This window comes from Mirounga angustirostris, unplaced genomic scaffold (assembly GCF_029215605.1).
Source record: "Mirounga angustirostris isolate CCGP_5_RB_7025 unplaced genomic scaffold, mMirAng1.0.hap1 SCAF_9, whole genome shotgun sequence".
Taxonomy (NCBI): domain Eukaryota; kingdom Metazoa; phylum Chordata; class Mammalia; order Carnivora; family Phocidae; genus Mirounga; species Mirounga angustirostris.
Genome location: NW_026991717.1, coordinates 5,720,545 through 5,952,883, shown reverse-complemented (window position 1 = coordinate 5,952,883; position 232,339 = coordinate 5,720,545). Strand labels below are relative to the sequence as shown.

General features: G+C 51.1%; 13 protein-coding genes across 48 annotated transcripts in view; 7 read left to right on the top strand and 6 right to left on the bottom strand.

Annotated features, from left to right (window-relative positions):
• The first annotated feature begins 54,757 nt into the window (after positions 1–54,757).
• Positions 54,758–91,812, top strand: SEMA4B (semaphorin 4B). 4 transcript variants are annotated; one of them, XM_045899395.3, is made up of 18 exons: positions 54,758–54,915; positions 58,353–58,482; positions 61,945–62,102; positions 66,943–67,036; positions 67,542–67,775; positions 82,038–82,201; positions 82,361–82,423; positions 84,124–84,222; positions 84,917–85,028; positions 85,297–85,410; positions 85,546–85,697; positions 86,562–86,743; positions 86,866–87,016; positions 87,885–88,095; positions 88,178–88,293; positions 88,542–88,708; positions 89,831–89,916; positions 90,156–91,812. In XM_045899395.3, exons 5-18 carry the CDS (start codon positions 67,637–67,639, stop codon positions 90,896–90,898), a joined length of 2,499 nt encoding a protein of 832 aa, XP_045755351.1. In that variant the 5' UTR covers positions 54,758–54,915; positions 58,353–58,482; positions 61,945–62,102; positions 66,943–67,036; positions 67,542–67,636; the 3' UTR covers positions 90,899–91,812. The 4 variants fall into 4 exon arrangements, with proteins under 4 accessions (XP_045755351.1, XP_045755346.1, XP_045755353.1 ...); XM_045899392.3 differs by lacking the exon at positions 61,945–62,102 and adding an exon at positions 57,795–57,893 and having other exon boundaries at positions 54,765–54,915; XM_045899390.3 differs by lacking the exon at positions 61,945–62,102.
• A 638-nt stretch (positions 91,813–92,450) lies between these two features.
• Positions 92,451–95,976, bottom strand: CIB1 (calcium and integrin binding 1). The gene is made up of 7 exons (XM_045899399.2): positions 95,731–95,976; positions 95,567–95,601; positions 94,357–94,465; positions 93,396–93,546; positions 93,130–93,248; positions 92,969–93,057; positions 92,451–92,712 (listed from the first exon to the last, which is right to left on the bottom strand). The coding sequence occupies exons 1-7, from the start codon at positions 95,779–95,781 to the stop codon at positions 92,691–92,693; spliced, it is 576 nt and encodes a 191-aa protein (XP_045755355.1). The 5' UTR covers positions 95,782–95,976; the 3' UTR covers positions 92,451–92,690.
• Positions 95,977–96,099: 123 nt separating this feature from the next.
• On the top strand, positions 96,100–103,801 carry GDPGP1 (GDP-D-glucose phosphorylase 1). Of its 2 annotated transcripts, none has more exons than XM_064569877.1 (3): positions 96,100–96,481; positions 96,611–96,786; positions 102,470–103,801. In XM_064569877.1, the coding sequence occupies exons 2-3, from the start codon at positions 96,724–96,726 to the stop codon at positions 103,634–103,636; spliced, it is 1,230 nt and encodes a 409-aa protein (XP_064425947.1). In that variant the 5' UTR covers positions 96,100–96,481; positions 96,611–96,723; the 3' UTR covers positions 103,637–103,801. The 2 variants fall into 2 exon arrangements, with proteins under 2 accessions (XP_064425947.1, XP_064425948.1); XM_064569878.1 differs by adding an exon at positions 100,942–101,003 and having other exon boundaries at positions 96,101–96,786.
• A 2,840-nt stretch (positions 103,802–106,641) lies between these two features.
• TTLL13 (tubulin tyrosine ligase like 13) lies at positions 106,642–118,208 on the top strand. The gene is made up of 15 exons (XM_064569876.1): positions 106,642–106,875; positions 107,586–107,856; positions 108,191–108,231; positions 108,945–109,063; positions 110,954–111,084; positions 111,327–111,483; positions 111,886–112,029; positions 112,381–112,466; positions 112,748–112,979; positions 113,448–113,632; positions 115,419–115,604; positions 115,904–116,084; positions 116,388–116,567; positions 117,144–117,462; positions 117,809–118,208. The coding sequence occupies exons 2-15, from the start codon at positions 107,597–107,599 to the stop codon at positions 118,063–118,065; spliced, it is 2,478 nt and encodes an 825-aa protein (XP_064425946.1). The 5' UTR covers positions 106,642–106,875; positions 107,586–107,596; the 3' UTR covers positions 118,066–118,208.
• A 566-nt stretch (positions 118,209–118,774) lies between these two features.
• On the top strand, positions 118,775–124,716 carry NGRN (neugrin, neurite outgrowth associated). The gene is made up of 3 exons (XM_045899388.2): positions 118,775–118,982; positions 119,389–119,499; positions 123,619–124,716. Exons 1-3 carry the CDS (start codon positions 118,819–118,821, stop codon positions 124,226–124,228), a joined length of 885 nt encoding a protein of 294 aa, XP_045755344.1. The 5' UTR covers positions 118,775–118,818; the 3' UTR covers positions 124,229–124,716.
• A 5,085-nt stretch (positions 124,717–129,801) lies between these two features.
• VPS33B (VPS33B late endosome and lysosome associated) lies at positions 129,802–148,895 on the top strand. Of its 3 annotated transcripts, none has more exons than XR_010404833.1 (23): positions 129,802–130,225; positions 134,067–134,147; positions 134,488–134,549; positions 135,813–135,862; positions 136,058–136,125; positions 140,378–140,423; positions 141,446–141,540; positions 141,825–141,929; positions 142,344–142,440; positions 142,653–142,730; positions 142,934–143,007; positions 143,303–143,389; positions 143,572–143,662; positions 144,092–144,166; positions 144,426–144,490; positions 144,595–144,667; positions 145,697–145,743; positions 146,313–146,445; positions 147,063–147,136; positions 147,652–147,753; positions 147,891–148,004; positions 148,091–148,207; positions 148,502–148,895. XR_010404833.1 is itself a non-coding variant. In XM_054513306.2 (23 exons), the coding sequence occupies exons 1-23, from the start codon at positions 130,130–130,132 to the stop codon at positions 148,579–148,581; spliced, it is 1,872 nt and encodes a 623-aa protein (XP_054369281.1). In that variant the 5' UTR covers positions 129,803–130,129; the 3' UTR covers positions 148,582–148,895. The 3 variants fall into 3 exon arrangements, 2 of the variants coding, with proteins under 2 accessions (XP_054369281.1, XP_045755343.1); XM_054513306.2 differs by having other exon boundaries at positions 129,803–130,225; positions 147,929–148,004; XM_045899387.3 differs by having other exon boundaries at positions 129,804–130,225; positions 144,613–144,667; positions 147,929–148,004.
• A 3,948-nt stretch (positions 148,896–152,843) lies between these two features.
• On the top strand, positions 152,844–176,220 carry PRC1 (protein regulator of cytokinesis 1). 5 transcript variants are annotated; one of them, XM_064569875.1, is made up of 15 exons: positions 152,844–153,107; positions 159,765–159,897; positions 160,126–160,248; positions 162,873–163,106; positions 163,188–163,358; positions 163,833–163,982; positions 164,703–164,850; positions 165,831–165,967; positions 167,869–167,964; positions 169,226–169,372; positions 169,568–169,678; positions 172,470–172,580; positions 173,109–173,285; positions 173,607–173,645; positions 175,125–176,220. In XM_064569875.1, the coding sequence occupies exons 1-15, from the start codon at positions 153,097–153,099 to the stop codon at positions 175,194–175,196; spliced, it is 1,860 nt and encodes a 619-aa protein (XP_064425945.1). In that variant the 5' UTR covers positions 152,844–153,096; the 3' UTR covers positions 175,197–176,220. The 5 variants fall into 5 exon arrangements, with proteins under 5 accessions (XP_064425945.1, XP_045755337.1, XP_045755338.1 ...); XM_045899381.3 differs by having other exon boundaries at positions 152,846–153,107; positions 173,604–173,645; XM_045899384.3 differs by having other exon boundaries at positions 152,851–153,107; positions 173,109–173,208; positions 173,604–173,645.
• On the bottom strand, positions 171,518–172,197 carry LOC123860872 (single-stranded DNA-binding protein, mitochondrial-like). Its single transcript, XM_045899386.3, has one exon. The coding sequence runs from the start codon at positions 172,074–172,076 to the stop codon at positions 171,630–171,632; it is 447 nt and encodes a 148-aa protein (XP_045755342.2). The 5' UTR covers positions 172,077–172,197; the 3' UTR covers positions 171,518–171,629.
• Positions 176,221–183,380: 7,160 nt separating the features above from the next.
• RCCD1 (RCC1 domain containing 1) lies at positions 183,381–196,665 on the bottom strand. Of its 16 annotated transcripts, none has more exons than XR_008507948.2 (10): positions 196,224–196,665; positions 194,809–194,995; positions 194,345–194,723; positions 194,097–194,218; positions 191,442–191,540; positions 190,915–191,070; positions 190,381–190,410; positions 189,667–189,827; positions 188,301–188,417; positions 183,383–184,435 (listed from the first exon to the last, which is right to left on the bottom strand). XR_008507948.2 is itself a non-coding variant. In XM_064569868.1 (9 exons), the coding sequence occupies exons 2-8, from the start codon at positions 194,981–194,983 to the stop codon at positions 189,676–189,678; spliced, it is 1,113 nt and encodes a 370-aa protein (XP_064425938.1). In that variant the 5' UTR covers positions 194,984–194,995; positions 196,224–196,665; the 3' UTR covers positions 183,385–184,435; positions 189,667–189,675. The 16 variants fall into 16 exon arrangements, 12 of the variants coding, with proteins under 12 accessions (XP_064425940.1, XP_064425938.1, XP_054369280.1 ...); XR_010404830.1 differs by lacking the exon at positions 183,383–184,435 and adding an exon at positions 186,746–188,199; XR_010404831.1 differs by lacking the exon at positions 189,667–189,827 and having other exon boundaries at positions 183,381–184,435.
• A 140-nt stretch (positions 196,666–196,805) lies between these two features.
• UNC45A (unc-45 myosin chaperone A) lies at positions 196,806–210,203 on the bottom strand. 3 transcript variants are annotated; one of them, XM_045899378.3, is made up of 20 exons: positions 210,088–210,203; positions 209,700–209,861; positions 209,425–209,461; positions 208,950–209,125; positions 206,924–207,016; positions 206,404–206,571; positions 205,022–205,190; positions 204,561–204,731; positions 202,895–203,066; positions 202,008–202,308; positions 201,099–201,193; positions 200,762–200,903; positions 200,277–200,417; positions 199,986–200,113; positions 199,819–199,885; positions 199,285–199,398; positions 198,959–199,074; positions 198,037–198,154; positions 197,775–197,930; positions 196,806–197,627 (listed from the first exon to the last, which is right to left on the bottom strand). In XM_045899378.3, exons 1-20 carry the CDS (start codon positions 210,091–210,093, stop codon positions 197,370–197,372), a joined length of 2,790 nt encoding a protein of 929 aa, XP_045755334.1. In that variant the 5' UTR covers positions 210,094–210,203; the 3' UTR covers positions 196,806–197,369. The 3 variants fall into 3 exon arrangements, with proteins under 3 accessions (XP_045755334.1, XP_045755333.1, XP_064425932.1); XM_045899377.3 differs by having other exon boundaries at positions 210,043–210,137; XM_064569862.1 differs by lacking the exon at positions 199,285–199,398 and having other exon boundaries at positions 210,043–210,137.
• Positions 210,204–210,300: 97 nt separating this feature from the next.
• Positions 210,301–212,829, bottom strand: LOC123862027 (protein shisa-like-1). Its single transcript, XM_045901689.3, has 4 exons — positions 212,329–212,829; positions 211,379–211,626; positions 210,968–211,178; positions 210,301–210,478 (listed from the first exon to the last, which is right to left on the bottom strand). Exons 2-4 carry the CDS (start codon positions 211,479–211,481, stop codon positions 210,301–210,303), a joined length of 492 nt encoding a protein of 163 aa, XP_045757645.1. The 5' UTR covers positions 211,482–211,626; positions 212,329–212,829.
• Positions 212,830–212,917: 88 nt separating this feature from the next.
• Positions 212,918–214,604, top strand: HDDC3 (HD domain containing 3). Its single transcript, XM_045901849.2, has 4 exons — positions 212,918–213,074; positions 213,379–213,434; positions 213,545–213,785; positions 214,113–214,604. The coding sequence occupies exons 1-4, from the start codon at positions 212,963–212,965 to the stop codon at positions 214,241–214,243; spliced, it is 540 nt and encodes a 179-aa protein (XP_045757805.1). The 5' UTR covers positions 212,918–212,962; the 3' UTR covers positions 214,244–214,604.
• A 6,064-nt stretch (positions 214,605–220,668) lies between these two features.
• The window catches only part of MAN2A2 (mannosidase alpha class 2A member 2), an 18,810-nt gene continuing 7,139 nt past the window's right edge, over positions 220,669–232,339 (bottom strand). For 6 of the 9 annotated variants that reach the window (XM_045899371.3, XM_045899375.3, XM_064569858.1 and 3 more), the window contains 15 exons: positions 231,821–232,023; positions 231,434–231,616; positions 231,145–231,259; positions 230,846–230,913; positions 230,518–230,683; positions 229,717–229,953; positions 229,388–229,510; positions 228,954–229,068; positions 228,569–228,702; positions 228,277–228,418; positions 226,091–226,224; positions 225,753–225,827; positions 223,890–224,084; positions 223,616–223,726; positions 220,669–223,247 (listed from right to left, as the gene is read on the bottom strand). In XM_045899371.3, the coding sequence (XP_045755327.1) occupies positions 223,095–223,247; positions 223,616–223,726; positions 223,890–224,084; positions 225,753–225,827; positions 226,091–226,224; positions 228,277–228,418; positions 228,569–228,702; positions 228,954–229,068; positions 229,388–229,510; positions 229,717–229,953; positions 230,518–230,683; positions 230,846–230,913; positions 231,145–231,259; positions 231,434–231,616; positions 231,821–232,023 (2,154 nt within the window). In that variant the 3' untranslated portion in view covers positions 220,669–223,094. Of the gene's footprint in view, positions 223,248–223,615; positions 223,727–223,889; positions 224,085–225,752; positions 225,828–226,090; positions 226,225–226,254; positions 226,392–228,276; positions 228,419–228,568; positions 228,703–228,953; positions 229,069–229,387; positions 229,511–229,716; positions 229,954–230,517; positions 230,684–230,845; positions 230,914–231,144; positions 231,260–231,433; positions 231,617–231,820; positions 232,024–232,339 lie in introns of those variants that run through there. The other 3 variants (XM_045899374.3, XM_064569860.1, XM_064569861.1) reach the window with 3 other exon arrangements.

Below are 232,339 nucleotides of genomic sequence, written 5' to 3'. Positions count from 1 at the left end.
GAGCCTGATGTGGGGCTCGATCAGGGAAGGAACTTGATCCCGGGACTCCGGGATCATGACCTGAGCCGAAGGCAGGCACTTAACCGACTGAGCCACCCAGGTGCCCTCGAACTTGGAAGATTTTAGGATACTATTTAACTTTATGAAATTTTCTCTCAGGTTGCCTATGTGAATCCTAAAAATCCCTCATAAAACTGGAGATCCAGAAGATGGAGCAAGGGGAAATGATCGAAAAGGCATTAAAAAAGAACCAGGGGCATCATTACCCTGTGGGCAGCATATTCCTGGAGCACAAAGATTTCTGCTTGTTTGCTGAAGTCATTAGTTATGACTGTCTCATTGTCTGGGCAAGTCACTTAACTCCCCAGCCTCAGTTTCTTCGTCTATAAATGGGGGTTATAACAACACCTGCTCCTAGTAGTTATTCAATTAAAGAAATTCGGGCAGGCAAGATGCTTAGAATTGTGCCTGACACACATAATAGAAAACTGTTGGTGGTATCAAAATCCAACTGAATAAAATTTAAAGATCTTATTGGCTTTATTCAACAATTCATGAACTGGGCAACATCCCATCTAGCAGGTAGATAGGAGCTACAAATAGCTGTACAAAAGGAAAGATTTTATAGGCAGAAGCGGCAGGAAAAGGAAGTTTCTAGCAAAGAGTAGATTGTTTCCAGACAAGGTCACCGTCCTATGGAGGACAGAAGGGATCTATCAGGCGAATCACCTCTCTAGTGCTGACCCCGTAATTCCAGATTGACTCCCAGATTCCTGGGAGAGGCTAAAATTGCCATTGGGTTAGGTATCAGGTCTTGGTTCGCTGACACTGGGCTTAGCACAAGAAACTCCATTTTGGGCCTGTTGTCTTTTTTTTAACAGTGCTGTTGTTACTATTACGCACTCATTCACATGAATGAGCTCCTGTGACATGACAGTTGTGACCCAGGGATGGACAAGAGGACACATTCCATTCCCGAGGGGACCCCAAGCCGCTGGGGGTGCCAGGGAGATGGATATGTAAAGAGGTCATTTCAAAATACAGCAGATGTGGTTGGAGGGAGTGTTGGTTAGTAACATCTCTTTGGAGGGTAATTGGGTAGCCTCCATCCTTTTTTTTTTTTTTTAAGATTTTATTTATTTATTTGAGAGAGAGAATGAGAGAGAGTACATGAGAGGGGGGAGGGTCAGAGGGAGAAGCAGACTCCCCGCTGAGCAGGGAGCCCGATGCGGGACTCGATCCAGGGACTCCAGGATCATGACCCGAGCAGAAGGCAGTCGCTTAACCAACTGAGCCACCCAGGCGCCCCAAAGCCTCCATCCTTTTATAAAATGCACATACCCTTTTATCCAGAAATTCCACTCTGAAGGACTGACACCCTGGAAATACTCACCAGATTATTTAGAGACATAAAAGAGCAAGGTGTTCACCGCAGCACTGTTTATACCAGGGAAAACTTAGGAATGAGTAAATGTCCATTGTCAGTTATATATATATATATATATATATATATATATATACATTATATATATATATATATACATTATATATATATATATTTTTTTTTTTTTTGAGAGAGAGAGACAGAGACAGAGACAGAGAGAGCACAAGCAGGGGGAGAGGCAGAGGGAGAGGGAGAAGCAGACTCCCTGCTGAGCTGGGAGCCCAATGGACAGATGCGGGGCTCCATCCCAGGACCTGGAGATCATGACCTGAGCCAAAGGCAGACAATTAACCATCTGAGCCACCCAGGTGCCCCAATTATCATTTATATTAAGAATGAGGTAGATCTATATTTGCTGATGCAGAAAATTGTAATGGGATACATTAAGTGAAAACAGAAAGTTGAGGAGAAATACCCCATCAATATATATACACATATATATGAAAAATACATATATGTGAAAAATTGGCGGGGGAGGGGGGATGAGGGGAGACGCTCAATTTCTACTATATACAATTCTGTGTGGTTTGAATATTATGTAACAAGCACCCATTATTCTTATAACCAGAAAAAGAACAATCAAGATGTAGATTTCTTATTTTACTTTTTTTATTTTTTAAAACAAATCACCCGGTAAGTTAGGTGTGGTATATAGCACAAGTCATTCCAGCGGCTTCCTTTCCACTCTGGGGGAAGTGAAGGGTTAAAGGGGCTGGGGGAGGGGAAGAGGAAGTGAGGTCAGGAAAGAAGGGCGAGGGGCCCCGGGGGCTCAGCTGGCTGCCTGGCGGCTGGCCACGCCCCTCGGCTGGAAGCCGCGCCCCCCGCCCCTCCCCCCCGCTCCCCGCCCGGGCTGCCTGGGCGGCGCCGCACAGCTCCTAGGAGCGCAGGAGGACGAATGATGAGAACTTAATGTAAACTCAGGTGGAGATGCAGACAAGATGGTGGCACCTAGAGCAGCGATTCTCAAAGTGTGGTCCGAGGACCTGGAGGGGGAGGAGTGGGGGTAAAACTGTTTTCATACCGATACTAAGACTTCACATGCCTTTCCGGGCTGTGTTATTGTTTGCACAGGTGGGGAAAACTGCTGGCACTTTACCGTGAATCATGACCCAGAGGCACCCAACTATAGGAGCAGAGATTTCCTTGTCCACCACGGGCACTCTTTGGCTTTTAAGAAAAAGTACGAAGGGGGGGCGTCTGGGTGGCTCAGTTGCTTAAGCGACTGCCTTCGGCTCAGGTCATGATCCTGGAGATCCCGGATCTAGTCCTGCATTTGGCTCCCTGCTCATCAGGGAGTCTGCTTCTCCCTCTGACCCTGCCCCTCTCTTGTGTGTTCTCTCTCTCTCAAATAAATAAATAAAATCTTTAAGAAGTATGAAGGTATCTTTAATAAAGCAGTAAAAATGAATAATGTTATTAAATCTTAACATCTTGGGTTTACCTCTTTTGAGTAAGTAGCCTGTCTGGAAGTGGGAAGTACCTATAAAGTGCTTGTGGTGCAGACCCAGGTAACATGGTTGTCTTCTGGAAAAGCATTTAGGCTTATTTGAGTTTTCGAGAGGAAGCAGCTGCTTTTTTCAGAGAACACCATTTGAACTGGAAAGAAGAATTGATGGGGAAACCATAGTTATTCAGACTTGAATATTTGGCCGATATTTTCTCAAGAATGAATGAAATAAGCCAGTCACTTCAAGGAAATAACTGACCATATTAGTTGCCAATGATAACATTTGAGCTTTCAAAGGAAAACTGAAATTTTGTAAAACTTGTATATACCACCTGAGCTTGAGAGCTTCCCAGTTCTTAAAGATGTTTCTAATGAGATTGGTGGCATTATCAAATGTGATTTCTTTTTCATATGGTGCAATGAAATGTGTCAATTTTTAGAGGGTCTGCATACCTCTGTGACCCAGTATTTTCCAGGTGGCCAATGCATGATGTTAAAACGTTATGCATGGGTAAAAAATCTAGTCAAGAATGAACTTGAATGTAATAGATATGAATGTCACAGAGTGGGAAAGGCACATTGATGTTGTTCTGGATTCCACATAACAATTAACCTTTAAGAAACAATCACTTGTACATTTTTTTTTAAAGATTTTAAGTAAACTCCACACCCAACGTGGGGCTCGAACTCACAACATGGAGATCAAGAGTCACTCGCTCTACCCAATGAGCCAGCCAGGCACCCCCCCATACATCTTGTTATGGTAAAAGAATACCCCCCCATGGGGTCTCACCCAGTCTCAGTGACCAGGAAACCAGACGCCTAGAGCAGAAAAGCCACCCGGGCCTCGGTCCAGATTGGCCCATGCAAGTTGGGGTGGCCCTGGTGCTTGCGGTGTCCACCGTGCCCAGATGCACCCCCCCGGGGGAGGACTGTGGTGCAGGCCTGGCACAGGGATGAGTCCCAGGACCCCCCAAGGTAGCCCTACAACCCAAGAACCTGGCTGCATGGTCAGTCTGGAGCAGCCATGCCAGCTCAGAGTCCTTTCCAGGAAAGCTGACAAATGGGAGCATGGTCCAGAATTAGAATTCTCCAGAAAGAGAACTAACTCCTGGGTGGGTATAATAACCACATGCAAGGATAAATTGGAAGAAAGGAAGAAAAGATAAAGGCATTTGGTGAGGAGAAGTTACACTTGGATGTAAGACTTGCTGCCCCTTGGCTGAGAGTGGATACTTTGATGTAAGTGATAAAGAGGACAAGTGGATCCAGATTTTCATGGAAAAGGGTGACATCAGAACTCCTCCTGCTTCACATTGGATGAAAACAACCCCGTGACAGTCACGAGGCTGTTTGTGGGAGGAGTGGCGTGGACCTTGTACTACCAGCCCGCTGACCATTTTTCTTGCTCAAGGACAATACAAGAAATTTTTGGCACGTAGCGGTGCTCTTGGGAGCTAACATACTTCTTGTAAAGATCCTAAACCTGATAAGTGAGCAGAAAATCAATCATTTGCTCTCTGTTTTTACAGTAGAGTCTTGAAGCTAGGCTATCTTTCTTGCGTAAGATTATTTGATCAGAATATGTTTTAATGAAAAGAGCTAGAAAGCTGATTTTTTTTACATGGAAACAACTGTGCACATTTGGACAAATCAGGCATCCATTTTCTCTAACTCAGTCAAGATCAGTGGTTTAGACAGGAATTCAACTTTAACTCAAATGAAATGTAACTTCTTACATGTTCTACCTGGACATGATTCTTTTTGTTTCCAGTCCCAGGCACAGAGCTCCTAAACCCCTTGGAATTTCCTGAGTGACAGGAGTGTCCTTTGTTATTCATAAGGAAGGACAGAAGCTCCTTTGCTCAGGACCCACCGGCCCTCACACTATGTACCTCTTCATCTCACTGTCCATCTAAATCCTTTATAATATCCTTTATAATAAGTTGGTCCATGTAAATCAACATTTCCCTCAGTTTTGTGGGCTATTCCAGCAAATTATGGGACCAGAGGAGAGAGTCATGGGAATCCCCAATTTAGAGCCGGTCGATCAGAAGTTCAAGTGTCCCAGATCTGCAACTGGCATGAGGCTGGTGGGAGTGAACACTTATCCTGTGGGATCTGATGCCGCCTTTAGGTGGATGGTATCAGAATTAAGTTAAATTGTAGGACGTTCAGTCCTGCTGAGGAGGGAACAGAAGGCTAACTGAAGACAAAACACAAACTGACACCCTGCAACCTCTCCCCACTCCTGGGTGAGACATGTGTGACCTTCTTCTAGGATCTCCCAACTATCTTAATGTTAATGTCTCACCAGAGGGAAAAACAACCTTAGCTTGATATAGCCAGGCCTCCAGGGTCCTGAGGGTCTTCTTTACCATATGAAAACCCCTTGGAAACCTCCCTTTTCCTTACTTCCCCCAGCTCCGGAGTATATAATCAGCCACTCGACAACCCGGGGCAGCAGCTTTTTCTGCCCGGGTCTTCTGCGTGTGCTTTCCCAAAACCACCCTTTTACACCAAAGACGTCTCAAGAATTCTTGGTCGCGGGCTCCGGACTCCACCCCACCGAACCTCACCTACGTTCCAAAACCACATCACTGCTAAGGATTAGAGAATAGCTCGGTGTGGGAAAACGAACGAGAAAGGTGTACTGATAGATAACACAGCTAACTAGATATAGCAACTATTTTCTCCCCACATTGTACCTTAACCTTAGAGCATGGAGTGGTAAGGGGGAAGGGCTCTCATAATAGGAGCACGCTCTCAGTTGGTTATGCCACCTGCCACTTTCTTGTTCAAAGTCAAGTACCTGGGGCGCCTGGGTGGCTCAGTGGTTAAGCGTCTGCTTTCAGCTCAGGTCATGATCCCGGGGTCGGTCCTGGGATCGAGCCCCGCGTTGGGCTCCCTGCTCAGCGGGAAGTCTGCTTCTCCCTCTCCCACTCCCCCTGCTTATGCTCTCACATGCGCTCTCTCTCAAATGAATAAATAAATTCTTAAAAAAAAAAAATCAAGTAACTGCCTTAATTTAAGAAGGAAGTAAGGAGGGAGGGAGGGAGGGAGGGAGGGAAGGAAGGAGGGAGGGAGGGAGGGAGGGAGGGAAGGAAGGAAGGAAGGAAGGAAGGAAGGAAGGAAGGAAAGAAGGAGAGAGGGAGGGAGGGAAGGAAGGAGGGAGGGAGGGAGGGAAGGAAGGAGGGAGGGAGGGAGGGAAGGAAGGAGGGAGGGAGGGAGGGAAGGAGGAAGGGAGGGAGGGAAGGAAGGAGGGAGGGAGGGAGGGAAGGAAGGAGGGAGGGAGGGAAGGAAGGAGGGAAGGAAGGAGGGAGGGAAGGAGGGAAGGAAGGAGGGAGGAAGGGAGGGAGGGAAGGAAGGAAGGGAGGGAGGGAAGGAAGGAAGGGAGGGAGGGAAGGAAGGAAGGGAGGGAGGGAAGGAAGGAAGGGAGGGAGGGAAGGAAGGGAGGGAGGGAGGGAAGAAGGGAGGGAGGGAGGAAAGGAAGGTAGGAGGGAGGGAGGGAAGGAAGGAAGGAAAGGCCCCACTGATGACTGGTCCCCTTCCTGGTACAGTGGAACGTGGGGTGCCACAGACCGCACGCTAGCTTCTCCGACCCTGAGTGACCCTGTGTTTGTTGGTCTCATCTCCTCTCTTTTAAAATTCATGCTGAACTACTGTGGGAGAGAATAGCTGTGAAACTGAAACTTACTAAATAACTAAATAAATAAAATTAAATAAAATAAATAAAAATTTTCTGCTTTAACTTTTAATTCAGCAAATGTGGTTTTATATAACCCATATAAACAACAGCTTTTTGGAGTCCTCAACAACTTCTAGAATATACAGGGGTCCTAAAATCAAAAAGTTTGCTTTTTGCTAGAGGAAAGTCCTAGCAACCCAACAAAAATGGGGCCACATTATCACACACACAAGAAACTTAACATTGATGCAATAATACTATATAATAGATAGTCCATATTAATTGTCCCAAGTTGTCCCAATAATTTCTTTAAATTTGGGAGGGGGGCCCTCAGGAATCCAGAATCTAATAAGAATCATGCATTGCATGTGGATGTCATGCCTCATTAGCTTTCTTTTTTCTTTTTTTCTTTTTTAAAAGATTTTATTTATTTATTTGACAGAGAGAGAAAATACAAGGAGGCAGAGTAGCAGGCAGAGAGAGAGGGAAAAGCAGGCTTCCCGCGGAGCAGGGAGCCCAATGCAGGGCTCCATCCCAGGACCCTGGGATCAGGACCAGAGCCGAAAGCAGACACCTAACCAACTGAGCCACCCAGGCGCCCCTTTTTTTTCTTTTTTTAAAGATTTTATTTATTTATTCGACAGAGAGAGAGAGAGCACGAGCAGGTGGAGCAGCAGGCCGGTGGCTGAGTAAGGAGCCTGATGTGGGGCTCGATCCTAGGACTCTGGGATCATGACCTGAGTCCAAGGCAGACGCTTAACGACTGAGCGACCCAGGAGCCCCCTCATTAGCTTTCTTTAATCTAAAGCAATACCCTGTTCTTTTGTGGGCAGATGGGTGGGAGGTGTTTATATTGCTATTTTTTTTAAAAAGCCGGGTCAACTGTTTTGCAGAACATCCTAACAGTTGCATTGTTTCTTTTGTCTGATGGTTTCCTTATAATTGTATTCACGCTAAATATCTTTAACAGGGGGCGCCTGGGTGGCTCCGTCGTTAGCCTGAGCTCCTGCCTTGGGCTCCCTGTTCAGCGGGATGCCTGCTTCTCCCTCTCCCACTCCCCCTGCTTGTGTTCCCTCTCGCTGTGTCTCTCTCTGTCAAATAAATAAAATCTTTAAAAAAAAAAAAAAGTCTTTAACAGGAATTTTACATTATGTCATTCTCATTGCCTCACATTAGGAAGCCCCTGATCTCTGTGTATCCTATTTTATTTTATTTTTTAAAAATATTTTATTTGTTTGTTAAGTAATCTCTACACCCAACATGGGCTTGAACTCACAACCCCAAGATCAAGTCAGATGCTCTACTAACTGAGCCAGCCAGGCCCACTCGTGTGTCCTATTTTAGAAAGTACCCCCTATGTTTGGGGACTCTCTTCTTGATTGTGATTTTATTTATTTATTTTTTTTAAGATTTTTTTTTTTTTAAGATTTTATTTATTTGAGAGAGAGCGTGCGCACAAGGGGGGAAGGGGTGCAGGGAGGAGGGGCAAAGGCAGAGGGAGAAGCAGACTCCCCACTGAGCAGGGAGCCCAACTCAGGGCTTGACCCTAGGACCCGGAGATCATGACCTGAGCCAAAGGCTGACACTTAACTGACTGAACCAGCCAGGTACCCCAAGATTTTATTTTTAAGTAGTCTCTATACCCAACATGGGGCTAGGGCTCGAACTTACAACCCCAATACCTAGAGTCACATGCTTGGAGTACCTGGTTGGCTCAGTGGGTGGAGCATATGACTCTTCATTTCAGGATTGTAGGTTTGAGCACCAGGTTGGATGTAGAGATTGCTTAAAAATAAAAATCTTGGGGGAAAAAAAAAAGAGTCGCACACTCTACCAACTGAGCCAGCCAGGCACCCCTTGATTGTGATTTTATATATATATATATATATTTTTTTTTAGATTTTATTTATTTATTCATGAGACAGACAGAGAGAGGCAGAGGGAGAAGCAGGCTCCCAAGGAGCAGAGAGCCCGATGCGGGACTCGATCCCAGGAACCTGGGATCATGACCTGAGCCGAAGGCAGACGCTTAACCATCTGAGCCACCCAGGCGCCCGATTTTATATTTTTTTGCACTAGGTCTAATGCTATGTCTTCTTTGGCACTTACTGACTCTTCCTTTGTGGTCCAATATGTGGCTATATTTGTATGATCCACGTGTTCTTGAAAACAAAAAATATGGCCCCTAATTGTAAGGTAGAGAGTTCTACGTCTGACCTTGAGAACATGCTTCTCCATTGTGTTCTTGAACTTATATTCTTACAAGTGTTTATAAGCTCAATCTATTAGTTTCTGAGAGAAGTATTAAGGTCTCCCATTGTGGTTGTAGATGTTCTTTTCTCTTTGCAATTCCGTCCATGGTGATGTATATATTTTGAAGCTATGTTAAGTGTAGGTTCATGCTTGTTCTATTTTTCTAGTGAATTATTCTTTTTATCATTAAACAACAACCATCCGTATACCTAATATTGCTTTTTGCTTTAAGATTTGTATTATATTATGTTATGTTGTGTTATGTTATGTTATAGAATATTGCCACACCCGGCTTTACTTTGGTTGGTATTTGCTACATATTTTCTCATGCTTTTTACACTCATCTTTTCTGTCACCAGGTTCTACATGTATCCACATGCAGCTGAATTTTATTTTTGTAACATACTTGAAAGTCCATGTCTTATAAAAGACACATCTAAACTATTCACATTTATAGAGATTCCTGAAGATTATTTACTTATTTCTATCACTTTGTTTTGCATTTTCTGCTTGCCATGCTTTTCGTTTGCTTTTTTTCCACATCCTTTTTATTTATTTATTTTTTTTAAGATTTTATTTATTTATTTGACAGAGAGAGACACAGCGAGAGAGGGAACACAAGCAGGGGGTAGTGGGAGAGGGAGAAGCAGGCTTCCCGCCGAGCAGGGAGCCCGATTCGGGGCTCAATCCCAGGACCCCGAGATCATGACTTGAGCCAAAGGCAGACGCTTAAAGACTGAGCCACCCAGGCGCCCCTTTCCACATCCTTTTTAGTTTTCTGTTGGGTCAATCAAGATTTCTTTATGCTCCCCCACCCCCTTTACTGGTTTAGAAGTTATACATCTATTTCTACTCATTTAGAAATTAAATTCTTATTTTTTTAGTATCTTATTTATTTATTTGACAGAGAGAGAGAACACAAGCAGGGGGAGCGGCAGACGGAGAGGGAGAAGCGGACTCCCTGCTGAGCAAAGAGCCCAACGCAGAGCTCAATCCCAAGACCCCTGGATCATGACCTGAGCCGAAAGCTAACGCTTAACGGACTGAGCCACCGGGGCGCCCCAGAAATTAAGTTCTTAACGTGACTTAACAAAGTTTAAAACTCATCATTTTCTTTATTGTTCTTAAAAATGTGAAAAACTTAGATGATTTCTGGGGTGCCTGGGTGGCTCAGTCGTTAAGCGTCTGCCTGCGGCTCAGGTCATGATCCCAGGGTCCTGGGATCGAGCCCCGCATCGGGCTCCCTGCTCTGTGGGAAGCCTGTTTCTCCCTCTCCCAGTCCCTCTGCTTGTGTTCCCTCTCTCGCTGTGTCTCTCTCTGTCAAATAAATAAATAAAATCTTAATAAAAGGGCCCCTGGGTGGCTCAGTTGGTTAAGCGACTGCCTTCGGCTCAGGTCATGATCCTGGAGTCCCGGGATCGAGTCCCGCGTCGGGCTCTCTGCTTGGCAGGGAGTCTGCTTCTCCCTCTGACCCTCCCCCTCTCATGCTCTCTCTCTCTCTCTCTCTCTCATTCTCTCTCTCAAATAAATAAATAAAATCTTTAAAAAAATAAAAATAAAAATAAAAAATAAAAAAAATACAAACTAAAATTTTAAAAAATCTTAAAAAAAAAAACTTAGATGATTTCTGTCCAATTTCTCCTCTCCTATATTCCATGTTATTATTCCGTAGTATTCTAGTTCCAGTGGGGTTTCTGAGCTCCCTCGTTTTTCAAATAGATTCATCAGCACGTTTCGCCCGTTTCTTAGCTCAGCGTGGCATCATGCATCCCACTTCCTAACTGAAGGGCATCAGCGAACGGGTCTTTCAACAAGCTTCCTGAGTAATTAACAACCTCTGTCTCAAATTGTCCAACTTCATCCTCCGTCCTTTTTTTTTTTTTTTAACCTTTTACTGGAGCATAATATATGTATACACATATACAGAAAAGTACACAAATTATTGATGTACAGCTTATGAATGTTCACCCCATTACTGCCCAGCTCAGGAGACAGAACCTCACCAGCACACCAGAAACCCTCCCAGGCCATCTCCTAGGCCCTGTTTTTCTCCCAACTTCCCCCCAAATAATTGCTATCCTAAATTCTACTAAAATGGGCTGGTTTTGTCTATTTTCATTTTGGATGTAAATGGAATCAGACAGCATGTACCCTGTTGTGTCTTCTCAACATTCCATTTGTGAAATTCATCCATGCTTTTGCATAACATGCTATAATTTATTCTGTTGCTATATAAAATCCCATGTTATGAATCTGCCACAATATATGTATCCATTCTACTATTGATGGACATTGTTTTTTTTTCTGGTTTGGGGCTATTATTAATGAGGCTTTTATGAATGTTCTAGCGCTTGTCTTTTGCTGCATGTATGTAGGAAATTCCGTTGGACGACACTTAAAAGTGAGTTAGTGGCTCATAGGTTACTGCATAAGCATTCAGCTTTCATAGACACTTTAAATGGCTTTTCCAAGTGATTGTCTCATTTATTTTCTACCAGCAATGTATGGGAGTTTCAGTTTCTCCACGTCTTTGCTGACACTTGGTGTTGTCGTTCTTCTGGGTTTGGGTCATTCTCCTGAGTGTGTAGAGGTATCTCGTGGCAGTTTTTTTTTTTTTTTTAAAGATTTATTTATTTGAGAGAGAGAGAGAGTGTGTGTGTGTGTGTGTGTGTGTGTGAGCAGGGTGAGGGGCAGAGGGAGAGAGAGAGAGAGAATCTAAAGCAGACTCCCTGCTGAGCACAGAGCCCAGACAGATGCTGGGCTCCTTCCCATGACCCTGAGAACATGACCTGAGCTGAAATAAAGAGTCGGTGGTTTAACTGACTGAGCCACCTAGGCGCCCTTCATGGCGGTTTTAAATTGCATTTGCCTGGAAACCAATGAGACTGAGCTCCTTTTCATATGTTTAATATTTATTTGATTATTCTCTTTTATGAAGTGCCTGTTTCTTATGCTTATTTTTCCTCCCACTGGATTCTTCCTGTTTCTGATTTGTAGGAGTTTATATACATTCTCATATAAGTCCCCTTTTTTGGACACATACACTAAAAGTTTTCTCCCATTCAGTGGCTTACCTTCTCGTTCTCTTATTATGTCTTTTTTTTTTTTAAGATTTTATTTATATATTTGAGAGAGGAAGAAAGCATGAGTGGGGACTTGTAGAGGGGGACGGGGAAAGGGAGAGGGAGAAGTAGACTCCCTGTTGAGTAGGGAGCTTGACTTGAGGCTCCATCCCAGGATCCTGGGATCATGACCGAGTTGAAGGCTGATGCTTAACTGACTGAGCCACCCAGGCACCCCTCTTCTTCTTTTTTTTAAAGATTTTATTTATTTATTTGAGAGAGAGAGAATGAGAGACAGCACGAGAGGGAAGAGGGTCAGAGGGAGAAGCAGACTCCCCGCTGAGCAGGGAGCCCGATGTGGGACTCGATCCCGGGACTCCAGGATCATGACCTGAGCCAAAGGCAGTCGCTTAACCAACTGAGTCACCCAAGCACCCAATAAATAAAATCTTTTTTAAAAAATTTATTTATCAGAGAGAGAAAGCACACAAGCAGAGGGAGGGAGCGGCAGGCAGAAGGAGAGGCAGACTCCCTGCTGAGCAAGGAGCCCAATGCAGGACTTGATCCTAAGACCTTGGGATCATGACCTGAGCCAAAGGCAGACACTTAATCCACTGAGCCACCCAGGCATCCCACTATAAAAGGTTTTTTTTAAGAATTTTTTTTTTTTAAGATTTTATTTATTTGAGAGAAAGAATGAGAGAGAGCATGAGAGGGGGAGGGTCAGAGGGAGAAGCAGACTCCCTGCTGAGCAGGGAGCCCGATGTGGGATTCGATCCCGGGACTCCAGGATCATGACCCCAGCCGAAGGCAGTTGCCCAACCAACTGAGCCACCCAGGTGCCCTAAAAGGTTTTTTTTAAATAGCTGCCAAATATTCATCACATGCCTTTCCCTGGCACAGGGGCTCTGGACTCAGAAAAGGCTGGTGAATATCTTGTCCCAATCTCTTCCAAACTGTGTAACTTTCAACAAGTTATTTAAATACTCTGGGTTTTAGGGCATCTGGGTGGCTCAGTTGGTTAAGTGTTTGCCTTCAGCTCAGGTCATGGTCCCAGGACCCTGGGATGGAGCCCCCCCTCAGGCTGTCTGCTCAGTGGGGAGTTTGCTTCTCCCCACCCTCCTGCCCCCTCTCATGCTCTCACACTCTCTCTCTCTGTGTCTCACAAAAATAAAGAAATAAATCTTTAAAAAAAAAATAATAGGGGGGTGCCTTGGTGGCTCAGTCGTTAAGCGTCTGTCTTCGGCTCAGGTCATGATCCGAGTCCCACATCGGGCTCCCTGCTCGGCGGGAAGTCGGCTTCTCCCTCTCCCACTCCCCCTGCTTGTGTTCCTGCTCTCGCTCTCTCTGTCAAATAAATAAAATCTTAAAATAATAATAATAATAATAATAATAACAACAACAACAGGGGAGCCTGGGTGGCTCAGTCGGTTAAGCAGCTGCCTTTGGCTCAGGTCATGATCCCAGGGTCCTGGGATGAAGCCCGCATCGTGCCCTGCTCAGTCGAGAGCCTGCTTGCCGCTCTGCCTACTTGTGCTCTCTCTCTCTGTGTCAAACAAATAAATAAAAATAAATAAATAAATAAATAAATAATAAAATAAAATAAAATACTCCAGGTTTTAGCTTTCATGGGAGGTGGCCAGATCCTGAACTGAGTTGGTTATGTAGTTCCTCAATTCCTAATTAATAATTGATTGACTTAGAAGCCCTGCATCAACTGAAACTGTGGATCATTAACCCTAGAGCAGTCTTATTTATTCGTGAAAGTCTCCTAAAGACCTGGGATAGGCCTCGTGTTGCGAGTCCACAGTTTTATTGGACGTGACCAAGGACAATCAAACTACAGCAGAATGAATGCCCTGTGATAGTTGAAACCAAAGCCAGCCTTGGCGGCCTGAAGGAATAACAACTGAGCGATTTACTCACATTCCCTTATCGGATCAGGGGATTATTCTTTATCTGTAGAGCTAGTGGTTCTGAAAGGATTCTAACCTGATCTTAGCTGACGGCCTCAGGGGAGAGCTGCCTGAGTTCTCCGTGGCTCACTCTAGCATCTATAAAATGGGCAGAGTCAATGTTCAATACCCACCCCTCAGTGATATTGTCAAAGTCGAAGGAGTGCTCAGCTGAGGGAGGACGCAGCAAGTGTGGGGATCCGTAGTGGCCGCCAGTATGCCCAGCCCTGGTGGTGTGGACGTGGGGGAGAGTTGGCCATTTGAGGCAGTGGACTCTGGATCCGAGTGGAGTGGGGAAACCCAAAAGGCTGGGGTGCTTGTTTACGGGGGCCGGATGGGGATTACTGGAACTGATGAGACGTGGCTAAAGACCAAATTCCTGACATGAGTTTGTCCAGTGAGGTGCTGGTAAATGTTATTAACAACCAGCTCCATGGAGATGTGTGCCTATATATGGGTCCTGATTTCCTGATCTAAATACTTCAGCCCCCGCCCATCTCAAACTACCCACGTAACATCACAGAACAGAGTTGTACAGTGTTTCTATTATATAGTATTTCTATCATATGGATACAATAGGTGTAAATATCCTCAAGGGAAGAGATACTAGTAAAATAAATTTAAAAATAAATAAATAAAAACAAAAAAATAATTAAATAAGAAGTGATGAGTTTTGAGTTTTTAAATATAATTTATGTATAGGTTTATATAACTTAATTTTTTAAGATGACTTATTCATTTAAATAATCTCTACACCCAATGTGGGGCTCGAACTCACGACCCCGAGATCCAGAGTCGCACGCTCCTCTGACTGAGCCAGGCAGGCGCCCCTCTATAACTTAATTTTTAATGATGGCTGGCTTTAACAACTGGCTTGCAGAATTCCTGAAAATATAATAATTGACTCTCATGAACCTGTATAAACTGGCTCTAGCCATCGCCGAATTAGTCCTCAGGTCCTCATTTGGAGCCTGTAATCATGGACAAATAACATTCAGGTTTAGTTCAGCACTTGGCACCGGGACAAGCGCTAAGGACGGGCTCAGTGCACTTCTTAAGGACAAGTGCTCATTCCCCTGGGAACCGTGTTCCCTCCCCCACGACACAGCCCAGAAGGTGACCTTTTCCTTTCCTGGCTCTAGGCTATTTATCTTCCCAAGCCACCAGCATGCACGCGCCAGCACCCCCCCCCCCCCCACACACACACACTTCAGGACAGACTATCTCGGGAATGCCTGAGACGTGCACACGGGACACCATGGCCAGACATTCGCTGAACCCATGTCAGGTGCTCACAAGGTCATCCAGATGGCCAGAAGGAGAGCAGTCGCCTGCTCCTGGGCTCTCAGCCCCATGACCTCTGTGTTCATGGATTAGGCATGTCCTTGACGAACAGACCCCACCAGTCCACTGTCCTCGTATGTTTCCAAGCCTGGATCCAAACTACTATTTCTCATTTGACTTCTCTTCTTTCCCTTGTGTGCTACCTCTGCAAGTCACAGAGACACTTGCCGTGTTGACAACTACATGCTCTGGGAGCTTGCTCTAGAATTACCCCACTTAAGCCCCATAGCAACCCTATGAAGTAGGTACTATTCTTGTCCCAAGTCCTGTGGTTGAGAAATCCAGGGCTTGGGGTAGTGTGCTAAGTTGCCCACGGTGTATGGGAAGGACCCGGTATTTTTCCTTTCTCCCTCAAATGTCTCTTCATGTGGTATCCTCCTCAGTGTATGCACAGTTATTTTGCATTCTTTAACATGTTGCTTCCTACTAAGCGTTCTCGGGCATAGAGATGGTTGTAGAAGCCATGGATCTGAGAAGATTGCTCAGGAGAGGGTGTGCTGTGGAACGGGGCTGGGGAGGGACCATTGATGAGACCCTGGGGGAACACCAGAACTTAAGGGCCCCCGAGGGCTGTCACAGAAAGTGCAAGCTGTCCAGGTGATGGTCCGCAGTGGGGAAGCTACAAAGTGGATGAGTAAATGGACACCAAAGGTGTCTGTCCCCTGGATTGGACGATCCAGAGACCATCAGTGATCTTGGCAGGGGCCTTTTCTTTATTTCTTAACCAGATGATGAGGAAGCTGGAGCAGGCCAAGGAAGAACCTAACCCCAGTGGGTTGAAGAAAGGCCAGGAGGTAGCAGAGTGGGGTCTACCAGTGTAGACCTCTCTTCCGGTAAGAACGCAGGAGGCACATACTAGACAGAAGGAGGGCTTTTGTGGTGTAGCTTTTACTTTGTTGGTGTTTTAAACTGGGAATGTCCTTAGCCTTGGTGAGGCTGAAGATGCCAGTGACAGAAGAGAGTGATGACAGGAGGCAGCGGTGGCCACGGGCTGAGGGGTCTGAGCTGCAGACAGTGGGGTGGGCGGACATCCGCCTCGGGGCCCGAGGAGTGAGCTGCGCTGGGCATTGCCTGGTGGCCTCTAATCCTTCGGATAAATAGGAGGTGGAGAGTGAGGGGGGTGAATAGTTGGGGGCACCAAGGGGCATGGTGGGGCTTGTAACCAGCGGCTTGGGAGGTTGCCTGGAGACGCATCTGAAGTAGGAGGTAACGTACGTGTGGGACAGTCCCCTAGCTGTCATGGCCCAGCAGCCCTATACCTGGACTTCTTTGCGGAAGCTGGTTATGTCTATGGTCAGTAAGTTCATCAAACTCATTCATCATCTCCTTTTTTACTGCTTCTGTCCCCAGGAGGTGACACTCTCCAAGTTCTAAGGACAGCTCACCAAGGCCGTCCAGTAAGCAGTGAGGGATTTCCTCCCACCATGTGAAGGTTCAAGAGGTTGGTGGTCCGCAGCCTGGGAAAGGGCTCTCGCCAGACACAGCATCAGCCAGCCTGTTGATCGTGGAGCTCCCAGCCTTCAGAACTGTCAGGATTAAATATTTGTTTTTTCAGTCGCCTTGTCTATGGTAATTTGCTCCAGCAGCCTGAGCTGTAACCCCATGTGCAGAATGAGGAAGTGAGTCGTTTTGCCCAGAACAGGGCAGGACTTCTAGCTCTGGGCCAGTGACTTTCCACCGTGTCACGGGATGTACCACAAGGTGCTGTGGTCTCCAAGGTCTCCCCTTACTTGATCCAACAGAAAATACGTCCTTGGAATTGGCCTCCCCGGGCTCAGCCTAGAAGGAGGAATTCATTGCAAGCACCAGCCCTTTTCCTCTGACACAGATTTACCTCTTTGATAATCTTTTTTTAAAGATTTTATTTATTTATTAGAGAGAGAGGGGCATCTGGGTGGCTCAGTCGTTAAGTGTCTGCCTTCGGCTCAGGTCATGATCCCAGGATCCTGGGATCGAGCCCCGCATCGGGCTCCCTGCTCAGTGGAGAGCCTGCTTCTTTCTCTCCCACTCCCCCTGCTTGTGTTCCATCTCTTGCTGTGTCTCTCTCTGTCAAATAAATAAATAAAATCTATTAAAAAAAAATATTTATTAGAGAGAGAGCGCACGAGTGGGGGGATGGGCAGAGGGAGAGGAAGGGGGCAGACTCCCCGCTGAGTGTGGAACCCCATGTGGGGCTCGATCCCAGGACCCTGAGATCATGACGAGCCAAAGGCAGATGCTTAACCGACTGAGCCACCCAGGTGTCCCCCTCTTTGATAATTTAGCCCTGACTTTCATGAAGAGGCAAATAGGTTTCCTCCCTGATCTATGGGTAGTGGCTACACAGGAGCCCTCTGGAAAGAGCCCTGTGATCAACTAGCCAGGTCTGCCAAGGTCAAGGCCATGGGAGGGTTAATCCTGTCTGCTAAATATTTGCCCAAGCTGGTAAGAGATGGGGTAGGTGGCAGACTGAAGGTTTAGCTTTGCAGAAAAGTTTGGGAAGGGAAGACATGAAAGATTCCATAAAAGTCTGTTTTCTGTCACCCTGCTGAGCAGTCTGGCACTGTATGGCTGCGACTGAGAATGTTTATGTCTCTCAGGGGTGTCAAGGCAGGGCTTGTCCAGGAAGACAAGGACAAATAGCAGCTCTGTTCGTCCTACCGCCTGTTGAATCCAGGACCCAGTGAGCAGGACAGTTACCAAGATTTCTGGGCAAGGCTTACTCCTGGCACCCAGGCCTGAGGAGATGGGGAGGCCAAGCGCCTGTCAAAATAGCCTGGCAGATGGAATTCTGAGTTTGTCTCCCTGCCAGAGACAGGCACAGGACGTCCCCAGTGCAGCCCGGTCCTTTGCTCTGGCTACAAATGGATTCACATTCTGGGAGACCTTAAGCTTGCATGGTTGGGTCAGCTAGGCAGGGGCCTCCTTTTAAGAAAAGAATACAAAATTAGGTACTGACCCTTGGAGGAGGCCCAGAAGCTTAAGCTTCAGAAAGTGATATATGTGGAGCAGAAAATAAAATAGGATGAGGGGACAGGACACAAGGAAAAGGAGCATCTGCTCTAGACTGGAATAGTCAGGGAAGGTGGACTTTTGAGCTGCAAACCAAATGACAAGGAGCCAGTCATGGAGAGATCAGGGTGAAGACATTATGAGCTGAAGGAACAACAAGTGCAAAGGCCCTGAGGTCGAGACAGGCTTGGGATGCCACCAGCCCAAGAAGATCGGTGGGAGGTGGCGGGGGAGAAGAAGATCAGTGGGCCTGCAGTATAGTGAGTCAGGAGAGAGGGAGAGGTGGTGAGTCCAGAGGAATGAGCAGGGTTCACATTGGGCCTTGAAGACATGGTAAGGACACCATTATTCCAGGATCTGTGGGAAGTCATTGAGGCCTTTTAAGTGAAGCTGACTATGAAAAGAGCATTATGGTGGTAACTGGAATGGCCTGCACAAACTTCCAAAAAGAGAGTGGCAAGTGGAGGTGGGGGTGTGTCAGCAGAACCTGGTCCTTCTAGGTCTGATGGTCAGGACAGTCATCAGGATGAGAGGGCATTCCTCTCGTTTCCTACAGAGCTTCCCGGCGTTACTCAAGTTCACCCCACAGAGCCCTTTGGGAACAAAAGGGCCAATCCATATCTGCACTGCTAGACTTCATGGCTCTGGGCCGCTTTGGAAGTTCCAGGCCAAACCCATGGGATACAGACAGACTCAAGGTGCCCTTAGCAACCTTAGGGACCCCGGGAATGAGCACTCCTATTTCCAGAATATCTAACAGGCACACTTGGGGTGGAAAGGAAGGTGAGTGCCTTTCTGTGGTCTGCTCCCTCCTCAGGCTGTGAAGTTCTGGGCCTCCGGAAGACTGGTCTCCAGACTAATCTCCATGGGAACCTCTGAGGTGCCCCAAACTCTAGTGGGAAGCATGTGGTATGGGGCAGGGGTTGGGGAGAAGAAGGAGGAACTGTATTGCTGGAGGTGCCCAATGAGTAGGTCTGCCCTGTGGAGAAGGGCGGAGGGAGACATGGATTAAGAGGGTCTTCAAGCTCAGGGAAAGGAGAGCAGATGGGGGCCTGTGGGGGATGAGTAGTGAGGAGGGATGGAACGTGGCCCCTCCACCAGCTCCCCACTCCCCATCCTCCCATCTCCTGTTGAATCTGAGGGAGCTAAGGGCCTCCCCAGGCCAATCAACATGGTAGCCCAAGTTCGCTTCTCTGTCTGGGACTTGAGAATGGGAAGATGGAAAGTCAAGAAGAGCTGGGTCTCCCCGTAGTGCCTGCTGGTGGAGTTTGAGTTTCAGCACTGAGTTTGAGACATCAAAACAAAGGGCTTTGGGCCAAATTGGGGGGTGGGGGGCGGGCAGGAGGAAAGTGCTCACAGTTCAGGTAATAGAGAGAGAGAGACAGAGAGAAAGAGAGGCAATGAACTGTAGAAGAGCGGGGAGAAAAGCACCTTGACAAACTCGAGAAACTGGCTAACTGGTTACAGGGATCCCAGCAGGCCTGCCTAAGAGGGAACAATAGTTGGAAGGTGCTAGGGATTTCCAGCAAAAACAACCAACCAACCATCAGACTGAGAGACAACGGAGAAGGGCCTCAGCTGTGTCGTGGCCTGGACGCCTCTATCCCAGGGGTCCTGTGGATCCCAGTGGTCCAGTGGTCACAGCACTCCACAGTGAGGCCCTGCCCCTAATCAACTGAAAATGAAGGCAAGTAAAGCTATCTGTGGGGAGGTAGAATGGTGAGGGTGTGTTAAGCCGTTAGTGGGAGGAGACCGATTCTACTACAAGTGACCTGGGTGGGGCCCCAGGAGAACAGGATTGTTTGCCAGTAAAGGAAACCTCATTGCATCTCTTGTTTCTGGTCCGGAGAAAGCTCTTCTTGGGATGGGGTGGGGCAGTCGGTCAACAAAGAGCCAGAAGGTGGCAGTGTCTACCCAGGGAGGGGTGTGGGCAGGGCCCCTGGCTGTGGAGGTGTCCCTCGCCAATGGCAGCCAGAGTCACCAGGGTATGCAGCCTCGAGTGGCCCCTTGCCATGATCTGAGCCTGCCAGGCCTTCCTCCCTTGGCCTGGGCCCAATCTCCTCCAATCTCCTCCCGCTCCTGTCCCACCGGCAGTGGGACCCCCAGGATCCTCCTTGCTGTCCCCAGGGTTCAGAGGGGCTTGTTTTCCAGTACCTCTGGCCAGAGTCCTGTGCTACTGATCTCCGGAGAGCCTGCCTCTCACTTCCAGGCCCCAGCTCCTCCCACTGCTGTGCACCCATCCTGGACTCAGAGTGAGCCTCTCCTCTGAGATCCTTGCTCACACAAGATACGCTGCGGGGCAAAAGAGGAGTCCATCTAGCAGGAACACAAGCCATTCAAAATGCAATATTACAGATTCTGGTCTTTTTTTTTTTTTTTTTAAAGATTTTATTTATTTATTTGACAGACACAGCGAGAGAGGGAACACAAACAGGGAGTGGGAGAGGGAGAAGCAGACTCCCTGCCGAGCAGGGAGCCCGATGCGGGACTTGATCCCGGGACTCCAGGATCATGACCTGAGCCGAAGGCAGTCGCTTAACCAACTGAGCCACCCAGGCGCCCCAGATTCTGGTCTTGAAAGTCCTATAGTACCTGGGCATCTGAGTGGCTCAGTCGGTTAAGTGTTCAACTCCTGATTTCGGCTCAGGTCATGAGATCGAGCCCCACACCTGGCCCTGTGCTGCGCATGGAGCCTGCTTAGGATTCTCTCTCTCTCTCCCACTGTCCCTCCTTACCCCACCCCTACCCCCACACACTCATACAGGCTCTCTCTCTCTAAAAAAAAAAAAAGTCCTATAGTATCAAAAGCCCAATGACATCTTTTGCTGGGTATCCAGCTGGCTCAGTCAGACTCTTAATCTCGGGGTTGTAAGTTCGAACCCCATGTTGGGTATAGAGATTACTTAAAATCTTTAAGGGGTGCCTGGGTGGCTCAGTCGGTTAAGTGTTCGACTCTTGATTTCTGCTCAGGTCATGATCTCGGGGTCCTGGGATCAAGCCCTGCACTGGGCTCCACTCTCAGCAGAGAGTTGGCCTGAGATTCTCTCCCTCTCCCTACCCTCCACTTGTTCACTCTCTTTCTCTCAAATAAATAAATAAATCTTTTTTTTTTTAGATTTTATTTGGGAGAGAGAGAATGAGAGAGAGAGAGGGAAGAGGGTCAGAGGGAGAAGCAGACTCCTCACTGAGCAGGACTCAGTGCGGGACTCGATCCCGGGACTCCAGGATCATGACCTGAGCCGAAGGCAGTCACTTAACCAACTGAGCCACCCAAGCGCCCCAACAAATAAATCTTTTTTAAAAAATAAAATCTTTAAAAAGAAAAGAAAAATCCATCCTAAAATTCATATGAAATCTCAAGGGACCCTGAATAGCCAAACAATCTTGAGAAAGAAGCAGAGTTGGAGGTCTCACACTTCCTAATTTCCGAAGTTACTACAAAGCTACGGTAATCAAGACAGTGTGTTACTAGCATAAAGACAGACATATAAAACGATGGAATAGAATAGAGAGCCCACAAATAAACCCTCGTGTGTGTGGTCAGTTGATCTTCAACAAGGATGCCAAGACCACCGGGATGGCTACTATTTTTAAGAAGAAGAAACAAAACCCCCAGAAAATAACAAATGTTGGCCAGGATGTGGAGAGACTGGAATCCTTGTACACTGTTGGTGGGAATGTAAAATGGTGCAGCCAGTGTGGAAAATAGTATGGTGGTTCCTCAGAAATGAAAAATAGTAGAATTACCATATGATCCAGAAATTCCACTTCTGGTCAGATGCCTAAAAGAATTGAAACAGAGTTTCAAAGAGATAATTTGGACATCTTGTTCATAGCGGCATTATTCACAATAGCCAAAAGGTGGAAGCAGCCAGAGTGTCTACCAAAGGATGAATGGATCAACAAAAGGAAGTAGACACGTATGATGGAATATTATTCAGCCTTAACAAGAAAGGACATTCTTGGGGCACCTGCGTGGCTCAATCGGTTAAGCGTCTGCCTTCCGCTCAGGTCATGATCTCGGGGTCCTGGGATCCAATCCTGCATTGGGCTCCCTGCTCAGTGGGGAGTCTGCTTCTCCCTCTCCCTCTGCTGCTCTCCCTGCTTGTGCTCTCTTTCTCTCAAATAAATAAATAAAATCTTAAAAAAAAAAAAAAGAGTAAGGAAATTCTGTCATGTGCTACCATATAGATGAACCCTCAGGACATTATGCTAAGTGAAATAAACCGGATACCAAGGGACAAATACCATATGATTCCACTTAACTCGAGGTGCCCAGAGTTGTCGAATTCATAGAGACAGAAAGAATGACAGTTGCCAGGCGCTGGGGGGGGGAGGAGGAGTTACTATTTAATGCGTACAGAGTTTCAGTTTGGGAAGGTGAAGAACGGTGGTAATAGCCGCACAATAAGGAGAATGTACCTCATGCCACTGAAGTGCAGAGCTAGAAGTGATTAAGATGGTAAATTTTGTTCTGTGTATTTTACCACAATTTTCTTTTAATTCTTTTGGGGTTGCCCGGCTGGCTCAGTAGAGCATGTGACTCTTGATCTCAGGGTCCTGAGCTCAAGCCCCACATTGGGTATAGAACCTACTTAAAAAAAAAAAACCAATCAGTCAGTCCGCCCATCCGTCCTTTGGTGTCCCTGCCACTGGAAATTTCTCACTGGAATCCATCCCAGACTGTGGCTCCTGCCATTTTGTTTTGCACCGCCCCCGCCCCCCCCCATTTCATTTCTCTGACCTTCCCTGTCTTCTCTTTTCTTGGGGTCGCTTTTCCCTAAGCTCCCGTGAAGACGCCGGTAAAGCTGTTTAGTCCCTCATGTGTTTAACCGTGTCCCTCCAACCATGTCCCTGGCACCACCCTCCCCTTCCTCAACCAAAGTGGCTGATCGAGATGTTTTCCTAAACAAAACTGTCCTCGCCCCGCTAACTGCATGGAAAACGTGCCATCTGGTGTCTACGCTGGTCTCCTGAGAAATCGAGGAGTCCGAGCTCCCAGCTGAGACTCAGATCTCTCCACCAGCTGCCAGGCTGAGGCTAGACCCGGGGCCCCAGGAGTGAATTTGTCAGAGTCAAGGCCGCCGTGGGGCAGCCTCTTGGCAGCCTGCCAGCAGCCCCTTCTGGCAATGTTCTGTCTGTCTGAGCAGCACAGATCGAGCCTCAGATGTGCGGGGCCCGAGGAGAAAACCCGAGAAGGATGACAGCACGGAGGTGAGGTGACCTCAGTGGAGCGGAGGTGCTCGGGGTCCAGAGCTGCTGGGAGACGGGAGGTGACAGTGGACTGGATGTGAAGAAAGTTTGCCCCTGCACAGAAAGCCGAGTCGTGTGTGCGAGTGTGAGTGTGTGGGGGGGTGTGGTGTGATGCCTCTGGAGAGGTCTCAGGGGTGGGGAAGATGAAAAGGAAGGCCAGGAGCTCTTCCTGTGGGTGAAGAAATATGACAAGGTGGCCAGGGAGACAGATAATGCCTTCTAGGCAGAGAGCTGCAGAGTGGAGCCGAGAGAGGGCACGGCGAGAAGTCTTCAGAACAAAAGCGGCCGTGAGATAAGCACTTACCATGCACCAGGCACTCAACGCTGAGAGTAGTCGCAATTACTGTTCCTGCATGCCGGGCATCGTCCTGAGCCCGCACCGTCTAGTAAACACGCAATGCAAGCCACGTATGTCATTGTAGGTATTCTAAGACAGCTTTTTTTTTTTTTTTAAGATTTTATTTATTTATTTGAGAGAGAGAGAATGAGAGACAGAGAGCACGAGAGGGAGGAGGGTCAGAGGGAGAAGCAGACTCCTTGCTGAGCGGGGAGCCTGATACGGGACTCGATCCCGGGACTCCAGGATCATGACCTGAGCCGAAGGCAGTCGCTTAACCGACTGAGCCACCCAGGCACCCTCATTGTAGGTATTCTAGGAGCTGCATTTTATTTTATTTATTTATTTATTTATTTATTTATTTATTTATTAAAATACAAACAAACAAGGCGCCTCTTAAAATAATAATAATAATAATAACAGGGGAGCCTGGGTGGTTCAGTCGGTTAAACAGCTGCCTTTGGCTCAGCTGCCTTTGGCTCAGGTCATGATCCCAGGGTCCTGAGATCGAGCCCCGCATTGGGCTCCCTGCTCTGCGGGAGGCCTGCTTCTCCCTCTCCCACTCCCCCTGCTTGTGTTCCCTCTCTCGTTGTGTCTCTCTCTGTCAAATAAATAAATAAAATCTTTTAAAAAAAAGTTCAGGGCGGCTGGGTGGCTCAGTTGGTTAAGCGACTGCCTTCGGCTCAGGCCATGATCCTGGAGTCCCGGGATCGAGTCCCGCATCGGGCTCCCTGCTCGGCGGGGGGTCTGCTTCTCCCTCTGACCCTCACCCCTCTCATGCTCTCTGTCTCTCATTCTCTCTCTCTCAAATAAATAAATAAAATCTTAAAAAAAAAAAAGTTCAAAGGAACAATGATGCCATGGTTTGAACTGAGAGGGAAAGAGGTGTTTGAACCATCTTCTACACCAGCATTTTATTTTTATTTTATTATTTTTTTTTTAAGTAGACTCTACACCCAATGTGGGGCTTGAACTCACGACCCAAGATCAAGAGTTGCATGCTCCACTGGCGGAGCCAGCCAAGAGCCCCATCTTTTCCTTCCTTCCTTTCTTTCTTTCTCTCTCTCTCTTCTTCCTTTCTTTAAGATTTTATTTACTTATTTAAGAGAGAGAATGAGTGAGAGAGAGAGAGAGAGCATGAACAGGGGGAGGGGCAGAGGGAGAAGCAGGCTTCCCGCTGAGCAGGGAGCGGGATGCAGGGCTCGATCCCAGGACCCTGGGATCAATGACCTGAGCCGAAGGCAGACACTTAATGACTGAGCCACCCCCACGCCCCGAGCAGGGGTTTTTAATTAGAGTACCCAGATGATGTTGGGAAGGGGGAAGACACAACCCCCCGAATTAGTGTGCAAAATCTGTGTGTGTGCATCTTTGTAGGGAGAGGTGGCTTATTTTCATTATTTCCCAAGGGGCCTGGGACCCACCTAGAGTACGTGGTGGGTCTGAGTGGCCACCGGATCTGGCCCTGCACTGTCTGATCCTTTGCAGACTTCTCCGGCCAAGAACCACGGCTTCTGGACTCCTCCGTTTCTCTTTCCCAGCCCAGCAGCAGGCTGGCTTTCCGTTTAAGACCATGCATCAGAAAGACCTGCTTTTCGGGCTCCGTGAGCCTCCGTGTGTGTTAAGAGGTGGCTGGTGCCAGCTTAGAGCAGAGAGGCTTCACCTTGGCTCTGTTGGATCCTCTGCTTGCTCCCGGCCCCACAGGCTGAGGCTCAAATTCTAGCTGCAAAAAAGGAAAAAAAAAAAAAATTTACACAAGACTTCCTGAACCCCTGGGTTTCTCATGACCAGCAAAAACTTTCAGTGTGAAAACTTGAAATACCAACTGCTTGTATCTGCTTGCCTTTCTTCCCTTTTAATTACGTAGTGTCTTCGTTTGCTGGGCTGCCATAACAAAGAACCATAGATTGGATGGTTTAAACAGCAGAAATTCATTTTCTGACCGTTCTGGACTCTGAAAGTCCAAGATCAAGGTGTCAGCAAGGTTACTTCCATTTGAGGACTCTCTCCTTAGCTTGCAGATGGCTGTCTTCTCCTGGTCTTCACATGGTCTTCCCTCGGTGTGTGTCCTAATCTCCTCTTATAGGGACTTTGGTCAAATTGGATTAGAGCCCACCCCAATAACCTCACTTCACCTTAAATTCCAAATACAGTCATATTCTGAGCTCCTGGGGATTAGGACTTCAACTAATGAATTTGGGAGGGACACCATTCCGCTGCTAACAACTTTGTTACACTTTTGTGATTCTAAAAATCACATATATTCTCCATAGAAACTATAGAAACTTCAGAAATGGAGAAATTAATGAAAGGATCTCTGCAAAAATCATTCTTTTTCTTTAAGCATATAAAGGAAAAAGTGAAAGCACACCCCTTTCTCCACTTCTCCCTCCTCCCCAAAGAACACCCGTAATGATGGTTTGTAATAATAGGGACATGTCCTCTCAAATCTTTTCTGTGCTTGTACAAGCCGCTTCCTGGAACGTCCTTGTCCCCACATCTCGACCCGCTCATGCAGCTGTCCTAGAGAACACACCGCTCCTGCTATGAATTAAATCTTCGTGCACCTTCACACTGACTCTAGAATTGTTCTGTTGAAGGCCACACAAAATGTTAACAATTAGAGCTCAGATTGTTTTTTATTTTTGAAGTTTTTTATTTACTTAAAGTAATCTCTACACCCGATGTGGGACCCAGAGATCCAGAGTCATGTGCTCCTCCAACATAGCCAGCCAGGCGCCCCTAGAGCTCAGATTTAAAAGGAAATTTTTTTTTTTAAGATTTTAGTTATTAAAAAAAAAGATTTTATTCATTTATTTGACGAGAGAGACACAGCAAGAGAGGGAGCACAAGCAGGGGGAGGGGGAGAGGGAGAAGCAGGCTTCCCGCGGAGCAGGGAGCCCGATGCGGGGCTCAACCCCAGGACCCTGGGATCATGACCTGAGCCGAAGGCAGATGCTTAACGACTGAGCCACCCAGGCACCCCTAAAAGGAAATTCTATAGTAAGGTACTCGTTGCCATTTTGTTACTTGTTTTATGGTTGTTTTTGTAGTTCTCTGCTCCTTTCTTCTCTTGCTCTCTTTTCTCACCATGAGTTGGGTTAGGAAATTCTAGAAAGGAGGCACATAAAAGTGAATGAGACTTGTCAGAAGGGCTTCTGATACGTTAACCAGGCTTGAGTTTAGGTAATGGGGCAGAAAGTTATTTTTCTCATCTCATCTTCCTGCTTAGCTGAATCCTCTACATTTTCTTTAATGAGCTTATATTACTTTTTGTAATGGGGGAAATGAACAACCGTAATAGACACTGCCAACAGGGACAATTAGAAGGAACTTTGAGCTCTGTTCAGAGCAGGAAGATGAAAGAAAGAGCAAGCCAGCTGCCACGGAGCTAAGCGGGGGGGGGGGGGGGGGGGGGGGGGGGGGGGGCTGAGATGGGGGCCACAAGGGAAGACCCATGGGGTGACTGGCCCTTTGCCTTTCAGACCTGGCAGAGAAGAGTGTGCATGAGCGATCCTTGCCAGGGAGGAACTAGCTCTTAGCTGGTGCAAGGTGGGTGGAAGAGTTTGCAAATGAGCGCCTGGCTCCTTGAAATCAGGTCCTTTGGTCTGGGCTAATTATATCCCAACTACTGAGAAAAGGATGCTGAGTCACTGCTGGAGGTCTTTGAAAAATTGCAGTGAAGCGGCACCTGGGTGGCTCAGTCAGTTAAGCATCTGATCCAATATCTGAAGTCTCTACTTCCTTCCCTTTCAAAAATGGGGGGTGGTAGTGGGGGTGGGGGGAAACGGCCTTTTGACCCTCGCTGACCTTCCAGCTCATTTCCCACTGTAATTTTTCTTTTTTAAAAAATTTGTTTTGGTTTTATTTATTTATTTATCTTAAATATTTTATTTATTTGAGAGAGAGAGCTCAGAAGCGGGGGGGGGGGGGGGGAGGAGTAGAGGGAGAAGCAGACCCCTGCCAAGCAGGAAGCCTGATGTGGGACTCAATCCCAGGACCCTGGGATCATGACCTGAGCCAAAGGCAGATGCTTAACCAACTGAGGCACCCAGGCTCTCAAGAGTGAAGATATTTAATGAGTTCAGTATAAAAGTCTGGAGGTAGGTCCTGGTTCCTGGCATTGGTTTGGTGGCTCAAATAATATCAGGATCAACATCTCTTGGGGGCGCCTGGCTGGCTCAGTTGGAAGAGTGTGCAACTCTTGATCTTGGGGTCGTGAGTTCAAGTGTAGACACTACTTAAATAAATAAAACTTAAAAAAAAAAAAGGATCAACATCTCTGTGATTCTCTTTGTCTTTCACTTACGGTGTCAGAAAGGCTGCCACTCCAGCCATTATGTCCATGGTAAGGCAGAGGAAGAGAGGAACTTTGCCAGTGATCAACACCTGTTTCTTTTCTAATCAAAGATTTCCTAGAAATGCCATGGTTTTCTTTCACTTTCCTCTCATTAGACAGGACTGTGTCACGTGGCTATTTTTAGCTGCAAAGCGGCCTGGGAAAGTGAGTTTTTGACTCTTCTTATTTGTAGAAGAAACACAAAAGAGAAAAGGGGATTGGGAAATGGAAGTAGGTTGGCTACACAACGGAAACAACACTCCTATTTTCCAGACATCTGAGTGTCTGGAACCGTGGCTGCCATCTTGGTTCTGGCAGAGCAGAGAGATAGAAAGAACCTGCATCCAAGGCCAACAGCCCAGATGAAAAGTGAGCAAAGTGGGTAAAGACAACGTTCACAGATGGGCACCTGGATTGCTCAGTTGGTTAAGTGACTGCCTTGGGCTCAGGTCATGATCCTGGGGTCCTGGGACTGAGCCTTGCATTGGGCTCCCTGCTCAGCGGCAAGTCTGCTTCTCCTCTCCTTCTCCCTCTGTGATCTCTCTCACTATCATTCTCTCTCAAATAAATGAATTAAGTCTTAAAAAAAAAAGACAATGTTCACAGAAAAAGGAAAACCAAGTAGCCCTTAAGCATATGAGAAAATGTTCAACTTCACTCATCGTAAGAGCAATGAATACTGAAATAACACCATGATACTACTTTTCACCTATCAGATTGGCAAAAATCCAAATGTTTGACAACACATTCTGTTGATGAGGTTGTGGGGAAACAGGCGTGAACGGCAAAATGACACAATCTCCTATGGTGGGGAAAGAGTAAAGAGAGGAACACATGAACTGGGGTCTTTATGTCCTCACCAAGATGCCACATCAACTGGCCTGGAGCCCAGCCTCCTGTGGGACTTCCTATTAAGTTCCTCACTCATCAAGCCAGTTTGAGTAGAGTTTTTGGGGTTTTTTTAAAAGATTTTATTTATTTGACAGAGAGAGAGACAGTGAGAGAGGGAACACAAGCAGGGGGAGTGGGAGAGGGAGAAGCAGGCCTCCCGTGGAGCAGGGAGCCCGATGCAGGGCTAGATCCCAGGACCCTGGGACCATGACCCGAGCCGAAGGCAGATGCCCAATGACTGAGCCACCCAGGCGCCCCTGAGTAGAGTTTTTGTTACCTAGAACCCAAACTATCCCAAATGGTGCCCTGCCTCCCACCTGAAGCCCAGGAGCAAAGTTGTTCTGTCCAGAAGCCAGATCATGGAATCTCACTGGGTCACCCAGTGACTAGCCAAAGCCAAGCAGGTACAGATCCAAAAGCTGAGATCATTGCTGACAGAAGGATCCCTCCCAGAGAATGGGCCATGAGCCCATTCCAAAATCAGTGGGTGGGTAACTGCCTAGGATAATATTTAACCCACGTGGTCATGAGAGGGGGCTGCATCTTGAGTGGTGGAAAGTCCTGTAGGAATCCAAATGTAGAGATGATCCTAAGGTGTTAGATCTTGAAGTGGTAAGATGGCTGCCTTGGTCTTGCTTGACCCAATATCCTGATGTCTAGCTATGTATATCGTTTATTTGATTGTCTTTATTTGAATTTTTTTTCTTTTTAAGGATTTATTTATTTATTTTAGAAAGAGAGAGAGCGTGCACATATGGGGGGGGAGGGGCAGGGAGAGAGCAAAAGAAATAGACTCCACGCTGAGCGCAGAGCCCTGACGCAGGGCTCCATCCCAGGACCATGAGACCACAACCCAAGCCCAAATCAAGGGCCACTCAACCAACTGAGCCACCCAGGCTCCCCTTTATTTGAATTTCTTATTCACTGAGCAACTTCCTGGTTCCTGAATATTCCCAAACTATGTGGCAATTGCATACCCCACTGTAAAGGAGTAAATCAGTATTCAGTTTGTCTTTTGAAAAATTGCTAGTGAAGAATGGACAGGCGCAGTGGAATCCCTTAATCCTCACATCCAACATTCCTAATGACCTTCCTAGTCTGAGATGTGGTTAAAGACAGATGGCTCTTGCCCTCAGGCTATACCCCTTCATGAGCTGCATTTCAAAATACATGCCCTCCATACTGAACACAATGCATGGGACAGACTTCCAGGATATTCCAGAACACGGCTGCCACTTGCAGTGTGGCCCCATTCATGTGTAGGCCCACGCCAATTCTGCCCAAGTGTTGGGCAGGTGAGAGTGAGAATATCTGGCTATCTGAGGTTGGGAGTCTTCATGGCCCTGGGGATCCAAAGGACTTGGTTTGCTCCCTTCTAAGATGGAGCAAGGCCAGGACAAAGGCATAACCAGTAGAACCTCATTGAGATGATATTGCAAGGGATACTCTGATGCCCACACGTACAGCCTTGGGTCTTCAAGGGCAGTAAGAGGTGTTTAAGTGGGCCACCCCAGGTATCCCTGCTGGGGTTCACGTTTGATTACGGGGCAGCCCAATGGTAGGAGCAGGGAGGTGGGAAGGAGTTTACGATATTTGGCAAGGGGGAAACAGAAAGGAGGTGCCAAGTGCGCCACCATGCCTTGGGGGCATGATGTTTGTATCTCCAAAGATGTATAGATGCTGGCCTCTTCCTTGACATCTTTCTAGCCCCCAGAAGGCCTCCATCTATGGGCCTGGCAATCATCCAGACTCCCTACAAGCCTCATTTCCAGCAAGCGTCCTGCCACCAGCCTCACGCCCGCTCTGATTACTCTTCTCAGCACGTGTATGTTTACCGTGTACTCGGCTGTTAATTCGTGATTGTTTTGCACATTGTGTCATATGTGTATGTTGTGTCTATGTGGGCTGCAGGCCCCTGAGATCAGGGTCTGTCTTCTAGTTCTTGTGAATCACCGTCCTCCTCCTCCACAAACACCACCACCAATGATAACTTGCACCTCATACAGGGCATTACATAACAGAGACAAAAATGCTTGTAAACAGGCTACCGTTACTGACGCTCAGAGGTTTGCCCCCACTATAAACGGACACGATAGGGGTGAAAAGCTGAGGTTCCGAGCTGAGGAATGTGTACAGGGGGCTCTTTACTTTCACTGTTCACTTAACAGACTAGGTGTCTATTCTCCCTGAGAGGGCTGTCACCTTTACAAAAGAAGTGGGAGGTGTCTTCCAAAGCCTCATGGAACATATTCACCTGGGAAGATTCTTTTTTTTTTTAAGAGAAATATCTTTTTTTTTTTTTAGATTTTATTTATTTATTTATTTTTAAAGATTTTATTTATTTATTTGAGACAGAGACAATGAGAGACAGAGAGCATGAAAGGGAGGAGGGTCAGAGGGAGAAGCAGACTCCCTGCCAAGCAGGGAGCCTGATGCAGGACTTGATCCAGGGACTCCAGGATCATGACCTGAGCCGAAGGCAGTCACTTAACCAACTGAGCCACCCAGGCGCCCTATTTATTTATTTGACAGAGAGAGAGAGCACAAGCAGGGGGAGGGGCAGAGGCAGAGGGAGAAGCAGGCTCCCCGCAGAGCAGGGAGCTGGACGGGGGGGCTCGATCCCAGGACCCTGAGATCATGACCTGAGCCAAAGGCAGATGCTTACCTGACTGAGCCACCCAGGATTCCCACCTGGGAAGATTCTTCACAGAGCTGGCAAATACCTAAAACAGTTTGTAGCCATCACTTCATCCTGCCATAGCAGATACATGCACAGGAAATTAGGGTCAGAAAATTTTGCTATGGCTTGGGAAAATCTAAAAACAGCTTTTTCCAAGTCTTTACCACAAGAGTCCTTGAGATCTCAACCTAACTTAAATGATTTCTCTGTGCCGTCGGCTTTTCAGAAAGGTATTTCTTCAAAACAAAACAAACAAACAAAAAACCAAACACTGAGGTAAGCGTGCGGATTGTCGATGCCCCGGGAGACCAAGGTGCTGGGCGGCTCCTGGCCACCAGGGGGCGCGGTCTCCCCAGGCCTGGGCTGCGGAGCCCACTACGGCGACCACAGCCATGCTCAGCCTCAGTCTACCCAGCGTGCGACTCGCTCCCAGTAGCCGGGGTCCGGGGGTTCAGGTGGCCGCCGGACCTCTTCTCTTCTTTGGGCAGTTCCTGCAGCGGGTGTGCGTGGGGTGCAAAAGGCCAGGAGCGGTCAGGCTGGGAGGAGGCCCTGTGAAATTACAGTCTGGGCGGGAGTGCTTCGCCCAGGAGCCAGGAAGGCGGTGGTGTCTGGGGCATGACCTCGGGTGGCTGTGGCGCTGGGTCGGGTGCTGGGCGGAGTCCCACCCGCGAGGCCGGGGAGAGCGTGGATGTGGCAACCATAAGAGAGATGGGGGCCCCCCTGGGGCCTGTGGGATCTGCTGGGCTGCCTGGCCAGGTCCCTTCCTCTGCATCACCTTCTGCAGCCAGGCCCACCCAGCCGCTCTTCCCCCAGATGACTTGTCCTGTAGTTCATTCACTCATTCATACATGCAGCAAACACTGCTGAGTGCCCACGGGAGCCAGGCACTTTGGAGATACGGGACATCGTGCCTTCACGACACCGCTCTTATGCCTTATGTCTTTTTTTTTTTTTTTTTTGAGAGAGAGAGAGAGAGAGAGCATGGGGGGAGGGGCAGAGGGAGAGGGAGAAGCAAGCTCCCCACTGAGCAAGGAGCCCCATGTGGGACTCGATCCCAGGACCCTGGGACCATGACCTGAGCCGAAGGCAGACGCTTAGACTGAGCCACCCAGGCGCCCCACCTCCATGTCTTCTTTATTCCCACCTTTCTCCCCACCCTTCTCAGCCTCGCCAGGTTTTACCATCCCTCAGTGAGGTCCTCAAGTCTCACCAGCTCCGGGAAGCCCCTTCCGATGACTCCAAAGTGAGGAAAAGCACCTAGTCTGTCCCATACGCTGTTATACCCTGAGTGCCCAATGCTGTGCGGGGCACCGGTGGGGGCTCAACAAACATTTGTTGATTTGAATGAATGAGGCCCTCTTGTCTGTCTCTGACTTCACTTGATTGCCTAAAACTTTCACCTGGCAAGTCATCAAGTCCTGCCTGTGACATCTGTCCTACTGAATTGTTGTGTTTATTACCCCTGCTCGTGGTTGGGTTAGGCAGGGGACAGAAAGGAATGTATTGGCTCATTGAACCATACCACCGGGGGATGGGCAGAAAGGGTTGAGCCCGCTTTAGGGACAACAGGAACCTAGACTGTAATATCAGGCTACACATCCTGGCTTCTCTCTTTGATGGCTTCACTCCCTGCTTCTGCAAACAGGCTTTCACCACCCAGAAAACGGCTTTCAGTTAGTCCAGAGTCATATCCTTTGAGTTCACCAATCCAAGAGGAATAGGATTTTCCTCTTCAGCTCCCATTTTATTTTACTTTTTTTTTTTTTTAAGATTTTATTTATTTATTTGACAGAGACAGCGAGAGAGGGAACACAAGCAGGGGGAGTGGGAGAGGGAGAAGCAGGCCCCCCGCTGAGCCAGGAGCCCGATGCGGGGCTCGATCCCAGGACCCCGGGACCATGACCCGAGCCGAAGGCAGACGCCCAACGACTGAGCCACCCAGGTGCCCCTATTTTATTTTTTTTTTAAAGATTTTATTTTTTAGCAGCGCCTGGGTGGCTCAGTCAATTAAGCTTCTGCCTTCGGCTCAGGTCATGGTCCCAGGGTCCTGGGATCGAGCCCCATGTCTGACACCCTGCTTAGCGGGGAGTCTGCTTCTCCCTCTCCCCCTGCCTGTCCCCACTGCTCGTGCTCTCTCTCTCAAATAAATAAATAAAATCTAAAAAAAAAAATTTATTTTTTAAGTAATCTCCACGTCCAACGTGGGACTCGAAGTCACAACCCGGAGGTCCAGAGTGGCACTCTTCACCGACTGAGCCAGCCAGGTGCCCCTTCAGCTCCAATTTTAAAATCCTGACAAAAGCTCTGATGGGTGTGGTTTTTCTGGGTCTCATGCCCTTCTCTTGCACCAATCACTGTGGCCAGGGGCAGTGATGTAGGATGATTGGTAGCCCCTACTTGAATGGCAGAGTTCAACCAGAGAAGGAGCAGTTGAACCCCAAAAGATGGATGAGAGAAAGAGACGTGGTCACTCCGAAGAGCTGGGGCCACCACCCTGATGTATATCCACAATGATTCATGATTATTCCCTGTTACTGAGGACAAAGATCATCTATGCCCATGAGGGCCTTCACTGAAGATAAGCCCTTGATAAATATAGGCTGATTTATAGGAAAGGAGTGGGGTGTGTGTGTGTGTGTGTGTGTGTGTGTGTTTGGCTGAAATCCCTGGTGGATCTTCCCTACATTTTTCATGAACATGCAACTGTCTGTCCCTCGTGCTGTGGGTGGGGTCATTTGTCTCAGGGCATGGAACTAGACAGAATCCCGGTAGCCACATTATGGCTTGAGCTGTCACTTCTGGTTTCCCTCCTGAGAAAATCTTCGGAGCCCAGCAGTGTAATCTGCCTTTTTGTTTCAAGTGGGGAATGGCTCTAAGACTGGTTTTTCTATTTGTGGTGTTGTTGCTGTTTCCTTTGGCAGAGAGCAAAAGAAGGCAGTTTTGTAAGATGGCATCTTCCTTGGATGGTCCCAGGAGTGTGGCCGTTTTGAAAAATGAGGCATTCGGGGTGCCTGGGCGGCTCAGTCGGTTAAGCGTCTGCCTTCGGCTCAGGTCGTGATCCCAGGTCCAGGGATTCAGCCTGGGCTTCCTGCTCCGTGGGGAGCCTGCTTCTCCCTCAGCCTGCCACTCCCCCTGCTTGTGCTCTCTCTCTCTCTCTGACAAATAAATAAATATAATCTTTAAAAAAAAGAAAAGAAAAATGAGGCATTTCTCAGAGGAGCCTCAGGCTTTCACCAGTGCTCTTAGGTAATACTATTTACCTATTTTCTTGGATGAGGAAACTGAGGCTCAGCCCAGGAACATGCCCAGCTCACGGAGCTATGGGAAGTGGGGAGAATAGCAGGACAGGTCTGGATTGGGAGCCATGCACCAGAGGCTTTGCATGCCCCCTCCGATCCCTAACTCCGCACGGCAGTCCTGGGCGGTCAGAATCACAGGAGGGACTTGGTAAAATGTAAATGCCTCACCCCAGGTTACAGATGCCAGCTGGGCTGGGATTTGTGGATTCCCAAGCCCCTACTGTTTTCACTTCCCTACACTGGGTGACCTTGCCCAGGTCCCTTTGCCTCTGGGCGCCTCCATTTCCTAATCTGTAAAATGGGGAGGATACTAGTATGTACCTCCTGGCTTTGTGGTGACGGTTGATTGAAATGACACTGGACCCGCAGTTAAGAGCTCAGTAAGCGGAGGCTAGTGTGGTTGTTTTGTTATTGTTCTACAGGCCCTCCCTGAGGGCCACGAGTCGGACCCCTCCCTGTGGCAGGAGAACCAGATCCCGTGGGAGCCCCTTCCTGGCCCAGGTGCTCCTGAGGCCCCGCTGCAGGTGCCTGGGAAAGTCTGCCACAGGGATAAAGGGAACAAAGGCTCCAGGTGCTCGGTTGATGCTTTGTCTGGCTGAAGGCCTGTTTCCTGCTCTATCAGGTTGCTCTGGGCGGGCTGGGCTCCCGGAGCTGACCCCCCACCCCCCGCCGGGCCCTGCCAGCTGCGGGCTGAGGGCCGGGCCTGATGATGCAGGACCCAGCCCAGCTGGGCAACACATTTCCTTTCTGGAGCCCAGCCCTGCAGTCTCACTGGCTGAAGCAGGAAGCCTTGGGGCACCGGGCCCTCCTTCCGGCTCTGTGGTCTCAGTGAACCCCCTCCCGTTGCCCTCCTAGGTGGGGTGGCTCCGGGGGGGGGGGTAGAGCCGGGGGAGGGGGGTGCTTGAATGCCGGCCCAAGAACAGAGCAGCGACCTAAGGCAAGCTGCCTTTCTCTCTGCAGTTCTTCTGGCATGGATGTTCGGAAGGTTGGGCCGGGTCATGGGTAAAACCCTTGCAAGCCCTAACAATTCCCAGGGGCCCCCAACACGGCCTGGAGGAGACGAAACTTCAAACCCAATGCAGGGTGATCCTAGTACCACACAAACTGCTTCAAACCCACCGCAGGCCCTGGGCCGCCTCCTCCAGCCGTCCTCCCTCCCCTGCTGCCTCCCTCCCTCCCCTGCTGCCTTCAGTCTCTTCAAGGTCCTCAGACGGGAGTTTGTTCCTGCCTCGGGGCTTTTGCACGTGCCGTGGCTTGCACTGGAACACCGTGCGCCCCCGGTGTTCACAGGACTGTCCTTGTCACTCAGGCTTGAGCTCTGAGCTGTTATCTCTTAGCGAGGCCTTGTCACCCTCTCCGCTAGCCTCCGCCTCTGCCCTCTCTATCAACCTCATCCTGTTTCCTTCCACTCAGAGCGCTTGCCTCTCTCTCCAAGTTTCTTGTTCTGATTTTTCTCCCTTTCTCTTATCTGCCTCTCCACTGGAATCTGATCTCCCTGAGGGGAGGACCCGTCTGTCTTTCCTTCCAGGGTCTCCTCAGCCCCAGAGCAGTGCCTGGCTCGAGGCAGACGGGTGTTCTCTGGAGCTCTCCCAGGCCAGGGAGCGGGGGGCGGGGGGCAACCTCAGAACGAGGGTTTGGGTGTCTGTGCCCCATCAGGCCTCCCTGCTCTGGGCACTGGGCTACTGAGGAGGCAGCTTTGCGGGTATGAACACACTCCAGATTCCCGAAACACTTTCACATGCTCTGCCGCATTGGTACCTCTTGTCACAACGACCTGCAGGACAGGTAAGGCGACATCAGAAGCCCTGTTTTGTAGATGAGAAAATTGAGGTGCCCAGAGGCTTAAGGAGCTTTGCCTCAGGTCGTATGCGTCACGAGGTGCAAAACAGAGACTAGAACTGGAGTCTTAGGCAACTCTTTCCAGGACTCCAGGCCAGACACAGGAACGTCTTCAAAGAGAAAAATCCACATTTCAAACCCATTTTTCCATTTAGTTAGCTTACAGATGGACAGATATTCTGAACCGCTGCGGGGAGTGGGGTAGTACTCTAATCTCCCAGATTCTTTTCTGCTCCAGATTCTTCTGGGACTCTTGTGATGCAGGTGTTAAGTCTCACCCAGGGAAACTTCAAAATTCTCGCTCTCTTCCATGGCTGGGAAATCCCAGTTTCTTTCCTGGTCTTCTGCCTTGAAACCAGAGCAGTGCCTCTAAACTGCACAGGGTACTCAGTCCGTAGTCCTCTGTATGGGCAGTTTCACGTACATTCGGCTGCAGGTAAAGCTGGCAGGTGAAGGGACCTGCTGGCCAGGAAAGTGGCCAAGGCGGGTCTAGAGCTCAGAACCAGCCGGTCTGACTCCGAGCAGGGTGTTCTTCTCACCACGCTCATCTGCATGTGAATTCGCTTCCAGCTGCCTGGGAGATGGAGTTCTTCCCAGTGTAAATTGTCAAAATCATCACGCCATCTTTAGGTGCCTTTATTAAGCTCATTAAGGGCTTATTAAGCCTTGCCATGGCCTTCTGCTCCATCTTGCAGCCAGAGAGGGGGAGGAGGTGAGGCTCCCGGCTGCGCCCATATGATGGAATATACACAGCAACTCTTCCAAGGGACAGCAGAGATCTATACTTACTGGGAACTTCATAAATATACGCATGTATGGGTGTGCAGGCACACAGAGATTCCTTCTGGAAGGATGTACTTCGGAATGCCAACAGTGGCCTCTCTGGGGATGGCCTTGGGGGTGCTCTTCAGTCTCTATGCTTTTCGGAATTGTCTGAAATTCCTTTTTTTTTTTTATAATGAGCAAGAATTTCCTTTATGATCAGGAAAAGAAAATAATAAAGCCATTTTCATCTTGAAAAGGAACTGAAGAAAGCCAGTGCACAGAAATAAAGGAGCGGGAGGAGTTCTTATTCTGTGCAGGATCCGTGTTCTCAGATCGCTCGGGGGATGGGATGCAGCTAGCCAGCCTCTGGGTCAGTCGCTAATGGGCCCTCTACTTGCGGGGGCATTCCGAATATTCATGTAACAAGGACTAACCAGACATCTCCTATGAATGAGGCCAGTCATTATAATCCTCTCTTGGCCCTCTCTGTGAGCGGCCCTCCTCTTTCTCAAGATCCCAGTGAAGTGCGGGCAGGAACCACAGAATAGACTTTATTTACACTATAAAAGAGGGACAAAGAGACCCACATGTGCAGCACTGGAGGAAAACGGAGAAGTGAGCGGTCCATGAGTCAGCACTCGTTCAGAACCCTGGAGTTTCCCCGCCGCTAACTTACATGCCTGAACCTATGAGTCAGGATCATCTTGCCCGAGTTGTGAGTACATGCGTGCTCTTCTGCCCTGCTCTTTGGGGGCCAGCTCCCGGCCTTCACGCATGCACACACCCGGGCTCCGGCCAACCTCCTCAGCCAGATAGCCTGGGAAGGGTGCGGGCATGCTTGGCTTATTCATTCATCCCCCGGAGGTGAGCACAACCCTCTTGAGTGCTGAGCTCAGGCTGGAAACTGCCGGAGATGAACCAAAAAAGAGAAGAAAAAATATTAGTACTTCCTTTCCCCTGAATGTCACAATAGTCTAGCTGTAGCTTAGAGCCTGTATTTTGTGAAGCAGGAGAAACAGACTCACACGTCTGGCGTTAGTGGTCTGTTATAATAATACGGTTATGGTGTATCCAGAGACTAGAATGCCATGCAGGTACTAGAAAGACTGAAGGAGATCTATGTAAAGTGACAGAAAATGGTTCAGTTTTAAGAGTAAGAGGGAGGGCGCCTGGGTGGCTCAGTTGGTTAAGCGACTGCCTTCGGCTCAGGTCATGATTCTGGAGTCCCCGGATCGAGTCCCGCATTGGGCTCCCTGCTCGGCAGGGAGTCTGCTTCTCCCTCTGACCCTCCTCCCTCTCATGCTCTCTGTCTCTCATTCTCTCTGTCTCAAATAAATAAAATCTTTAAAAAAAAAAAAAAGAGTAAGAGGGAAATTGCACCGCAGTATGGACACAATGTTCCCGTTTGCGTGAATATGTATTATGACTTTAAAAAAAAAAATTATAAATGGGGCGCCTGGGTGGCTCAGTTGGTTAGGCGACTGCCTTCGGCTCAGGTCATGATCCTGGAGTCCCGGGATCGAGTCCCGCATCGGGCTCCCTGCTCAGCGGGGAGTCTGCCTCTCCCTCTGACCCTCCCCCTTCTCATGTGCTCTCTCTCTCTCTCAAATAAGTAAGTAAAATCTTTAAAAAAAAAAATTATAAATGAATCTCGGGGCGCCTGGGTGGCTCAGTCCATTGAGTGTCTGCCTTCGGCTCAGGTCATGATCCCAGTATCTTGGGATCGAGTCCCGCGTCGGGCTCCCTTCTCAACAGGGGAGTCTGCTTCTCCCTCTCCCCCTGCTCCTCCCCCCAATTCGTGCTCTCTCTCTCTCTCAAATAAATAAATACAATCTCTTTAAAAAATTATAAGTGGATCTCTTCTCATTGTGAAAGGATAAAAACTCCAGAAAAATTTAGACAAAGACAGGAAACACTCCCATCAGGACCTGCAGGTTATGCTTAGCAGGCCAGGTTATGCTGTAGTAACAAACACCTCTGAACATCCCAGTGACTTAAAATAACAAAGATTTATTTCTTGCCCACGCTTCCTTCCCGGCAGGGCTCACAAGAGCTCAGCTCTTTGTAATCAGCTGAGTACCACTGTCCCAACTTGTGGCTTCGGGGTTCACCACTGCAGGGGAAGGAAGTGTGAGTACCTCACTGGTTCTCAGATGCCTCCCACTGAACGGACACCTGTCCCTCTTCCTCCCATTTCGTGGGCCACAGCAAGTCGCATGGCTACACGTAACTTCCAGAGGGGGAGGAAGTAGGATCCTGCTGAGTACCAGGAAGAGAAGCGAGCCGGAGTGCCCAGAGCAGGGAGCCCAACACGGGGCTCGATGCCAGGACCCCGAGATCACGACCTGAGCCAAAAAGGCAGACGCTCAATCGACTGAGCCATCGAGGCGCCCCTAGACCTAGGTTTGAATCCTCCATAGGTTATTCACCTGCTGTGTTCCCCGAGATAAGATGCTTGATCTGCCCAAGACTCTGTTTTCTCATTGGTATGTGCTTCCTGGGCGAAGGTAGCAATGAAATGCTATCGTGTAAATCAAACCCTTAGTAGGTGTTGCTTACAAAATAGTCGTATCTAGCTCAGAAATAAGGAGTGCTTCCAGGTAGTTGTTCAGAAGACTGGAGATGGGGTGCACAAATAAATATGGAAAACAAAGCCTCATTCCTCTCTTAGAGTTTTCTAGGTGATATCTGGACCAGGTTCTCTTGTAGCCCAGAGCCCCAGCGGTGCTGTGGGCTGAGAGAGGGGGGCGTCTTACAGCCAGGCTGGAGCTGACCTGTGAGATGGAGCAGTGGATCAGGTGCAAAACAGCCGCCCCACGTCAACCGAGCTAGGCTCTGCTCCTTCCCACCCTTTGTCTTCCCAAAGCTGAGTGCCTCATTGAGGAGAACAGCTTTCTAGTGAAAGGAACACAGTCTTCATATACAAATATGTTGTTGGGGGCCCCTGGGTGGCTCAGTCAGTGAAGCATCCAACTCTTGGTTTTCGGTTCAGGTCGTGATCTCAGTGTCCTGGGATCAAGCCCCGCGTCGGGCTCTGTGCTCAGTGCTGAGTCTGCTTGAGATTCTTTTATCCCTCTCCCTCTGCCCCTCCTGCCTGTGCTCTTGCTCTCTCTCTCTCTCTCATTATCTCTAAAATAAATAAATAAATCTTTTTTAAAAATTAAAAAAAAAAAGATATAATAATCATTGGGGCGCCTGCCTGGCTCAGTCAGAGAAGTGTGTGACTCTTGATCTCAGAGTCATGAGTTTGAGCCCTATGTTGAGTGTAGAGATGGCTTAAAGAAAAAAAATAAAGAGAGAGACCTTTTGATTCCAGTGCCCATGGAGAGGAATGTATCCTGAGAAAATAAAACAAGTGAATAAAGATAGACTTTTCTTGCTCATAACAAAAAACTGAAAACAGTCTAAATGTCTAGCTATAGGGGATTACACAAACTATAGAGTGCTCAGTTTATCTAACTGTATCTGGACATGAAAGGGTGTAAATCATCCAATGAAATGTTAGATAGAAAAGAGCAATGTGTATATAAAAGTCTATATATCCTATGATCTCATTGTTGAAAAAAGCATGTATATACTTATATAAGTATGTAAGTATAAAGTATATACTTATATATATACTTATATGAAAATATATGAAAAGATCAATGGCAGATTATTAGCAGCTATTAACTCTAGGGAATGGGGATATGAATTTTTCATGTGTTAATTTTTCTACAAAGACCACGATTAAGTAATAAAAGCAAAAGTTTATTTAAATGTGTCTTCAGCTACATTTTACTATTGATCAATGCTCAAGGTAATCTGCTCACCTCTAGAGGGTCCTGGGGCCAGTGGCCAGGAGTCAGGAAACCTTGGTTTGTACTATATGTGACCTTCAGCAAGCCACCAGGGGTGAGAGGTTATTTGTACCCACTTTTTACAGATGGGACACAGATACACAGAAAAGACCCACTCTGTGTCCAGGATCCCATCGCTCGTGGTCCCAGAACTGGATTTTGAACACAGGTTTTCTGATTCCCAGTCCAGGATTTTCCACACTACATGACGGCTACTGCTCTTCTCTAAAGGACAGGGTCAGAATACAGTCCCTTCCCACTGACAATATTCAATGTCCACAGGAAGTTGCCTCCCTGCCCCCATCATTCCTGGTGCATCATAGGCCCTAGCAGTTGGTATGTCTGCCCTGTTTGTCAGACGGCAGCTTTCTCCAGGCTGGCAGGAATCCAGGCTGGGTTTGGAGAACTCTGGCCTGCTCCTGGCCATCTCCAGGGGGAGGAAGGCTTTTTGGCCAAGCTTCTGGCTGGGTGCCTTGCAGAACCGGGCAAGAACTGCCCACGAAGCCTGGCGGGGGGCCGAGAACTCGTTGTCTTCCCTTTAAACAGACACAAGCTGTCTGTTGAGATTCTGGAAACATCTGACCTTTTGCAGAGCATCTCAAGGGTTGTTGGGGAGGGCCAGAGGGAGGTCCCTCCATTTCTGTAAATGCTTTAACCCTTTCCGCACAGCCCTTAACAACAACAACAACGAAAAAGAGATCAGTTTTCAAGGAACTAGAAGGATTTGTTGCACCTGTTTTCCTGTTTTGGGGGGTGAGGTGGATGGAGTGGGGTGGGCAGCGGGTAGATCACCCCTGGAGGCACAGACTTTTCACCCACAGACTTCCTGCACCATTTTCTCCGTTCCTGGTCTCAAGAACAGGAGGCCCAGAGGCAGGAAAGATGCTGGAAACGGGGCAGCCCCACCAGCCCCGAGGAGAAGCCCTACTGGAGCCCCCCGCCCCCCCGCCCCCCCCCCAATCAGGACAGGAGCAGACACCGCTCCTTTGATTGACTGGTTAACGTATTCCTTCACTCATCCGACAGTTGATTGTAGGGCACCTGCCACGTGTCAGGAAACGCTCATTTCATGGGGGAGTAGCCTGGGACCAGTCACCAGCGCAGAGAGCAGATTAGGTTGAGTGAAGCGCTGGGAGAAACAGACAAGCAGTGCTGAGTGTTCCTGGCTGGGGGTGTGTGTGTGTGTGATTTCGGAAGGTCTGGGAGCTTTTCCAGAGGAGAGGTTTGAGCAGGGGTTTAAAACTTTGCTGCTTGAAGACTGAGTATAATGAAGAATCTTGCACCCTAGACCTGCAACATCTAAATCTGCATTTTTTAAAAGATTTTATTTATTTATTTGACAGAGAGAGAGACAGTGAGAGAAGGAACACAAGCAGGGGGAGTGGGAGAGGGAGAAGCAGGCTTCCCGCGGAGCAGGGAGCCTGACATGGGACTGGATCCCAGGATGCTGGGATCATGACCTGAGCCAAAGGCAGATGCTTAACGACTGAGCCACCCAGGTGCCCCTAAATCTGCATTTTAACATGAATCCCCCATGTGATCTATACACACACTCAAGCAGTGCTCAGGGTTGAATGAGGAGTTACCAATCTAGGTACAGCTGGAAACTGGAAGAAAACCTTCCAGTGTGTGTGTGTGTGTGTGTGTAACTTATTTTTTAAGTGGGAGAGATTTGAGCATGTTTAAAAGCTATTGGGAATAAAGCAGGGAAGCGGGAGGGTGTGCGACACAAAGTACCAGAGAGGGGACGCCGGGAGGAGAGGCAGTTCCTACAGGGAAGCTTCTCCATCCCTGCTGCCAGTGGGGGTCACCTGGGAGCTTAAAACAATACTGATGCAGGGCCTGCCCCCAAAGACTCAGATTTAAATGGTCTGCAGGTGCGGCGCCTGGCTGGCTCAGTCGGTACGGCATGCAACTCTTGATCTTAGGGTCTTGAGTTCAAGCCTCTTGAGTTCAAGCCAACCAAGCCTTAGGTTGGCCCTAAAGCTTACTGATAGACATAGAGAGATAGAGAGATAGATAGTCTGCAGGTAAAGCCAGCTTCCCAATGATGGCAATGGTGCAGCCAGGGTGGGGGCCCTCTGCTGTGATGGAAAAAAGGTCAGGAGGGGAAAGGTGACGGGTTGGAAGAAGATGGGACCTCTCAGGGGCCCCGGAGGGCTCTTCAGCTGGGTCTCCCATTCAGGAAGGGCCTCAGTTTTATTTATTTATTTATTTTTTTTAAGATTTTTATTTATTCATTTGAGAGAGAGAGAAAGAACAAGCTGGGAGAGGGGCAGAGGGAGAGGGAGAAGCAGGCTCCCCTCGGAGCAGGGACCCCGATGTGGGGCTCGATCCAAGGACCCTGAGATCATGACCTGAGCCGACGCTTAACCATTTGAGCCACCCAGGCGCCCCAGGGCCTCAGCTTTAGACTTTGGATATTATTGTCAAGTGTATCTGTACCTATAGCCATTGTATTCATGTCAAAAAGCACAGCTTTATTGTGCCTGAACAGTTAAAATAGCTACAGTTTTTATTAACTGGTTTTGACGTGCTCTCTGTCCCAAGACCGTCACCCTGTTGGTGAAAGTGGCCTGGGTCTCTCTCTCTCTCAATGCAAATAGGAAAAAGATAAGGGAGACCCCCTCTGTTGACTCGTGGTTTGCATGTGAAGTAAAGGGAGGGTTTTGGAAGCTGGGAGAGGAGGGAAAGGTGTTGCAGACAGTGGGCACCGAGAAGTGAGCAGAGAACCCAGTAGGTCAGCAGTCAGTGTGGAGGGTCTGTGGGAAGTGGTGAGCTGAATTTGCAGTGGAGCCCTCCCCGCTGAGTGAAGCTCCCAGCCACTGCTCAGGAAGAGGTAGTGGGAAGGTAGAGCCCAGAGCTCATGCAGAGCTTTCGCCCCGCAGTGAAAATATGGCAGCAGGGGAGTTCAGGAAAGGTTGTTGCAGTGGTGAATCACAGCATCTAAGTTGGGTCGGGAAGGAATGAAGAAAGGCTAATGGGTGGGGAGAAGGTGGAGATGCTGGTGAGGTCCCAAAAAGGTCAGAGGGAACTTGGTAAACCAGAAAGTTGGAAGGAACAGAGATTGTGGCCAGGAAGAGAGATGCCTGAATTTGGGATCTTGGTGATGAGCCATTATTGATGGTAAAAGGGGGGTGGGGGTTGGGTTGGGGTAGGGGAGGTCCCTGGAGACCTGAGAAACCAGATGTAGGACGCGTCTTCCATGTGGTTGCTGAAGTCACCCAAAACGATGACAGGGCTTTAGGTGGAAGAAAGGATGGGGAGCCATGTGCCAAAAGTCTCCATTGACTACGGGGGGAGTGGCCAGGAGGGTGGACAACCTTAAGGCTTTTACCAGAGGTTGGAAGACTGTGTGGTTCAGGAGAGGCATGGGGACGTGATCATAAAAGGCTTGCTTGGAACCCCAGGTCCTGGGAGACTTGGGGAAGGCAGGGGAGGAGTGTAGGATGGAGCATAGCCAAGAAATACAGGCCATTATGGAGACGCCAGTGAGCTAGAGAACAAAATCCATGAGGTTCAAGGTTTATTGTTGAGGGCAATTGTTCTCAGAGTGTGCTTTCTCTGCCTGCATGAGTGGCATCAGCTGATTACCTGGGAACTTATTAGATATGCAGCTATTCAGGTCCCACCCCAGACCTACTGACTCAGCGGCGTGGAGCCCGGCCATCAGCTTTCACAAGCCTTCTCCTGATTCTCATAGAGGCTCAAGTGTGAGACCCACAGGAATATAGTATTGAGAAAAGTGGTTCACTTTGTGGAAAAAAATAAAACGGAATTCCAAACAGCATCACCGGGCGCCTGGGTGGTGCTGTCGGCTGAGCGCTGGACTCTTGGTGTCAGCTCAGGTCGTGATCTCGAGGCTGTGGGATCAAGCCATGCGTCAGGCTCCGTGCCTCTCCGTGCAGAATCTTCTTGAGTTTCCCTCTCCCCCTACCCCCAACCCCATGCGCACACACACACGCTCTCTCTCTCAAATAAATAAATAAATAAACCTTAAAAAAACCCCAAAAACTTAGCATCACATGGAAAAGTGGATTTCATATGGATTAATTCCTAAACGTGTCCAGAAAACTATGAAGTTAATAATGTAAAATGTTGAAAAATATCTTTGTGACCTTGGGGCAGGAAAGAACTTCCTTTTTTTTTTTTTTTTTTTTAAGATTTTACTTATTTATTTATTTGAGAAAGAGAAAGAGAGCAGAGGGAGGAGCAGAGAGAGAGGGAGAAGGAGATAATCTCCAGCAGATTGCACTGAGCACAGAGCTGGACATGGGGCTCGATCCCATGACCCTGAGATCACAACCTGAACCGAAACCAAGAGTCAGACACTCAACCACTAAGCCAGCCAGGCGCCCCAGGAATGAACTTCCTAAACAAAATTTCAAAAACACATACTAGGGGTGCCTGGGTGGCTCAGGTGGTTAAGCATCTGCCTTCGGCTCAGGTCATGATCCCGGGGTCCTGAGATCGAGTCCTGCATTGGGCTCCTTGCTCAGCGGGGAGTCTGCTTCTCTCTCTCCCTCTCCCTCTGTGCTCTCTCTCTCTCAAATAAATAAATAAAATCTTTTAAAAAACCACATAGGGGCGCCTGGGTGGCTCAGTTATTAAGCATCTGCCTTCGGCTCAGGTCATGATCCCAGGGTTCTGCGATCAAGCCCCACATTGGGCTGCCTGCTCAGCGGGAGGCCTGCTTCTCCCTCTCCCACTCCCCTTGCTTGTGTTCCCTCTCTCGCTGTGTCTCTGTCTGTCAAATAAATAAATAAAATCTTTTAAAAAATAAAGAAATAAATAAAAATAAAAAAACACATATTATAATGCAAAAAGATCCATCAATTTGATTAATTAGAATTAAAGATTTCTGCCCAAGGATGGCTACATTGACAAGGTTAACAGATGATGAGATTGGGAGAATATATTTGTGATATCAAAAGCTGATAAGAGGGGTGCCTGGCTGGCTCAGTCAGTGGAGCATGCAACTCTGATCTAGGGGTGTGGGTTCGAGCCCGACCTTCGGCGTAGAGATTACTTAATGATAAAATCTTTAAAGCTGACAAGGGACTAATATCTAAATTCAGAATATGCTAAGAACTTCTGCAAGTCAATAAGAAAAAGATGGGACTCAAATGGGGAAAAAATGGGCAAAGATGTGAATAGGTGATTTAGGAGAAATTTAAAAGCTAATGAACATAGGAGACGTTAAGATGTATTAGAAATCCAAGAAATACAAATTAAAACAGTTGTTAGCAGGCTTAGTCATAGGACCCCCAAACTTCCCAAACTGGAAACAACCCAGATGTTCATCAATAGGTGAGACAAATTGGTATTCATGCAATAAATATTATTTAATGATAAAAAAGAATGAATTGTTGACAACTCTCAGAAATATTTTGCCGTGTGGAAGCAACCAGACACAAAAGACTACATGCTGTACAGTTTATATGAAGTTCTAGAAGAGGCAGAAGTAATCTGTAGTGATTAAAATCAGATTGGTGGGGCGCCTGGGTGGCTCAGATGGTTAAGCGTCTGCCTTCGGCTCAGGTCATGATCCCAGGGTCCTGGGATCGAGTTCCGCATCGGGCTCTCTGCTCCTTGGGAGCCTGCTTCTCCCTCTGCCTCTCTCTCTCTCTGTCTCTCATGAATAAATAAATAAAATCTTTAAAAAAAAAATCAGATTGGTGGCTGTGGGGAGCAGGGAGGGGAGATTGAGAGCAAGGGGCACAGGGAACATTTTAGGGTGATGAAAATGTTTCACATTTTATTTGGATTGTGTTTACAAGTACATATATGTCAAATGTGTTAATATTACTGAATGCAAATTGTGCCTTGGTAATGTTTTTTTTTTATTATTTTTTAAAAGATTTTATTTATTTATTTGAGAGCAAGAGAGCATGCAAATGAGAGAGCATGAGCGGGGGTGGGGGGGAGAGAGAGAGGGAGAAGTACTCAGGGCTCAATCCTAGGACCCTAAGTCCCAGGAACCCAAGATCACAACCTGAGCCGAGGGCCGATGCTTAACCGACTGAGCCACCCAGGCGCCCAGGTAAAGCTGATCGATAAACAACATTATAGGGGCACCTGGGTAGCTCAGTCGGTTAAGCATCCGACTCTGGATTTTGGCTCAGGTCTTGATCTCAGGGTCCTGAGTTCAAACCCCACGTTGGGCTCCACGCTGGGTGTGGAGCCCACTTAATAGATAGATGATAGATAGATAGATAGATAGATAGATAGATAGATAGATAGATAGATAGATAAAACAATGTTATAGCTTTATATCATTTAGATTGTTAAAATGAGACAGCTGGTTAATGCCAGGAATTGGGAGGGTACAGGGGTCCACGGCTGGTGGGCTTGTGGAGAGGGTGGCCTGTGACTCCAGAGCAAGTCATACCCTGTGAATAATCTCAAAGAAAACTCTTACAAGGTACAGAGGCAAGAAGACATTCGCTGTAGAGTTATTTACCAGGGTGGGGAGTTGAAAACAATTTGGGTGTCCATTCCTGGGGAAGTAGATAGATAAAATGTGAATGTACACCCTGGGGGCGCACTCTGCGGCAGCTAGGAGCAGTAGATTAGATGTACCCCGAACAGCATGGATGGGTCTGAGAAATAAAACTGAATGAGGGACGCCTGGGTGGCTCAGTCCATTAAGCATCTGCCTTCCACTCAGGTCATGATCTCAAAGTCCTGGGATCGAGTCCCGCATTGGGCTCCCTACTCAGCGGGAAGTCTGCTTCTCCCTCTGCCTGCCGCTCCCCCTGCTTGTGCACTCCCTCTCTCTCTCTCTCTCTCTGACAAATAAATAAATAAAATCTTAAAAAAAAAAAAAAGAACTGAATGAGGTATATAACAAGATGTCATTTATGTAAATTAAATATACAGAACAATCCAAGAAACTGGCCAAAGACATGAACAGACATTTCACCAAAGAAGAGATACGGGTGGTGGGGTGCCTGGGTGACTCAGTCAGTTAAGCATCTGTCTTCAGCTCAGTTCCTGATCCCAGGGTCCTGGTATCGAGCCCCTGGAACCCCAAGTTGGGTTCCCTGCTCAGTGGGGAGCCTGCTTCTCCCTCTCCCTCTGCCCTTCCCCCTGCTTGTGCGTGCACTCTCTCTCTCTCTCAAATAAATAAATAAAATCTTTTCAAAAAAATAAAACCTATTAAAAATAGAGATACAGATGACAAATAAGCACATGAAAAGATGTTCAGGGGCGCCTGGGTGGCTCAGTCCGTTAAGCATTTGCCTTTGGCTCTGGTCATGATCCCAAGGTCCTGGTATCGAGCCCCACATCGGCTCCCTGCTCAGTGGGGAATCTGCTTCTCCTCTCCCTCTCCCTCTGTGTGCATGAGCTCTCTCTCTCTCTCTCTCAAATAAATAAATCAATCTTAAAAAAAAAAAGAAAAGATGTTCAATATCATTAGCCATCAGGGAAATGCAAATTAAAACCACAATGAGCTATCACTGTAACACCTATTAGAGTGGCTGAAAACTAAAACAGTGATAACACCAAATGCTGGCAAGGATGTAGAGAAACTGGATCTTTTCTGTGTTCCCGATGGGAATGTAAAACGGTACAGTCACTCTGGAGAATAATGTGGTGATTTCTTATAAAACTAAACATGTTCTTACCACAAGACAATGAGTGGCTGCCTTGAGGCATATATCCCAAAGAAATGACATTTATACAAAACCTTTCCATGAATGCTCGTATTAGCTTTATTTGTAATAGCCCCAAACAACCTGTATGTATCATAAGGGCATTATGGTTAGTAAGAAAAGCCAATCTTAAGAGGTTTTATTTATATAACATTCTCGAAATGACAAAACAATTCAGATGGGGAAGGGACTAGTGGTTGCCAGGGCTTGGGGATCAAAAGGGGGGGAGTGTGACTATGAAAGGGTGCCAAGAAGGAGACCCTTTGTGGTGTTGGAACATTTCTGTATCTCGATTGTGGCCGTGGTTACACAAATGTGTTCATGGGATCAAATAGAACTATGCACACACACACAAATAAGGGCATTATAAAAATTGGTGAAAACTGAATGATAAAGTCTGTCGTCTGTTTAACAATATTATACGAATGTCAGGTTCTTTGGTTTTGCTATTGCAGTACAGCTATACAGCATCACTATTGGGAGGAGTCCGGGGGAGTGTTTTCAGGATGCTGTGTACTATTTTTGTTGCTTTGGGGGAGTCCCTAATTATTTCAAAATACAGAAGTGTTTAAAAAGTATATGCATCCAGTTCTACAATGCATTCTGCAGGAATGCGTAGGAACAAAGGCATGTATATTAAACATCTTAGAATAGTAGCCTATGGGGGAAGGAGAGGGAGGAGGAGTGGAGTGGATAAAAGGAAATGAACAGCTACATTAATCAAGGGACCCTGTGCTGGGAACTGAGGTGATTAACTCAAGCCTTTCTGCACCTGAGGTCCCACAGCCAGGAAAGGGGGTGGGAGCGGGGGAGGGGGATCAATAACATTAAAGGTAAGGTCTTTTTTCAATGCATTGAAGATTTTTCCCTTTCTTCATTAGAAGGCTGGAAGAAGGTTGGAGCTGGGAGGCAGGAAAGAGGGACAGGGAGAAGGGGTGGAAAAGGGAGGGGAGAGAGGAAGTTAGAAAGGATGATAGGGAGAGAAGGAAGGGGAAGTCGTGGACAGCATTCTTTTCCTGAGGGCTTGAGGCTGGTCTGGGGACGGAAGCGGTGACCGTTGCCTAAGCCCTCTGGAGCTCTGAGGCCTCATGGGGGAGGCTTAGGTTCCAGGAGCTCCTCTGAGCAGCCCTGGTTCAGAGAGACACAATGGCCTCTGTGGTGGGAACTCGAGGGTGCTGAATTTTAGCATCTCCTCCTGTCCCTTCCCCCCATTGTTGGGAAGGCAGTGCTAATAAAACTAATGGACCAGTTTTAAAGTCTTACACAAATGAAGTGCACTACCTTGGCTATAAATGCAGCATGTTTTACTCCTAAGTGTGGACGATGAGGAGGAAGGAAGAATACGGACACAAAAAGAAATAATTGAGGGAGTATGGAAAAGCCTATTGATAAGGATGCTCATAGGGATATTACTTACCATAATGAACAATTAGAAGCAAGAGAGATGCCCAGTAATAGACCTGGTTAAAAATGTATGCTATGTTGGGGCGCCTGGGTGGCTCAGTTGGTTAAGCGACTGCCTTCGGCTCAGGTCATGATCCTGGAGTCCCAGGATCGAGTCCCACATCGGGCTCCCTGCTCGGCAGAGAGTCTGCTTCTCCCTCTGACCCTCCTCCCTCTCATGTTCTCTGTCTCTCATTGTCTCTCTCGCAAATAAATAAAATCTTAAGAAAAAAAAAATTTTTTTTTAAATGTATGCTATGCAAAAAAAAAAAAAGTATGCTACGCTCCCGTGATAGAATACATTAAAAATGAAGGTATGCGAACCATATGATCCAGCAATTGCACTACTGGGTATTTACTAAACTAAAGATACAAAAGTAGGGATCTGAAAGGGTATGTGCACCCCAATGTTTATAGCAGCAATGTCCACAATAGCCAAACTGTGGAAAGAGCCAAGATGTCCATCGACAGATGAATGGATAAAGAAGATGTGGTATATCCCCATCAAAATACCATCCACTTTTTTCAAAGAAATAGAACAAATAATCCTAAAATTTGTATGGAACCAGAAAAGACCCCGCATAGCCAGAAGAATGTTGAAAAAGAAAAGCAAAGCCGGCGGCATCACAATTCCGGACTTCCAGCTCTATTACAAAGCTGTCATCATCAAGACAGTATGGTACTGGCACAAAAACAGACACATAGATCAATGGAACAGAATAGAGAGCCCAGAAATGGACCCTCAACTCTATGGTCAACTCATCTTTGACAAAGCAGGAAAGAATGTCCAATGGAACAAAGACAGTCTCTTCAACAAATGCTGTTGGGAAAATTGGATAGCCACATGCAGAAGAATGAAACTGGACCATTTCCTTACACCACACACAAAAATAGACCCCAAATGGTTGAAAGACCTCAATGTGAGACAGGAGTCCATCAAAATCTTTGAGGAGAACACAGGCAGCAACCTCTTTGACCTCAGCCGAAGCAACTTCTTCCTAGAAACATCGCCAAAGGCAAGGGAAGCAAGGGCAAAAATGAACTATTGGGACTTCATCAAGATAAAAAGTTTTTGCAAAGCAAAGGAAACAGTCAACAAAACCAAAAGACAACCGACAGAATGGGAGAAGATATTTGCAAATGACATATCAGATAAAGGGCTAGTATCCAAAATCTATAAAGAACTCATCAAACTCAACACCCAAAGAACAAAGAATCTAATCAAGAAATGGGCAGAAGACATGAACAGACATTTTTCCAAAGAAGACATCCAAATGGCCAACAGACACATGAAAAAGTGCTCAACATCGCTCGGCATCAGGGAAATCCAAATCAAAACCTCAATGAGATACCACCTCACACCAGTCAGAATGGCTAAAATTAACAAGTCAGGAGACGACAGATGTTGGTGGGGATGCGGAGAAAGGGGAACCCTCCTACACTGTTGGTGGGAATGCAAGCTGGTGCAGCCACTCTGGAAAACTGTATGGAGGTTCCTCAAAAAGTTGAAAATAGAGCTACCATATGATCCAGCAATTGCACTACTGGGTATTTACCCCAAAGATACAAAAGTAGGGCTCCGAAAGGGTACGTGCACCCCGATGTTTATAGCAGCAATGTCCACAATAGCCAAACTGTGGAAAGAGCCAAGATGTCCATCGACAGATGAATGGATAAAGAAGAGGTGGTATATATATACAATGGAATATTATGCAGCCATCAAAAGGAATGAGATCTTGCCATTTGCAATGACATGGATGGAACTGGAGGGTATTATGTTGAGCGAAATAAGTCAAACAGAGAAAGACATGTATCATATGACCTCACTGATATGAGGAATTCTTAATCGCAGGAAACAAACTGAGGGTTGCTGGAGTGGGGGGTGGGGTGGGAGGGATGGGCTGACTGGGTGATAGACACTGGGGAAGGTATGTGCTCTGGTAAGCGCTGTGAATTGTGCAAGAGTGTTGAATCTCAGATCTGTACCTCTGAAACAAATAATGCAATATATGTTAAGAAAAAAAAAAAGAAGAAGAAGAAGAAGATAGCAGGAGGGGAAGAATGAAGCAGGGGAAATCGGAGGGGTAGACGAACTATGAGAGACGGTGGACTCTGAAAAACAAACTGAGGGTTCTAGAGGGGAGGGGGGTGAGAGGATGGGTTAGCCTGGTGATGGGTATTGAGGAGGGCACGTTCTGTATGGAGCACTGGGTGTTATGCACAAACAATGAATCATGGAACACTTCATCTAAAACTAATGATGTAATGTATGGGGATTAACATAAGAATAAAAAAAATTTTTTAAATTTTAAAAATGAAGGTATGCGAGAATTTTTTAAAAAAAGATTTCTATTTATTTATTTGACAGAGAGAGAGAGATAGCGAGAGCAGGAACACAAGCAGTGGGAGTGGGAGAGGGAGAAGCAGGCTTCCCGCTGAGGAGGGAGCCCGATGTGGGGCTCCATCCCAGGACCCTGGGATCATGACCTGAGCCGAAGGCAGATGCCCAACGACGGAGCCACCCAGGCGCCCTGAGAATTTTTAATGTTATGGAAAAGTGCTGTGATATACTGTTGTCCTGGGGAAAAGTGCTAAAAGAATATGCACTGAATAATTCTTTTTCTAAAAGTTCTTTGTTTGTTTGGGGGTTTTGGGGTAGTTTTTGTTTTAGTAAGCTCCATGAACAATGTGGGGCTTGAACTCACACCCCAAGATCAAGAGTTGTATGCTCCAGCAACTGAGCCATCCAGGCAGCCCCTTTTTCTAAAAGTTTTAAATGCAAACTATGCATAGAAAAGAGACAGGATAGTCACCAAAATATCAACTCAGTACACTTAAGATTTGTGAGATTTATTACATATAAATTATTTCTCAAAAGAAGTTTTAGAAAATATTGAAACAGGCTGCTTTAGTGGTCACTCTGGAGTCATTCTGGTCTGGCAGGTGAAATTATGGGTTTGTTTGTTTGTTTTCTTTAAGGATTTTATTTATTTACTTCAGAGAGAGAGAGCAGGGTGGAGGGGCAGAGAGAGAGGGAGAGAATCTCAAGCAGACTCCCGAAGCCCAACTTGGGCTGGATCCCACCACCCTGAGATCGTGACTTGAGCCCAATCAAGAGTCCGAGGCTAAACGGCCGGAGCCACCCAGACGCCCCTAATTATGGGTATTCTTCCTTGTGTTTTCTGTTTTCCAACATTTTGGTACTAAATATGTAGACAGACCACTCTATCTATTTATGGGGGACCACTGTGTGGGGGAGTCTGGCAGTGCCTTGGAGGGAAGGCGGCAGAGCAACGGTGCGGAGGCACTTAAGCCTGGCCCGGCCTGCCAGGTGGGGGAAAAGGCTGACACTTGCGCTCCGGTTTCTCCATCCCGTGGACCAGCCAGCTCGGGCCGGCTCAGCCACGAACACGCCCAGAACTGGTTGTTTCAGGAACCGCCCTGAGAGCGGCTGTTGCTTTCCTGGAAGATAGAGCCAGGATGCAGGGCCTGCAGAGGGACGAGCCAAGGTCCCTTGATAAATGCTGGATATTTATAACCATCCCTCTCACCCCTCCCGCAGATCTCCTCGTTTGGTTTCACTCTCACCGCGTGGCCCACTGCAGGTTAAAGGGATGCGGTGAGCGGCATTCACCGCGGGCGGAGACGTGGGTGGTTTCGTGGAGGGTAGCTCTGAGCTCGGCTCTCACTTGCCTCTTCCTGGAAACAATACTGCCATTATGGAGCGCTGACCACGTGCCAGTTGTATGCCTACATGATTGCATTTCTCACCGCAACCCTGTGAGGTCTCCACTGCTCTGAGGCCCACTTTGCTGATAAAGAACTGGAGGCTCGGAGAGGTTAAGGAGCCCGCCCTGGGTAACACAGCCAATTAGGTGGTAGTCGATCTAGGAAGGATTCCAACCCCCGCGCGCCGGTCCCAGCTAGTGAGCCTGTCCCCTACGGGGGCCCTGGACCGCCGAGGCCGGGCCTCCCAAGGTCAGGGAGGGCGCAGCCCCGCAGCCCCCGCGGCCTCCTGGGGCTGGCGAGCTGTCGTGCGGCCAGGTCCCGGCTGGGGGAGGCGGGCACAGCGGCGAGAGCGGAGTGGCCGTCCCCGCCCGAGGCGGGTGGCAGCGGCGGGGCCCTGCTGGGCGGCGGGCGAGCCCGAGGGCGCCTCCGGACAGTTCCCATAAACGGGGGCGGGGCGGGGCGGGGCTTGGCCGCGGCCCCGCATTTCCGGGGACGCCGCGCGGCACGGAGGGTGTTGGCGGGGACACTGCGTCCCCCGGGAGTGCGTCGGGCCGGCCAGGCAGGCGGGGCGAGCCTGGGGGCGGCCCGGGAAGAGGAGCCGCGCGGGAGAGGTGGCCCTGCCGTGGGCGGTGGTCGCGCGGGGGCCGTGACCCTCGCAGGTAGGCGCAGGGGGCGGGGCGGCCGGGGGCCGAGGCCCTGGGAGAGGGACGGACGAGGGCGAGGCCGCCGCCGCCGCCCCCGCTTCCCGCCGGGCCCCTCCCCCGAGAGGGCGCCACCTGCACGCTCTGATGGGCACCGGCGCCAGCCACTGGGGAGCTTGTTGCCGTGGCAGCGCGGGAGGCTGGGCCCCCGTTCCCATGGCCACCCGAGGCCTCGGCGCGGAGTCCTTTTAGCAGCGCCTTAAACCTACTCCTTACTCGCAAATCTGGAATGGAGCGAGAGGCAGGAATCCTGGCCCGGGAGGGCAATCACTTGGGATGTGGAACAAGCCTGGGCCCTTCCTCGTAATGGTCGTGGTGTGGCCTTCGAATTAGGCTTTTGTCCTGGCTGTTTCTGTCTGAGTGACACGTGGATGTAGGGGTTAGGAAGGAAAGACGTTGGGATCCTGGAAACGAGGCTGATCTGGTGGCCACTCTGGAGTCGTTCTGGTCTGGCCAAAAGACTCAGAATCCCTACAGCCCCCCGGGGAAGGTCTTCAGCCCTCTGCTCATAGCTCCCAACCTGATTGTGAGTAGGTAATTTGACTTAGGAATCATAGGATTCTTTTTTTTTTTTTAAGATTTTTTTTTTTTTTTGAGACAGAACGAGAGAGAGAGAGAGAGAGAGAGAGAGAGCGCGAGCACATGAGAGGGGGGAGGGTCAGAGGCAGAAGCAGACTCCCCGCCGAGCAGGGAGCCCGATGCGGGACTCGATCCCGGGACTCCAGGATCATGACCTGAGCCGAAGGCAGTCGCTTAACCAACTGAGCCACCCAGGCGCCCAGGAATCATAGGATTCTTGTTAAGAGTCAAATGCCGCAAGAACGGTGAAGGGCGTACTTTTTAAAAAATTGTGGTGTTTTTTTTTTTTCCATTGATGCTTTAGAACTGAGAGAGGTTCAGGAATCCACCTAGTTGCACCTTCTTACTTTCATAAGAGAAACTGGACCCAGAGAAGTTAAATTACTTCCCAAGATGACAGTGGGTTGGGAAGGTCAGCATTTGAGGCCAGTATCCTGACTTAAGGGCTATGGCTGTTGCCTTTTTGGTTATTTTGCTGAAGCTCAGGGAAGTCTGGGATAAGTCCCCTGGCAACCCTGGGCTCAAGCTTTTCGTGACAGGTGACCTAAAGACGGGCCGTGGAGGCTGGAGCCTTGGGGAGAGCTGAAAGAACCCCTCTCCCTTGTGCGTCAGTCCTGTGCCTTGGGGCTCTTGCTTTAATATGATATTTGACAGGATTGCCTTAAATAAAGCCCCAGGAGCCGCGCATTCAGCAGCTCTCCAAAATACCGTTTCTTCTGAAGCCAACAGATCTGTTCAGACTGTATGAGCACCCTTTGGCTGCCCTAAAGGAGGGAAGTGGGACTTCCCCCCATCAGTGAGGTGCCTTTTCCTTTGAAAAAGTTAAGAGGGAGGTGGGAAGAGATCCAGGAAGGAACACTTGAATGAATCATTTGGAAATGATTCGAGGCAGTCAGCTAGAGCAGAAAACTCACGTATTCATTTATTAAACATTTACTGGGTACCCACTGTTTGCAAGCTCTGCACTGGGGCAGAAGATTAAAAACCTGTGTTAGGCAGGCGTGGTCCCTACACTCAAGAAGCTTGTAAAAGAGATGGCCAGAGAGAAATGTGACGTGTAAATGAGCATGTCACTAGAGCACAATGCGTGCCTTAATGGAAATCTGAGCACAGGGCAGCGGAGCCCAGAGGAGCGGCTCCGGAAATCAGCTGAAAACAGCATGAGTCTAGCCTGCACCGCCTGGGAGCACTTCTGGGGCTCTGCCAAGGGGGCCCTGGCCAGTACCTTTGCTGGGAGACAAAGGAATGAGTGAGTGAAAGTGTCTAGACAAATGTGGCCCAGGATGGGGATTCTCAGGAAAGAAGAGTTTTAGGGACCCTGATAAACTGGAAACTCTATGAAGGCAGCGACCTGTCTGTTTCCTTCAGTTTCTGCAGCGCTTACAAGGTAACACGTGGACAAGAAAGATTTGTTGAGCGGATGAAAGAAGGAAGGAAGGGAATAAAAGAGGGAGGGAATGGGGGAGAAGAGGAAGGAAGGAAGGAAGGAAGGAAGGAAAGGGACAGTAGTTTATATGATTAAGAAGAGGATGGCTGTAAGTTGAGACAAAACCCTGGTTGAAATTCTAACTACAGGCTCTGGAGTCAGATCTGGGTTCTGGTGCTACGCCTGACTTACCGCTTGTGTGACCTTAGGAAGTCCCTGAACCTCTCTGTGCCCCAGTTTCTCACCTCAGGAGTGGGGATATAGTAATTCCTATCTCTCTCTGTTGTGAGAATTACATAAAAGATTGAACAGAAAAAGCTCAGCACAGTGTCTGCCTCAGTGAGTAGTAAGTATTCAGTAATAGCCTTACAAACGTCAACTTTGCTTTAGGTGAAATAGTTTGCCAAGCAATTCATGTCAAGGTTATAAAACTACTCCAAAAATGAGATAAATAATTTCTTTTTACCTGATAAAGGCTAATTGTGAAAGGTGCCTGTGTCTGCAGATTAACATACCTCAAAGAAATGGTTCTTTACCTTTTTTTTTAAAAGATTTTCTTTATTTATTTGACAGAGACACAGCAAGAGAGGGAACACAAGCAGGGGGAGCGGGAGAGGGAGAAGCAGGCTTCACGCGGAGCAGGGAGCCCGATGTGGGGCTCGATCCCAGGACCCTGGGATCATGACCTGGGCCGAAGGCAGACGCTTAACCGCTGAGCCACCCAGGCACCCCGGTTCTTTACCTTTTTTTTTTTGTAGGGGGAAGGGAACAGTGATCTTTTTGAAAGCAGATGAAAGCTCTGCTCTCACCAGAGACCACATATCATTCTCAGGGTTCATAGCTCTCTGAAGCCCGCCCTTGCTGCTCATAGGCTGTCATGAAAGAACTGAGGCAGAATTCACAGAGGAAGAGCCTGGGAAGAGAGAGCAAGGTGGGCCTGCTCTCATTCAGGGGGTTTGTGGGGTCCCTGCAGAAGCCACAGCTGGAGGAGCTGGAGCTCTGCCTATGCAGCTGGGTGGTCCAGGCCCCGGGCCCAGGTCCCCTAGAGACCCTCCTCTGCTTCGGACAAGCTGGGCCCACTTGGAGCTTCATAGTGTCCTCCGGCCTGATGCTTCCTCACAACGCATCAACGGGGCTGCCGGGAGTCCTGGGCCAGGGTGCCTGTGTGCAAGACAGTTGTCCCAGCACGGATCCTTGGTGTCCCCACACCAGCTCTGTGAGTGTTGTCTCTTAATACCACTGCTTTAGGGTGTGGCAGGTGGGGACACCTCCCTCCACCATGACCAAACAGGACAGTAGTCCTCTCTTTAGAGTTGCAGGAAATCCGTGGAACCTGCCTGTCTATCCCCCACCACCCTGATGGGCTCGCTTGTCTTGGCCCACTCTGTAGGAAGCCGTGGAACCAAGAGCAAGGTGATCTCTCTGGCAGCCACCGGGTGACCCGAGGTGACCAGGAAACTACAGGGGCCAGAGAGCCCCTCATCTTTGCGAAGGGAGAGCCTTGGGCTTCCGGAAAAGAGGTTAGTTTCCTGGGGTGGAGGAAGGGCCCTGACCCGGGCCTTCTTTCCCTTCATGGGGCAATGGCCAGGAGTCTGGAGCTCAGAGTGGGATTCAAGGAGGAAGAACTTGGTGGCAAAGGGGGCAATGGGTTCCTGATTTCTTGGCATCTTGGGAAGGGAGGGGCCTCAGGCCTGATAAGCCAAAATGGAAACTGAGCTTTCCTAGATCCTTAGAACATCTACCTCCCACCTAAGAGTGGATGCTGTGGCGTCAGAGAAGGAGAGTCCCTGAGCAGTCACTGCGCCTCTTCTGGGTGGCAGGTGCCAAGCATCAGCCAGGCCAACTCCCCAGGCCCCCTAGGCGCCCCCTGTGAGCAGGACTGCAGGCCCAGGCAGACAGGCGCCCCCACCGCCCCCCGCAACTGGTATTGGGGGCAGGGGAGTGACAGTGGTAATGTCATGTTCTACCCTGTCAGGACTGGGACAGGTTGAGCCCTGCTGGTTGCACCCCAGCCCTGTGGGGCAGGGGGGTCCCCTCCCAGGGAGTGGCCAACTCAGGCCCCAACAGGCCCTGGTGGGGCTGGCACTGGGGCGGGGGGTAGGCTGTTCACCACAGGGAGCGCGGCGGGGGCCCGGGCTGGGCAGGCCGGTTCCTTCTGCCCTGGGGAGTTGCAGACTCAGCACTCGGCTTGCAGGAGGCAGCTGAACCCGAGGGGAGAGGCCAGAAGGGGCTCCTCGGGGCCGGGCGTGTAAGATGGTTAAGAGTTACCGAGGTCGTGGCAACTTGCGGGTAGGGGAGGCGAGCCGCCGCCTCAGGAAGCCTGGCTCTGCTTGGGGGGCGCTCACCGCGGGCCTCACCTCCGGTGCCCAGATGTCAGGGACTCTGCTCAGTTCTGCTCAGCCCCGGGAGGGACTGCTGGCGTTCCCATCTCACAGATGAGGAAGCTGAGGCTCAGGGACATCGTGTGGCTGACTCGCAGCCCACAGAGTAACGGATGGTGCTGACATTCTTTGGACAGAACTGGCATGCTTCGCAACTGGATCCTACCACCTACCAGAGCCAGAAACCCAGGGACCAGTGGAGGGGTCAGAACAGAGTGGGGGTCGGGGATGAGGCCATTTCCATGTATTGCCAGACGCTGGTTAAAAGCTGCCCACGAGGCCTGAAGGCAGTGCTGGTGCTGGCCCCCGTGAATGCCCTCTGCTGCAGAGGGCGCTGCCCCCGGGAGGCTCCCAGCCCCCAGGATCTGGAAGTCACTGGCCGATTTAAAAGCACACCCGGTATGCCAGCTGGTGTCGCTTCCTCATCAAAATGTATTGATGCCGTTGCCCAGCCCCTGGGGAGGAGACACCAGCAGCGTGCCCAGCCAGGGGGTGGGGGGGCAGCTGCAGCTGCAGCCTGCCATCAGAGGACGGCCCAGGGCTACGAGGGGATGGTGGCAGGGGGCCAAGGCCCGGGGAGCTGGGCCGCAGCCCGTGCGTGTCTGTGAGGCCTGGCCAGGCAGCCTGCCAGCAGAGCCCGGGACGGGGAGGAGCACGGTGCCACTCCAGAGCAGGGGTGGATGGGACCTCTGGGTTCAGGCTTCACCGGGCTTTGGCAGGAGGCCCCTCCCCCGTGGCCAACAAACAAAGCAGTGACTCCCAGAGTAGAACTGTGGGAGCTGGAAAGCAAGGTTGCCCTGGGTGGGAATGAGAGCAGGCGGGCCTGGCCAGGGGCTGCCTGGCAGGAGCCATCCGTGCCCGAGGACGTGGCTGGCCTGCACCTGGGCAGGGCCTGTGCCTGCAGACGATGAACGATGAGTGATTGCTTGGGAAGCTGGCAGTGTCCTGACCACGGCACTGCCAGCACTCTGCCCAGCCTAGGCCCGGGCCGTCTTCCTTTGTGCTAAGCAGGTTAGAGAGGCAATGGGCACATGAGTTTGTGTGCTTTACCTTTTTACCCTTCTTCTCCTCTTCGAGCCTCTTATTTCTCTTCATTCTCTCCCTCTTCTGTAGCTCTTCTCATCTTTTTAAAACAATTTTTATTTACTCGGGGCGCCTGGGTGGCCCAGATGGGCTCAGGTGGTTAAGCATCTACTTTTGGCTCAGGTCATGCATGATCTCTGGGCCCTGGGATCGAGCCCTGTGTCGGGCTTCTGGCTCAGCCGGGAGTCTGCTTCTCCCTCTCCCTTTGCCCTTCCCCCTGCTTATGCTTGCGCTCTCTCTCTCTCTCTCGAGTAAAATCTTAAAAAAAAAAAAAAAAAGATTTTATTTAGAGAGTGTATGAGTAGGGGAGGGACAGAGGGAGAGAGGATAATCCCAAGCCGACTCCATGCTGAGCCCGGAGCCCGACACAGGGTTCGATCCCACGACCTTGAGGTCATGACCTGAGCCAAAATCAAGAGTCAGATGCTTAACTGACTGAGCCACCCAGGTGCCCCTGTAGTTCTTCCCATTTTGTTCTTCTCCCACCTGATCCTACAGGTGAGTTGTTGTTGTTTTTTAACCTTTTGGCTTCTTTGTTTTTGTTTTTTGTTTTTCCCATGATAACAGGTATAAGATATGAATTTACATACCGGAAAATGCACAGATCTTTAGTGTACAGCTCAAAACATGTTAACATTTGTATACACTTGTGAAACCAACACCCAGATCAAGATAGAGAATATTCTGGCCATCCCTAAAGTTTCCTTCTCTGCCTACTAGGCATGTGCCCCCTAGTCTGAACATCTCTCACCATCGAGAAGTTTCATTTGGCCCCTTTGGATATATTCTTGTACACATTTTATCTCTCATTTTTGTGTTTTTGTCTTCCTTCTACGTGTGTCTGTGTCTGTGCCAGAGAGAGGGAGAGAAAAGGAGAGACTGGGAGGGAGAGACAGAGAGAAGAAACCCAGGGGAGGATGGGAGGATGGAAAGGGCAAGGGCTGTGTGAGTATGAATGGGGAAAGAGAGGGCCAGGCTTGACGACTTCATCTTGCTGGCTGGGGGCACAGAAGCGTTGCTTTTCTCTTCGTCTCTTATGCTGCCTTTCCAAGCCGCCCCTGAGCTCTTTATAAACCCCGATGTTCTGGCCAAGAAAGACTTGCCTACATCCAAGAGTGGCAGAGGGGAGCAGGGCACACAGCGTTGGCTTGGGAACCACTCTTTATCCCACAGGAAGTCAGCTCAAATGAGGTCTCTCTCAGTCAGTCATCCTCCTGTTTTTTCTAGTCTGGGGGAGAACAAATTAGCATGCTAACGGAAGACAGAGGAGCCCACAAGGGCCGAGGTTGCCATATTGGGGGCATGGATTGGAGGGTACTCCTCCAGGTCCCTCATTTCGTCAGCCCTGCTAGAGTGCCATGCTAGGCAGTGGGGGTTCCAAAGATATGTCTAGTCACTGTCCTCAAGAGACTCGCTACCCAGTTGGCAGACGACATACGTGAAGCATTTGAGCAACCACGAACAGGGTGTAATTACCCACCAAGCGAGGCCGCATCAGCCTCTGCCTCTTCTCCTCAGGGATGAGCAGAGCAGCCAGACAACCCGTGTGTTGCCAAGACACTGGGGCACACCAGCCTCGCTGCCATTTGGGGAGCGAGCTGATGCAGAGATCCGGGCACCCACCAGCTGCTAATTGAGCACGTGCCACTCACCAGCCCCTGTTCCGGTTAAGAATGGTAAGGAGAAGCCCAAAGGAAATGCGGTAGCTAGTACCTTGATTTCAACAAGGTTTCTCACAACTGTTTCATAATATTCTTGTGGATAATATGGAGGATTGTGGGCTGGGGAGTGCAGGTCAGAGGACACATAGCTGGTTGTTCAACCTACAAAGGATATTGATCAGTTTCCACCCTGATAGAGGTCTCTAGTGGCCCTGGGCTCTGCTTTTGGCCCCCTCCTATCTGGTTTTTCCCCCTAAAACTTACAAACCCCTGAAACACCTGGAACTTTTCTATATCAACTAATTGTATTAAAACTTTGTGACAGTCACACTCACTCTAACACACACACACACATTTTTGCTGAATCATTGGAAAGTAGGTTGCAGACATGACACTTCACCTCTACAAACTTCAGCAGGCATCTCTGAAGGATGATAACATTCCCCTAAAACCACAGTGCCATTATCATACCAAAGAAAATGAGCAACAGTGCCGTAATACCTAAGACACGGTGCATCGTAACATTTTCCCCGATTCTGAATGGCTTTCTTTTTTTTTTCTTTCAAGATTCCATCAATGTTCACATATTTCTTCTGGTTATCATGTCTCTTTTCGTTTCTTGACCTAAAATAGTCCCTTGTCTTTTTTATCTTTCACCGGGTTGAGCTTTTTGAAGAGTCCAAGCTAGTTTTCTTTGGTATCTGATTGTGTCCTTATCATTAGATCTGGGTTTGCCAGAAGTGCTCTAAGGACTGACGATGTTGTGTATTTCTTATTGCATCATATCAGGAGGTAAATGCATCAGGCACTTGCATTACTGGTGATGCTGCTTTATTTATTTTTTTAAAGATTTTATTTATTTATTTGAGAGAGAGAGAGAGGGAGCGCATGAACAGAGGGAGAGGGAGAAGGAGACTCCCTGCCGAGCAGGGAGCCCCACGAAGGGCTCCATCCCAAGACCCTGGGATCATGACCTGAGCCAAAGGCAGGCGCTTGACTGACTGAGCCACCCAGGCGCCCCTGGTGATGCTACTTTGGGCCACTTGGTTAAGGTAGTGGCTGCCAGAGTTCTGCCCCAGAGATACATTTTCCTTTTGGTAATGAGTAAGTCACTTGTAGGACAGACTTTGAGACCTTGTTCATATACAGTTTCCCAAAAATCTTTTACCCAGTGGCTTAGCATCTGCTGATTACCCTTGCTTTTTTTTTTTTTTTTTTAAGATTTTATTTATTTATTTGAGACAGAGAGCATGAGAGGGAGGAGGGTCAGAGGGAGAAGCAGACTCCCTGCCGAGCAGGGAGCCCGATGCGGGACTCGATCCCGGGACTCCAGGATCATGACCTGAGCCGAAGGCAGTCGCCCAACCAACTGAGCCACCCAGGCGCCCCTGATTACCCTTGCTTGAATCGAGGCTTTCTGAAGTCTACTCTTTCTTCTACATTCATCAGCCAACATTCTTCTGTAAAGAAAAGCTTCCTTTCTACCTCTTTTCTTTCTCTCTGTGTGTTTTCCTGAGTTTCACTGCAGACTAATGGATTGTTTTATTTTGATACATTAGGACCCATTACTTCAGTATGCTTTTTGAGTCTCAAATTATCTCAGGTTTAGTCATCAAGCTGGGCCCATGTCCTTTTGACGTGACCCCATTAGTCTTTCATCACTTCCTTGCTTTTTGGCCCAACGAAATGTCCCAGGCCTGCCTTCCCCAGGGAGACCTGGTACCTTTTGTTGGAGAGTGGGCAATAGGTCTGCTCACCTAGTATTTTTTTTTTTTTTTAAGATTTTAAGTAGTCTCTACACCCAACATGGGGATTGAACTTACAACCCCAAGATCAAGAGCCTCACGCTCTACTGACTGAGCCAGCCAGGCACCCCTGACACCCAATATTTTTTATCAATGACTCGGATAAAGGATAAGAAATGATTACCAAATTTACTGATGAGGGAAATCAAACTGGGAAGGGAAGTCAAATTCTATGATAATAGAATGAATACTCAAAATGACCTCAATAGGATGAAATTTGGACCAGAACTAGTAGATTTAAAGGAGATCAATATGAAGTCCTGTGCTTAGGTTGAAAATGTTAATTGCATAATTTGAGGTTTGGGGGAACTCTTTACTAGATGAAAGTTGATATAGAAAAGTAGCTCTGGTTGTTAGCTGACATGAGCCAGCAGTATTCCATGACTCTTGGGTTACATCCATCCATCCATCCATTCATTCATTCATTCGTGTAGCCAGTACTTATTGAGGGTCTGCCATACGCCAGGCACTGTTCTAGAAGTTTGGGCCATGTTAGTTAACTAGCCGAATAAGCAAAAATCCCTGCCCTCCTTTGGGGCGCCTGGGTGGCTCAGTCGGTTAAGCGTCTGCCTTCAGCTCAGGTCATGATCCCAGGGTCCTGGGATCGAGCTCCGCATAGGGCTTCTTGCTCGGTGGGGAGTCTGCTTCTCCTTCTCCCTCTTCTGCTCCCCCTGTTTGTGCTCTCTCTCTCTCTGTAAAATAAACAAAATCTTAAGAAAAAAAAAAAATCCCTGCCCTCCTCAGTCAACATTCTTGGTGCTGGGGAGTGGGGTCAGGTGGGGATTTCAGGCAATAATGAAAAACCACAGCAAAGGTGATGAGTGCTTTGAAAAATTTTCTCCAGGTAAGGGGATATGGGTGGAAGTTCAGATTCTTCAAGAAGGTGATCTTTGAGCAAGGATCTGAAGGAAGCAAGGGACTCAATCATGTGGCTATCTGGGGGAAGAGTGCCCCAGGTGGAGGGAGTAGCCAGGACAAAGGTCCTAAGAGGAGTGGTGGGGGTGTGCCTGAAGTAGAGTGAGTAGGGGGAGAGCAGTGGAGGATGTGGTGGGGGTGAGAATGACACAGGGCCTTGTACACCACTGTAAGTCTTTGGCTTTTATTCTGAGTGAGACAGGGAACCCTTGGAGGGTTTCAAGCAAAGGAGTGCCATGACCTTACTGGTTTTGAAAGATTCTGGTTGGGCGCCTGGGTGGCTCAGATGGTTAAACGTCTGCCTTCGGCTCAGGTCATGATCCCAGGGTCCTGGGATCGAGCCCCACATCGGGCTCCTGGCTCAGCGAGGAGCCTGCTTCTCCCTCCCTCTGCCTCTCTCCCTGCTCATGCTTTCCCTCTCTCTCTGTATCTCTGTGTCTCAAATGAATAAATAAAATCTTTAAAAAAAAAAAAAAGAAAGATTCTGGTTGCTGAGTTGAGAATAGGTTGCAGGGAAGCAGAGGTAGCAGTTAGGAGGAACTTGCAGTAACCAGGAGAAAGAGGGTGCTGATAGTGACCCCCCCACACACACACACACTGGGAGGTGGTGAATGGTCAGATTATGGATTTCCTAGTGGGTCAGATGTGAGGAAATGAAAGAAAGTAGTTAAGCAGCTTGAAGATGGACTTGCCTTTAAATGAGATGGAGAAAGCTCACAGAGGAAGAACCCATTTTGGGGAGGGAGAGGGGAGAGATCAGGAGCTTAGTGTAGGACATGTTGGATATGAGATGCCTGACGGACAAGACAGCCCGGTAGAAATGTTGAGGCCATCTGGAGTTCGGGACAGAGGTCCTGACTGCAGATGGAAGCCTGAGTATAATTGGCTAAGAAACAGATTGATACCATTAATAGAGGTGAAGTGTCCAAGGCCTGCAATGCTAGAAGCTCTAGTGGTTGGTGCTGCCCACACCCCGTGTGGAATTGTGTGTCCAGTGCTGGGAGCCCCTTTATAAAAAGGATGCTACTAGCCTGGACCGTGTCCACAGAAGGGTGTTAGGATGGCGGAGGTACAGAAATCACAGAGCATGAGGAAGCCTGACTAGGAGAGGAGACCTGGGATGGGACCATGTGGGTGCTGTGCCCATCTCCTGACAGCCACCCTGTGGGAGAGGAAGTGACAGGCCCTGGCAGTGGGGTGAAAGCAACAGGTGGTGGCTCTGAGGAGGCTAGTTATGTCTGGGGGTGAAGAGGAACTTTCCAGCCAGTTTCTGGAGAAACCATCACCACTGCCAGGAAATGACTAGCCTAGCGGAGGTTTTCAAACTACCTCTGACTTGAAGTACAGGAAGAATTACATTTTACTGCAATCCTGTGCACCTTTAGGAAAAGTTGAAACACGTTTCCCAACACTTTCTGATCTTCCGTGATCATTGCACTTTGATATTTGCTATTCTGCCTTTTTCCTTAAGATTTTATTTATTTGGGGCGCCTGGGTGGCTCGGTCGGTTGAGCGGCTGCCTTCGGCTCGGGTCGTGATCCCAGAGTCCTGGGATCGAGCCCCACATCGGGCTCCCTGCTCAGTGGAGAGCCTGCTTCTCCCTCTCCCTCTGCCTGCCTCTCTGCCTACTTGTGCTTTCTCTCTCTCTGTGTCAAATAAATAAATAAAATCTTAAAAAAAAAAAAGATTTTATTTATTTGAGAGAGCGCGCGTCAGCACAAGCAGGGGGAGCAGCAGAGGAAGAGGGAGAGGGAGAAGCGGGCTCCGCAGGGAGCCCGACCTGCTGCTGGATCACAGGACCTCGGGATCACGACCTGAGCGGAAGGCAGACGCTTACGGGACTGAGCCACCCAGGCTATTCTGCTTTTTTAATGCCGATAGGGACCCACTAGGGGGTCCAGTCTGCAGTTTAAACCACCCCCCCCCCTCCAGTCTCAGCAGAACTAAGCCCCATCCCTGAGGATGTTAGGAGCCAGGAGGATTGTGGTGGGTGCCTGTGGGATTCCACTCCAGCCTGAGGGAGTACTTTCACCTGCCAGGCAACGTGCAGCCTGTGGAGGAGGTCAGTCGTCCTTCACAGTACATTACATGTAGTTATCCCACTTAAGCTAATCTTGCCCGCCCGCCCCTCCAAGGTTTGGCTTCGTATGGACATCTAGACGGGGATGACCCCGCAGGGTACCTAGATCAAGCTCTGAGCCTGGAGTGAACGCCCAGCCAAGACCTCAGGTGGGTTGACCCGTGCAGAAGTGAAACTCAGAAGCAACTAGCCTCGTCACCAGCACGGGCTTGGCCGATTCATTTGGTCACGGGCAAGTGGGTGCCAGGAGCACCAGCGTGGGGGGTGGAAGGGGTGGAGACCAAGGCCCGACCCGCGGGAGGCGCCCAGGGCGAGAGACCCACACGTTTTCCCAACGGCACGCGCTCAGGGGGCTGCAGAGGAGCCGGAAGGGGTCGGGGAGGCGGTGGGAGGGCCTGCGAGGCGGGGGAGAAGAACCACGGGTCCGCTCTCCGCGCCCCCGTGCTCCTGCGGCCTCGGCGGCGACTGGTTGGCGTCCTCCAGGCGCGCACCGAGCTCGCGCCGCACGCGGCCGCCCCTCGGGCCTCCGGCGCCCCGAGGGAGCAGGGGGCGGGGCGGGAGCGGAGCGGGAGAGGCAGGGCTAGCCGCCCGACTTCCTCCTTCGGCCCCGCCCACCGAGGGCCACGTGACAGCAGCTCCCCCCACCCCCCCCAGGTCTAGCGGGCGGGGCTGCAGCCCGCGAGTCAAGTTGAGCCACCTGAGCCGGAGCCCGGAGGACGCCGTCGCTCCCCGCTGTCCGGAGCTCCGCGATGGGCCGGGGGAGCCGACCGTGCGCCCCACGGGGCGCCCTGCCGCCCCGGCTGCCGCCGCTGCTCCTCCTGCTCCTGCTGCTGCTGCTGCCGCCGCCGCCGACTCCGGCGCTCGCGCCTCGGATCAGCCTGCCGCTGGGTGAGCGCTGGGGCGACCCCGCGGGGGCGCGGGCTGGGGTCGGGGGGAGGGGAGGCGGCCGGGAGGTGCCTGTGCGGAGGCTGCCGTGACAAAGGAAGGAGGGAGGAGGGGGCCTGTCAGAGGCTTGGGGTCCATTAGGACCCCTCCTTTCGGAGCGCTGCGAGGAGGGAGAGAGAGGAGAGGGCAGCTGTGGGGCCGCGGGCCCCTTTCTTCCCTTCCTTTAGAGGGCGGGGAGGGGGGTCTCGCGCCCGCTCTGCGTCCAAGCTCGCCCCTCCGTAGGGCGTCCTTTTCGGAGGTGGCAGCCACCCTCCCCCCCCCGCCCCCGGTGCTGGCTACCCGCTGGTCCGCCTGCCCATCTGCTTGTCTTTGATGCTGACCAGAGCCAGCCGCGGTGCCGCCCCCGAGGGCGTCTCGGGGTGGAGGGGGCCGTGCTTGCCGTCCCATAAACACTGGGGTTCTGGTATTCCAGCAAGTCGCAGCAGGATTCCCGAGCCGCAGCGGGACAGGAGTCCCATCTTCCCTCCCAGCCCTTCACCCTGGCCTATCGGCGCTGCCCCGGCCCGAACATGGTGGGATCCCTCCGGGGCCCGAGAGCGATCCTACCAGGGATGGGGGCTGCTCTGTGACTCCTAGGCCCCGAGAGAGAATCCTCCTGGGAGTACCATCCTCATTGGTGAGGTCCCTCACCTGGTGCTCATGCCTGCTACTGTGGCCCCTGGCTCTCCCCTGTCCCTACCCCTTTACATCTTGTTGCTTCTCCAGCTTCTCTTTGAAATCAGAGGGACCCGGATTCCAAGCCCATTTCTACTACTGGGCTAGTAATTCCCTTCTCCCTGTGCCCTGGTTTGCTCATCTGCAAAATGGGCACAGTAGTAGGTACCTTGCAAGGCTGTCTTGGAGATTTCATGAAACTGGCTGAGTTCCGTGGGCACAAGCTTTATAGGGGCTCAGTAGATGTTGTTTCTCCAAGCCCTTTAACTTGTTGTCACACTGGGAGAATTAGAATAAAAGACGTATGAATTAGAGGTTACATACTGAAAGTAGACCGGACTTCCTTCTCTCTGCTGCATCCCCACCCCTGAAAACATTCTGTGTACAAAAGGGAAGAGTAGCAGAATCATCACTTAGATTAACTCAGGGTGCTTGTGGCCCTGACTGACCCTGTCTGAAACATTGCAAGACCATGCTGAGAACATAGCCTGGGTTCAAATCCTGCCTCCACCACTTAGGAACCACGTGACCTTGAGCAAGCTACTTAACTCTTCCCGGGCCTTGATTTCCTCATCTTTAAAATGGGATAATAATAGCACATACCTCAAGGTTGTGAGGATTAAATCAGTTTATGTTTGAAAAGTCCTTAGGACAGGGCTTGGTACATGGAAACCGCTCCATAAGTGTTAGCTGGCATTATTGTTAGTGTGAAGCATAGGCTTCATTCCTGCACATCCTGCACAGAGCCAGGGTGACTGCCTGGGGTGGGGGTGGTGCTGGTGTGTTCATCTGACCACAGTCCCTTGGGTGCGCCATCTCATTAAGTGAGGATAAACAAGTGTATCCGGACCCGGGCCTACTGCCTTGCCACTTTCTCGGTTGTGGCCACAACTCCCTTTGTCCTTAAACCCTCTTAGCTCTGGCAGGAGGGCAGTAAAGTGGGAACAAATGTTCTGAAGGACTCCATTTATGGCCCTAGGCTAGCTCACAGAGCCATCGCAAGCGCAGCTAATCTTGTGTCCAGCTCTGGAACTGGACGGGGACCACCCAGAGGGTAACTGAAAGGCAGAACTGGGGAGCCGTGAGGGGGAACCAAGAGGGCCTGCGTCCTGAGAGCGGCTAGAACGCTTGGTGGTTATTACCCACATAGCTCTCAGACCTGGCCCACTTCCACAAACCTGTGACTGTTGCCAGGCTCTGTCACACACCAGCGTCCCCCGCACAGGTCAGTTGGTACTCTGGTCTGGATATCTGTGCATTCCCCTCTCCCAGATCCTTAGGTGAAAATCCAAACTCCCAGAGGACTGAGACACAGGTTCCCCTGTTAGGACCGGCACAGATGCGCTGCACAAAGGTGTCCCTTGAGAGGTTCAAAGGGCCTAGAAATGCAAGCTGTGGCTCCTAGAAGAAGACAAAGCTTCTGCTGTGTTCCTGAGACTGGGTCTGCCCAGAGGGAGCCTCTTTTCCTAGTCCCCCCAAAGCCCTGGAATAGTTGGCAGCACCCAACATCTGAACTTGTGAGCATACATCCATACTTTACTGATATGGACCACACCCCAGAGGGCCTGCCTCCCTAGACTTCCTCCTGGCCCTTGATACTGGAAGCCCCAGAGGGGAATGCCCTGGTGACTGGACAGGCTCACCTTTGGAGCGTGGCTGCAGGCAGCTTCCTGCCTCATCCTTGGGGGCTTGTTAGATGTTCCTGGCAGCGTGCCTATCCTGCGTAGGCCTGAGGTGACCATGGGGACTCTGGGCACAAGGGCCCACGGCCCCTCCCTCACAGAACAGGGAGAGAGGCATGGAGGGAGAGACTGCACCTCCCTTTCAGGCTACCTGTCCTCCCCTACTGCGCTCCCACCCAAGCTCCCCAAGGGCCCGGATGCCTAGGGACAGTGAGCTGTGTCTGTGGTTTGAAACAAAGTCTCTAGAAGTGGAGCGTCCAGTTCATGTGTGGGGTCCTTTCTAGGGAACTCTCCTCATTGCTGTTAATCCGCAGCAGATTCCTGGGACCGTGAAGGAGGGGATCCCCCATTTGTGGTCTCGTCCAGTGGCCAAGAGGGGGAGGGGAACTGGGGACTCCAGGGCCAGCTGGACAAGGAGAGGCCTTAAAGGGAAGTTACTTGTCTCTGTGGAAGGAATGCTTCAAAGAAGTGTGTGGAATTTTGGTTCTCTTGCGCTGGAAAACGTAGTTTGACGTTCCAGGACCAAAGGCTCAGAAGAGGAGAGCTGCCGAGTGGAAATAATGGCGCCGGGTGTGTGAGCCGCAAGGCCTCTGCCTCCCAGCCGGGCTGTGTAGAAAGACACAAAGCAAACCTCCTTTGGCTCATGAAAGTCTTATTGAGTTCCCTTATTTGGGCAATTAAGAGGAGTTATTAATTTCCCCCTGCCCCAGAAGTGCCTGTCTGGAAAGGTCTGGACACAGTGTTTCCAAACCAGATTGGAAATAAATCCATAGGCCTTGCGAACCGCAGTCAACAAAACCCCATTGAGCCGGGGAACTGGGCATTGGCACAAATCAGCTGCCTGTCCTCTGACCCCGGAGTGGACACCCAGGGTCATGGTTGCCCCAAGAAGCCCCCAGTGCAGGCCGCTTTCAGGGTCTTGCTGGCTGGTGACAGGCCTTCCTCCTGAATGTGGCCTCAGCTCCACATGAGCGTTTGTCTTCAGCTCTGTCCCATGGCCTGGCATCTTCGTGGCCTCTTCAGAGCCAAGTGGAAAGAGCTGTAACTATGGGCGCTAATAGCCCGGCTTTGAAGACTCACTTGCCTCCTAACTGCACCACCTGGGGCAAGCCGGGAATAATGGCAGGACCCATCTCACAGGGCTCTGAGCGGATTACAGGAAGTAATGTATGGAAAGTGTTTGGCCCAGTGCCTGACACGTGCTCTGTCCCCAGTAAAAGGTAGCGGCCTCTGTTCTCTCTGGTGGAAATTCCCTGCCTGCCTCGCTTGGTGAGGTTATTTGCATCCATTTGGGTGACACTGAGCGCTGGCTGTAGGCAGGCCCGCTGCTAGCTGCCAAGACCTGCCAGGTCAGGGAATGGAATAGTGCAGGTCCCACTCCCTGCTCTGGGGTGGAAGACAAAGCAAGTCACCCAAGGGGTCCTGCTGAATTTAGTGCACTTTTTAAGTGCTCCTGGTTCAGCTCTTTGAAGTTCTTCTTTGCCCCTAAGAACTTCCTCTGCCTGGGGGAGGACTGCACCTCTCCCTCTGCCCTGCCCCTCACTGGTTCCACTCTGCCCTGTGCATAACCCACATTCAGCTGGGTGTCGAAATGCCTGTAAGCCAGCCCAGCAAAACTCTAAGCTTGCACAAGTTTGGGGGCACATCTGGATACACCTGCACGTTCATCCTCCACACAAGGGAGACAGAAGATGGCACAGAGCCTGGAGAAAAGGCTGGACTCGGCTTATGTAGTCACTCTTTCCTTTGTCCCCTTCTAGAGGCTGTGGCCCGACTCCCACCCTGCCGTGGGTGCTCAGGATGGGTGGAGAGGCCTCTGATGGGGCCCTCCCCGTGGGCCCCTGCCCCTCCTCCTTGCATTCTGTCCTCCCGGCCAGGCTCCGCTGTGTCCAGGGTGGAGAGTGGCTCACATGGAGTTTGCCGTCTTGGGACAGATGCCCAAGGTCCCGTAAAGGCTCCACCCCATCTCCCGCCATCCTCAAAGCCATAGGCGAGCCTTTTCTCTGTGCCTAGCCCTATGCAGTCTCCCTGGTCCTTTTCTAGCCGCCACTCCTCTGTGAGCCTCTCCGGTTCGGGGCAAGACCACCTGCAGCCCTGAGGTGGCACAGCCGGCGTCCTCGCGTTTGTGTTGCAGTGTTTCGTGTCTAGAAGAAGGTCGAAAGTAAGGTAGTGGGTATAGAGCTACTGTGAGCGCCAGGCTTAGTTGTCTTGTTTCGCCCTACACGGTGGGTAAAGTTATCCCCATTTTACAGATAAGACAGCTGAGGTTCAGAGAGGTGAAGTATTTTGTCCAAGGCATATGGCTCTGCCTCCCTGAGATCTGACGTGTTCTCTGTGGGATCTCTCTGCTCTGCACTGATGGGTCCTCTGAAAAGCCCATCTTGACGGTTAGTAGGGTTCAGAGAGGTGGGGCTGTGGGGAGGGGGTTTCCGTGGGTCCAGTAGACAGAAATTTCTCATTTTATCATAACTGCTACTAAACGGGGGCCAAATGAGCAGACTCCTCTCCTTTTTGGCCTCCCCTTGCTCATCCTCTGAGGGGTGCTAACAGACAGGAAAGAAGGCCGCCCAGGTTGGGGCACCCACCGTGTGCCAGGTGCCGGAGGTGGGGTCGCTCCATCCTGTGGGGGGCCCGAGGCTTGGAGAAGCTAACTCAACGCGGTCAGGGTCGTGCGACTAGAAAGGTTTGGGGTCAAGCTGTGGGCTACAGCTCTCTGACTCGAGAACCACATTCTGTCCACTAGAACAGCTGCTTCCAGCCTCAGTTGTGAAGTGCGGGGAAGCAGCAGAATGGCCCAGCTGGGCCCTGGAATAGTTGATAGGTTACGTTTGTCCATCTGGTAAAGAGACATACGGAGGTCACTCCCTGGATGGGAACGGGATCCGGCTGAGGCCCCGGATGGTGTGGCCACGGTGGAAGTACGGTCCACTCAGGAGACCAGGAGCAAACATCTCAGACACAGGTTTGCACCCTGCGGCGGGGTGGGGTGGGGGGGTGGGATGGCAGTCCAGGGCCAGCACGGAAGTAGATTTTCTTTGGCCTCCAAGTGTTTTAGGAAATCTTCATTAGTTGCTGATATTTAAAACTCAGGAAATGTAAGGTAAAAATCCAATTTTCCAGTTCTTCTGAAGTTCTGGCAAGGCTGGGCCCCCAGTCCACTTGGCAACATGCATCTGGGGCTGAGCGCTAGCCACCTCTTCAAAGGGGCTCCTGCCTCCAGGCGACTGGAGCCCCACCTGCCCTTGTCCCCTCTCTTCTGCATGAGTGGGCTGCCGAGGTGGCCAGAGTGGTGGGTGTTTACTCAGAGCAAGGGTGGGGAGGAAGGAAGGTGGCAGGAGGAGCAGGGGAGGGTACGGATAGGGTCAGTCCTGATTGTTGGTGGCCCCCTAATCTGGGAGCAGGACTTGGCACTCCTCCACGCTGCATTTATCTGGTCTTTGCGGCAGCCTGGTGAGGGCTCCCTCTCAGGGACAGCAGGTCCCCGTTCCGAGCTGCACAGCTGGTCAGTGATAAGTCAGGACTCACACGTGGGCAGTGCGGCTCCCCTTTACAGCCCTTGTGACCTCTCTCCTGTCTGTCAGCTGTCACGCTTCTGTCTGGGCCCCGAGCTCGCGGGACTGAGTGCTCAGTGCTTTGGGGAGGGGGCCGAGCAGGGCAGTGCTTCTCAGACCCGCTCTTGTGAGCGAGAGGCTTCGGGACCTCTGGGCTGTCCTCTTGGAATCTCAGACCCCTCCCTGGACCAGAGTACCCTGAATTGGGACTTAGCATTCAATGACATGTTCCTTGGACCTTACCTGGCCAGATGATACAAATATGAATAAGCACGTCCTGCTCCTCAAGGAGCTCTTGACTGGGTGGAGGAGACAGACACAGAAAGCCATCGGCAAACCACGTGGCCGGTGCACCGTGAGAGGTGTGAAGGGGAAGTGACGGGCGCAGAGAGGGGGCCCTCGCCCAGCTGGGGATTCAGGAAGGCCTCCTGGAGGAGGTGAAACCAAGCTGAGTCTCAGGATGAGTAGGAATTGGTGAGAAGGAAGGGCGTTGCAGGCCTTGAGTAAAGGCGAGAGAAATAGGACCTGCAGTTGCAGCTTGGTGTCACTCAGTTGAAGCAGGGGAGGGAGATGTGGCGAGGGCTGGCGAGTTTGGGGCTTGGACAGTGGGGCACATTGAGGTTGTCCATACCTGATGGACCAGGACAGTTCCCCGAGAGCCCTGTGGCTGCAGCACAGAGGCTGGGCTGGGGGCAGGGGCCTGTTGGGGGGCTGTGGTGGTATCCCAGGCGGGAAAGGGTGGTGGCCTGGCTCAGGACTGTGGTAGCAAATGGGATAGATTTGGCAAGTATTAAGGAGGGAAAATTGGCAGAATTTGATTATGGATGGGATGTCCGTGGGGTGAAGGAGAGGGAGGAAGGAACCTGTCCAGGTTTCCAGTGGGGGACGCAGGGCACGAGAGCCCAAGCCGAAGGGGGCAGTGGTGGGCGGTGGTCATGGCCAGTCTCCCGCTGGATGGAAGATCTGCACTGATGGCGAGATTTGGGGTTTGCCAGTGTCTGGATTGTTGAAGCGATGGGTGTGGGTGTGTGATCTCGAGGCCAAGGGCAGACCCCAGGGAACAACATGAAAGAGCAGACTCCAGAGCGACGGCAGTTAGGTTAATGACACAGACGCTAGAGCTGCCAGCCCAGGTTCCAATCCTGGCTCCACCACTCTTCCTAACTGGCTGATTGCAGGCAGCTCTCCCCTGAAAACCTCAGGTGGTCAGGCCTCCTTCACAACCACCTTGCCAGGACTCCATGCATTCAATCCATTGAAAATGTGTAGTAGATGTTCCGGTAAATTAGCTCTTGGAGGGATGGAGGCCCAGAAGGAGTGGCAGGGCGACGGGAAGTGACCCTTGAGGCCATTGTGGCCCACACCTATGGGACAGGGGGCCTCCACCAGGCCGGGTGCTGCAGGCCATGCCCTTCAGTGTCTGAAGGTTGGCAGTGAGGTGATGCCTGGCCCCTGGCGAGTGTGGGGCTGGTTGAGGCCTGACTCCCAGTCGGGGTGAGTGGGAGGTGAGGAATGGAGACAGCTCTGGGCGGCTCTTCTTTTTAGGAGTTTGGCTGCAAAGGAGAGTAGGGAGGCACATAGATTTCTAGGCTGAATATTGAAGGAAAAAAACGGCTTTCTGAGAGGCAGAGATTGACAACACGGGACTTGGCCTTGGAGGAGATAGGGAGGCAGTGGGAAATTGAGGTTGTCCATACCTGATGGTCCCAGTTTCTTTTTTTTTTTTGTAAAGATTTTATTTATTATTTATTTGACAGAGAGAGAGACAGCGAGAGAGGGAACACAAGCAGGGGGAGTGGGAGAGGGAGAAGCAGGCTTCCCGCGGAGCAGGGAGCCCGATGCGGGGCTTGATCCCAGAATCCCAGGGATCATGACCTGAGCCGAAGGCAGACGCTTAACGACTGAGCCACCCGGGCGCCCCTGGTCCCAGTTTCTTCAGGAAACAGGAGACGTGTGTGAGAGGAGGAAGGTGGACTCTTGGGCAGTCGGGAGAGGGGTTATTAGGGAACAGAGGAGCTGCCCTTGGTCCTGGTGGAGGGGAGGCTCCCGAGGTGATGACAGCTCATGACAGGTCCTGGGTTAGGGTACCCGGGGTGGGGGCTGCCTTTGAGGGGTGAGGGGCCACCTGGTGATTCTGGCAGGAGCTCTTGGCCCCCTCGCTGGAAGCCATAGGCGTGGCCATTTGGGAAGTGGGCTTCCCTAAGTGTGCCTGCCCCAGGAACAGGGGATGCTTCTAGGCTGGGTTCCCTTGACTTCTTACCTCTTTCTTGGTTACCCCAGCATAGGGAGGACTTTTGGCCCACAGCCCCTCTTCCCCTGCAGAGAATAATCCTTCCCTGCTTGGGGGCTTGGCCCGGTAGCCACCTGGTGACAATTGTTGGGCCCACCGCTTCTGGCCCCTCGGGCTGCCCTGCCCCAGCACTTGGGCGGGGCGGTGTAGAGGCAGGATGTGCGTCCTGGGCGGCTGACGTGCCCTCATTTGCTGCTGAGTCAGTAGTCCTGCCCTAGGAGTGGTGCTCCTGCAGGTACAAGTGGGTCCAGGAGTCCAGTGTGACGCCTTGGGGAGGAAGAGGTGCTCTCACGGAGCCTCTTGGGAGGCTCCCAGGGACTTGTCCTGGGGCCCAGACCCCTCTCTGGGGACTTTGTGATTGGAGCTGAGGGGCAGCCAGCTGCCTCCCTGCCTTGGGGGCACCTTCCTGGCTCTTCACAGAGAAGCTGGCATTTTCTGGCCTCATCCTGCTGGGGCCTGCGGGGGGCAGGATGTTAGGGCCAGGTCAGCGTCAGCCGTGGTGCCAGGAGCCACCGTGGAGAGAAAGCTGGGGTGGTGCTCTGAGTCACGGCCCTGCTGCAGCTCGCTGGTTCGGCTGGGTGGGGACCCTGCTGAGCCCGATTCCTGTCTCACCCCAGAGAGCTCCAAGCTTCCGGCTGAGTCACAGGGAAGGGGAGAAGCTCTAGCTGAGGCTGGGGGCTGAGTTGTTCCCGCACCACTTCCCGCAGAGAGAGCCCCAGGCCCCGGGGGGTGGGGGGGAGTGGGGCCCTGCAGGTCGCTCGGACGTGCCCCGTCCAGCGTGCCCTCTCCAAGGAGGCAGCCCCAGGCCAGCCCCTGTGCTACCTTCCTGGAGCCCCGGGGAAGCCACCAGCTCAGGCCTGCCCAGGGTGGATAGAAAGGTTTCATCCGCCTGGGAAAACCGGCCACAGCCTCAGGCAGACCAGTTTGCTCCCTACTGGCCCAACCCGCTGGGTAGAGGATGTGGGGGATGTGTGAGCAGCACAGGCTGCCCAGGAGAGCACACGAGTCGCCCTCTCTGCCACACGGAGAGCAGCCTAGAAGCTAAGACTGCCCCCGAGGTGTGCTGACACCCCCTCCCAGTCACCTCTACACAAAAAGCAGCCCGGAGCAAACCCACAAGCCTGGACAGGCCTCGTGGTAGGGCGTGCAGACGCATGCACGCACGCACGCACCTCAGGGAGAGTCCACCCAGACATCTGTGCCGTGACTCTGGAGGTGACCCCAGGCACCTGGGCAGGGACGCCACTCAGAACACCGGGGGGGGGGGGGGGGGCGGGCGGCAGGATCCAGCTCAGGCACACAGCACGTGCCTGCGACACCCATCCGGCGTCAGAGCGGATGCGCTCTGGCCGGGAGAGCCCCGCGTGACCAGGTGCGGACCTGGGTTAGGAATCGCCCTGCGTGAGTTTTTTTAACCCTGAGGACGAGGGAGGCCCAGCTCCTCCAAACAGCCCTGCTCCGCTGGCAGCCCTCGCTGGGCTGGATTTTCCTGCAGGGCTTTTGGGTTTTGTTTTTGATCCACTCAAGTGTTGATCGTGTGCCAGACCCGGTGCCAGCACTCGGCTAACGTGTGCAAAGTTGTTCAGAGTAAAACGCTCGGTAAATGTGGGTTATTATGTACGTTGTTATTTACATACATAATCTAATTTCTTCCCATAACAACCCTATGAGGAAAGGTGCTATTATCCCCATTTTACAGATAAGGAAGGTGAGGCTCCAAGATGTTAAGTGGCTTGTCCTGGTGGCAAACCGCGGGTAAGCGACAGAGGCAGCCTTTGAGCCCAGGTCTCAGACTCCCGAGCCTGTACTCTTTATCTCTGTCTCGTCAAGACTCCCAGTTGGGAAGCCAGCCCCCCCGGGCCGGGGGGTACCACGGGGAGCAAGGCGTTCAGGACGCCACGGCGTTGGTCTGAGAGGCTCGGGGCAGGGGGACAAAGGGGGAGAATGCGCAGAAGGGGAAGGTGTGGTGCCAGGGGCCCCTCGCCCCCTTCCATCCCTTTGCCCTTGCCCTTGGCTGTACTCGCAGTATGAGCGGAGGAGGTGCGGCGGGGCAGGTACCGGGGCCACTGACGCCCTGGCTGTCCTTCCAGCCTGGCTGTGCTCTGTCTACGTGACCCTTGGCAGGTTTCCACTCCCTCCCAGGCCTGAGTAGGGCTGAGCGGCCCCCTGGACGGCACCTTATCTCTGACCCTCAGCATGTCTGTGTCTGGATGGATTCCAAGTGCGGCCTCCTGCCTAGACTTCCAGCCCACCCTGGGGAGATGCCCCTGCTGTGCGGGCAGATAAGCATTGGCAAGTCTGAGCCCGCCCTTGCTTTCGGAGACCCACGAAGGGGGTGTGGAAGGCGTTGGCCTGCGTCTCTGGGACTCCTCCTCGTGAGGCCGCTGGGGGCTGTATTCTCCCCATTATCCCCGGGATGTGGGTGAGACAGCCAAAGGTCAGTGACCCGGCGTGCGCCGCCCTCCAGAGGACCTGCATGGTGCTCTTCAGAGGGTGCTCCGTGCGCCTCCCACTTGAGAATCACCTGGGAGCTCGTCAGATGGCACGTTGTCAGGCCATCCCGGGTCAGCGGCGGCAGCACCCCTAGGGCAGGCCTGGACCCGGACGGAGATCAGGCCTTTTGGGTGATTTTGCTGCATCCTGCCGGTGGCCGACCAGGGGTTCTTCGGGAAGGAGACCTCTTGAGCCAGCCTTCCACCACAGCTGCTTTTGTGCTGTGGGGTTTTGTGTAAGTTGCCTGGTCTCTCTAAAGTTTGGTTCCTTCCTCTGTAAGGCTTTGTAAGCCGTTGTAGGGCAGTCATTGGCCTGCAGGGGTTAATACCCTCCTGGGTGTGGATCTGTGCTGGCCGGCCGGAGGGGTCTCTTCAGGGGGGTGACTTCCTAGGAGCAGAGCATGAAAAGGTCAGGCTGCTTGTTCCAAAAGGTCATCAGCACACAGTGCAAGCAACACGATTGGGCCCCATTGTGTTTGGAAATTTTGTGGTTGACAGAAGTGGGGGATTAGAACTAGAAACTTTCGGGGCGCCTGGGTGGCTCAGTTGGTTGGGCGACTGCCTTCGGCTCAGGTCATGATCCCGGAGTCCCGGGATCGAGTCCCGCATCGGGCTCCCTGCTCGGCGGGGAGCCTGCTTCTCCCTCTGACCTCCCTCTCATGCTCTCTGTCTCTCATTCTCTCTCGCAAATAAATAAAATCTTAAAAAAAAAAAAAAAAAAGAACTAGAAACTTTCTTTGGGCTTCCCAGCATGTAGAGTGCTGATAGGTGGTGAGGAGTTGGGAACTGGGGGCGGAAGACCTAGAGTCTCATGCAGTTCTGGACTTAATAGCTCAAAGAGAGGCCTCGACCCCTATGGTTTCAGTTCCGCAGTTTGGGCTCTGGATGTGAGGCGTGACTTTCCCCATGAATTCCCAGTGCTCCCGCGCTCCCCCCCCCACCCCGCCCAAGTTCTGACTTTGCTTCTAGAGCATGACAAGACTCCCAGATGCAGAGCCACACACATTCCCCCATTGATTGCTGCACTGGTCACCTTGCGTCCTCATCTTCCCTCACCAGGAGATATCGTGGGGGGCGGCCTTGGGAGCTCTGTCATCCTGTTTGCTGGCGGGATGCTATCCATCCCGTGTCCCATTGGCTTTGCTAGGACGTCCCACCTGCGGGCTTCCTTCAGCATTAGTGGCTAGGCAAAAGGCCTAGCTTCTCCAGAATGGCTGCCGTGTGTTCCTTCTCTTGGACAGCAAGAACAGGGTCACTTCATTTCCCTTTTCTCCTCAGCCACCAGGAGGCTCGGCATTAAAGGCACAGCCCATCTCTAGTAGCTGTGTGAAGAGCTCTTCTGACCTGCCTGTGTGAATATGCCCTTACTCTCCGGTTTAGGTGTTTTCCTTGGATTTGTGGGGGGGTTTTTTCCCCCTCTGTTCTTGATTTTAGTGTTTATGTTTCACTACATTCTTTTCTTTGTTTTCTTGCCCTTTGTGGAACCAGGCTGGGGGTATGTAAAAACACTCACCATGTAAAAGCACACGAAGCTGTCTTCACAAGTGCTTTGTTGGCATGTTGCTCCTTTTGCTCCCTTAGCTTCATGAGACCGTGTCTGTTTGCGTGGTCATAATCTATTGGTCAGATAGGAGATACCTGAGGCCAGGCAGGGTGGCTCATTTCTGCTTGTTTTTCTTTTCTTATCAGCTGCTTCGAATTTTTTAAATAATTTTCTTCAAACCCATTAGTTGCTCAAGGCACAGATGGTACCCTGGTTGGACAGATATGTGCGTTTTTCTTTTTTTTCCTTCTATTTCTTTCGCATTACACAAGAGTAACCTGCTAATTATAGAATCCAAACATGATAAGTAAAAAGGAAAAAAAAAAATTACCTATACTCCCACCAGGGATAACAGTTTTCAGCATTTTGTGATTCATCCTCCTGGATATTTTTTTTTCCCTTTTTTTTGTTTTTCCTTTTTCTGTTTATACTTTTCCCACAAAAAATAAGATCTAACTAGACACTGTTTTTTTTTTTCCTTTAAGATTTTATTTATTTGACAGAGAGAGTACAGCAGGGGGAGCGGCAGGGAGAGGGAGAAGCAGGCTCCTGCTGAGCAGAGAGCCTGATGTAGGGCTCGATACCAGGACCCTGGAATCATGACCTGAGCTGAAGGCAGACGCTGCACCCACTGAGCCACCCAGGCGCCCCTAGACATACTGTTTTATAACCATCTTCACTTGGTGGTAATTAGAATCTTCCCTGTTACTATGTATTTTATAACAATGAAAGGTATTTCAAGTTTATATCCAGGATACACGCACATAATTCGTTTTTAAGCGTGAAAGTACTTACTGTGAAAAGTGACCAATGCCTCTGTCATCCCCAGCCCAGGCCTGGTTAAAGGGACAGCTTTTAAATCAGACTTTTTGTTGGTACAGTGGTTTCCTCCGTATACTTAAGTAAAATGCTTGCACTACCATTGCTTGGCTTACGTGATTTACTGATTTGCTGCTGAGAAAAAGAAGGCTTTCCATCACGTCCATCAGCCTTCCCCACCTCCTGCAGACATTTTTGTGCCATTATATTGGGTTGCCTCTGTAATTTAAAATATTATCCTGAGGGGTGCCTGGCTGGCTCGGTTGGTAGAGCATGTGACTCTTGATCTTGGGGTCATGAGTTCAGGCCCCACGTTGGGGGTAGAGGTTACTAAAAAAATAAAGAAACTTAAAAAAAAAATTTTTTATACTTAAACCTCAGTTTCTTATTCCATTAACCATTGATAATATCTTGTGGCCCTCTTTGCTCTCCCAAGGAGATAGAGACTCCATTTTTTCCTTAACAACCCTGGTACCCAGCATCACAGCGTCTCTCTGTTGTACATTGAGGTCAAGTTTGCATTCTGTTTTATAACCATAAATCTTTGATGAGTGACTGTGAGCTGGTACTGCGAGGTAAAGACCAGTGCCCTGCATTTGCTTCCCTCGGCCATCATAAATCTTTTGCTGCGGGACCAGGGTGGGGTGGGGCCGTCCTCACAGGTCCTTCTCCTTGGATCTGATGCTACTCAAGGAGAGTGTTAAATGTCCTTTCTTTTCTTTTATTACATGCTCAAAACCCACCACTTTATATTTTAGTTTGCTTCATATTTGACCATGTTTCTCTTGTTTAATTTTGTTTGCTTGTTTTCCTGGTGTTTCTAATACAACATCATTTTTACCGGCTGCATCATATCCCATGGAGTGCAGTGTTAATGGCGTCTTTTCATCTCGTCCCCTGTGGTTGGACACTTAGGTTGTTGCCCATTTTTCATTAATGCGAATGGCGCTATAATAAATGTTCTTTTACATTCATCTTTGTGCATTTGTTTCTGACATAACGTTTGAGAGTCCAGGAATGCTGTTCCCCTTTCAGCCTAATCCGCCCGTCCCCAGCTCCTTGCCATGCACTGCCTTCCCCCCTTCTCTTCAGATCGGCCCGTCCTCGAGGTTGGTGGGAGACGTGTCTGGTGGGAGGCGTGGGCCCCAGGGAATGTCCATCTTCCTCTCCCCAGGCTCCCAAGAGCGGCCATTCCTCAGATTTGGAGTGGAAAACGTCTCCAACTACACGGCCCTTCTGCTGAGCAGGGATGGCAAGACTCTGTATGTGGGCGCCCGAGAGGCCCTCTTTGCTCTCAACACCAGCGCCAGCTTCCTGCCTGGCGGGGTGCACCAGGAGGTGAGAAGGTGCCTGGGGCTGGCTAGGTGGGCAGAGGATGGCCGAGGGGCAGATGGATGGAAAGACCGACCTCCTGGGTGTGAAGATGCTGCCAATGGGAGAAGAGGGGCTGGGCGCACGCCCATTCCCACCTGCGCACCCCCTTCTCCCGTTCTGCAGCTGCCGTGGAGCGCGGACGCCGAGAGGAGACAGCAGTGCAGCTTCAAGGGCAAGGACCCGCGGGTGAGCCGAGCGAGGGGGGCAGAGGGGGGCCCTGGCCCGAGCGTGGAGGCAGGGCGTGGGAGCCGTGTAGCCAGCCGCGGCTTCAGAGATGGCCACACCTGTGTTTGGCCCTGTACCTAACTAGCTCTGTGACCTGGGGCAAGCAGATTGGCCTCTCGGAGCCTTAGTGTCCCCACTTGCAAAATGGGGATGATGATGCCTGTCTCACAGGACTTGGGGAAGCCGGCTTCCAGCAAGAGCAATGACTGGGTATCCCCCCGCGGCTGGGGTGCTAGAGCAGGTCTGACCAATCCTGGTGTGGTTTTGGCCGGACTGCTGGGTGTGGGATTTGGTCCAGCCTGGGGTTCTGCTGGAGAGCGTGGAGCACTCTCCACTGTTCCCGGAGACCTCTTGTCCTGCATGTAGCAGGAGGTGGCTGAGGCGAGGGCGAAAGAGCCCCAGACTTGAGGTCAGACGCAGGTTCGAGTCCTGACTGCCCCGACCTCTTAATGGACAAACGTTTATCAAGCACGTGCTCTGGGCTCAAGTCCTTTTATTTATTTATTTATTTTTTAAAGATTTTTATTTATTTATTTATTCATGAGAGACAGAGAGAGAGAGAGAGAGAGAGAGGCAGAGGGAGAAGCAGGCTCCCAAGGAGCAGGGAGCCCGATGTGGGACTCAATCCCAGGACCCTGGGATCATGACCTGAGCCGAAGGCAGATGCTTAACCATCTGAGCCACCCAGGCGCCCTGTGCTCAAGTCCTTTTAGACACTGGCAATACAGTTGTGAAAAAGAAGGAACAACAACAGGCCAAACACAGCCACTTGAACCAGGTAGTCAGGCCACACCTCATTAAGAAAGTGCCATTTGCGTCAGGACTAGACGTTGCTGAGGGAGTTGGCCGTGGGATACCTGGAGAACGGACAGGACTGGACTGACTCTGAGCGAGGTGTTTGGGGAACCACCGGAGGGCTGGGCAGGGGAGCGCCATGGTTGGCATGTGTTTTAAAAGGGTCGCTCTGGCTGCCGTGGCGGAGGGTGACTTCTGTGGGGACACAGAGAGGGAGCCCAGTGAGGGGGACCAGACCAGGGTGGCACCAGTCAAGGGAGTGAGAAATGGCCAGATTCCGGATGTAGTTTAAGGATGGGCCCACCAGGGCTTCCTGACGGGAAATGGGGGATGTGTGAAGAGGAGTCGGGGCTGACCTCCACGTTTGGAGCCTGAGCAGCTGAAAGGGGGAAGGTCTCAGAGGATAAAGTTTTGGGCAAAAAATCAGATGCTTGGTTGGAGACACCGCTAGACGCCCTTGCAGAGGCGATCCATGAATCTGGGGTCCAGGGTCCTGCTCTGGGCTGTGGCTTACCTCACCAGGCAGGTGGGGAGGACCAGAGGTTTTCACTGAGGTTCCGAAAAAGACCTTCAGGGGGCAAAGACCACCTAAGGGGAGGGATTCTGTGCCTTCACTCCCAGACTGAAAGGAAGTTTCCAGAATGCAGAACTAGCCGAGCCCCCAGGCCCCCCTCCCGTGCACATGCTCCTTGGTCCTCAGTGTACTCTGCCCTGGGACGCTGCTGGGTTCTCATTTGCCCTGGGATATGAGGAGCTCCAGAGAGCAGAAGCTTTCCCCACGCGCCCCGCACACACTGGTGGTGAGGGCTTAGCGGTGCCCCCTGGTGGCCTGCTTGGGCCTGACATCCTCCTCCCTCCTTCCCCAGCGCGACTGTCAAAACTACATCAAGATCCTCCTGCCACTCAACAGTACTCACCTGTTCACCTGCGGCACAGCGGCCTTCAGCCCCGTGTGCACCTACATCGTGAGTGCCCCTCTCTGCCCAGGCTCGCCTGGGGCTGGCCTGGCAGCGGCCCCTCTCTCTGCACCGGGCGCTGTTCCCCAGCACTGATCCCGGGCCCAGGGCAGGGCCCAGGGCGTAGCTTCTAGGGAGCAGTAGGTCTGAGAGCCCTGAGGCCCAGCCCCAGATCTGGTGGCCGGGTTGGCTGGCAGGGGGGTGGGGGCAGGGGGTGGAGAGGGGTGCAAGAGAACGCCCCCGGGCACAAAGGTCCTGGCCAGCCCAGGACTCACACCCTCTCTTGCTTCCTCGAGCTCTCCCCTGCCCTCACTCAGTTGCACAGCCCACCTCCCCGACCCCTCCTCACACACACTCACTCCTGGTTTCGGTTTTACCCACACCTTAGCAGAGGGTGGCATTTTGAGGCAGTGGATTGGAGCACTGCCTTTGGAGTCAGTCAGACCGGGTGTGAATCATGTTGCCACCCCTTCTGAGTCCTGTCATGTCTCTCCTGTGGTCACTGGGACTAGTAATGCCCACCGCAGAGGGTCCCTGCCAGACGGTGCCCGCGACTGCGCCCTGGGTGCAGAGATGAGGAGGAGGGCCTGCCTCCCCTCTCGCCCCCCACAGAGCAGCTTTCTCTGGCACACCCACCTCCTTTCCCTCCAAGCCCACACATTTCCTGACGTGCACCTGACCTCTTCCATCTGCTTCCCTGCAGAATGTGGAGAACTTCACTTTGGCACAGGACGAGGTGGGGCACATCCTCCTGGAAGATGGCAAGGGCCGTTGTCCCTTTGACCCCAATTTTAAGTCCACGGCCCTGGTGGTTGGTGAGTGTTGGGGGCAGAGTGGCAGAATGAGGTCAGCAAGGCTCCGTGTGGGGGTGGGAAGGTGGGCAGCCTAGGTCCCAGGCCTGAGCTGGTGGGTCCCTGCCATGCTGAGTCCCAGGGGGCACAGAGTGGCCCTTGGCTGCCCTTGGGTTTGGCTTTTCCCAGTTCCCACTCCCTTCCCTGTCCACCTCAGGCGAGATAGGCAGTGCTGGGGTCACTCAGGGCCATGTGCTGAGGGGCCATTCCCATGGGAATGTTCTCTTGGCAGATGGTGAGCTCTATACCGGAACAGTCAGCAGCTTCCAAGGGAATGACCCGGCCATCTCCCGGAGCCAAAGCCTCCGCCCCACCAAGACCGAGAGCTCCCTCAACTGGCTCCAAGGTGAAATCCTCCCCACACACCCAGTGGGCAGTCCCCAGAGCCCAGGGAGGGGCACGCTCTCCCCTCAGGGCCAGGCCAAGAACAATCTCCTGTCTGGGATTCCCAGGCTGACTACACTCCTCATTGGTCCCACAGACCCAGCGTTTGTGGCCTCGGCCTATATTCCCGAGAGCCTGGGCAGCTTGGAAGGGGACGATGACAAGATCTACTTCTTCTTCAGCGAGACTGGCCAGGAGTTTGAGTTCTTTGAGAACACCATCGTGTCCCGCGTTGCCCGCATCTGCAAGGTGAGGGGGCCGGGCTGCCCCAGAGACCCTGAAGGCTCCCCCGGTGCAGGATCAGGAAACACCAGGAGGCCTCCTCTGTCCTCCAGGAGGAACAGCTTGGCTAACTGCTTTTCTCTCTGTCTTTTTAAATTAAAATAGTTCTCATGTTTTTTCCTATTTAAGAAAATGCAGAAAAGTACACACAAAAACCACTTACAATAGAAAGAGGCAGTGTAATATCACGACAGAGAGCGGAGACTCAAGCCAGGCTGCCCCAGTTCCGACCCCACCGGTCCTGTGACCTTGGGCAAGTCCCGTGCCCTTTCAGTTAGCGTCCCCATCTGTTCAGTGGGCATAATAAGACCTGCCTCAGACTTTTGTGGGCTAAATCCATCCCCAGAAAGCTTTTAGGAGTGTGCTAGGCAAAAACTAAACGTTGACTGTTAGCGTCAGCATTCTCCTGCCGCACCACAGGTGATTAGAATATTCCTTGATAATCTATTTCCTTTTTTTGGTATATGTGTAAATAGGTAGGTATTTATAGAATTAAAAAGCTATTTACAAGCAAGAGTTCTGCAGTGTGGGTATTCAGGTTCCCTGCTCTTGGGGAATCATCACCTCTTTCCCTGTGTGTAGGCAGGCTCCCGTCTTTCCGTTTCCGGGTGCTCTGCAGTAAGGAGGGCACCCTCGTTTACTTGGCCAGCCTCCCGGTGATGGGACCTGGACCCCGCCTTCATGTCTTCCTGATTCTAAATGGAATTCCGCCCTGGCTGTGCCTTGCCCCTCCGGGTGTCTGTGTAGCTACCACTGCGGAGGGGCCGCAAGGAGCCCCAGGTTCCCCCCGGCGGCCCGTGCGTATGCCCAGCCTCTCTCTCCCTCCCCCAGGGGGACGAGGGCGGTGAGCGGGTCCTGCAGCAGCGCTGGACGTCCTTCCTGAAGGCCCAGCTGCTGTGCTCGCGGCCAGACGACGGCTTCCCGTTCAATGTGCTGCAGGATGTCTTCACGCTGAGCCCCAGCCCGCAGGACTGGCATGACACCCTGTTCTATGGGGTCTTCACATCCCAGTGGTACAGCCCCCCGGGACCTAACTGGAGATGGGAGGGCAGGGGATGCCTGGGACTGGGGCCCAAGACCTGGCCGCATCCCGTGCCCCAGGGCTCCTGGGTTCATCCAGCCACTTCCTTTGTAGGCACGGGGGGACCACAGAGGGCTCTGCCGTCTGCGTCTTCACCATGAAGGACGTGCAGAATGCCTTCAGCGGCCTCTACAAGGAGGTGAACCGTGAGACCCAGCAGTGGTACACGGTGACCCACCCAGTGCCCACACCCCGGCCCGGAGCGGTGAGTACTAGATGCTTGGCAGCATGGCTCCCCACGCCCGGCGGGCTTCTCTGAGTCTGTTTTCTCATCCTGGACGAGGGGGCCAAAGCCCAGGCCTGCTTGTCTCACTGGTTTGGACGTGGCTGTGAATGTCGGAATGGCTGAAACCTGCCTCAGGGTGAGCCGGTGTGCTCCCGTCCCAGCACTTAAGTGTGTGCTCTTGTCATTGTCCCTTCGCTCGTGCCTCTCCCCTACTCGGCTGTGGGCTCCTTATCTAGGGAGTGACGGAGTGGCCTGGCCGTGGGGACGTCTTCCTTCTGTCCTTCCAGCCTCATGGACTCCCTCCCAAAGCAGACCTTGAAACAAGGATATGAGTGTCAGCAGCTGATGTGGGAGGTGACTCCAGGAAGCACTATGAGGGAACAGGAAAGTGAGAGGGGGGAGCAGCCAAGGAAGAGTGTCACTGAGCTGTTCCCGTCATGGGCATCTGGGCCTTACTTCCCTGGGGCCCCAAGAGAGCACCCTCTGACCCCTGCACTAGGAAACCCGGCCAGCCAGGGCTTCCTTCGAGCACTGGCAAAAGGAGCATGAAGGGTGGTCATGCTTCTTGAGGCCTGGGTGAGGGTGAGGGGCCTGGGCAGGAAGGGGGAACCCTGCCAGCCAGGGCCCCTGGGTGCCCCATATCCAGGCTTTGCCCTTGGGCCTCCAGATCAGTGTGTTGGCTCCATGCAGAACCAAGTGACGGGCCATGGCTTCCGGGGGGTGGGCAGATACCCGTCCTGTGCACCGGGGTGGGCAGGGCCAGCAGTCCTGGCCGCGTCTCCAGGCTCCCCTCCTGCGTGCTGCCCTAAGCAGCCCTCCACCTCACGCCCGCCGCCTCTTCCTTCAGTGCATCACCAACAGTGCCCGGGAGAGGAGGATCACCTCATCCCTGCAACTCCCAGACCGTGTGCTGAACTTCCTCAAGGACCACTTCCTGATGGACGGGCAGGTCCGCAGCCGCCTCCTGCTGCTACAGCCCCGGGCCCGCTACCAGCGTGTGGCCGTCCACCGTGTGCCTGGCCTGCACCGCACCTATGACGTGCTCTTCCTGGGCACCGGTGAGTGCCGACAGCAGGGCAGGTTCGGGGTCGAGGAGCCCCGGCTGTTGGGATGTGGGTCTGAGTGCCGTCCGTGTTCCAGGTGATGGCCGGCTGCACAAGGCGGTGGCCGTGGGCTCCAGGGTGCACATCATTGAGGAGCTCCAGATCTTCCCACCGGGACAGCCCGTCCAGAACCTGCTCCTGGACGCCACCAGGGTGAGCTGGAGGAGGAGCCAGGGGAGCGTGCTCGGCTGCCCCTCTGCCATGGACTGGCGGGCCCCGGCCAGCTTTTCCTCCCTGGTGCCAGCAGGATGGAGAGATCCGGGCTCGTGGCATAAGGCAGCAGAAAGCGGGGTGCCCGGGAGCATGAGAGGAGGCTCCTTGGGGAGTGGCCGGGTGCGGCTGTGGGTGGTGGCCCTGGCCTCCCGCTCCTGCCCCTCATCCCCGTGTCCGTGTCCGTACAGGGACTGCTCTACGCTGCCGCGTCCTCCGGCGTGGTCCAGGTGCCCGTCACCAACTGCAGCCTGTACCAGAGCTGTGGGGACTGCGTCCTCGCCCGGGACCCCTACTGCGCTTGGAGCAATTCCAGATGCAGACACATCAGCCTCTACCGGTCTGAGACGGCCTCCAGGTGAGAGCTCCTGCCGGCCCTGCCCACCTGTCCCTCGCTGTGCACTGGGCCTTGGGGCACCTTCCCTAGGCCCTCTGTAGAAGCCCCAGGCAGCCTCTTTTGTGGCCACGGTCAGCACGATTAGGAACTGGCTCCCCTCTGACTCTCAGAAGTGTTCCGGTTTGGGCCGTAAATGTTTGCCTTACCCAGCTGTAGAGCCGGGGACCTCGTTTGGTAAAGTATGAAGTGTCACGGCTCTGAGAAGCTTTGCAGGAGATTGTGGATTGGCGTGTGAGTGTGTTCAACGAAAAATAAGAGCTATGTGACAATCCATTAACAAACCGATTAAAAATTGCTTTCAGAAGCACTAAATTGGGTTTGTAAGATGTTCGGATAGAACACTTGAAAAGTAGAGGTAAACAAAACAAAAACTATCCCGAATCCCACCACCTAGAAAGAACTGCAGTGAGATTTTGATACATACCCTCCCGGGTTTTTCTATATATATGTGTGATAAACAAAAATACATGTATTTTAAATAAAAATGGACTCTGTCCCATTCATAGCGTCCTTGCTTCACACACAGACCTGGTGCCAGTTTTATATTTCAAAGAATCCCATTTGAGCACACGCGTGTGCACCTGGAAGGACACGCCCAAACTGCCACCTGTCACGATCACCACCGGCTGCTAGATGGTGTGGACTCCCGTAGTGTTTTCAGCGTTTGTATTTGGTTGAGTTTTTTTAGGTTTTGTGAGTGTATCACGGATTACTTTTATTCTTTATTATGTTTTATTAAGCAAGTGCGTGCATGTGCATTGCTTTAAAAGAGAGACATGCGTATAGATCCAGCTGTCCTTCCAGAAAGGTCCATGTTGCTTTTGTAGTGCAGGGAAGTATTATAGTGAATTGTGTTTGAAATAAATACTGTGTAGACAGAGGAGATGTTGGTTCAGACCCTGCAAGGCAGTCAGCCTGGGGAAACCACCTGCCTTTTACTCCGGCTTCGGGCCCGGCGCTCCCTGAGCCCCAGGCCCTTGCGGGGCTGCAGGGCCAGAGAAGCGCCATGTGCTGCACTGGGGATGGGGCCAAGCGGGTGCATGGTGGTTTCCTGGCCTCTCTCTGACTCTCTCTGGTCCTCAGGCCATGGATCCAGGACATTGAGGGGGCTAACACCAGGGATCTCTGCAATACTTCCTCACCCGGGCCCCGGTCTTCTGTACTAACAGGTAAGTCGCCCTGAGAAGGGTTGGAGCTGAGGTGGGGGCCGGGTCTGCTGAGAAAGCCCCCGCAGGCAGTGGTGGGTGTAAATGCCTTTCCTCACGACCTCGTCCCAGACTCCGAGTCGCCAGAGTTGCGCATCATGGCACAAGGAGGGCGGTCCCGAGAGAGGTGGGGTGAGCCTGGGGCTCCTGTGGATGCGGTCCGCCCCCCGTTACCCTGGGCTGCTTCTCTCGTCTGTCCGTAGGTGAGAAGCGATGTGAGCAAGTCTACTTCCAGCCCAACACGGTGAACACCTTGGCCTGCCCCCTCCTCTCCAACCTAGCCACCCGGCTCTGGCTGCACAATGGTCTCCCTGTCAATGCCTCAGCCTCCTGCCGTGTGTTGCCCACTGGGGACCTGCTGCTGGTGGGCAGCCAGCAGGAACTGGGGGTGTTCCAGTGCTGGTCCCTGGAGGAGGGCTTCCGGCAGCTGGTGGCCTGTTACTACCCAAAGGTGGTGGACGACGTGCTGGCAGACCGAGCCGACCGGAGTGGCAGCATGCCCGTCGTCATCAGCACGTCCCGGGTGAGCGCACCAGCGGGCGGCAAGGCCGGCTGGGGTGTAGACAAGTCCTACTGGACCGAGTTCCTGGTGATGTGCACGCTGTTTGTGTTCGCCGTGGTGCTCTTCATTTTATTCTTCCTCTATCGGCACCGGGGTGGCATGAAGGTCTTCCTGAAGCAGGGCGAGTGTACCAGTGTGCACCCCAAGGCCCGCCCCGTGGCGCTGCCACCCGAGACCCGGCCGCTGAATGGCGTAGGCCCCCCTAGCACCCCACTCGACCACCGGGGCTACCAGGCCCTGTCAGATAGCTCCCCAGCGCCCCGCGTCTTCACCGAGTCGGAGAAGCGGCCGCTCAGCATCCAGGACAGCTTTGTGGAGGTGTCCCCGGTGTGCCCCCGGCCCCGGGTCCGCCTGGGCTCTGAGATCCGGGACTCCGTGGTATGAGAGCACACTTCTCGAGGAGTCCGCCCTGGCTTCCGAGGCCGCGAGTGCTCAGAGGGGGCCAGCCGGACCGCTGCGCCTCGGGGAACATGACCGTGGCGCCCGGGGTCGGGGCTGATGGAGCCCGCGGGCCTGCTGCTCCTCGGCCAAGTAGCGCGGCCCCCTCCGACCGACCAACCGACCGCCGTGGCCTGGGAGGGCCCGGTTGCAAATGGGGGCCTGCCTGGAAGGGCAGAACAGTGCTCCTTGTGTAAAACTGAGCCCTTTGTTTAAAAAACAATTGCAAATGTGAAGCGATTGAGAAGAACGGCACATCACAGAGCTCCATGGGCGTGAACGGCTGCGCCGCGGGGCCTTGGAGGCATGGCCGACTCACCCAGAGTGCTTGAGACAGAGCTGGCCATCCCCACCAGCTGGCCTCTTCCACCTTCTGCCTTACCCTGCTGCCACCGGCTGCCCCTCGTCCCCCAGAAGCAGGGGCCGGCTCGGGCTCCGTGGGTCCTGCCTTGCCGCCTGGCCGACTTACTACATTTACCATCCCGTCACCTCAGGGACCCGAGGGCCACGCTGCCACCGCAGCTGTCACAAGGCCTTGGGCTCAGATTCACCTGCTGGACCTTTCCGGCCTGTATCAGGCTGTGGCCACGTGCGAGAGGGGCAGCGTGAGCCCAGGAGAGAGTTTAGGACAATGGACGCCTTTCCCTTGAAGTCAAGGAGGAGACTGTTGCCTGCCTTCCTCCATCCCAGCCTTCGAACCCATCCACCCTGGACTCCTCCCCAGAGCCCAGCCCCCGGTTCACCCCCTCTACCTGCCTGCTCCCCCTCTAAGGGGTACTGACACTGCCCTACACAGGAACCCCGAGTTTATGTGGGTTTTATATTTTTTTTTATAAGAGGCACTTTACTTTTTTTTTTTTTTAATAAAATCTAAGGAACAGAAACAGAATCATGGCCCTTCCTCTCAAAAGACTGTCCCTTTTTTGAGGTTGGCCCAGTTCTCTGAATTTTGAGGAGTTCTGAGCCTCCACTTTCCAGGGGCTAGTGGGCCAGAGCGATCCTGGCCTGGCCGACTCCCATCTCCCAGGGGAGTGTGGTCCTAAAGGTGGGAAGTTTAATGCACTGATGGGAGGGGCAAGGAATTCATTCGTTTTCCCTCAACCCCTTTACTCTGCACCTCCCCCAGTTCAGTTCAGGGTGGGAGCACAGAGGACCAGAGGTTTTGTTCATGTTTTTTGGGTTTTGTTTTTTTCTTTAATTTAAAAAATGTTTATTTTTTTAAATGATCATACAGTGAAATTGGCAGTGGGTTTTTCTTTTGGCACACAGTTCTCTAAATTTTTACGTGCGGAAATTCTGTAAGCACCACCAGCATCAGGATATAGCGTTCCATCTGTCAGGCTACCCCTTCCTGCTCACACCCTCGCGAGGGGAGGGCCGGGTGGGCTACAGTCTGACTTCCTGCTGGCCCTTTAGATCCTGTTCTTTCCAGTATGACCGAAGGCTTCTGGAAGTCCAGTCCTTCCTCATACCAATGTTTCTAGTATCACGCAAAGGATCGAAACGTCTAAACCTTTATTATAGATCAGTAGAACACAAACAGAGCGATGACAATGACAGAAAGAGAGAGGCCCTGGTCTGGAGGGGCCTTCCCTGCCTGGAGCAGGACCACACGGTGCCAGTTCTGGGCTAGGCCAGCTTGGCCGGCCCTGGCAACACAGGCATGACCTCGGCCACAGCTCAGCAGTGGAAAGGCTCTCTGACGGGGTGCTCGCTGGGACACACGCCATGGCTCCTGTCACAGGACGATCTTAAAGGAGCTGAACAAGAGAAGAGTGGGTCAGGTTTTCTGCTGAAAGAGGAGGGGAGGGGCTAACCCCAAACTTGCCCACATCTTCCCTCAGACCCTTTGGAATGGGCTGTCCCACGTCTGTCCCTCCCCTTTGGAAGAGCTACCCTGAGACCCTGAGAGGAACTGGGGCTTTCCCAGCCCGGCTGCTGCCGCGCATCCTCACATCCCAGACCCAGGTGCAGCAGATGGGGGCCCAGAACGAGGGGGGACCGCTACCGTCCTACCTGGCGAAGTCCGGTGAACGGGAGATGATGTGCTGAAACTCTGAGAGGTTGATGGTGCCATCCCTATCAATGTCGGACTCTTCCAGGATCTGGGGAAGGGAGAGCTTCAGACCTAGTCCCAGCCCTTCCCTCTGGCTCCCTGGCCCGGCCCAGCTACTCACGTTGTCAATGAGCTGTTTCATCTCTGAAGCACTAAGACGAGTGTCCTCACCCTGTCCTGTGAGGCAGTTCACGAGGTGACTCAGATCTTCCCGGTTCAAGGTTCCATCATCATCAAAGTCTAGAGACAGACACAGGAAGCCAGAAAGAATGTGGTCAGGGGGAGCCTCCAGCCTCCACAGAAGGCCCCCAGGTCCCGAGCGGTACACCACCACCAAGACCGTGTGGGGACAGGCCTGTGTCCCGCCAAGCTGCTCCTAGCTCTCACCAAAGATGCGGAAGGCATAGTGGGACTTGATGTCTGGAGTCGCTGTGTCACTGAACACACTGAGGAGGTCCAGGAAGTCCTCGAAACTCAGGCTGTCCCTGTCTGGGGATGTGGAGAAGACCCTGCAGATCCGCTCCTTGAAGGGGTTGGCCTAGGCAAGAGAGCCTTGTGTGAAGGCCACAGGTGCAGCCCAGGTCACACACTCCTCAAACCCTACCAGGAACTGGAGGAAGCAGGTCACAGTACCCGCTCCATGAGCTCAGGCTCAGCGGAGAGAAGGATCAGTCTTTTAGGGCCAGCATGGAGGGCAGGAGGACCACCTGACTTGGGGAAGGGACAGGGATGGCTTCCTGTGAGTCAGTTTAACCCAAAGGCAGGCCTAGGGGCAGAGAAGGAAGATGAAAGCATCCTAAGCAAAGAGAACAAGATGGGCTGGTTACTTGAAAACACACTTACTTGAACGCTCACTGTGTTATAGGCACTAGGCCAAGCGCTTTGCATAAAAATCTCCACAGTCGGGCGCCCTGGGTGTCTCAGGCAGCTGTCAGACTCTTGATTTCCGCTCAGGGTGGTGAGATGGAGCCCCTCGTCAGGCTCCGTGTGGGGTCGGCTTGTCCCTCTCCCTGCCCTTCCCCCGACTCCCTCTCCCAAATAAATAAGAATCTTTAAAAAAAATTTTTCACAGCAACCCTACGGAGAGGCAATCAGCCTCTGGAATGGGTTTCTCAAACTTGAATAAGGTAGCTCAACTCCTTTTAAAAGACAAAACTTCTTTGACTCTCCAAGAATGTGTCCAAGAATCCCAGTTTGCAAAACACCACTCTAGTTCATTCCACTGGGTGATTTTGGTAAAGCCCTTGTCCCCAGGAAATCAGGGCTAAATGGAGAGAAGACCAGAATGGGGACCAGTGACCACATGATCTCCGAGACAAACTGCAGAGGGAGGGTGGGGGACTGGCACCTTGAGCTCTGGAAGGCTGAGGATCTGCTCCAAGGACACTCGTATCTGCAGTGACTCCTCCACACTCCGGTGCTCTGGGGGGAGCAACTCACAAAACCGCTTGTGGGCTCTGGCAGAAGGAGAGGAACCTGTTGGCAAACCTTCCTGTGTGTATTACATCCCCACTCCTTGCCTTGTCACCCATTACAAACCAGGTGAGGAGCTAAGGCACATACACAGAACTTCTCAGTCATCAGGCATAAGCCAAAGGGAGACCACCCGTGTAGTCCCATATGTCACAAGACTGTGGGCTGAGAGTGCATTCATGCCATGGGTATTTACTGAGGGCCTAAAGCATGCCAGGCACTGTACTGGGCATTGGTTCTAGAGCTCCCTGAGGGATGGAGAGGCTGCAAAAGGAGCCAGAAGTTGGCCCTGAAAAACAGGGAGAAAAGAGTTTGAAATCTCTTTCCCATTTCACTCCAGGAATCTCCAGCAAAGCCTCCCCCTTTGTAGCAACTACCCTAAACGATCTCTTCCTCAGCCCTCCCCTCCTTCCCACTGGCATTATTTTTGCCAAGGGGAGCCAAGGAATCTCCTCTCTCAAGTGCCTTGACCACAAAAAGCTGGCCCGCGGCGAGGAAGGGGGTTCCAGCCCGAGGTCAAATCCTCTCACTTGGAGTGTAGTCTTAGGCAAGTTACCAAACTTCTCTGAAACCTGTTTCATTGTCCCGGCACCTCCCTCCTGAGGATTAAATTGGGTAATGCAGGCAACCACTTCGCACAGTTCCTGGCGCACGGAGAGTGCTCAGTAAGCGTTAACGGTTACCGTGTTGATTCAGATCAAGTTACCGGGAGCCGGGCTCCGGGTCGGCGACGTCCGCGGAGAGCCACAGCAGCCCCTGCCGGGCTGGGGCAGGAAGTTCGGTTACGCAGAAACCCGCCGAGCGCAGGCCCCGGAGCGCCCAGCCGGGCCGAGGCTGCTAGGTGGCCCCCCGCGGTGCGCAGCGGGGCGGGGGGGGCCCCCGAGCCGGCAGGGAGGGCGGGACCGGCGGAGGGCACTGCCCGGGGCTCGGGGCCCGGGCGCCACCTCCGGCGCGGCCGCGGACCGCAGGCGGGCCCCTGTCACTCCCTGTGGGGGGCCCTCAGTTTGCCCGTCTGTGGACAGAGCCCCCCACCCCCGACGCCGCCTCTAGAGGATCCGGGAGCTGAGGTTCGACACGGCACTTACAGGAGGATCTCCTGCTTGGTCAGGAACGTCAAGTCCTGGAAGGCAAAACGGGAGGGGTTCAGCGAGCCTCCCGGAGGCCGCGCCAGCTCTGTCGCCCGCCCCGGGACCCCGCTCCCCAGCGCAGGCCCGCGCGCAAACTCCCCGGGGACCGGCGTCCCGCGCACCTGGTACTCGGCCAACAGCTCCTTGCTCAGGCGACTGCCCGAGCCCCCCATCGTCGCGCCGCGCGCACAGCTCCGCCAACTTGCCTCGGGGCGCCGGCAACTTTTTCACTTCCGCCCTCGGGCCGCGTCCCCGCCCCGTCCCCGCGGCAACCGCTCCTGGGGCCACCGCCCCCGGGCCCGCCCCCCTCCTTAAAGTGCCCAGGCGCTCCCGGCCCGGTTCCGCCGGCCGGCTCCCCGCTCCGGGACGTCCGCGGCGAGCTGGAGGCGGGGCCCGGAGCGGGGCCGGACGCTCCGGGGCGGGGCCCAGGCTGCACGGCCCCGCCTCCTGGCTGGGCGGGACGAGCCCCGTCGCGTGCGGGCGGACCGGCTGCGCATGCGTTCGGGACGCCACAGCCTCGCCATGGCCCGGGTAGGAGCTTGCGGCAAGTGTCGCGTTGCGTCCTTCTCCACTGCTGTCGGTGGTGGCGGCAGCCTTGGGCGCGACAGGGGCCCAAGGGAAGTACCTGGAGCCTGGAAATCCGGGAAAGCTCGAGACTCGCTACGTGGCCGAAGGCGGCCAAGCCGCGCATTGGCGCGGCGACGACTTTTTCACCCAGACGCTGCCACTGCGCCCGCGCCGCCCGTGTTGCAGCCCGCATGCCACCTCCAGAAATGACCGGAATCTTGCGGCCCACTGAGGCTGTGCGCTGAGGGTCTGCAGACTGCGGGAGCCGTGCACAGTGATCTTCGATTTTCACAAGAGCCCTGCAAAGTAGGTTCCCATTTTACAAATGTGGAAAACAGGTCCGGGGGAAGGGTTCAACTGACTTGTTCAGGCTCCGGCATTTAGAAAGCGGTCACCCCAGTCTAAGGTTCTTCTCACGGCTTCCCAATCCTGTAGACCTCACTCGAGCCGACCCCGCGCCCAGAGCTCTTGTTCGCTCTTGTCGCCGCCTCTCAACCCCTAGGACGATGCTTGGCCCGGAGTAGACTCTCAACAAACTGGATGCATGAATGCATGAACGAACCTCCACTATTCCAGAAGTTGAGGATCCCAAGCTGAGAGAGGAGGTGGAGGTGAGATTAATTCTTTTGTTTTCAGCTTTATTGATGTATAATTGACAACGTTGTAGGGATTAGTTCTTGATTCTCCTGATTCATTCTACTTGCTGATCTTTGTAAAGTCTAGATCTGATCATGGTGATTTGAGCTTAAAACTAATAAATGGTTAAAAACCGACACACTGGCCCTCTGAAATCTGACTTCAGCCTCTCTCTGCCCTCTCCTCTTGGCTTTCTGGGTTCCCGCCACAATGGGCTCTCTGTTCCTCTTCCATATTAGCCTCTGGGAGGCCTTTCCTGGTTCCCTAGAGTAGATTAGAAATCTTATACTTCCAGGGCGCCTGGGTGGCTCAGTTGGTTAGGCGGCTGCCTTCAGCTCAGGTCATGATCCCAGGGTCCTGGGATGGAGTCCCACATCGGGCTCCCGGCTCAGCGGGGAGCCTGCTTCTCCCTCTGACCCTCTCCCCTCTCATGCTGTTTCTCTCCTGCTCACTCTCAAATAAATAAATAAATAAATAAATAATCTTAAAAAAAAAAAAAAAGAAATCTTATACTTCCAGAATAGCCTGTGTTTCTCCTTGACAGCACTGTCTCATGTTGGCAACTTATGTTTACTTGGGTGTTGATTGGGTTAATGTCCGCACCACCCCCACCCCCGCTAGACTGTAAGCTCCATGAAGAGCTACGAGAATTGAGAATCGTGATCTACAAGATCTGATAGGTGGCAGTTGTTGAGTAAATGAGTGACCGTAGCTTCCCAAGCACTCAATAAGGTGTTCATCTGAGAGTGGCTTTAGGAAGACTCACTATCTCAAATGGGAGTCCGACCATTGTGGAAATAATTCCGTTCCAAGAAATGGAGGCTGCAAAGCAGTGAGAACACCAAAACCAGTCAAAGTGAGTGGTTCCATTCCAACCTGATCCTCTTGACAGCAGGCTCTTTCTGTACAAGAAATCGGTTAGTATAATGATAGGCAAAGAACAGGAAGCTGTCATAGTGTCCCCTGTACTAGACTGAGGGGAGGGAGCACCGGCCAGCGAAGGCCAGTCCCTGGACTCTGTGGTGAGACTGTATCGCAATGAAGATGGGGGAATTGGCCCTGTGCCATGGGGACCAGCTGTGACATAGATCTCTCCGCCACCTCACTCGGTGCTGAACCCTTCATTAAACAACCTTCTGGTTATAATTTTGCTTCCTGGTAGATTTTTGTACAGAGGAGGGACTATACTGATTAGCCAATAGGAACATTTCGTGCTCTTTGGCGTGTTTCTCACTATACGTTGTTGAATAGGCATTCTGAGTCTGCTTAGCATACTGTCCTGTCTGTGCTTGACCAGCTCTTGAAAGTGTGAAACTGAGTTGCTGAAATACTTTTTTTTTTTAATTTAAATTCAGTTAGCCAACGTATAGTGCATCAGCTAATATACTTTTAAAAACAGCTTCTAGTGTTTCTTGTTGTGAAATTATTTTATTTCTTAGTTGGAGCTCTTCAAGTTTTGTTCATAACTACCAACTCTTGGATTTGAATTCCACTTTTTTTTTTTTCCCCAAGACATCTTTTCCCTATTTATAATATTATTTCCTTCTTCCTGTTTCCCCTGGGACATGAGGTAGGAGAGCCACATCAGGTTTCCCCGAGGGGGTGACATTTGATCTGAGACCTGAAGGGGTCAGCCCTGTGAAGAAAATCTGGGAAAAGGGTATATAGTAGGCAGGAAGCACAGAAAGCAAGGCCCTGAGCTGGAACAAGTTCAGTAAGTGAGGAGCAGAGTAGGCGAGGGGAAGAGTGGAATGAGAGGAGGAGAACGAGGGAGGCACACCTAAGCCTTATGGACTTTATTCTAGGGGCTCAAGGTCACATCCCTAGTGAGTCATAGAGCAGGAATTCAAACACCTGGTCAGCCAGTAAGGCTTGATCTCTCACCTTTGTCCCAGGATGACACCCAACTCAACAAGCTTGTTGTGAAGGTAGGTCACCTGAGAGAACTTAGAAAGCCCCCAGCCATGCCTGGCACAAGATAAACATGTGACCAGTGCTCCCTTGTTCCTGGTTTTCGTGGAAAGGTTTGATCCTCTCACTTGGTCACTGCTGATTGATCACTGTAAGGTAATTCTTCTTTATTCACAGGTAATGCTTCGTGCCTACTAGCTCACTTTAATGTAAATATGACTGTGCCCACTTTCTATTGATCCATATGTCTTTGCTCGTATTTTTAGCCTCCTGGTATCATCTTGGTCCTGGGTCCTTGGTCCTAGCCCTTGGCTTAAAATGTTATTCCATATTTGTATCTAATCCACCCTTACCCTTGACTTCCACGTTTGACTGTCAGCTGCTGTACCACTTCTCAGATGCTCAGGCTGCATCTCAAGCTCAGCAATCAGAACTGAACTCTCGATCCCCCCCTTCTTCTAATCAATCTACTCCCACCCCCACCCCGCCCTCAGCTCCTCCATCTCGCTAAAGGCCACTACGGTGTACCTCGTTCCTGAAGCTGAGACCCCCCCCCCAGGTCTTCCTGGTGCCTCAGTCCCCCTAGCCAGCTTGTCAGCAGGCCCTGTTGGCTTGGCCTTCCAAACAGGACCCACGTCCCCTGCTCTCTGTCGCCGTTCCCACCTGTGCCGTCCAGTCACCCTCTCGCTCACCTGGCCATCAGAGTTGCCTCCCAAATGGTCTCCTTCCCCTTTGCTCCCCTACATCCCCCTTCCACACAGCAGTCTGAAAAAAGTTTATGAAGTATCACATGGTGCTTCTGCTTAGAACCTGCCAGTGATTCCTTATTCCATTTAGAATAAAACCCAGGCACCTGAGCATGATGCATAAGGGCCTGCAGCGAATCTGGCCCCTGCTTTCCTCTCCAGCCTCGTTTGCCCCCCTCCCCTTGTTGGCCATGTTCTAGTTAACACTGGCCTTTCTGTTCTAGGAACAGGCCAAACACCTGCCTGACTCAGACCTTGGACTTGAGCTTCCTTTCCTAGAACACATTTTCCTTGGCTCCTCATTGCAGGTGTCTGCTCATTTTGCATGTCTTTGCTCAGCTGTCCCCTCAGAGAGCTGTACCCCGCCCTATTCTTGAAGTACAATGCCCTGGTCCCACGTTTTATTAGTTATCCTTTATCGTATCACATGTTTGTTTTCCACAGAATGCCAATACCATGAGCAGTTAACATGTTCATTTCGCTCTTTGTCTGACTCTACCACGGGATGTAAGTTCCATGACAACAGGGGCCCTTTTAATCTTATTCGCTACTGTGCCCTCATTGCCTCATATGTAGCGGTTACTTTTTTTTTTTTAAGATTTTATTTATTTATTTGAGAGAGAGAGAGCACAAGAGGGGGGAGGGTCAGAGGGAGAAACAGACTCCCCAGGCGCCCCACTTTTTTTTTTTTTGGTAAAGATTTACTTAATTTTTTATTTTATTTTATTATTATTTTTTAAGATTTTTAAATTTATTTATTTGACAGAGAGAGACACGGTGAGAGAGGGAACACAAGCGGGGGAGAGGGAGAGGGAGAAGCAGGCTTCCCACCGAGCAGGGAGCCCAATGCGGGGCTCGATCCCAGGACCCTGGGATCATGACCTGAGCCGAAGGCAGACGCCCAACAACTAAGCCACCCAGGCACCCCTATTTTATTTTTTTAAGATCTTATTTATTTATTTATTTGACACAGAGAGAGAGAGCACAAGCGGGGGGAAAAGGGAGAAGCAGGCTCCCAGCTGAGCAGGGAGCCGCATGCGGGGCTCCATCCCAGGACCCTGGGATCATGACCTGAGCCAAAGGCAGATGGCTAACTGACTGAGCCACCCAGGCGCCTCAAGATTTATTTATTTTAAAGAGGGAGAAAGACCGAGTGGGGGGAGGGGCAGAGGGAGAGAGAATCTCAGGCAGACTCCCCACTGAGCACAGAGCACAACACAGGCTCAGTCCATCTCATGGCCTTGAGATCATGACCTGAGCTGAAACTAAGAGTCAGACACTCAACTGACTGAGCCACCCAGGCGCCCCTAAGTATACAGTTCAGTAGTGATAAGTATATTCACATTATTGTGTAACCAATCTCTACAACTTTCTCATCTTAAAAAATTGAAACGCTATACCCATTAAACTCAACTTTTGATAGATCATTTTGTATGTTTTTTAATGTTTCCTTTCTGTTTTATTCATGTGAAGTTTCTGGACCAGCAGAGCTGAGGGAACCCAGACTTGAAGTGAAGCGAAGCAGCTCTGCTGAGGTGAGCCTCCTTGTAAAGTCCTGTCTGAGCCAACAGCAGGTCCTTGTCCCTGACACCTCCGGGTCCACAGGGCTCCAGGGGCCCCGTGGGAGATGAAGGTAGCCATCCATTTCCCCCTAAAGGATTGGCCGTGGCACTCACGCACGTCCTGGGCCATCCTCACCCAAATGGCTCTATGCCTGGCCATTTGGAATCCCTACCGAACAGTGGGAAAGCTGTTCCCATAAAAGGAGTAGACGGCTTTGAAACCCTGGCCATTCTTATACAATGGAACACTGCTAGTTTTCTGGAGGGCAGTTTGATAGAGTGTGTGTCAAAAGCCTGACCCAGTGGTTGGGATTTTATTTTAAAGGAAAATAAAAACATGTCTGGAAACAGATACACAGGATGTTCATTGCAACAAACAGATATGAAACTGGCAACAACCTATATGTTATTTATTTATTTGTTTGTTTATTTATTTATTTAGAGAGGGTGAGTAGGGGGAGGGGCAGGGAGAGAGCGAGAGAGAATCCCAAGCAGACTCCGAGCTGAGCATGGAACCCAACATGGGGCTCAATCCCATGACCCCAAGATCATGACCCGAGCCAAAATCAAGAGTCCGATGCTCAACTGACTGAGCCACCCAGGCACCCGGAGCATGTGACTTTTAATCTCAGGGTCGTGAGTTCCAGCCCCACATTGGGCATAGAGATTACTTAATTTAAAAAAAAAAAAAGCTGGGGCGCCTGGGTGGCTCAGTCGGTTAAGCGTCTGCCTTCGACTCAGGTCATGATTTTAGGGTCCTGGGATCGAGCTCCGTGTCAGGCTCCCTGCTTACTGGAGAGGCTGCTTCTCTCTCTCTCACCTTCCCTCTCCCTTTCTGTCTCTCTCAAATAAATAAATAAAATCTTTAAAAAAGCTGAATGTAAATGATTTTTTTCCGGGCATTGGAATAAGGGTTGTATTTTATCTTTAAAGATTTTTTTCTTCCATTAAGAAAGTTTACTCAAGGGCGCCTGGGTGGCTCAGTTGGTTAAGCGACTGCCTTTGGCTCAGGTCATGATCCTGGAGTCCCTGGATCGAGTCCCGCATCGGGCTCCCTGCTCGGCGGGGAGCCTGCTTCTGCCTCTGACCCTCCTCCCTCTCATGTGCTCTCTCTTTCTCATTCTCTCTGTCTCAAATAAATAAATAAAATCTTTAAAAAAAAAAAAAAGAAAGTTTACTCAATAGGGATGCCTGGGTGGCTCAGTCAAGTAAGCATCTGCCTTCGACTCAGGTCGTGATCCCAGGGTCCTGGGATCAAGTCCCACATAGGGCTTCTTGGTCAGTGGGAGTCTGCTTCTCCCTCTCCCACTCGCCCTGCTTGTGTGCGCACGCGCGCGCTCTCTGTCAAATAAATAAATAAAATCTTTAAAAATAAATAAAATAAAATTTCTAGAAGTGGGACAACATCATGTATTTTTCACCTCTTGTGATTGTTTCAGGTCAGCGCCATGGCCGCTCCACAGGATTCAAATGAGACTTCCTATCTGCTCCCTCCAAACAGTAAGGACTGGGAAGAGCAAGGCATTCCTGACTTTGTCTACGGGCAGAAGGAACTTGTGCTGGAAGGGATTCAGTGGCCTAGGACTGCCCCCGGCCTCCTGGACACGCCGCCGCGGTCTCGCTTCGACTCTGCTCTCTGCTCCGCCTGGAGGCAGCGCATGGACCTGGGGCTCTTCCGCTACCGCCTGGGGGAGCTGCAGACCCAGACCCTCCCTGGTGCTGTGGGTTTGGTGGCTCAGCTGAATGTGGAGCGAGGCGTGCAGAGGAGGCGCCCCCAGAACATCCGGAGCGTGAAGCAGGCATTTGACCCTGAACAGTTTAACTTCAACAAGGTCCGGCCAGGAGAAGTGCTCTTCCGTTTGCTCCGGGAGCCCGATCTCCCGGCTGCTCTCCGGCAAGAGGACATCCTCGTCATGATCAATGTCAGCCCCCTGGAGTGGGGCCACGTGCTGCTGGTGCCCGAGCCCACCCGCGGGCTCCCCCAGCGCCTGCTGCCAGGCGCGCTGCGGGCCGGCGTCGAGGCCGTGCTGCTGAGCTCACACCCGGGCTTCCGCGTCGGCTTCAACAGCCTGGGGGGCTCGGCCTCGGTGAACCACCTGCACCTGCACGGCTACTACCTGGCTCGCAGACTGCCCGTGGAGGGGGCGCCGAGCGAGCCCCTGGACCCTGGCGGCCGTCTGCATCTGCTCCGGGCCCTCCCAGCTCCCGGCTTCCTCTTCTACACAGGCGGGCCGGGGCCCGACCTGGAAGCCCTGATAGGCAGGGTGTGTCGGGCCACTGACTACCTGACCGACCATGAGATTGCCCATAATTTATTTGTGACCCGGGGGGCCCCACCTGGAAAGACATCACCTTCCTCCGCTCTCACAGGCGTCCGCGTAATTCTGTGGGCCCGGAAGTCCAGCTTTGGGGTGAAGGAAGGCGAGGCGTTCAATGTCGCCCTCTGTGAGCTGGCCGGGCACCTCCCTGTCAAAACGTCCCGGGATTTCGGCAGTCTGACAGAGGCGGCCGCTCTGGCCCTCATTCAAGACTGTCTGCTGCCCTCGGCCCAGGCAGAAGAAGTACAGGCAGCCCTGGTGGCCGTGATAGCCCAGGACGAGCAGTGATCCTTCTAGAAGTATTTATTTTCTACCTGGTCTAAGTCCCTTTCCATGTGGTCGTTTGGGCTTCCATGACTGCCACCTTACCCGTCTCAGCCCAAGGGGAGGGATAAAGAACTGACAAGTGATCTCTAAAGAGAAGAAACCTTAGAATAAATCGAATGAATGAGCCGTCATGAATGTATCTGCTTCTCATTTTTCTTCTTGGACAAGCCTCAGGGATGTCAGACCTGTTACTAAGAAGGGAGTAGGGGGGCGCCTGGGTGGCCCAGTCGGTTAGGCATCCAGACTCAGCTCAGGTCCTGACCTCAGGGTTGTGGGATCAAGCCCCCCATCGGGCTCAGTGCAGAGTCTGCTTGAGGTTCTCGCCCTCTCCCCCTGCCCACCCCCCACACACATATGCACACGTGTTCTCTCTAAAATAAATCTTTTTAAAAAACAAACCAAAAAAAGAGAATGCACAAGAGTTACATACCCTGTGGTTCCTGGGTGGCTAAGTCAGTTGAGCGTTTGCCTTCGGCTCAGGTCGTGATCCTGGGCTCCTGGGATTGAGCCCTGCATCGAGCTCCCTGCTCAGTGGGGAGCCTGCTTCTCCCTCTCCCTCTGCCCCTCCCTCTGCTCCTGTGTGTGTGCTCGCCGTCTCGCTCATAAATAAATAAAAATATTTAAAAAAGAGTTACGTATTCCTGACTTTATATATAGACTTTTCATATCAAGTCTTGACAAATAGTTCAAGTGCCTCTGGCATTGTGCCCCCACTTCTGCCCTCTCCTCTCTGCATGTTCTCCCCTCGCCTGCCTCCAATGACCGTTCTTCATCCCTCCCCTCCATTCGGTCTTGCTCCCGCATAGGCCCTTCTTCGAGCACCTTCCCCCCTGCCTGGCCAACCTTGAATTTCCCTCCAGCCCCCAGCACTGAGTTGAGTGTTCCTCCTGTACATCATCTCGTGTGAAAAAGGCATCTTCACGACTTGAATACGGCCATTTACCAAGAACAAGCTGGCAGAGCAGAGGTCTGGCAACTCGTCTGAGGCCAGACAGCTCACAAGTGCTGGGGTCAGGACCGCAGCCCCGGTGGTCAGCGGCCAGAAGCTGGCTCTGCACTGGTGACTGCCTCTCTAGACAACAGCCCCCATAGTAGTGGTGGTGTCCTTAACAGGTGACAGGCGCTGAGCTGAGGGTCAGGTCCCTGGGTAGCTGGCTTTCTCTGTCCAGGCCTTGTCTGAAGTTTTTATATAGAATTTTAGGGTTGTATATCCCAGAAGATGTTATAAAGTCTCACTGGGTTAAGGCAGAATATGTACCATGAAAAAAAAAAAAAGTTCATTAAAAAAAAAGTTTAGGGGCGCCTGGGTGGCTCCGTCGTTAAGCGTCTGCCTTCGGCTCAGGTCGTGATCCCAGGGTCCTGGGATCGAGTCCCACATCGGGCTCCCTGCTCCACGGGAAGCCTGCTTCTCCCTCTCCCGCTCCCCCTGCTTGTGTTCCCTCTCCTGCTGTGTCTCTCTCTGTGTCAAATAAATAAATAAAACCTTTAAAAAAAAAAGTTTAACATTTACATTTAAATATATATTTGACATTTAAATTCCTATAAAACATTTGGGGTCAACTTCCTCTTTTGGGCACATCGCAGTAATTTTAGCTTATGCTTCTGTGAGCCTTTGCGTATACAAGCTCCAATAGCATCACTTTGTGTTGCTCGCTCAGTCTGAAGGAAGTACAGATGACCATTACAGCAAAGGGGACTTTGTGTCCCAGGTGATGAGCCCAAATACCAGGTTTTTCCCCCAGGACTGCTGTTCAGAGGAAAGCCTTCTCTGGCCAAACTAAGTTTTTCCATAAGATGGGGTGGGGGGTGTGAAATAGCTTTTCTTTATGGTGGTACTTCTCAGCTGTTTATATAGCTCATGAATTGTCAAGAAGGGAATTCAGAAGCTATTTCTAAGCTGAAGTGTGGAAAACTTAGGGGACCCTCCATACTCACCTTCCAGCACCATAGAAAGATAGGAAGGCATGACCTAGCCCAGCACCTCTCCACCTCTGCTTGCATTTTGGTAGAGGGCCCATATAACCAAGGGGTTTTGGATTTAATCTAATGGGAAACCTTGAAGAGTTTTAAATTGGGGAGTATCCAATTTGCATTAGAAAGAATACTTAAGCTGTAATGGATGGGTGTAGAGGAGGGAAGAACAATCAGAGAGTCCAATGAAGAGGTTGCTGCGTGGTGGCAAATTCAGGCAAGAATTGGTGGTGGTTCAGGTCCCAGAATAGTGCCTGGAACGCTCAATACTTGTGCAAAGAATGAGAAAAAATGATAGTCCTGGAAGGCAAGGGACTCCAAAGCATTTCAAGAAGGGAGTAACAGAATATATGCTGAAGAAACAGCAAGAAAGGTATGAATCAAACAGTGCCCACGTGTTTTTAAAGGGGGGAGATTTTAAAGTGTCCTCCAGATTTAGGCACACGGGACAGTCTTAAAATGCCAAGTTGGCCTGGGTGCGGTGGTCAGAGTGTAAGGACGTCAGGAGGAGCAGGGAAGGCGACGGTGAAGGAGCGCCATGAGGAGGCCGTTCTGTTTCTCAGCGCAGCAGGGCGAGCGCTGTTCACGGCTGTCCCTCCCGAGCGCCCAGCGTGTTCAACGCGGGTCACAAACACGGAAGGCAGGCAAGCCCGTGTTTGTCCCCAACGCAGACTTGGCCAAATTCCGGGCCCGGCCCGCGCGATGGACATAGGCTGCGGTGAGACGTGTGCGAAGCGGCGCGAACGCGGAGGGCCTACAGGTCCCGGCCGATGCACCCCGAGAGCCGCCGCAGAGGCGCGGCCCCGACCGCGACGCCACCACCCCCGGGGCAGGCGTTTCCGCCCGCGCGCAAGATGGCCTCGGCCCGCGCCCAAGTGGGTGTGGCTCCGGGAAGGCCCCGCCCCCAGAACGCTTCTCCAATGGGGGCCGCCCTCGTGTCCATGGCGACGGCGGCGGCGGCGGCGGCGGCTGCTGGCTTGCTCAAGGAGGCGCCGCCGCCGCCGGGATCTCCGAGCTAGGAGCGAACCCCGGAAGGGGGGGAGCGGGCTCCCCCTCGCGATCGGCGGGGACAGCCAGTCCTGTGGAACGAGGAGGCGGTCCCGGAGGCCCAGCGACGCCCGGGAAGGAGCAGGAGCCGGGCGAAGGGCGGACATGAGCGACCACCTGAGACCAGCCTCGGACCGCTAGGGGCGGACCCAGCAGCCCCTCCCCTCTCCTCGGAATCTCGGGTGGGCAGTGCCCGCCAGGGGCTCCCCCTCTGCCGGCAGAGCCCAAGGGGCCTTAGCCAGCAAGTGCCAGTGTGTACACATGGAGAAACTGAGTCATGGGACAGGGAAAGGGCCGGCTTAGGGGACCTTTGGTCTTCAGCTCTATTTTAAAATCGAAGGTCCCCCCAGAGCCCAGCCATCCCCCTTCCCATTCAGGAATAAAAAACCACGGTCATGGTGCCTGCCAGCTCTGTCCAGCTTCTACGTGCACCCCAGCGTGTTGTATGGTGATCTTGGATGATCAGGGATTGTCGGGGAATCCAACATTTTTTTTTTTTAAGATTTTATTTATTTGCGAGAGAGAGAATGAGAGACAGAGAGCATGAGAGAGGGAGGAGGGTCAGAGGGAGAAGCAGACTCTCCACTGAGCAGGGAGCCCGATGCGGGACTCGATCCCGGGACTCCAGGATCATGACCTGAGCCGAAGGCAGTCGCTTAACCGACTGAGCCACCCAGGCGCCGGAATCCAACATTTCATAGGCATTCCCCGGCCCACATTACCTACTTGGAAACCATCCCATTCTGCAGCGGGATTGTTCTGTTCTGAGGGGGCAGCAACGTTCCCCTATAACACCATGAAGGAGGTCCTTTGCACGGACTCCTGCAGGCCTTCCTGGGCCTGGAGGAAGGAAGCTCTGATACATATTTCACTCTCACCCCTCTCTCCTCAGAACCTAAGAGGATGGAGCCAAATACCTGTAAGACCAGCGAATCGGAGGAAGACTACGTTGAGGAAGAGGAATCCGAGGAGGAGTGTGTTCAAGGGGAAGCTACCATCCCTTCTGACTCTCCTCAGCAGGAACTCTCAAAGGCTGACTATAAGGAATTTGGGGATGGAGTTCCCTTATCTATTGTAGCCAAGAAAATTCCGAAGGAAATCATAGCCCCAGCTGACTCAGATGACTTAGAAGTTGGCAGGAGAAAGAGAAGGCGGAAACGCAGGTAACAGACAGGTGCCTGGGCCCCCTCACCTGCCTGGCTCCAGAAGAGAGTCACCCCTTGGCCTCCCTTCAGCAGTTGGGGGGGGGTCTTCCCTTTAATCTGCAAAAGAGGACAGGGAATACAGGAACATCATTAACCTTTTGGTAGTACAAAAACACAAAATTCTGAACCATTTGAGCTGGCTTGGTTTGCATTTTCCGCACATTTCTATCATCCTGGTCTTTAAGTGGCTTTCAGAGAAAATGAATTGCATTGTAGATGTGTCGGGTGCCTCGCAGCCCAGGGTCTGTCCTTTATCCCACTCTGCCTGATTTCCATTATTCCTCCATTCCAGACCCCTGGCCATCAACCTGACCAACTGCAAGTATGAGAGCGGTAAGCACCCAGCTCACTCACACACCACTGCGCGTAAGAGGGCACATGCAGGTTTTGCTGTGGGGATGGTCCCGCAGTCAGGCTCCCAGCCCCTGCATCTTGTTGGGCTGGCCTATAACTGAGCTACTAGCAGCTGAGTTACCACTGTTCCACTTAGTCTTAGTGGTAGGGTGGAAATCCCCCAGTTAGCTAGCAAGAAAAAAAAGTGACTGAAGGTCACCATTGCCCTGCCCTTCCCAGATTTTACCAGAATTGAGATGAGAACAGGTCAATACGGGTTTTTTTCAAGGAAGCCCTTGAGGGAGCTTCAGGAATTAAAAGAAAAAAATGACCAGCTAGATCATTTATCTTTTCGTCTCCTCCTGTGCCCACTGCCATCACCATGGGGCCGCCACGGGGCCACCCAGTGTGGGAGGTGCCAGTGTGACCCCTCCGGAGGGTCGGCTCTGCAGGTCAGAAACCATCCCAATTGAGAGACAGAGGACTGACAGGAGCAGGGAGCCAGGCTCTAGTTTTCTCTGTCACAGATTTTAGAAGGGCCCTGACAGCCCCATGACCTTGGAATTGTCACATGGTAATTAAGCTGCTGCACTGAGGTAAGAACCACCTCCGTCTTCAGCCCACTCTCTGGTCGAGCCTCTTTGACCCAGCTACAATCCCAAGGCTTGCTGCCAGTGTCTCGGCTGGCCCCACTGATCTCCCTCTCTCCACAGTGCGTCGGGCAGCCCAAATGTGTGGCCTGAAGGAGGTGGGGGAGGACGAAGAATGGACTGTGTACTGGACAGACTGCTCTGTCTCACTGGAACGAGTCATGGACATGAAGAGGTTTCAGGTACAACCTCTGGACCCAAGAGCCTAATGAGAGCCAATGAGTCCTCCTGTCCTTCTGCTTGGGCCCCTGCGGCAGCCACCCTCTGTGGCTGTCCCCCTGGGCAGAGCAGGAAAGACCACGGCCAGGGCTTCTGCTCCCCTGGAAAAATCCTCCTCTTGGGTTTCTGGAACTTCTATTACAGGAAGGAAGTTTCTGCTGGGCACCGTTTGCCTGAAGGCATCTGTGCCCAGCTGGCCCCCTTCAGGGCAGGTGAGCCCACCTAAGGGGAAAGCTGGAAGGGAGCTTCGGTGCTAACAGCCGGGCCGGGAGAGTGATCCAGCTCCTAAGCAGCTTAGCCTAGCAGCCGCATCCCATTGAGAGTCAGTGTGGGGTTCTGCACGGCAGCAAGAAAGTCAGGAAGGATGGGTCCTCAAAAAGAATATAACCTCTTCATGGCATTTTTGTTATCCTCTAATTGAGTCTTTTTTTTTTTTAAGATTTTATTTTTAAGTTAGTCCCTATACTCAACATGGGGCTTGAAATCAGAACCTGGAGATCAAGAGTCACACACTCCACCGACTGACGGAGCCAGACCTCTAAACGGGTCTTTGTGGTGGTTAGCAACACAAGAATGTAAAAAGGTCTGCAGCCTTAGTTTGAGGGGAAGCCAGGAAGGGAATTGAGGAGACTGTAACTTGTCCTACAACAAGTCATGGGAGAAGAGCCCGAGAGAGTGACAGAGAGTGAGCTCGAAGTGCTTGAGAAGCCCCAAGGAAGGGACACGCAGGGAGCAGTTGGAAGATGAGCAAGACAATAATTAACAGCATTCCTTGACGATGTACTGAATGTCAGTCACTGTATTAAGTGCTTTTACACTCTTACCTCATTAAATCCTCAAAAACAACCCTGAGTGGCAGATACCCTTTTGTTAAGAGGACACCAAGTTTCAGAAACACTAATTTTCTGCAGCTAGCAAGTGGTAAAGCCCGTGAGACAGCCCAGAACCAACGCGAGATATTGCCTCCCGGCACTGGGGTTCCAATGGGCACCCTGGCATCGTCATATCCGGGGGCGGGGAGGGGTTGTAGCAGGGCATTCCTGGGACTGCTTCTCAACTTCCTTTGCTCTTTTAGAAAATGGTTTCTCATTTGTTTGTGCTCCCATGCACCAATTATTCTTATAGGACGAGCCTCCGGTGGTCTGGGGGGATGTTATAAGGTGGCTAGAAGGCCCAAAGTCCTGGCAAATCCTTCTTGCTGCCCCTCATTTCCTGACCTCAGGGTGGACGTGTGTTTTGGGAGAGGCCAAGGAGGAGGTTCTCACTTGCCTTAGGGAACCTTCCTTTTCTCCCTTAGGGTATTGGGTACAGTGTTTACCCCCATTGTGACTTTTTTTTTTTTTTTTAGGATTTTATTTATTTGAGAGAGAGAGAACACAAGCAGGGGGGAGGAGCAGAGGGAGAGGGAGAAGCATTGGGTTCTGTGCTGAGTGGGGAGCCCAAGGTGGGGCTCGATCGCAGGACCCTGAGATCATGACCTGAACTGAAGCCAGACACTTAACCAACTGAGCCATCCAGGCACCACCCCCTTTTTTTGAGAGAGAGAGAGAGCGCGCGTGTGCATGTGCTTGTGGTGGGCAGGGGGTGAGGAACAGAGGGAGAGGGAAAGAGAAAGAATCCCAAGCAGGCTCCATGCTCAGCACAGAACCCAATGAGGGGCTCGATCTCAGGACCCTGAGATCATGACCTGAGCTGAAATGCAGAGTCGGATGCCCAACCGACTGAGCCACCCAGGAGCCCCATCCACTGTGACTTCTACCTTGACCTTCCCAGTCCTCCTGGTATGCCCAAGGCCCCAGGGACTGCCGCTTACTCTGCTGGTGGGGTTAGATAACCAACTGACTCTGTTTCAGAAAATCAACCACTTCCCTGGAATGACAGAAATCTGCCGCAAAGATCTGCTGGCTCGGAACCTCAACCGCATGCAGAAACTCTATCCTACCGAGTACAACATCTTCCCCCGCACCTGGTGCCTCCCTGCAGAGTGAGTGAGCCCCTGCTCCCCAGGCTCATATCCTTGGGGAGGAAAGGTTTCACCATCTCGTTCCCTCCAGACTCTGGCCTTGTGACCTAGAAAGTCTCAAGGGATGAGAATTTCAGCTGGTCTAAGAAAAGGAGGTCTGAGACGGAGGCTCCAGGAAGTGTGGACCGGAGAGCAGAGCTCCACAGGGCCTGGCTCAGCTGTGATGCACAGAAGCCTTCTGACCAGCCTCTCTCTGCATGTAGCTTTGGGGACTTCCAGTCCTATGGTCGTCAGCGAAAAAGCCGCACTTACATCTGCAAGCCAGACAGTGGCTGCCAGGGACGGGGCATCTTCCTCACCCGAAATCCCCGGGAGATCAAGCCAGGAGAGCATATGATCTGCCAGCAATACATCTCCAAGGTGAAGGGTGCCTCGGAACCACCGGGGCCCTCCCTGAGCCCTGGGGCGCCTCGTCTCTCCCCGTGCCAGAGAGGAAGCCAGCCTACCCTTCGGCTCCTACCCTTCCTGCTGTTTCCCCTTAACTTGGAGGCAGTCCAGAGCCATGGTTCAGAGCCAGCCTGTCTGGGTCTGAATCTGAGTTTTCCCACTTTTTAGATGTGTGATCTCGGGCAATGTCTTATTCTTTCTGTGCCTTAGTTTCTTCATTTGTTGAATGGGAATAATAGCAGTAACTACTTTATGCTTCATATGGTCACTATGGAAATTAAATGAGTTATCATAATTTGAAACGCTTACAACAGTGCATGGGATAGAACAAGCACTTCAAAGGTATTCTTCCCTGGCGGGTTTGCACACTTTCAGCCCTTTCTCATTGACGGTTTCAAGTTTGATATGCGAATCTATGTCCTGATCACGTCCTGTGACCCTCTTCGGATCTTCATGTATGAGGAGGGCCTGGCCCGCTTTGCCACTATGCCCTACATGGAGCCCAGCCACGGCAACCTGGTAAGGGGCCGGCTAGCAGTCCTGGGGGGCAGGGCGGCGACCTCTTCCTGTGAGCACAGAGGTTCTGTGGAGAAACCAAGTAGAGAGGCTTATCAATGTCATCCGTGAACTGGGAACGAACCAGTGAGCACCCTGGCACCTGGCGGGGAGGAGAGCATTTGGTGGGTGGTGACTGCTACAAGGTCCTCCTTGGAGGAGCCTGGCCTACATCCTTCCCCGGGAGCTTATGGGACAGTTCTTAGGTGAAGAGGGACAGGAGATGAGCCATCCTGGGTAATAAAAAGGCAACGAAGGGCTGGAGTGGGGTGCTGCAGGGAAGCAGTCTGAGCCACAGGGCCACTCTCTTCCCAGGATGACGTCTGCATGCACCTGACCAACTATGCTATCAACAAACACAATGAGAATTTTGTCCGAGATGATGCTGCGGGCAGTAAGAGGTACTCCCTCTCTGATTGCTCATTAGTCCTACAGTCTCAGCAGCCCATGAAACTGAGCTGGCTCTTGGGAGGCCATTTGCTCAGGAAAACCATCTTTACAGACCCCTGTCTTGTGCCTGACCTCTAAGTGCAGCGCTCCCCCCCCCCCCACCATAAGTAAGCCCCACTTCAAGCTCTCACGTAGGCACCCGGAAGTAGGATTAGTGGTAGGGACACTCCTGTCTATGGCCCAGACCCACTGGTGTAGAAATGTGTCCTCCTCTGAGCACTGGGCCTCGCAGGAAGCTGTCAACGCTCAACGCCTGGCTGCGAGAACACGGCTACGACCCCCGAGAACTGTGGAGGGACATCGAGGACATCATCATCAAAACCATCATCTCAGCCCATTCTGTTCTTCGCCACAACTACCGAACGTGTTTTCCCCAATATCTGACTGGAGGTACATGTGCCTGTTTTGAGATCCTTGGTTTTGACATCTTGCTGGACCACAAGCTGAAGCCCTGGCTGCTGGAGGTGAGGAATGTCTTTTGGGCTTTGCCAAACCAAGGTCCAGAGGCCGCCCTGAACAGGATGCCTGGGGTAGGAGTGCACTCAGTTGGTGGAACACAGAATGGGGGACGTGGTGGCACTGGGTGGGGATGAACCGGCAGAAGGTGTAAGATCATCTCTCTGCTTTCCACCTGCTGAGTCAAATCTTAGTGGTCTCTGGCCTCCACCATAGGAATCCAGGATTTAGATCCCAAGTGTTCGTCATGTAATCTTTGTCTTTAGGGACACTGTATCTATAGAATCAGGCTGTCTACTTTGCTCCCATCAGCCTGTGTATTGGAGGGATCTCTGTGGCAGAGTCCTGTGGCCTTGGAAGTCAGAAACACCCAGCCCCCTTAGGATGTCTTGACTAGAGCCTCCAGTCAGGCCTGCAAGAGACCACACCTGCTTGGGTGGTCTAGGAACGGGGTGGATAATGACTCCTCCTGGCAGGTAAACCACTCTCCAAGCTTCACCACCGACTCCCGCCTTGATCGAGAAGTGAAAGATACCCTTCTCTGTGATGCCATGACCCTTGTCAACCTCCGTGGCTGTGACAAAAGGAAGGTGATGGAGGAGGACAAGCGGCGAGTCAAGGAGAGGCTTTTCCAGTGCCACCAGCAGCCACGAGAAGCCAGGTGCTCCAGGTGTCTGAGCTGTCTTGTTAGCACTGGCCTGGGCGGAAGAGTGCTACTTTAGGTGGTGAAAGTGGTCTGGGGCTGATTAGCTATGAAGAATAACTTTTCTTCTGCATAGATAATATATTACCTATCATAGACAATATGTCCAAAATTCAAAAGATACTGTGAATAATCTCTTAACTCTTCTCCAGCTACTGTATCCCCCCCCTGGAGGAGCTAATCTATGTTCCTAGGGTCACATGTATACTTTCACAAACATTTAATGCATACATACCTACGCATATACATATATATTTATACAGATTGTTCTTCTCCCTTTACCCAGGCAATAGTGTAACTTTCACACTCTCTGTACCATGCTTAGCAGTGTCGTTTGGAGCTATTTCATATTAGCGCATAAGGAGCTTTATGCAGTTTGACGAGCTGTTTGTTCTTGCTTTTGTTTTTTTAACAAAGCTCCTCTAGAAAGTTTGTAATAATGAAACAGAAAACAGTTTAGTCATTCAATAATAAGGGATTGTTGAAATCAGTCTTTCTCACCCACTGTTGCTTTCATTATAAGATGGGTTACAAACATGGTGATTTGTTGCCAATACTAAATTATAATGTTAATAATACGTACAAGTGAGTTGGAGTAGATTTAGAATTATTCCCATAACAACATTGCTCTTCGCCACCTGCATTGCACTATGCAGGGCCAGTGTGTATTTGATTTGTCATGATTTCCTGAGGGCCTAGCACACAGTAGGCAGTCAAATGTGTGAAGGGAGGGGAAGTATAACTGTAAATACGCTGACTATTCCCACAGTGGGACTGCACACGTGACTGTATGAATCATGTCCTTCAGCGGGGGAAAAGGGCTGAAAATTACTGGACTTAACAAACATACAGGGGCGCCCTGTATGTTTGTTTAATAAGTCCAATAGTTAAATTGGCTTCCTAGTATTCAAGTGATTCTATGAGTGTATGTGATTCTTGTTCTCGGGATTGTGAGTTCGAACTTCACGTTGGGTGTAGAGATTACTTAAAAATAAGATCTTTAAAAAAATTAAAAATAGGGGCGCCTGGGTGGCTCAGTCGTTAGGCGTCTGCCTTCAGCTCAGGTCATGATCCCAGAGTCCTGGGATCGAGCCCCGCATTGGGCTCCCAGTTCTGCGGGAAGCCTGCTTCTCCCTCTCCCACTCCCCCTGCTTGTGTTCCCTCTCTCGCTGTGTCTCTGTCAGATAAATAAATAAAATCTTAAAAAATAAATAAATAAAAGTACAATCATAGAATCACTTGAATACTGGAAAGCCATTTTAAAATATTGTTGTATGATCCCATTTTTGTCTGAAACAAGAAAGGAAGGAAGGAATAAAGAAAGAGCAAATTAGTTAGTAGCAAAGCTAGGATTCAGACTTGGGGGTCCTGCCCCTGAGTCCATGCTCATAACCAATATACTAACTGCACAGTAAGATTATGGGAGGTTTGATCTTCTTTTTGCGCTTCTGCTTTTTCTGTAATTAACATAGATTATAATCAGAAACGTAAAAGATTGTGATAACTTGGAGTACTAGCTTATGACGGGACCCCTTTGCACTTAAGATGAAAACCCGATTTCTGGAAGTCAAGCCTCTTATTTCCATGGCTACGCACAGGTGGGACTGGCCAGATGGCCTTGGCAGCTTTCCCTACATGGGAAAGGCCATGAAGCTAGCAGATCCTCAAAGCCTTGGCCAGCCTTCCTTTCTTCACTGAACGTTCTCACAATCCTCCTGACTCACTCTGAGCTTGGTTTCCATAGGCGAGAACAAATTGAGTCGTCCCACGCAGCAATACTGGACCAGGAGCGCTATGAGGATTCCCACCTCGGGGGGTACCGGCGGATCTACCCTGGGCCTGACACGGAGAAGTACACGCCTTTCTTCAAGCACAATGGCTCCCTTTTCCAGGAGACTGCTGCTTCCAAGGCCAGAGAGGAGTGTGCCAGGTACTTTGCCTTTCATTCTCCTCTGTCCACTTGGGTGGGGCATATCCTGAAGCTGAACTGCTCCCCAGCAGGGTAGAGAGGAAGCCAGACACTTGAGCAAAGGGGAATGGAGTCATACATCCTATCAGACTCTTAGTGACTCCATTTCCACTTAGGAGGTTTCCCATCTTCCCCCTCATTCTTCTCCCGTCAGTGCTCCCAACAGATCATAATTCCACACTCTCCCATCCCCACTTTCCCTCACCCTGCTTCTCCCCAACACAACTTCTCCAGCATCTGAAGCTGCTGTGTCTTGTCAGGCAGCAACTGGAAGAGATCCGCCTTAAGCAGGAACAGCAGGAGACCTCAGGCAGTAAGAGGCGAAAGGAAAACAGGGACCAGAACCAGGGCGAATCAGCAGGGGAGAAGAGCCGATCCAGGGCCGGGCTCCGGGGACTTTCCACCCACTTGGCTTACAGGAACCGGACCCAGGAGAAAGAGGTGTCAGGGGTTTGGGAGCTCTTGCCTTTCTGCAGGAAATGGGTTGGGACTCCTAGAGAAGGGAATCTTTGCTGTCCTCTCCTCCTCTTGTAAAAGAGAGAGAGGAGTTCCTAATGAATACACTGGATCTGGCCTGGTGGACCAGGAGGTGAGAGAGAGAACGATAGCAAAGAGAACCTTCCGCTAGGGTCAGGGAAGGGATGGGAGGGTGGGTAGAGTGGGCAGGAGTCCCGCAGCCATCCCCGTTGATGGTGTGGGGCTCACCCTTGGAGATCTTGCATTCATCTCTCATGTATCTCATAGCTACTACCAGTACACCTGGATACCAGGCATCCTCAGGAAATTGTGGAAGAGGAGGAGCTGGAGCGAGTGAAGGCCCTGCTACAAAGGGAGAATCTCATCCGAAGCCTCGGTATTGTAGAGCAGCTCACGCGCATGCTGCACCCCAGCCACCAGGGCCAGAAAAAACTTCATGAGTATCGGGTGAGGGTCCGTCCGCAGCCTCTCACAGAGCAAGGGAGGAAAGGCTGCAGCAGCACGTGGTGGTGGTCACAGCGCTGGCCGCTAATGTGATGGTACCTGGCGCGGAGCCTGGGAAAGCAGAGTATGCTGGGTGTTGGGAGAGGGTCTCTGGGTTCCTTTTGCACTTGTTCCCAAGCTCCCTTGTTGATAGTAATGACATCTGGCAAAGTGCAGCTCCCAACCTTCTCCTAAGAGACCTGTTCCCTATATTCCAGCCTTGCAATAACCCCAAACTCATGATTGACAAAGAACAAGGCCACCACCCTCGGTGGCTTCTGTGGAATCTCTCCCTAGCACTGCCAGTGCCATGGCTCTAATGGGTGATAAGTAAACGGACTTGGGCCAACAGAACAGCTGCCGCATTCACTATTCCCTGGGCTAGTAGCAGGCCTGTTGGGTCCTCAGTTTTTGCTGAGCTCCAAAGGAGTTAACAGGTTAAATAGTGGCCACAGCCTAGATGTTTCAGTTACCTGTTTTCTCACACCGTTCCATCCAGCCTCACAAGAAATGTGGTAAGGGGCTGCTCTTCTCCTCTAGCCTAGATTTCACCAGGACGGGCTGGGCAGTCAAGAACTGCAATCTGGGAGTCTGGTCCCATTGGTCCTCCTGAGAAGGGCTGCCAAAGAGCAGGGCCGCCCTCATTTCCTGCATCCAGTTCGGGCCCACAAATTGATCCCCAGGATCTTAGGGCCACTGCCAACCATGAATGCTGCAATTCCACATCATTCCTGGTGCCACCTACAGCCCAAGAACTTCAACTGGATAGGAGATCCAGCAGCCATCGGCCCCTGTTCATTGTCAATGAAGACATCTGGAGGGCGCTCTTTTTCCAGTGCCAGAGTCAGGCTCACTAGCCGTAAGTATGCGAAACTAGCTTTGGTCACTCTGACTTGTGTAAATTCCCCCTAGCAAACATCACAGCTGGGATGTTCCCAAAACATAACATGGCACTTCCACCAGTGTGGGAATGGGATAGGTAGGTAGTGGACCCTGGTAGAAATGGCAGAATTACAGTCCCAGCACTCAACAAACATAACAGGGAAACAGACAAGTAAACACACAATTACAATACAGTGTGGTAAAGATGCTGGAGGGGAGCATGGGATGCCATTCCTCTGAGTTGGTAATTGGGCAACAGTTGGTAAAGAGGTGAGCGAATCTCCTGTGAATACCAACTCAGGGGACCCATGTTTCCACTGCAGAAGGCCCAGCCAGCAGAAGGCTAGAAGCCATAAACAGAGCCCTGGCAGGATCAGTGCCATCCTCTTTAACCCCAAAGCAGGGCTATCTTCTGCAACCAGAAGGAGTGGCAAGTGGCTCGTGGACTGAATGCGCCTTGCCCCCCGCGGCAGACTCTGAACACAGAGCACCCAAGACCCGGGATCTCACTCTCTGCCCTGCCTCTGCACCCCTGACGCTAAGCACCACTGCCCTCCTTGACATCAGCCACCATAGGTAAATGCAGGATGGAAGCCCAGCACTCAACCTCTCCTGGAGAGCCCCCTCGGGTTTCCAAAGGGGCAGAGGGCCTTCAATCTTTGCTACATGAAAGACGGCCACCAAGCTTCAGTTCGAAAAGCCCTGGCCAGGAACCCTGTTTGCACAAGGCAAAACACAAAGACACCAAGAATTCGTCAATACCCTAAGATTATTTTCAGATCCGTAAAGACTGAAAGATGAAGAGGAGCCAGGGTCGGCCATGTACTCATCCCCGCCCTTCAAACCTTAGCCTGGGTTTATTGCTAGGTGATGGGTCTGAACCCCGGGTGCGGCCCGGAGCTAGAGGTCATCCTGGCGACAAGGAGCCCCTTTCCCACAGGAGCCGAGGGCCTAAGGCACGGGGCTGTCGCCATCAAAGGACCGCCGAGGGGACGCCCTTTCCGCCGCCGTGGCGGAGACAGGCCGGCCTGGGTAGCCGTTGGGGCGCAGGGGCGTATCTTGGCAAATGAATCCGTCTTTTTATTAAAGTTTATGGCGTTTTGCAGGAGCGTCCTCTACCTCATTCCAGCCCTCGCATTTCAGGCTCAAAACTCTCCACATTCGCTGCCGGGAATGGTGGGCCGCACACGGGCTCAAGCCCAGATATCCCGCCCCCGGCCGGAAGCCGGAAGGACTCGCGGCCATCCCTGCTTCCGGCCCGCCGGTCCACTTCCGCCCCCGCCCCCAGACTTCCGGTACTGCGTGTTTCGGGCTGCCAACGGCTGTTGTCGACATGGCGGTTACGCTGAGCCTCTTGCTGGGCGTGCGTGTACGTGCTGCTGTTGCTCGCCGTGGGTTCGCGACCCGGGGGTTGGCAGACCCCGGCTCTCTCGGCCGCGAGCCGGACCCTGATTCCGACTGGGAGCCGGAGGAGCGGGAGCTGCAGGAGGTGGAGAGGTACCGGCTCCTTCCCGGGCCCTCAGCCTGAAGTAGGGCTTCGCGCCCCTGCGCTCCAGGCCGCGCCCCCTTGGAGCCGGGCGTCGTGCCGCCACATCCGCCTTAGCCCTTGTCTCTTATCCGTTGGCAGGGGCGCAGGGGCAGGCGTGCGGCCTCTTTGGGACCACAGCTTTCTTCACCAGTGGCGTATTTCATCACCCGTTTAGAAAGTTCGGCATGCTTACGGGCTGTGTTAGGTATTAGATTTCTGGGGAGGTGTATGGAGCAGGTCTGAGCCAACACACATGGCCTGGTTGCCCTTGCAAACGAAGAGAAGAGGGCTGGGCTCTTTGTGATTCAGCCCGAGGCTCTTCAGCCACCCAGTTTGCTCCCACGCATGGCTTCTGCCATTGGTTCTCTCCCCCAGCGCCCTGAAACGACAGAAAAAAGCCGCCCGGTTCCAGAAAATTCGGAGGCAAATGGAGGCGCCGGGTGCCCCGCCCAGGACCCTGACGTGGAAAGCCATGGAACAGATCCGGTAGGACTCGTTGTAGTTGGGCTCTGCTGTGATGAGAAGTGATGGATACGGGGGCCTAGAACGTTATTTTTATACTTTACTTTTTTAATCATTTTAACATTTCTAAATGACAGGTAGAATAGCATAACGAATTTCCGTAAGCTCGTCATCTAAATTTAATAGTTCTTAACATTCGGACGCAGTTGGTTCGTTTTTGCTGAAATTTTAAAAGAGTAAGCTGCAAGACATCACATCATTTAACCTCAGAATCATAGATCGTGACGTTCGTTTTTTTTGTAGTGTAAATAATATTTTATTTATTTTTAAATTTTTATTGTTAATCCCCATACATTACATCATTAGTTTTAGATGAAGTGTTCCGTGATTCATTGTTTGTGCATAACACCCAGTGCTCCATGCAGAACGTGCCCTCCTCAATACCCATCACCAGGCTAAGCCAACCACCCACCCCCCTTCCCCTCTAGAACCCTCAGTTTGTTTTTCAGAGTCCACCGTCTCTCATGGTTCGTCTACCCCTCCGATTTCCCCCCTTCATTCTTCCCCTCCTGCTATCTTCTTCTTCTTCTTTTTTTTTTCTTGACATATATTGCATTATTTGTTTCAGAGGTACAGATCTGAGATTCAACAGTCTTGCACAATTCACAGCACTTACCAGAGCACATACCCTCCCCAAGATCGTGGCATTCTTAAGCGAAGGTCAGGGATGGGGGCTTCCATGGTTATGTTACGTACGTTTTTCTGAAGAGAAAATCCCTATCTTAAAAATCATAGAGATCTCTTTTTTTTGAGTTTTTTGGTGTTTTGAATAGACAATATATATGGTTCAAAATTAGAAAATCAGAACAGTATAATGTGGTATACACATTGAAAAGTTTTAATCCCAGCCAGGCTCCCATGGAACTATTTTTGTGCCTTTTTCCAAGTCTCTTTATGCAAATAGGGGTATGAATATAGATTTTTATTTTCATTTCCTTAATTACAAACAGAATACTGTAAATACTGTTCTACACTTTTCCTTTTTCACATATTTCTTTTTCTTTACATTTTTTTAAGATTTTATTTTCGAATTATCTGTACAGCCAACGCAGGGCTCAAACTCACAACCCCGAGATCAAGAGTCTTGTGCTCTACTGATTGAGCCAGGCAGGAGACCGTTTTCACATATTTCATAGATCTTTCCACTTCAGAACAGAAAGCTCCTTTTTTTGGAGAAATCATAGTAAATCATAACTTTTTTTTTTTTTTTAAGATTTTATTTATTTATTTGACAGAGAGAGAGACAGCGAGAGCAGGAACACAAGCAGGGGGAGTGGGAGAGGGAGAAGCAGGCTTCCCGCAGAGCAGGGAGCCCGATGTGGGACTCGATCCCAGGACCCTGGGATCATGACCTGAGCCGAAGGCAGACGCTTAACGACTGAGCCACCCAGGCGCCCCATAACTTTTTTTTTTTTAAGTAATCTCTGTGCCCAGTGTGGGGCTCAAACTCATGACCCTGAGATTAAGAGTTATATGCTTTACTGACTAAGCCAGCCAGAGGCCCCAGTAATTCATAATTTAGTTAACCAGTCTTTCATGATGTGTATTTGGGTTGTTTCCATTCACTTGCTGTCGCAAATAGTGCTCTACTGAATATACACATGATTCCACGTATCTGCCAGGTGTATTTGTTGTTTACATTCTTAGAAGTAGAGTTGCTGGGTGCAAGGGCAAATGGATTTGCATTTTGATGAATATTGCAGTTATGTGTCCTTTTCCATTCCCATCAGAATGACTCTGAAGTTGACACTTAGAAGAAAGGGGATTCTGTAGAGCAAGGAGATTTTGTGAACCTGTAGCACCTCTTTCGTGTCATCCTCCTTTCCCCTCTTGAACAACAGCTTTTCCAAATCTTCCTGTCACCTCCCTTTCTATGGTTAATAGATATCCTTTTACTTCAAAGAAAAAACTGACCATTAGTTAAGAGCCCTTTAAAGCTTCTTGGTCTCCTCTTTATTTCCCATTCTCAGTGTTTACAAACTAGGGGAAGTGGTAGCCTTTTACTTGTCTAGGACCAATCCTCTGCACTAGGTCGTAGTTGTACCTAATTCCTCAGAGACCTACATCTGTGAACTTCAGGTTCTCCCTCATCCTTTTGTTCCCAGGTAGCTCTTCCTGGATGCCTGTCCTTGTTTGTTTTGTCACAACAGTGAAACCGTTGTCCACAAATCTCATCAGTGACTTCCTCACTGCTAGGCATTCCTGACACTCTAGTCTCTAGCCTTTCTGGTATTTCTGCAGCATTTGATCTTGTAGTGTGTTTTCTTGAAATTAATTCTCTTCTCCTTTGATCCAGGGTACTACTCACTTCTATTTCTAGGGCTGCTTTTCTCACTTTCCTTCCTGGGCTCCTGTCGTTCCTCCTGTATCTTAAATACTGCCCCATTTTTTAGAATTGTGTCCTTTGTCATTTTATCTCCACCTGTTCCATTCATGTGACTTCAACCACCCCTGTTCTTCGTTTATGACTTCCAAGTCTGTCATCTCCAGGCCGTGTTTTTCTTCTGACCTGTATATATTCAGCCTCGCACTAGACCATCTCTGTTTGGATGTCACACATGTTTTTCAAACCCAACATAATAAAATAGCAAACTCCGCATAACAAAAGAAAATTTATCATTGTTCCTGTTGACTTTACTTTGCTCCTTTTTTCACTCTACCCCTGAACGGTCCCACCAATCACTCAGGCTGAAAGCCTGAGTCTCCGCCTACTTCTACCCCCACTATTTAGTCCTTACCAAGTTCTACCGTATGGCCTTCCTATAACAGTTCTCAACTCTTCTTTTTCTGCTTTCTTTGCAACTGCCGCCGTTCAGACTGCCTGGATTACCGGGACAGCTTCTTGACTGATTTTTCCATCCGTAGTCCCGCCACTGAAAACTACCCCTGGATTGAGCTTCAAAATGAAAAGCTGCTTGTGGCATTCCACTGCTTAAAATCCTTCCTGTACCTGCATATGGTTTGCCATAGCTTGCGTGTCCCGAATTGCAATTCTTCTATTTTTGAATACACCCACTTAAAAATCCTTCCTTGGTTCACTGTTGCTTTGGGATAAACTCGACTCGTAAGCATGACATGATCTTCCTCCTGTCCTCACTGTTGGACAAGTTGAGCTGTTGCTGGCAATGGTGATGTGCTGCTCTGGCTATCATCAGTGCCTTTGCTCTCCTTCTTCCTCTCCTCCCCTCTGCCAGCTTAGTACTCTTCATACTTTCAGACCAGCTGTAGGTGGACTTCTGAAGCACTTCCCGAGCCACGCCTCAGGTGTTGGGATATCTTATCCCTGGGTCTCTCCTGGGTGCTCTGACAGCGTCCTCTCCTAGGACTTATCACACTGGTGTTGTATATGTTAATATTCTGTCTCCACCACCAGATTGTATGTTCTTTTTTTTTTTTTTTAGATTTTATTTATTTATTTGACAGAGACAAGGTGAGAGAGGGAACACAGAAGGGGGAGAGGGAGAAGCAGGCTTCCCGCCTAGCAAGGAGCCCGTTGTGGGGCTCGATCCCAGGACCCTGGGAGCATGACCTGAGCTGAAGGCAGACGTTTAATGACTGAGCCCCCCAGGCGCCCTTAGGTCGTATGTTCTTTGAAAGGAAGGACAGTCTTCATGCATCTCCAGGATCTACCTGGAGCCTGGTGCACAGTGGGAGGAGTTTAGTTGACAGAAATAAAGTGACTTGGGCGCCTGGGTGGCTCAGTCGTTAAGCGTCTGCCTTCGGCTCAGGTCATGATCCCGGGGTCCTGGGATCGAGCCCCACATCGGGCTCCCTGCTCAGCGGGAAGCCTGGTCTCTCTCTCCCACTCCCCCTGCTTGTGTTCCCTCTCTCGCTGTGTCTCTCTCTGTCAAATAAAATCTTTAAAAAAAAAAAAGAAAAAGAAAGAAAGTGACTTAGGAGTGGTTGGGTGTTGCTGTCGGCTCACAGGAATGGAATACAGCCATTTAGTGGCACAAGGTAGAGGCTATATTTGCAGTTTTTCCGAACCCTCTTCTTTTCACGTAAATATCTCTAGTATTACCAGTTAGCTACTTTGATAGCAGACTACTTCACACCTTGAAAACCTAATCCTTTTTCCCATAGGTATTTACATAAAGAATTTGCAGAGTCCTGGTCAGTTCCTAGATTAGCTGAAGGCTTTGGTGTCAGCACGGATGTGATCCGAAGGGTTTTAAAAAGCAAGTTTGTACCCACATTGGAGCAGAAGCTGAAGCAGGATCAAAAGGTCCTTAAGAAAGCTGGGCTTGCGCACTCACTCCAGCAGCTCCCCAGCTCTGGGGATACCTTAAAGTCGCTATCTGCAAGCCACTCTGGATCAGGCTCTTTGTTGCTGCAAAGGGGTGAATCCTCATTCAAAGGCTGGGGTCACAACACAGCTTTGCACGTGATAGAATCAAACACTCATGGCACAAATACACCAAGGAGACAGAAGGGAGGGAGTAAAGGAATCCAGGTCCTGGAGGAGGAGCGCTCCGTGCCTGTTGCAGCAGCCGTAGGTCATCAGCGAGAGCTGCAGAAAGACTCCACCAGTGATGGTGCGGGCAGGAGAGGAACTGACGGCTATGGATTGCCAAGTGACAAGCTGGAAGATGTGAAGGCACAGGAGCCAGGTGATCAGAACTTCAGCAGCAAAGTAGTCCAGAGGGGGCGAGAGTTCTTCGATAGCAATGGGAACTTCCTGTACAGAATTTGAGCTGGAGCATGGCTTATGCAGATGCCAAGTGAAGCACAGCTGGGGAGTAGATTTGGAGCTGCCTGGACTTCTGTGTATGGATTATCCACCTTGGGATAGGAGGAAATGATGAGCCTGGAATGTGGGAGGAAAGAGCTGCTCATTTGAATCTGACAAAATGCAGTGAACTTCACAGGGCAAATGTGTATGGCAGGGCAGGGTTAATGACTGGCTGGGTAGATTTCTAGCTTCCTGGAGCACTGCTCCTGGTCTGACCCACGTGGAGCTTTAGTACTCACCCTTCTTGCTTGGGCTCTCTATGTTGAAACTAGCCCATGTTGCATGTATTGTTAGGACTTTCTGTGATACTTGCAATATATGTTTGGGGAAAAATGAAAAGCTTGCCTTCTGACCTCATTTACTTCTTGATTAATGAATATTAATAATTCTGGAACTGCTTAGTCAATTGATTGTTTTCATTATGTGCAAAAATAAAGTAAAATGTAGCAGTTTGTGTTGATTGGTGCTCTCTGGGGTGGGAGGGTTTACCTGTGAACCTGGGGAGTGAGGGAGGGAAAGAGGCAAAGGGTCCCTTGTCCTTGAACATTAAACACTGGGAGAGAGATGGAGCCTGAGGAGTTCCCAACAAAGGGCCCTATGTAGTTCACCCTGCTTAGTAATAGATTTTGACAGTTAAAAATGGGCCTTCCCTGATCACCAGGTCTAAAGTAGGTCTTCTTTCCTTCAGTTGCTGGGGCTTTGAAAGAGATTGGAGTATGGGGGATTGACCCTTCCCCCCCCCCAAAAAAGCAGGCAAAGGCTTTAGGGCCCTCAGCATAACCTCTAGCTACTTTCAAAAGCTTGAATAGCATCTAATTTTACAGTTGTCATCAGATTTTTCCAAGGGAGCTGTGAAGTGGGCGAGAACGGGTAATAGGCTCCTTAATTTACTGATTCTTTTAGAGATACTTCATTATAACCAGAAAGTGATGATCAATAGACAAAATAGAATGACACACATGCAAGCAACAGAAGAGTCCGCGGACAGTTTTCACCCATACCTCATTTTAACAAGTCACTGGCAAAAAACTGGTTATTCAGAATTTAAATATGCAGGATGGTTAATGAAAATAATTGATTTTCCAAACCGTCATTGAGTCTGTTCATGAATCGCATTGCTATTTCAAATGTCATTAATAGCGATTACAGTATCATTGATTACTATTAACTTGGGCATTTGTTCAATATGAATGGCAAGGCCCTGTCACATGCCGAAGTTAAGAGAATCCAGGTGCTGGTAATATAGCAGTGGGCAGATAAGGCCCTGTTCTCCCTGCTCTGTCACTGTCGTGACACTACCAATTTTTTTATGATTTAAAAAAGAAGGTAATTTGCCATTAGAACCTTTTGGTCATTTTAAGAGGTGGAAGATGCTGTTTGACTAATTTTTAACTTCTGCAAGTCATTTGACTTTCCCCAGTGGGTTATGGAAAATTAGAAGCCGTCGTTAAAAAGCTTTGATATGTTTTCCATTTACCTCATCCTCTACCATCCTATTGCATACTAAGCTTAAATCTTTTTTCCAGTCTTGCAAATGGCAATCTAAGGTTTTGCACCTACTCGTTCTTTGTCTCCAGATTTTCACATGGCTGGTTCCATGTCATTCAAGCCTCAGATCAAATGTTTCTTAAGCTTTCCCTAATCACCCAGTCTAAAGCAACGCCCTTCACATTCTATCACCACACCGTGTTTAATATTCCCTGGCATTTGAAATAGAGTACTGCTGTATTGTTTGTCATCACGCACCTTGCCCATGGGGGCAGGAGACCTGTCTGTGTTCATTGCTGTAGTTTCAGCTCCCAACATAGGTTTCAGTATTGGCTGAGTAAAGAAATGGTTGGAGAAGCTCACCAATCAGCCAGTCCAGTATGGCAGAAAGCCCTGCCTTTTACCTTTGCCAGCCTACCCATCCAGGCCTCAGCCAACAACAAGACCTAAGTTTCCTCCAGGTTGACCTGTTCCTGCTTTATTCCTTTTTAAAGATTTTTATTTATTTGAGTGAGAGTGCTCCAGCGAGTTGGGGGAGGGGCAGAGGGAAGAATCTTAAAGCAGACTCCTTGCTGAGCATGCCGGGGGGGGGGGGGGGGGCGCCCGCCAACTCAGGGCTCCATCTCACGACTCGTGAGATCATGACCTGATCTGAAACTAAGAGTCAGAGGCTTAACCCACTGAGCCACCCAGGCGCCCCTGTTCCTGCTTTATTCTGTCAGCATGTCTCAGATCCTAACTCACCAGCTCACCAGTGTTTTGGGAAACTGCATCCCTTACCCCAGCCCAAGGTGGAAAGGGGGCTGAGAGATTCACCCAGCCTGTGTTCCAATGGGCTGAGGTCATAGGACTCTATGGTGCCCTATCCCCAGGCAGTCCTGTTTCATGACATGATGAAAGACATTGACATCACAACGCATGAGGTGAGCTGCACTTTGGGGCATAGGTGCAGGGTCTGGTGGAGGAAGCAACAGTTGACAGGGCCCTGCCAAAATTGGAGATAAAGTGGCTGTGGGTGGAATGGACACCTCCTGGCAACCTTGGGATCAAGCTCAAGAGGCTAGCAAACTACAGACAGAAGATACTTAGGTCCCTGTGCCTTGGAGGGTCTATGTGTCACCAATCTGCTCAGGGCTGTTTCCACCTCTGCAGAGATTTGATCTAATGGGGAGGTGGTAGAAAAAGCTCAGTATAAAACACTAGATAAGCTCTTGAAGCCCAAAAGTTTCTTGTTTGTTTTTTTGCTTAATCTTGTATTATAGGATTTTTCAAACACAGGAAAGTAGGGATAATATTGTAATGCAATGAACCCCTGTGTACACATTGCTCAGCTTTAACATTTAACAAATGGCCAATCTTTTTTCATTATCTCCCATACTTGCCCCACAGCTCCCCCGGCTTATTTTAAAGTGAATCCTATGGGATGCCTGGGTGGTTTAGTCAGTTAAGCGCCTGTCTTCAACTCAGGTTATGATCCTGGGGTCCTGGGGCATTGGGCTCCTTGCTCAGTGGGGAGCCTGCTTCTCCCTCTGCCTGCCACTCCCCCTGCTTGTGCACTTGCTCTCCCCGCCCCCCCCCCCCGGCAAATAAATAAAATCTCTTAAAAAAAGGAAGTAAAACCTGTATACTTCATGTTATTTCATCTGTAAATACTATGTATCTGAAAGAGATAAGGACTGCCTTTTTTTTTAAAGTTTATTAATTTTTTAGTAATCGCTACACACAATGTGGGGATCGAACTGAGGACCCTGGGATGAAGAGTCACATGCTCTTCTGACTGAGCCAGCCAGGCACCCCAAACTTTTTTTTTTTAATATTTTATTTTTTTAGAGTGGGGGTAAGGAGCAGAGGGGGGACAAGCAGACTCCATGCTGAGCAGAGCCTGACATGGGGCTCAATCCCATGACCCCGAGACCACGACCTGAGCCAAAATCAAGAGTTAGATGATTGGGGCACCTGGGTGGCTCAGTCGTTAAGCATTTGCCTTCAGCTCGAGTCATGATCTCAGGGTTCTGGGATCAAGCCTTGCATTGGGCTCCCTGCTCAGCGGGGAAGCCTGCTTCTCCCTCTCCCACTCCCCGTGCTTGTATTCCCTTTCTTGCTTTCTCTCTCTCTCTGTCAAATAAATAAATAAAATCTTTAAAAAAAAAAAAAGTCAGATGATCAACTGACTGAGCCACCCCAGTGCCCTCTTAACTCCTTTTTACCATAGACACATAAGCCATTACTGTACCTTAAAAGTTTTAGTAATTAGTATCAGCTAATATCCTGATCATATTCTCTATTTCATAAATTACTTTTATGGTTCATTTCTTGGAATTAGGATCCAAACAAGGTCCACACATTGCAACATTGCATGATGTAGCTATGTCCCAGAAGTGTCTTATATTCTAAAGTGGTTTCCCTTTCCACGCTATTCCCCTATTTTACAGGTTATTTGACCCATATATTTCCTATATTTTTGAAAAACTTTATTCATTTATTGAGAGAGGGCGCGAGTGCAGGTGGAGGGGCAGAGGGAGAGGGAGAGAGAATCTTTTTTTTTTTTTTTTAAGATTTTTTTATTTTTATTTATTCATTTGAGAGAGAATGAGATAGAGCATGAGAGGGGGGAGGGACAGAGGGAGAAGCAGACTCCCTGCCGAGCAGGGAGCCCGATGTGGGACTTGATCCCGGGATTCCAGGATCATGACCTGAGCCGAAGGCAGTCGCTTAACCAACTGAGCCACCCAGGCGCCCGGGAGAGAGAATCTTAAGCAGACTCCATGCCCAGCATGGAACCAGATGTGACCACCCTGTGATCATAACCTGAGCTGAAATGAAGAGTCCGATGGGAACTGACTGAGCCACCCAGGCGCCCCTATTTCCTGTATTTTGGATATAGTAGGTTTCATTCCTATGATGTTTATTTATTGTCATGTTCCTACTACCCTCCATATTTCCTATCAACTGGTATTTGCATCTTGAGACTTGATCTGGTTCAATTTTTGGCAATGAGTGAAGCTTTGTACTTCCTATGCATCTCACAAGGAGATGACGATGTGATGTTATGATGGATTAGTGAGATCAGGTATTGTCAGTGGATCTATCCCTTATAATGGCTTTTTTTTTTTTAAACAAGGTGAATCTAGATCATTACCATCACCCCTGAAAATTCCCTAGTTTCTCTTTCCAGTCAATTCTTAGCCCAAAGTCAATCACTTTCTGAAAATTTTTTTCACCATTGATTAGTTTTTCCTGTTCTAGAACCGTGTATAAATGGCATCATATAGATGCCACTCTGTATCTGGGTTCTTTCATTTATTCAGTTTTTTTTTTTTTAAGATTTTATTTATTTATTTGACAGAGAGAGAGATAGCAAGAGCAGGAACACAAGCAGGGCGAGTGGGAGAGGGAGAAGCAGGCTTCCCGCGGAGCAGGGAGCCTGATGCGGGGCTCAATCCCAGCACCATGGGATCATGGCCTGAGCTGAAGGCAGCCGCTTAACGACTGGGCCACCCAGGCGCCCCTATTCAGTTATTTTTATTTTATGAATATGCCACAGTTTTTTTGTCCATTTCCCCACGAAGGATATTGAGTCAAAACTCCTGAATCCAAAGGTCGCAGCTGGCGGGACTTAGCTTCCACTGGATCCTAACGTGTTCCCCTTCTTCCTCCCGCCGTGTCCCATCTCTCCGCGTCTTGCCTCCTGCAGCTGGGAAGCCAGAGAGCTCCCAGTTGGCAGCTAAATTTGTGGAGTAGATTTGACTGACAGCCAAGATCCCCAGGGATCAGTGCCCTCCGGACCCGGAGTGGGTTTCGCCCATTTTACGAAGTTCTGAAATCTAGCAAAAGTGCTCAACCCTCGCTTGAGCGAGCTAGGAGAACTGGGTGTACCCTTAAAGATTAGTGATGATGGGAACACTTCCCTCTGGCCAGGTAGGAGATTGGAGCGTTGACCCTTTGCCTCCCGTTTTCAAATGTCCCTTCCCGCGCGCCGTCCCCGTCCCGGAAGGCTAAGCGCTGGTCGCGCGCACGGGACTTCCGGGAGGTCTAGGAAGTCGCTTCTCTCTCTGGCAGGGGGCGGGGTTTTCCCCGCACGCCGCGAAATCTGTGGGTGTAGACCGGGATCCTGGTTACAGGCGGAGTGGACCGGGGAGGGGCGGGTCGGTCCCGCGGCTGCTGATCGGGACGAGGGTCCTCCGAGGCTGCGGCTGTCTGACCGAGAGGTGGCCATTCATTCGCGCGCCGGAGCGAGGGCCCCTTCGGGGGCTCTTTCGAACCGTGCCCAGGCCTGAAGGAGCGCGGTCCTGCGCTTACCCCGGGCTGCTGCCGACCTTCTCTGAGCGGAGGACGTCGCCCTTCTTCCACCCCGCTGCTCCGGTGCCCGCTGCCATGGCTTTTCCCCATCGGCCGGACGCCCCAGAGCTGCCTGACTTCTCCATGCTCAAGAGGCTGGCCCGAGACCAGCTCATCTATCTGCTGGAGCAGGTCAGTGCCCGCCGCGCCTGGGGCCTTCTCTGCATCAACAGTTTAGCGCTCACTGGACGCATAGTTCTTCCTTGCGGAGCCCCCTTGATCTTGTTCCAGGCCCTTGGTATTGTCCTTGGAGCTTCTGGGGCGGGTCCAAAATGAAGCATTTAGGAAGGAAAACCAGAGGGCAGTTAGGAGCTGCTTGGGACCTGGCAGAGAAGTCACTTCTTTTTGGTACAGGCAAGGGGAGACACCAGTCGTTCCCCGCATCACTGGGGGATGGAAGGATGGTTAAGACATCATTGTCCTTAAGGATCGACTCCAGTAGGAGCCTATGAAATACGGATTACCACACACGGCGTGGTGTGTGGTAAATGGGTGATAGCTAGGGTGCCGGAAGCATTCAGAATAAGCGGTCATTTCTAGCTGGATTGATCTAGGAATTTTAAGGAGCTGGATTGTGAAGAATAAGCATATTTTCCTTGGAGATGGGGGAGCATGTTCCAGGCAGATGGACTGGTTGGTAGAAGCAAAGTTGAGAAACCAGGGAAGGAGAAGGCCCGTACAGGGAAGAGAGCAATCAGAAGTTACGCAGTGGGCATTAGGCAGCCACTGAAGATTTTCTTTCCCCACTTAAGGGGTGAAGCAATACTCGAAGATGATTCTAGGGGCGCTGGGTGGCTCAGTCAGTTAAGTGGCTGCCTTCGGCTCAGGTCATGATCCTGGGGTCCTGGGATCGAGCCCCTAGTCGGGCTCCCTGCTCATTGGGGAGCCTGCTTCTCCCTCTCCCTCTGCCCCTCCCCCCAGCTTGTACACACACACACACTCTCTCTCTCAAATAAATAAATAAAATCTTTTAAAAAAATGAAGATGATTCTTATAGCCATGTGCGGAGTGGGGTGAATGGGGAACAAGAATGCTGGTTAGGAGACCACAGATCAGGTGAAATTAGTGACAGTGGGAACGAAAGGCGGGGATGGATTTTGAAGTCATGGTGAAAGAAGACTCAAAGATTTACTGATTGTAAAGGATGACAGAGAAGCAAAGCTGAGTTTGAGATTTTTATCTTATGTTAAAAGGAAAACAATGCTGTTGCTATAGTTGTAATGTGTTATATGTATATTTTCTTACTTAATGTCCACGTTCCCTACTAGATTAGAAGGTCCTTGAGGACAGGGAACATGTCTGTTTTGTTCAGCACTGTGTACCCAGGGAGTACCTAGTGTAGAGTCAAGCACATAGCATGTGTTTAATAAATATTTTTTAAATGAACATTGAATTGAAATGAAAAAAAAAAATTAGAGGAAGGGGCTGATTAGTTTGGGTTTGGAAAGGGTGAAGTGAAGATGCTAGGAGGAACATCCAGCAGATAGAAACATAGAGCTGCAGTCGGGATGAAGATGGGTACTTGGAAGAACCTCAGAGAACCTCAGGGGATCTGGGACCATATTTTAAATCTCATTTATATGCCCCGTAGTGGTAGCACAGTGATTGGCACATAAAAGACGCTCAAACGTGTGAGGAATTGAAAAGAGATGCTAGTTAAGGCTGCTTATAGGTGAGAAGCACATAAAAGAGAGTAAATGAGACCAAGGACAGGCACTTGTACTTGGAGCTCGGGAGGGGCTGCCCACAAGGGTGACTTACCATGGCAGGTGCAGGTTTCTGTGCAATAATTTGCTCTTCAAACTGACTTCTTCTGACTTAATTCTTGTTTTGTTTTGTTTTTTAAAGATTTTATTTATTTGACAGAGAGCGAGAGCAGGAACACAAGCAGGGGGAAGTGGGAGAGGGAGAAGTAGGCTTCCCACCAAGCAGGGAGCCAGATGTGGGGCTCGATCCCAGGACCCCGGGATCACAACCCAAGCCGAAGGCAGACCCTTAACTGACTGAGCCACCCAGGTGCCCCTGACTTGTTGACTGGCACTGCTGTTCAGGCTCGAGCCCTCAGAATCATCTTTGACTCTCCTTCCCTCCTCATATTTAACTGAACCAGTTGCTGAGTCCCAAGGATATTGCCTCACACCCGACTTTAGAGATTATACAATAATATTTACACATGACAGAGAAGGTAGAAGATGAGGGAAAGTATAAAGAGAAGAAAATCGGGGCGCCTGGGTGGCTCAGCCGTTAAGCGTCTGCCTTCGGCTCAGGTGGTGATCGTCGGGTCCTGGGATCGAGTCCCATATCGGGCTCCCTGCTCCGCGGGAAGCCTGCTTCTCCCTCTCCCACTCCCCCTGCTTGTGTTCCTGCTCTCACTGTGTCTCTCTCTGTCAAATAAATAAATAAAATCTTAAAAAAAAAAAAAGAAAAAAATCACATTCAACTAACAGATACAAGCGCTGTTAACACTGTTAATTTCTTTCAATTATTTAAAAAATTCTCTTACACATTCCATGTATCCTTAACGTATTTTTGTTCATAGCACCACCAGCTTAAATCAGGTCCTCATTTATTGCTACGCGCTTGGGCTGCTTGGACTGTTGCTTTAACCACATACGTGGACTCCCTGCCTCAGTTTCCAATGCCTCCAATCCATTGTACTCACAGTGCTTGCCCAGTTATCTAACTAAAATTGCCAGCTGAGTAGATTCTTCAAGGCCCAAAAGCTTTCTGTTCCCTTGTTCATAGAGGATCAACTCCAAACTCCCTAACCTGACATTGGTGTCCTTCATGCTCCAGTTCCAGTCAACTTTTTCAGTCCTATTTCCCACCATTGCCCTACATCAAGATTTCCCAGCCACTGACATTTGGGGCCGGTTAATTCTTTGCTGTGGGACTGTCCCAAGCATTGCAGGATGTTTAGCAGCATCTCTAACCTCTACCCAGTAGATGGCAGTCAAACCCCTTGCCCCAAGTCAAATAACCAAAAATGTCTCCGACACTGCCAGATGTCCCCATGGGGCAAAATCATCCCTGCTGGAGAACTGCTGCCCTACACTTACCTTATGCAAACCAAATTGCTTGTTCTGTCCTTACCATTCAGCCTGTTCTCTTGCCCCGGCCTTTGCTCGATTGCCATCTTCTATCACTGCCAACACCGTACCCATTTGTCGAGGCCTAGTGGAGAGCAAACTTCTTTTTTTTTTACTTATTTGAGAGAGAGAGAGCATGAGAGAGCACAAGCAGGAGGAGCAGACTCCCCATTGAGCAGGGAGCCTGATGCGGGGCTTGATCCCAGGACCCTGGGATCATGACCTGAGCTGAAGGCAGCCGCTTAACTGACTGAGCCACCCAGGCGCCCCTGGAGAGCAAACTTCTGATGACTTCCGTCTCTCTGCCACTCAGTGGGACCCCTCCTTCCCCGGGACACCTGAGACAGCAGCATCAGAAGGGATGCAGGAATCAGATGGCAGGGATTTGGATGGGAGAGTGGGTGGGTGGCTTTGGACTGTTCTGGGCTAAGTTGTCTGCGTTGAACGTGGGTTATTTTTATAATTAGAAGAAAAACGCTACTTAAAAAGAGATGGCAGTTAGTTGAGGGGTTGACAGATGCAAAGTGGGGCTTTGTTTGGTTTGGATTAGTTCAGCAGGCGATCGGGGTTGTTGGGAGGCAGAGTGGAGAACAGAGCCATGATGCAGAACAAGGTCATGGGCAAGCGTTGAGTGGTTGAGTGCCGAGGACTTAACCTTCAAGAAGGTGAAATAGTTCTCCACTGGTACAGAAAACGAGAAGACAAACTAGGTGAATATATAAAGAAACGTCTGCTGTGGATACAGACAAATAAGATCCTGGGTTAGATGATAGCACTAGGGCACTTCCAACCCAGTCTGTGCTTTTATTAAGTGGATGGCTGGACGAGCTCAGCTGAGGGAGCGTATGTGACCTAGGAGTGACCCAATGTACTGTGTCCTTCAGCTTCCAGGAAAAAAGGACTTGTTCATTGAGGCAGATCTCATGAGCCCTTTGGATCGGATTGCCAATGTCTCCATCCTGAAGGTACCTGCCCCTTTTCCCAGTGGACTTGGGCTCCTCTTTGCTCACGAAGCAGTTTTTATCTTAATGAACAGTACAAATTACTAATGAGTGACTGCCCTTTTAGGGAAATTGCAGGCTGGCTGAATTGGGTGGACAAAGGGGGATGATTGTGTTGTTTGGATTGGTTTTGAATTGTTTGGATTTGTTCTGTTGACAGTTTGAGGAAAGTTCAGCGGGATGGTTGTCAGGGCAGTTTGATTCCCAGAAGAAGCACAGAGGATCCCTTACAGAAGTCCTCTTTGTGTCCTGCTTTGGGTTTCCAAGAACTTACGTGCATTGTCCTGTTGGGTTCTCTCTTTAGCAACATGAAGTCGACAAACTGTACAAAGTGGAGAACAAGCCAGCCCTCAGCTCCAATGAACAGTGAGTATCTGGGAGAGTCTGTCTGGGCTCCAGGCTGGAGGAGGTCCCCGCAGCTCTGCCTCCCGTCTGTCCTTGGCTGGATCTGGCGCCATGTTTGTGATGTGGTTCACCTGTCTGCACTTCCGCAACTTCACGCCTAGGTTATGCTTGCCCTCTTACTTGGTCTCCCTTCCGCACTTTCTCCCTCCCCTGTCCTCTTCTCTCTCTAATCCAGTCCACCATCTCTAGCCAGATCGATTAATCTTTCAAAAATTTTTTCATTATGCTCTTCTCGGGAACCTTCAAGGCTTCCCTTACTTGCTGACTAAAGTCCAGATTGCTCATCACAGATTCCAAGGCTGCCTCCAGTGAGGCTCACCTTGCCTTTCCAGCCTGCTCTGTCACGTGTCCCCTCAAGCCTCTGCTTGACACACACTTTCTTTTTCTTTTTCTTTTTTTTACTTTTTATTTCTTTAAGTAATCTCTGCACCCAATGTGGAGCTCTAACTCCTGACCCCGCGATCACGTGCTCCACTGACCGAGCCCTCCGGGCACCCTGACTCGCACTTTCTCAGGCTGCCCAACTATGCGCACATGCCTTTGCCCTCTGGCCACTCCGCCCACTCTGCCTGCCTCCTGCGGAAAACACCCAGCCTTCCGAGCCCAGCCCCACCTCCTCCATGAAGCCCTCTGTCGCCATTCCGGTCCGGGGTGCTTTTCTCCTCTGGATTTCCATGGTGTTTAGTGTTTGTCCTGGTCACTTGGCACATTGTCACAGACGGCCTGTGTCTGGCCTCCGTTTTTATCTTTTATATTTTTCCATCTTAAGTAATGTTCATGTTTCCTTAGAGGAAAAAATTCTCCTGGATACATGGAGAGTACCTCCAGGAACCCCCGTTTGAAAAACACAGTTTTGTAAACTTTCTTATATTGTTTTTAACACCTGATTATCAATATACTCCATACGTGTGTATCTGACTTTGCCCAGTGGATTGTAAATTATGTGAGAGCAGGAGCTCCTGGGGCCGCCATGGGCCAGTAAGTACCCGCAGAGCCCGTGTACCTGTGGTGTTGAAGGGAGTCTTCTGTGCGCGGGATGTGGTCGGCTGAGAGAGCGGGCATTACTTTGGCTAGGATGAGAGCTAAAGGCCTGGCGAGAAGAGCAAATGTTGGAAGAGTTGACCTTGTTTCCATTTCTTCTAAGCTGCTATCACCAACTTCAGGATTTTTCTTCACTGAGGTTTTTTGTTTTGTTTTCTTTTGTTTTTACTTTCCCTCCCACAGATTGTGCTTCTTGGTCCGACCCCGCATCAAGAACATGCGATACGTTGCCAGTGAGTATGTCGTGCACCACACGTAACTAAGACCTAGGAAAGAGTGGCCGGGATGAAGGGCCTAGGCCATAAGGACCTTTTAATGAGAAAAGATGGTTCGAATGGGCCACACCACTCGGAAAGGATGTCTGCTTCCTTGCATCTAGTCTAACAGATGGCCCATGGCTTTCTGGGTTGCTTTCCTTCTGTCTGTAGGTCTTGTCAATGCTGACAAATTGGCGGGCCGAACTCGAAAATACAAAGTGATCTTCAGCCCTCAGAAGGTGAGTTTGGGTCCTGGTGGGAGCAGGAGAAGGTAGATCAGGACGGAAGGCTGGGAAGGGGCAGGGGGCCAATAGCTGTGTCTCCCCCAAAGCAAGTTATGTGTGACTGAACAAAATACCTGTCACTGTCTTGTCATTAACGTGGCCCTGGTTGTTTAGCAGAGGCCCTGTTGTCAAACTGCCCCAGTTACAGACTGTGGAGTTGTGAGAGGTGGCCTCTATGTAGACTTCTTCTGAAGCATAACCTGCTGTGTGTCCCTTCTAACTCAGATTTCTGTATAGTAATATGCACTGTGTTCTGGGGTTTCAGTGATTTTTGTCCCTTTATCCCTTTAACAATAAATACGGTAAGTCATTACTCCTCCATGCTCATCCAAGGCATGTGGGCGGCTGCCCCCGGGTTGTAGAACCATACCACTGTACTTTGGAAAGGCCCTTTCTTACACAAGAAAGGAGCCGAGAGACCATTTTACTCCACCCCAGCTTTGAGCCTCTGAGGGAAGTAAAGCCCAGGGTCACACAGTGAGGTAGCCTCGCCAGGCTAGGTCTCTTCCATCTATTTTCGCTCAATAGTTGTAGTGTTCGGTGCTCACAGCATGTCCGTTCCCGGATTCCATCAGGCTCTGCTCTCACCCCCATGTCAGCAAGGTGCGTGGTCTTATGTACACGGCCTGCCCGAGGCCTAGGAAGCTGTACCAAGGAGTGCACACCGCATGGAGCGGTTGAAAGGATAGGGATTTATTCTTTTTCAATCCTTCCCAAAAAAACTCTGGAGAAAGTAGAAGCAGTAGCTCAGTCTGAGACTCTGAAGCCAGACTGGGTGTAAATCCTTGCTTTAGCACTTGTTACCTGTGTGATCTTGGATGGGTTACTTAACTGCTCTCTCGGTGTCTCAGTTTTCTCATCTATAAAATGGAGTTGACAGTAGTACTTACCTTTTATTTTTTTTTAAACAAAACAGGGCTGAACATTTTTTTTAATTTTTAATTTTTTGTTTTAATTCCAGTATAGTTAACCTACCGTGTTATATTAGTTTCAGGTGCATGATGTCGGGATTCAACAATTCTGTGTATTACTCAGTGCTCATCACGATAAGTGCAGTCTTGATCCCCTTCACCCATTCCTCCCATCCCCTCACTCACCTCCCCTCTGGTGACCATCAGTTTGTTCTCTCTCGTGAAGAGTCTGATTTTTGTTTTGCCTCTTTTTTTCTTTGTACGTTTGTTTTGTTTCTTAAATTTCACATATGAATGAGATCATATGATATTTGTCTTTCTCTGACTTATTTCACTTAGCGTAATACTCACTAGCTCCATCCATGTTGTTGCAAATGGCAAGTACTTACCCCTTTTAATTTAAGTGACTCAGTTTTTATTAGGAAATCTAGTGAAATTACAGGCTTATATTGTTTTCTCATCACATGAAAGGAATAAGAAGAGCTAATGATCTTGCTTTGAAGATCATTTGAAGATTCATAGAAAATCTTATGGCTATTTTTCCTGTTGAGAAATACAAGTATATCAAGTATAACATCATTACCAGGGCAAGAAATTATTAAGATAACCGGTCGGACATACAGGTTACTTTTAAATGTTATTGGGTGCCTGGGTGGCTCAGTTGGTTGAGCGACTGCCTTCGGCTCAGGTCATGATCCTGGAGTCCCTGGATCGAGTCCCGCATCGGGCTCCCTGCTCGGCAGGGAGTCTGCTCCTCCCTCTGACCCTCCCCCCTCTCATGTGCTCTCTCTCATTCTCTCTCTCTCAAATAAATAAATAGAATCTTTAAAAAAAAAAAAAGCACTCATATTAAATGTTATTAACGAGCTGTGGCAATAAATTCTAGCTTTTGGAGTCTTATAAAACCCCCTTTTTTTTTTTTAAAGATTTCATTTATTTATTTGAGAGAGAGAATGAGATAGAGAGAGCATGAGAGGGGGGAGGGCCAAAGGGAGAAGCAGACTCCCTGCTGAGCAGGGAGCCCGATGCGGGACTCGATCCCAGGACTCCAGGATCATGACCCGAGCCAAAGGCAGTCGCTCAACCAACTGAGCCACCCAGGTGCCCATAAAACCCCTTTTTTCAAATTATACTTCCAAGGAGAGATTTGTTTAAACAGGGAATAGAACAAGTTGGTAACAGTTTCAGATAATCCTACAAGCCTCCATGTTACACAGAAAAACAAAATTGATACTTCGATGAATTTTCTCCATCTCACATCATATCTCATTAGATTCTTTGACCTAATTTTATATTGCAGGACAGTCTCTCCCTCAGTAGCTGTAGGGAAGAGGGAATCTCTCTTTCTGAGACTCCTTTTGTTAATTATGAAGATTGGCAGTTTTCGATCTGGGCTCTGGAATTCCATTAGTTAGCACTAAAAGTGGGCCTCCAGTTTCAGGTTCACTGATGGACCTGACTGAGGGACCGGGCGCCCAGCTGGCTCAGTCTGCAGAGCATGTGACTCTTGATCTCAGGGTTGTGAGTGCGAGCCCCACATTGGGCGTGGAGCCTACTTAAAAAAAAAGAAATGAGTTAGGGATGAATAGGATTCTTCTGTGTTAAGTAAAATAAGGAATATGTAGCATGAATCTTCCACATCTCATGGAATCATCATGAGGACAACGAGAGGTAATCCTTATAAAACACTAAGGACCTGGCGCCTGGGTGGCTCAGCTGGTTAAGCGACTGCCTTCGGCTCAGGTCATGATCCTGGAGTCCCGGGATCGAGTCCCACATTGGGCTCCCTGCTCAGCAGGGAGTCTGCTTCTCCCTCTGACCCAGCCCCCTCTCATGTGCTCTCTCTCTCTCTCATTCTCTCTCTCTCTCAAACAAACAAACAAACAAATAAATAAATAAAATCTTTAAAAAAAAAACCACTAAGGACGATGCCTAGCACATGTGAAATATTTAATGCACACTCAACTCTTACCATCATCATCATTATCAGACGGGAGTGCTCCTCCTTCCTTCCTCATTGCCTCCAAGTATTTCGCCTTCTTCCCATTTGTCTCAAAGGAGGGAGTGACCCTGGCCTCGTCCCCTCCCTGATCCGCCGCTTCATCTGTGTTCCTGGGCCCATGCCCGCGTTCCTTTTCTACTGTCTTACTTTGTCGGGTAGATTCTTTCTCTTTTGTCTTCAACCATGTCTATTCCCCCCCTTTTTTTTTTTTAAAGATTTTATTTATTTATTTGAGAGAGTGAGCAGGAGAGAGAGAGAGAGCACACAAGCAGGGGGGAAGGGTAGAGAGAGAAGCAGACTCCGTGTGGAGTGGGGAGCCCGATGTGGGACTCGATCCCAGCACCCTGAGATCATGACCTGAGCCGAAGGCAGACGCTCAACCAGTTGAGCCACCCGGGCGCCCCATGTCTACCCCTTCTTAGTAATTCTCCCTGCTTCATGTCTTCTCCTGTCAGGGGCTCTCCCTTCTGTTGTGTGGAGACTTGGGTCAACAGTTCTCTCCGCCACTGCTCCTGTGTCCTCACCCCCGCCTTCGTCTTTAATTCGAGTCCCCCGCCAGGACTCTGTCGTCAAACTCGGCGATGCCTGGTTCCCACTTGACCTACCTAATGTCCTTGCATTTGACACAGTTGCCCATTCCTCCTGAGACTCACCTTTGCTGCCTTTAGAGGTGCCGAGTCCCCCTTTCCCACCTCCATGTCATCTGTCCGTCTTCTCCTCCAAGCGTTGTCCTGTGCGCCCTTTTAATTGCGGTGTCCCCTACAGTCCTGTCCTTAGTGGTCATGTCCCTCTGTGTTCTTTTCTCTTGGACAAACCACCCACTTTAAATGTCCTGTGCCAGGGACCCCAGGCTGGGTCTCCAGACCTCTCTCAGTGACTCCAGGCGTCCCCTAGACATGTCCTACCCCGACCCCCCCCCCCCACCGCTGCTCCTTCCCTGCTGCCTGCCTCGCTTCCCCCGTTTCTGAGGTGCGCTTGTGCCCTCCCTCCCATGTCTGTCTGCGGGGTGCACCCTTTGCGGATGCTTTGCTGATCCTTTGTGGAGCTTTCCAGCCTCGCAGGGAGAAAAGAGCATTGGACTTAATACCTAAATAAAGCGGATAAAGGGAAACAAAGTGCTGGGCTAGATGGTCCCAGTGGTCCTTCCTGTTGTCCTAAAGAGTCCACGCTCTCTTGTCGTTGTCACTGGGTTCAGTAGGTATTGTCCTCAGCAGTGACTGCGGAGGAACTCCAGAGAGATGCAAAGAACAGAGAAGAAGGTGGTCAGCAACCACTCCCTCTTCTTGTCTTTCAGTTTCATGCGTGTGAGATGGTGCTGGAGGAAGAGGGAGTCTATGGAGGTGAGAGGAGGCGGCAGTGAGTGGGGAGGGGAGAATATGCGGAAGAAGGGAAGGAAATAAGCTGGGGCCCTCCTCTCTGCTTGTTGGCCTGGGGGGAGGGGAGGTTCCTGACCACGAGGAGCGGGACAGGGCCTTGATGGGAAGGCTGAAGGGGGTGCCAGGTGCTGCCATTCCTCCCTTTCCAAGACTCCCACAAGGAAAAAGTGTGCCTTCCCTCCCTCCATTCTGCATGCAGCGCTGACCTGAGCACCGTGCTCCCTGCTGGAGATCCCGCCCTGGTGCCAGAATCTTCGGTGGCCTTCTGCAGTTGGCCCTTTCCTGGCCCCTCACCCTCACCATGTGCAGCTCCCTCCTTCTCCTGACTCTCCACCTTCCAGCCGTGGGCACTTCCCATTTGCTTTTCCTGTGGCCTAGAATATTCTCCACCCTCAGCCTTTTTTTTTCATACCCAAATCTTACTCAAATTCTAAGCGTCAGTGTCACTTCTTTAGGGAAGTCTTTCCTATGCTCCTGTACTTCTCCTATGCCCCACGTAGTTGAGGTTCGATCCCTGCAATATTTGGGCTCCCAAACTGCTGTTCTTCTCTGGAGCACAACTGTAATGAGATGTGTCTGGTGTGTTTCTCACTGGATTGGGATTCTCTCGCAGAAAATGGGGAAGCATGTTTGTTCCATTTCCGCACCCCCAGTGCCCGGCCTAGTGCCCACACAGACGTGGCTTTCTGTCAGTATTTGTCCACCAGCGAATGAGTGTTTCCTCGGCACTTCCAGTCGGCACTCGAATGAAAACACGCCCCTCTCACGTTGTATGATAGGCTGTGGTGTGCATTTCTCTTCTTGTTTTCCGACCACGAACTCCTTTAAGGCACAGACTGTCACTCATCTTTGAGTGTCCCGTGCTTAGTGTAGGGCTGGGCATGTGGCAGGCGCTCAGATATTTCTGCGTCACCGTGGTGGACCTTCTCTCTCAATATGGAGCCCTGTACCTTCTGTGGGGAGGCTGATGCTCTCTGTACCCACAGATGTGAGCTGTGACGAATGGGCCTTTTCTTTGCTGCCTCTTGATGTGGATCTGTTGAGCATGGAGCTCCCAGAATTTTTCAGGGACTACTTCCTGGTAAGTGCAGGGTCCTTGGGTCTTGGTGGGGACACACACGGGGTCCTGTGGGCTAGAAACGTGGACGTAACCTTCCTGTAATTCCTATAATTTATTATGAGGAAGAGCGTTTTGCAGACTGAATGGCTGATGTCCACAGGACTTCCTTTGGGGCCAGAATGAGAGCGGTCGGACAGTCCCCACACATACCCGGCCTTCCTGCTCCCGGGCTGCTAGGGCTAGCCCCTTTCCAGATTGCTCTCTTGGGCTGAGCCATATCTCTGTGGCCCGTATGGTTCCTGCAGGAAGGAGATCAGCGCTGGATCAACACTGCGGTACAGGCCTTGCACCTTCTGAGCACTCTCTACGGGCCCTTTCCTAACTGCTATGGAATTGGCAGATGCACCAAGGTGGGCAGGAGCAGCTCTGTGGTCCCGATGGCCCCTCTTGTACCCGTTCTCTGCCCACCATGGAGTGCCCAGAGGCATCTGTGATAAGAGCCATGTTCTTCAGCTTGCTTTTATTGTTCTAGAAGAGTTCCTCAGAGAGGAGGAGGACTTGTGTGACTGACAGAAAAGCAAGAGCCAGGGCCTCTGGATAGCACTCCTGAGTCTTTTCTTCGGGGGCGGAGATAGTCCTTCATCAGCAGGGGGAAGGCTGGGAGGGGTGGGCACAGACGGGAGTGCAGTGGGTAGTGGTGTTAATAATTAGCTCCCCTCTTGGGGTCAAGGAGAGGTGTCACATGGAAAAGACTTGGCTTCAGTAAGGTGTGGGCTGCAGCAGGGACCTGGACATGAGACTGAGAATATCTTGGTTCCTGGCAGATGTCATATGAATTGTGGAGAAAATTGGAGGAGGAGGAAGATGGCGAAACCAAGGGCCGAAGGCCGGAGATTGGCCATATCTTCCTCCTGGACAGAGGTAAATGATGCTCAGCATTCCTGTCATCTCTGGACCCTCGAAGACATGGGGATCCGGCCAACACGGTGGCCCAGTTAGGATCCTCAGGTCGGGGCTGTGAATGGCAGCGTTGATCGGGAGCCCAGCACTTGGGCCCCGTGAGCTGACGCCGAGCCAGCTGGGTAGCCGCGTAGGTCAGGGAGGACCCTCACGGCCGGGGATCTCGGTTTCAGACGTGGACTTCGTGACGGCCCTTTGCTCCCAGGTGGTTTACGAGGGTCTGGTGGACGACACCTTCCGCATCAAGTGTGGTAAGTGGCATCTTGGCGAGATGGACGGGTTCCTCAGCACCCGGGGCCTCTCGCAGGGGGCGGGGCTTGTGGGAGAGCCTCAGACTCTGAACAGACTGCTGGCTTCCAGATAGTTCGGGGCACTTTGAGTGGCAGTTCAGGAAAGGGGAGGAGAGGGAAGGCCTCACTGGAGGTCCTCAGAGCTACTCCCTCTGCTCTCAAAGGGAGTGTCGACTTTGGCCCAGAAGTCACATCCTCTGACAGGAGCTTAAAGGTTCTACTCAATGCTGAGGACAAGGTGAGGGTACGGCTATTGCTGGTGGATGGCCCGGGGGCCACTGTTGGCCCGAGGCTGTGGGCCCGGCTCTGGGAGGGGAGGCTGAGCCTGTGGGAGAGGGATCCCCCTCCAGGAGTGAGCGTACCCCGGAGCACAATATCTGGGTGTTTAACATACACTTGTGATACCAGCTCAGCTTTCTGTGTGCTTTTGCTAGAACAGCTGGGCACCGCTCTTGTGCTCCTGTCCCACTACTGAGGGCGGAGGGACTAGTCAGGGTTCTCTGGTCAGTTGTTGCTGCTTGTTGCCCTTGCAGGTGTTTAATGAGATTCGTAATGAGCACTTCTCCAACGTCTTCGGCTTTTTGAGCCAGAAGGCCCGGAACTTGCAAGCTCAGTATGACGTGAGGCTCCAGGCCCGGGCTCCTCTGTTTCGTTTCCCCTCTGTTGGCTTCCCTTTGGCTCCCTTCTGATATGATGACAGCCCCCCCGTCTTTTCTCTTGGAATCGGGGGGACCTGAGGGAGGGTGGTGGCTGCGCATGTCTGAGGGCAGGGAGCGGTTGACCTCATGGGGACTTCCCCCAGCGCCGGAGAGGCATGGACATCAAGCAGATGAAGAACTTCGTGTCCCAGGAGCTCAAAGGACTGAAACAGGAGCACCGCCTGCTGAGTGTCCGTAGGTTTCAGCTTTCAGCTTGAGGGCAGGGCAAGGGGATGCTACAGAGGAGATCTGCCCCGGGGGAGATCTTTGTTCACCAGCAAATAATGATCTTGTTTTGTCCGAAATGGGAAGAAGCACTTCTGCATTTTGCCTTAAGAACTTTTTATTCTTGGGGCACCTGGGTGGCTCAGTCGGTTAAGCCTCTGCCTTCAGCTCAGGTCCTGATCCCAGGGTCCTGGGATCGAGTCCCGCGTGGGGCTCCCTGCTCAGCGGGGAGTCTGCTTCTCCCTTTCCCTCTCTCTCTGCCCCTCCCCCAACTTGTGTTCGCTCTCTCTCTCCCTCTTTCAAATCTTAAAAAAAAAAAAGTTTTTATTCTTCTGGACAATAAAGGCATATCCTACTAGAACCGGGAATATGTCAGCTTGCTTTTTGTCCTGTCTGCAGATATCGGGGCCTGTGAATCCATCATGAAGAAGAAGACCAAGCAGGACTTCCAGGAGCTCATCAAGACTGAGCATGGTAGCTGTGGGGGCCGTGCTTGGCTCCCTCCTGTGCTTCCCTTGCTCCCAGCACCGTCCCACCCAGCAAAGATGCTCTCTGGCTCCTTCCAGCTGATGCTGGCTGGGTGGAATGCTGGTTCCTGCTAGAAGTCCCGGGGGTCCCTTAGCCCCCCACCCCCAAGCATGGAGAAAGATGGGGAGACAGACACCTGTTAGCATAGATGGCCAGAGCTGAGCTGCTCCCCCCCGTAACGGGCTCTCCTCTTGTGTTCTCACAGCACTGCTGGAGGGCTTCAACATCCGGGAGAGCACCAGCTACATCGAAGAACACATAGACCGGCAGGTGAGCAGGTGGCCGGGGCTGTTGGGAGCCATGTGTCGCGGCGGGCGTGGTCTCCAGCGGAAGGAAGAGGAAAGAGCGTGTGTCGTGGAACTTGAATTCTCTAGGACTCTCTTCCCATGCAGGTGTCGCCTATAGAAAGCCTCCGCCTCATGTGCCTTTTGTCCCTCACTGAGAATGGTGAGCCCCTGGAACCAAAGACACCAGACTGAAAAACTGTACCTTAGGCATAGAAGAAATCATTTTGAATGACAGAGAGAATAGCCTAGCCGACAGAACGTTTCCCAGTAATTCCGTGGATTCTTTTCCCTGTAAGCTAAAGCAGTCTTTGTTCCGCGTGAGACATCCCAAGGGCCTGGGGTCACTTAGTGTCCCGACCCTGAGCGGGACCACACTCAGCCCCCAGCCCCCCCCGCCCCCGCCCCGAACAAGCTCTGTCACATCTTAGGACCACAAGGGCACAGCGCAGAGTGGCATTTCTCTCTCTATTCCATCTGGCCACCTACCTTCCACGAGCTTTCATAATAAAGAGTCCAGGAAAAGGGGACAGCCAAACGATTTCATAAACATTCCCAAGAGCTCAGATTCTGCGACCTCCTGTGGTACAACTTTTAACTTGGTTATGCAACCCTTTCATCTGTTTTTTTTTTTATTTTAGTTGGAAGTAGAGGTGACACACGATGGGACATTATTAGTTGCAGGTGTACGGACAGGGATGGGACAAGTGTGTGCGTTGTCCCGGGCTCCCTGCGAATGCAGCGAGTACAGAACCATCGGCCCTACTCCCTGTACCCGTTCGTCCCCGTGACTTGCTCACCCCGTGACTTGCAAGCGCACTCTTTGTACCTCGCTGGAGGAAAGCGCCTCAGACCACACTTTTCGACCTCCTCTGAACACTTGCCCCGTTCCTCGGTAGCCCGTAAAGCAGTACTCAGGGGCACTGGCCCCAAGCCAGGAAGGAACGTGCCCAAGTCCCTTTGCCTCCCTCCTACCGCCTCCCTCCGCCATCCCTGCCGATAAGCAAGCTGAAATTTAGGAGTCAGTTTAGAATCAGCTGGCTGGATGCAAGGTTAACATTTACTGATTCCTTCCTCCTGATAAAGGTTGTTTGGGGAGCAAGAGGGTGTGTGGGTGGGTTGGTATGGCTGTAGATTTCAGGACACCTCAGCTGGTGTTCACGTGAACCTGTCTTATCTTCCTGACCCTCAGGTTTGATTCCCAAGGATTACCGATCTCTGAAAACACAGTATCTGCAGGTAAGGCCGTGACAATGCATTCTGGAGGGAACTGGGTGGAGGGAGGTCATTGGCACTTCTGAAAGAGGCAGAAGAAATGGCCTCTTTCCTGTCTGCATCCCCATTTTGCTCCCAATCTGGCCTCCCTCTTAGGGCATCTCGGGACAGTCCGCCTCTCAGCACGCAGAGACCCTCCCCCTGCCCGTCTCCCCTATTCCCTGCTCTCTTGGCGGGCGGCTGGTGCTGGGAGTGCTGGGGCCATTGAGCTGTCGGACCAGGTGGTGAGTCCTCACCCCTGGGGCTCTCCCTCACTTTAGCATCTTGTGAGGGGTTGATACGGCCTTCCTTCCAGGTCTTTCTCTAGTCTTACCTCATCTCTGAAGCCCTCCCCAGCACCCTCCCATCAATGGCTTTCTCTCTTCTCTCATAATTTCATGCTTTCCTTTTTTTTCCTCCTTCGTTTGGTGTTTGGTTATTTCTTTAGGGCACAGAATGCATAGCCCTTCTGTCCCTCACCTCCGTATCACCTGACAGTGTTAGACCTTGGTGTGGCGGATGCTCAGTAAATGACTGAATTGCATTTCCTTCAGAGCTACGGCCCTGAGCACTTGCTGACCTTCTCCAATCTGCGGCGAGCGGGGCTCCTCACGGAGCAGGCCCCGGGGGACACCCTCACAGCTGTGGAGAGTAAAGTGAGCAAGCTGGTGACAGACAAGGCCGCAGGTGAGCAGGGAGAGCAGGGAACCCCTTCCCTGGCCAGAGTCCTCTCTCCTCGCAGCAGCCAGAGCTCCCTGGGAGGGACGGAACGAGCTGGGGAAGGAGGATGTGATCCTTCACTCTTCCTGGCATTACTACTGCGTCTGCTAGCAGGGGCACGTTCCCTTTACTGAACACTTACCATGTGCTGAGACCTGTAGATACCAGTTTCTCACTTAATCCTCACAAACGTAAGCTTATAACCTCCATTTTCTAGAGAAGGAAACAGGCTGAGTGAGGTTAAGTGACTTGTTTAAGGTCCCTCAGTGAGTAAGTCAGATTTGAGCCCAGGTCGGTTGACTCTGAGGCCCACACACTTCACCAGTGAGCTCGGGTCACTCTGTAGATTGCACTGAGTGGATGGCCGGTACCCTGTAGGAAGACTGTGGTGGGGCGAAGGGTGGCAAGTGTCTTGATCAGTTCCAGGGAATCTTAGGGGAACGGCTTTGAGGAGAGCCTTGAGCCAGGAACGGTCCTGCTACTTGCAAGGTCCTGCTATTTGTCATTTCCTGAGTGGTATCACCTGGGGCAGGGTCACAAATCCGTCGATCTTCGATGAGATCCAGCACAGTTTTCCTTCCCAGGAAAGATTACTGATGCCTTCAGTTCTCTGGCCAAGAGGAGCAATTTCCGTGCCATCAGCAAGAAGCTGAATTTGGTATGTAGATTCAGGGTGGATGGGGAAGCCATGGGTCCAGTCCTTTGCAGAGTACTTTGAATCCCCAACATCTCTTTGTTGTTTTGTTTTTATAAAGATCCTTTCATTTGGTAGCATCATAGCATGAGCTTAATTTAATAATGAGACAAGACACAAAAGACGCATTCACTTAATAAACCTGTAAGAAGCACCCACCAAGGCCAGAGGATAGGCTGAGTGCCACATCAGTGACAGACATGTCCCCTGTCACCAGGGGATCGGCAGCGGGGCATCTTTAATTTCCAGCCCTTCATAGGGAGCACAGGGGAACTCGTTCAGGAGAATCAGTGGGTACTGAACGAAAGCTTCAATCTTTGGTTATGGTTTTTTGTTTTTTGGTTTTTTTTCAGGGCTTTTGCCAGTCTTCCCTTTAGCTGAAATAAGACCTGTTTGGGGGGATGTACTTTTCTCTGACTGGGTAAAAGGCTGGGGAGGTGAGTTGTCACGTGCCTCACGTAGTCCCCTTTGCCCTTTAGATCCCACGTGTGGATGGCGAGTATGATCTGAAAGTGCCACGGGACATGGCGTATGTCTTCAGTGGCGCTTACGTGCCCCTGAGCTGCCGACTCATCGAGCAGGTGAGAATAAGCGACCCGCTGCCGTTCCTATTTCACTCTCTGCTTTCTCTTGGTCCCTGGCCTATTCCAACTTTCAGCCACCCCCGTAACTAACAAGAGACGTGACAGTCTGGCTGCTGTGACCTCCCCTTCCTCAGCCGGATAGGGTCTCAGACTTGAACCCCGGGCCTCCCAGGTGCTGGAACGACGAAGCTGGCAGGGTCTGGACGAAGTGGTGCGGCTACTCAACTGCAGTGAGTTGGCCTTCACAGGTGCGTGGCTGGCCCTGCGGTCAGGGTGGGGCGGGAGGGGGGCTGGGGGCGCCACGGGAGATCGGAGTCTGGCCTGATCTCCGCAGACATGACCAAGGAGGACAAGGCTTCCAGCGAGTCGTTGCGCCTCATCCTGGTGGTGTTCTTGGGTGGTTGCACGTTCTCGGAGATCTCAGCCCTCCGGTTCCTGGGCAGAGAGAAAGGTAAGAGAGAACAGAAAGAGGGACCTGGGGGACACAGGGCAGTGCTCAGAAGGCTTCCTGGCGGGCCTCTGGGCACCCCTTGCTGTAGTCCGGCTGCGGGTTCAAGTGCAGGGAGCCCAGTTCCACCACGCGCAGCAAGTCGTCGTGCCCAGGAGGGTGGCACTGACACGTCTGTGTCTGTAACCTGCTGCTCTGGTCCAGTCAGGGCTGTGGAACTGGAGGGCTGGCCAGGGCTCATCATGGGGGCCTCTGATCTGCTCTTAGTCACGTGTGCGGGTGCTTTTGACTCCATAGGGTACAGGTTCATTTTTCTAACAACGGCGGTCACGAACAGCGCTCGCCTTATGGAAGCCATGAGTGAGGTAAAAGCCTGACGTTCTCTCTGCTGGTGTTGACGTCTTCCCTGAACACGTTTCCCTACGGGATGCCCGAATTTGGTCCCAGCTGCTAACCAAGTGTCTACCAACTACCCTACTAAGAGCCGGGGAGCTCAGAACTGACTCGGGATTTAGAGAAATTATCTGAGGAGAGCGCTCACTTCCGGCCCCCAGGATATGTCTCCGTTTTGTGTATGAAGTACAGCTTGTGCTGAAAAGATACGAGGAGGAAGAGATCTCGTTTACTAAGTCCTGATTGAGTATCATTGTAAATAAAGCCTCTACTCTCCAATGTCATGTTTAGTTCTCAACACGCACTTCTGTCTTCTTTTTTTTTTTTTTTTTAAAGATTTTATTTTTTTATTCATGAGAGACAGAGAGACAGAGAGAGAGAGAGAGAGAGGCAGAGGGAGAAACAGGCTCCCAAGGAGCAGGGAGCCCGATGTGGGACTCGATCCCAGCACCCTGGGATCATGACCTGAGCCGAAGGCAGACGCTTAACCATCTGAGCCACCCAGGCGCCCTACGCACTTGTCTTCTTAGCGAAGCACAGGGGGGCTTCATGGGTTCTGTGGTCTGGACTCTGCAGTAGCTCTGGGCCTGGTCGGCTTCTCTCCTGAAACTTGCCCTGTACCAGAGTTTCCTCAACTGTAAAATGAGGGGGATCGATCAGATAGATGATCAGTAAGCACCCTTCCAGTTCTAAAATTCTGCGGTTCATTATACTTTATTTTTGTAAGTAAACCTTTGCCCAATGTGGGGCTCGAACTCATGACCCTGACGTCAGGGGTCATACGCTCTACCAACTGAGGCAGCCAGGTAGAGCTTATATTTTAGAAAAGATGAGTTTGTTACTGTTTTAACTTCAGGAGGCACTTCAGTATTAAGCATTTGTCTCTTATTGCAGAATGAAGGATTGTGTCCCATTAGAGCAGGCTCAGGCATCAGCAAACAGTGCTCCTAAAAAGGTCACCAGTGCCCCTCCTCAACTGCTGATTTTAGTGGCCTTTCTCTCCCTTGACCTTTTAAAAATTGTGAACTGTAACCACATCCATCAGTCTCTTTTTGGTCCTCCTCTAACTTGACCTCCCTGATAACCACTTTTCCTTTCTTCTGTTCAGCTTCCGTGACACTCTTGTTGTCCTCCTGTGGTTTCCTGGGTTGTGCTTCTGTCTCCTTGGATTACTTGTCTCTGCCTATCCCCTCTCTGTCTAGATGTCAAGCTTTCATCTTCCAGATGTCAAGCTTTCATCTTCCTGCTGAGCTTCACTAGTATTTCCAACTTGGTCGTTCCACAGGCCCTTCAAACTCAGCGTGTCTAAAAAACTCTCAAACTGAGTCTCTTGTCCTCACTTTGAATCCCCCAATCTGCTCCTCTTCTTGTATTCCTGTAATTGACATCATCATCTACCCAAGTTTTGTTCATGAAAGAAATTCTAACCTTGACCTCAGATGTTTTATTTTATGTGTGTTGCCTTTTTTTTTTTTTTTAAAGATTTATTTATTTGAGAATGAGAGAGAGAGAGCATGAGGGGGGGGAGGGTCAGAGGGAGAAACTGAGGGAGGGTCAGAGGGAGAAGCTGAGCAGGGAGCCCGATGCAGGACTTGATCCTGGGACTCTAGGATCATGACCTGAGCCGAAGGCAGTTGCTTAACCGACTGAGCCACCCAGAGCTTCTTAACCGACTGATGTGCCCTCAGATGTTTTCTTTTATCCCCCACATTCAGCTGGTCCCACTACCCATTATTTCTAAATGCTTCTGGCTCATCCTGTCCTCACCATCCCCATGTCAGAGATCCTTAATATTTTTTGCCTGGGCTTTTGCAAGACTGTCCCTCCCAGTCCCTCGGCTTCCTATCTGCCACTTACTAAAAGAAAGATCCAAATCTGTGTTGTTGGATCATCAAAACTATTCTTTCTGTAAGGAGTGCTGTGTCAGTGCATATTCCAAGGAAAATGCTTACTTCAGGTATCCAGCTAGAATTTTTACTATTTTTATGTCAAGCTATTGTGTAAGATCAAAGACACTGCTGAGAGGGCTGTTAGTCTGTATAAAGAATATGTTGCAGTCAGACGACGATCCTGTGACCAAGAAAATAGACCCTGGCAGCGCACTTGCATTCTAGAACAATGCTGTCCGATCCTGTAACAGGGTCCTGCTCAAACACACATCACAGTGTTTTACATGCTGAGTACATGCTCTGAGTGGATATCTTCCAATGGTTCTGTGACTTCGTTGGCTTCAGAACTACAGTGCGAAGACATGATAGCAAAATTATCTTATCTCTGGGTACTTAGGATGCTGGCCCTGGGAACATGCTTGAAGATGGCAAGTTTTTGAAGCTTTCTGAATAACTTTCAAGTTAACCAACAAAGTGCAAGTAAATTTAAAAGGTGGTGTCTACGGCTCACTCCATCAGCCATCGGAATGTTTGGTGTGCTGCTGATGAGTTAAAGGATGTTGAAAGCTCCAGTGAAGGGGCGCCTGGGGGGCTCAGTCGTTAAGCGGCTGCCTTCGGCTCAGGTCATGATCCCAGGGTCCTGGGATCGAGCCCCGCGTGGGGCTCCCTGCTCCGCGGGAAGCCTGCTTCTCCCTCTCCCACTCCCCCTGCTTGTGTTCCCTCTCTCGCTGTGTCTCTCTCTGTCAAATAAATAAAGAAAAAAGGTTTAAAAAAAAAAGGTTTAAAAGAAAAAAAAAAAAGCTCCAGTTAAGTCCTTCCGAAAGAGAGAAACATGGTCCTGCAGGTGAAGCAAACAAGCATCCTTTACTTTTCCTTCATGGAAAAGGCAAATGAAAAGGAGTCACAGAAGTCACAGATGGCCAATACACTGAGGGAAAATGTGCAATTTCAGCTATAATCCAGCAAGTGCAAATCAAACAAGGGAATGACACTTTCTGCCTGTGAAACTAGCAGAGATTTAAAAGGACAGTAATACTCAGAGCTCTTGAGGGTGAGAGGCTTCCATAGTTGGGAAGGGCAAATTAATTCAGTAGCTACTCTTCTAGGAATCAAATGTAAGAAAATAATGCAAGATGCGATTTATGTCTGAAGACATTTATTTGTAAAAATTACAGTCTAAATATCCATTGATGGGGTGCCTGGAAGGCTCAGTCGGTTAAGAGTCTGCTTTCGGCTCAGGTCATGATCCCAAGGTCCTGGGATCGAGTTCTGCATCAGGCTGCTTGCTCAGCCTCTGCCCCCGGCTTGTGCTCTCTCTCACTCACTCTCTTTCTCTCAAAATAAATAAAATCTTTTTTTTTTTTTTAAGAATTTCTTTCTTTATTTGACACAGAGAGAGAGCACAAGTTGGCAGACAGGCAGGCAGGCTGAGGGAGAGGGAGAAGCAGGCTCCCGATGATGCGGGTGCTCGATTCCAGGCCGCTGGGATCATGACCTGAGCGGAAAGCAGACCCTTAACTGACTGAGCCACCCAGGCGCCCCAAAATAAATAAAATCTTAAAAAAAAAAAAAAACACACGGATAGCAAAACAATTGAATTACGAAGTACCTCCAGCCACAACATCATGCAACTGAATCACTGGAAAACAAAGCTATATGTAAGCATTTAGGGATGTAGCATATATTCAGCGAAAAAAGGATACAAAAGTGCTTTGATGTCGATTTTGAGTTTTAAAGTTTTCGTATAACTATATAAACCCCTGTAATTTGAAAGAACCATGCCCAGGTGCTCTCCATTTGTGTGCCAATCATGTGACCTGGGTTAAGTCCCTCAAGCCGTTCAGAGCCGGTTCTCTCCTGCGTAAAATGGCGATAATGCCAAACGGGGCTGTCCTGGAGATTAAATGGGATCGCTGTCTAGAAAGGTGCCGGGCCCGTGAGCAGGGACGCAGCCTTCCTTCCCTTGCCCCCGAGGGCACGACTTCCCGCACGTGGGGAAGGCTGCCACCAGAGATCAGCTCCAGGCTCGCCATCTGCCTGCGCGGGGGAAACGAGTTACAGCGTCAGGCTTTCCTGCTGAGCCCGCTCCCGCCCAGCCCGCTGGCTGCGGTTCTCGCCCCTTCCCGGCGGCCTCCCGGCGGCGGCCAGGGCTTCGAATCCAAACAGTGCCGGGACGGGGTGTGGCCCGCACGCCGCAGCTGGCGCGGGGCGGGGCGACGCGGGGCGGGGCGACGCGGGGCGGGGCGACGCGGCCCTCCAGGCTCCGGCGAGACCCGGCGCCGGCGCAGACAGCGACCCCACCGCCAGTCCGAGAGCGAGCGTTTCCCACGCTCAGCGCGCGAGCCCTCACCCGTCACCCCGGCGCGCCGGGACCCAGTGCGCGCTCGCGGCTCGCCGCCAGGGGGCGGGGCTTGGCGAGGAGCGACGGGTCAGGGCGCCAATCGCGGGGTTGCTCCGCCTTCGGGCTCGGTTTGAAATTCCGCGGCGACCTAACGGCTCCCGGAGCCGCGGCTTGAAGCAAGACAGCCGGTGCTTGTGGGAGGTTGCTGCGCCCAGCCCCGCGTGGAGGAGGTCTGGGGCCTCGACGGCCGGCTGCTTGGAGCGTCCGCCATGAGGAGAAGGTGCGGGCCGCGGGAGAGTCGAGGGGACGCGGGAGGGAGCGACCCCCGTCCCGGGTGCGGGGCCCCCGAGGCGGCCCGGGGCGCGGGTGGTACGTCAGCCCGCGCCGAGTGAGGCCCGGGCGCCGCCGGCAGGTTTGGGGAGCGCCGAGCTGGCGCCCGGGCCGAGCGCCCGGTGCGGCGGAGGCAAGGCCTGCCGCGCACCGGCCCCGGCGGCCGCGGGCTCCCGAGGCCCCGACGCGCCGCGGTGTCCGCGAGCCCCGCCCGCCTCTCAGGTGCTGCCTCTTGGCACCTGCGGCCTGTTCTAAGTCCTGCGTCTGTTGTGGTCCGGCTTCTCGCTTCCGTTTAAATAAGGCGGTCAACTGTTGCGCTTATCCGGGTCCTCCGCGGGGTCGGGCTGCAGTGCTAACGTTCTGCCTGACTCGGACAGATAGCCGGCTTTCCCTGCAAGTTCAGGAGCTCCAGTAAGGAGTTCCTCTCCGGTGGTTTCCACGACTCCCCCGGCCGTGCTGGGGAAGGGGCGGCCGGCTTGAAGTAGGGGCCAGACTCGCCCCACCGAATGTCAGTTGTCTCTCAGCCCCCTCGTCCCCTCGATGTTCCCTCCATAGCACATACTGCCATTTAGTGGAAGGTTTGCTTATTTATCACCTTTCTTTTGCTCTCAGAAGGTCCACTCCAAAAGGGCAGCGATGTCAGTTTTGTTCTAAAATAAGGATAGGGGCGCCTGGGTGGCTCAGTTGTTAAGCGTCTGCCTTCGGCTCAGGTCATGGTCCCAGGGTCCTGGGATCGAGTCCCACATCGGGCTCCCTGCTCAGCGGGAAGCCTGCTTCTCCCTCTCCCGCTCCCCCTGCTTGTGTTCCTGCTCTTGCTATCTCTCTGTCAAATAAATAAAACCTTTTAAAATAAAAAAATAAATAAAATAAGGATAATACCAGGGCGTAGGGCTCTTGTGTTAGAATGTCTTGTGATAAAAACGTTAACCCTACTTTCTGAAAGGGGTGGGTGAGGCACTGTGATGATTCATTATTAGTTTGTAGTTATTGGTCAGATTGATTGCTCTATGGCTGTAGAAAGTTCTTCCATAAGTACTAATTCCCGTCCTTCTTTTTCAAGTGCTTGCCTTCCAGAGAATGGGAATTGAGTACAAACTATGGTACCATTGGAAAAAACAGCCAGGGTTTTAAAAATACAATAAAGCTGTTATTTTTTTAAAATATGGCACATAATCTGCAGTGTTTTTTTGGTTTGTGACTTAATTGAAAAAGTTAGCTATGTTTACTAATTTAGCCAAATTGCTTTTACAGAATTAAATGACATGAGATTTGTAGCTGTCAGAGCCAGTTAAAACCAAAACAAATGTCTGTACAGCAAATGGACAGCTAGCCTCCAGCTGATAAATGGGCCACTAACTAAAAGCAGTATGCACACTGTTGTTATAACGTAAAAGTTAACCATCTCTTGGATTCCATTACTTGAACAAATCTTACTGGGTCTGTTGCAAAATGGGTGTTTGGAATTACAAATTTTCTAGTTAGAGACCCTTCTCACTCCAGTACTGTTTTCAAAGAATTAAAAAATGTTCCACCCTTCACAGCATTCATACTAATTCTTTTTTTTTTTTTTAATTTTTTTTTTTTTTTAGATTTCATTTATTTGAGAGAGACAGAGATAGTGAGATAGAGAGCACAAGTGGGGAGGAGAGGGAGAAGCAGGCTCCCCGCTGAGCAGGGAGCCCCATGCGGGACTCGATCCCAGGACCCTGGGATCATGACCTGAGCCGAAGGCAGACGCTTAACCGACTGAGCCACCCAGGCGCCCCATACTAATTCTTATATCACCCTGACACCTCTTTCTTTCATTCCTAAGATTAGCCTTAACTTGGAAAAGACAGCCACAGTCTCACTCCTCCCCCAGCTCTGCTGTCACGGCCCTGGTCCAGGTCACTCTCGTTATCTCTTGCTGTGTTCTCCTGGCCTTTTAACTGGTCTCCCTGCATCTGCCTTGGCCTCCTGAAGCTTATTGTCACCACAGGAGCCAAAATCCTCCAATGATTTCATATTTTAGAGTAAAAGCCTCTCTGCCTTTTTACAAAGGCCTCTGGAGTCCTATTGTACTCTACTCCAGTCATACCAAAGTCTTTGCTCTTTCTTGAACCTACCAGGCTCTATCCTACCTCAGACGTTGGCATTTGCTGTTCCCTCTACCTAGATCTCTCTTCCCCAACATGTCCCATGGCTTGATTCCTTACCTCCTTTAGGTCTTTGCTCAAAGGTCACCTCAGGGAGGACTTTCCACCATTTAATGTAAGATTTGCTTATTGATCACTTTTCTTTTACTATTAGAATGTAAACTCCAAAAGGGCAGGGATGGAATTTTGTTCAGTGCTGAATCCCCAACACTTAGAATGCACCTTGTATGTAATAAACATTCAAGTAGTATTTTTGAATGAATAACTCGATGTTTCAAAAAGTTGTATGATCGTAAGATGCCTCAGTGCATTCGCTGTGCATAATAATTCTCTTGGTGCAATTACATACTGCCTGTAAATAGATTCGGGTAATTTCCCTAAAAGTACAAATTTGAGATTTTTATTCTTCTAACACATCACCAAAAAGCTGAGGATACTTAGAAAAATACTTCCCAAGGACACAAACGGTTGTAAAAAGGTCCAATTTTCCCAGTCTCTTGAAACTAAATCATTGGACTGGAAAAGATCTCAAATGAATGATTTCTTACCTTTCATGTAGCATAGAGTTTGATGGGTTTTAGTATATTCACAGAGTTGTGCAATTATCACCACAGTCAGTTTTAGAACATTTTCATCATCCCTTCAAAAAGCCCATACCCATTAGAGGTCAGTCCCTTTTCCCACCTTCCTCCCTCCCCACACCCCAGCCCTACAGAACTACTAATCTACTTCTGTTTCTTATACATTTGCCTATTCTGGATATTTCATATAAATGGAATCCTATGATACATTGTCATTTGTGACTGGCTTCTTTCCCTTGGTGTAATGTTTTCCAGGTTTATTGCTAGATAACATTCCATTGGATAGCTATATCACATTTACCTCTTCATTAGTGGATGGCCATTTTGGGTTGTCTCTACTTTTTGGCTATTATAAATATGCTGCTATAAACATTTGTATATGAGTTTTGTGTGGACGTGTTTTCATTTCTCTTGGGTAAATACCTAAGGAATGGAATATCTGGGTTATATGGTAACTCTGTGTTCAACTGAGGAACTGCTAGACTGTTTTTCAAGGAGGCTGCACCATTTTTACATCCCACCAGCAGTGTATGAGGGCTTTCGATTTCTCCACATCCTTGTCAACACTTACTACTGTTTTGTTTTCTTTTTTAACTTTTTTATTATAGCCATCTTGGTGCCTGTGAAGTGGTATCTCTCTGTGGTTTTGATTTGCATTTCACTAGTGGCTGTTGTTGCATTTCACTAGTGATGTTCAATGTGTTTTCACATGCTTATTGGCCATTATATATCTCCTTTGGAGAAATATCCGTTCAGATTCTTTTCCCATGTGCTAGATTTTTATGCTTCAGAAAAGTGATCACTTTACCCTCTGAATGTGTTACAGAGCTAGGCAGCACTGCTTTTAAATCTGTCAATATGTGAGAGCTTATGAACTGAAGGTAGCTGGAAGTTAGAGGCATAATGAGCCTTTGGCAGGAACTCAAGGCCACTCATTTTACATTTATTGAACAATTGCTGTGCACTAGGGTCTGGTAAAATGAAGATGGATAAGATCTGGTAGTCCTTGCCCTTGAGTCTATGGTCTACAGGGTGGATGGGGCGGGGGGCAGAGAAGTGACTGTGAGGAATCCACAGCTGTCCAAAGAAGGTAATGGCAGGTGGAAGGTAATGTACAGAAGCATGACCGTGTCAACAACTGAGAGCTACACATGGCTGAGTGAGGGGCATGTCCAGGAAATGCTCAGAAGGTCAGTTGGCTGGAGTCTTAAGGAGTGAGCTGGTGAGAGAGATTAAGAGACAAACCTGAAGAGGGGTTTTAGAAATCCTTCCCTTTGAAAGTGGTTGAACTGTTTCCTGAGGGCAATGGGAAATAGTAGTTCAGTGGAGGCCTGATTGGATTTTGTTTTCAGGAGAACCTAGCTGCCCTAGCTGTGCCTGTTGGCTAGGGTGGGGTGGGCCAGACTGGAAGAGACTGTGGAGCACTCCCTAAAGTAGTGCCCCTCAGGGCACGCCCCAGGCTGGTCTGGTCTGGCTCAACGCCGGGCTTTTGCATTCAGATTGAATATTGACCACAGACGAGATCTTGTAGTGTTTTTTTTAAAAAGATTTTATTTATTTAACAGACTTAGCGAGAGAGGGAACACAAGCAGGGGGGGGGAGCAGGAGAGGGAGAAGCAGGCTTCCCGCCGAGCAGGGAGCCCGATGCGGGGCTCGATCCCAGGACCCTGGGATCATGACCTGAGCCGAAGGCAGACGCTTAACAACTGAGCCACCCAGGCGCCCCGGATAGGCAACCTTTAAATTGGGATTTCTTGGCTAGAGAAATGTCTTAGATGTGAAAATATTCTTGGAGATCTAGGCTGGTGACTCATAGAACCACTGAATACTTGGAGGCACAAAGGGGGCCAATGAGAGCCTTGAGCCCCCTCGCTTGTGGATAGCACAAGAAGAGCTTAAGTGACTTGTTCTAGGCCTCACTGCTGCCTGGTGGCAAAGCACATCCACCTTCCCTGGTGCCAGAGCAGTGTCTTTGTTAGCCATTTGTATCTAAGAAAGGAGAGAAAATTTCTCTATTTTTGAATGTTATGTGAAGCAGACTAATGGTTATCATTTTTAAAGTTAAACTTTGTTTTTTTAAGATAAAATACAAGGTGCCCAGTTAAATTTGTATCAGATAAACAATTTTTTGAAATAAACTTTTTGTAACTGAAGACTAACATACTGAAATGTGCATAAACCCAAGTCCCAACTCAATTTTCACAAAGTCAGCACACACCTACGTAACCAGTGCCCCTTGTATCCCTGCCCAGTCACCACCTCCCAGGACAATGGTGACCACTGTTCTGACTGCTGAAAGCATACCTTGGTTTTGCCTGTGTTTGAATTTTATATAAATGGAATCACATAATGATATATGCTTGCTTGTCTCGCTTGTTTCACTTAAACTGTTTTTCCTTTTCTTCCCCAACATTTTTTTTGTTTTTTCCACATTAGTTTTGTTTTATCCCCCTCCTTTTTTTTAAGATTTTATTTATTTATTTGAGAGAGAGAGTGCATGCATGAGTGGGGGGGAGGGGCAGAAGGAGAGAGAATCTCAAGCGGACTCCATGGTGAGCCAGGTGCCTGAGGCAGGGCTTGATCTCACAACCCTGAGATCATGACCCTAGCTGAAATCAAGCGTCTGAGCCACCTAAAGGGCCTCTTACCTCCTTTTTTTTTTTTTTAGATTTGAGGTATAATTTACATACAGTAAAATTAACTCATTTTACATGTATAATTTGAATTTTGGTCACTGCATACAGTTAGGTAATCACCATCAAGATCTAGGACCATTCCATCACCGTAAAAAAAAGTTTCCCTGTGCCTTTCTGTAGTTGATCTTCTGCTCTGATCCCAGGCTTTCTTTCACTGTAGTTTTTTTTCCTAGAATTTCATAAAATGAAATCCTATAGTATGTAGTCTTTTTGCATTGCTGTATTATTCCATGGTAGGAGTGTACTGTTTATTCTGTTGGTGGACATCTGGGTTGTTTCTATTCTTATGCTATTATGAGTAGTGCTGCCCTGACCCTCCTGTGCGTGTCTTTACCACGTGCAGGTTCAGTTCTGTTGCACGCACCCCACCCGCATGTAAAAGTGGAACTGCGAGGTTTGGCTTCAGTAGATGCTGCCAGCAGGTTTCAAAGTGGTTGTACCAGTTTCCACTCCGGACAGGTAGTATATGAAAGTCCTGGGTTTTCTGTATCCTCACCAACACTTGATGTTTGTCGTTTGTAATTTTAGCCATTCTGTAAGTCAGTAGTTGTAACTTAAGAACAACAAAATTATAATGAGTTGCCAGCTGTTCTATAGGAGCTTCTCACCAAGCAAGGTCTTGTGTTAGGTGGGAGTTTATTTTGTGTGGCTTATCTTTCCTTTTTAAGTAATCTCTACACCCAGGGTGGGGCTCGAACTCACAATCCTGAGGTCAAGAGTCCTATGTTTTGCTTGACTAAGCCAGCCAGGCGCCCCTGTCTGTTTTTCTTTTATAATTCTGTATTGTACTGCCATAGGTAGAATTGTTGATGAAAGTCCTGATTCTGAGTATTATTGAGAGGATTGACTTTCCAGGGCACCTGGGCGGCTCAGTTGGTTGAGCATCCGACTCTTGATCTCAGCTCAGGTGTTGATCTTGGGGTCATGGGTTCAAGCCCCTCGTTGGGTTCCACGCTGGGTGTGGAGCCTACTTAAAAAAAAGAAGAAGAAGAAGATTGAATTTCCACAGTGTAAGATGATACCGAATTTTGCTTTGCCAGTGTTGTGGTGTTTTTGAAAAGAGCAGTTAAAGCTGAATGCTTGTTTTCAATTTGTTTTAGCCTGAGGCCACTGAGAAAGGAGTCTATTTTCTGTTAATACTGCTTTTAGTCTGGGGGCAGTGGCTCATGTTCCTGGCTTCTCTTTTGCTTTTCAGTGAGGTGCTGGCAGAGGAGTCGATAGTATGTCTCCAGAAAGCTCTGAATCACCTTCGAGAAATCTGGGAATTAATTGGGATTCCAGAGGACCAGCGGTTACAAAGAACTGAGGTTGTAAAGAAACATATCAAGGTGAGTGAGTCGTACTGGTCTGTTTGCAATGGGACAGCCATACGGATACTGGTGTCCCATTGGAGATGGTCAGGGAAGTGACACTGGGGTGTCACAGGCTCTTCCTGGTTTTGTTTCTATTTAAGTCCTTTCTTAAGAATTTGTAATTAAGAAGGTTTTGGTGTTGTTGGTTTGGAGTTTTTCTCCCATTGGCCCCAAACTTTTATGGGACTGTTTTCTCTCTTGTAGGACCTCCTGGATATGATGATTGCTGAAGAGGAAAGCCTGAAAGAAAGGCTCATCAAAAGCATTTCCATCTGTCAGAAAGAGCTGAATACCCTGTGCAGCGAATTACACGTCGAGCCATTTCAGGTACGTGGTCGGGCCTTGGGGGCTCCTGCTTGGTCTGAGATTTAGGAAGGAACTCTGACTTGGGGCTGCAGATGGAAGATTTCCTTGTAGAATCTTGGCCATAAAAAGCGGGCAGAATTTGCCACCTAGTTAATTAGTTCCAGCAACTTTCACTTAGGTAAAGAGTTGCCCTGTTGAGAGGTGGAACAGCTAATAAGTGTTACAATCCTCTGATCAAAAACAGCTTCCTCTTGCCATCATTTTGTGGGGCATATAACTTTTTTTTTTTTTTTTTTTAACTCTAAGGAAAAGCTAGGTATAGATGGTACTGTGCTATTCTTTCTCCGAAAGAAAATGAAAGGCACTATCTAGAAAGCAAAAGTGACTGGTGATACAAGGGAAAGTTACCAAAAGACCTGCCTTTGGGGGTTTTTTCATACCCAGTAGTTGTATACCACTGAACCAGCCAGAATGGCTACTTGAGGAGAAATGTCTCAAGAGCTGGAGTGTCTGGAGAGCATAGTCAAATTCAGAGCATGCAGGATTATCTGTGTACCAGGCTGAGAGGTTGCCGTTTGGTGGTCCAGCACAAGGCAGGGCTTGAATGAAGACACCAGCAAGGATGAAAGGAATAACAGATAAGATAGAGGGTCCAAAATATGTCCCTGGGGAGGACCAGTAAAAATAGTGTTGGGATCATAAAAATGAAAACCAACGTGAAGCTTGGGAAGGTAATTCAATAGCTGTGAATGTAGGGCTAGCACAGGATGGCTGTAAGATTCTTGGGTCCCTCTCTCTGTTACAGCAAGAACTACCTGGGTATCTAGATTGAGTCAGCCTGGGAGGGAGTTTCTTCCTTTTCCTTTTCCTTTTCCTTCCTTCCTTTCAAAAGATTTTCTTTATTTATTTGAGAGAGAAAGCACAAGTGGGGGAGGGGGGACAGAGGGAGAGGGAGAAGAAGCAGACTCCCCGCTGAGCGGGGAGCCTGATTTAGGACTCGATCCCAGGGCCCTGGGATCATGATCTGAGCCAAAGGCAGATGCTCAACCAACTGAGCCATACCTGGCAGCCAAGAGCAATCAGATAGATCATGACATTAGTGGAATTTCCTGGAATCTACAGAAATGGCATATATATCATTGATTTTATTTTATTTTATTTTATTTTTTTTAATTTTATTATGTTAGTCACCGTACAGTGCATCATTAGCTTTTGATGTGGTGATCCACGATCCATTGTTTTCGTGTAACACCCAGTGCTCCATGTAGTACGTGCTCTCCTTAATACCCATCACCGGGCTAACCAATCCCCCCACCCCCTTCCCCTCTAAAACCCTGTTTGTTTCTCAGGTCCATAGTCTCTCATGGTTCATCTCTCCCTCCAATTCCCCCCGCCCATTTTTCCCTTCCTTCTTCTAATGTCCTCCATGCTATTCCTTATGTTCCACAAACAAGTGAAACCGTATGATAATTGACTTTCTCTGCTTGACTTATTTCACTTAGCATAATCTCCTCCAGTCCCATCCATGTTGATGTAAAAGTTGGATATTCATCCTTTCTTTTTTTTTTTTTTTCTTAAAGATTTATTTATTTGAGAGAGAGAGAATGAGAGAGAGCACATGAGAGTGGGGAGGGTCAGAGGGAGAAGCAGACTCCCTGCTAAGCAGGGAGCCCGATGCGGGACTCGATCCCGGGACTCCAGGATCATGACCTGAGCCGAAGGCAGTTGCTTAACCAACTGAGCCACCCAGGCGCCCCGGTATTCATCCTTTCTGATGGCTGAGTAATATTCCATTGTCTATATGGACCACATCTTCTTTATCCGTTCATCTGTTGAAGGGCATCTCAGCTCTTTCCACAGTTTGGCTATTGCGGACATTGCTGCTATGAACATTGGGGGTGCATATGGCCCTTCTTTTTATATCATTGATTTTAGACAAATAGTTTCTTTAGTCTTTTAACTTTCAATGTGAAATTAGGTGAGAAGTTAGATATACAGTGATATATCTCCCTTAAATTATATGACAGTCTTTTATTCATGAACGTTGAATAAAATTGTGTAAATTTTTAAGTCCTATAACTGCCACTTTTTTTCCTCTTGTTAATCAGTTGGAGTAGAGCAAGGACTATTGATTTTTATTGGTTAGGTGATATTCTTAGGATTATTAGGATGAGCATCATGTTTTGAACTAAATATACTATGCTATAGCTAACTCAAAGCAAGCTTTCCAACCACTTTTCACCTCTTGCAAAAGTGTCCTGGTACCTTTCCTTATTCGAGACCTTTCTTAGGGAACTCTGTGCCATATTTTTTTGGCCATGAGTTGACTTATTTGTAAGTTTACCTTAAAAGTCTGTCATCCAAGGGGCGCCTGGGTGGCTCAGTCAGTTAAGCGTCTGCCTTTGGCTCAGGTGATGATCCCAGAGTCCTGGGATTGAGTCCCATGTCAGGCTGCCTGCTCAGCGGGGAGTCTGCTTCTCCCTCTGCCCTTCACCTGGGCTCGCTCGCTCTCTTGCTCTCTCAAATAAAATCTTAAAAACAACAACAAAAAAAGGCCTGTCATTCTAGCCCTCTTCCATTGTCCTTCTCTTCATTTGAAGAGATCCACTTGGAACCTTCTCACAATAGTACATTGTCTCCTGCAGGAAGAAGGAGAGACGACCATCTTGCAGCTAGAAAAGGATTTGCGCACTCAGGTAGAACTGATGCGAAAACAGAAAAAGGAACGAAAACAGGAACTGAAACTACTTCAAGAACAAGATCAAGAGCTGTGTGAAATTCTTTGCATGCCCCACTATGACATCGACAGCACCTCAGTTCCCAGCTTAGAAGAGCTGAGCCAATTTAGACAGCACGTGGCCACAATGAGGGAAACAAAGGTAAGCGCTTGCAGTCATACTTCCTAAAAGTCAGTTTTGACTTTCCTGTAGGTAGGCACTTGTAATCATTTTATTTTATAGGCATCTAGACGTGAGGAGTTTGTCAACATAAAGAGACAGATCATCCTGTGTATGGAGGAATTAGATCACACCCCAGACACAAGCTTTGAAAGAGATGTGGTGTGTGAAGATGAAGACGCCTTTTGTTTATCTCTGGAGAATATTGCAACACTACAAAAGTTGCTTCGGCAGGTAATGACTACTCACATTATGGCCTGGGATCTCCATAGTGTCCAGAGATTTGAAAAAACGGACAGTTTTGTCCTTCTGTCTTAAATAAGCCAGTGTAAGTTAAAAGAATGAGGGAGGATAAAGATAGTAAATATTATATAACCTCGGGGGTTTTTTTGTCTTCTTTTTAACAAAAAATGTATTTGTGGCTCTAAGAATGAAATTGAAATCTTGGATGAAATACTGTTAGTCATGTGAATTAACTTAGTATTTAATTTTTTTTAATAATCTGAATCCTAATTCTTGGGGCTTGAGATTCTACCATAATGGCAGCCATACAGTTTGTGTTCAGAAGTCATGAAAACACACTTCTTCACAATCTAGTAAAAGTGCTTCTCCTCTCTGTGGGTCCAGACATTTCTTTGCGGGAAGCCACAGGGCTGGCCTTCTTTGTGCTGCTGTCTTTGCCATAACCATTGGCTCTCCTTGCTACAGCTGGAAATGCGAAAATCACAAAATGAAGCAGTGTGTGAGGGTCTGCGAGCTCAGATCCGAGAGCTCTGGGACAGGTTGCAGATACCTGCGGAAGAGAGAGAAGCTGTGGCCACGGTTATGACTGGGTCAAAGGCCAAGGTCAGGAAAGCGGTAAGAAATCCAATGGGCACTGGGTCCGCAGTCTCTACGAGTGTCAAGTGTATTGTCTTCAACAGTGTCTGCCTCAGGCGAGCCTGTTTTTTGTTTTAAAGATTTATTTATTTGAGAGAGAGTGTGTGCGCAGAATGTGCAAGAACACGAGTGGGGTGGGTGGTGGAGGGAGAGAAGCAGACTCCCCACTGAGCAAGGAGCCTGATGCAGGGCTCTATCCCAGGACCCAGGGATCATGACCTGAGCCAAAGGCAAACACTTAACCAACTGAGCCACCCAGGCATCCCACGAACCTGTTTTTAAGGCAAGCATTAGATAAGGGTGGCTGTAGCCTGCTCATCTTCTGTCCTTTGTGGACATTTCTTAGGTTTCTGGCTCCCATGATATCAGCGTTATAAAAAGTGTTGACTGGGGCACCTGGGTGGTTCAGTGGGTTGGGTGTCCAGCTGTTGAGTTTGGCTCAGGTCATGATCTCAGGGTCGTGGGATCAAGCCCCACACCCAGCTTGGAGCCTGCTTGGGATTCTTTCCCTCTCTGCCATTCTGTGCGCGGGCATGCACACTCTCTCTCTTAAGAAAAAAAAGTGTTGATTTACCTCTGTGGCTTTGTGTTATAATTTTATTTAAACGCCGGGGGCGGGGTGGGGGGCTTTTGAACTTTTGTATTCCTATGTGAGAGTAAACGTATGGCAAGCACCTTTACCAAGTCTCTTTGTTACAGCTGCAATTGGAAGTGGATCGGTTGGAAGAACTGAAGATGCAAAACATGAAGAAAGTGATTGAGGCAATTCGAGTGGAGCTGGCTCAGTATTGGGACCAGTGTTTCTACAGCCAGGAGCAGAGACAGGCTTTTGCCCCCTACTATGCTGGTTCGTACACAAGCGGAGGTCTTCCTGAGGGCAGACATTGACCAGCACGTATTTCCTCTACCAAACAGATACAGCTGCCTTTTCAAGCCATGTAGCATAAATTGCCATTCCTGCATAATTAACATTAGCAAATGCCACTAGGAAATAAAGGGCCTCTTGATTCTTGAAATAGTAAATCACTGTAGCCTGTAGTTGTGAGGCTCAAGTCTGTCGGGTGCTTACTCCATGCCAGGTGCAGTGTTAGACCCGTAACACTATTATCTCACTTAATCCTCACCTCAAGAGATGAGGACATGAAGGCACATAAATGTTCAGCAAATGCACTAAGAGGCACACAGCAGGTCAACAGCAGAGCCCGTGTTTGAGCCCATGGAATCCATCCCCAAGAGCTCAACAGAATTCGAGTCTGACCTGAACAGAGTATAAAGATGAGATTGTACTAAGTTTTTATTTTTATTTTTTTTTAAGATTTTATTTATTTGACAGAGAGACACAGCGAGAGAGGGAACACAAGCAGGGGGAGTGGGAGAAGGAGAAGCAGGCTTCCCGCTGAGCAGGGAGCCCGATGCGGGGCTCAATCCCAGGACCCTGGGATCATGACCTGAGCCAAAGGCAGACGTTTAACGACTGAGCCACCCAGGCGTCCCTGAGATTGTACTAAGTTTTTAGACATTTTCTGTGAGCAGGATGGAAAGGAAGACTGTGAAGGAAACCTAGAACAAGGCAAGAAGTGACACAGAACTTTTGAAAATCTTCATCATTGTAACCTACACCCTAGCCCCTTACTCCCTACTCTCCCCAGACTGATCATGTGACAGAGCTGGCTTTATCATCCACAATATATACTTAATCATGTGTCATTTTTACTATAAGGAAGAAAAACGGATTTCCATCTTGGGAGGATGAGGATGAGGGATTAGTAAATTGGGATGCTAAACACTAGAGGAATTTTTTAAAACTTCTGGGCCTGTATCTTGCAGAGGACTACACGGAAAATCTGCTCCAGCTCCATGATGCTGAGATTGTGCGGTTAAGAAACTACTATGAGGTTCACAAAGAACTCTTTGAAGGTGTCCAGAAGTGGGAAGAAAGCTGGAGACTTTTCTTGGAGTTTGAGGTACCGCCCTAGCTTCTGTTTCCCTAGAGTACAATCAAGGCTTAAGGCCTGCCCTGCATAGAGTCAGAATCCACTCTCCTTTCTCTTTACCAGGTTTCTAACACCCTGTCTTCATCACTAAGTTTCTGAGTTACTGCTAACCCATCTGTGTTTGCAAAGCTCATAGGTGGGAGCACAGAACTAAATTAATGCCTTCAATAAGGTAGAATTCTTGCATAAAGAAGTCCAGAGGTACAGCATACAGGGCAGGTCCAGCTGTTCGACAGTCAGTGGTGTCCCAGGCTTCTCCAGCCCGGGGCTCCCCCACCACTAAGGGGTGGACATTATCCCCAGGTTCAGGGTAGCTGGAGAGCTCCCCCTGTTGCGCTTCATGCCCTGCCCCTCCAGCCCCTCTGAGGGCTCTTCCCAGCCCCTCTGCTTGCACACCACACCAGCTGCTGGTGAGGCTGGGGGAGCTTTTGCCACAGATAAATTCAGGTTCTCCGGACAAAGGAAGGAGAGGGCGGATGTGGGGCCAGGCAGTTATTATTTGCTACCATTCCAACTTCTGTCTTCTTAGAAAGTTGCCTGGGTATTAGGGCACATTTGTATAGTCTGAATTCCTCTTCTTCTGACAGACTTGGCACTCATAGCTTTCCTCAGAGCTTTTCTGAGCTCAGGGCTGGGAGGACTTGGTTGAGCCAGACGAGACATGCAGGGCACACGGAGACTCCTTCTCAGAGCTTGAAAGGGACCGTTAGAGAATCTGAGTTCAACTCCTTCAAGGTTATAGGAGGGAAACGAGGACTCAGATGGAGAGACCTATGTGAGATCTCACAGCTGTTTAAGAACAGATGTCCTACTGTTACTCCTTAACTTGTGGTTGAAAGCAAGAAGGAAGGGTAGTAAATGTCAGTAAAGAGCCAGATAAGTAAGTCTTGTGGACATGCCAGTATTTAAGGAAAAATAAAAGCATTACCATCCCCTGTAGTTAGTGTTTATGGGCAGTTAGCAATCAAGTGGTCTGGAAGGGGGAACAATTTCTTTACAAGCTTTGCCTCCAAATTGTCAAGATTGTTTCTAAAGTTTTCTGATGATCTCCAATTTTTGAGTGTATAAATCTAACTTATATGCACAAATTACATGCTTAAATTACTGTTCTGGTATACTGTATACATGATACAGTAACAAATAACAGAAAAGAGGAGGAAGCCTAACACTTTACATGTTTACTTGCCTATTTTGTGAGTGTTAATTTCATAAACACTGGGTTATAAACCACCTAACTGGGCACATTTAAGCTGCATTGTCAATATGCTAGAAGTGAGTGGGCAAGTAGGGGTGCCACCACCAAGCCCTCCCGAGTGTAGACCTCTCCCTTGTCCCTCCACATATATTCCCTATAGATGACAAGTCATCTTTGACATCTGAACCAAGGAAGGGAGCCAGTGACATTGTGTATTACATATTAAAGCCTATCTTTTATTTTTTTTAAGATTTTATTTATTTATTTGAGAGAGGGAGAGAGCCAGGGGGAGAGGCAGAGGGAGAAGCAGACTCCCTGCTGAGCCAGGAGTCTCAAGCGGGGCTCAATCCCAGGACCCTGTGATCATGACCTGAGCTGAAGGCAGATGCTTAACCCACTGAGCCATCCAGGCGCCCCCTCTGTTGCTTTTAGATTAAAAAGAAAACCGTAGTTTTTTTTTTACACACCAGTGAATGATCTTGCATGTGCCTGTGGTGCTCACACCCCACTCTCCTGTCTTAGAACACCACCATTTCTCGCTGCTGACAGTGGATGGGAATGCGAAACTCTCTGAGTCTCCTTAGTATGTATCAGTTTATGAGAGCAAGGAATCTTAGCAGTAGTTACTAGTCTGATCATCTCAGGGCCTACTCTAGTTAAAAGGTATTTTTTACAGAGAAAAGCTTCAGATCCAAGTCGATTTACAAACCGTGGAGGAAATCTTCTAAAAGAAGAAAAGCAACGAGCCAAGCTTCAAAAAACACTCCCCAAGGTAAGATCGCTACTAAGAGTTTTTGGCGCTTGGCTACAAAGTACCTTACTTTTTTGTATAGCCTTTGCTTTGAATTGTCTTGCCCCAGAACTGTCTTCTTTTCCAAAGCTTAGGCAAGGATGGTAAGTATATACCGAGCCTTCCTGGTGTAAGCACCTGAGTATCAGGGTTTCTTAGCTTTCTAGGGCTGCCATAGCAAAGTGCCACAGACTTGGGGGCCTTCAACAACAGAGATTGTTTTTCACAATTCTAGAGGCTAGAAGTCTGAGATCAGACTATCAGTAGGGCTGGTTTCTTCTGAGGCCTCTCTCTTTGACTTGTGGATGACTTGCTGTCTCCCTGTATCTTCACATGGCCTTCCTTCTGTATCTATATCCAAATTTTCTTTTAACAAAGCCACCGGTCACGTTGGATTAGGACTCACCTGAATGACCTCATTTTTTTTTTCCCCCAAATGACTTCAACTTCATTACCTGCCTGTCCAAATAAAGCCACATTCTGAGGTACTGGGAGAGTTAGCACTTAAACATGACTTTGGGGAGGATGCAATTCAGCCTATAGCATAAGGCAAGCTTTTGAGAAAGTACGAGAGTGCAGGGTGGTGGGGTGGAGGGAGGGAGAAGCAGACTCCCCGCGGAGCAGGGAGCCCGACACAGGGCCCACTCACAGGACGGGGAGATCATGACCCAAGCGGAGGGCAGACGCCCCACTGACTGAGCCACCCAGGCGCCCCCTGTTGTCCCTTTTAATAGTAGTAGTAATTGTTACCCTTTATTAAGTGCCAGATACTGTTGCAAAGTGCTTTCCATTTATTAATTCATTTAGTTACCACAACATCTTTATGAGGGTGGTATCATTTCCATTTTTATAGATGAGGAAATGCCCTGAGAACTTCAGTAACTTGCCCACCTTTTCATAGCCAGTGAGAGGTAGATTCCAGATCAGAACCCAGAGAGTGGTGCTCGTAACCCACACTGCCTATTTCATGTTGTTCGTCTTCCCCAGTGCTACCTCCAGCTTTAGGCACCAAAACCCTAGTTAGACTCTGGGTTCCTGCCTTTTCCCACCTTCATGTGTGTTATGAATAAACCATTACTAGGCTTTACTTTCTGGTCACTCTGACCTGTACCCACATGGGTCCAGCAACTTGATGTTGAGCTCATGGTTCTCTGGGGTGGGGTCCTCCTTTGGGAGAATCATTTCATTCGAGCTTCATACCAAAGATTTGAAGTAATTAGCATGTCCTTGTCTATGATCCCAGTTGGAAGAGGAGTTGAAGGCACGGATTGAAATGTGGGAACAGGAGCATTCGAAGGCATTTGTGGTGAATGGGCAGAAGTTCATGGAGTACGTGATGGAGCAATGGGAGATGCATCGACTGGAGAAGGAGCGAGCCAAGCAAGAAAGAGTGAGCGAGCATAGTGGGGGACAAAGGGATAGGGGGAATGTGAGCAGCCCAGGGTCTCTGCGGGGGATGAGGGGTGGCTGAAGAGGTAGCCCTGGGTACAGGGACTGGGCACTCGATTTCTGGCCCTGCTTCTGTCCCATCTCAGGCCTATTCCCTTCCTGAGATTTATCGCTGTTGCTTCTGACTTCCACACAGCAACTCAAGAACAAGAAGCAGACAGAGACAGAGATGCTCTATGGCAGTGCTCCCCGAACCCCCAACAAGCGGCGAGGACTGGCACCCAACACACCGGGCAAAGTGCGCAAGGTGAACATGAGGCTTTGTGAACCACTCTTTTTTTTTTTTTTTTTTTTTTTAAGATTTTATTTATTTATTAGAGAGAGAGAGTGAGTTAGCAAGAGCTGGAACACAAGCAGAGGGGATTAGGAGAGGGAGAAGCAGGCTTCCCGCTGAACAGGGAGCCCGATGCGGGGCTTGATCCTAGGACCCTGGGATCATGACCTGAGCTGAAGGCAGACGCTTAACGACTGAGCCCCCCAGGCGCCCCTGTGAACCACTCTTTACGAGGGGCTGTTGAGGCTAGGGCTCTTGGCCACCTCTTGTCTCCTGCCCTACAGATGGGAAAGGGTTTTGGGGGCCTTCTGGTTTGGGTTCCTCTAAAAGTATGAATGGAAAACTATACTTATCCCCAGCAGCAACTCGATAATGACAGTCATGGAGCGGTCAGCTCGGATGTGTGCCTGTTGTTGAGGTCTCGGGTTAAACTCAGGGGAGACCATACTGCCAACAATCTGTAATGATGAAGACCTTCAGAGGTTCATCCTGGAATTCCAACAAGTGACCGTGGTATTCTGTGAAAGACTTTCATGTTTAGTAAATGGAATATTCAGTACTCCTCAATCTCTGGAGCAGGAAATTGGGGAGAATTTTAACCTTTTCTTTGATAAATGAAGAAGTAGAGCATTATTTCCCTTCTCTTTCCTCAGCTCATATTTTCTAACACATAGATAGTTAAAGAATTACCTTTGCAGGGGCGCCCGGCTGGCTCAGTCAGTAGAATATGCGACTCTTGATCCAGGGACCAGGAGTTCAAGTCCCATGCTGGGGGTAGAGGTTACTTAAAGAAAAAAAAAAAATCACCGATAAACTCCAAGAGGACCACTGAGAATATTTGTTTTTCCTGATTTTAAAAAAGCTTTTAAATAATGTATTTTTAAAAACAAAACAGATTACATATAATTTGGATTCCTGCCTTTTCCCTACTTGGTATTGGTTGTGATTTTTTTTCATAGCATCAAACATTCTTCAAATACATGCTCGTTATTATTAGCTGTACATTCTATCCTGACATGCTGTCATTTATTAAACTAGCTCCCTAAAGATTTATTATCTTAAAGAGTGTGCGTGCCCATGCTCAAGGGAGGGGGGGAGAGGGGCAGCGGGAGAGGGAGAGAATCTCAAGTAGGCAGGCTCCATTCCCAGCACAGAGCCCAGCCCAGGGCTCGATCCCATAACCCTGAGATCACAACTTGAGCCGTAATCAAGTCAGACACTCAAGCGACTGAGCCACCCAGGTGCCCCTACCTAGAGTTTATTTTTTTAAAGTTTAGTTTTATTGAGTAAAATTGGCACATGAAGTGTTTGCTTTCATAAGTTTTGACACATGTATACACCGCGAAACCATCACCACAGCCAAGCCTGTGAACACATCCATGGCACGCAAAGTTTCCTCCTGCAGTTTGTGTTCCCTTTGCTCCCCCACAGCAGCCACAGACTTGCTGTCACCACTGACTAGTTGCATTTTCTAACATTTTATATACGTGCAATTATACAGTATGTATTCCTTTATGGTCTGGCTTCTTTCATGTAGCATAATATTTGTGAGATTCCTCTATGTGGTTGCATATGTAATAGGTCACTCCTTTTTAATGGGGACCAGTAGTCCATTGCATGACTCGACCACAATTTGCTTATGTGCCTGTGGATGGACATTTGGCTTGTTTGTGGTGTTTGGGCTATTACACAAAAAGCGGCTATATTTGTACATTGGTCTTTGTATGGATATCTGCTTCCATTTCTCTTGTGTAAATACCTAATTTGATAGATTTAGAAACAAAATGGCTGTACCATTTTTTTTTTCTTATCACTCATTTTATGTAAAAGAATATTTTAATTCTTGTCCTTAGGAACTATAAAGACTATACATGATTTGGAAATGAGATTGTACCAAACAATGGCCAAAGGAGAATCGTCCATTCTACGCCTTCTCTTTGGTCTGGTCACTCAGAAATATAATGTTATCAGCTATGATTGTTGTTGCTTGCCGCCTCACGTTATTTTTATCTGTGTATTCACCATAGTCTACTTTCCCTTCTACATAAATTCGGGACCCCTTTTTCACATACTGATATGCCACATCTCTGAGGCCTGGGCGGAATACTGATATTCTGTGCCATGTTGTCTTTTGACTGACATCACTCATCTGGTAGGCTTCACTCTCCCCGGACCGCCACATCTCATTCGTCACTAGAGAAAATATCGTGACTGGGTTTTTCCCTTCCACCTGTCTCATGATGGGGTCCTGACCCACTCGCCCAAGCAGCTGCACACGGTTCAGAGATCTTTCAAGAACCAAGCTGCTAGCTATTTCAGACTCACGTCTTACAAACTGGTGAAATACCTGTAATACACGTCTTCGAAACATGGCTTCTATTTGGTTTTCCTACAAACTAGTCTCTGGTCTTCCCCCATTTGCATTCCAGTCTTCCCAAATTTCATTAAAATGCAAGCCCCCTTAGAGCTGGGATTTTCGTCTGATTTATTCACTGCCACATCCAATACTCCTGAGTTAGTTCACCTAGCGAAGAACTCCTGGCTCCCTCCCTCCCGCCCCGGATGCTCTAGCCGGTTCCTGGCTGTACCATTTTATAGTTCAATCCAGATAGAAATCGGCTTTGAACACTTATCACAGGTTTCCTCAAAGCTCTTAACCATGGAAACCCATCTTTCTTAGACAGTTTCCTATATTCCTTTCTCTCTAGTGTAGGGATGGGCTGCTGAGCATGCTAAGTATGTTCTGTCCTTCTGGTCTCCTTAGCTGAACACTACCACCATGTCCAATGCTACGGCCAACAGCAGCATTCGGCCGGCCTTCGGGGGGACAGTCTACCGTTCGCCTGTGTCTCGACTTCCACCTTCTGGCAGCAAGGTTGGTATGTTCTGCGTACAAGGACGTCACCAGCACAGCTCCAGCCTATTTAGGGGCCCCACCTGCTTGTTCCAGTTTCTAAGATCCCCGGATTCAATTTTCATTGAGATGCTGAGAGTAAGCTAGCTTATCTGTCAAAAAAAAAAAAAGTCATTCTGAACCCCAGTAGTATCATGGGAGTCACTGGGATGTAATTCTGTGGGCTCAGTTCAAAGCCTGGTCTTCAGCTGCTGCTGAGTGAGGTCCGATGACTCTGGTCCACGAGACAGTCGGGTACCCTCACGTAAGGAGAGGTAGGGAATATGGGCTAAATGTGTCTTCCAAGTATTTTACAGACTGGGCTCAAGAGAGGTACTCTGCAAACCATTAAGAATTCATATATTTTTTAAAACCACAAGTAGAGACATGAATAATATAAAGACATTATTAGCCTTTGGCCACTTGCTCGCGCAGACGTGCGTGCGTGCGTGTGCGGGTGTGTGTGGTCATTATGAGCATGATGCACGGATTTCTCTCTTTTCTTTGCAGCCAGTCATCACTTCCACTTGTTCGGGGAAAAAAACACCCCGTGCTGGGAGGCATGGAGCCAACAAGGAGAACCTGGAGCTCAATGGCAGCATCCTGAGCGGTGGGTACCCCGCCTCGGCCCCCCTCCAGCGCAACTTCAGCATTAATTCTGTTGCCAGCACCTATTCTGAGTTTGCGGTAATTCACCTTTTCTAATATCTACCAGTCTCTGGGGAGCACACAGTTGGGGCAGAGCGGGTTTCTTCCCCAGGGCACCCAGACGATTAGGACAGTTCTTTGGAGGCTGAGAATCCCTTTCCTGCCTTGACCGTGGCATGGGGTCGGGTGGTTTAAGGGGATCTATAAGAAGGAAGTTGGCAGTAGCAACTCGACATTTAACCTGGATCCTTCTGCTTAAGAAATACCATTCCCTGGCTGCAGGAGGGGACTTCTGATCACTGCCCTGGTGCTCTCTTGGTGGAGTTCTTGGTAATTGTCTTAATTCTTTGTTCTTAGAAGGATCCGTCCCTCTCTGACAGCTCCACTGTTGGGCTTCAGGTCTGTATGGCAATCCCTGCATGTCCCATGTCCGTTTTCCAAACTCCTCTGTCACATCTGCTGGCTTAATTCCCATCTGGGCACGGAGCTACACTAACCAATCTCAGCTGTACTATCCTAGAACCTTTTTTTACAAAGGAAGCAGGAATTCCTAACGCAGAAATCAAAAATACTTTCTGATTTAAGTCCCAACAGCCTAACCTGCTGATTAACACCTGTTCAGACTTGAATTGGATTCTCAGCCCTACCTAAAGTCAGGCAAAGTTTTTTTTGTGATGTATTTCACACCAGAAGACCTTCACCCTCCCCAGTTGTGACATCAGAGGCCTCCAGTGTGCTGGAAAGAATAGAGGCCCCATCACGTGGGGAGGGGAGCCCCAGCTGTGTGCTATCATGAGGTTCTTGGCCTGTGTGCTGATTATTTCCTGGAGTATATGCCTTACTAACCGCCTGGGGATGAACTGCCAACTTTCTGTCTCCTGTGAGCTCCCCACTGCTTGTGTCCTTGCCTCTGAGCTGCTCAGGCATCCACGCGGCTCTGAAAAAGTGGTTTTTTTCCCAGACACTCTTCAGTTCCTAGTAACCTACTCCATCTTGACTAACACTTAACTGCAGTGCCCTTTACTTAACAATGTGTGCTCTCTCCTCTGTGTCTTCCTGTTGAGGGGGGGGGGCTGCTCCTCCCCCATGCTGCCGACTACCTTGCTGCAGTGACGGAGAATGGGGCAGGTGCCCGAGGCTGGAGCTCGGAAACTAGCTTCATACTATGGCACTTTTTTCAAATTACACGACTGGTAGGGCTTTATTTACAGAAGTGTGTCACTCTGGCTAGCTGACTGCTGGACAGAGGGTCCCGCTTTCTCTTGCTTGCTTAAGCCAAGCCCCTTGTCATCCCCTTGGGGCTTAAATGTATCTGCTTATCTTTATGGCAAGGCCGAGGGAGGGAGGGTCTATCTGGTTTGGGTTGCTATGGCTGGTAGACTCCACCAGGCAGTACCAAAGCCAGCGGACTAACCTCGACTAACCTCTCTCTTACTCAGTGGTCATTCGTGCTTTATCTTCTTCTATTCCATGTGCTCCAGCATGAGATCAAATCACCAGCAGGTTACAAGGCCCTCAGCCCCAGGGATTGGTAGATAGATGGTCTGGCCCCCTGCTTTATAAAGGGCTCAAAAGACCAAAGGTTGTTGCCTGCCCAGCTTGATAACTCCAGAGAGTACTTTGTGAAGTGTAAGGGATTTCTCTTCTGTGAGGTTTTAACAGAACGTACTGGCTAAGGAAAGGGGTCCAGGGTCACCATGTGCACATGCTTCATCTGTGACTAATAGAATGGTGCTCAGAGTCTCTCATCTGATGTTCCTAACACGACCCGTGCTGGAGAGGGACCTGGGGCTCGGAGAAACACACGCCCGTGCACACGAGGGTGGGGCGCGTGGGAGTGGGTCCGTAGTGCCGCTGACCGTGTTTATTTTTCAACAGCGAGAACTTTCAAAGGCTTCCAAATCTGACGCTACTTCTCGAATCCTCAATTCGACCAACATCCAGTCCTGAGAAGCCCTGATCAGTCAGCTGCTGTGGCTTCCTGTGCTTAGACTAGATCTGATTAGACAGGGGTGATTTTTCTTGAGTTTAGGTGTGCTTGAAAATCTGGTTCCACTGCCACGGGCCTAACGACAGACGTGAATGAGAGTTACAGATGAAGATCCATCAGAGGTTTAGTGGGTCTTCAAAAACTTGATTTTGTTTTGACCCAAGAAATACATTAAAACTTAGTTCATAGTGGTAAGTGCAAATTTTAGCAGATGGAACCTGATTTCTCTGCCCCATAATTCTACTTGCCGAAGCACGAGCAAAGGCTTGTATCTCACCATTGTGTAGGAAAATGATTGTGCCCATCCTGGGGGCATGGGACATGAAGTGAGATTGGCCTGTACCCTTAGAATTAGTAATTAACATCTTTTTTGCTTAGGGATGTTCCATTAATGCTATAGCTGTGATAGCTTTGCTCTCACCTAAAGATCTGTCTCCACCACACAGGATAGCCTTCCTCCTGATGAGGGTGTCTGTGTGTCAGAAGTTGAGACGGCCTGACCTACTGCCAAAGAGGTGACAGGGAGGCTGGGAGCTCCTTTGTTTTGGTTATATAGTGCAATGCCCTTTGTGGGGTATGTGTGTCCGAACACACACGCTCACCTGAACGCTGTTTCTGTAGTCTTCTCTGGGTCGAGGCCCCCAGCCCCGTGCCCACTGGGCCGGAGTTCGTCTGCCCCCTGCAGTTGGCAGCCACGGTGGGGGGTGGTCAGGACGGGTTGGGCCATTTCTGTCCCGGAGATCTGGAACTTTGCACATGTCAGTACTGGGGAGTTCCTCACCTACCCTGCCGATCACTACTGCTCTCCCCGAAGCCCTATTTATTCTCACTCTGCCTGCCCGTCAGCACGTTCAATGGTTCTCGAAAGCTCGCGGCATGGGTTTGGTCTGTGTCAGCCATGCTGCTTAGACGCATACATGTCCTGTTTTTAAAAATATATATTCTTGAAAATAAATTAATGCGTATACTGACGTTTCAAAAAGATACATGGTGGTGGTTTTTCTTTCTTCCCCCAAATCACTTTTTGGTCAGTTTGGTCTGTGGAAAATAGAAAAGACTAAAAACATACAAGAGATTTTTAGTCAGGAGTGTGATTTTTATATTCTTTTATGCACTTATTTCTAAATTAAAAATATTTTTTATTTTGAGGAAAAATCCAACTCCTGATATATAAAGGGGCTGAAGTCATATTAGGAAATTTATGGCTACATTGTTGTCTGCCCTTAACGGGATTAGCTTTTATAGGGTGAGGTTGCCTGGCCCTTTGGTTTTTTAACAGCCTTTGATTAGAAAATACACGTTGGACGTGTATACTGGGATAAATTTTGATGTATATGTACACCTGTGAGACCATCGCCCCAGTCAAGTCCTGTTATCCTAGGTTTTGCAAAAATCTTCTCCCAGTCTGTGGCTTCTCTTTTCCTTCTTTTAACAGTGTTTCTGAACAACAGAGGGTTAACTTTGATAAAGTCCCATTTCTCTTTAGATTGTGCGTTTGTTCTAAGAAATCATTACCTAATCCATGAGGGAACGGTCTTCTAGAAGTTTAAAATTTCAGGTTTTGCATTTATGTCTGTGATCCGTTTGGGCTCTGTGTATTTGTGTGTATGGCTCCACGTCTGACTTCAAGTGCATTTTCTTTGCATACAGATATCAAGTTGTCTAGCAACGTTAGTTGAAAGGCTGTCCTTTCTCCACTGCACTGCCTTTGTACCGCTGTCGAAAATCAGCTGTATCCATTGGTCCTAATGCCCATACTCTATGGTCTTGATTACTAAAGATTTAATATTCTTGAAACGAGTGTTAGCTTTCTAATTTTATTTTTTCATTTCTGTCACTTAAGTAGGCTCCCACCCCATGTGGGACTTGCACTCATGACTGGGATCAAGAGTCGCATGCTCTATGTACTGAGCCAGCCAGACGCTTATACCTTTAAAAGTCACTTTGGCTGTTCTAGGTCCTTTGCATTTTCATATGAATTTCAGAATTAGCTTGTCAGTTTCTACAAAAAATCGAGGATTATTGAATCTATAGAAGAATTTAGGGAGAACTGACATCTCCATTTTAGATGTTCTCTCATCGATATTTTATAGGTCATATATACAGATCTTTCACATCTCTGTCAGATTTATTCCTAAGTATTTCATATTTCTTGATGCTGCTGTGATATTCTTAAATTACAATTCCTGGTTGTTGCCTGCCTCTAGGAATACAGTTGATTTCTGTATATTGCTCTTGTATTCTGCTTGCTAAACTCACTTATTAAAAGAAAAATGAGAGGCACCAGGCTAGCTCAGTGGGAGGAGCATGCAACTCACGATCTTGGGGTTGTGAGTTCGAGTCCCATGATGAGTGCAGAGATTACTAAAAATAAACTTTAAAAGAAAAATTATCACATTTGGCACATTCCTTCATGGCTTAGCCATGAGACAACTCTGTCTCAGCCTCTACTTCTTGCTTGTGTGGAGCCTAAAGACTAGCCTGAGTGAAACCTGATGTTTTCTCAGGCTTTTCTGAGCATCTGTCTACACCAGCCCTAGGTGTGGGCTGTGCTTTCTCAGTTCCTCAGTACACGGTGGGAGCTTTAAAAGGCCTTTCCCTACGTATCTCCTTTCCCAACTTCTTTCTTCCCAGGCTTTTTTGTATGTCTGTTGCCTGTCCCAACTATCGTCCCTTCTCCAAGCTGCTGCAGCCAATTCTTGTGCCAATAAATATTTTTGGCAAAAGCCACCCAGCCTTGGGAACATGGAGTCTGACAAAACAAAGGCCAGCTCTTACTGTTGGTCTTTCCGGGAAATGCCAGAGAGGTCGAAATCCAGTCACAATTCTTTGAGAAGGACTGTATTCCTCCCTCTGGTGCCACAAACATGCACCAGAAATGTGAGCTCTTGTCCTCGTTACTCCCCTCCCCCCCCATTCCCCCCCCCCCCCCACCGGGTGTGGTCGGCAGGAGATTTAAAAAGGTCACAGCACACTTCCAGCAAAGCAACTTCTTCCCCTGGTTAGGGCAAGTTTTTGACTGGATTTCAAGAGTTCTGCAAAAGTTGACTGACAGTTTCTGCCAGTTCATTAGCTGCTTTTATAGAAAGAGCCCTGGAGTTCCCTACACCATTTTCAGTGACATTCCAGTTCTCAATGTTTATACACCTAAAACAGCTTCAAAATACACAAAGCAAAAACCAATAGAACTGAAAGGAAAAAATGGACAAATTTACCAGATAAAAAAGTCAAGGTTCTAGAAGAAACTAATCCCACCAATAACCAGCTGGACCTAATTGCAGAACACCATCCAGCAACAGCAGAAAACATGTTCTTTTGTAAAGTGCATATGGAATAGTCACCAAAATAGACCATATTCTGGATCATAAGCCTTAACAAATTTTTTAAAGATTTATTTTAGAGAGCCCATGCACACAGAGGGGCAGAGGGAGAGAATCCTCAAGCAGACTCCCCGCTGAGCAATGGAGACCAACTCGGGGCTCGATCTCACAACCCATGAGGTCATGACCTGAGCCAAAAGTAAGAGTTGGATGGACACTTGACTGACTGAGCCACCCAGGTGCCCCAAATTTTTTATAAATTTAACTGATCAAAATGTTCTCTGACCATAATGGAATTAAACCATAACAACAACAAACCCTCTCAGAAAATGCCCAAATACAATCTTTAAAAAAAGAAAGTTTCAAATGAAATTCAGATACTTTCAGCTGAACAAAAATTAAAATACGAAATATCAAAGTTTGAGATGTAGTTAAATCAATAGAGGAAATTTTTACAGTATCAAATGCTTATATTAGAAGAAAAGTCTCAATAATTTAAGCTTCTACATTAAACAACCCAAAGTAACCTCACAAGAAGAAAGGAAGTAAACTTAAGAGCAAGAAGCAACGAAGTTGAAAAGACCAAAGCAATACAGAGGAAATAAAAATCTGGTTCAAAAAAAAAAAAAAATTGGTAAACTTTTAGTGATGAGAAAATACTAGGAATCAAAGTAAGGCTATCACTACAGATTCTACAAACTTGAAAGGGATCATGAATGAATATTATAAACCATGCACAGAAATCTGACAACTCAAGTGGACAAATTCCCTGACATAAATTATCAAACTCGCCCCAAAAATAATCCGAATAGTCCTACAGCAATCAAAGAAATTTAACCCATTATTGCAAACCTTCTGAAAATGAAAACTCCAGGCCCAGATAGTATTACCAGTAGATTCTAAATAACACTAATTCTATATAATTTCTTCCAGAAAACAGTAGACAGACCACTTTTCACTCATTTTATGAGCATGACCCTGGTATCAAAACCACAGAAACACGAAACAAGAAAACTACAGACCAATATCCCTTGTGAACAGACACAAAAATCCTTAATTATAGCAAACTGAATCCAATAACCTAAAAGAATACACATCATCACAAAGTAGGGTTTACCCTGACAAGGCTGGCTCTAGATTGCTGGTGGAAATGTAAGATGGGGCAGTTACTTTGGAAAAGTCTGGTGTTTCCTTAAAAAGTTAACTTACCATGGGACCCAGCAATTTCACTCCTAGGTTTTTTTTTTTAAGATTTTATTTATGGGGCGCCTGGGTGGCTCAGTTGGTTAAGCATCTGCCTTCAGCTCAGTCATGATCCCGGTGTCCAGGGATGGAGCCCCACATCGGGCTCCCTGCTCGGCGAGGGATTTTATTTGAGAGCGAGCGAGCATGAGCAGGGGGAGGGGCAGAGGGAGAGGGACAAGCAGACTCCCTGCTGAACAGGGAGCCAGATGCGGGTCTCGAACCCAGGACCCCAAGATCAGAACTCGAGCCAAAGTCAGACATTTAACCAACTGAGCCACCCAGGCGGCCCTCACTCCTAGGTATTAATACCCAATTGAAACATGTTCACGCAAAAATATATTTACGAATGTTTACAACATTATTCATAATAGCAAAAAAGTAGAAATCATTCAACTGTTCATAAAGTATATCCACACAGTATTATGCAACCATAAAAAGGAATACATGCTACAACATGGATGAACCTTGAAAATACTGTGCTAAGTCAAAGAACCCTGACATAAAAAGCTATATGTTGTATGATTCCATTTATTTTTTTTTTATTTATTTATTTTATTTGAGAGAGAATGAGAGAGAGCACATGAGAGAGGGGAGGGTCAGAGTGAGAAGCAGACTCCCCGCCGAGCAGGGAGCCCGATGCGGGACTCGATCCCGGACTCCAGGATCATGACCTGAGCCGAAGGCAGTCGCTTAACCAACTGAGCCACCCAGGCGCCCCTATGATTCCATTTATGTGAAACATCTAGAATAGGCAAATCATAGAAATAGAAAGTGAGAGTAGTGGTTGTCAGGGGCTAGAGGTAAATGGGCAGTGGCTACTAATCGGTAAGGGGTTGCTTTGGAGGGTTAGGAAAATGTTCTGAAACTAGATTGTGGTTATGGTTGTTGCACACTGTGAATATACCAAAAACCACTGAGTTGTGTAGCTTAAAAGGGTGAACTCTGCGGTATGTAAACAATATAATTTTTAAATTAAATCACTGTAATCTACCATATTAACAAACCAAAGAAGAAAATCCACATGATCGTATCAATTGATGGAAGAAAGCATTTAACAAAATTCATGATAAAAACTTCCAGAAAATTAGGAAAAAAAGGAATGTTCCTTAACCTGATAAATGGCATCTACCAAAGTCAACTCATAGGTAACATATAACGACTAAAGACTGCATGCTTTCCCCGTAAGATCACAAGGGAAAGAGGTCTACTCTCACTACTACTATTGAATATTATACTGGAGGGTGCCCGGGTGGCTCAGGCGGTTAAGCGTTTGCCTTCAGCTCAGGTCATGATCCTGGGGTCCTGGGACTGAGTCCCATGTCAGGCTCCCTGCTCAGCCGGGAGCCTGCTTCTCCCTCTGCCTGCCACTCCCCCTGCTTGTGCTCTCTCACTCTCTCAAATAAATAAAATCTTAAAAAAAAACCCAAAAAGTATTATACTGGAATTCCTAACCAGTGCAATAAGGCAAGAAGAAAGAAATGACATATAGGGGCACCTAGGTGGCTCAGTTGTTAAGCGTCTGCCTTCGACTCAGGTCATGGTCCCAGGGTCCTGGGATTGAGCCCCGCATCGGGCTCCCTGCTCAGCGGTGAGCCTGCTTCTCTCTCTCCCACTCCTCCTGCTTGTGTTCTTTCTCTCGCTGTCTGTCAAATAAATAAATAAAATCTTTAAATAAATAAATGCTCCTTCCTTAAAAAAAAAAGACAGATTGGAAAGAAGAAATTAAACTGTCTTTATTCACAGACGTGATTGTGTGGATTCCAAGGAACCTACAAAAAGCTCCAATTAGTAGCTTAGCAAGGCCATAGAACACAAGGCTAACCTACAAAATCAACCTCATTTCTACATACTAGCAATCAACAATCGAAAACTAAAATTTGCAAAACAGCATTTAAAATAACTCCAAAACAATGAACTACATACACCTAGGTATAAATCAAACACAACACATATCAGTATCTGCTGAAAACTGTAGAATACTGACGGAAGAGATAAAGCCTAAACACATATACTATACTCTTGGATTGGAAGACTCAACATAGTGAAATATCTGTTCTCCCCCAAATGATCTATAGATCTAATGTAGTTCCATTCAAAGTCCCAGCAGAATATTTTTGGTAGATAGATACATTAACATACATTATATGGAAACACAAACTAGAATAGCCTAAGAATTTTTTAAAAGAACCAACTTAGAGGACTCACCCTATCTAATTTGAGGCTAGTTATATAGCTATTGCAATCAAGACAAGGTGGCATTTATTGGTGAAAGGACAGAAACGGGTCAGTGAACAGAACAGTGAGTCTATAAAGACCCACACAAATGTAGTCAAATGGTTCCTGAAGAAGGTGCAAAGGCAAGACAGGATAGTATTTTCAACAGATGGTGTTGAATAATTAGATATTCACATGCCAAACAAAGCTCTACCTATGCCTCACTCCTTATAAGGCAAAACTTAGATCAAAGATCTAAACATTAAAATCTAAACCAATGTTTCTTTTAGAACAGAAAACACTCATGGTGTTTGGTTAGGCAGAATTCTTAGTTAGGACATCAAAAACATCCATAAAAGAAAAAAAATGGCGAGTTGGACTTGAGTCATTTTTAAGACTTGCTTTGCACGAGATACTGCCAAGAGACTGAAGAGACAAATCACCAACTAGGAGAAAATATTTGCAAGTCATGTATCTGATGAAAGACACGTATCCAGAATATATTTTATTTTATTTTTTTTAAAGATTTTATTTATTTATTTGACAGAGAAAGACACAGCGAGAGAGGGAACACAAGCAGGGGGAGTGGGAGAGGGAGAAGCAGGCTTCCCGCCGAGCAGGGAGCCCAATGTGGGGCTCGATCCCAGGACCCTGGGATCATGACCTGAGCCGAAGGCAGACGCCCAATGACTGAGCCACCCAGGCGCCCCCAGAATATATTTTAAAAACTCCCAAAACATAAAAGGAAACAACTGGACTACAGGAGGGGAGGGGTGCAAGCCCTATCAAAACAAAATATCCTACAGAGCTTCTATGATGCAATGTGGTACGGACCAGATCAGAACAGAAAGTCTAGAAATAGACTCAAATACATATAGAACCTAGGTACAAGATAATGGTGGCATATGGGTGTGGACATAATGGCTAGCTGCTTGAAAAAAGATCAAAATGAGGCAGATGGTAGAATGACGGAAGCTGGGGGTGGGTGTGCGGGGCTTAAGGACTTAGTGTTTAATGGGTATAGAATTTCAGTAGAGAATTTTTAAAAAGTCCTGGAGGTGGATGGTGCTGGTTGCACAACAATGGGAATGTACCTAATACCACTGAACTATACACTTAAAAACGGCTAAATGGTAACTTTTATGTTAAGTATATTTTACCACAAGAAAAAAAAGGGGCGCCTGGGTGGCTCAGTCATTAAGCATCTGCCTTCAGCTCAGGTCGTGATCCCAGGGTCCTGGGATCCACCCCTGCATCGGGCTCCCTGCTCAGTGGGGAGCTTGCCTCTCTCTCGGCCTCTGTTGCTCCCCCTGCTTGTGCTTGCTCACTCCCTCTCTCTGTGTCAAATAAATAAATAAAATCTTAAAAAAAAAAAGGTATCTTAAAGACACCACAGTCAGGAATAATTTCTAAGTCAAATATGTGTACATACACCAATTAACCATAAAGGGAAATGCTGATAAAGTTGATATTAAGCACTTTTATTGATCAAAAGTTGTTGTTTGTTATCTGTAAAACACTCTGAGCATTACTTGGCACAGAGTAACATTTAACACAAACTGGTTAACACCAAAAGATACCACACAGACTGAAAAACCAACATGGCAGAAAACATTCTCAACATGTAACCATTAAGGGACTTTACAGAAAAATTTAAAAGGGCAGAAAACGGAAACAGGCATTTAAAACAGAAAAACTCCAAATGGCCAATAAATAAATGAAAGGCTGCCCAACCTCCCTAGTACTGGGGGAAACACAAACGGAAACCGCCGCATGTCCGCCTGGTGTTTGAGCCGCTACGAACCCCACGCTGCTGGTGGGGCTACACAGTGTTCTGGTAAAGATACCTCGGCCGCCAGTTCTACTCTGAATATTCTGCAGATGAACCTGGACACATGTGCACGAGGCTGGTGACCAACAATCAGAAACAAAAATGACCATCGGAGAGGATTCTGGGAAAAGGCAGAGAAGGAAGTACCCGTCTCCACACCTAGACGACGATGGCGCTGGCAGAATCGGTTTGGTGTAACTGTTCTGGAACCCGAGATTGCTGAAGGCTTGCCACTTGCAGGGGGAGGCGTGGATGGTAAAAACTGTGATGAACTTTGGGCAGTTTCAGCTCCGCACAGTGGCGGCCACCCCCCGCCGCCCCGCCACCTGGCAGCAGCTGTCCAAATATTCCCCAAGCAGCCGCCACACAGTTCTAAGAGTCAGGGTGGGCAAAAGGAACCTGTCCTCCAAAAGCAGGGCTCTGTGTTCTGGGTGCTGCTTCTGATCACGGGGGTGCGGAAAGGCAGGCGGCCAGGGTTGCGGTACCTCCGCGCATCGTTGCAGGTCTGTCCCCACTCTGGTTCAAGCGACTTCCAGGAGATTTGAAGGGCCGGTGCCTTTTGGTTCCCCCTTCATTTTTCACTTTTCACCTTTTAGAAGGAACCACACATTAAAGACCGGCACATTGGGGGCATCTGGGTGATGCAGTCAGTTGAATGTCCGACTCTGATTTCTGCTCAGGTCGTGATTTCAGGGTTGTGAGACCAAGCCCTGCAATGGGCTCCACATTCAGCAGGGAGTCAGCTTGAGATTTTCTCTCCCTCTCTCTCTCTCTCTCTCTGCCCCTCCCCTCAATGCTGCACACACATGCTCCCTAATAATAAATAAATCTAAAAAAAAAAAAAAAAAAAAGACTAGCGCATTCCAAAACTTCTGCATATGTGGGGAAAATTAGAAAGGGATTGTGTATGCCCAAGGAAAGGCTTAGAAAAGACATAAGAAGACAAAGTTTACACCTCAGGCTGACTCTTGGTACAGAGACAGCTTACAATAAGAAAAAAAATAACAAAAAACAGCAATCCTTGGAAAGAGGGGAGAATCCAATTTCCAGAGTTACCACATTACTGGATTCAAATGTCCCCTGTTCAACAAATGTCAAAAGGTTTACAGAGAAACAGGAAAGTATGCCAATTCAAAGAAAAAAATAAAGGATCTGTCCCTGAAAAGCTTAATGGCAGACATGTTTGACAAAGGCTTTCAAACAATGGTCTTAAACATGCTTAAAGAGCTAAAGGAAGATGTGGAGAAAGTCAAGAAAGCGTGTGAACAAGACGGAAATATTAAGGAGATGGAAAACCTAAAAAGACATTCTGGAGCTGCGAAGTATAGTTCTCAAATTAAAACCTCACCAGAGGGAGTCAAAGGCAGAGTTGAGCAGGCAGAGGAAAGAATCAGATACTGAAGACAGGACAATGGGGATGATTGAGACTGACGAGCAGAAAGAAAAAAGGACTGAGCAAAAGCGAACAGAGCCTAACAGACCTCTAGGACATCAACTCAAGGCCAACACCTACATCATGGGAGTCCCGGAAAGAGGAGAGAGAAAGGGGCAAAGAGAGCATTTGAAGAAATAATGGCTGAAGACTTCCCGAATTTGAAGAAAGACATGACTATAAACATCCCAGAAGCTCAATGAACTCCCAAGTAAGATGAACTCAGACCCATATTAAGACACATCACAAATTTTCAAAAGACAAAGAGCAAAACTTAAAAGCAGCAAGAGAGAAGCGAATCATCACATACAAAGCATCCTCAACAAGATCAAGTAACGTGAAACCATAGGGAGAAATGAAGACCTCAATAAAGGTAAATACATTGGCAATTATAAAATCTCTTATTGTACAACTGGCTTGTAACTGTACTTTTTGTTGTCCATGTGACTTAAACTAATTCATTCAAAGAAAAACAATTATTAATGTAAAAGGTAGTTTCACTGTACCTTTGGTTTGTTAACTCCAAATCTTATTTTCTACATGATTTGGGAGACTAATGCATTTAAAAGAATTATTAGTTCATGTTCTGTAATTTTAGGACATCAACAACAAAGGGGTGGGGGCAGAGCTATATAGAGGAGAGAGTTTTTCCAGGTTATTAAAGATAAGTTGCTATAAATTCAAATTAGAATGTTACAATTTTGATATTAAATGTAATCCCTGCAGCAGCCACAAAAGAAATAGCTATGAGGTTGCACAAAAGGACACAAAGAGATTTAAACATTTCACTGCAAAAAAAAAAAATCACCCTAAACACAAAAGAAGAAATGCAGGAAATAAGGGACCAAAAAGTGACAGTATGTAGAGAAAACAAATAGCATGATGACAGAAGTCAGTCCCTCCTCATCAGTAATTAGTTTAAATGGAAATGGGTTTAATTCTCCAATCAAAAGACAGCGATTGGGGGGCGTCTGGGGGACTCAGCTGGTTAAGCGTGTGCCTTGGCTCTGGTCATGATCTCAGGGTCCTGGAATCGAATCCCACTTTGGCCTCCCTGCTCAGCAGGGAGCCTGCTTCTCCCTCTGTCCCTCCCCCCTGCTCGGGCTTTCTTTCTCTCTCAAATAAATAAAAAATTTTTTTTTTAATTTATTTATTTGACAGAGAGAGACACAGCGAGAGCGGGAACACAAGCAGGGGGAGTGGGAGAGGGAGAGGCAGGCTTCCCGCTGAGCAGGGAGCCCAATGTGGGGCTCGATCCCAGGACCTGAGATCATGACCTGAGCCGAAGGCAGACGCTTAACGACTGAGCCACCCAGGCGCCCCAATAAATAAAATATTTTTTTAAAAAGACAGCAATTGGGCGCCTGGGTGGCTCAGTTGGTTCAGCAACTGCCTTCGGCTCAGGTCATGATCCTGGAGTCCCGGGATCGAGTCCCGCATCGGGCTCCCTGCTCGGCAGGGAGTCTGCTTCTCCCTCTGGCCCTCCCCACTCTCATGTGCTCTCTCTCTCTCATGCTCTCTCTCAAATAAATAAATTTTTAAAAAATCTTTAAAAAAATAAAATAAAAAAGACCGCAATTGGCATAATGGCTAAAAACACATGTACAACTGTATGCTGCCTACAAGAGGCTCACTTAAGATCCAAGACATACGCAGGCTGAAAGTGAAAAGATGTAAAGAGATATTCCAAGCAAACAGACATCAAAAGAGAGTAGGAGCTACACTAATATCAGACAAAATAGACTTTCAATCAAAAAAGGTACATGACTCAAAAAAGAACATTACATATTAATAAAAGGCTCCATACAGCAAGAAAATATAAAAATTATCAGCATTTACACACCTAATGACCATTAAAATATGTGAAGCAAAAACTAGCAGAATTGAAGGGAGAAACAAGTTTTTTTATTAACATATAATGTATTATTTGTTTCAGGGGTACAGGTCTGTGATTCATCAGTCTTACATAACACCCAGTGCTCATTACAACACATACCCTCCGCAGTGTCCATCACCCATTACCCCATCCCCCAGCCTCCTCCCCTCCAGCAGCCCTCGGTTTGTTTCCTGAGATTAAGAGTCTCTTACGGTTTGTCTCCCTTCTGGTTTCGTCTTGTTTCATTTTTTCCTCTCTTCCCCTATGATCCTGGGAGAAACCAGTTCTGCAGTAACAGTTGGGAGACTTCAACATCCCACTCACAATAACGGACAGAACAACCAGACAGAAGGAAACAGAGGACGTGCATCACACAGTAAACTAACTGGATCTGACAGACATATGCACAACACTCCAGCCAAGAGCAGCACATACATTCTTCTCAGGTGCACATGGGACACTCCCCACAACAGACCACATATTAGGCCACAAATTAAGTCTTAAAGATAACATACAGAGCAGTCCCTATCAAAATACCAACAGCATTTTTCATAGAACTAGAATAAGCCTAAAGTTTGCATGGGACCACAAAAGATCCTGAACAGCCAAAGCAATTTTGAGAAGCAAAAACAAGACCAGAGGTATCACAATTCCAGACTTCAAGTTATATTATGAAGCTGTAGTAATCAACAGTATGGTACTGGCATAAAAATAGACACATAGATCAGTGGAACAGAATAGAAAACCCAGAAACAAACCTACAATTATATGGTCAATTAATCTTTGACAAAGCAGGAAAGAATATCCAATGGGAAAAAGACAGTCTCATCAACAAATGGTGTTAGGAAAACTGGACAGCCACACGCAAAAAAAAACCCCAAAACCCCCAAACAAAAAACTGGACCACTTGCTTTCACCACACACAAAAATAAACTCAAAATGGATTAAAGGCCTAAGTGTGAGCCCTGAAACCATAAAACTCCCAGAAGGGAGTACAGGCAGTCATCTCTCTCACACGGCAGCAACACTTTTCTAGATACGTCTCCTGAGACGAGGGAAATAAAAGCAAAAATAAACTATCAGGACTTCATCAAAATAAAAAGCTTCCGCACAGTGAAGGAAACAACCAACTAAAAGGCAGCCTACCTCCAAAGAAGACATGCAGATGACCAACAGACACACGAAAAGATGCTCCACTTCACTCATCATCAGGGAAACGCAAATCGTAACACAATGAGAGATCACCTCACACCGTCAGAATGGCTAGAATCGAAGACAAATATCAAGTGTTGGCAAGGATGTGGCAAAAGAGGAACCCTCCACTGGTGCAGCCACTGTGGAAAACAGACCATCCTCAAAAAGTTAAAAATAGAATTACCCTACTGAGTGTTTACCCAAAAAATACAAAAACATGAATTTAAAGGGATACATGCATCCCTATGTGTATAGCAGCGTTATTTACAATAGCCAATTATGGAAGCAGCCCAAGTGTCCATCAATAGATGAATGGGTAGGTACGCCTGGGTGGCTCAGTCGTCAAGCGTCTGCCTTCGGCTCAGGTCATGGTCCCAGGGTCCTGGGATCGAGCCCCGCATCGGGCTCCCTGATCCACAGGAAGCCTGCTTCTCCCTCTCCCACTCCCCCTGCTTGTGTTCCCTCTCTCACTGTGTCTCTCTCTGTCAAATGAATAAAATCTTAAAAAAAAAAAAAAAAAAGACAGGGGTGCCTGGGTGGCTCAGTCGTTAGGCGTCTGCCTTCAGCTCAGGTCATGATCCCGGGGTCCTGGGATCGAGCCCCGCATTGGGCTCCCTGCTCAGCGGGAGGCCTGCCTCTCCCTCTCCCACTCCCCTTGCTTGTGTTCCCTCTCTCACTGTGTCTCTGTCAAATAAATAAATAAAATCTTGGGGAAAAAAATGGTTAGGATAATATATTTTTATGTGTATTTTAACTCAATAAAAGAAAAAATGACCAACAAAAGAATATATAAGGAGGTGTATTCACAGGATGGAATACCGTTAACAATAAACATGAATGAACTTCAGGGCACAAGGCAGATGGATAACAAACAAGACACAAAGGAACATATCCAAAATGACTTCATTTACATAAAGTTCAAAGCAAACAAACTAAACTCTATTGACCAAGGATGCATACAAGGGTGATACAACTCTAAGTGAAAATAGGTAAGGAAAGATGACCAAGATGACCCCTGCCGGTCCCCAATCTTGGCACGATCTCAAATCACCTTGGGTTGGCTGGGGGAGCTTTGAAATCTACCCCCTCCAGGCTCCGCGCCCAGAGGTTCGGATTTCACTGTGTCTGCAGTGCGGGCCTTGGGCATGCCCTTCCAGAGCTCCGGAGGTGTCACCAACACGAGGACAAAGTTGACGACGCGGCTCTGCGGTGAGGGCAGACGCGGGGCCTCTGGGGTGCCGGCAATGGTTTCCTTGGCTGGGGTGAGGTTCACTGGTGTGACTGGATCATTAACTATACATTCATTTCACGCCCTTACCCGTGGCTGTCAGCTCTCCCCTCTCTCCACAGCACACACGTACGTGTTCCAGAGCCCACAGCTCACGGCCCTGACTTGGAGCTGCTTATCTACAAAATATTCCACACGGCGGGGCCGATCCAAGCTGGTCGTGTCCTTGTGGCCAAGCTGTCCATATTTACCTAAAGGGAAATGAGCCGCTTGGCCATCCTCCCCCCTGGGCCTTGGGGCTTGTCCCCTCCAGGAAGGAAAATCAGCCCATCAACCAAAGTGTGCAGGGCTTGAGCCACCACTCCGCTGGTGTCTGCTCTGGAAATTCAGGAGGCCAGCGCCACAGAGCCTTCGGGGCCACGCTGCCCCCCAGGTCCCCAAGAGGCAGCTGCCACCAGCCACACCAGGCAAGATGCTCTTCCAGGTTCTCTGCTCCTAACCCCAGACCCCAATGCCAGACCAAGAGAGGTGTCATAAATGCTGCCTAACTCTTCCCTCAAGACAATTTTTCAGAAAGATACACGGGAAGTACCAATATCTACTACTCTCCCATGTGGTCTCTGACTCCAGTGCGCTTAGATCTGTTCTAGGCAAGGGAATATGCAGCATTTCCGTCCCAGACTTCCCAGGGGTCAGGCCGAGGCCCCTGCTTCCGCCTGCCGCATGGTTGTCGTCTCCTGCCCTCTGCCCCCGGGCCCCTTCCTCCCCTGGTTTAAGCATCACACAAACAAACCTTTTACTTACCCCAGCCCCAGGTGTACAGCTCGCCAGTTCCTACAACCAGAAGGACAGTAAGGGGGTGTCACAGGCATTTGTCTAGCATGACCTGACACGGTCCAGAGCCAGCACCTTCTAAGTGTCCTGAGCTCTGCCTGGCATAGCACAGCATATTCTCTAACAACTGTCTAATCACACCCGGGGCGGGAGAGGATCCAGGTGGAAGAAGTTTACCTTCCTGGACGCCAACTGGTCAGCCGGGCTCTCACAGCTACCGAGTTCAGGAGGCTTAGCACCTGGACCGCTCGGACCAAGCGGCCGGCAAACACTAGCGTCCTTCCAGAAGGAGGGGCCTTCGCGGCCTGACAGCTGGGGGGCTACCGTTAAAGCCCCATGGGGGTTGGGGCTATTTTCGCTGAGGGAGGTGGCTACTCAGTACTTGTCAGAGACACTCAAAGTCGAAGTTTTTAAGGGGATCACAGCCTTGTCTGCAGCACCAGCTAAGGGATGGGGTGGAGGCCTTCCTGCTCCATCGTCAGCCGCCCGCCCAGCCCCACTCACTTGTCACCACGGCTGTGTGCCGGGAGCCACAGCTGGCCTTGACTGCATCTGCGCCCCCAGGGAGATCCAGTAAAGCTGGGAAGGGCTGGAGGGCTATGAAGGGGGCCGGGGCTCCGTCCTCACCCCCGCTGGGGCCACCTTCATTCAGTCCGCTGGCTTCAAAGAAGCAGCAAGAGAGAGTGAGGAGGATCGTGACCGGTAACGTGGAGCACTGGCTACACCTTAGCCATCCAGGACCTCAGGCGGCACGACAGCTCCAAGAGGCCCCTGCCATCGACACCACGGCTGCCTCTCCCAGACCCCGCGTTCCCCAGAAGCGCTGGAGTTGACAGGTCAGGGGGAGTGCGCTGAGGAGGCAGGCATCAGCCCTGCCATACCCCCATCCCTCCCCAGAGCCCGGAGTCCTACAGAGGGTCCTGGGGTCCCAAGGATGTCCCGTGTCCCTTCTGAGCACTACAAGGTCTCAGGCCAGCATGTGGCCAGGAGTCAGGAAGGACAGAAGCATGCGTGGAAGAACTGACCCTCACCTTCCCTTGCAACTGTCTTTCCATCCTCTGCCAGGCTCCTGGTGGGCAAGGCCAGCTGCCCGGACTCATTCCAGCCCCAGATATAAATATCCCCAGTCTCTGAAAAAGAGATGCAGGGGACCCATTAAACAGACTGTGAATCGCACCCTCACCCTCCTAAGGCCCCTGAATCCGTCCAAACGCCCGCATTACCCACTAATGCTGCCCCGCCCAGGCAGCCCTCTGGCCAGTGCCTCCCACAGGCCCCAGCAGCTTCCTGGTCTTTTTTTTTTTTTTTTAAATTATTTATTTATTTGACAGAGAGACAGAGAGAGAGTACAAGCAGGGAGACCAGCAGAGGGAGAGGAAGAGGAAGAAGCAGGCCTCCCGCCGAGCAGGGAGCCCAATGCGAGGCTCGATCCCAGGTCACCGGGATCATGACCCGAGCCGAAGGCAAACGCTCAACCCACTGAGCCACCCAGGTGCCCCAGCTTCCTGGTCTTACAGGCTCCCTTCCCCCTCAAGTGCTTCCGGCTTTTTTTTTTTTTTAAAGATTTTATTTATTTATTTGACAGAGAGAGAGAAAGAGACAGTGTGAGAGGGAACACAAGCAGGGAGAGTGGGAGAGGGAGAAGCAGGCTTCCAGCCGAGCAGGGAGCCCGATGCAGGGTTCGATGTGGGGCTCGATCCCAGGATCCTGGGATCATGACCTGAGCCGAAGGCAGTCACTTAACCAACTGAGCCACCCAGGAGCCCCCGTCCTTTTCTTTAAACAGGGTCTCCTGGATCTTCCTCTCCAGTTTCACTTTTTCCCTTTGTTGCTAAATTGCCCCCGGCCCACCTTCCACGCGTGAACCGGCCGAGCGCCATCTTGCACAACGCTGCCATGACGACAGTTCGGAGACCTGAAGGAAGCCTCCTTGAGAACAGCCCCCAGGCACACTTTCTTTTTTTAAGTAACACACATAATAGACCCTAAGAACACCCTTGGGGCATAAGGTCCTTGGATCTGCTCTGGAGAGGGAACAGACACAGAATTATTCTCGAACATTCTCCTCCTGGGTGTTCGCCCAGCACGGGCTCCCAGCCTCTAGGGCTATAAAAGCAGGTCTGACAGGAGGGGGCAGCGGTCACAGCTGCGTTGCAGCCGCCCAAGACGAGTCCGGAAGCTCCTTTAGTAAACCGTTTCTTGTCAAGCTGGACTTGTGGACCTTTTTCTTTGGTCTAGAACTCCTTTGGAGATTGCTTCGCATAAACTTAACTTTCACGCAACACGTCACCACACACACTTCAGAAATGTATCCCTGGAAATTCCCAACGGCCTCCGTTTCAAACCCACTGAGCCCACGACACCCCTTTCCTCAGCCCCACCCACCACTGGTCCCAGTGAAGGCCTCTTCTGGAAGCCCTCACCTTCCTTTCCTCTCATGTAAAAATTCACTAATGACAGCAGCTCATTTTTATCAAATGTTTACTTTGTGCCAGAATTTTAAGCACTTTTCAAATATGATCATTTAATTATCAGAAGAGCCCTACGGAGGGTTATAGGACAACATCCCTGTTTTATTCGTGAGAAAACAGGGGACGCGAAGAGGTGAAGTGCTCTGCCCAAGGTCACAGGGGCAAAGTGATGATCTGAACCTAACAAGTCCGGCCTGAAGCATCTGTGCTCCAACTCTAACAAACTTAAGACCTCAAATTTCTAGCAACCCGAAGTGGGGGACTTCCCATCTGGCTGTTTCTAGTCTTCTCTTCCCGTCCCTCCGGTCCAGTAGTTTCCACGCGTGGCTGCCACGCCAGACCCCTGACAGGAGACTGTGGGGGTGGGGGTGCAGGCACACGACGTTTTTAAAGCTGCCCCCCCACCCCCGGGGACAGAAGCGGCCGCCAGAGCCCCAGGTGCAGACCCTTGCAAAGACCGCCTGCTCCCAGCCTCACCCAACAGCCTAGCAATCAGCTACAGCTGGGTGGCCTGCCAGGGCGGTGGACTTACGATCCCAAACGAAGGTCCTCATTCTGGGCTCACCCTCACCACCATCATCCTCCCTGTGGACATCTGCGTGTCTGTGTGCCACACGTCATGGCCACCTGACGCCCTGCACCCTTTCTCCTCCATTCTCCTCAGCTCAGCTGCCTCCTCACCCCTTCCTGCGCCCTTGCGGAGTGTTTTAGAAACGCAGCCCTGGCTGGAGGCGGAGGCCTGGGAGAGGTAGGGAGCCCACCATCAGAAGACAGCAAACACTGGGGCACCTGGGTGGCTCAGTCGTTAAGCGTCTGCCTTCGGCTCAGGTCACGATCCCAGGGGCCTGGAATCGAGCCAGGCATCGGGCTCCCTGCTCAGCGGGAAGCCTGCTTCTCCCTCTCCCACTCCCCCTGCTTGTGTTCCTGCTCTCGCTGGGTCTCTCTCTGTCAAATAAATAAATAAAATCTTAAAAAAAAAAAAAAAGAAGAAGAAGACAGCAAACATCTGCAACAGTCACAGTGCGAGTGGGTAATAGCCCGGGCAGAGGGCTGACCTGGAGAGGCACTGAGGAGTCCTGAAAGACCTGGCTGGTTAATATGGGATGAACGTGGAAGGAGGCCTCGCTAGACTACCCACCAACACTGGAAGAGGAGGAGGAAGGTGTGGAGCCTAGGAGACCTTGAGTTTGTCCAGAGAAGCACTATGTCACTTACCACTCACACACACGGAGTGCCAGCCACCGGCGGCCACCTCGGCCATGGGAAGGCCCTGCAGCGCCTCCAGCAGTCTCGGCTCCGGCTCGGCCTCCAGAGTCCCGTGGCCCAGCTGTCCGTGCCTGCGCAAGGGAGAGCGCAAGCGGGTCCTCCTCCGCTTCCTTCCCCAATCACGCGCGCGGGCCCCCACTCGGAGCCACGTTTATCCGCCCCCGCCCCGCGCCCCCATCCGGCCACGCCCCCCTCACCTGCCCTGGCCCCAGGAGAACACCTGGCCCGCCTCGTCCAGCAGCAACGCGTGCTCGGCGCCCAGCTCCAGGCGGCGCGCCCGCAGCTCCGGGGCCAGAGGCCGGTAGAAGGGCGGCCGCGGACTCACGTAGGCGCGCGCGCCGGGCAGCAGGGGCAGCGCCGCGGCCTGGGCCTCAGCGCCCGCGCCGTCTGCCCCCTCGGCCTCCGGCACCAGCGTGTGGGTCCACAGGGGCTCCCCGCGCAGCGCGCAAGCCGGCGCCCAGGCCTGCAGCTCCGGGCCGGCGCGCAGCACCACGAGGAGCGCCTCCGAGGCCCACGCGTCCCTGCAGCCGCCCGCCGCGCCGCCCGCCGCGCCCGACAGCTGCACCTGGCCTCCACCTGCGAGAGCGGAGAGCGGGCTGGGGAGCGGCCGGGCCACGCACCCGGGGCCCGGGGCGCAAGCGGGACGGAGGGGGGCGCTCACGGGTCACGACGGCGGTGTAGCTCCAGCTGGCGCTCACGCGGCGGACGTCGGCGCCCGCGCCCGGTGTCCGCAGCGGCTCGGGGCTGTGCACCTGGCGCCCGCGCCCCGAGCCCAGCGCCTGCCCGAAGCCGCAGAAACCGAAGCCGAACCAGGACCCGCGGCGCTCCTCGGCCATGCCGGCCGCCACCTGAATGGGGTGGGAGGCGGGACAGCGTTAGGAATCCCACCAGACTGAGGACGATTCTGGGCTGCCCAGAATGGGGGCACTTGCCGTGCCTTCCCTTTGACTCAAGCAAGCTCATTGCTCCACGGAGTAGGCACCAGGTATTTAAGCCGGGCGGTCCCGCCCCCTGCAGCCTCTCCCTTAGACGCTGTCCTAGGATGTGAGCCCCTCCGGCTCCCAGTGTCAGGCACATTATCCCATGTCATCTTGGGAACCAGAATTACCCCCATTTGACAGAGGAGACTCCTAGAGAAAGTAACCGTTACACAATCACATAACTTAGGACCAAGAAGGGCAGAGGCCGAAATCAAGGCCCCGCGACTCCACATACAGTGCTCTTCCCACCAGGGCAAAGCAGAGCGTTTGGGAGACAGCGCCCTGTGCGGGTTCAACCAACTCCAGGGTTCACGTGTTTGCCGCTGTGCCTGTGTCCTTGGTCCCTTTACTTAAGCTTTCTGAGTCCAGTTCAGTTTCTTCAGTTTTACAAAGGCAGGGGATAGGAGAGGGTGCTGTCTGTACGTACCTTGTAGAACTGTGCGGAACAGATGGAAATAAACGGTTCACGTACTGGCACATATCACGACAGGCACAAGGCAAGTACTAGCTTATCAAATCCAGGACTTAGAGATGATTTTAGAAAGTCCAGTGGTACTTACTGGTTTTCAAGGGACCTATATAAACACAATTTCAACTGGACCTCACCTAGTCATTTATTCGTTCTGCAAGCATTTATTGTTGCCTTCCCTTGGGCGGATGAGAAAGACGGCTGTCTGCCCCCAGAGAGTTCACACATAAATCGGGAAGCGAATACACTGTCCCGTGGTTACAAAAACAACGCCGCTTTTTCCGTACAGCATGTTCGGCTTTGAAGTCAGCTATGGGGTCCCTCCTGAGACCAAAGCTCCTTGACCCAGACCTGGGCTCCTAACCCAAGGGGGCCTCTGACCTTGATCTTGACCCTGTGCCCTCCACCCTCCTCGGGCAGCTCCTCCCGGCGGGCAGTCTCGAGGGAGCAAGAGCGGGGATGCACGGCAGCCGCCCAGGACCCGGGTGCCGGCCGCCGCGGACTAAATGTTTGAAGAGCCGCCCCCCGGGCCAGGCGCCCATTGGCTGCCGCAGCCTCCCCGGGCCAATCGCCGGCGAGGGCGGTGACGTCACCGCTCGGGGCGGGCGGTCGCAGGGCGGTGCTCACCTCGGTACCCGCAGTCCCGGCCGCGGCCTCTCCGGCCCGAGCGCTGTCGAGCCGGCCCGGGGGCGTGCGCTGTGCCGCTGCAGCCTCGGGTGTGAGGTGGGGTAACCTCCGGTGGGCGCGGACCCGAGGCAGAGGTGGGCCGGACGGTCCCGCCCCCTGCAGGCCCGCACGGAGCTCGGGTTAGAATCCGAGCTGCAGGGCTGGCGAGGAGCGACCGCGGCGACACGGGCACCCCGCCGTTCCCCTCAGCCCCGGACGGCGGCAGCTCACGACCCACACGAGAGGGTGTGATGCCCAACCGGAAGCAGTCGTACTAGGCGGAAGGCCATTGGCTCGGGGCCTGTCACTCGTCTCTGCGAGCCAATGAGCTTCAACCTGGACTCCCAGACCGGAAGCGGGTTCTCGCGGCTCTCTGCCCCGGCGGGCGGTGGAGCTCTCGCCCTCCCCTGGATCAGCTACAGGATTTTTCCGTGAGGGAAGAGCAGGCCAGGACGACACACGAACCCCAAATCCAGCGCACTGCCCAGTGGGGGCCACTGGGAACGCTCAGTACAGAGACAAGAGTATTGAAGGACCAGCATCGACGAGTCTAAAGCCATTTATTCCCACGCGACTGAAGAGATTTTTATTAGCTGCCTAGGTTTACCCTGATCCTCCAGCAGGATTAAAAAGCGCTCAGCAGGCTCCAGGGTGAGGAACCCGCTGGAGTCCTTCCGTACAGGTAGCTGCGCTGTGTAGCTCGGCGGCGCACAGCCAGGTCCCTGCCTCTGGACGGGGGGCACGACTGACTTGCACGTTCCCTTTCTCAGAGGGCCGCCGTGCTCCCGCTCGCAGGCTCGGGTGAGGCTCCTTGCCGGGGCGGCTGCCTGACGTGCCCTTCCCAGTGCCGGGAACGCGCGGCCGGCTTAGGACGCACCCTGCCCGTTCCTAGCGGGCTACACTACGGCAGAAGGCCCCGCCGCGGGAGGCTGGAGGCAGTGCTGGCGCAGCAGGGCCGAGACTGACCGTGGCCCCTGGTTCCGCAGAGGTCATCAGGGGCAGCTAGGGAGGAGAGGCCAGTGTGCAGCATCCCAGCCCCCAGCAGCCAAAGCTGTGTCTGCCCTCACTCCTCCGCTGCAGCAGGTAGCGTGTGCGTGAGGCAGCCCCTCACTCTCCATCCCGGTTGGCTTTGATAAGCCCGTAGTCCACGGCTTTCCCCAGGCAAGCCGCAGCGGCTCTCCTGACGGGGCTCTCCTTGCCCTTAGCCAGCACCGACAGGATCTCCAGCACCTCGCTCTCCATGAGGGTGCCGGCGATCTCTTTCGAGGCCTCCACCATGTTCAGTGCCACCACCACACCCCGGTGCTGCAGCTCCTGGTTGGGGCTCAGGAGCAAGGCCTGCAGGATCTCCAGCCAGTGTGTGGTCTGCGGGAAACAGGGCAGCATCACCACCGAGCGACAGGCTCAGACCTGGCAGGAACACTCCCACGTGCCCTGGGATGGCCCCCCACCGGCCGCCATGCAGGGCGTTCCAGGCCCACGTCCCCTCCCCCGCCGAGAAGAGGCACTGACCACTTGGGGGACGCGGCTGCAGAGCGAGGGCCGCATGGAGGTGAGCATGGCCAGGCCCCCAGCAGCGGCCCGCCGCAGCAGCTCATCCTCCTCTCCGCTGTACAGCACCAGCAGCTTCAGCCGGTCATTGCCCTTGGCTTCAAAGAGGTCCTGTACCTGTGGCCAGAGGAGGGGAGGGGACTGAGTGAGCTGCGGCAAAGCCAGGCGGGGCACAGGTACCTCTGCGCGCCTGCCCGTCAGGACCACCCGGACCCGCTCTCACCTCCTTGCTCATGGCCAGGTTACACATGCACTCCGTGGCTGCCCGGCGGATCATCTCGTGCTCCTCGAACATGTAGCCCTCAATCATGGGCACGGCCTTCTCTTTCAGGATCTTCTGCCTGCGGGGCCAGGGTGGAAAGGTCAGCAGCCTCAGAGCTCCTGCATCCACTTCCCCCACCCCCGCATCCCCATGCATTCGAGCCCCGGGTCAAGGACCTCTCGGGCAGTGTCCAAAGACCCTCCTGCACCAGGTATGAGCTGCGGTGGCTTCCAGTTTCTTCACCAGGCCTAGGAGGTAGCATGGGACCGTGGAAAATGCTCTAAGGTAGGAGTTCGGAGACCGGGGAGCTGGCGACAGTGCTGCTAACATCTAATATTTAAGCACTTACCCTGACCCAGAGCTTGAACTCTTTCTTAATCCTCACCACGGCCCTACAGTGAAGGTGCAGGTACGCTTACTATTACTGTTTTGCAGAAGAAGAAACCGAGGCTGAGTGCAGACAGGGAGCCCAATGTCACCGTTCTCGGTAACAGCTGACGCATACCACTTGGCCACACTGCTGGGAGCGAGCCAGGTGCCACGTACTCGGAGATTCTGCGTGTATTTTCTCATTTAAAGCTCACTACCACTCCTGAGGTAGGTGCTACACCCATGCCATTCCACAGAGGGGAAACTGAGGCACGGAGCAGCACTTGTTTGCGGTTACACACTAGCAACCAGTGAAGTCAGGACGTGAACCCAGGCGGTCTGACTCCAGAGCGTGCATGGGCCCTGGCCCAGGCCTTGCGCACTGGTGGACCGAGGTACAAGTCAAACCTCCTGGCCTGTCTCCCCAGCTGCAGGGAAGCCCCTGTGAGGCTCAAGTCAAGCAGTGACCGAAAGGTGCTCTTCAAACTGTAAAGTGCTGTCCTGGGGACCTTACCGGAGCCTCTCACTGATCCCCGCCAGGTTTGTGAGAGCCATGAGTGCCTCGAAGTTCTGCAGGCCTGAGCAGTTGAGGTGCAGCAGGGAGACAAGGGGCCGGACCACCTCATAGATCTGTAATAGAGCCACCTGTCAGGGCCACTCGTCCAGCCCCCACCAACCCCACCAACCCGAGGGTGAGAGGCCACCTGCAGACGGAAGGCGGCCCTCCCCACCCCGGGGCTTCCTGTCTGTCCCAAGGAGGAGCCACAGCCCGGGTCAGAGGCCATCAGGGCCCAGGGAGGGGTGGAGGAGAGGCCAGGGCTGGGGCAGCAGGACACGCACCCGCTCGCCAGGAAAAGTCATCTCCGGGTTGGAGGTGATGGTGAGCTTGGCAAGAGCCTGGGCCGCCTTCGTCTGCCCCACGTCAGTGCCTTCCAGGGCCAGCGGGAGCAGAGCCTGTGGGGACGAGCCGAGCCGTCAGGGTCTGAGATGTGCCCTGGAGGGTAAGGCCCAAACCACCAGCCCGGTCCTGACGGTGGCACGCTCACCTCTCTCCTCCCTCAGGCCTGTCGACACTCCCGCCCAGACCCTCCTCCTCTCTCCCAGGCCTCTCCTCAAGCTGCCCAAACTCTTCCACAAACACTAAGGGCCAGCTGCGGCTTGGGCTGGGCCGCGGGCCACGCAGGCCAATGACACGGGAGAAAGGAGGAGAGTCCGGATCTCGATGGGCACAAACCCGCCCCCGGCAGCATGGCTCTCTCAGCAGGAACACGTTCCTGCAGGTTCCTCATACTGTGTTCCAGCCTCGTCTCTGCCGTGGCAGCCACTGCATCATGCTTTATAGATCATCAGGAAGGAATCTGTAAGGCAGCTTACCTTGCCCCCGCCCTGAGCCACCACAGTGCCACGGTCCTCTACCTCGTCCACCAACGCCAGGAAGACCCTGCAGGGAGACGGTGCGGGTGGGTGGGGGGCTCTGGGCGGCAGCTACGCGGGCGGCCCCCCTGCTCCCCTGCTTCCGAGTCAGGCAAGGTCTGGCTCACCTGGAGAGCAGCTCCCGGCAGGCACTGGTCAGCACGGGGCTCTCGGTCTTCACCATGCACGTCATGGCCGACACCACGCCGGCCTCCAGCAGCTTCTTCACCCGGGCCCGCACGAAAGCCGGTTTGTCCTGGGAAGGAGGCAGCTTAGCAGAGGGGCCCCAGCTGACTGGACAGGGAGAGGGAGACCCTCCTCACAGCACCAATTGATGGGTGGGAACACAAAGGGAAAGAAACCCGCTTAACCGGGAGGCTGCTGCGGAGACCCCCAAAGCCTCTCAGCGGCTCCCTCACCTTGGGGTGCTGCTCGGGCACATGCTGCTTGGCGTACTTGGCCAGCTCCACCATCTTGGGGTCAGGCTCCTCACAGTCGTAGCTGTTGGTGCAGTTCACCAGTGCCGAGGCCACCGCAAAGAGCACTGACCTCTCCTCGGACTGCGCGCAGGAGAGGGGAGTCAGGCGGCTGTCCCCGGGCCTCCACTTCTGCCCTCAGCTCCACCACCGGGACAGCAGGATGAATGTGGGAAGCTCCCAGGCCCACCCTGGCCCCAGACTCTTGGGAGCTCACACACTCAACTTCCCTAACTCCCCCAGAAACACTGTCCTGCCCGACGCGGCCGGTGTAGCCCCGCAGGCCCAGGCTACGGAGCGGCCACGCAGGCTGCCAAAGCTCCCACCCTGGGGCCATGAGAGCCACTGCCCGAGACCTGCCAAGAAAGCCTGGTCGATTCTAATCGCAGATACTGTTCCCAAATGACTAGAGGAACCCATGGAGCTACCCTGCTGAGCTGGAACAGAGCCTTCAGGGCAGCCTCATCTTCCACAAACTCTTCCTTCACGTCGGCGTCGAAGGTGAGGTAGGCCAGGCCCTCCACCGCCCAGCGCCGTGTGCCTGCGTCGATCTGGTCATTGCACAGCCACCTGGGGACATGCAGGGTAGTGGGCAACCATCAGAACTGGGGGGCTTCCCCTCTACACACGAAGCAGTTCACGTGGCAGGATCCAGGAGGGTCTGCCTGGGGGACAGCAGGGTAGTGGGGAGGCCCCATCCTCCACCCAGACCCTCTCGAGGCCTAGCTGACAGGTGGGGAGCCATGGCAACACCAAATAACTCACTTTCGACACTGCTTGGCCAGTTTGAGAGTGGAGCCTTCAGCAAACTGCTTCATGCTGAAGTCTGTCCCTCCAGCCGAGCCGAGCTTACACAGGCCCTGGAGGAAGAGGTGAGAACCAGCCGTTGGTCTCTAGGGATGGAGGCAGAGCTGGGCTCCTCCACACCCGGCATGGGCTCTCTCCCCGACATTCTGCCGGGCCCTCTGGAGGCCATACACATCCCTACCAGGCTACTACCTAGAGCATTTGGCAGCAAATCAGCTACTGGGGCGGTCAGGTGACACACATCTGGTAGAGACTGACGTATTGTCCACTGTGCGGTCCTGGACCCCAACCCTCCAGATCTGCACTGGGATTTGCTCTGTTCCTTTCCATGTCATACAGAGCTCTTTACAGGTGAAGCTAACACGTGTGCGAAGACAGGTGCCTCAGGCAAGGCAAGATCCTTCTGGGACGGAGACACCCAGGACTAAGTGCCCTAAGGAGGAGGGCCAGCCTTCCCGAGGTGCAGCAGGCTCATGGAGGCCAACCAGAGCCCAAAGCTCCAGCATCTGGGGCCACCTGGAGGCTGAGCCTTTCCACACGGCCCCTCCACCCGGCCGGGCCAACTAGCCTGGCCCAGCAGTCCCCCTCCTCCATCATCTCCTCCTGAAGCTTCTCCCACCGCCTCCAGGGGGCAGCATGTGCTGTCCTGCATTCTCGGGGGTCCTCTCTGGACAAGGCTCATGTCCCTGACTTGACCATGAGCCCTGTGGTAGAAGGAGCCAGGGCTCACGCCTCTGGCTTCGACAAGGCCCTGCATATCCCATATTTTCACCAGGCTGTGCTGGAGCCACACCCTGACACACCAACCACCCAAAAAATGCCCCTGCCTGCCAGCGGGCCTGCCCAAGCCAGGCCTGCCCGGCTCACCACCAGCGCCCGGATGCGGATGCTGTCCTTCTCGCTGCGCTTGTACAGGTCCTTCAGCAGCGAGACGCCGTTGGCCGTGATGAATGAGGCCCGCTTGGCCTTCCCGGCCGCGTGGATCAGGGCCTCCACGGCCACCAGCTGCTCCTCCTCCTGCTCGGAGGCACACAGGGCCATCACGCTCTCCATGACGCCGCTCAGCTCCAGGGCCCGGTTGCCGGCTTCACACGGGCCCTGCAGGAGGCAGGACACCGTCTGGATGGCCCGCAGCTTCCCGGCCAGCCCTTGGCCCTCAAACCAGCTCCTGAGGGGCACAGGGTAACAGTGGTCACACCAAGGCTGGCATAAAGGGACTCTCCTTCCCTCCCTCCCCGTCCACCGGCCCGGCATCTGCGCTACCTGGGCAGGAACAGCAAGGAAAGCTGACCCAGGACCTCGGGCACATGCCCCTGGGCACCGGTGGCCCATTTTCTCTCGCTAGGGTTTCGGGCCTCCCCTGATCATACACCTGACCTAGGTTACTCTCGCGCACACCACTGTTTAGCTCCTTTCCCGCACTTCTGACGATCCGAAAGTGCTCTTATTTCAGGATTTGTCCTCAGTCCCAGCTGGAAGCTCCTTACGGGCTGGACTGTCGTGCGGCCCTGCGGTGTCGGAACGCACACCCCAAAGTGCTCAGTATGCACAGCGCGCGCTCGAGGCCGTTCGCTGTGGCGTAGAACGGAGGAAGAACGTCCCCCGGGGAGGCCACTTGGGAAAAAGAAGTGTGGTCCCTGCGAGGCCTCCCCAAGGCTGCTCTCCTGGTTGAAACCCTTTCACTGTTGCCCCTCCCCAAGGAGCGCAACCCCGTCGGCGCCCCTGGCAACGGGCCGCGGGGCCGCCTCCCTTACTTGATGTAGTTCTCACACAGTCGGTGGAAATTCTCCCTCTCGGCATCACACTTCAGGTCATCAAAAAGCTTGCTGAGCAGCACGGAGGCACTCATGCGGCTGTTCGCGGTCACCGCGAGCTCCCCGGGAGGCTCCCGCACAGAGCCCCCCACCTCCAGAATCTTCTTCAGGCCTGAAAAGACACACTGCTATGGAGGCAGCAGAAAGCAGGCAAAGGGAGGAAGTTCCCTGGGAGGGGCACGGACAAGCAGGGCCTCCCAGAGACGAGGGTACACAGCGTGGACAGCGGCGTGCAGGGCAGGCTCGGAGAGCCCTGGGGGCTGATCCACCGCCTCCAGGGATAGTCGTGGCGTCAGGGAAGGCCCGTGGAGTGAGGACTGCATGCTGGCCCTGCCCACGGGTTCCTCATCTGTAAAACTAAAGGGGAAAGTAACATCCAGGCTTCCCAGCATTATGGGGACACCAAAAGATGAGCACCCGATAAACATCCTCATGGAGGGACTTTGCTAAACTTTCCTTATCTATTTTTTAAGGGAAAAGAAAAGTGTCAATTGATTACTGTATATATATGTGTGCACATATGTACATATGTATTTTTTCTTAAAAATTTTATTTATTGGGGCGCCTGGGTGGCTCAGTTGGTTAAGCGACTGCCTTCGGCTCAGGTCATGATCCTGGAGTCCCTGGATCGAGTCCCGCATCAGGCTCCCCGCTCAGCAAGGAGTCTGCTTCTCCCTCTGACCCTCCTCCCTCTCGTGCTCTCTGTCTCTCATTCTCTCTGTCTCAAATAAATAAATAAAATCTTTAAAAAAAAAAAAAAAAAAATTTTATTTATTTACTTGAGAGAGAGAGAGTGCGTGCAAGCACATGAGTGGGAGGGGAGGGGCAGAGTGAGGGGGAGGGGCAGAGTGAGCGGGAGAAGCAGACTCCCTGCTGCGCAGGGAGCCTGACACAAACCTCAATCCCAGGACCCTGGGATCATGACCTGAGCCAAAGACAGATGCTTAAGCGACCGAGCCACCCAGGTGCCCCAATACTTCTTTTTTTTTTAAGTACTCTCTCTGCCCAATGCAGGGCTTGAACTCATGACCCCGAGGATCAAGAGTCGCATGTTGCAGGGGCACCTGGGTGGCTGTCGGTTAAGTGGATGACTCTTGATTTTGGCTCAGGTCTTGATCTCAGGGTCGGGATATCGAGCCTTGCGTCTGGCTTTGTGCTCAGCGGGGAGTCTGCTTGAGATTCTCTTCCTCTCCCTCTGCCCCTCCCCGCCCCATCACAGGCACGCTCTCTCTCAAATAATAAATAAATCTTTAAAAAAAAAAAAAAAAGAATTGCATGTTCCCACTGACTGAACCAGCCAGGCGTCCCAAGAAGTGTGAATTTATATAGTAAACTTTTCTCTGAGTACAGAAGTAATACACACTCACTAGGGAACACCTCAGATACAGAAAGCCGATCCAGCCTCCCCGCTGATGGGCTGGCAGGCCTGCTCGAAGTGCATGCATGTGCACACGGGCACGGCTGAAGGGTCTTGCTCTGGGCCCGAGCCCACAGTGCAGGCCACAGGGTGCGCTTCGGTGCAGACTCACGGCCGGGTACAGTCACCCAAGCAAGATGTAACAGATACGCTCAGTCTCCTTCCCCCTCTTCAAAACTGGTCACCTACCTTGGTCAATGACCCAGAGGGTGAGGCTGTTGTTGGGGTCCTTCAGAGACTTCCGGGGCACTGCTTTAATCAGGAGGGTCAGAGCATTGTCCCGGCCTTGGCCGGAGACCCCCACCTCAGTCAGTAGCTCCAAGAGGTTACTGATGAGGACCTTTAGCTCCCGGGCAGGATCTGGCAATGAGAAGGCATCAGTGAGCCCCACAGTGGCGCAGCCCTGCCTGACCCCTCACCTTCCCAACAGGCCAGGGAGACACAGGAAGGGGAGACCAGCATCCTGGGCTCTGGGCTGGGCTCCAGCCTTCCCCGTAGGTACCCTCATTGCTTCGAATCTGGAGTAAAATACTGTCACTGAGCCAGATTCCTGAACAACCTGCGGTCCCCCAAGAGCTGGCGTGGCTGGCTCGGCCCCTTCCCCTCCATGATCGCAACACCCAAAGGACCACAGACCTGCTTCAACTCACCCACAATGATGGCACCTTCTTTGCCTCTGAAGCCCTTCTTGACGCCTTCCTTGAGGGCATCAAATATAACCTGCAGCAGGTGGCAGGCAGCCAGGGACACGGCTTGGTTTTCCACGCCCAGGATGGAGACCACACGCCGAGTTCCCAGCACACTCAGGGTTGCCACCGTCTGGGTGGGAGAGAGGGGGGACAGAGCCTCCAGTTGGTGCAGGGCAGCCACAGAGATCCCTAACTGTGGGTCGCGAGTATGGCCAGAAGGGGAGAAAACATCTGGGTGGAAGGCCAAGTGGAATCAGAGTGGGCCTGACTGTGTGACCCGGGGTGACACCAGGATTGTTTTGCGGGAACGGCTTCCTAAAGGAAACATTCCAGAGGAATCCACCACTACCTCTCCTCAGCTCGTCAGAGACAAGCAACACTGTGACCCCGGGAGCAGCTGCTTTGGTTCGTGTTTCCCCAGAACCCCAGAAGCCTGGACAAGCTCCGTAACTCCCAAGTCCAAGGACACCTGGTTCCTTTCCAATGGTGACCCTGAGGTTCTGTCTGCAGCCTGAGGATGTGGACATGCATGGAACAGACGACAAGGCCTCTCCAGCCCATTTCTAAGCTGGATATCCCAGAGGGTCACCTGGGATGGGCAGGAAGGCTAAAGGAGGTAGACGGAATTCCCATGGCTTTACTTAGTCCTGGGAGACCCAGAAATATAGCCTGAGTCTGGCCTAAAGAGCTCCACGGAATATCCCATAGCTCTATCTCTGATCTCAGAATTATGGGCACCTCTCAAAGGAACCAAGGGTTGAGTTCCTGTCCCCTGGTCCAGCCAGCTCAGGCAAGAGCTAGGGCCTGGACTTCACCAGGGCAGGACTGTTCTTGCACAAGTGTCTGTGCTGGACATGTCCCATCTACACTGACAACCAGTTCAGGGTCAAGCCCCTCCTATCTGGTCCCTGTCTCGATGGTACAGATGCTGTGGGTGCCATCACTGACCACGTCACTGGCTGGAGGACACCCCTGCAGGGGAAATGCCAGTTTGATGGTTAGGGAAGGACGGGGGCCCCTTTCCTTGCAACAGCTTGCGTTTACTGTACAATGAATGAGTCCAAACAAGGGGTCTCTGAGCCGGCTCCAGGAAAGCCTAGCTCAAGCCTACTTAAAGTACGGGCTCAGGGTGTCATTGGGCCGCTTCTGCTTTTTACAGGCCCCAGTTCATCCCAAATCATGATGGTTTTTTGGGAGCCATTTTAAGTTCTCCTCTCATTACACGTCTCCTTGTACTCTGCCTTCCGTTCTTCCGGGCACAGTGAGGGGTGGAAGGGTGGGTGGGTGGATGGAGGAACAGAGGGCCTGACTGAGGCAGTAACTGGCCCCTGGGCCCCACCTACTCGTGACTGGTGCTCGGAGCAGATGCCGACCAGCGTGCGCAGAGCTGCCAGCATCAGGTCGGCCTCGCCCGTGTCCAGCAGGCGTTGCAGGAGCTGAACCCCGTTGCTCCGGAAGATCTTCTCAGCCCCAGCATCCTCCCGGGCCAGCACCACCAGGTTCTGGGAAGCCTATGTCAAAGAAGTGCACCATCATGTGGACGCTGCATACGGCAGAGGCCAGGGCGAGCCGCGAGCCTGAGCTCTGGACCGCACTGCTTCCATTTAGCAGCTGAGTGACCTTGTCATAAATGTAACCTCTCCGAACTTCAGTTTCCTCCAGTAAGTAAGCAGAAGGACACACGCAGGCCCCAGGCCCTAAGTTCTCGCTGGGAGCCCGGCTGCGTGGCCCGAGGAGCACCATGCACCACAGCAGGCCAGCAGCAGCTGGGGGGCCAACACGGGCTCACAGCGAGGGCACCACCGGGGGGGAGGGGGGCTGTAGTGGGAATTCTGCCCCCACTCGCTCAGTCCAGACCTATACCTTTTGCTTCTTCTCGGTGCCCTTCTCTTGTGGGTCCAAGAGTATCTGAAACATCTGTTCCACTTTGGCATCCGTTGAGGACATGTATCGCACCTACAACAAGCCAACGAGGCACGGAGGAGGTCACTCTTTCCGCCAGAGACTGCGCATTCCCTGTGTGCTCCCTTCTGCTCCTCCCAGGGCCTGGCTCCTGTCCCTAGGAGGCACAGCCAGCACACCTGGGCTTCGGGCTCCCACCATGCCACCTGGGCAGGAAGAGACTCTCCTGGCCACTTCACCCAAACGTCCCACGCCTGTTTTCCCTTCTGACCTACTTCCCGCTCAGGCGGCAGGGGCGGCGCCAGGGCTGATGGGAAGGCAGCCTGTGAGCCGCGGGGCCACCCCCGCCCGGAGGTGCCCTCCATGTTGTGGCAGCATGGGTGCTCTGCCCATGGCGTTCAACCCAGCATGGACACCTGTAGCAAGGGAGTCAGCGGGCCACGAGGTAGCTGCAAACACTCCCTGGGACTCCAGAATTCTCTTTCTGACAACTTTTAAAAATCATCTGATTGAGCAAGATCATCATAGGCCCTCTCCCGACCCACGGCCCAGGGCATGGATGGTGGCACGTACCTAGCACATGTGCCACTCCCTGCTTCCCCCTTTGCATCCATGGCGGACATGACCAACCAGTCATGCATGGAACGTTCTGCTAGGCCCACCAACCTGCTTCCTCATCCATCTCAACACAGGGCTCAGGCAGCTCCTGCTGACCGAACAGAGCTGGCATGGAGGAAAAAACGACCTGCTTTCCCAAGTCTCAACCTTTCAGTAAGCTGTTTGCCAGTGTATTACGTGCTCTCACTGTGACAGCATTGTAACATCACGTGATCTGCTTAATTCAAGCTTGGTTGTGGTTCACGATGGGCTTTAGGTCCTTTTCTCCTAAAGTAACGTTGAACATATGTACTATACCAAGAATGTCTCTTTCTATACCATGAAGTTAATGGATGAAGCAAAATCTCTTTGAAAAACTCCATCAATCCCACTCCTTTCCCCAAGGGTCATGCTGTTATCATTTTGACGCATATCTCTGAAAATATTTTTCTTCAGATTTACACACCCAAGTGGGCCCACAGAAGAAACACGGTACTTTTGAGGGTGTACGTGGGGTACTGTTTCAACATAAACGGTATCGTGCTATGTGTGTTACAGCATACTTGGCTTTTTTTCATTTAAGAAGTATTCTCTTTCTGGAGCGCCTGGGTGGCTCAGTCGGTTAAGCGTCTGCCTTCGGCTCAGGTCATGATCCCAGGGTCCTGGGATCGAGCCCCGCATTGGGCTCCCTGCTCTGCGGAGAGCCGGCTTCTCCCTCTCCCTCTGCCTGCCGCTCTGCCTACTTGTGCTCTATCTCTCTGTCAAATAAATAAATACAATCTTTAAAAACAAACAAAAAAAAGAAGTATTTTCTTTCCACATCTATACATGGAAATCTACCTATTCTCGGTAACTATAAGAGTCCACAGTAAGGGCAGCACCCCACTTATTTAGCCATTCCCCTATTGCTGGGCAGTTAGCCAAGCTCCAATTTTTCATTACAACAAACAAGGCTGAAATAAACACACACGCCTGCTCGTGTACATGGGCAAGGCTTCTCCAGGGAAGACAGCAAGTAAACATACTGGATCATAGGGTACGCTCATTTAAAATTTTAAGAGCTATGCTCAGGCACTCCCCGAAGGAGCTGTACCAATATATACCAACTCCGGCAGTCATGAGCAAGCCCACCACTTAAGCGTCTGCCTCCCTTCTAGCAAAATGTATATACTTTAAAAGTTTGCCAAACAGACCACCGAAAAGACAGCACCTTGCTGTTATTTCCATTTGCTTCTCCCTAACCACTAGCAAGGCTGAGCATCATTCCATAAGCTTGTTTGCCATCAGTATCTCCTGTGTTTACATCCTTTGCCCAGATCCATTTACCAGTGTCCCTCTACCACCTGTCAATGCCTCTCTCTCTCTGCCTCTCTCTCGGTCATTCGTGTACCTTCTCCTGAATCTGGCCCCCGATGTTCCTCAGGGCCTCCTGGAAAACTTTGTTCTTGGGCTCCAGGCTCACACATCTCTGCAGGTCGAGGACAGCCTGGTCAAGGCGGCCCAACTTCTCTAGGGCTTGGCTGCGCCGGTAAAGTGCTTTGACATCTCCTCCGTCCTTTTCAATGGCTGAGCACAAACGGGAGCTCTGTCAGCACCCATGAGGCCACTGTCTCCAGGCAAGAGCAGTAGGGAAAGGTCTTGAGGGCCCGAGGAAGGTAGGGGGACAGATGTGGGGCTCAGTATTCCAGCCTCAGAAAGGTGAGGGTAGCTGCAGAGAAGGAAATGCCCGAGGAAGTGGAAAAGAAAGAAGGCAGAGGTGTTTCTGGGGCCAAAGGGAAAGGAAAATGTGAAGGTGCAGTGGTCCCAGAGTCCTTGCCCACCATTAGAAGCCCCACAGCTCTGCCCCCCAGCCCACAGTCCCCTACCTTTGGATGCCTCGGTTTCTGCTTTGTCGTAATCTTCCTGTTAAGAAAAGGAACAGGAGCTTGAGAGGCTGGTCGTCTCCCTTTCAGGCCACTAGCTGGGCAGCAGGGCTGTGCCCTAGAGCCACTAGATTCCCCACCACCCCGAGGCCCAAAAGACATCAGACAAGTAAGCGCAGGTGGCCTGGGAAGGTGAATGCCCAGTCGGAACCCAAACAACAGCGAGCTGGGCAAACCGGGCCCAGGGAGGGCAGAAGAAGAGCAGCCGGCTCCCTCACCAGCTTGAGGTGGCAGGCGGCCCGGTTTCGGTGCAGAATGGCCTGGTCCTGGGGCGTAGCACCCAGACCCAGGGCCTGAGTGTAGGCCGTCAGGGCGCCCTCGTAGTCCCCGCATTTGAACAGCTCGTTGCCCTCCTTCCGCAGCTGCTCCGCCGCGCTGGCCTGTGGAGGGAATGGGTGGAAACGTCGGGGGTGGGCTCAGGCCAGGGCCGGGGAAGCTGGGAGAAAGGAGACCGGGGGTCAGGGGCAAGTCCCGTGGAGGGCCAAGACTGGGGGAGAAGGAGGCCGGGGAACGGTCAGAGCAGGTGGGAAGTGGTGATGGAGCGGTAGGATGGGTACGCACCCCGGGGGCGACCGGCCGGGGCTTGGGGGCGCTTGGACCACTCACAGTCATCGCGCAGCAGGCGTCCAGGGCGCGCGCAGGCGCAGTCTCTGGGGCGGAGGGGGACCAGGCTCAGGAATCTGGCGTCTTCCGCCCCACCCCGGTCTTGCGTCAGAGGCGGAGGCAGGGGAGGGGCGGGGCCAAGGCGAGAGCGCGCCGGTGGGCGGGGCTCTGGTGGGCGGGGCTCGGGTCCGCGGTGCAGACAGGCCGTGGGCGCGCCTAGTCTGTTCCCACCGGGACCTGCAGGGGGCGCGCGGCGGAGGACCCAGAGGGAGGCCGGCAGAGGCCCCGGCGCCGGCCACCACCCCGACCGCGGCAGAAGTGTACGAGGTCGGCGGTCATCAGGGCCACGAGCAGCAGGGTATAGAGGCCCAGGGCTAGGAGCGGGCCCCGGCCCCTGTAGGAGAGGGGAGAGTATTAGGGTGCTGGCCCCAGCCGCGCGCCTCCTGCTGCAGCCTGTCGGTTACAGAGCCGCTGAGGGTCCCGAGAAAGCTCGGGACACCCCTCTCCCCGGATAAATGTAGAATTCATAAATAGAAATTCAGGGGGCTCACAGGTGCCATGAAGCCATCCATGGACAGATTCAGTTTTGAAAACCCCGACTATAATGGCTGTAATCCACTCCAAGATCCTCTCAGTCTGACACCCGTCCCACCTCACCCCAGCCCCACATTGCATGCAATGGCTCCCTGTTACCCGCTTACACAGCCCCCTGAGCTTCCTTTCTCATAACTGTCATTATGTATTCACGCGATTTTCTGTTTGAAGTCGGCCCCTCCCCTCGTCTGTATGTTACAAGCCTCCCGCCCCAGAATTTAAAAACAGAACTCCGGATGCTGGAACACCTTGCCAGTGTCCCAGTGGCTCTGGGGCTTGGAGTTCTCACCTGAGGATGGGTGGGGGCGGAAGGGCGGACAGGTTGACCTGGTGCAAGGCCTCAAATTCAGCCCGGGTGCAGCAGGAGCCCCCTGCAGCCTGCAGGCGGCAGCAGTAGGCTTCCTCCGGGGTATCAGAGAGCCGGGGACAGAAAAAACCGGGATAGTAGCGGCCATCAGCGTCCCAGGTGGTCTGGCACAAGTCGGGGTGGTGGGCCAGTGCTGAAGGGAGGAGCAAAGGGGCTGGAGACAGGCAAGAATGGCCTGCCCACACCCAACTCCAACCCTTCTGGAGAGTGGAAATGATCAGCCATTACTAAAAGGGCAGGCTCCCTTCCCCGCCCCCACCGGCTGCCCAGAGCAGCTCATACCCTGCAGTGATTGCAGGGGCCTGAAGAGGGGTGCGCGCAGAGGAGGTGTACCTGAGAGAGAGGTCGGCTGAGCAAGCGGCACCCAGCTGAAGAGCAGCAGCCGCCCCACGGTCAGGCCAGTCAGCAAAAGGCCCAGCCTCCTCTGAAAGCCCATGAGAGGTCACCTCCACCTCAGCGCTGGTCTTAGGAACCCCAACATCTCTCTTTCTAAGCCATGGCTGCAGACAGGAGGGAAATAATCAAAACCGCACGGCCTCTGGGCGCCAGTAACACAAACCTGAAGCTTCTATCACAGACCTCTGGAAAGAGATGAAAGTGATCAAGTTTCTATCTTCTGTTGGAAAACGTGGGGACTGTGTCTCCCAGCTGCCCAAGGTTTTCTGAGCTGAAGGGGAAAAGGTTCAGCAGACTAGAGGGCAGAAAGCATGAGAGAGAAGTTGAGGCATTAGGCTGAAGAACAGACAAGCATTTAGAGCCAGGTTTATTTCTCTCTACCCACTCTCAATTTCCAGGCTGCTGTGTAAGCCCTGGGAATTCTGGTCGTTCCATTCCAGGCCCCAGGGACCTCAGTAACAGCGTTTGGAGCTTTCCTCCCTAACTTCTGAATCATGGCAACCACTAAGACTAGCTGAAAAACAAGGGCAAGTCCTTCCATTAACTTTTCCCTTGAGCCCTTGTCTGCCCCAGCTACCAGCCAAAACATAAAAGCTATCAGTCTGATTGGAGTACTATACTTTGCAAACCAGTTCACAGGAAAAGCTCTTCCAGGGTCTCCAGGTCTCTCTTACCCCTTAAATCTCATAGATGCCATCTGCCGAGACAGGGGATTTCTCTAGAAGGCCCAAGGCCACCAGCCAGTAGTGTTGTTAATCTAGTCTATGGAGACCTTACAGTGCCATGCTCCCAGAACAGCATGACAACAGTTATCATCTGAGGGGCCCACAGCAGGTGTCTGGGGACTGAAGCAGGAACACTTATGGTACAAGAAAGAAATGCAGCACCTGAGAACAAAGAAGACAGTTCTTGCAGAAACATCACTGCTGCCTGGGAGTCTAAACCTGAAGCAATTAGGCAGGCTTCTAGTGTAAGCTCCAATTTCCAGAAGGTCAGGCCGTAGGGTCTTCTGGGCCCAAAGGGGAGGCTCCCATGCCCATTCCAACCAGTCCCTCCCTGCAGGGAAAACCATTTTTAGAACACTTTGAGAATTTTCAGAGCATTGACATTGAAGATTGTCTTTTCATGGGAGGAGAGGATCCTCCTGGAAGAGGTTGTCTTTGACCCGGGGAGGCTAGGTGAATTGCCCTTCCTCCAAAGTACCACGGTCCCCTGTGTCTTCCTGCCCTGAATCCAGCACACTGTGAGAACATTGTCTTCCTCCTTCCCCGAGATTGTGGGTTCCCAGGGAGGCAGGCCATGTCCTTCTTGCACCCCCAGCAGAGCGTCTGAACCAGGGGCTGCGATGCTGAGGACAGCTGCCCACACCAGTTGCCCTCTGCGCCCGGACGTCAGCTCCAGAGAAACCTGCGTGCGCCAGACTCCGCAGTCACTGGCCTCCGCGGAGCCAGGGGGCGCTACGGACGCTCCATCTGTGCTCCAGGGGCTCCCGGGACATCAGTCGCCCGCCCCACCCGCGCAATGGGCTCCGAGGCCGCGCAGCTGGTGGAGGCTGCGGACTTCGCGGCTCGCAAGCACCGACTGCAGCGGCGAAAGGACCCCGAAGGGACCCCCTACATCAACCACCCTATCGGTGGGCGCACCGCCCGGGGAGCGACCGCAGCGGTGTCTAGGGGGTGGGGACCGGGAAGGGGACGCGGGCGGAGGGCCTACGCCGCATTGAGCACCTACTCTGTACCAGGCTTTGTGCCGGGCACTTTCCGTGTGTAAGTCTCACAACAACCCCGGGGCGGTAGGCATGATTGTTCCTCTGCACAGTTGACACCCAAAGAGAGTGAAGGCCATCCGGCTAGTGAGAGGCCACATCTGGCTCTGCAAAATCCGCAGCACGCAGCCTGGGACTCCCTCAGGTCTGACTTCCTGCTTTGCCCCGTCAGGTGTGGCCCGGATCCTGACCCATGAGGCGGGAATCACTGACATTGTGGTGTTACAGGTAACTCCCCTCGTTCTCTCCTAGGAGGCTAGGGTGGGGATCAGGGACCGCATTCGGCCCTGGGCACCCCTTGCCTGGAGTCACAGGGCTAAGTGGAAGCCTGTCCCCAGGCAGCCCTGCTCCATGACACAGTGGAGGACACAGACACCACCTTGGATGAGGTGGAGCTGCACTTTGGCGCTCAGGTGCGGCGTCTGGTGGAGGAAGTAACAGATGACAAGACTCTGCCCAAGCTGGAGAGAAAGCGGCTGCAGGTGGAGCAGGCACCCCACAGCAGTCCCAGGGCTAAACTGGTGAAGCTGGCAGACAAGCTGTACAATCTGAGGGACCTGAATCGCTGCACCCCAGAGGGTACGCGCCCCCCCCCCCCCCGCCACCTGCTCTGAGGGAAAGGGGAGGGATGTCCTCCTTCTGGAGGCACAGGTTGGTCAGTTCCAATGGAAAAAAAAAAAGAGCCTTGGCCTTCTTGTTGATTCCCCCGGCTAATCCTACTAGACCACTCTGATCTTTCACACCGTAGAAGTGCAGTAACTGGGCCAAGGGGACGTTTTCAGGACAAATCCCATCGGGAACATCTCGTGGCCCTGCACCACGCCCTCCAGGAAGTGGGCAGAAGTGGGCAAAATACAATGCTGTCCTGGATGCCATGTGAGCAGTTTTCTGTCCATTCTCATGCAGGATGGTCTGAACATAGAGTCCAGGAATACTTCGAGTGGGCAGCGCAAGTGGTGAAGGGGCTTCAGGGAACAAACCGACAGCTGGAAGAGGCTCTAAAGCAGCTGTTTAAGGAGCGGGGGCTGACACTCTGAGCAGTGCTTGGAACCATCAGGGGCCCAGACTCCAGCCTTGGCCCAGGCCAGAAAGGATTCCTATTCCAGCCTTTCCTTGCCTCTCCATCTCCTTCCTGACTGGTTCAGCCCAGATACGAGAGGCCAAAAAATACTTGTCTCTTCTCACTCTGAATGTGTCCTGCCGACTAAGCTGAGCCCTGGATTGTGGAAATCAGATGCAGCCCGTCCAATCCTAATGCACTTACTGCCCTTTCTCCAGGCCTTGGGTCTGTTTGCTATTCTGTATGAGTGAACTCTGGCCCCTCGGGGACTCGGGCTTCTGGAAACACTAGTTCATAAGTCATTATGGAAAAATAAAGCATTTTGGGTAAAGCTTTAAGTTCTTGCTGCTCCTTCCTCAGCCTCCCAAATGGGGAGCAGGAGGCGGGATACCTGCCCTTCGGCAGGGCGGGGTACCGACTGCGTGCCCCCAGGGACAGGTCGCTCACGTTGAGGGCCTCGGACCCACCCCCCCGGCCCCCGCCCCGAGCCTGGCTTCCTTATCAGTGAAATAGGCTGTGTAATTTCTAGGGTTAGACTAGGTCCCGTCTCAGACGGAGCCTGACACATAGGTGTTCAAGAAATGGTAGTCTTCCTCTTTAAGAAAGTTGGACGGGATGACAGATGTTTTGGAAAGGAATGCCACCTGCATACCAGCAACAACAGGACAGGGCCGGTGGGGGTACTGCGCGTCCCTCACCCCAGACCGCCCCGAAAACTCGTCGCCGTCCCCAGGCCACCCCAGATCTCAGCCCTATCACGCCGCCGGGTCCTTTGCTTGCTAAGTGACAAGAACTTCCGGGCGCCTTCGGAAGTGGCCGCGGGGCGGCCCCGCCCCCGGAGGCCTGTGGTGGGCGGGGCGGCCCCGCCCCCGGAGGCCTGTGGTGGGCGGGGCGGCCCCGCCCCCGGAGGCCTGTGGTGGGCGGGGCCTGGGAGAAGCGGCCGGCCGCTAGGTGGCGTCCGTGCGCAGGGGTCTGCAGGTGACGGATTTCTGGTCGCCGCCGAGCCGCTGAGGCTTATTGGCGGGGAAATTAAGTCAAAGGCCTTTTCGTGCTAGACCACGGTGGTTATTTACCCAAAGAAGGCCCCGGCGCAGTTTCTGCAGGAAAAAATGGTGAAGGGCCGCAAGAAGGCGACTTTAAAAGGAAACGAGTTTCAGGATAGTCCCAGGTAAATGGATCAGCAAAGTTCAAAGTTCAGTGTAGTCCTCTTAAGGCTGGCCAGGATGCGGTATGTTTTGGAGAATTTTGGTTTTAGTTTAATAGATTATTTGCGGGGAGGTAGGATTACAGGACTTTTAAAAACTTTATTCCTGGGGCGCCTGGGTGGCTCAGTTGGTTGAGCGACTGCCTTCGGCTCAGGTCATGATCCTGGAGTCCTGGGATCGAGTCCCGCATCGGGCTCCCTGCTCGGCAGGGAGTCTGCTAAAAAATAAATAAATAAATTAAATAAATAAAAATAAAAACTTTAATCCTGGGGCGCCTGGGTGGCTCAGATGGTTAAGCGTCTGCCTTCGGCTCAGTTCATGATCCCAGGTCCTGGGATCGAGCCCCGCATCGGACTCCCCGCTCGGCGGGAAGCCTGCTTCTCCCTCTGCCTGACACTTCCCTTGCTTGTGCTCTCTCTCTCTCTGTGTCAAATAAATAAATAAAATATTAAAAAAATAATAAAAATAAAAACTTTATTCCTTACACTTGAATACATATATTTACACATATACTTATATATGAATGTTAATAAATCAATAATTTAATAGCATAGTAATATACTTTATATATTAACAGATAGTATATTTATTATTGTACTCTTAATAAATGTATATATGATAAACCTGCAGTTTATATATATCTATTTAATATCAAATAAAATATGTATATCTGCAGCTTTTTTAAACTTTTTTATTTATTTATTTATTTATTTTTAAAGATTTTATTTATTTATTTATTAGAGAGAGACAGAGAGAGAGCATGAGAGGGGGGAGGGTCAGGAGGGTCAGAGGGAGAAGCAGACTCCCCGCCGAGCAGGGAGCCCGATGCGGGACTCGATCCAGGGACTCCAGGATTATGACCTGAGCCGAAGGCAGTCGCTTAACCGACTGAGCCACCCAGGGGCCCTTAACTCAATATATATTCTTAAACAATCAGAAACTTAAAAGTTGGAAGTACAGTAACTTTTTCCCCTAAGCCATTTGAGATTACAGGCATAACTCGAAGATATTGCAGGTTCAGTTCCAGACCACGACAATAAAGGGAATATCACAATAAAGCGGGTCAAATGAAACTTCTGGTTTCCCAGTGTATATAAGTTATGTTTACACATATACTGTCGTATATTAAGTGTGCAGTAGCATGGTCTTTAAGAAAACAGTGTACCTTAGGGTGCCTGGGTGGCTCAGTTGGTTAAGCGACTGCCTTTTGCTCAGGTCATGATCCTGGAGTCCCTGGATCGAGTCCCGCATCGGGCTCCCTGCTCGGCAGGGAGTCTGCTTCCCCCTCTGACCCTCCTCCCTCTCGTGCTCTCTGTCTCTCATTCTCTCTCTCTCAAATAAATAAATAAAATCTTAAAAAAAAAAAAAAGAAAGAAAACAGTGTACCTTAATTTAAAAATACTTTATTGCCAAAGAACTGCCAATCATCATCTGAGCTTTCAGTGAGTTGTAATGTTTTTGCTGGTGGAGGATCTTGCATCCTTGATGGCTGCTGACTGATCAGGGTGCTGGTTGCTGAAGGTGGGGTGGCTGTCGCCGTTTCTTAATAATTTAGCTTGCCACATTGACTCTTTTCAATCGATTTTTCTGTAGTGGGCGATGCTGTTTGATAGCATTTTACCCCTAGTAGAACTTCTTTCAACACCATTTGTTGAAAAGACTGTCCTTATAGTACTTGTTTTGGAGTATTTTGTCATAAGTATGTATCACTCTAACTTTTTTTTTTTAATTTGTCATCTCTACACCTAACATGGGACTCAAACTTGCAACCCTGAGATCAAGAGTTGCATGCTTTACCGACTGAGCCAGCCAGGCACCCCTGTAACTTTCTTTTCCTTTAGCAATGCTTTTGAGATTTATCCCTGTCAATGCACATGAATGTTTAGCTCATTCCTTTAAACTACTTTCTAGTATTTCATTATATGAATGGGCAGTATTTTCTTTACAAATTCCCTTTTTTATTTATTATTTGTCAGAGAGAGAGAGAGAGCGTGTGAGCGCACAAGCAGGGGGAGCAGCAGGCTCCACACTGAGCAGGGAGCCTGATGTGAGGCTTGATCCCAAGATCCTGGGATCATGACCTGAGCTGAAGGCGGCAGATGCTTAACTGACTGAGCCATCCGGGCGTCCCTGTGCATTCCTTTTAAAATTTTTTTTTTAAATTTAAATAAGCTCTGTGCCCGATGTGGGGCCTGAACCCACAACCCCAAGATCAATAGTCCTATGCTGTACCAACTGAGCCAGTCAGGTGCCACTATGCATTGCCCTTTCTGACAGGTTTTGTTTCCAGCTTTTCACCACACCACATAACGCTCCAGTGAACATCGTCATCCATTTCTTTGTGCATATGAATCATGAGGTGTGCTTTTATTTCTTCTGAACAAGGACCCCAGGAGTAATACCTAACATTATTGCTATCTGGAATATTCATTCTTGCCTCTTTTAAAGCTATATTAGAGCTTATAGCCAATACTTATTAGGTCTACCCACCGTTGGTTTATGCACCCTGGATTTTTTTTTTTCTGAAGAACACCTTTGTTCTTCCACTGAAGTTTTGTACACTGCAAACTCTTAGCCTTTGCATGTTTGGAATGCCATTTCTCCCTCACTCTGAATCGGAGCATAGCTAACACCAGATCCAGAGTTCGCAGTTATGTTCTCAAAGTCTGATTGTATTATTTCAGGGACTCCAGGTTATCTATTGATACTAACTAGATGTCTGCTGTCATTTTGGTGGTCTTTCCTTTTGGAGTCTCTTTCTGGTTGATTTTTAAGGTTTTTTTTGCAATATATGTAGGGGAGGATTTTTTTAAACATCCCTTTCTTGGAACTTGCTGAGCACTTTCATTCCAAGGACTCATACATATCTTTCTTCATTTCTGAAGAACCGCACCCACTATCCTTTTGATGGTTTCCTCTTCCCTACTCACTAGTCTCTCCTAAAAGTGCTACTAAACATTATGTCAATGCTTCCAAGGCTATCTGCCATATTTCTTTTTTTTTTCTTTTAGGATTTTACATATTTATTTGAGAGAGAGAAAACACTCCAGTGGGGGAGGGGCAGAGGGAGACAGAATCTCAAGCAGGTTCCCCCGAGTGCAGAGCCTGACAGAGGGCTTGATCTCAGGACCCTGCGACCATGACCTGAGCCAAAACTGAGAGTTGCTCAACCAAATGAGCCACACAGGCGCCCCTATCTGCCATATTTCTTAACCTCTCTTATATATTTTCCTTTTAGCTCTGTGGTATCTTCAAGTGATTCCTCAGCTCTGTTTTCCAAATCCCTCTTTGTCGTCTGCACCAAATCCAGTGTTTCTCCCACATGTAGACTCTATTTCAATAAAGTATTATTTGGGGCTGTTTACATTTTGTCATGTTTTTCCTTGCAGCCTCTTTGCTTTCTCGTCCTGTGCTCCTCACTTGGCCTGGTTCTGGCCTCTCGGCATTCCTCGGTCATTCTCGGTTACCTGTGTGTCCCGCGTGGACTCGACGGCCTGGCACGGCTCCCCTCCACTGCTCTTTCCCTTGAACTGTGCAGCTTCCCATCTGCTCAGGGCCATCGCTGTTCTCAGTTCTGGGTCAAAAGGGGAGTCCCTCCGGTCTTAGGAGGACTATGCTTTTGCATTGTGAGTATCTCACCCCCCATTCGGAGGCATCAGGAGTTGAGGAGGTAACATTGCAGGTGTGCTCACGCCCTGGTTTCAATGCAAGTCCTTCAGCATGCCGACAGGGAAACCCGTCGCCGTCGCCGCCCCCCCCCCCCCCCCCCCCCCCCCGGAGAGCTCCTCGAGGCTTCCACACTCCGTGCTGGGTTTTAAACCTTCAACCCTCTCGTGTTCCAAGGGCTGGGAAGTCCTCATCTCCCACCCCTCCAGGTCTCCTGTGCCCACAGAGTTCACTTTCAGTTCAGGCTTATCCTCAGTTCGGGGAGGGTCCAAAGTCAGGACCCAGACTGGACAGAGACTCTCTGCAGATCCACTTAGTCCTGGTAACCGTTAAGAAGTTCTGAATTGAGGGCGCCTGGGTGGCTCAGTTGGTTAAGCGACTGCCTTCGGCTCAGGTCATGATCCTGGAGTCCCTGGATCGAGTCCCGCATCGGGCTCCCTGCTCGGCAAGGGGTCTGCTTCTCCCTCTGACCCTCCTCCCTCTCATGCTGTCTCTCATTCTCTCTGTCTCAAATAAATAAATAAAAAATAAAAAATCTTAAAAAAAAAAAAGAAGTTCTGAATTGATTTCCCACAGACCCTAAGTAAAATCAGGGTTTGTTTTGAAGGATCTGGCCTCCTCCTCCCTCACCTGTTCTTGCTATGAGACCTGCCCCTCGAAGTGTTTATGTGTACACAGTTTTGTTAGTGAAAAACAGAGATCTCGATTTTGGGCGGTGAGCCTCGTTCCCCCCACCCGGACTGTGCTTCTCCCCCTCCATGAGGGCGTGAGGGCAGGTAGCCGACTGCTGTGATGGTGGGGGAGGCAGATGAGCTTCCGCTGAGAGACGCTGTTCTTTCTACGGGTCTCTCTGCCCACTCCCCAGGGAAGCTGAGTCAGAGCACAGTCCGTGCCTGGCTCGGCCTGCACAGGAGGACATGGTTCTTGGTTTCAGTCCGCCTTCCCAGAGTTCCTTTCTTTGCGGAAATGGGGTAGTTCTAAGTGGCTGGAGGGGTGCAGGGAGGAAGAGAATTCTAGTGCCAGGGGTTGAAGTTGCCTCTGTGTCCTGTCCTGGTTCTAATTATGATTATAACCCTCAGAACGGAGGCCTCAGTGCCAGGGCTCCGTGGTAAAGGGCTGCTGCTTGCCTTAAAATCATAGGCCCATTTCCAAACTACTGTATGCAAAAGAATCGCCTGGAAGCTTGTTAAAAATGCAGATTCTTTGACTGCTACCCCCAGAAATGGGTTCAGTAGATGGTGCCCCGGAATTGGCTTTCCCTCCCACACACAACTGGAAGGTCTGTCTCTGGTTCTCGTTATAGGGCTGTCTCAACGAGGCTCGGTCTCTGCTCCATGGGCCCCTCATCCCCACATCCAGGCTGAGGGGCAGCCCTCGCCAGGACAGGCCAAAAAGCTGGGCCTGAAACACACACTCCTGGTGATTCTGGACCACATCTTGAACATGCTGCCTGGAGTAGTTTTAAAAGGCCAGTGTGCAGGATTAAACATTGTTCCTGGCAGATGAATAATTCCGTGGTACATCTAAGACCTCCAAAGGTAAGAGCCTTTATTCTGCTCATTTCTGGGGGGCGCGGTTCACAGAGTCTCCCTTATCATTTGATTACAAGTCACGTGATACTAGCAAATACCACCTACTGTGATATAACTGCTTAGCGTCCTTTACTAATAAGATTACAGTTCCTATTTATTAAGCTCCTCTAGGTACCGGGCACTCTGTGCTGAGCACCTCACATTGGTAATCTTATTTCTTCCACAACGATTTAGATGGGCTTCCATGTGCCCTGGCCCGACGCTGGCAACAACAGCCCTGGATGATCTGGAAGAACTCTTGTTCGGGGAGTGACTGAGCAGGCCCGGGGGACCCTCTCCAAGGACCCCAAAGCAAGCTTTTCTCCTGGAGTAATTAACTCATCAATATTGGAAGTGCAGCAAACATTTTCTCCCAGTCAGTCATTTGTGTTGTAACCATGATGTTTTCCATCATACACAAACTTTCAATATTTTGGGGTGGTAAAATCTGTTTATCTTTTCCCTTATTAGATCTTTTAGGTTTCGTGTTATGTTTAAAACAGAGCCTCCCACACCAGAAATGTAATAATCTCCTGTATTTCCTTCAGTAATTTTGTAGTTGCAAGTTTTTTGGTTTCTTCCCTCGAACTAATTTTTGTGGCAACTGTGAATTACAGATCTAACTCTTACTTTGAGGGCCAGTTGTCTTAAACCCCTATTTATTAAACAATCCATCTTTTTCCCCCACTTCAAATACTCCTTTTATCCTACTAAGTTCCTGTCTACCTGGGGGTCTGCTTCTGGACTCTGCCTTTTGTTCCATGAGCCTGTCTGTCCGAGCCCACCCCAGGTCACAGGGGCCACTCCTGGGCAGTCCTTTACCCCCTCAGCGCTCCCCGCCCCTGACTCACCAGCATCAGAATTTAGTATTCTCACATATTTACTCTTCCACATGAACTTGAGAACTTATCAAATTCCCAAAGTATCCAACCATGCTGGAATACACTGAATTTATGGGTTGATTCAGAGAGAACCGAGATCTTTCCAGGAGCATCATGTCTACCGTCTGTGTCCGCTTACAGAATGATCTTAGTAGGTCTCCTGCTGACTCTCTTAGATTTTGTAGGTCGGCCATGCTATCGTCTGCAAATAATGACAGTTGTAACTTCCTCTCCTTCCCCTGCTCTCCTGCGGGGGTGACAGTGCCGGGACACTGCTAACGAGTGCCCTAGTTTCCGACTTGTATGGGAATGCTTGTGGTTCTTTAGAATGTCATTAACTGCTGGTTTGTGATAGAGATTTTTTATCTAGATGAGGACGTCTCTTTGTAATCTTAACTTACTAAGATTTTTAATAAGGGATAGATCTTAAACTTTACCAAATATCGTTTCAGCGTCTATAGAGACGATCAGAAACTTTTCTCTATTAATCGAAGCTGAAATGAAGGCTGATGAGCAGCCATACTCCCTAATGTACGCTATGTATCCCCAGTCCCCGTGCCAGGAGTCAAACACTTCTGTAGAAGGATGAACCCCCCACGTAGGGATGGGGCTGAAAGCCTTCTCAAATTGCTCGCACTTATGGGCGCTTGGAGGCTCCACTTTCTCTCCAGGGAAAGGAGGTGTGCCAGACCAAATGCCCCCAGGATGGGAAGGAGCTCCCGAGGACAGTGGTGTCCAGAGTTCGGGAACCAAAGAGGGGTCAGGGAGGATGGAGGACCCCCACGTCCCTGCCACCATCCCACACATCAACACACACAGACCAAGCGCCCGCGATGAGGTGGGGGGGAGGTTTGGTATCTGAAGCATCCTCTGAGCTCTGGCCATGACATGGTCTCTGCGAGTCCTTCCTGCCACCCCACAGCCCCGAGCCGGGGAGGCCAGGGAGCTCTTAGGGCGGAACCGTCACAGAAAGCAGGGATTCCTCTGCTGCCCCAGTGCTAACTCTGGGTCCCCATCCCCCTCCTCCCAGCCGTCACTCAGCTCCTGCTGGTCACGTCCGGACAAGCAGTCCCTCCGTAACCGGAGGGTCCCCCTAGAGCCAGGTCCTGCCTCCAGTGACCCCGGCGCTGGGCTGCTACCCACTCAGCCTCCCCTACCTGTTCTGACCCTGCTTCTCCTCCATCCCATTATGGGACAATGATGGGTGCTTGAGCCTGTGCCCAACTGGGCGCCACTCATAACCCAAAGCTGAGGCCGGCACCGCGCACTCTGACCCAGGGCCCTCTTGTCACGATCTCACTGGTGTCTGCCCTGTCTACCCGACACGGGGCCTGGGACTGCCACCGGGCACAGAAGCAACGATAAACAGAAAATGAGGGCGGAGCCCAGCGTGTCACAGTTCCGAGAGGTAGATCGGGACAGGATACCCATCCGGTTTGTCCCACCCGACCTCGTGTAAGAGGCAGTCTCTGTGGATGAACTTTCTCTTCAGGCCACAGGAAGCCCTAGCCCAAGCGGAGGCGGAAGGTGGCGATCTCCATGGGCTCCAGATAGACGTCAGTGCTGTTGGAGGCTGAGGCCAGAGGGTACAGTAACGTCAGGGAGGTCGGCTGCAGGAAACCCACGTCCAGGCCGTGGAAGAGGCTCCCCAGGGCCGCCTGTGGAGGGGAACACGGTACGGGGCTGTGCTGGGCGCTCTTCCTCTGTACGCCCGGTCACCTCTTGAAGAACTTCACGGAGGCGACATGGTGCCTCCCGCACGTGGGTCCTTTAGGACCACGTCTGGGTCCACGCTGGGGTTTCCCACCTCGTCTGACAGAGGCCTCTGCTCACCGAGCACACGTCTCCGGCTGTATGCCCTGCCCCAGAACGTGCCCCCACCAGGCCTCGCTTGCTTTTCTCTCGTCAACAGCTTCTCCCTTTCTCTCCAAAACGCCCTGGAGGGACCCCCACCCCCAGTCTCACCCTCACTGCCCCCCTCACGGCAGCCTTCCCGTTTTCCTGCCCATACCTGGGCCGCGCTCACCTTGCCTTGGCTTGTGGTGCAGTTGAAGCCCAAGTTCTTGGCCTCAAGGCCACAGTCGAACCCCTTGCGGTGTAAGATGAGCGCAGTTTCCGCCGAAGGCAAGGCGTCATCCTGGGTGACAGACACACAAGGGGCGGTGGGGGGGCCGGGGCCACTCAGGGCTCACAGGTGGAAGAGCACCGCTATCCAGCAGGCAGTACTGGGCCCGGGAGGAGTCCGGGTGCGGAAAGGCTGGAGCCTGGCCCTGGGGTGCGGAGCGGAGCGGGACACTCACCTCGGCCTGCAGCGTACGCAGGTTGAGCAGGTGGAAGTCACAGGGCAGAGAGGAGGCCAGGGGATGAAAGGAGCGCAGACTGGGGCCCGGGAGCTGCCTCTTGGCTACAGGCAGGGCAAGCACTGGGGTGTTCAGGTACATGGAGGTCAGGTGGCTGAGGAGGGACGGGTAGCTGGTGGAGCGGCCATCCTGGACCTGCAAGGTTGGCCCGAGATGCGGGGGAGGGGGAGGGTAAGCGCGCGCCCGGGTCCGTTCCTCTGGAAAGCGCTTCCCCGATGTGTCTGGGAGGCTCCAGGACCCTTCACACACACGTGGCCACTTTCCATCTCACACAGCTTAGGACTATTTACGACTTTTGAGGGTTTTTGCTTCTAGGACATACCATACGAGCACACACCCCATACTCTGAACACCATCTCCCGTCTCGCAGATTCTCAAGAGGGAGGGAGGAGAATGGGAGTCAGACAGACGTGTGCTTCACACGGATGCAGGGGGTACTCAGAGTGATCCTGCGGTTCCACGTAAGGCCCCATGTCCACAGCACCGGCCGTGGTCCTCGGGCCCAGGGGTCCCCACAGTTGTGTCCACCGAGGACTGCTGTTTAGGGGGCTGACCTGGACTTTCTCTCAGATCGCCACTTGTCCATATTCCGGACTTCTGTCCCTACCACCACCCTCCTTCCAATCGCCGAGAATCTCTCACTTCCCCCTCCCCTGACCTCTGTCCCCCGCTCAGCCGTGTCCTCACCTCCACCTACAACCTCTCCCTCCCGTGGCTCACTTCGAGCCACTGACATTTCCTGCTTTAAACCATCACCGGCCTCCAATCTCCCTGAAGATCCACCCTGCTCCTGCTGTTAGAGCGACATGCTCAGGGCAGAGCCTTCCTGCTCTGGTCCCTCCCTGGCCTCCAACCTAAAGTCCAGAAAGTCTTCCACCAGCTGTTCCAGGCCCACTGCAGTCTGCCCCACACAACCCCCTACTTCATGCTAGCCCAGCCACGGCCACTAGAACTTTCTGCAAAGACAGAAACACTATACCTGCGCTGGACGGTAGAGTGGCTGCTAGCCACTTGTGGCCGTGGGACACTTGAAACGTGGCTGGTACGAATGAAGAACTGAATTTGGTACAGTATTTAGTTTTGATTCATTTAAATATCCACACGTGGCTAGAAGCTACCACACTGGACAAGCAGCTCTAGTCTAGCTGAGCGAACTCACTGCTGTTCCCCGTTCACACCGTCTCTCTTGCCTTCCGCCCGTGCCTCGGTTCATGGGATTAGATCGGACCCTGATTCACCACAGCTGTGCTTGGCCGACCCGTCCTTCAGAAGTGGTCCTCTGTCCCCCAGCTCACGGCATTCTCTCCCTCCTCAGCACCAGGGGGCATATTTCTTTTTTTTTTTTTTTTTTTTTTTTTTTTTTTTTTTAAAGATTTTATTTATTTATTTGAGACAGAGAGCATGAGAGGGAGGAGGGTCAGAGGGAGAAGCAGACTCCCTGCCGAGCAGGGAGCCCGATGCGGGACTCGATCCAGGGACTCCAGGATCATGACCTGAGCCGAAGGCAGTCGCTTAACCAACTGAGCCACCCAGGTGCCCCCAGGGGGCATATTTCTACCTTAGTTCTACACACAGAGCTTGGCACCCCCCTTCTCCCGAGCGAAGTCCTAGAGAGCAGGGTGAGTAATGCAGATGTTTGTGTCCCTCTCAGGCCCAAAGCACAACAAGTGATCAGGATCTCCTTGGCGAGTGAGGACTGAGCCGCAGACTCAGGTGACTGAGTGGCAGGCCCTGTCATCCCCAGGCTCTGACGCCAGTTACGACTCGCTAACGCTAGTTCCACACCCCATCGCTGGCCCTTACCTCGAGGTTACCGCTCCTGCTGCTCTGAAAGACCAAGTCCCTAAACATGGCTGCCAGTTTGGAGAAAAAGCCAGGCTGGTGGGGGCAAAGAAAGCCATGAGATGAATGTGGCCGGAGCAGAGAGGGTTAGAGGACGCGGTGGGGGTGGGGGGCACAGAGGATGGCGGGAGAGGCTGTGGGAGACGGAGGTGCCAGGCTGAGATGGAGCAGCAGAGCGTCAGACTCACTCCCCACACCCCCGGAAGAGCCCTACACTCACTACCCCTCGCCCGCCTCTAGCTCTGCCGCCCAAGGGACCAGCCTGACCTGGCTCCTGGGGAGGGAGGCCCAGAATTTACCTCACTGCCCAGGGTTCGCCGCTCGAACAGGAGGCGGAAATGGTTGCAGGTTCTCTTGTTGTCCTTGAGCCCTTGGCCCAGACCCCGGTTGTCATCCTGCATCAGCCGTCGGTCCAGGATCACCTCCAGCTGGCCTGGGGACGTTAACTGTGAGCCCCGGGCCTGCGACCCCCATCCCCAAGCAGATGTCGGGCTTTGGAAGAAGAATGCCCACCACAGGCCCCGAGGGAAACGGCCGGTGAGCTCGCTGGAAGCAGTCACTCGGGAGAGGACGCACCCTGGGACCTAGGCTGGAAGGGGGCTGAGCGAAGGGCCAGAGTCACAGATGAGCGAGCAAGAGGCCCAGAGCGGGCAGGCGCGCGCTGTGCCTCAGGACTGGGGGCAGGGCCGGGAGCTCAGGCTGGGGACCACATCTGGACTGGCCGCTTGCACGAAGTAAGCAAGCGAACACAGAACTGCTCTGGGAGGCCCAGCGCTTGCTGCAGAAGCCTGAGGCCACGCAGCTCGGGCAGACTTTGCTGTGACTAGAACATGCCCGGCCGCCCCTGCTCTACACTGGGACGGACTCCAGCTCGGCCGCCGCATCCGTCACAAGGGGAGCGCAGACGGCAGGCAGATGGCAGATCAGACACAAGCTCACATTAGGTATCACTGAGCGGTGCCCGGCGGGGAAGAAATGGCAGATGATCGCCTAGGGTTTCTTTGTAAAATATGCTTGGGGAAGGGGCTCACCGCAAAGCTGACCTATGTCAGGGTGAGGATTTTTCCCAGCACCTGTTTTTTTAAGAATCTCTTGAGGAAGTGTACTCAGGTGGCCCTATCCCTCTCCCCAGCCCGATTCTGACTTCTGTAGTTCCTAAGTGTTTCTACCCTGAGCAACCTTTTTTTGGAAAGATATCCGGAAGCCCTAAAATGACCCCAGGAGTATAAAGCAATAATCCTGGGGCGCCCGGGTGGCTCAGTCGGTTAAGCGTCTGCCTTTGGCTCAGGCCGTGATCTTGTCCTGGGATCGAGCCCCATGTCGGGCTCCCTACTCAGCGGGGGGGTGGGGTCTGCGTCTCCCTCTCCCTCTGCCCCCTGCTCGTGCTGTCTTGCTCTCTCTCTCTCTCAAGTAAATGAATACAATCTTTAAAAAACAAAACAAAACAACAAGCAATAATCTGAGCACCCTGTTTCCCTAAAGGGCAGAGACAATCAAGGGGGCGGGGGGACACCGGGCTCAGCTAGCAGCCAATGGCACAGACAGCCGGGCAAAGTCTGACAGCAGGGCGATCCTGGGCGAAGGGGCAGCAGAGACACACTCCTTCAGCAGGGGGTCAGGCCTCCAGTGTCCCGGCCACCGGCCCCCAGCACAGCCTGAACCAAGTGCTCTCAGCTCAGCCCTGCACAAAGGCTCCAACCCAAACGTGGAAGATCTGAAGTCCTCAAAGGCCAAGTGCAAACTGCTCCCTTTACCCTGAGGACACGGAGCCACCTCAGCTTGCCCAGCATGCCCAGCTCCAGCCCAGTACTCCTCATGGCTTTGTTTCAGTTAAGAACGCCATTCTCTCTTTCAGTGACCATTAGTAGGGAAACACTATATATTTTTCTCCTTTGCTAAATCTATTTTAATTTAAAAAAAAAATTTTTTTTTTTTTTTTTTAGAGCAAGAGAGCAAGAGGTGGGGGAGAGGGAGAGAGAGAATCTCAAGCAGGCTCCATGTCCAGCGTGGAGCCCAACATGGGGCTCAATCTCACAACCCCGAGATCACAACCTGAGCCGAAATCAAGAGTCAGACGCTTAACCGAATGAACCACCCAGGCACCCCTGTTAAATATTTCATTATAACATCAGACGCACTTTTCCAACCATCCCTACTTCCATCCCTGGCCAGGGGAAGGGGGCTGCACAGCTCAGTTAAGAATCACTGTTCAATACCCTGGTGCTTCTTAAAGGAACCCAACAGGACCCCCACCCCCAGGTCACCTCCATGGCTGCCTCCACTAGGGGACAGGGTGACAGCACGCGTCTGCCTTCCTGCCATGCCGTGTGTGACTGACAGGTGCTGTTAACGTTCTCCAAGCATGGAGGTGACGTGGACTGGAAAGGGGTGGGGCCTGCTGAGAGGAGAGGCCCTGGGACACAGATGGGCTTCTGCCTCGTCCTTCACCCTCCCCATAGCCCCCTAGCTGCCGCTCCCCACTCACCATCGTGCAGGCTGGAGACCCCCAGGGCCTGGGAGGTGTGTAGCGTGAGGCGGTTGTGTGCGTCCTGGATGTAGGCCATGACTGGCATGGGGTAGAAGTTGGCCTGCAGGGGCAGCTTCTTCAGGTAGCGCCGGGGCTGCACCTGGGACAGGAAAGCCAACAGATCAAGGGTGTCCGGGCACCATTTGGGCCCCAGGGGTTCCCAGTCTGAAGGAGTCCCTGATCACTCTCGCCTCGGATTCCTCTTCCCCCATCAGGGCACACTGGTGATTCCCAGGGCCCCGGGAATCACCTGAAAGCCATTGAGGTCCGTGAAAAAGGCACCCTGGCTGTCAATGTCTGTGTGGATGCGCAGGGCCAGCTCCTTGTTGACATAGTCGCGGATGTCCACCAGGGATGACATGTCCAGAGACAGCCCCTCCACCCCTAGGCAGAAGGACAAAGGGAGAGCATGGAGAGGCCTGAGAGATGGGCTGGGGGAGGCCGCGCACAACCCCCCGGCAACTCCCAGCATTTCTGGAGGGCCTTCACTGCAAGAGAATTAACGTCATCCCCGTCTCAGATGATCCGTTTGCTGGGAACAGACACATGAGCAGAGAACGGGCAGAAGGAAGAGCGTGGCATAGCCCCATGCAGCCCTGACCTTTACTCTGACCTTCCTCATCAAGCAGGCTCACCTGGCAGATTATAAAGCCGGACCACCTGGCAGACATGCTCGTAGTAGGCAACCACCTCGGAGAAGAAAGGGCCTTCGGTGACACGCAGCACGGGGGGATCCTTGGGGACGTAGGGCTGCGGACAGAGCAGGCGGCAGCTGAAGCCATAGCACGGAAGGCGGAGTGGGGAGGTACCGGCCCAGCGTTGGCAGAAATACCTGTTCCCAGCAGGCTCCAGCTGGAGACCCCAGGCTGAGCTGGCCCGAGGCCCCAGCTGACGCTCCTCAGCCTACCCCACCTCCCAGAGGCAGCGCGGGCAGAGCCCCCGGCAGGCAGGGATGGCCCTGGGAGAAGGCCCGTGCCCTCCCCGCTGCCTCAGTTCACAGGGCTCCTCGGACCCTCCGTTAGTGGGGCCCCCCAGGGCCTGCTGAGTTTTTGAGGAGTCTTTACGGTACCTGGGCCTCCCCATCAGGCAGGAAGAGGTAGGCTCCACTCTTGTCTTTGGACCCACGGGTGCCATAGATGAGGAACTCCACGTCCACCCGCTGCTCCTGCTCCTCGTCCACCCTTCGGATGCTCTGCCAAAAAACACAGCCCTGACCCCTGGCCCCACACCAGCATGTCAGGCCTGCCCCCTGGGAGGGCACGGACGAACTCCCCCAAGGAACCAGCCCAGCTTCCCCATGCTGTGCCCCCCGGCGGCTCCCCCCGCCAGTCAGGCGGCAGCTCAGCTCCGGCCCACCGCCAGGCACGCCCTCCCCAGCCCCCTGCCCTGGCCCTTTACCTTGAGGAGCCCGGTGAGGCCTGAGAACCAGACCTGCATGTAGCGGTTGCTGAGGGCGAAGTCACTGACGCCCGAGTCGATGATGCGCAGAGGGAACGCGTCCTGCCTGCTGACGGACAGCTGCCGGCCATGCAAGTAGATGCGCACGGAGGACGGCAGGGTGCGGTGCCCGTCCAAGCCCAGCTGCAGCTGCAGCACGCCGAGGCCCAGGGCCGGCAGGCGCATGGGCACAGACACCTGCCGCGGGAGGGGTGAGGGAGGGAGGGCCGAGGGAGGGAGGGAGGGGTGAGGCAGCGCGGCCCACGTAGCGTGGGCATCCATTCTGGACGCGGGCCTGGGATCTAGGCCTGGGGCATTCACTTCCTCACTGAGAAAGTCCGAGCAAATGCTGATACCTCCTGGGGCCTCGGTACGCACCCCCCCGCCCCGCCTCTGAAAGTGGAGGTGACATCGCTTGCCTCTAGTCACTTTCAGGAGTCTCACCTGATACCTGAGCAACTACGAAGCGGGAAGCGCACGTTAAACTTTCTGTAAACACTTGCTGAATGAAGGAATGGCAGGGCAACCTAGCCCCCATTTCTAGTATTCTCCACGTCCACCCGCTGCTCCTACCAAACTTCGCCTTCCTTTCGAGGACAGACTCAAGTCCCAGGAGTGACTGTCCTCTGGGCAACCCCCTCCCCAGGACCCCTGTCCCCAAGCTGGGCAGGAAGTGGGAGGGTGGGAGGCTGGTGTCACAGGCAGAGAGAGGCCCCGGGTCAGCACCGAGGGCTGGGGCCCACCCTGGGGGCCCCTGCTCACCTGGTAGACATCAGCGACCATGTTGGTGGCAGAGCTCCAGTGTGCACTGATCTGCACCACCAGGGGCTGACCCTCCTCTGAAAGGACACGCACCCGGGGCGAGCTGACCAGCAGGGACACCACGCTGAGCCGCTCCTGTTCCAGGGGGTTGAAGAGCACCACATACCTGCGGGGAGAGGCAGGCTCACCTCGGAGGCCACTGTTCCCGGGCACCCACGGGAGTGGTGGCACTTCCGCCGAGTCCTGTGGTGCTTGGGCAGGTGTGGGTGGGAAATGGTGTTGGGAGCCAGAGTGGCTTCGCCTCCGCGCCTGGCCTGGTCTGGCTCACCTGGGTGAGGAATCCAGCTGGATCACTGTGCGCTCTGGCAGGGCATCGTGATTTAAGCGGGTGTCATCCTGGGGTTAAATGGGTGGGAAGGAAGAACCGTCCTGCGGTTGGCCTAGCTCAGAGCCTTGCCTCCTCCCCAGCCCCTGCCTGTCCTCGCTGTGGACCACCAGCCGCACTGGGCACCGATCTTTCGCTCCAGGGCAGGCGGGAAAAGAAGAGCAACACCCTCATACCGCAGCTCTTGGATGGGACTGCACGCTCCCGAGAGCGCCCCGAGCGGATCGAGAAGCGGGGCTCACCATTTGGAGGAAGGGTGCCTCGGCATCGAAGTGGTAGGTCTCTTTGTCCCCCAGCACCAGATAGTGAGCTGCATTGATGATGACCTGCTTCAGGTTGACAAGGGAGCGCAGGAGCCTGGGGGCGGGAGAGGGGGCGGCGGTGGGCATGGAGAAGACAGCCACCGACAGACCGTCCGCCTCTCCAGCAGGAAGAGCCCTCGGCAGGCCTGCCCGCTCGCTGACTGCCCAGCTCGGCCTTTCTTTAGGACAGCGGGCCGGGCGTGGATCCGACGCGGAGGACAGCCCCCACCTGACGCCGTAGTCTGCCACGACGGCCTCCTTGGCCGTGCCGGTGATGGCATCGTGGTGCTGGAAGAGGCCCAGAGTGCGCCGGGCTTCCGTCAGGAGGGCGAAGTTGGAGAGCGGGTACCGGCTAGCCAGTCCAGAGCGGCGGGCGTGAGCTACAGCGAGGCTGTACAGGATCTCTGCCCCCCTGCCCAGAGAGGGGTCAGTCAGCCTCCCGGCCACACGACTCCCAGGCCGGCCTCGCTCAGCAAGCCCCGCCCCCTGCTTTCCACCACGTCTCCGCCTGCCTTGTCGCCAAGCCCTTCCAGTGCATTCTGAGCCAATCCAGCTCCTCCTTAAACCCCAAAGGCTTATTCTCCTCCCTCCGGCCTGGAAGGGGGTTGAGTCTCACCGCAGGTGGGCTTCCAGGACCCGGTCCAGGCTCTTGTAGAAGGGCCGGGAAGTGTAATAGCCGGTCCAGTAATGGTCCTCCCGGTCCGCATAGGAGAAGAAATCCCCGCTCAGCACAGGGAACCCTGGAGGCCGGGCCCCTGGCTCCACCCCGGTCCTCTTGTACAGAGCGTCAAAATAGTCAGAGAGGGTGCCAAACTGGGCCTGTGGAGACCCCCCCAAACCCGCTCCCATCAGTTCCAGAGTTTCTAGGAGTTGTGGCCCCGAGTGCTGCAGCTGAGCGCCAGGAGTAGGGACTCTGCCTACGCACAGGCAGTCATGGCACGTCCTACCCTGCTGGCCCACACGCAGACGCGGGGGGCCCAGGAAGGAATTCTGACATAAAAGGGAGACCCTTGGGGCGCCTGGGTGGCTCAGTCGGTTGAGCGACTGCCTTCGGCTCAGGTCATGATCCTGGAGTCCCAGGATCGAGTCCCGCGTCAGGCTCCCTGCTCAGCGAGGAGCCTGCTTCTCCCTCTGA

Excerpts from the sequence above, each read along its gene's own strand:
- HDDC3 (XM_045901849.2), top strand. The coding sequence starts at position 212,963 with ATGGGCTCCGAGGCCGCGCAGCTGGTGGAGGCTGCGGACTTCGCGGCT. Across the intron at positions 213,435-213,544 it reads CTGACATTGTGGTGTTACAG|GCAGCCCTGCTCCATGACAC; the intron begins GTAACTCCCCTC and ends GCCTGTCCCCAG. Across the intron at positions 213,786-214,112 it reads GAATCGCTGCACCCCAGAGG|GATGGTCTGAACATAGAGTC; the intron begins GTACGCGCCCCC and ends ATTCTCATGCAG.
- VPS33B (XM_054513306.2), top strand. The coding sequence starts at position 130,130 with ATGGCTTTTCCCCATCGGCCGGACGCCCCAGAGCTGCCTGACTTCTCC. Across the intron at positions 140,424-141,445 it reads GGAAGAGGGAGTCTATGGAG|ATGTGAGCTGTGACGAATGG; the intron begins GTGAGAGGAGGC and ends CTGTACCCACAG. Across the intron at positions 144,491-144,594 it reads AAGAACACATAGACCGGCAG|GACTCTCTTCCCATGCAGGT; the intron begins GTGAGCAGGTGG and ends TGAATTCTCTAG.
- TTLL13 (XM_064569876.1), top strand. The coding sequence starts at position 107,597 with ATGGAGCCAAATACCTGTAAGACCAGCGAATCGGAGGAAGACTACGTT. Across the intron at positions 111,085-111,326 it reads ACCTGGTGCCTCCCTGCAGA|CTTTGGGGACTTCCAGTCCT; the intron begins GTGAGTGAGCCC and ends CTCTGCATGTAG. Across the intron at positions 116,085-116,387 it reads ACCGGACCCAGGAGAAAGAG|CTACTACCAGTACACCTGGA; the intron begins GTGTCAGGGGTT and ends TGTATCTCATAG.
- LOC123860872 (XM_045899386.3), bottom strand. The coding sequence starts at position 172,076 with ATGTTTCGAAGACGTGTATTACAGGTATTTCACCAGTTTGTAAGACGT.
- UNC45A (XM_045899377.3), bottom strand. The coding sequence starts at position 210,093 with ATGACTGTGAGTGGTCCAAGCGCCCCCAAGCCCCGGCCGGTCGCCCCC. Across the intron at positions 204,732-205,021 it reads AGAAGGTGCCATCATTGTGG|ATCCTGCCCGGGAGCTAAAG; the intron begins GTGAGTTGAAGC and ends TCTCATTGCCAG. Across the intron at positions 202,309-202,894 it reads CTGTGTGAGAACTACATCAA|GAGCTGGTTTGAGGGCCAAG; the intron begins GTAAGGGAGGCG and ends TGTGCCCCTCAG.
- GDPGP1 (XM_064569877.1), top strand. The coding sequence starts at position 96,724 with ATGCATGAACGAACCTCCACTATTCCAGAAGTTGAGGATCCCAAGCTG. Across the intron at positions 96,787-102,469 it reads AGCTGAGAGAGGAGGTGGAG|GTCAGCGCCATGGCCGCTCC; the intron begins GTGAGATTAATT and ends TGATTGTTTCAG.
- SEMA4B (XM_045899397.3), top strand. The coding sequence starts at position 67,637 with ATGGGCCGGGGGAGCCGACCGTGCGCCCCACGGGGCGCCCTGCCGCCC. Across the intron at positions 82,202-82,360 it reads CTGGCGGGGTGCACCAGGAG|CTGCCGTGGAGCGCGGACGC; the intron begins GTGAGAAGGTGC and ends CCCGTTCTGCAG. Across the intron at positions 85,698-86,561 it reads GCGTTGCCCGCATCTGCAAG|GGGGACGAGGGCGGTGAGCG; the intron begins GTGAGGGGGCCG and ends TCCCTCCCCCAG.
- PRC1 (XM_045899381.3), top strand. Across the intron at positions 160,249-162,872 it reads TACACGTCGAGCCATTTCAG|GAAGAAGGAGAGACGACCAT; the intron begins GTACGTGGTCGG and ends TGTCTCCTGCAG. Across the intron at positions 167,965-169,225 it reads TTCAAAAAACACTCCCCAAG|TTGGAAGAGGAGTTGAAGGC; the intron begins GTAAGATCGCTA and ends CTATGATCCCAG.
- LOC123862027 (XM_045901689.3), bottom strand. The coding sequence starts at position 211,481 with ATGGGCTTTCAGAGGAGGCTGGGCCTTTTGCTGACTGGCCTGACCGTG. Across the intron at positions 211,179-211,378 it reads TCAGCCGACCTCTCTCTCAG|CACTGGCCCACCACCCCGAC; the intron begins GTACACCTCCTC and ends TCCTCCCTTCAG. Across the intron at positions 210,479-210,967 it reads CCGCCCCCACCCATCCTCAG|GGGCCGGGGCCCGCTCCTAG; the intron begins GTGAGAACTCCA and ends CCTCTCCTACAG.
- CIB1 (XM_045899399.2), bottom strand. The coding sequence starts at position 95,781 with ATGGGGGGCTCGGGCAGTCGCCTGAGCAAGGAGCTGTTGGCCGAGTAC. Across the intron at positions 95,602-95,730 it reads AGCTGTTGGCCGAGTACCAG|GACTTGACGTTCCTGACCAA; the intron begins GTGCGCGGGACG and ends TTTGCCTTCCAG. Across the intron at positions 93,058-93,129 it reads TGAAACAGCTCATTGACAAC|ATCCTGGAAGAGTCCGACAT; the intron begins GTGAGTAGCTGG and ends TCCCTTCCCCAG.
- NGRN (XM_045899388.2), top strand. The coding sequence starts at position 118,819 with ATGGCGGTTACGCTGAGCCTCTTGCTGGGCGTGCGTGTACGTGCTGCT. Across the intron at positions 118,983-119,388 it reads GAGCTGCAGGAGGTGGAGAG|CGCCCTGAAACGACAGAAAA; the intron begins GTACCGGCTCCT and ends TCTCTCCCCCAG. Across the intron at positions 119,500-123,618 it reads AAAGCCATGGAACAGATCCG|GTATTTACATAAAGAATTTG; the intron begins GTAGGACTCGTT and ends TTTTTCCCATAG.
- RCCD1 (XM_064569863.1), bottom strand. The coding sequence starts at position 194,983 with ATGGCCGAGGAGCGCCGCGGGTCCTGGTTCGGCTTCGGTTTCTGCGGC. Across the intron at positions 194,724-194,808 it reads CTACACCGCCGTCGTGACCC|GTGGAGGCCAGGTGCAGCTG; the intron begins GTGAGCGCCCCC and ends CCGCTCTCGCAG. Across the intron at positions 194,219-194,344 it reads TTCTCCTGGGGCCAGGGCAG|GCACGGACAGCTGGGCCACG; the intron begins GTGAGGGGGGCG and ends TCCCTTGCGCAG.